Raw genomic sequence first — 276,132 nt, 5'->3', positions numbered from 1 at the left:
TGAGTTTGCTCACAGCTTTCAAATGCTGCTGTATGAATGCCTTCTGGCTGCACAACTGGGGTGCATAGCGAATAGCAGTGGCCATGACCAAGCATGTGCCAGCTGACAAAAAGGAGACACTGCCAGTCCCTCTGTGTCGGGGTATGCTCTGCTCTCTCTGCTGTACCTTAAAATAACGTTGCAAAGCCTGGAAACATTCACGCATGCTATTCACTGCATAAGAAATACGCCAGCCAAGCTATGTGAGAGTGAGTGAGATGTGTATGCTTCTGTGTGTTTTAGGCCAATAGTTTTGAATCAAAGTGATGTCCATATCATATCCACTCTTTCAGTCTTTCATTGGGAGAAAGGCCTAAATAACCAAATTGATTGTAGAAATAAGATGCAAATCTACCCTCTAAAGAGAAAGTATGTTTGGCTCATGGCATATCCATTAGCCAAACAATATATCCATCCATTGACTTAGTTATAATTGTCAGTCATTAAACTGGTAATATTTAAACTGTTAATAAAACTGAGACTATAGTCTAGTCAAAAAATCCCCTCCATTCTTCTGTGCATGAACCGTGCAGGACACGTAGCTCAGATGTGTTGTTACTGAGAGATGGTCACTTTCTGGCTATAGACCAGGAAGAAGGGCTGCAGCAATGAGCTGCCTGCGTATCAAAGTAGTGTAGTGGAGGTATACGACGTGGCAATTAATACGGCTGATGGAACAGATCAGAATGTTTAGCTTAAAATGATGACAAACTATTATTTCTAAACATTTTGAGCGTAGCAATGTGCACACAGCGGTAGTCCTACGCGCAAATGTTCCAAAATGCAATTTGCGGGGAAAACACCGTTCTAAAATGCGCACCGCACATGCGAGCGGTTTCATGAACAGAGATGGAAATATCCGTTAGAAATGTATAAAGAGGAGAGTTCTAAAGATGCAACAACTATCATGGGTTGCTAATATGACTAGGATAATTCCTTTGCCTGCTAGACAATGAAAGAAAATGTATTTGAAAACCAATAGAACAGGAGAGCCATTTAAGGAAATCTTTATAAAATAATTGCCTCTGCGTTTCTAAAGCGGGATTTTGGCTATAGGCATCTTTGAAGCAAGGTAAGACATGCCTCATAATATGATGTAAAACGTCCAGGTTTCAAACAATTAAGAAACAAGAAAAATATAGCGATGCTAATGATAGGCCTAACCGTCTTCTGGTAGATGGAAAGGCTTTCCCAAAAACTAACTAGCTGCAAAGTAGCCTATGCCTGCCTACCTGGCAGAATGATATCTTTAATATTTGCATCAATCCAGTGGCCATTTGTTTTGCAAACTCCATCTCATGTGGTCTACAGAAACATGCTAACCAAATGCTAACCAAACAACAGTGCTAGGTGCCTGCACCGTTGAATTAAAGGGTAATTACAGGGTAAAATCAAATTTTCTTAGATTTTTACCCAGACCTCAAAAAGAGGTCTCCTGATGTGGTTTAAGCATTGTTGTGGACTTAGGACATCCAATTTTGTTGTTTTTCTATTTAAAAAGTGTGTATTTGAGAGCGAAAACCTGATTTTTTTTTGTAGAAATCTGAAACCTGTGAATTTCTGACTCAGTTGACAGTCTCATGTATCTATTTCAATAATAGGCATACTATTAGCCTACTTGCATAGTAGGCTACAGCTTGGGTTGGCCTGACTGTGAAAAGACCAATAGGCCTATGGGATTCATCATTTTAGCTCCTTCAGAGTGTATTGCTAGGTTTCCATCCAATTGATGACAGATTTTCATGTGAATACTCTAGAATTCGCATAAAGAAAATATGAGCATTTTCCCACCACTGTTTCCACTAAATTGACTTTTTACCAATAAAAATCAGTGCATGATGTGCATCGATCATCATGTCACCAGAATAAGACCCTCGGTATTTATTGGAAAGTAGCATCAAGATCACAGTGCTTTCACCACCCAGTTTAGTTCATACTTTATTTAATCTGTAGGCTAATAAACTGCATTGGTTTCCCGAGTTCACCAGCAACCACTCACCATATCATCGCTTGACTCCATGTTTACTTAGATATGATGGTTTTATATCAATATTTGCGCGTAAAGGCCTTTCCACTGCAATTTCTCTCATAATACATTATACAAAAAGATCCCACCATGTCGAACGAACAAATTATCTGTAGGCATTTATAAAATTGTATCGAAACTTCCTGTTCACATCACAGCTGTCCTGATTTTTTTTTTATACACTATGACTTTACTCACATAAAAACTGTGGATGGAAACGTGCTTTATGTCACTGTTTGTTATATCATTTTTCATACAGGTCGCATTCGTAGGGCGGGCCGTTTTGGAAATGTTGGGCAAAATTAGAGTACACCCACCCACTTCTCCAGGCACCACTCGGGGGGTGCACAAGGAGATAGCCTACTCATCATCGTGCAGCAACCCTTGGCATCCGAGCTATATCGAACGACGCGAATCTGTCTCTAGCCTAGACTACTGCATAGAAATTCTAGATCCATCAGCAGGACCTCCATGAAGATTAATTGAGATGTGTTTTTTTTTAATGCAGCAATTGTCGCTGAAATATGCAGCAGGGAGAGGACAATAATGATGTATATCCTGAATCTTATATTGACACCTTGGCTTTCCTTAACCATAGAGCAGTTTAAATACATTGATAAGTTGTCACATTACTACACACATGAATAAAAGCAATGTAGGCTATACGTTACCTTCTGGGCTAGTATGCATCGCTGGCACAATGTTCTAGTCGGCATTTTCTCCCTCTTCAGAAACATATAAAACTTTTTTTCTGCTTTTCGAAGCGTCACTTCCTACTCTTGCTGCTGAAATCATTGCATGATGATTGTAACTATAGCATATGCTGTATTATGAGTTGTTGCAATGCAACTCAACTAGGCTCATATCATCGACTCATTGTTGTGGAAGTATTGCGACAGAGATAAAAAACTAAATAAAGAATTACAATTTATGAGAAACCATGGCGCACATACCATTTCAATACTTTTAAGGATACCCTACTGTAGGTGGCGCAAATGCTCAATCGCGAAGAGTAGAGGAAAACAAAGTGTCAACCACCACACCTCCGTTCCGCCAGCAAGAATAAGCAAGACCTAGCAAGAATAGACCGTGAGCTCGGCGATTTTCCTTCAAAATAAAAGTAATACAATTGTCAAAATTCGAAACATTTTATGAGGAAATGTTAGCAGACCTGAATTTTGTTTAACAATATAAAAAAGGAAATAAGGTAATCGGCTTCATAGCACAAATAATGCTATAGCATTGACATTATTGTTACAGCATTCAAATTAATGATTACTAGATGGTAACAACAGTAATACCATTTTTATTTAACCTTTTTATTTAACTAGGCAAGCCAGTTAAGAACAAATTCTTATTTACAATGAAGGCAACTATTAATAATAATGGTATAATTATAATAATAAACTATAGAAAACACTTAAATCCCATTGTTGATTAGCCCATTCATATTGGACGGTGTTCACTATGTTTTTCATATTGTACATGCATACAGTGCCTTCACTTATTCTGCATTTTGTTGTGTTACAGCCTGAATTCAAAATTGATTACATGTATTTTTTTTAATCACCCAACTACACACAATACCCCATAATGACAAAGTGAAAACATGTTTTTAGACATTTTGCAAATTTATTGAAAATTAAATACAGAAATATTTCATTTACATATGTATTCACACCCCTGAGTCAATACATGTTAGAATCACATTTGCAAGCAATTATGGCAGTGAGTCTTTCTGTGTAAGTCTCTAAGAGCTTTGCACACATGGATTGTATAATATTTGCACATTATTATTTTAAAAATTATTCAAGCTCTGTCAAGTTGGTTGTTGATCATCGCTAGACAGCCATTTTCAAGTCTCGCCATAGATTTTCAAGCTGATTAAAGTCAAAACTGTAACGAGGCCTCTCAGGAACATTCAATGTCATCTTGGTTAGCAACTCCAGTGTATATTTGGCTTGTGTTTTAGGTTATTGTCCTGCTGAAAGGTGAATTTGTCTCCCAGTGTCTGTCACTCCACTTGTCATGTCTTGTCAATCACACACACCTGGTGCTCATTCCCCTAATTAGTATGTGTATAAGTGTTCCCTCTGTTCCCCTTGTCTTTGTGAGTGATTCTTTGTTGTGAGAGCGTGTAGCTCGGTTGAGCTACATTTCACTTTGTTATTGCCTAGGTGGATGTTTTCCATTGTTTAGTTTTGTTTGACGCTTAGGGCGTTTGATTTATGCAAACGGATTAAACTCTGGACTTCGGTATTTTACCTCCTGTGCCTGACTCCTTCATTCACACCTCATCACAGAATCACTGATCTGATATGGAGTCAGCAGGAGAAGACTGCATGCCTGGAGTTGTGGCAAGGGTCCAGGAGCATTCCTCGATGTTGGCCAGCTTGGGGGAAGCGATGGATCGGGTTCTTCAGGTGGTAGAACGCCTGGAGAGGAGAGGATCCGATCTATCGAGAACAGCTGGTCAACCGGATCCAGCCACCTAAACCCCAGCCCCTGGAGGGATCCAGATATCCCGGCCACCGGCGTTTGATGGGACGGCAGCGCGCTGTAAGGGATTCCTACTCCAACTGGAGTTGTATTTCTCCAGCATCAGGCCGGAGCCCCGGGAGCGGGAGAAGGTATCCGTCCTCGTTTCCTGCCTTTGTGGGAGAGCCCTGGAGTGGGCCAACGCGGTACCTCCCTCATTCCACACCGCGTTGGCCCACTCCAGGGCTGGAGAACTACGGGGAGTTTGCTCGCCTCTTTCGGGCCGTTTTTGCTCTCATACATTCCGGGTACGAAGAACGTGAAGGCAGACGCACTGTCTCGGCTGTATGACACAGAGGAGAGGCCCCCATACTCCCGGCCTCATGCATTGTGGCGCCAGTAGTATGGGCGACGGAAGCAGATATAGCGCAGGCATTACGCACAGATCCATCTCCACCGCAGTGTCCAGCTGGGCTGCAGTACGTGCCTGCGCTTATCCGTGATCGTCTGATCTACTGGGCACACACATCACCCTCCTCTGGTCATCCAGATATCGGTCGTACAATGCGCTGCCTGACCGAGAAGTACTGGTGGCCTACCTTGGCTAAGGACGTGAGGGTGTATGTTTCCTCATGCTCAGTGTGCGCCCAGAGAAGGCACTTAGGCACCTCCCAGTGGGTAAGCTACAACCTTTACCAGTTCCATAATGACCATGGTCTCACCTGAGTATTGATTTTCTCACTGATCTTCCCCCCTCCCAAGGTAACACCACTATCCTGGTTGTTGTGGACCGCTTTTCAAAGTCCTGCCGCCTCCTTCCTCTGCCCGGTCTCCCCACGGCCCTACAAACTGCGGAGGCTCTGTTTACTCACGTCTTCCGGCACTACAGGGTAACAGAGAATATAGTGTCCGACCGAGTTCCCCAGTTCACGTCTAGAGTCTGGAAGGCGTTCATGGAACGTCTGGGAGTCTCGGTCAGCCTGACCTCTGGTTTTCACCCCGAGAGCAATGGGCAGGTGGAAAGGGTGAATCAAGATGTGGGTAGGTTCCTGCGGACCTACTGTCAGGACGGGCCGGGGGAGTGGTCGGTGTTCCTGCCATGGGAAGAATATGCTCAGAACTCTCTCCGCCACTCCTCCACTAACCTAACACCCTTCCAATGTGTTTCGGGTTACCAACCGGTTCTGGCACGGTGGCACCAGAGCCAGAGGCTCCCGCGGTGGATGACTGGTTTCGGGGCACGGAGGAGACTTGGGACGCTGCCCACGTTCGCATCCAGCACGCCGTGCGTCATCAGAAGGCCAACGCTGACCGCCACTGCAGGGAGGCCCCGGTGTTCATACCGGGGGATCGGGTCTGGCTCTCGACCAGGAATCTGCCCCTCTGCCGGAAGCTGAGCCCGCGGTTTGTGGGGCCGTTTCAAGTCCTGAGGAGAATAAACGACGTCACATACAGGTTGTTACTCCCCCCTTATTACCGTATTAACCCCTCGTTTCATGTGTCTCTCAGGCCGGTGGTAGCTGGTCCGCTCCAGGAGTCTGAGGTATGGGAGGTTCCTCCACCTCCTCTTGACATTGAGGGGGCCCCGGCTTACACGGCCTGTTCCATCCTGGATTCGAGGTGTCGGGTGGGGGGCCTTCAGTATCTCGTGGAGTGGGAGGGTTACGGTTCGGAGGAACGGTGCTGGGTCCCAAGGCGGGACATCCTCGATCCCTCCCTGTTGAGGGATTTCCACCATCACCATCTGACTCGCCCTGCTCCGCGTCCTCGTGGCCGTCCCCGAGGCCGGGGTCGACGCACTGCTGGAGCCGCGCGTCGGGGGGGAGGAGGGGGTACTTTCACGACTTCCGCTGAGGCTGCCCCCCCTCCTGGTTCGGGCAGGCTTCGTCGTTACCGGAGTACTAGCTACTGCCGATCCCATTCTCATCACTCCACATGTCTTGTCAATCACACACACCTGGTGCTCATTCCCCTAATTAGTATGTGTATAAGTGTTCCCCTTGTCTTTGTGAGTGATTGTTTGTTGTGAGAGCGTGTAGCTCGGTTGAGCTACATTTCACTGGTATTGCCTAGGTGGATGTTTTCCATTGTTTAGTTTTGTTTGACGCTTAGGGCGTTTGATTTATGCAAACGGATTAAACTCTGGACTTCTGTATTTTACCTCCTGCGCCTGACTCCTTCATTCACACCTCGTCACAATTAGGTTAGTATTGTGAATTAACTACAATGTTTTTGATCCATCCTCAGTTTTCTCCTATCACAGCCATTAAACACTAACTGTTTTAAAGTCACCATTGGCCTCATGGTGGAATCCCTGAGCGTTTCCTTCCTCTCTGGTAACTGAGTTAGGAAGGATTTCTGTATCTTTGTAGTGACTGGGTGTATTGATACACCATCCAAAGTGTAATTAATAACTTTACCATGCTCAAAGGGATATTCAATGTTAGCTTTTTATTTTATTTTTACCCATCTACCAATAGGTGCCCTTTGGTAAGCATTGGAAAACCTCCCTGGTCTTTGTGGTTGCATCTGTGTTTGAAATTCACTGCTCAACTGTGGGACATTACAGATAACCTAAATGTGTGGGGTACAGAGATGAGCAAAGAACCACCGTAACACGTAATATTTTACTGAGAACATTGCTGCAGAAGCGAACTCCTTCCTCTGCTACTCTTTCGTCAGCATGCTACAATACATTGACTTTCCCGGGGAAGCTGTGAAGCGAGTTGTAGCCTATTGTGTTTATGAGTCTGTTATTAAAGGATGTGAAACAATGTGTATGTTTACTGCTTTTCATTAAATCATGTATGGCTATAAATATTGTGTATATACATTACTTCAAATGGGCAGAATATTGTGTATATATAGCCTTCAGAAATTGGAAATTCAAAAATCACATTTTTACTCCTGAACTTATTTAGGCTTGCCATAACAAAGGGGTATAATACTTATTGTCTCAAGACATTTCATATTTTCATTTGTAAACATTTCAAAAGGCTATACAAATAAATAGAGAGCATCGCACACTATACAAGCTCACAGTAATTTATTGGGTAAACCACCAACGTTTCGGCATCACTGTGCTTTCTTCAGGGTAATGTCATGAATGCTTGAACCAGGTTATGTAGACAATTAGTGCAACCAAAAAAGTCTCAAAACATAATTACACTTTGACATTATGGGAAATTGTGTGTAGGCCAATGACACACAATCTCAGTTTAATCCATTTTAAATTCAGGCTGTAACACAACAAAATGTGGAAAAAGTCATGGGGTGTGAATACTTTCTGAAGGAACTGTATTGCAGTGTAACACAATTTCCTGTAGCCTACATTGAGTCGCAGGAAAAGCGGGGTCCGTTCTTTCCAAATCCACAGAGTTTACACCCAGAGGAACGTCACTGCTCATTCTGCGGCCCTTAAAGAGTGGCCTATCAGCCTAAATCCAATCCGTTTTTCATATTGGACATACACTACATGACCAAAAGTATGTGGACACCTGCTCGTCGAACTTCTCATTCCAAAATCATGGGCATTAATATAGAGTTGGTCCCCCATTTGCTGCTATAACAGCCTCCACTCTTCTGGGAAGGCTTTCCACTAGATGTTGGAACATTGCTGCGGGGACAGGAGCATTAGTGAGGTTGGGCACTGATGTTGGGCGATTAGGCCTTGCTCGCAGTCGGTGTTCCAATTCATCCCAAAGGTGTTCGATGGGGTTGAGGTCAGGGCTCTGTGCAGGTCAGTCAAGTTTTTCCACACCGATCTAGTCAAACCATTTCTGTATGGACCTCGCTTTGTGCACGGGGGCATTGCCATGCTGAAACAGGAAAGGGCCTTCCCCAAACTGTTGCCACAAAGTTGGAAGCACAGAATCATCTAGAATGTCATTGTATGCTGTAGCGTTAAGATTTCCCTTCACTGAAACTAAGGGGCCTAGCCCGAACCATGAAAAACAGCCCCAGACCATTAGTCCTCCTCCACCAAACTTTACAGTTGGCACTATGCATTGGGGCAGGTAGCGTTCTCCTGGCATCCGCCAAACCCAGATTTGTCCGTCGGACTGCCAGATGGTGAATCGTGATTCATCACTCCAGAGAACGCGTTTCCACTGCTCCAGAGTCCAATGAGCTTTCCACCACTCCAGCCGATGCTTGGCATTGCACATGGTGATCTTAGGCTTGTGTGCGGCTGCTCGGCTATGAAAACCCATTTCATGAAGCTCTTGACGAACAGTTCTTGTACTCAGTGGTGGAAAAAGTACCAAATGTTCATACTTGAGTAAAAGTAAAGATACCTTAATAGAAAATGACACAAGTAAAAGTGAAAGTCACCCAGTAAAATACTACTTGAGTAAAAGTATAAAAGTATTTGGTTTTAAATATACTTAAGTATAAAAAGTAAATGTAATTGCTAAAATATACTTCAGTATCAAAAGTAAAAGTATAAATCATTTTAAATTCCTTATATAAAGCAAATCAGACGGCATCATTTTCTTGTTTTTTTTAAATTTACAAATAGCCAGGGGCATGCTCCAACACTCAGACATCATTTACAAATGAAGTATGTGCTTAGAGAGTCAGCCAGATCAGAGGCAGTAGGGATGACCAGGGATGTTCTCTTGATAAGTGTGTGAATTAGACAATTTTCCTGTCGTGCTAAGCATTCGAAATGTAATGAGTACTTTTGGGTGTCAGGGAAAATGTATGGAGCAAAAAGTACTTTGTTGCTCCTAGACTTTCCACTTCACAGTAACAGTACTTACAGTTGACAGGGGCAGCTCTAGCAGGGCAGAAATTTGACGAACTGACTTGTTAGAAAGGTGGCGTCCTATGTGAAGATTGGAAAAATGTGAAGATTGGGTTGATACTAACCTGTAGCAACATGATCTTACAAGGATACTGCCTCAAAAAATATATTTTATTTGTCTAGCCAAAACACTTGACCTGATGCACGTTTTGGCAAGTAAGACCGGCTGATTTAAATAGGTGAAGTCTGCAGCCTTCTCATCATTAGGATAATGTGGGTCATTTACAGGTATGCCAGTCAGTTAACACTCCATCTACTGATCACATTGTTTTCATTTTCTCACTTAAGCAGTTAGCTTCTCACCTGCTAACAGTCAGAATTTGTCACCTCCATTATAGGTCAAGCCAAGAGTGCAAGTCTGGTATAGAAGCAAACAATGAGTAAGTTAAAATAGTTAACTTTTTGTTTTGTAATTAGTCAGTCAGTAAACAGTTAAAGCGACAGAACAAAAGTGCAGACTGGACCCTGGTTTTATGTACACAAACAATCAATAGTTTTTCCTGTACAGTGTTATATTTGTACCATATAGTGTCCAGCACCTTACATAAAGCTGTTTGACCACAGTAAATGTCCTGCAACACTTCATATATAACCTAGGTTTTTGTTCAAAATCTGTTTTGTACAGATAATTTTGTACTGTCCAATATGAAAACATACTACATTTCAGCTGATAGGCCACTACGTAAGGGCCGCAAAATGAGCACCGACGCTTCTCTGGGTGTAAACTCGGAAAATAGCTAGTGAACAATATATCGATAATTGTGCACATTTCCATCACTTTCACCTGAATTATTAATTTACAACGTCTACAGGACGAGACCTGTATTCTGAAGGATTTCAAAAATCCGTGACACGGAAGTACTTCGTTAATCTTGTCTGACTGCTTCGCAGCGGTAACAACTTAACTATTCGCAGCATAAACACAATTTAATGGATTTATAAATGAAAACAACATTTACTTCTGCCATTTTGACGAGAGAATATGTTGCGCGTGCAAAGAGTGCTGCTTAACTCCCGACCTGGTATGTGTATACTTCTCCGCTGTATGAGACATTTTAGAATTGTCATACAGCGGTCATTGTAGCCTAGCAAGTGCATGAATGGAGATAGTTGTTAGCTTACTTTTTGAAACGACTGGTCAATGATAATGCGGCGTTCCCGCCTTAGTCGGAACTAGGAAACCCGGAAATGTTTGATTTGCTAACTGGTGGTAGTTATAAACTTGTCATGTTCAAGCACTTAGCAAGGCGAATAATGTCCTTGTTCCGACTAGCACGTGAATGTGGCATAACTTAGTCAAAAGTTCCTGACAGCAACTCCTGTACGGGTGGGATTGCAAATAAACGCGTACAAAACAAATCGGTTTCCAAATGTATATCTTTGGTTGGGTCCGTTGCCCATTTTATTAGCTGCCAAGATAAAAACATTGCAAGAATTACATACAGGTAGATGTAATTAGCATAGGCGCTAGTCCAAACGCCGGCAGATGGCGACATTGAGTCATCGAACTGACTCAATATCGCCTAAGATTTTTTATAACTAACCCAAGATAGACCAGAGCCTATCGTTTCCAATGGGAGCAAATTAATCATAGTGGGTAGAACAAGCAAGGAAGTGGGCAGAGCTAAGTACGAGATAGTGAGATCCTATTGACGCGTTGTATTAGCATATTTCCGTTAAGGAACACCTACTCTGTGAAGTGCTTGTGTGCAATAACTCAATTCGCCCTTGCACGCCTTCTGAACAACGCAATTTTTAGAAACTTTGGCAAAGGGTAAATTCTACAAAACGCAGTCCACTTTGTTTGTTATAGATTCTAGGTTTGGAAACAGAAAACTGTATGGAGATCAAATGTTTCATAAACGAGAAAATGTGCAGAATGTTGGCTAAAATCCATCTTGCTCCATCTTCTCCCACTGCCAGCCACTGGGGGTGCCTCTCATCACCATATTTGGTAGTGAGTGGAAACACCAACCGGATGCTTCACATTTATACATCTGGTGAAATATCTGGCTCGTTGTTTATTTTTTTATATTTTTTTAAACCTTTATTTAACTAGGCAAGTCAGTTAAGAACAAATTCTTATTTAAAATGACGGCCTACACCGGCCAAACCCGGACGACGCTGGACCAAATGTGCGCCACCCTAAGGGACTCACAATCACGGCCGTTAGGAATCCTTCTTATCGCCATCTGCCTGCCTTTTGGCTACGTAGGCGTAAAGTTCCAATGCGAGGTGAGCACGGTAAGCACTGTCAAATAGAATATATAATAGGGTCGGAGGGGATGGCCGTCATTTTACGGGGCTCCTGACCAATTGTGCTATTTTGTGTGTTTCTTTTGTGCTGATCCAAACTTACTATTTGTTAATTTTATTTTTAACTGCATTGTTGGGAAAGGGCTTTTTTTAAGCATTTCACGGTAAAGGCTACACTTGTATTCGGTGCATGTGACAAATACAATTTGATTTGATTTTAATATACATGTTTAACCTCTAAAAGTCTAAGGAGGTGGGGGCTTTACAACTATAGCCGTGGGGGTTTACTACTATAGCTCATAGAAATGCATTGAATAACACATTCATAAATGGCAAAAATACAGTTTAATAATAAATAAGGAATAAGGCTTTGAAGTGTCTGTCTAGGAGATATAAGAAAGCTCAGGAAATATTTTAGTTTTTGGGGATATATTTAACCCCTTATTTTTGTTGGCACAAAACTACCTCCATACTTCCATTCGTTTGTATGGTTACCTTCAGACGAGTCCCGTGACACTTGTGGGGGTCGTAGAGCAAAACGGAGAACACCATAGTGTTCGTGAGAGCCTTCCATAGAGTGGTCATAATAGTTTTTAGGCCAAACTGCTCGGACGCTACAGACGTCTTCATGAGAAGACTGATTTTCGGGATGTCTCATGGTCTGACAAACACCGCTGTAGCTCGGCCACCTTCCACCGCAGATGCATATGGGCGGATGTGCTTAATTAAGACGCAGCCCATGCTGTCAGATTTTGATGGGGATTTTTTTATTACGTTACTTAGATTGATGTACTGGTGCGCCCATAGACTTTTAAGGAATAAAGGGTTTAAAAACTCTCCATAACTCTCCATACTTCCGGGGTCACCTGCATGCCCAGAAATACTTTAAGAAAATTAGGAGATGGTAAATTTAGATTCGTATTAATGCCCATTGTGTACGTTGCCCGTGCATTTCCAATGGGCCGCGCAATGCATTCGGGGACATTCTGGGACAAGGAGTGCACTGGTCATGTCTAGAAGGGATGCCGCTAATGTCAGTGACATCAACATTTGCATAATCGAGTCTCGTCTAGAAGTTTAGCACTTTAGCGAACCTTAACCCTTCTCCTAACCTTAACCTAATTCTCCTAACCTGCTATGAAAAGTCACTTCTGACTAGGGGTTAGAACCTAAATTATTTTCCAATCACTCCGTTCCGAGCAGAACCCCTATTTTCTTTTGTTTCGTTCTGGTATTCCGACCAGAAAAGTTCTGAACCGGTTCGAAACAAAAAAACAAACGGTTTATATAGTTCCTTTTCGTTCATTTTTTAAAACCTGTGAAATCATACATTTAGCTCATTTATTAACTCCCCCAATTAGCGCAGATAGAGCAGCTTGCTGTGGAACGGGTAAGATGGTTGTTTACATGTTTGATTGGTCAACTAAGTGAAGGCACAAAATGCAACTGAAATTTCACTGGTGGGGAGAGCGAGAGATGTGGTTGGACATGGGGGCTTGGCTTGAAGCGCTGAACATCATGACATGACGTGAATTGGAATGTGTTTAAACTATTACTAGCCATTATAACTTCACCGAATTACAGAATCATATATAGGCTACTAGACATTAGGAATATTTTTTGAACTAAAAACAACATTAACTGGTTCTCAAGATTTTAAAATAACGGTTCTGTTCTGGAACACTAGAGATCACTTTCCGTTCCTCGAATTTTTTTGTTATTTTTCAGTTTTTGGTTCGTTCCCTAAACTGGTTCCAACCCATGCTTCTGACATTAGTGGCATCCCATCTAGTCAAAACCAAGTGCACTCCTTCAAGGAGTGAATGGCAGTAAATTGGGCACTAGCTCAAAACCCCAAAATTAGCATGAATTCCTTGAAGAAGAAGCACAATGGTACAAATATTTTCAGAGATATGTAACTTGTTCTTTGTAACATCATATCGTTTTGAAATTGTGACATTACGTACTTTCAAGGAAAATAGCAGTTTCTCGACTCATGCCGCGTTCAAGACAACTCGGAACTCAGACATTTTCGACTGGGAAACTCGTAGAAAGATGATCTCCGAGTTTTCCGCTTGGAAAATATCAGAATCAACCAATGGGCAGCTCTACGCAACAAAACATATGCACATTTTAACTCTGAGGTTCCGAGTTGTCTTAAAAGCACCACCATACCCTGACTTTCTATAAGGGATTTCGTGATGATTAGCTTGATAACCGTGTGACGCACCAACGTGAACACGATTGGTCGACAGTATGCTGGGAGGGTCGTTTTACATTCCTCCATTCATTAACCAATGAGTTTACTATCTCCTAATTTCTTAAAATATTTCTGGCGTACCTATGCTCCATCCATGTGACCCATGACCCAACATATAGTGCCCTTTAGTGTACTAATTAAGTTGAATGTTCAGAGACAAACTATAGACTACACAATAACCACATAAGTAGGCTAAAATGGCTCTTCTATGTTTTTGTTTTACAGGGACTAATGGAGAGCCATTCCCTGGTCATTTCCGCATGGAAGAGACGACTGTACAACCTGATTTGAAAGAAGGACAAGTCCTTGTCCGGACCCTCTTCCTGTCTGTTGACCCTTACATGGTGATGCATGGCTGGAAAAAAAGGCTGAGAAATTAGTCTGCACTTTGCTGATTAGATCAAATGTGTATGAAATAAACAAAATGGGACCATTAGTGACCTATGATAAGTTTCCGATAATATAGGCTATGTAAAGATGTGTCCAATAAGTGGGCACGGCTAACACCTGCATACAAACAGAAATGTTCGTTTCATAAGTGCTCAATAAGTTATGGTAAGGTACCTTAACCCTATCCAAATACACTGTTCAGAGGTGACATAATGACATTCCATGCTTCATCATCATCTCTCGTAGCGATGTCGCATGAACGACGACACAGGTGCTGAGTACCTGGCTCCATGGGGGCTGTCGGAGTGTGTGGACGGTGGAGGCGTCGGGGTGGTGGAGTCCAGCCGCTACGATGCCCTCTCTGTGGGTGACATGGTCACCTCGTTCAACTGGCACTGGCAGACACATGGTGTGATGGATGGAAAGCTCTTACAGAAGGTAGGCCTACTTTATCCTATATCCACCAGTCTATATCTATCCTACAGTATAGCAGTCTAGTGCCTTTTTCATACTGCTGAGACGAGTAGATCCACCATAGTTGCTGGAATCATGCCTATTTAAAATATAGGAAGGAGCCTGCACAGTACAGTGTATAGTAAGGTGTATAGCTACAGTGGGGCGAAAAAAGTATTTAGTCAGCCACCAATTGTGCAAGTTCTCCCACTTAAAAAGATGAGAGAGGCCTGTAATTTTCATCATAGGTACACGTCAACTATGACAGACAAAATTTGAGATTTTTTTCTCCAGAAAATCACATTGTAGGATTTTTTAATGAATTTATTTGCAAATTATGGTGGAAAATAAGTATTTGGTCAATAACAAAAGTTTCTCAATACTTAGTTTTATACCCTTTGTTGGCAATGACACAGGTCAAACGTTTTCTGTAAGTCTTCACAAGGTTTTCACACACTGTTGCTGGTATTTTGGCCCATTCCTCCATGCAGATCTCCTCTAGAGCAGTGATGTTTTGGGGCTGTCGCTGGGCAACACAGACTTTCAACTCCCTCCAAAGATTTTCTATGGGGTTGAGATCTGGAGACTGGCTAAGCCACTCCAGGACCTTGAAATGCTTCTTACGAAGCCACTCCTTCGTTGCCCGGGCGGTGTGTTTGGGATCATTGTCATGCTGAAAGACCCAGCCACGTTTCATCTTCAATGCCCTTGCTGATGGAAGGAGGTTTTCACTCAAAATCTCATGATACATGGCCCCATTCATTCTTTCCTTTACACGGATCAGTCGTCCTGGTCCCTTTGCAGAAAAACAGCCCCAAAGCATGATGTTTCCACCCCCATGCTTCACAGTAGGTATGGTGTTCTTTGGATGCAACTCAGCATTCTTTGTCCTCCAAACACGACGAGTTGAGTTTTTACCAAAAAGTTCTATTTTGGTTTCATCTGACCATATGACATTCTCCCAATCCTCTTCTGGATCATCCAAATGCACTCTAGCAAACTTCAGATGGGCCTGGACATGTACTGGCTTAAGCAGGGGGACACGTCTGGCACTGCAGGATTTGAGTCCCTGGCGGCGTAGTGTGTTACTGATGGTAGGCTTTGTTACTTTGGTCCCAGCTCTCTGCAGGTCATTCACTAGGTCCCCCCGTGTGGTTCTGGGATTTTTGCTCACCGTTCTTGTGATCATTTTGACCCCACGGGGTGAGATCTTGCGTGGAGCCCCAGATCGAGGGAGATTATCAGTGGTCTTGTATGTCTTCCATTTCCTAATAATTGCTCGCACAGTTGATTTCTTCTAAACCAAGCTGCTTACCTATTGCAGATTCAGTCTTCCCAGCCTGGTGCAGGTCTACAATTTTGTTTCTGGTGTCCTTTGACAGCTCTTTGGTCTTGGCCATAGTGGAGTTTGGAGTGTGACTGTTTGAGGTTGTGGACAGGTGTCTTTTATACTGATAACAAGTTCAAACAGGTGCCATTAATACAGGTAACAAGTGGAGGACAGAGGAGCCTCTTAAAGAAGAAGTTACAGGTCTGTCAGAGCCAGAAATCTTGCTTGTTTGTAGGTGACCAAATACTTATTTTCCACCATAATTTGCAAATAAATTCATTAAAAATCCTACAATGTGATTTTCTGGATTTTTTTCTCCTCAATTTGTCTGTCATAGTTGACGTGTACCTATGATGAAAATTACAGGCCTCTCTCATCTTTTTAAGTTGGAGAACTTGCACAATTGGTGGCTGACTAAATACTTTTTTCCCCCACTGTATGTACTTAAAGACAGTTTTTTCTAAACTTAGTTAATTCATTTTCTACAGGTTGATCCACAGCTGGTTGATGGACACATATCCTACTTTCTGGGTACAGTTGGCATGCCTGGCCTCACAGCCCTATTGGGTGTCAGAGAGAAGGGTCACGTGACCAAAGGAGCCAATCAGACCATGGTGGTCAGTGGAGCTGCAGGGGCTTGTGGGTCCATAGCTGGGCAGGTAAACACAAGCACGTTGTTACAGTAAACCTGATCTAGTTAACATAGTATGGTCTCTTTGTGAATAGACAGTGGTTCTCAATTGTCTTTCCTCGAATCCTCACATTCTCTATACTTGCCCCCTTGTGAAAACACTTTAGAGGTCCAAAGTCCCTCCCCTCTGTCCCTCCCCTGACATTTTCCCTCCAATGCGTTTACGAGGAAGAGGTGAGGAGATGGGACACAAGGAATCAAAGAGAGATTAATTTGAGACTCCCAGGGTTTCTCTGTGTTCCTCCTGCTCCACAGATTGGCCGTGTGGATGGTTGTACCAGGGTGGTGGGGATCTGTGGGTCTGATGAGAAGTGCAGAGCCCTTGTGGAGGACCTGGGGTTTTCTGCAGCAGTCAACTACCGGCAGGGGGACATAGCCACAGCACTGAAGGAGAGTTGTCCTAATGGAGTGGATGTCTACTTTGACAATGTGGGAGGGCCCATAAGCGATGCTGTAATAGCACAGGTAAGCAGGTTTTACTGTCTTTAGGCGTCTTTACGCAGACAGGATATCAAGAGCTTGGGACTATAAGGTTCTATCTGCATTTTTGTCAAAATTGAGTTATTGACATAGCCTTGTTCTGTTCAATGTTCTCTACCTACACTACCGGTCAAAAGCTTTAGAACACCTACTCATTCAAGGGTTTTTCTTCATTTTTACTAATTTTCTACATTGTAGAATAATGGTGAAGACATCAAAACTATGAAATAACACATATGGAATCATGTAGTAACCAAAAAGTGTTAAACAAATCAAAATATATTTGAGATTCTTCAAATAGCCACCCTTTGCCTTGATGACAGCTTTGCACACTCTTTGCATTCTCTCAACCAGCTTCACCTGGAATGCTTTTCCAACAGTCTTGAAGGAGTTCCCACATATGCTGAGCACTTGTTGGCTGCTATTCCTTCACTCTGCGGTCCAACTCATCCCAAACCATCTAAATTTGGTTGAGCTCGGGGGATTGTGGAGGCCAGGTAATCTGATGCAGCACTCCATCACTGTCCTTCTTGGTAAAATAGCCCTTTCACAGCCTGGAGGTGTGTTGGGTCATTGTCCTGTTGAAAAACAAATGAGAGTCCCACTAAGCCCAAACCAGATGGGATGGCGAATCGCTGCAGAATGCTGTGGTAGCCATGCTGGTTAAGTGTGCCTTGAATTCTAAATAAATCACAGACAGTGTGACCAGCAAAGCACCCGCACACCATAACACCTCCTCCATGCCTTACGGTGGGAAATACACATGCGGAGATCATCCGTTCACCCACACAGCGTCTCACAAAGATACCGCGGTTGGAAACAAAAATCTCAGATTTGGACTCCTGACCAAATGACACATTTCCACCGGTCTAATGTCCATTGCTCGTGTTTCTTGGCCCAAGTCTCTTGTTCTTATTGGTGTCCTTTAGTAATGATTTCTTTACAGCAATTGACCATGAAGGCCTGAATCACACAGTCTTCTCTGAACAGTTGATGTTGAGATGTGTCTGTTACTTGAACTCTGTGATGCAATTTCTGAGGCTGGTAACTCTAATGAACTTATCCTCTGCAGCAGAGGTAACTCTGGGTCTTCCATTCCTGTGGCAGTCCTCATGAGAGCCAGTTTCTTCATAGCGCTTGATGGTTTTTGCGACTGCACTTGAAGAAACTTTAAAAGTTCTTGAAATTTTCAGTATTGACTGACCTTGATGTCTTAAAGTAATGATGGACTGTCGTTTCTCTTTGCTTATTTGAGTTGTTCTTGCCATATTATGGACTTAATCTTTTACCAAGTAGGGCTATCTTCTGTATACCCCCATACCTTGTCACAACAACTGATTGGCTCAAATGCATTAAGAAGGAAAGAAATTCCACAAATTAACTTTTAAGAAGGCACACCTGTTAATTGAAATGCATTCCAGGTGACTACCTCATGAAGCTGGTTGAGAGAATGCCAAAGTGTGCGACGCAGTCATCAAGGCAAAGGGTGGCTACTTTGAAGAATCTCAAATCTCAAATATATTTTGATTTGTTTAACAATTTTTTGGCTCCTACATGATTCCATATGTGTTATTTCATAGTTTTGATGTAGAAAATAGTAAAAATAAAGAAAAACCCTTGAATGAGTAGGTGTTCTAAAACTTTTGACCGGTAGTGTATATAGTACTCTAAATACCCCAATTCATGTTGTTAAGTTCAAAAGAATACAAGATTTAAAAAAATAGCCATTCAAACCAATGAGGGTAGGGGAACTTTAAAGACATATATCATATTTTTGCAGATAGCACCTTATAGTCCAAAGCTCTCGATATGCCGCTATAGAGATGACACTTATGGCATTTATGTCGGATTAGCAATGTAAATATGGCCTTTGTAAGCTAAAGCACATGGAACTATTATTTGGAAGTATTGTAGGTTGTATTCTGTTACTTCAGCCACTCTAAAGCCTTGTTCACACTGCAGGCCTTAATGCTCAAATCAGTCTTGTTTTCAAATCTGTTTTGGAATATAGACTGTCCAAACAGCAAGTTACAAGTGACCAAATCAGATTTGTGTGTGTTCAGACAGCAGTAATTTGCTGACATGGCTACACTAGTTGTCATAGTAACAACATATGTGTGTGCAGTGGTGTAGGCTGATTGGTGATGATGCTCCTGCTTCCTATCACTCAGAAGTTATGTAGCAAGCTAAAGTGACAACAATGCCTGCCATGGATGTTTTCCAGTTGCGTTGAATGTTCAAAATCATAGTGTAAGAACACTTTTAAAGCCTCAAAGGATAAGATTATCCAACTTTCTAAACAAGTCCTTTTTGGCTAGCCACAGCAGTCAACTAGCTAGCTAGGTAGCTGTTTAACTTTCTAGCACATTCACTCATTTGTTTGTAAACAATTAACAAGCTAGTTGGCTACCGCATGTTCTTGTCAAACTGTCAACAGAGTAGCTAGCAAGCAGCAAGATATGCCAAATAACAGTCTAAAAACCACAGGGCAAATAAATCAGATTTGACCATTCAGACACAAGACGCATGGCCAGTAATCAGATTTGTATCTGACTTCAAACCACCTACGAAGGTGGTTTGAAATGTGGCTTGAAATATCTGATCCCATGTGCTTTTGGGATGTTCAGACTGCAGGAAAAAGAACAGATTTGAGTAGGATATGCAAAAAAATTGGATTTCAGTCACTTCATACTGCCAATGTGAGCAATGCTTTAAGGGCTTCTTTACACTACTTTGACGACACAAACTAGGTCCAGGAGAGATACTTGTGTAGTGTAAAGAGACGGATCTAGATTAAATTATTTCTTTAAGAGATGTCTCCCACACTAATGCTAAAGGTAGTGTAGGACACATCTACACCACATACCCCTCTCTGAGTGATACAATGTAAAGACAACGGCTCTCTCACACCACACGTTCCTGCAAGAATTACCTTAAAGACCTTAATTCCCAACCCTCTCCTCAGCCCCCCCGTTTCACTCCCCCCTCCTAAATTGATACCTGATTCAATTAGTCAACTAATCATCAAGCCTTTGACTAATTGAATCAGGTGTGCCAGTTTAGGGTTAAAACAAATGTGAAACGTCTTTGGGGGCCGAGGCTGGAGGAAGGAAGATGGCGGAAGCGGATGATGAAGTGGATACTGAATACAATGGCGGCAGAATCAAGGAGAATTTTAGTATTGTTCAAAAGAATGGAAAACGGAGCAAAGTAGGGTACAGTGATGAGAATGAACCTTTGTATCTAGTAGGAGTACGGTTTGTTAATGAGGAGCAGCTGAGCAGAGTACCAATCTTGAAGAAACCATTTGAGTTATCCAAACTGGTGGAGAGAGTGCTGGGTAAAGTGAAGGATGTGAGGATCACGAGAGGCGGGCTTGTTTCGATTTTTTGTGATTCTGCGGATCAGAAGGAACGTGCGTTGTGTCTTAATCGATTTTATAAGTTTGAAGTGTTGCGTGTGTCTTTTCGGAACAGGGCACCCCTCAAGGGGGTTATATCTGGCGTTTCGTGGGAAATTGATTTGGAAGAGATAAAAAATATTCCTGGAGTGATTGAAGCACGTCGGATGAATCGTGTGGTGAATGGGGAAAAAGTGAAGTCTATCTGTTCTTTTGTGTTTTGAAATGGAGTCTCTCCCTAATGAAGTGCGGTTAGGGTATATTAAGTTAGAGCATTTATCCCAAGACCAATGCAGTGTGAACATTGTAAAGCTTTTGGTCATGTAGAAAGTGTTTGCAGAAGGGAGAAGCCGAGATGTACAAGATATGTAAAATATCATATTATGTGTTATAGAAGTGTAGAAAATGTGACATGTTGTAATTGCGGTGGGAATCATGAAGCCACGTCTTCTGAATGCCCCACAAGGCTAAAGGAGAATGAGGTGGCCAAAGTCAGGGTTGTACAGAGCATTTCATATGTAGAAGCTGTGAAAAGGGTTGAGGGTATGAATGTTGCACCAGAAGAGTCCATGGTAGTGGATAGGCCTTCACTGCAGGGGTTGTCTTAAACCAAGAGGATCCTGACATTTTAAAGGTAAAAAATGTGGCCTTTATCACAATGGTGATAAATGGCACTGCCAATGTGGAGAAAAGTTCTAGGAAGATAGAAATCATTGTGATTGCAGTCGGAGCAAATATCTGCACTCACACATGAAACAGCAACGTGGCTTTGGCCACACCACATCCAAGTCTAGTGTAAACAGAAAAGCTGCAAATCTGATGTTGAAAAGAGAGATCTCACTAGACATATTTTACTAATTTAAATCCACCCTAATACAGTGATATTTTTCCCTCTTAACATTCTGACTAACACACATCCCTCCCTTCTTCCATCTCCAGATGAACAATGGTGGTCACGTGATCCTCTGTGGACAGATCTCCCAGTACAACAAGGATGTGCCCTACCCACCGCCCCTCTGTGATGAGACTCAGGAGGCACTGCAAAGCAAAAACATCACCAGGTACTCAACTGTCTGTCTCACAGATCACTGAAGGACCATTTGGAGCTGCAGTATACTAAATATACAAGTCATTTGTAGAAAGTGTATTACTAAATATTGTATTAATCTGTAAACAGTTCAAACACATGAAATGTTGAAATTGGTCCTTCTTATTATTGGAAGGTTGTGTTTGAGATGAAATGAGCCTGATTGGCCCAGTCTGTATCTGTGTTATAAAGCTCTACTCTACTCTATTCCATCAGGGAGCGGTTCATGGTGCTGAACTACATGGAGAAACATGAAGCCGGCATCATGCAGCTCAGTCAGTGGGTCAAAGAGGGGCAGATCAAGGCAAGGCAAAGTCTGTGTGTCTGAGGCCATCTTGTGTTCTGTATACCTGGAAGTTCTGAGATAAGTTAACATTTTTTAGGGTAGGCCTCTCTCAAGCGAGGGGGGAGGTTCTGCGCATAACAGAACTTCTGCCAACATGGCGCCGCATTTGTTTACAAGGTCATTACTTGGGGGCTTTCAACACCAAACTGATCTAATATCAAAGTCAATGGCCACTATCTGATATTATTTTCAGGTTTTTCTGATTGACTAACGAACAACTGAGTCACGTAATTGAAGCACGCACATTGCTAGCTAGCGAGCTGCCCCTTTCAAATCCGAGTGTGGAAGGCTCCTGCCTCACTCATCTAACATATAGGGTCAAACATTCCAAACTGTCCTTTACAAATCAGAATGTTGACTCTACCTTTTGTCCGCTGATTTCGTCCTCATGTGTGTGGAAATTTGAGACTAATTATCCAAAGGAAAGTGTTATTAACCCGACTTTCAGAATGCTGGTCTCTATATTCTTCTGTCGTTTTGAATATCCGGTTTGTATTTTCGCAACCGCCGAAACGTTTTGCAACGGAATCCGACTAATGAATACACCTCAGGTGATGTGCAGTAAGACGCAAGCACTTCCACCTGATTGACAGGAAATGTGCTTCGGTCAGCAATGTTCGATTACGTTCAGCTATTGTTTACCTAGTGTGCATGCATCAAGATACAAGCCAAATAACCATATACAGTGGCTTGCGAAAGTATTCACCCACTTGGCATTTTCCCTATTTTGTTGCCTTACAACCTGGAATTAAAATGGATTTTTGGGGGGTTTGTATCATTTGATTTACACAACATGCCTACCACTTTCAAGATGCAAAATATTTTTTCTTGTGAAACAAACAAGAAATATGTCACGTTCGTTGAATGACGGGTCAGACCAAGGCGCAGCGTGATATACGTACATGTTTATTAAACTAAATAAACACACGACAAAACAATAACGAAACGTGAAGTCCAAGGTAGAACACACAACATACCTTACAAGGAACAAGATCCCACAACTCAATAGTGCCCATAGGCTGCCTAAGTATGGGCCCCAATCAGAGACAACGAGCGACAGCTGCCTCTGATTGGGAACCACACCGGCCAACATAGATTCACACATACTAGAATATACAACATAGAACATACACAACAAAGAATATACACACCCTGACTCAACATATAAGAGTCCCCTGAGTCAGGGCGTGACAAAATAAGACAAAAAACTGAACTTGAGCGTGCATAACTATTCTCCCCCCAAAGTCAATACTTTGTAGAGCCACCTTTTGCAGCAATTACAGCTGCAAGTCTCTTGGGGTATGTGTCCATAAGCTTGGCCCATCTAGCCACTGGGATTTTTGCCCATTCTTCAAGGCAAAACTGCTCCAGCTCCTTCAAGTTGGATGGGTTCCGCTGGTGTACAGCAATCTTTAAGTCATACCACAGATTCTCAATTGGATTGAGGTCTGGGCATTGACTAGGCCATTCCAATACATTTAAATGTTTCCCCTTAAACCATTCAAGTGTTGCTTTAGCAGTATGCTTAGGGTCATTGTCCTGCTGGAAAGTGAACCTCCGTCCCAGTCTCAAATCTCTGGAAGACTGAATGAAACAGGTTTCCCTCAAGAATTTCCCTGTATTTAGCGCCATCCATCATTCCTTCAATTCTGACCAGTTTCCCAGTCCCTGCCGATGAAAAACATCCCCACAGCATGATGCTGCCACCACAATGATGGTGTTCTCGAGGTGATGAGAGGTGTTGGGATTGCGCCAGACATAGCGTTTTCCTTGATGGCCAAAAAGCTCAATTTTAGTCTCATCTGACCAGAGTACCTTCTTCCATATGTTTGGGAGTCTCCCACATGCCTTTTGGCGAACACCAAACATGTTTGCTTATTTTTTTCTTTAAGCAATGGCTTTTTTCTGGCCACTCTTCCGTAAAGCCCAACTCTGTGGAGTGTACGGCTTAAGGTGGTCCTATGGACAGATACTGCAATCTCCGCTGTGGAGCTTTGTAGCTCCTTCAGGGTTATCTTTGGTCTCTTTGTTGCCTCTCTGATTAATGCCCTCCTTGCCTGGTTTGTGAGTTTTGGTGGGCGGCCCTCTCTTGGCAGGTTTGTTGTGGTGCCATATTCTTTCCATTTTTAATAATGGATTTAATGGTGCTCTATGGGATGTTCAAAGTTTTATATATTTTTTATAACCCAACCCTGATCTGTACTTCTCCACAACTTTGTCCCTGACCTGTTTGGAGAGCTCCTTGGTCTTGATGGTGCCACTTGCTTGGTGGTGCCCCTTGCTTAGTGGTGTTGCAGACTCTGGGGCCTTTCAGAACAGGTGTATATATACTGACATCATGTGACACTTAGATTGCACACAGGTGGACTTTATTTAACTAATTATGTGACTTCTGAAGGTAATTGGTTGCAGCAGATCTTATTTAGGGGCTTCATAGCAAAGGGGGTGAATACACAACTTTCTGGCTTGAGGCAGCTTTCCAACTTTTTGCAGTGCATTGTGTCAGACTGTGTAACCAACTAATTGGTATCAGTCTGATTTATAGGCAAGCTAGTGAGTAGCTCTGGTCCAGGGCCTGGTTCGCTGAGCGCAAAACTCCACCAAGTTCAATATACTTTTGTTACTCACCAAAGTAAAATGTTGTTCGAGTGCTGAAGAACTGTTCTCTGGATGTAATTTCTCCAAAATACAAAATAAATTATTTTTGGGCACTTGGTGAACAAAGCGGCGCCATGTTGCCGGATGTTGTTACCCAAAACCTCCCACTCAGTTTGACCCCCTTCGTGCAAGAGAGGCCCATTTGAGTCATTTGTTTTGCACTGTATGATTTTGTCCCTCCGTTCTTCTTTCAGGTGTTGGAGACAGTAGTAAATGGCATTGAGAATATGGGAGGTAAGTGTGTGTCAATGGTAATTGTGTAGTTTTACTTAAATGACAGTCTTAAAATCAATTTTCCACAAACCTGAGAATTGAAATTTTACTTTATTTTGCAGTGGCCTTTTGCTCCATGATGAAAGGAGGAAACATTGGTAAACAGATCATTAAAATATCAGATTGATTCAAATCCCTGGTGGCACCATCCGAAGCTACTGGAATCACAAGAAGCCTTTTTTTTATTACACGTATTACTTCTTCCTGCCTTTGATTTCTACACTGACAAGAACTGGATGGACTGAATAAATATTGTTTGTAGTTACAACACTGTACTGCATGTTTCTTTACTTGTAACTTTTGTAAAATACTTAAAACCGATGATCCATGACAATCTGATTATCAACATGCCAAATAGCAAAGAATTCAAGTTTGTGAGAGATGTTTAAACTGAACATAGAAAGCGTGGTTCCATTTTAATAAACAATTTATTTCACAGCACTATAAACCATTAATAAAATCTAAACTATCGTTTGTCTTCATTTCAATTATAAATTTGAAAATAGGTGTCTGTGGCAAGTGTAAAATCATCAATCTATTTTACCATTCGCAAGTGTTACAGCATAACAGTATATCAAACTAGTAAAGTAGTGGTTATGCTCCACCTAGGTAGCACAGGTGCCAGTTTATTTCTGCTCTCATGCAAAGTCCAAGGAGTTGGCAAAATATCAGAAACAGACTAGCACCCAGGCTACCTACCTAGCTAGAGGCAACTGAGCCAGTCAGTCGACCCTTCACATTCTGGTGGTAAATAAATACCTGACCGTGAATTAAAAGTACAGCTCTGGACAATCACAAGTCAAGAAACCTTCAGAAAATCTCCACTTCATCATCAACATTGGCATTGGGTAACTTGGGAGACACTAATGAACCCTGAAACATAGAATATCACTAAAGTTGGTATTGGTTCTATGAAAGAAAACCACAAAACAAGTCCCTGAATGTGAAGATCCCATTCCAAGGGAAATAAGGGAAATAGGACATGGACATGATTGTAGAAGAGACCCTTCAACCCTTGGTAGGTCTGCCCTCTAGTGGATGCCATGTCACATAGCTTGTGGGCGGTACTAAGCAGAGTATCAGTAAAGTTGATGAGTCATTTGTCATTCAACGAACTAAACTGAAATTCCAATTTTCTTAATTCAATGAGAAATTGGACCCCAACCCTGATATATTCCAGATTAGTGCTTGACTTGGGCAGGAGCTCACCGGAGCTGAGTACTGGCACCTTAACATTCCTACTGCTTGAGCGCCTGTTTCTCTTATAGAATATTAGCTAAAAAGTACTGTGGAGCTCCTGCACCTACATTTGAACAGTACCGGCACCAATTTCAGTCTAAGTCGAGCACCCAGTGCTGGTCTGAAACTCTCCCAAAAATAATATCTGCATTCTAGACAGAAGACAACAAAAAGCTGACCAAATCAACTTCTCAATAGAGAATAACCATCACCATTGCAGGAAATCAGTGCAAGGAAATAATCACAATACAAAATAAATTAAACCAGCATAATAAAATCTCAGGTCATTTCACCCTTGCTATTATTTAACATTCATCATTTTGATCACCACAAAAAATATTGATTGTTTAACATGCTTTGAGTGGTTGGATTCACCACTGAGCTAATATGGAATATATGAAAAATCATATAGTCTGTTTCTGACTGACCAAAGGACACAGCTTTTTGTTCAAGTCCTCCCATTCCTGAGAAACAGCTGATATCTTAAGCCAGAAGATTTTCAAAGAGCTCAAAATAAAAATGTAAAATACCTCAGTCAGGTGATTGGTCTGCTATACCCGTGTAAAATATATAGCTAGTTTGCCATAACCAAATACAAAAACTGCCAGAGCAGGACTGTTTGTATGTATCCTTTGACAGTGGTGATGTGTGTGGCAGTTGGCCTAGGCAACAATTTCAATAACTGCTACAAATCAAGTCTCAAGTGGTCAACTAATACATACATTTTACCACAGCAGAATACAGTGGCGATAGACACTTCATCATATTGTCTACATCAGCCTTCTTTTACTGAGGAACAGCAGTCATATTGGCTGAACAATCAATTCTATGCACAATATATACTGAACTAGTGACTTCACTGTACCAAGAAGACCTTCAGAGTGCTGACTGTGTCTAGGGGTGTGGTCTACACATGCAATACACTAACATGCAAATGAAACAACTCTACTCTTAAAAATGTTTAAAAATTAGGAAAGTGGAATACAGAAATAGGATCACGAGTGAAAGTAGATTTGAAGGGAGAGAGCGAGAAAGAACTTTGCACAAAAGAGTAGTCTGAAATATGGTATAGAAGAGTGGACAGATATGGCAAACTAAATACATTGGCACTAAGAGAATCCCCCAGTAGAAAGTCAAGAAAATAAGTGCAACTGTCAAGAGGCTGTGGTTGTCTTGCTGTCGTCACGGAGACAGGGGGCGGGGCCCTTCCAGGCGCGGTAGACCAATAGCAGGGCGATCCCTACTGCCCACGTGCGGACCGGGGACAGGAAGAAGGCCAGAGATCCATACGTCTCCAGCAGGAAGTAACAGGAGTATCCCTGCCAGGCCAGCAGCAGCAACATGGCCGTATGCACTCCCAGAGTCTTCCACAGAAAGCCCGGACGGAAGAAGTGTGAGCGGAAGGAGTTACCACGACTACGCAGGTGAAGGCTCCAGCACAGGTAACAGGTGAGAGGCATGTTGAAGAAGAGCAGCTGTTGGGAAATGAGGGAGAGAAGAAACGGGGATAAGTGTTTGTCAACTACAGGTAACCCTTTTAACGGAAATAGGACCACTGCCTTATAGTCTCCTACTTTTTTTAAATCTGGTAGAACTTTACTAAAAGCCAGCAGGCATTATGCATTATCATGCAGTTATAATGCACTGTAAGACTTGTCATGAGCATGTATGACCGCCTTCTCTTAATATCATCTCATAATGATCCTGACTAAATACCAGCCACCTCACCTGCACAACCCCAACAACATAAGTGAGACTTCCCTCGAGGAAATGTCCGTCGATAACCACTCCGAAGGCAAAGCAAGCTCCACTGTGACCATCAATCAACTCTCCTATGAACCAGGGACCTGCAGAGAGACAGAGGGTGAGTAGACGGACACACACAGTCAGTCCCAAGTGGCTTGCTTCCCCTTGGCCCTAACCCTAAGATGTTTGCGGATCTGAAGGGTCTGGATAGGTATAACCAAAGTAACAGGATTAAAAGGCTCACACCTCACAGATCTATAAACATTGAAGGGACACGGGCAAGGGGTAGGGAGCAAGTTGAGACCGGCTGACAGGGTGGAGAGACAGAGAGAGTTTTTAATGGATGGTTGTCCTCTGGACCCAGTAGGAAACTCACCTAAGGCAGTGCAGAGGTTGAAGAGCAGTAGAGAGTAGTAGAAAGTGTCGGCTTTACTGACCAGGTGCAGGGATAGACAGGCGCAAGAGGAAAGACTTGAAGACGCTGGGAGACACAGGAAAACAGGTAAGATTGAAAACTACAACGTCGAAAAGTGTGGTTATAGACAACAAGTTGCGTATTAAAGACAATACATGTATTTATGAACATGAGGTCATGTGTGGAATGATATGCAAAATTCCTAGATTTTTTCACTGTATAGGATGGTTAAGAACAATAACATTTACATTTTAGTCATTTAGCAGACGCTCTTATCCAGAGCGACTTACAGTTAGTGAATACATATTTTTTTTATACTGGCCCCCCGTGGGAATTGAACCCACAACCCTGGCGTTGCAAACGCCATGCTCTATCAACTGAGCTACATCCCTGCTGGCCATTCCCTCCCCTACCCTGGACGACGCTGGGCCAATTGTGCGCCGCCCATGAGTCTCCCGGTCGCGGCCGGCTGCGACAGAGCCTGGATTCGAACCAGGATCTCTAGTGGCACAGTGCCTTAGACCACTGCGCCACTCAGGTAACAACCAGCTTGATACTCCCAAGGGTGATTTGACAGGAGTGTCTGGCGGATCTCACCTCTGACAGAGGGCAGAGGCATGAACCTGAACGCCACCAGCACTCCAATATTCAGCAGCATCCCTGTGACAAAGGCTACCCGGGCCTGTGGACAGACAGGACAGATGGTACAGTATATAGGTCTATAACCCACAGAGCACAGCTAGTCACACCTGGTGACGACATGGTGGTTAAATGTTAGCAAGACCTCGTGGTATTGAGATTGGGTCAGCAAGTAACCTACAGTGAGAAAGGCGGGTCAACAACTGGAAGGTTGCCCGTTCAAATCTCAAGTCTGACAGGAAAATCAAGTATTCTTCTTTGTCTTCTTACCAGGATGTAGTGGTCAGTGAGCAGGATGAAGGACTGGAAGAAACCAAAGCTGGGGGAGAGGTCCTCTTCGAGGGTGAAGAGCTGTTCTCGAACCGTCGACCGCCCCACCGCGTCCTAACACACAAACACGCACGCACACAGAATAAGAGAGGCCACATCTCATCACATCACCTGAACTAGTAACAAAACATCTGGTAGCTATCTGAGAAAACATCTGAGAACTTTTGAACTACTATTCAAAATATTTGACAACCTCTTAGAATTTCTATATAATAGAACATATACAGTGGGGGAAAAAAAGTATTTAGTCAGCTACCAATTGTGCAAGTTCTCCCACTTAAAAAGATGAGAGAGGCCTGTAATTTTCATCATAGGTACACGTCAACTATGACAGACAAATTGAGATTTTTTTTCTCCAGAAAATCACATTGTAGGATTTTTAATGAATTTATTTGCAAATTATGGTGGAAAATAAGTATTTGGTCACCTACAAACAAGCAAGATTTCTGGCTCTCACAGACCTGTAACTTCTTCTTTAAGAGGCTCCTCTGTCCTCCACTCATTACCTGTATTAAAGGCACCTGTTTGAACTTGTTATCAGTATAAAAGACACCTGTCCACAACCTCAAACAGTCACACTCCAAACTCTACTATGGCCAAGACCAAAGAGCTGTCAAAGGACACCAGAAACAAAATTGTAGACCTGCACCAGGCTGGGAAGACTGAATCTGCAATAGGTAAGCAGCTTGGTTTAGAAGAAATCAACTGTGGGAGCAATTATTAGGAAATGGAAGACATACAAGACCACTGATAATCTCCCTCGATCTGGGGCTCCACGCAAGATCTCACCCCGTGGGGTCAAAATGATCACAAGAACGGTGAGCAAAATCCCAGAACCACACGGGGGACCTAGTGAATGACCTGCAGAGAGCTGGGACCAAAGTAACAAAGCCTACCATCAGTAACACACTACGCCGCCAGGGACTCAAATCCTGCAGTGCCAGACGTGTCCCCCTGCTTAAGCCAGTACATGTCCAGGCCCGTCTGAAGTTTGCTAGAGTGCATTTGGATGATCCAGAAGGGATTGGGAGAATGTCATATGGTCAGATGAAACCAAAATAGAACTTTTTGGTAAAAACTCAACTCGTCGTGTTTGGAGGACAAAGAATGCTGAGTTGCATCCAAAGAACACCATACCTACTGTGAAGCATGGGGGTGGAAACATCATGTTTTGGGGCTGTTTTTTCTGCAAAGGGACCAGGACGACTGATCCGTGTAAAGGAAAGAATGAATGGGGCCATGTATCGTGAGATTTTTGAGTGAAAACCTCCTTCCATCAGCAAGGGCATTGAAGATGAAACGTGGCTGGGTCTTTCAGCATGACAATGATCCCAAACACACCGCCCGGGAACCTAAGGAGTGGCTTCGTAAGAAGCATTTCAAGGTCCTGGAGTGGCCTAGCCAGTCTCCAGATCTCAACCCCATAGAAAATCTTTGGAGGGAGTTGAAAGTCTGTGTTGCCCAGCGACAGCCCCAAAACATCACTGCTCTAGAGGAGATCTGCATGGAGGAATGGGCCAAAATACCAGCAACAGTGTATGAAAACCTTGTGAACTTACAGAAAACATTTGACCTGTGTCATTGCCAACAAAGGGTATATAACAAAGTATTGAGAAACTTTTGTTATTGACCAAATACTTATTTTCCACCATAATTTGCAAATAAATTCATTAAAAATCCTACAATGTGATTTTCTGGATTTTTTTTCTCATTTTGTCTGTCATAGTTGACGTGTACCTATGATGAAAATTACAGGCCTCTCTCATCTTTTTAAGTGGGAGAACTTGCACAATTGGTGGCTGACTAAATACTTTTTTCCCCCACTGTATGAGGTAATAAGTGCTGTGTTACCTCCACTTTGACAGTGACAGTGTGCAGCCCAGTAAGGTAGAGAGAGGGTTCCCATGGCACCACATACAGAGGACCTCCAGTAGACCGGCCTTTACCCATCTCCACCCCGTCCACACTGACATGAACTGCTGTGACCGGGGCATCAGAGAAGGCCAGGATCCTGAGGGGACCAGAGAGACCAGGGTTAGAATACAGGATGATAGGGGAAGATCATCACACACATCTGCAGAGACAGGTGAGCCAATATGAAATACTGTTGGCAAACTTTGTGGTATGGAGATAGGTGATGAAGGTGATTTAGAACCTTTTCACACTATTGTGCTGACCTAAATTGTACAGTGCCGGTTACGATATTTTCTTTTCACATTACCCTGTCCAGCCCAGTTCCAGCAACTGGGGCAGCTCAGTTCGGCCCAGTAGTGTGAAAAGGGTGATAGTTTTATGGAATAGAGATATAGAGATAGGTGGTATATTTATGGTAGGTGTGTAAAAAGGCAGAGTGGGTGATGGTGATTCTGTATGGTGGTGAAGGTCAGAGGTTATGGCATGGGGTTTAGGGTTGAGGAGGGGACACCTGATGTGGGTAGAGCTCTGTATCCTCCCCAGCGGCTCCACTCCCGGATGGAGGTACTGCGCCTCCTTGGGGTTGGTGATGAGTACTGCAGGCCACTGCTGAAACTTCAGGTCCATGAAACTCAGCAGGTCGTGGTCAAATGCCAGCACTCTGTACCTACACAGAGAGAGAGAGAGAGAGAGAGAGAGAGAGAGAGAGAGAGAGAGAGAGAGAGAGAGAGAGAGAGAGAGAGAAAAGAGAGAGAGAAATAGAGAAAAAAGAGAGCGAGAGAGAGAGAGAGAGAGAGAGAGAGAGAAAAGGAATATATCAGTGTTGTGTATGTGTGTGTGTGTGTATAAACTTTATTTGGATAGCACAATTTAAACAGACCACAACTCAAGGTGTATGTGTTTGTTTGAGTCCGAGTGAGTGAGCGAGTGAGTGTGTAGAAAGTATGATGCATCTATAGATTTACCTGCGATTGTCCATCCAGTCGCCTAGCTCCAGTTCCAGGGTGCCCTCGGGGTGTCTGCTGTGTAGTACAGGCATCAGGCCACCCAGAGTGTGAAGGTGACCACACAGGTACGCTACAGCCGAGCTACACGCACGCATCGGTAACAATTACATCACAGATGTACACTACCAGTCAAAAGTTTGGACACACCTACTCATTCATGGGTTTTTCTTTAATTTTACAATTTTTTACATTATAGAATAATAATGAAGACATCAAAACTATGAAATAACACATCTGGAATCATGTAGTAACCAAAAACGTGTAAAACAAATCAAAATATATTTTATTTGAATTTCTTCAAATAGCCACCCTTTGCCTTGATGACAGCTTTGCACACTCTTGGCATTCTCTCAACCAGCTTCATGAGGTAGTCACCTGGAATGCATTTCAATTAACAGGTGTGCCTTCTTAAAAGTTAATTTGTGGAATTTCTTTCCTTAATGCGTTTGAGCCAATCGGTTGTGTTGTGACAAGGTAGGGGGGTATACAGAAGATAACCCTATTTGGTAAAATACCAAGTCCATATTATGGCAAGAACAGCTCAAATAAGCAAAGAGAAACGACAGTCCATCATTACTTTAAGACATGAAGGTCAGTCAATACTGAATATTTCAAGAACTTTCTTCAAGTGCAGTCGCAAAAACCATCAAGGGCTATGATGAAACTGGCTCTCATGAGGACCGCCGCAGGAATGGAAGACCCAGAGTTACCTATGCTGCAGAGGATAAGTTCATTAGAGTTACCAGCCTCAGAAATTGCAGCCCAAATAAATGCTTCACAGAGTTCAAGAAACAGACACATCTCAACATCAACTGTTCAGAGGGGACTGTGTGAATCAGGCCTTCATGGTCGAATTGCTGCAAAGAAACCACTACTAAAGGATACCAATAAGAAGAAGAAACACGAGCATTGGACATTAGACCGGTGGAAATGTGTCCTTTGGTCTGGAGTCCAAATTTGAGAATTTTGGTTCAAACCGCTGTGTCTTTGTGAGACGCGGTGTGGGTGAACAGATGATCTCTGCATGTGTATTTCCCACCGTAAAGCATGGAGGAGGAAGTGTTATGGTGTGGGGGTGCTTTGCTGGTGACACTGTCTGTGATTTATTTACACACTTAACCAGCATGGCTACCACAGCATTCTGCAGCGATACGCCATCCCATCTGGTTTGGGCTTTCATTTGTTTTTCAAAAGGACAATGACCCAACACACCTCCAGGCTGTGTAAGGGCTATTTTACCAAGAAGGAGAGCGATGCATCAGATGACCTGGCCTCCACAAATCCCCAACCTCAACCCCATTGAGATGGTTTGGGATGAGTCGGACTGCAGAGTGAAGGAAAATCAGCCAACAAGTGCTCAGCATATGTGGGCAAAGGCAAAGGGTGGCTATTTGAAGAATCTCAAATATAAAATATATTTTGATTTGTTTAACACTTTTTTGGTACTACATGATCCCATGTGTTATTTCATAGTTTTGATGTCTTCACTATTATCCTACAATGTAAAAATAAAGAAAAACCCTTGAATGAGTAGGTGTGTCAAAACCTTTGACTGGTAGTGTATATGGTACAACAATCTCAACTAACAAACTGGATTCAAAAACGGTGCTATTAAGTATGTATAACATTCTGATACTGTGTTGCAATAGTGCTTTAAAGAAGGAGCTTGTTCCAAAATGTGTCTGCAATAAATAATTGAATGGCCTTCCAGAACCTTCTTTTACCATTTCCATTACGCTATTAACTATGTTATACCATGACCTATGTCAGAACTGTTATAACAACCAAAACAGTATACTAGTTATTATCCAAAACCTGTTTAGAGGGTGTTGAAATTAGAGAGGCAGACTAACATGAAGACAGGCTTATAGAAACCCACAAACATTATTCTGTTATCTCATCACACACACACACTTCTGTTACCTCATCACCCCTCTCACCCCTGGAGCGGGGGAGATGACCGTTGAAGTGGTGTAATGGCCAAACCAGATGGTCTGGTTGCTGCTGTGGCTCTCAGTCCTGAAGGACGCCAACAGGTCCATCTGAGTCTGTAATGTATGGTGTTGCATAAGAACATAACAAGTGATTATGCAAATAGACTGTAATGTCTCAGTCTTATGTCTAAATGAATGACAGAGTAGGAATAGAGTAGAGTAGAAAACGTATTCAGCTGTGTTGCGCTAGCCTGGTACCAGATCGGTTTGTGCTGTATTGTATAGCCAACTCATATGGTTTTTTGTCATGCCAAACATATGGGACCAGGCTGGTGTTAAGCTGGTGGGGGGCATACTGTACCTGGTTGAGAATGCCAAAGAAGTTGTACGGCCGCTTGGGTCCAGGGGTGATGGTTGCATCAGCACAGATGAAGGAGTAGTTGCCGAAGGGAGTCTTGTGGACATAGTGGAAGGAGCCAACTTTCTGATTGGCTGAGTACTTCCTGGGAATAATAACAGGCATCATTATTATGCGGCTGAGTTGGTGAATGCATACAGTGTGGTGTACATGTTGCTCTCAACACCTCTGCCTTGTTTTATGATGAAGTGGAGAACCTGTTTATTTAAACTGATGACGAACAAACCTCAACAAATACCATACAGACACGAGACCGATGTCATATTTTGAGAGACTGTCTCAAAAAGAGGTTAATATTTGGAGAGTGAGCTAGCAACTGTCTTTATACTGTAGAGTAGGGTTTCCCACGTTTTGGTTTTTGCCCTAGCACTACACAGCTGATTCAAATAATCAACTCATCATCAAGCTTTGATCATTTGAATCAGCTGTGTAGTGTTAGGGCAAAAACTAAAATGTGCACCCCTTGGGGTCCAGAGGACTGAGTTTGGGAAACGCTGCTGTATAATCTAGCCTGTGAACTGTATGTGTGCATCTATTTATAGCTTTAGATAGCTTTATATATACACACAGTACCAGTCAACAGTTTGGACACACCTACTCATTCAAGGGTTTTTCTTTATTTGTACTGTTTTCCACATTGTAGAATAGTGAAGACATCAAAACTATGAAATAACACATATGGAATCATGTAGTGACCAAAAAAAGTGTTCAACAAATCAAAATATATTTTATATTTGAGATTCTTCAAATAGCCACCCTTTGCCTTGATGACAGCTTTGCACACTCTTGGCATTCTATCAACCAGCTTCACCTGGAATGCTTTTCCAACAGTCTTGAAGGAGTTCCCACATATGCTGAGCACTTGATGGCTGCTTTTCCTTCACTCTGCGGCCCGACTCATCCCAAACCATCTCAATTGGGTTGAGGTCGGGGGATTGTGGAGGCCAGGTCATCTGATGTAGCACTCCATCACTCTCCTTCTTGGTCAAATAGCCTTTACACAGCCTGGAGGTGTGTTGGGTCATTGTCCTGTTGAAAAACAAATGATAGTCCCACTAAGCCCAAACCAGATGGGATGGCATATCACTGGAGACTGCTGTGGTACCCATACTGGTTAAGTGTGCCTTAAATTCTAAATAAATCACTGACAGTGTCACCAGCAAAGCACCCCCACATCATAACACCTCCTCCTCCATGCTTTACGGTGGGAACTACACATGCGGAGATCATCCGTTCACCCACACCGCGTCTAATGTCCATTGCTCGTGTTTCTTGGCCCAAGCAGGTCTCTTCTTCTTATTGATGTCCTTTAGTAGTGGTTTCTTTGCAGCAATTCGACCATGAAGGCCTGATTCACACAGTCCCCTCTGAACAGTTGATGTTGAGCTGTGTCTGTGACTTGAACTCTGTGAAGCATTTATTTGGGCTGCAATTTCTGAGGCTGGTAACTCTAATGAACTTATCCTCTGCAGCAGAGGTAACGCTGGGTCTTCCATTCCTGTGGCGGTCTTCATGAGCGCCAGTTTCATCATAGCGCTTGATGGTTTTTGCGACTGCACTTGAAGAAACTTTAAAAGTTCTTGAAATGTTTCGTATTGACTGACCTTCATGTCTTAAAGTAATGATGGAATGTCGTTTCTCTTTGCTTATTTGAGGTCTTTTACCAAATAGGGCTAGCTTCTGTAGACCCCCCTACCTTGTCACAACACAACTGATTGGCTCAAACGCATAAAGAAGGAAATAAATTCCACAAATTAACTTTTAACAAGGCACACCTGTTAATTGAAATGAATTCCAGGTGACTACCTCATGAAGCTGGTTGAGAGAATGCCAAGAGTGTGCAAAGCTGTCATCAAGGCAAAGGGTGGCTATTTGAAGAATCTCAAATATAAAAATATATTTTGATTTGTTTAACACTTTTTTGGTTACTACATGATTCCATATGTGTTATTTCAAAGTTTTGATGTCTTCACTATTATTCTACAATGTAAAAAATTGTAAAAATAAAGAAAAACCCTTGAATGAGTAGGTGTGTCCAAACTTTTGACTGGTAGTGTAGCTCAGATAGCTAGAATAAATGTCAATAAGTCTCTAGTGCTCATGTTGCACAGACAAGCGAACACAGAGAGGCAACTCACTCACACTAGCTACACTGGTGGCTAAGAGAGCTGGTTGCTAGAAAGCTTGTCATATAGCTAGTAGGAGTTTCTGAACATGAATCAAAGTGACACTCATCATATGGCCTACTCGCAGGGGTATTCAACTCTTACCCTACGAGGTCCGGAACCTGCTGGTTTTCTGTTCTACCTGATAATTAATTGCACCCACCTGGTGTCCCAGGTCTAAATCAGACCCTGGTTAGAGGGGAACAATGAAAAATCGCAGTGGAACTGGCTTCGAGGTCCAGAGTTCAGCTTGAGGGGCCTACTGTGTATCTTTGACACGTGTAAATAACATTCATTCCAGACATAGCAGGCAAGAGTGAACACTGACCTGTAGTAGTTGTTGACACTATCCAATGAAATGATATTGAAGGCATCTGTCAGAAACATAATAAAAACAGGAATGTAGCTAAGTAAGAGAGACCTTGCAAAACGTAATGAACACATACCATTTTCTGGCAAAGGTATCTAACCTTGGTATTAATTCCCTCATCCTGTTGATTGATTAATATCTATCCTTACCAGAAACAACTCACATAGCCTACATGTCCAATCTATTCTGTACTGAACTAATGTCTACCAGAGAAAGGTTATTTGAAGCAGCTTCTAACAATAGGTTAAGGTGGACAGTTAGGCTGTAGGAGATATCTTGTTTCAACGCTAATAGCATTTGTAATTCAATATCAATGGAGGGGCATTAAGCAGTGAAGTGACTGACTGCTCAGCTTTTCAGCTTTGAGGTAAAATGCACAAAGAATGCACATATCTGTAGGTTTGTGGATTCTTTCCATATTCTACACTCTTAGAAAACAAGGTGCAATCTAGAACCTACAAGGGTTATTCGGCTGTCCCCATAGAACACTTTGAAGAACCCTTTTTGGTTCCAGGTAGAACCCTTTTGGTTTTAGGTAGAACCCTTTCCACAGAGGGTTCTATATGGAACCAAAAATGATTCTACCTTGAACAAAAAAGTGTTCTTCAAAGTTTCTAAGACTGTATACACTACCGTTCAAAAGTTTGGGGTCAGAAAAAGCCATTTCTCAGACTGCCCAACTTAATATTTTATTTTTATTGGCCAGTCTGAGATATGGCTTTTTCTTTGCAACTCTGCCTAGAAGGTCAGCATCCCGAAGTCGCCTCTTCACTGTTGATGTTGAGACTGGTGTTTTGCGGGTACTATTTAATGAAGCTGCCAGTTGAGGACCTGTGAGACGCCTGTTTCTCAAACTAGACACTAATGTATTTGTCCTCTTGCTCAGTTGTGCACCGGGGCCTCGCACTCCTCTTTCTATTCTGGTTAGAGCCAGTTTGCACTGTTCTGTGAAGGGAGTAGTACACAGCGTTGTACAAGATCTTCAGTTTCTTGGCAATTTCTCGCATAGAATAGCCTTCATTTCTCAGAACAAGAATAGACTGACGAGTTTCAGAAGAAAGTTATTTGTTTCTGGCCATTTTGAACCTGTAATCGAACCCACAATTGCTGATGCTCCAGATGCTCAACTAATCTCAAGAAGGCCAGTTTTATTGCTTCTTTAATAAGCACAACAGTTTTCAGCTGTTCTAACATAATTGCAAAAGGGTTTTTTAATGATCAATTAGCCTTTTAAAATGATCAACTTGGATTAGCAAACAACGTGCCATTGGAACACAGGACTGATGGTTGCTGATAATGGGCCTCTGTACGCCTATGTACAGTTGAAGTCCGAAGTTTACATACACCTTAGTCAAATACATTTAAACTCAGATTTTCACAATTCCTGACATTTAATCCTAGTAAAAATGCCCTGTCTTAGGTCAGTTAGGATCACCACTTTATTTTAAGAATGTGAAATGTCAGAATAATAGTAGAGAGAATGATTTATTTCAGCTTTTATTTCTTTCATCACATTCCCAGTGGGTCAGAAGTTTACATACACTCAATTAGTATTTGGTAGCATTGCCTTTACATTGTTTAACTTGGGTCAAACGTGTCGGGCAGCCTTCCACAAGCTTCCCACAATAAGTTGGGTGAATTTTGGCCCATTCCTCCTGACAGAGCTGGTGTAACTGAGTCAGGTTTGTAGGCCTCCTTGCTCGCACACACTTTTTCAGTTCTGCCCACACATTTTCTATAGAATTGAGGTCAGGGCTTTGTGATGGCCACTCCAATACCTTGACTTTGTTGCCCTTAAGCCATTTTGCCACAACTTTGGAAGTATGCTTGGGGTCATTCTCCATTTGGAAGACCCATTTGCAACCAAGCTTTAACTTCCTGACTGGTCTTGAGATGTTGCATCAATATATCCACATAGTTTTCCTTCCTCATGATGCCATCTATTTAGTGAAGTGCACCAGTCCCTCGTGCAGCAAAGCACCCCCACAGCATGATACTGCCACCCCTGTGCTTCACGGTTGGGATGGTGTTCTTCGGCTTGCAAGTTACCCCCTTTTTCCTCCAAACATAACGATGGTCATTATGGCCAAACAGTTATATTTTTGTTTCATCAGACCAGAGGACATTTCTCCAAAAAGTACAATCTTTGTCCCCATGTGCAGTTGCAAACCATAGTCTGGCTTTTTTATGGCGGTTTTGGAGCAGTGGCTTCTTCCTTGCTAAGCGGCCTTTCAGGTTATGTCGATATAGGACTCGTTTTACTGTGGATATAGATACTTTTGTACCTGTTTCCTCCAGCATCTTCACAAGGTCCTTTGCTGTTGTTCTGGGATTGATTTGCACTTTTCGCACCAAAGTACGTTAATCTCTAGGAGACAGAATGCGTCTCCTTCCTGAGCAGTATGATGGCTGCGTGGTCCCATGGGGTTTATACTTGTGTACTATTGTTTGTACCGATGAACGTGGTACCTTCAGGCGTTTGGAAATAGCTCCCAAGGATGAACCAGACTTGTGGAGGTCTACAACTTTTTTTCTGAGGTCTTGGCTGATTTCTTTTGATTTTCCCATGATGTCAAGCAAAGAGGCACTGAGTTTGAAGGTAGGCCTTGAAATACATCCACAGGTACACCTCCAATTGACTCAAATTATGTTAATTAGCTTATCAGAAGCTTCTAAAGCCATGACATCATTTTCTGGAATTTTCCAAGCTGTTTAAAGGCACAGTCAACTTAGTGTATGTAAACTTCTGACCCACTGGAATTGTGATACAGTGAATTATAAGTGAAATAATCTGTCTGTAAACAATTACTTGTGTCATGCACAAAGTACATGTCCTAACCGACTTGCCAAAACTATAGTTTGTTAACAAGAAATGTGTGGAGTGGTTGAAAAACGAGTTTTAATGACTCCAACCTAAGTGTATGTAAACTTCCGACTTCAACTGTAGATATTCCATTAAAGATCAGCCGTTTCCAGCTACAATAGCCATTTACAACATTAACAATGTCTACACTGTATTTCTGATCAATTTGATGTTATTTTAATGGACAAAAAAATTGCTTTTCTTTCAAAAAGAAGGACATTTCTAAGTGACCGCAAACTTTTGAACGGTAGTGTACGTCTGACCAAGTCCAATTCAACTGACTGGCTTTGTACATTTCTAGACATTTACGACCCAATTCCATACCCATCTATCAACCCTGTTCATAGGACCACGATTATTTTTCGATTATAGAAATCATTAAGTGTAAGAGAATATTAGAGGAGGTATATTATATTAGTCACCATGGTTTCCACGGATGTCAATCCATTTGGTGCGTTCCAGAACCCGGGACCTCTTCAGGATGTTGTGATAGGCCTGCCACTCCACCTCATGCTGCAGGGATCCCACCTTGCTCTCCGTCTTCGCATCCGTCAGGTCTCCTGTTAGGTGGGCAGACAGAGGAACAGACACACAGACTTATGAGAAATAATAACTCACTTCAGGTTCATGGTTGCTCTTGTGATAGTGCAGAAACTCAGCAAGCTGACATGTTGGGGGCTGCTACAAAACTAATGAGCAAGAAGCAATGTCCGACATACCTGTTGCGAGCACAAGAGCAGGTTGGATCACTTCAATGGTATCAGTGCAGAACTTCTCGAAGTCTGGAATACGTTTTTTGTCATGGAATCGACTGATATGAATGTCAGACACCTGTGCGGGTACAGGACATCATTCAGGGGTTGAAAGCACAAACTAGGGCATCATCTAGCTAGTTTTGACAACATATTCCACTTGGTACATCCTCTCTACAGACGTATTACTACAACTGGGTTCAAAGTCTTACAACCTGATGGCTGGCTGGTGCCAACTTTGTCTATGCATGACAGCATAGCACCCAAAAAGGAAATTGGACTGTGACCCCATTCAGTGTAGATTTTTACATGAACACTACTACCCTTTGGGCTACTTACTCGCTAACAGCTGTCACCCTGACAATTGATAGTGACAATTGACACTGACAGTGACAGTGACAACACTTAGTTAGCCAGTTAGCAATTAGCTAGCCAAATGAGTTAGCAGCTGGATCCACTCACCTGCACGAACCAGAATATGTTATCCAATTCGCCGCCGGGATACGGAGGAAGACTGGTCCTACTAGCCTTCTCTCCATCCCCGGCGTTGAACTGCCGAACACTCCGTTTGGGATGCCAAGAGGTGTCATAGCTCTCTAGCACCCAGGAAGCTAAGCACGCCAGCGCTAGTCCGAAAAGAACTAGCGCTCCGAAGAGCTTGAGCATCCTGTAGTGACGAGAGAGCGGTGGGAATCTACTGGACAGAATACAGGCGAGAGCAACATGAACACACACTAGACTATGCTAGCTATATTAGCCACTAGCTACATAGAACCGCTGTCCATTCAGACCGTTCAATTTCCATTTGCGATCATAGCCAGATCGAGCTACACACGAAACTTTGTCCTTTCAGATTATGTTTTCAAATAGCTAGCTAAAAGGAAATACCATACTGACCGGTTGTGCATGGCTACGTCATCGCTATATGAATCACTCCCATAAATTCTTATTCTTATTCTGTGGGTTTTATGGCGGACTACAACCCAAAAATATATATTGCCGCCACCAACTGGACGGGCTGAAACCAAAACAAGGTAAAAATAAAATCAATAGGCGTTAGGAAAACTAACTTAATCCATCCAAATAAAATTATACATTGACAAAACAAAACAAAACACAACTCCCACTTCTTCCTTCTTTCAATTCTCCATATCTCCCTTCTCAGGCTCTAGGGCCTGAAAAAACACCAGCCCACCTCTCGTGAGCCTCACAGCCTTCACTCTACCCAGCACTCTCTCCACCAGTTTGGATATCTCAAGTGGATTCTTCAAGATTGGTAATTCGATCAGCTGCTCCTCATTTACTAACCATACTCCTACAAGATACGAAGTGACATTCTCATCACTGTACTCTCAACCAACATCATGAGGTAGTCACCTGGAATGCATTTCAATTAACAGGTGTGCCTTCTTTAAAGTTAATTTGTGGAATTTCTTTCTTCTTAATGCGTTTGAGCCAATCAGTTGTTGTGACAAGGTGTGTGTGTGTGTGTGGGGGGGGGTCCATCATTAATTGGGGTCCATCATTACTTTAAGACATGAAGGTCAGTCAATACGGAACATTTCAAGAACTTTGAAAGTTTCTTCAAGTGCAGTCGCAAAAACCATCAAGCGCTATGATGAAACTGGCTCTCATGAGGACCGCCACAGGAATGGAAGAACCAGAGTTACCTCTGCTGCAAAGGATAAGTTCATTAGAGTTACCAGCCTCAGAAATTGCAGCCCAAATAAATGCTTCAAAGAGTTCAAATAACAGACACATCTCAACATCAACTGTTCAGAGGAGACTGTGAATCAGGCCTTCATGGTCGAATTGCTGCAAAGAAACTACTACTAAAGGACACCAATAATAAGAAGAGACTTGTTGGGCCAAGAAACACGAGCAATGGACATTAGACCGGTGGAAATGTGTCCTTTGGTCTGGAGTCCAAATTGGAGATTTTTGGTTCCAACCGGTCTAATGTCCATTGCTCGTGTGAGACACGGTGTGGGTGAACGGATGATCTCCACATGTGTATTTCCCACCGTAAAGCATGGAGGAGGAGGTGTTATGGTGTGGGGGTGCTTTGCTGGTGACACTGTCTGTGATGTATTTAGAATTCAAGGCACACTTAACCAGCATGGCTACCACCGCATTCTGCAGCGATATGCCATCCCACCTGGTTTGGGCTTAGTGGGACTATCATTTGTTTTTCATCAGGACAATGACCCAACACACCTCCAGACTGTGTAAGGGCTATTTTACCAAAAAGGAGAGTGATGGAGTGCTGCATCAGATGACCTGGCCTCCACAATCCCCCAACCTCAACCAAATTGAGATGGTTTGGGATGAGTCGGACCCTTAGAGTGAAGGAAAAGCAGCCAACAAATGCTCAGCATGTGGGAACTCCTTCAAGACTGTTGGAAAAGCATTCCAGGTGAAGCTGGTTGAGAGAATGCCAAGAGTGTGCAAAGCTGTCATCAAGGCAAAGGGTGGCTATTTGAAGAATATAAAATATGTAATATATGTGTTATTTGTTTAACACTTTTTGGTTATCACATGATTCCATATGTGTTATAGTTTTGATGTTTTCACTATTATTCTACAGTGTAGAAAATAGTAAAAATAAAGAAAAACCCTGGAATGAGTAGGTGTTCTAAAACTTTTGATCGGTAGTGTACCTACACAACTAGATAGGTGTAAGCAACATGTGAGAAAACCTAGCACATGCCCGTTCCTAATACTTATTTATAGATCAGCAATAATCAAGTGGCAAGAATTAGAGGTTGAGATGTAATTGTTTGGGATTGGCTCCAAATCTAAATGAGCAGTTTTTAACATCCTGTTCATGCTCTTTTGAAGTATTTTACTCTTACAAATCTAATGCTTAGCTTTTAGCAAATGCTCAGTGAATGATGGTTATTCATGCAATAACTCATAAATTGTGGTCGAGAGACAATATCAAAGCACACATGATATTGTGAGGAAGCATGTTGTTATCACATAACAGTATGCTTATACATGATTATGCAACAACATCTACAATGCTGTAACATCTGGATCTTCATTGATGAAAAAAATCCTGATTCAAATGAAAGAAAGAAAATAGAATATAATACAATATAATAGAATATAATAGAGGGGGTGAAATTCTAATACGAGGCTACACTTGCAAGAGCTAGTAATTGTAACTAAAGGCTGGACACCTCCTATCGGGCCAATAAATACGCAATGTACAAATGTATTACTAGGGAATATTGGGCGCGGCCACGCTCATGAATCATAATTACGCGTGCACTAGTGCCTTAAAGCCCACGCTCGTTCACATAGCGAGCTGTTGCGAGGGTGATAGGATCGTGAACGCGCGGGCAGGCAGGCGGATCATCAGAGAAGAGTAGCTAGCACGTCACGGATCTGTAGCGATCGAGAGAGAGATGCTGAGGTGACAGTGAGAGAGAAGGAGAAAAGGGACGATTAGATAAAACTCATTATCCCTGCTGCTAAATTCACATGTCTTTGTGTGAACATCAGCTGCAGAATCAACACCAGATGGATAACGCACCCACTATGGAATTCCACTCGATGTCTCAACATTCCATCAAGACAAACATAAAGGATTTTTTGTAACCACACCCGGCTTCTTTCGGATCAAGGATCGGAGCGGCTAAGGTATGGACACCGCTGCTATGCAATCAGATAATGACACTGAAAGCTAGCTAACATTAGCTGATGTCAACATACAGGGATGCAGTAGGCCACATTAGCTACATTTTAAAAGGACTGATGCAATGTAGCATCGCAGCCAAGGTCGTTCCATAGCCAGATGCAGTACGATTCTATTCTAGAACGCAACGTTTTCCCCATAGCTAAATCAATGCAAAGAGGCACTCTAGCATAGCCCGTGTGTACACTGTGCGTGTACACGAAATCGTAAATCCACTAGGCTAGCTAATTACGCAGCTTCGCTATGCAACAACAGGCGCGGTGGTGACACATTGCAAGCACCTAATTAGCCAGTTACATATTTATTGCATTGTAACAGCTGCCTATGAGTCATGCGCATTCATGCTATGGTTACGTTAAACTGACGTGTGTGTGTGTATATATGTGTGTTAGTGTATATATGTGTGTTGGTGTGTGTGTGTGTGTGTGTGTGAGAGAGAGAGAGAGAGAGAGAGAGAGAGAGAGAGAGAGAGAGAGAGAGAGAGAGAGAGAGAGAGAGAGATGAATAGGAAGCTACAATCCACATGCAAATACGTTTTTTCACATCAGCTTTGTCACTCAAAGAGTACAGTACTTCATTCATAGCTTGACATGGTGTAGAAAGATGTTAGCCATTACATGATTATTATGCCACCTAATTCAAGATCCAGAACAACTTAGTTGAGAAGAATACCTTATCAACAGTACAGGCAAACTTTACAATACAGAGGCGTACACACAATCAATACCTGCTTTATCCAGTCATTGATCAATACAGTAGGCTACATGTACTGTAGTAAGGTTCTGATATTGAGAGACAGAACCCCAACATCATTCACTACTATCATGCCCATTCACTCTGGACTGTAGCATCATTCTTTGAGGGAAGATGGAACGGCCTTGGCCGGGGATGGAGCAAGGCCTCCCCATCCCATCCCCATGCTGGCTAGGCTCCAGGGCTTTAAACAGAGTGATGGCTGAACAGCCAGGCCCATGGCAGCGGCAGCAGCTAGGGAATCAGACACTCACTCCTTTCATCTCCAGAGGATGGCGTCGCAAATGGCACCCTATTCCCTACGTAGTACACTACTTTTTACCAGAACTCGGGCTCTATATAGGGAATAGGTTGCCATTTGGGACGTAGCAATAGAGGGGGTCTCTGGTCCACTGGGCCAGGCTGAGGCTGCTGTAACACCCTCTAATGAATTAGATTAAAGCAAACATGGGAGATGTGTCCCATAGTTTAATGAGTCCTATTTATCGTGTTGACTTGACATGTGTGGGAGAGCAGTGCAGCAGGCAGCACATTTAAATAGTTCAACCGCCATGGAGTCAGAGAGCATGATTCACGGCGAGACTGAGATGGGTGTCAAAGATTTATGATGACTGGTCTAATACCAAATCTGTGCAACCAGTGTGTTATTCTGATTCATGATTTGCATTGAGAAGCATCAGAACAGCAGTGGTGTGATGATCAGTGAGTCACACAAATATGTCCCAAATGGCACCCTATACCCTATAGGCTATAGTGCACTACTTTTGCAAAAGTGGTGCACTTAAAAGGGAATAGGGTGCCATTTCGGATCCATTCCACAACCATGTGGACCAGCCACCTGCTGGGTGAGTGGGGTGGTTCTGGACTGGCTCTGAGGCAGCAGACTGCTTTCTGGGCCTGTATTCATAAACCATCTCAAAGAAGGAGTTCTGATCTAGGATCAGCTTCTCCCTATCCAGATACTGTAATCTTATTCAATATGATCTGAAAGTCAAAACGGATCCTAGATCAGCACTCTGAGATGCTTTATAAATACAGAGATTATTTTGTATAATGCTTTATGAATAATTTGAGATTATTCTGTATAATGAAAAGCGCTTTACAAATGTAATAAATTATTATTATACGGGCCCAGATGGAGAGATTGAAGAAAGGATACTACTTCCACTGTAAAAACTAGTGCTGCTTTTCTAACAGAAATGTATCAAACTCCAAGGAGGGAGGAGATTGAAAAAAGCCTCTTTGACCTTGAAAGCTAGGCTACTGCAGAGTGTGTTATATTGGTGGCTTCTCACACAGAGACAGGGAGGTTGGGTTTCCCTGACTGTGTGTAACTTTCCTGCCTCAGGGTTTTAGCAGAAGATGGATGTTTCTTATTTTGACCATCAGACAGTTCATTTTAGGCCCTCTGTGTTATTTCATTTTGGGGTGCTGCTGCTTCTGCACTGATCACTCTTTTCCCACTTACACACTTATATTTTCTCTACTATTACTACACCACACTAAATGCATGCTACTCTGCTAGACTTATCTAGAACTTGAACTATCCTTGTCCTTAAAAAAAGCTTCTGACATCCATGGAGGGGTGCTTTGACTTCATGACTGCTGTCCTCTGCAGTCTGAAGGAGAGGAGAGCGAGGGAGAGAGAGAGAGAGGGAGAGAGAGAGGGGGAGAGGGAGAGAGAGACAGAGCGAGAGAGAGACAGAGAGAGAGAGAGAGGGGGAGAGAGAAAGAGTGAGAGGCAGAGTGAGAGAGAAAGAGAGAAAGAGACAGACGGACAGAGAAAGAGAGATAGCGAGAGTGAGCAGAGAGAGCGATGCTGCTGAGCTGCCACTCCAACAACGTGTCAACAACGTTGTGTCAGATGTCATGGTCTTGATTTCACTGTGATGTAACGGTGTCTGTTCCTGTGCTCTACTGACGTTTCCCACCCCTGTCCCAGGATTGCTCCTGTGCTGGGGAGACACTGACACTGTGATGTCAGCGTTGGGCCAGTAACCGAAAGGTTGCTGGATTGAATCCCAGAGCTGACAAGGTAAAAATCTGTCATTCTGGCCCTGAGCAAGGCAGTTAACCCACTATTCCCCGGGCGATGAAGACGTGGATGTCGATTAAGGCAGCCCTCCGCACCTCTCTGATTCAGAGGGGTTGGGTTAAATGCGGAAGACACATTTCAGTTGAATGCATTCAGATGTACAACTGACTAGGTATCCCCCTTTCCATTATCTACAAAGGTATTTACAGAATGAACAGACTCTCAAAATACAGGTTTGAATATAAATGGAAAACCTAAGCCTCAATCAGGCCTACCCTGCCAAACCAACTATAGCAGGTTGGGGTATACCAGGCTATGGACAGCCTCCCCACACAGATTACATACCAGAGCTAGAACAACTGAAGCTCACAGGTGGAACAGTTACCTGTATACCTATGGCCCACCCCCTGGTCCATACCATTAACCATGGAGCTCTTTACACAAATATGGCATTACATCATGTAACAGCATCTTCATTATACCGACATTTACATATTTCGTTTCTTAAACATTCCTGGCTTATCCTCAAAGCAGGAATACTTTCAATTAATGAATATAGCTACATTTCATAATAATAGTTCTGCAGGCCAACAGGCAGCGAAACCTATTATGTAGCCGCTTACCCGCGCGCGTTCACCACACTAAATGCATGCTACTCTGCGGACATGACAGACAAGAAGACATGGATCGCCGAGACGCGAACTACAAACACATTAAAATATGGAAATAAACAAACGTATTTCTCTTCAGTGCAGCGAGTGTTCATGTGCCTCTGAACATCGCATCTACTTGGAAGATTGAAAAAGTGTAAAATACTGCATTTAAATATGTAACTGAAATGCGTCACAATGCGACTTCACCAAACTTTTCCTCGACACAATTAGCCTTGCGCACAGTAAATACTCATGATATTGTCAAAAGAGGAAAAGAACAACAGTATATACATTTAGGATACATTAATTACTAGATATATGGTGGAACAATTTATAAGGTGAATTAAATCATGCACGTTCGTGACGAGAGCTACTGAGTAAGCTTCGCATTTAAGAGTTTGCTAATAAAGTATAATTTGTAAAAAAAAATCCTTGTGACAATATCATTGAAGTCAAATTATGTAGCTGTTTAGGCTTGATCCTCAGTTTTTGTTTTATGACAGAAAAGCGGCAGAGTCATGGAAGCATTCAAATGATCAAAGACTGCATATTTTACACATCTGTGACTGGTCAAGTCAATACTGAAATAGGCCTGACTTGGTTTGTTATTACACACATGGCTCATCACTTGGTTATGTTATGTTATAGATATGTTGTTAGACATGTTATAGATGTGTTATATGTAAGCTATAGATATGTTAAAGAGTGAAGCTAGAGGTGCTGCTATCAGCATGTGTTTGGGTCTGCTGGGTGTGTGGAGCTGTGTGGTGGTGCTGTGGGCTTGAGAGAGAGCTTGTATGAGACAACTAGGAGCAGCAGTTGTGGCAGCTGCACTTAGGCCATGCAGCACAAACTAGGCTTAGTTAGGCTGCTCCTCAACCCAGGAAGTCAACTTTCAATATGCAGGTTTCATTCATAAGGCCCATCAGCTATCATCTACACAGGCTAGTTGACATTCCTCCTGCATACCAGACAGCACTTTAAATCAACAACAGATGTATGGGCACTTTGTGACATCTGCTGATGTAAAAAGGGCTTTATAAATCCATTTGATTTTATTTGATGATGATATGCAGCCCGAGTAGAGGAAGCCTCAATCAAAGCTAGGTCTAAAAGTGTTGGAACTTTACTTTCCAGTGCTTATAGAGGAACATGCAGTACATTGATTGTGGTGGTGGTCATATGTGTGTTCTGCCTCTCTCCTGGCCTGTTGTTTAGGATTCCACAGGGTCCTGATGCCCGGCCCAATCTAATAAGGCTGGTCGTAGGTAGCAAGAGTCGCAGCAGGGGAAGAAGCACAAAGAGAGCAGCAGTGAGTCCACCACCGGCAGGATGAGTGCTACGGCAACAGAGCAAGCTGACATCCTAACTGTGCTTGTCCTGGTCAAGGAACGATGGAAAGTGGTAAGTGTGTGTGTGTGAGCCTATGTGTGTGTGTGTGTCACCGTTAAGTTATGCCATGTTTTTACCCCCTCAGCAAGCACCAATTCATCACGACAAGGCTATCTTTGCTCTCCAAACATTGCTTAGACTCTCCCCTATGTCTCCATCTTCTCCATCTTCTCCATCTCACCTGCTGTCCTGGACAGTTTGGGGTCAACTCCCTTTGTGTGCAGTGCACATGCAGCTTTCTGTCACGAAGTGGAGTGGAACTTAATATAGCAGCAGAGTAGCTATTTGTAGCCACTCAGTGTGCTATTCCCAGCACTAGGCCTTGGCCCAATCCCCCCTGTCCGCTCCACTCCACCAGGGCGTGGTGTGTGTGTGCACTTTTGTGTGTGCTTGAGTGAGGGTGTGTGTGCTTGCGCGTGTGTGTGTGCTTGCACAAGTGTGTGTGTGCCCGTGTCTCCCAGCCATCACAGAGCCACCAGGGACAGGGTGCCATGTGAGGTTAGTGTAGCTGGGACTGGGCCTGGGAGGAGTACTAGGCAGTAACAAAGTACAGCGCCATGGCTCCACTTCCTGTGTATAGTACTGACTGAGGGGCTGATGTTACGTAACTCTGCCACTGCTAATCCATTTGAGATGAGCTGCTTCTGTCACACATGATTGTGTGTGTGTGTGTGTAGGGGGTGGGGAAAGTGTGTGTTCATGTGTGTGTGTGTATGTGTGTATACTGATAAGAGAGGGAGAAACATGTAAATGTGTCTGTGGTAATGGGCAGGGGAAGTTGGGAAGAGGAAGGGTGATGGGAAGATTGAAAAATCAAGTAATGAAGCCTATGTTTTCCACATTATCACATGATGTATTGCCTTGGGATATGTGTGTAGGCAAAGAAGATTGGTGGCGGTGGCTTCGGGGAGATCTATGAGGCGTTGGACCTGCTGACCAGGGTCAGTGTTGCTCTGAAGGTGGAGTCAGCACAGCAGCCCAAACAGGTCCTCAAGATGGAGGTGGCCGTCCTCAAGAAACTCCAGGGTAAGACAGCAATTACCTGCACTTAACCTGCCCTCTGGCTTCTGCCCCTTGCCCACTCTACCCTAAACTCTACCACAAGCCTCCTACCCTAAACTCAACCACAACCCCCTGCCCTAAACTCAACCACAACCCCCTGCCCTAAACTCAACCACAACCCCCTGTCCTAACCTCAACCACAAACTCCCTGCCCAAAACTCAACCACCTCTGCCCTAAACTCAACCTGCCCTAACCTGACCAGTAATAATTTCAAAGTAGACATTCAACCTAATGTAATCTCAAGAAATTGAATTTATAGTTTCTTAAAGGTACATGCTCTATTTTATAAGGCAAGGGGATACTGACACTGAAGGGTAATAGAGAGAGATGGAGAGAGAGAAAACAAGGAAGTGATGGGAGGTGGGCTACAGGGCACAGAGTGTAAAAGGGCATCACTACTGGTGTGTATAGTAAGACCCTAGCCTGACTTCAAATCAAACTCCCGATAAAGTCCTCCTTCATAGCAGGCAGAGGATCAACAGACCAATTAGGAGAGGAGTTCATTTGGGGGGCATTTTGTTTTATTTTTCTTTCTTCCTCTCTCTCTCTCCTCCCTGCCCTTCTCCCCTCTCTCTGTCTTTCTGTTTCTCTCTCTGCTCTCTTTTTTCTTCTCCTTGTTTTCCCTCTCTTCCTTCTTCCTGCCCTTTTCCCGTCTGTCTGTTTTTTTTCTCTCGATCCCGAAAATCGATGGTCTGGGAAGGATCATGTTTGCTTTCTAATTGTTGTGTGTGAGTATGTGTGTGTGTGTGTGTGTCTAATGGTTGTGTGCTAGAGGATTGTGGTTCTATAGCATCCTGAGGGAAAGAGGATGTAACTTGAAACATGCTCAACTCTTCCCATCCTCCCATCCCCCAACATGTCTCTTCTAGCCTCTTTTTCTCAACAGACATCGACTGAAAGGCTTAAAATAAGCCTTTGTAGATTATCTTAGGGGAGAAAAAACATGTATGGTAAGCCTATCCCCACTCACACTTCTCAAGTATTTGCATGCCGTCAAATATAATGATGCTGGGAATGAGAGGAGGAAAAGGACGAGGGATAGGGAAGATGTGGTCGAGAATGTAGTGAGAGATTGAGTGTATGGGAGAGTAGAGAGGAAGAGTGGGGTCTCTCCCTGTGCTGAAGGGTGTGGCCGGAGTCTGGCTTTGCAGCAGGGTCCCCTGAGATGAGCACACACACACCATAAATCAGCATGGGCCACAGGCAAGCTGTCAGAGGCGAGCTGTGGGCTGGATGGGGCGTGGGGGGGAGGGGCTGTGGAGCACAGTGGCTGGCCAGTAGAAATATACACATGCTGTATCAATTTATGAGATTAGATAATGAGATTAGATTATGCTGTATCATTTTATCAAATCTATTCTATTCCATTTTAATTGTATTCTATTCTCCCCCAGGTAAAGACCACGTGTGTCGCTTTGTTGGGTGCGGCCGCAATGATCGCTTCAACTACGTGGTGATGGAGCTTCAGGGTCGTAACCTGGCCGACCTGCGGAGGAGTATGACGCGGGGCACGTTTACAATCAGCACCATCCTGAGACTGGGCAGACAGATACTAGAAGCTATAGAGAGCATCCATTCTGTTGGCTTCCTGCACCGAGACATCAAACCGGTGAGACAGAGGGTCAGAGGTGTGTGTGTGTGTGTGTGGGGGTAGGGCTGTTGCGGTGACCGTATTAACGGCACACTGGCAGTCATGAGTCATGACCGCAGTAAAATTCTAGGTGACTGTTGAGTCACGGTAATCTCCTTTTATGCACTCTGGACATGCGTTGGTAGTACCTAACTCGCTAACGACCATCAGGTCGCTAATGGTCTGGTACTCAAGGGCTCTATGATCCCTCTAATCACTCTGACATCAATGCAATTGCAATTGAAAATCACATCAAACACTTATCATCAAAACAGTATGTGCTTTTAAAATTCACCTCAATGTGATTGATCAATTTGAAGAAAGATGTTCAACAACAGGTTGAAACTGAGTGGAAAACATGGTCGTTGTGGATGTTATTTCAAAGCCTAACACAAGGAAATGGACATAGCTTTCTAAGGTGATGATTAATTCAAAACACCCATATGCATATTAGAGCTTATGCATACGCAATATGCATAAGCCTACTGTATATATGAGCCCAAGCCCGTAGAAAACCCTGAATTAAAATAATGATTGTGCCGTTATACAATACATAGCCTACCGCATATTATGCACGGCAGAAAAACATACATAAAATACTGATTTAAGATGTCTTTGGTACATAATTGGTCTAGCCTAAATTAAACAAATTCAGTTAGCCTACATAGTTAATTTGAGTTTGAATAGCCTAGTAATAGGGCATTTTTTATATTTTCATAATTAATAGGCTGACACATTACCTTTAGATACAGAATATCTCACCACCGTGCATTCCATCTCCTCCTCTCTCTCCTTCATTCCTTTCTCCAGCTCACAGAGAGAAGGGCTGTCAACAGTTTAATGAAATATGTTTCTTGTGAAAACATGTTGCATTTTGATGTTCCCGAACAGATTTTACTTGGTTTCCCAAATCAAGCACTACGTAGCTGCAGGAACAGGGTTGGAGAGCCCATGGCATACAGAGTTTGGGCGGAATATCACCTGTCGCATGGCGAAATAAGCGGAGTAGCCTACCTACCTGACATGAGTGAAAAATGAACCGGCGGGAAAGTGGCCTCCATTCGCTATAGGAGCGCATACGGATGACATGTCTTTTTTCTCTTTTACCTGTTCCTGCCCATTTGATAATGGACCATTCTAAATCCAAACTAATGTTACATATTAGTAAAGAAAATATTTAATTGAGAATAGTCTGATGGGTGAGAATATTTTGACTTGATGAGAGAACAGCGTGTGCAGCCTGAGGCAAGGAACAGAGCGCAAGCTTTTTTTGCTACTTTCTCAAATCATCAATAGCCTATAGTCGCATCATGCAGCCCATATATGTCTTGATTTCTAAGACATTCTAAGATTTGTATCATTCACAACTAAAGTAGCCAAATAACTCTAAATCTAGTATATAGGACCTGTTTAAAATTATCACTTTTACACTCAACATAGCCACTTCATATGCGCACTCCCCCAGCTAAGTTCAATTATATTCTTCTTACTATAAAATCATAGAATATAAAATAATGCCACGGGACTTATAAGCATATCTAGTCTGCTAAATGAACAAGCCTACAGCCTATGGCATGGTACATAGACAGATAACATACAGTAGACCAACTCATATTCTGTTCTTCTGAAATACATTTTCTTCATATCATAATGTTTCTTTAGACCTGCCTAAAATATTTATTGTGATAGTGTATATTCAATTGATTTATTAGACTGTAGATGTTCCAAATGCGCTCATCAGTGGCTCATATGCGGCTTGTATGTGTGGAGGCCTGGAGATGCTAAAGGTGTTTATGTTAATTAATACCATGAGACCTGCAGTCTTTTGCATGACAATAACCGGCTGCCAAAATGCCATGACCGCCATAGCCCTATGAGGAGGTATGACTTTTTGGAAAGAAGAGATGTATTTCTGTGATAGTGAAGAGAATCAGACTATGATAGTTGTTATTTAAGTCCTTTCTCTCTCTTTCTTGATCTCTATCTCACTACCTTCTTTCTTTCCCCTTCTCTCTCCTAGTCCAACTTTGCCATGGGCCGTTTTCCCAGTACCTGTAGGACCTGCTACATGCTGGACTTTGGTCTAGCGCGCCAGTTTACAAACTCCTGCCAAGAGGTCCGACCGGTAAGTGTCTGTGGTGTTGAGTGTGGTTAGACACTGTGGGCCAGTTTCCCGGACACAGATTAAGTGCAGTGCTAGACTAAAAAGCATGCTTAATAGAGAATCTAAATTGAAATAGTTTCTTTAGTCCAGGACTAGGTTTCTATCAATGTCTGGGAAACTGGCTGTCTGTTTGTTGAATGTGTGCTATTGTCATGTAAGGTTCCTACTATGTTAGTCGTCCAGCAGCTTGTGAAGTCTCTCTTTCTCCCCCAGCCACGACCAGTAGCAGGGTTCAGAGGTACAGTCCGCTACGCGTCAGTCAACGCACACAAGAACAAGGAGATGGGTCGGCATGACGACCTGTGGTCTCTCTTCTACATGCTGGTAGAGTTCATGGTTGGCCAGTTGCCATGGAGAAAGATCAAAGACAAGGTAAGCGTCTAGCTTGAACATTCCTTCCTGTACACCAACCAATCAGCGGTCTCTACTGGAATAATAGACAAGATACAGACATACATGACTCGGAATGGTAATGTTAGCTTTAGCTAACACTAACTCATGTCACAGCTCTGACATCACTGCATATGAATGTACTCATGCACCTGTGTGCATAGATAAAATAGTTTCATTGTAACATGTGTGAACCCTCCCCAGGAGCATGTAGGGAAGCTGAAGGACACCTATGACCACAGGCTCATGCTGAAACATCTGCCTGCTGAGTTCACTGTCTTCCTGGATCACATCTCTAACCTGGACTACTTCACCAAACCAGACTATCAGGTAACTGTGTGTGTGTGTGTGTGTGTGTGTGTGTGTGTGTGTGTGTGGGTGGGCGGGTGGGCGGGTGGTAACATGACATATCGTTCTCCCTTAACTTACTGCATGTGTGTGTATACAGTATCTGTATCTTTTAACTTTTAGAACTAAGCACTGTGTTAGCTCCCTGTGTCAATATACAGTAAGTCACAGTCAATATTTGTCTACACTGAGTGTACAAAACATTAAGAACACCTGCTCTTTCCATGACATAGACTGACCAGGTGAATCCAGGTGAAAGCTATGATCTCTTATAGATGTCACTTGTTAAATCCACTTCAATCAGTGTAGATGAAGGGGAGGAGACAGGTTAAAGGATTTTTAAGCCTTGAGACAATTGAGACATGGATTGTGTATGTGCGCCATTCAGAGGTGCCTTTGAACGGGGTATGGTAATAGGTGCAAGGCACACTGGTTTATGTCAAGAACTGCAATGCTGCTGGGTTTTTCACGCTCAACAGTTTCCTGTGTGTATCAGGAATGTTCCACCACCCAAAGGACATCCGGTCAACTTGACACAACTGTGCCAGCATCCCTGTGGGGTGCGCAACTCAATATTAGGAAAGTGTTTCTAATGTTTGGTATACTCAGTGTCTTTTTGCAGAATGACTGATTGCCTACATAATCTTGGATTGTCTTCAAAATGTCATAGCAATGAGTGCCAATGTCTGATCCCTCTAGTTGGAGTACCAAGTATCAGTCAGCCAGTCAGTCAGTGATGTTGTACAAGCCCTTAGGTATCTCAGGATATGACATCATGTGACTTTCTGTTGTGTTGTAGCTGCTGATGTCAGTGTTTGACAACAGTATGAAGACCTACAACGTGGTGGAGAATGACCCGTATGACTGGGAGAGGACTGGGTCTGATGGCACTCTGAGCATCAACGCTACAGCCACCACACCACAGCACCACACACGTCTCACGCCTGCACACATGGGGTAAAAGACTGGGAATCATGGTCTGCTGAGGGTTTAGGGGTTTCTTGTCTCTTTCACAATCGCATACTGGTTCTAAAAAAACGTAAACTTGTTTACAGAATTAATTCATTCATTCATCTACCTGTTGAATGAATGCATAAATGAATGGATGAATATACCTGTTGCTGTCAGTTAGTGACACCGGAGTAACATCTACTCTATGATTCCAGAATGGCGAATGCGTCCCTGGTTCCTGGGGACCTGGCGAGGGAGAACACAGACGACGTGCTGCAGGACGAGCAGCTCAGTGACAATGGGGAGAACAACCCTCCTCCAGACCGTCTCCCTGGATCCCCCAGCATGCCCCGGGCCAACCAGGAAGCTGACGTTTGGGAGATGCTGGACCGCGACCGCAACCGCATCAGGACAGCTGTCTGGAAGGTATGCACAAACACATAAGAACACACCCACACACACGCACACACACACACACACACACACACACACACACACACACACACACACACACACACACACACACACACACACACACACACACACACACACACACACACACACACACACACACACACACACACACACACACATACACATACACACACACTCACACACATACACACACACACTCACACACACACACACACACACACACACACATACATACACACACGTATACACACACCCATATCCCTTACCACTCCATCCCCTGGTTTCCTCCCCACCAGGCAGCCACAGAGGAGGAGCACAGCAACAACCAGGGGGGTCCCCAGAGCCCATACGCCAACCCCAGTCTGGGCTCTCCTGTTCGGGTACACTCTGAGATGGTGGGGGCCTCAGAGCAGGACGGTGGTGGTCCTCTGCTCAGGAAGCTTCGTAACATCCACAGCTTTGAGCTGGACAGGAGGTTGACCCTAGAGGCCAAGCCCAGCCCAGAACGCTTCCTGGAGGCATGGTCAGTACCCTTACTAACCCCCTGTACCGCTATACTTCCACACTATTACTAACAACCAGGAATGGGACTTTGCTGAGAAATAAATATAGTAGCAGTAAAATCTGGAATCCTCCTCTTTTTAGTTGCTACCATCAAAACTCTGCTTTCACACGGGATTGCATATAGAAATGTCTGGGCTCATAAGAACACTTATTTCACTCCACGCATCACTGCTTGAGGAGCAGCCTCTCACTGCGCGACAGGTGATATTCCTCCTAAACTCTGTATGCCATTGGCTCTCCAACCCAGCTCCTGTAGCTACCTAGTGCTTCATTTGGGAAACTAAGTGAACTCTGTTCAGGAACATAGTAGTAACATGTTTTCACAACGAAACATATTTTATTAACCTGTTGACAGCCCCTCTATCTCTACGCGCTCGAGAAAGGAATGAACAAATTCACTATAATTGTAGGCTAACTACTCTGTAAGCTGCCCTTCGCAATCAGTGAACCAACAGCATCACCTAGGCCTATACGTTCTCTCCCAGACTCATGGATAGAACATTTGGAGCGTAGCATAAGGTAACCAGTCCATCCAGTATGCATAATAATACAGTCCACACTCAAAGGTGATTACTAGAGTTTTGTTGAATTTTGTATATTAGGCTATTGTATAACAGCACAATCATTATTTTAATTCAGGCTTTTTTAGAGGATTGGGCTCATATAGGCCTATGCTTATGCAGAAAGTCTAATATGCATATGGGTGTTCTACATGCAACATCTTAAATTCTTTGAATGAATCACCACTTTAGTAAGCGTTCATTTTGTTGTGTTTGGCTTTGAGACAACATCCACAATGAACATGTTTTCCACTCGATTTCAACCTGTTGTTGAACTTCTTTCTTCAAATTGATCGATGACAGTGAGGTCAAACAATGTAACCTAACAGTGAGTTTTAAAAGCATGATACTGTTTTGATGATAAGTGTTTGATGTGATTTTCGATTGTATTTGCATTGATGTCAGAGTGATTAGAGGGACAACAGAGCGCTGAGTACCAGCCCATTAGTGACCTGACAGTCGTGAGCGAGTTGGGTACTACCAATGCATCAGCGCCATTCATGTCAAAGCGCATAGGAGATTACCGTTACTTAACGGTCATGTGGAATTTGACTGCTGTCATGACTGCCGGTGTGGAGGTAATTCAGTCACTGCAACAGCCCTACTCCTGTCCTGTCTTGTCTGAATGCCCTGACTGTAAGTTGCTCTGCATAAGAACACCTGCCAAATGACTAACATGTTAATGTCTGTCTGTCTGTCTGTCTGTCTGTCTGTCTGTCTGTCTGTCTGTCTGTCTGTCTGTCTGTCTGTCTGTCTGTCTGTCTGTCTGTCTCTCTCTCTCTCTCTCTCTCTCTCTCTCTCTCTCTCTCTCTCTCTCTCTCTCTCTCTCTCTCTCTCTCTCTCTCTCTCTCTCTCTCTCTCTCTCTCTCTCTCTCTCTCTCTCTCTCTCTCTCTCTCTCTCTCTCTCTCTCTCTCTCTTCAGTTCAGTGAAGCAGCAGGGTTGTGGGCAGCAGCAGCAGGAGAAGGGGTCTGAGGTGGGCCAGGGTCTGTCTGTACCCGCTGGTGGTGCCACAGCGCTAGGTCGAGCTGGTGGCTCTGACCGAGTCTGGCACTATGACGAGGAGTTCATATCTGGTGGCGGCACCAACGGTAGCTTGTCCAAACCTGTCTCCCCTCACTCCCCTGGCTCCCTGGAGCAAGGCGAGGGGGCACCCAGCAGCGGAGGCTTCGTGGCCCTCAACCTGAGCTCCGGCAGGGGGGAGGTGGACTCCAGGGAGTGGGTGATGGTGGAGAGGCCCAGCGAGTCCCCAGGGACAGGGACAGGAACTGGGGCGAAGGCTACGACCAGCCCCTCTGAGGAGGAAGAAGAGGACCTGGAGGTGCTGGAGGTACCCCTGGAGGCAGGGGAGGGGTCAAGGGGGAGTCCAAGTCCTGTTCAGATCCATGGGGACAGGGATGGGAACCTCCAGGGGTCACCAGGGTCCAGGAGAGGACCCCCTAGAGTGGACAGGCTGGAGCTGAGTGTGGGACCCCCTGGAAGCCTGCCCCCCATCACCCCCACTAGCCCTGCTGAGGGCCTGGCTGAGGGAGTACTCACACAGGTAAGGACCTCATGGACTAGTATTACACAGTTCACTGGAAAACAATGCACTATTATATGACATACCTCCCTGTAACACACATCACTATTACATACCTCACACAGGTATTACACCGATAGAGTAATACACCTTACACAGAACTAGACACAGTAGGACACTTTATTCATCTGGGTCAACAGTAGCATCTTGCTGTGGTTTGAAGTAGAATGTGATTGTGATCACTTATGTCATGTGAGCTTGTTTCTTTGCTTGTGTGAGCTTGATAAAACGATGGATACTCCTCAGACAATGGTTTTGTTTGAGAGTTGCCGTTGCTAGAAAGGGCACTTTGATTTGCATTTGATATCATTATTTGCTCTTTATTTACAACTTTCATTTGCTATATTGATTTATCTACGCTTGAATTCCTGTCCTGGGTTGATCCTTTCTCAAATGGTGCTATCTGAAGAAATAGATCGCACACTGACTCATGAGATTCCTCTAAGGAGACGTTTTAGATCTCAGGATTCCTCCCACCTCGCAGCCCACTCCCTCAAAGTTTTAAATATATGCTATACTCCTCCTTCTTCACCTCCAACCCCACCCCATTCCGATCCTCCCTTTCCCCCACTCTCTTCCCTCCCCACCCCACTCTATCCTCTTTCCACACCTTTACCTCTTCCCATTTCTCTCCCCGCACTCTACCTGTCCAAATCATCTCTCCTCTTTCACCACCTTCCCTCTCTTTTCACCCTCCCTCTCCCTCTCCCTCTCCCTCTCCCTCTCCCTCTCCCTCTCCCTCTCCCTCCCTCCCCCTTACTCTTAGCTCCCCACCTCTCCTCCGTCCCTGCCTGAGGAGGTGTTGGCCAGGACGTCCAGTCCCCTGCTCCTGCGTTCCCCCAGCCCGCACACCCAGACCCTCCTCACCACCCTGTCGGACCCCCTGCACCAAAGGGACCCTCCTGGGATGAGGCGCTATTCAGCCAACCACCACCACCAACAGCACCTCCTCCGTCCCACCTCCTGTTCCTCCTGCCACGCCTCCCTACCTCCACCACCTCCTCACCCCGTTTCTGCCCGTAACCAATCGCCCACCGGGCGCAGGAAACTGCCCGAGATCCCGGCGGGCGCCGCCAACAGCAAGTTCCCTTCCGTAATACGCATCACACGCGCCCAACTTCAGCAGGTGATGACCAAGCCGCCCACTTCGCCCTGAGGCCACTAACGATTCAGTCGTCTCTATCTTAACCATAACACACCGCCTACCTTACTCCCTCAGCTATTAGTTACTTACCGTCATTTTTTACACTTTTTTGTTTGGTTGTTCTCTTTGCTTCCTTTTTGTTTCCTTTTGCTGCTAGTGCGTTTGTTTGGCTGTTGTGTTGTCGTGTTGTCGTCAGGCAGACTGCTCTCTCCAGAGAACAGCAGATCATTGTGATGCAGACAGAGCATGCTCAGATCAATGTGTCCTCCGGTCAGGGGAAGGAATGGGGTCAATTCTATTTCAATTCCTTTTCAATTCAGTCATTTCAGAATGTAAACTGAAATTGCACTTCCACTTTTCTTCATTGAAAAGCAATGATGAAAATTGGAATTGGAATGTCAGTTTACTTCCTGAATTGACTGAATTGAACTAGAATTGAGACCAACCCTACTCAGGGAGCTTTCTGATTGTAGTATATGTGTGTTTAGAATGTGGAGCCATGACTACAGGTTACGTGACAGTGACTTTTGTTTTGGTGATTGTCTCTGTCTTTTGTCCTTTCCGCTTCTCCTGTTCTCTCTCTCTTTTTTTAAACTCAACCTGACCCCCTCTTTCTTTTACTGACCCTGACCCCTTCTCTCTTTTGTAGTCCCCTGCATGGTTGTGTAAATGTTTTTGTTCTTGTTGCAGAGCTGGGTCAAATACTTGAGTCAAATACTTGAGGGGTGCATAATTTAGCTTTCCAGGTACAATGGAATAGTCCTAAAACTCCAAGCTAAATCAAATACATGATCTATACTATTTGACCCAGGTCTTTCTTGTTGCTGGTTTGATACTGACTATTGACTTGACTGACATTGCCTTGCTGTGGCATGTTATGATCTTAATTTAATATTTTCACATGATCTCTTACAATGTTGTCATTTGACTCTACATCTCTCTCTCTCTCTCTCTCTCTCTCTCTCTCTCTCTCTCTCTCTCTCTCTCTCTCTCTCTCTCTCTCTCTCTCTCTCTCTCTCTCTCTCTCTCTCTCTCTCTCTCTCTCTCTCTCTCTCTCTCTCTCTCTCTCTCTCTCTCTCTCTCTCTCTCTCTCTCTCTCTCTCTCTCTCTCTCTCTCTCTCCCTCTCTCTCTCTCTCTCTCTGTCTGTCTGTCTTTCTCCCTCTACCCATCTCTCTCTGTAGTTGACAGCTCAGCGGTCCCAGTCAGGCTCAGACAGTGCTCCACAGTGCCTCCAGCTGGAGAGACGAGGTGAAGCAGCAGCTGAGGCCAATCAGCCCCAGGATAATACTGCTACCGCTGATATCCACTCCTCCCAGGGCCAGGAGCGCCTGCCCACCCCTAACCACACCTTTACCCAGCCTGGCAGCCAGCACGGCAGTCCCACCACTGTGGATGACCTCCTGGCAGATACCTTGGTCAACGGAGGAGACACCCACATCAACACCCGGACCCATACCAAAGCCCACAGCCCGGTGCTAAGCCGAATGTCTTCTCCTCACTCCCCGCATTCTCCTCACTCTCCCGTTTCTCCTAATTCTCCCCGTTCTAATTCTCCACGCTCCCCCCACAGTCCAGTGTTAGGGCTAATCAACGGCCATCTCACTCCCCCAGCTTACGGCCAGGGGGATGGCAGCAGTGGAGCCTTCCCAGAGCTGAAGGACCATGAGAGTGACCAGCCCCGGTCAGACAGGGGAGATGGGGTGGAGACCAGTGACCCAGCCCCAGCTCTAACCCCCTCCTCCCTGCCCTCTGCCCCCCGTAGGGACCCCTCCCGCAGGCTGAGCCGTATCCCTGTCCTGGAACCCTCCAGCCTGCTGGACCTCCTCCCCACCCCTGGCTCTGCCATGGAGAAGCTGTTCCAGAAGAAAGCCCACCACCAGGGAGGAGGCCACCACCCAGCCTCCTCTCCCACAGCCTCTCCCTCTCTCTCCCACCGTGGCTCCATCATGGCCTCGCTACCCCGTGGGGAACAGCTGTCCTCCGCCTCGGACCGCTCTGAGACGGTCGATGAGTTGTTCCTGGGCTCACGCTCCGACCGCCAGGGGGATGACGCCTCCTCCCTGTCCTCCTCCTCCAGCCCCCTGTCCCGTAAGAGCAGGATCCCTCGCCCCGTTAACCTTCCTAACCCGGCCCCAGAGCAGGAGCGAGCTGCACAGTACCTACCACGCCCACCCCCGGGCAAACCACCCAGTCGCCCTGCAGTGGAGGGCAGGTAATATAACTCTTCATTATTCGTTTTTATTACATGTCTATCCCATCTATCAAAGTAGCCTGGTCCCAGATCTGTTTGTGCTGCCTTGCCAACTCCTATGGTCATTGTCATGCCAATGTTTGGAGTTGGCAAGGCAGCACAAACAGATCTGGGACCAGGCTACTATCATTCAGCTGAATTACTCTAATTTTGCCTTAATGATCTCAATTGACAATGTATATCTAAAGTTCTAAACCCTTTCTTCATATTCCATCCGCCACCCAAGGCTGAGGCGTTACCGAATCCGAGCGGGCAGCACCAGCGACTCAGACCTCCTGACCTGCCTGGCCCAGCTGATGCACCATGGTCATGGTGGTGGTTCTGTCCGCGGCTCCCCCCACCACGGCCGCTCCTCAGCCCAGCACGGAGGCTCCCGGATGGGCATGTGTAGCCTGACCAGCTCCCCCCACCACCATCCCCACCGGACCTCCAGCGCCTCTCCACGCAGCTCCTCCTCTCTACAGCGCTCTGTCTCCTCCTCCCCCTCCCGCCACGAACACCGCGGGGGAGAGAGAGGAGGAGGGGTTTGTTTCGGTCGGTCCCGATCCCCTCCTAGCTTCTCCGGGTCCCCCCCTCCTCCCCGGCGCTCCTACCCCCACCACCAGGAGACTTGCTGCGGCCGCCAGGCCCGCACCGGCCCCTTCCACCAACACGCCCCAAGGGGGAAAGTCTGCAGCCGCGAGGAGAGGGAGAGGAAGTGCTCCAGCAAGCTGAGCGGCAGATAGTGGCCCACTGCTCCAGCCCTGGTCCTAGCCTGGCCCATAGGAAGTGCTGGGCCTATTTATTAAAGTGTCTCAGAGTAGGAGCAGGTCCCCTCTGTCCATGTAATCGTATTAATTAAATAAATCATCATAATAAATCACTAAACTTAACCTAGATCAGCACTCCTATCCTGAGTTGCTTTGTGTGTCGGGCCTGGGGGTCAGTGTTGTTGCCACAGCAGAGGGTGAGATGTTCATACAGACCAGACAATCATGCTCGGGATCGATGAAGACCTGAAGCTTCTGTCAGAGAATACTGAACTTAATGTCTCCCCTCTCCTCCCCGTTCAGTTTCTCCCCACACCGCTGTCCTCTCTCTCTTTCACTTGTAATCCTTCACTTGTTCTTCTTTTATTTCTTCCATTTTGTCATTGTTTAATCACTAATTTATATGCCCACTTTAAGCATTCATACTTCATGCGAAAAGTATCTATATGCATTATGCTGTGTATAAAATGTAGGGGTACTTACTTCCCTCATCTCATCAGTGAAAGTAAACACACTTCATTCAGATTACCCTAGGACGCTAACGGTGGAAATTCAGTGGATGAGCAATTATTTATGAATCACTAACCATTTGAATATTGACTCATTCTATTGTGTTTCCTCTGTACTGACCTGGGGAGTGCGGTATAGCAGGTCTACCTGTATGGCCATGAAGCTCTCGAGAGAAATGTACACTATCTATAGATCCTATTTATTGAAATCTTGACGCACCTGTCACCCCAGTTACACACTTGCTCTCTCCGTCTCTGACTTCAAATGGACAGTATAGGGAGTGTTCTTTATTTCAAAGGCACCTAAAGCCATCAATCGATCAATGAAAGAAGTGATCATTTTGAGTGATCCTTCCTTTAATACAATCGTATAGTGTGTGTGAACTCACACACGTACTTGTGCCTACTGTGTTGATTGATTGATTGATTGATTGGGGGAATCTAAATGTCAAACTAAATGTGTGATTGAATACTAGTAACTGGGCCTTGATTCCCTTTGTATGCTCCTATTGAGAAAGGAGTCTGACTTTGCGTCCCAATACTTTATCCTTCTGCCCTGGACTTAAAAGGAAAGTAATGGTGTAAGAAATGTCATGGCAACCCTCCCTAGCCTTGCCCATGCTTACACCAAACCAGTGATTTTAAATGCATGGATGGGAGGGGAGTGCACACTTGGGGAGAACGCTTATGGTACTTTTTATAACACTAGTAGTGAATACAAGGCAACACTAAGTTATAATGATTATTAATGTTTAATAAACACTTGTCTTAATGTGTGCCTTGCCTTGGCACTTTGGGCAGCTTCTGGTTTCACTACAAAGTAGGCTATGTTTCTCATTTTTACAAAATCACCCCCACAAAAATTGTGCAAGCTGCAAAGACAGTCCTCTTCATGTGAGTGTAACAGTATTATTCACTACAAGGAAAAGGAAGCAAAGTGAATGTTTTTATTTTATTTATTCAGACATTATTTTAAGAAATATAACATGTGTTTGAGATATTAAAGAAAGGGAATGTTTTAAACTAAAACTTAGATATCCTGTTTGTCTACATTTTATGACAGGTCCATCATTTATGTCAAGTAATCATGATATTTATGCCATATAAATATCATGTATCATATACCAAATCAGTGTTTCAAACTTCCCAAAGGTTAAAAAAAAACATGCGCAAGATAATGTTTTGTTTCTTTTGTAATGACATACTGTATGTTTTGTGCACTATTACCTCAGAGTTAATGTATTGTTTGAGAACCAACCACATTTTCAATTAACACTATCATTTAAAACCTCCCTCACCTGACCTTTCTTTTACTACATTTAAAACCCCCCCAGCCTGAAATCCAGAACCGCTTTTGTTCTGACATTCCACTCCTTGTACTCCGTGGTATTGCCCAACATTGGAATGAAAAGGAGTAGCAAGGAGTGGAATGATAGCAGAAACTGACTGGTACCCAGGCTACCTCTCTCCACCTCTCTGCTTGTAAGATACTGTAATATAACTAACTACTGCTTCCAGCACTACTACTCCTTGCATGCGCTGCCTACCAAGAAAATAGAAAAACAAAACAATCAACCAATCAGTAAAGTAAGCAGCATACCAGTTCCCATAATGCATTGTGAATGTCTGAAAGGGAATTCTTCTTCTTGTTGGATAGTACCATATGTATTTTGGTTGGAATATTTAATTTGTTTCGTTTTCCATTTCTCCTCACAATCTCGATCACTCTTCACTCTTATCGTTCCACCTGGTCCACAGCATTTATCTGCTTTTCTAGCTCTCCAAAAGCTCACATTTTAGGACTACTGCACTGACTGATTGGGTAATACTACTAAAAAAGGATGCTCCTAAAAAGGGATCTAATGTATTTATTTGAAATCCGTTTGATTGGCTTATTGTCATGATGTGACACATGCATAGTACAGTATGTAAAGAGGAAAATACTTGCCTGGAGTATTTACATTATACAACCTAGGCTTGGCCGATATACCATTTATACCGTATACCTGGGTATTTCGAAATACCGACGGTATGATTTTCAATACGTTTAAAAAAACGACAAACATTTAGGGGGGTTGGGGGGGTGCGTGCTACGCCACTGCTTATAACTATAAGTTAAGTATAGCTATAAGAAATAAAAAATGTGCCAAATAAATTATATCCAGCTCAGGGCTCCAGCTATACATTTAGTTTGCTATCTTGCTAGCTAAGTGGTTAGAGGTCAAGATCAAGCTTCTTGGTTATAACAGAGACATTCAACCCCCTCCTGGATCAAGATCCCTGTTGCCTAAATTGTTTTGTGCGTCGAAAAATCCCCACAAGGGGTACTTTTTGTTGTATAGGGCCCCTTGTGGTAATACTGGATGCACCGGAATGGTACAGAAACAGTATGACACTATGAAAATATGGGTACCACCCAAACCTTATACAACCAATACGCAGTGGGGAGATATCTACTATACCACTGCAGTATGAGATGGACACCATTGCTCTGTCATGATATACAGTTACATTTTAGTCATTTAGCAGACACTCTTATCCAGAGCGACTTACAGTTAGTGAGTGCATACATTTTTCATACTGGCCCCCCGTGGGAATCGAACCCACAACCCTGGCGTTGCAAGCGCCATGCTCTACCAACTGAGCTACAGGAGGACTGTAGCTGTATGTTGTTGTTTTACTTGGTCCATTGTGATATATTTGTCTTGGTACCTGGCTGCATACAGCTTGGTGGCGTTCCAGGATGCTTACATTGCAGACAGGCTGATACAGATCTGATTCAACGAAGATCTCTACAAATGTGGATTTGCGTTTAACATTGCAGGAACCCCATCAATGACTTTATGATCTGATGATCTATGCAACATGTAGGCAACCTTGAAAAACCCCTCTGTCTCACAGGGTCGTCACTATCTGGCCAAGTTGCAAAGTCATAAGCATTTAACATTTTTAACATTTAAGTCATTTATCAAACGCTCTTATCCAGAGCGACTTACAAATTGGGCCATTGCATATTTCTACAATATATTTTCTTAAAATCTGATTTTAAACCTAACCCTAACCTTAACTCTAACCTCAGTGCTGACCTTATGCCTAACCTTAAATGAAGACCAAAAAGCAAATGTTTGTTTTTTGCAGCTTGCCCATCTAGTGTGAACCATTTCACAGAGCAGCTATGATATGGCTTATCCCAAGGCTAGACACAGTGTTCAGTCAGTCGGTCGCCTTAATCATGTCTCTTTTCTTCCCTTGGCTGTGTAAGTAAGGGATGACTGAACTGTGTCTGTCTGTCTGTCTGTCTACTCTGTCTACTCTGTGCTGGGGATCACTCCACTGCTTAGCCACCAACCTACTGTCAGGTTCTCCCATAGACTGTATAGGGTTCTCCCGAATCCCTTTCCGTCCTTGATAGGTGTGCTGTCCGTCCCGTCTTGCCTGCCTGCCTTTACCGATCTGTGGAAATTATTTATCCAGAAAATTAGAGGCAGACTATTGGTGTTTGACTTTCAGATAGATAGCTTTGCTTTCTGTGGGCAGCTCTGCTCTTATTGGCCAATTTGGTCCAATCAAGTTGCCCATTGACTGGACAGAATGTGTGAATTCACTGTCAGTAGCCAATAGCCATTTGACCATTGAGCTGTGTCTGGATTCTGGAATCAGAAATGAGGTTGAAGGGGTTTTAAGGTGTATGATAAAGATCTGTTTTTACATCCAGAGATTGTGATACGAATGTACAGTACATATACAGTAGTACCGCACCAAGCAGTGAGCGATCTTTTCAATTCTAGGCTATATTCGGTACTTCCATAAGCTAACTGACTTCAGCTGTAGTTGCTCAAAACTTGTAATATATACCTGCAAAAAAGTGTAATGCTTTTATTTAAAAGACCATCTTGATGAACTATAACTTATTGCTTCACTAAAGGCTTTAATAAAAGGGAAGTGCTAAAGGAATAAAGAGTGCTGTTGATTTCTGGAAAAGATAATCAATCCATTCATAATATTTATCTTCTATTGTTATTATTGCACAACAAAGTGGTATATTTAAGCAATAAGGCCCAAGGGGGTGTGGTATATGGCCAATATACCACGGCAAAGGGCTGTTCTTAAGTACGATGCAATGCGGAGTGCCTGGATACAGCCCTTAGTCGTGGTATATTGGCCATATAGCACAACCCCCCGAGGTGCCTTATTGCTATTATAAACTGGTTACCAACGTAATTAGAGCAGTAAAAATACATGTTTTGTCATACCTGTGGTATATGATATATATATAACACAGCAGTCAGCCAATCAGCATTCAGGGCTCGAACCACCCAGTTTATAATGTTACTTTTCGGACTGAGATTATGATTGGCCACTGACTGGTGGTGTGATTGTAAAGGTGTCACAAAGGTATCATAGCCTGCCTGTATCTGTGGTCCAATGATTGTACTCATTCATGGCCACAGATAATGAGTTGTTTGAAGTTTTTGGGCCAATAGGCCAAATGTAAAAACAACAACAACCACAACAATACATGTATTTATTGATGTATTGGGTATTGATGCTCATCGTTGACACTCATTGCCTGTGTGACTTCAGTTTTAGATATTTATTTAAATGCTTCGCGTTTTAGTCCTGTGTTGCAATGTAACAGTTTTGAAATGTATGTATAGTCACAAGGAAAGAATGTAACAAGAGGAGGATCTACATTGTACATAACTGTAATTATTTATGCTTATTTTATCATTTGTACCATATCAATGCCTTGTACAGTGTTTTTTTCTGTTCGTTTACAATTATTTTGTATTTTATTTTTATAAACTGGTTATAAATAAAATACTAATTCAGCATGCAGAAAACACCTGACTGTTTGCCTATTTATTTTATTTGAGAAGTGGTCCGGTGACAGGTAGATGTCATTACTACTGCAGAGTGCACTTTTGTAATGCAAATGGTAAATTTGCCTAGTATTTGAACATAATATTGGAACAGGTTCCGATTTGAGTGCTGTTTGCACTTAAATGTTTATTTGTCAGTCATAGAACGCAATCAAGAGGGAGTCGGAAGAAGAGGAGCATTTGAGGTCAGGGCGGATGAAACCGCTTCACGGAAGATGGCGGAAGCGGATGATGAAGTGGGATCTGAATACAATGGCGGCAGAATCAAGGAGAATTTTAGTATTGTTCAAAAGAATGGAAAACAGAGCAAAGTAGGGTACAGTGATGAGAATGACCCTTTGTATCTAGTAGGAGTACGGTTTGTTAATGAGGGGCAGCTGAGCAGAGTACCAATCTTGAAGAAACCATTTGAGTTATCCAAACTGGTGGAGAGAGTGCTGGGTAAAGTGAAGGATGTGAGGATCACGTGAGGCGGGTTTGTTTGGATTTTTTGTGATTCTGCGGATCAGAAGGAACGTGCGTTGTGTCTTAATCGATTTGATAAGTGTTGTGTGTGTCGTTTCGGAACAGGGCACCCCTCAAGGGGGTTATACACTGCTCAAAAAAATAAAGGGAACACTTAAACAACACAATGTAACTCCAAGTCAATCACACTTCTGTGAAATCAAACTGTCCACTTAGGAAGCAACACTGATTGACAATAAATGTCACATGCTGTTGTGCAAATGGAATAGACAACAGGTGGAAATTATAGGCAATTAGCAAGACACTGGTTTTGCAGGTGGTGACCAGAGACCACTTCTCAGTTCCTATGCTTCCTGGCTGATGTTTTGGTCACTTTTGAATGCTGGCGGTGCTTTCACTCTAGTGGTAGCATGAGATGGAGTCTACAACCCACACAAGTGGCTCAGGTAGTGCAACTCATCCAGGATGGCACATCAATGCGAGCTGTGGCAAGAAGGTTTGCTGTGTCTGTCAGCGTAGTGTCCAGAGCATGGAGGCGCTACCAGGAGACAGGCCAGTACATCAGGAGATGTGGAGGAGGCCGTAGGAGGGCAACAACCCAGCAGCAGGACTGCTACCTCCGCCTTTGTGCAAGGAGGAGCAGGAGGAGCACTGCCAGAGCCCTGCAAAATTACCTCCAGCAGGCCACAAATGTGTCTGCTCAAACGGTCAGAAACAGACTCCATGAGGGTGGTATGAGGGCCCGACGTCCACAGGTGGGGGTTGTGCTTACAGCCCAACACCGTGCAGGACGTTGGCATTTGCCAGAGAACACCAAGATTGGCAAATTCGCCACTGGCGCCCTGTGCTCTTCACAGATGAAAGCAGGTTCACACTGAGCACATGTGACAGACGTGACAGAGTCTGGAGACGCCGTGGAGAACGTTCTGCTGCCTGCAACATCCTCCAGCATGACCGGTTTGGCGGTGGGTCAGTCATGGTGTGGGGTGGCATTTCTTTGGGGGGCCGCACAGCCCTCCATGTGCTCACCAGAGGTAGCCTGACTGCCATTAGGTACCTAGATGAGATCCTCAGACCCCTTGTGAGAGCATATGCTGGTGCGGTTGGCCCTGGGTTCCTCCTAATGCAAGACAATGCTAGACCTCATGTGGCTGGAGTGTGTCAGCAGTTCCTGCAAGAGGAAGGCATTGATGCTATGGACTGGCCCGCCCGTTCCCCAGACCTGAATCCAATTGAGCACATCTGGGACATCATGTCTCGCTCCATCCACCAACGCCACGTTGCACCACAGACTGTCCAGGAGTTGGCAGATGCTTTAGTCCAGGTCTGTGAGGAGATCCCTCAGGAGACCATCCGCCACCTCATCAGGAGCATGCCCGGGCGTTTTTGGGAGGTCATACAGGCACGTGGAGGCCACACACACTACTGAGCCTCATTTTGACTTGTTTTAAGGACATTACATCAAAGTTGGATCAGCCTGTAGTGTGGTTTTCCACTTTAATTTTGAGGGTGACTCCAAATCCAGACCTCCATGGGTTGATACATTTGATTTCCATTGATAATTTTTGTGTGATTTTGTTGTCAGCACATTCAACTATGTAAAGAAAAAAGTATTTAATAAGATTATTTCATTCATTCAGATGTGTTATTTTAGTGTTCCCTTAATTTTTTTGAGCAGTGTATCTGGCGTTTCGTGGGAAGTTGATTTGGAAGTGATGAAAAAAATTCCTGGAGTGATTGAAGCACATCGGATGAATCGAGTGGTGAATGGGGAAAAAGTGAAGAGTTTATCTGTTCTTTTGTTTTTTGAAATGGAGTCTCTCCCTAATGAAGTGCGTTAGGGTATATTACTACAGACTTTGAGCATTTATCCCAAGACCAATGCAGTGTGAACATTGTAAAGATTTTGGTCATGTAGAAAGTGTTTGCAGAAGGGAGAAGCCGAGATGTACAAGATATGGAAAATATCATATTATGTGTTATAGAAGTGTAGAAAATGTGACCTGTTGTAATTGCGGTGGGAATCATGAAGCCACGTCTTCTGAATGCCCCACAAGGGTAAAGGAGAATGGGATGGCCAAAGTCAGGGCTTCCCAGAGCATTTCATATGCAGAAGCTGTGAAAAGGGTTGAGGGTTTGAATGTTGCACTAGAAGAGTCCATGGTAGTGGATAGGCCTTCACTGCAGGGGTTGTCTTAAACCAAGAGGATCCTGACATTTTAAAGGTAAAAAATGTGGCCTTTATCGCAATGGTGATAAATGGCACTGCCAATGTGGAGAAAAGTTCTAGGAAGATTTAAATCATTGTGATTGCGTCGGAGCGGTTCCTGGGGCTGAAATATTTCACAGCAAAGAAGTTACATGGAATATTAGCAAAAGCCGTATCATTCTCAGGTCCTAGAGCCTGTGAAGGGAGATATGGAGAACTAAAAGAAGGAAGAAGTGGGAGTTTTGTTTGTTTTGGCAATGTACTATTTTTATTAGGGTTGATTGTTAGAATCACTATTAAGTATGGATTTATTTATTTTAATGTTCTTTTTGGTTTTAAACCGTCCTGTTGGTGGCGGCAATACAACTTTTGGATGTAGTCCGCCATAAAACCTACAGAAGAAGAAGAAGAATAGAAACCAATCTGACTGTGAAGTAGGCCTGCTGTCCTATTTTTGGAATGTGCCCCAGGGCAATGCGGTAGCAACATTCGCGCGCCTGCTCCCATTCTGGTCCGCCCCCAACTCCAAGCAGGCAGAGAGCCAGACAGCGCCTGCTCAAACCAGAATGGCGGCTCTTTTGGAATCGTTGCTACAGAAGGAAGTGGAGGCTATCAAGGCCGTAGAATGGCTAAAACACGACGAGGTAAGTGACAAATAATGCAAACCGAGATTAAGTGGAATTCGTAGTGTCTGGTTTCAATAGTTTTGCATGCACTACGAAATGTCATCGTAGAACGGATGTAAACAAAACTTTTCCACTGCTCGCTCACCTGCTATTTTCAATATAGAAACTAGGCTAGCTAGCCAGCTTGCTAGTGTTGGTGGAACCATAAGGAGAGGAAGTACAAACCAACGACGCTAGACAGAGAGGAATATGCTTAAGCAAAAGGCAGTTTATTAAACAACAGAGATAGCTGGTACTGCTCAAGCTACATGCATGGACCCATTCAGTTGCCTCTTATGGAGACAGTTGAAAAGGGATAAAAAACAGAGTTTACAGCATTACTTTATACAATGTAACACAAAGGAAGGGGTCCTTCTTCTAGTCCCTTGATTGGTTCCCGAGGCGTAGGAGGCGGGTCTGCTCTGTCCAGAGTAGAAGCCCCTTTGGTGCACGGCAGAGTCCTCTGCCCTTGGCACCCGACCAGTAGAAAGAAGTGCAGTTTGTGTGTGTGCGCGTAACTCGTGAGGCATGAGGATGAGTGTGCGTATGCATGGAGATGTGTGTGTGAATGTGTGTATGTTCTCAAAGGAAAGACTCGTGGGGAGCAACCAGATTGTGGCCTGTGGCGTGGGTGTTGTCCTTGAGAAGATATTGGCTCTGTCCATTGTTCTTGCATAGGAACAGCATTGATTGAAAACAAGCTCCTAACATTAAAATGGGTCATATTTACTACGACACTAGCTAACTGTTTTGGAATCAATAACTTGCTAGCTAGTCAACTGACAACTCGCTACCTGTCCTATCAACTTCAAAATGATGCAAATCAGGACATCAAAACAAGCTTTCTTTAGGAAAGTATTGCTAGTTAGCTGTCAACGATTGCTTGCTAACTAACTAATGATGACCACTTCAAGACATAACTAGCTAGCTAGTTAACGTTATGTAGCTAGATATTCTTGAAACGTTCTCATACATTCTTCCTAATGTTACTGTCACAACAGGACAGTGACAGCTTGGCATGGTGTAAACCACTGAAGATTGAAAGACAGGAGTTTGTTCCTTTCCTGTTGAACTTCCTGCGGGAGCAGAGCAGCTCCGCCCTCACCCATGGCCCTGCCACACCCGCCAAGACCCCCAGCCGCCCCAGGGTCTCCCAGCCCTCTCAGCAGGGGCCAGGCTTCTCCAGTGAACGCAGGGGGGGCTGCAGATCGACCGGACATGGGACCAGTCCTCATAGCGCCAGCCGTGTCCAGCTATTCTCCTCCACTCCCTCCCTGTCCCCTGGGGCTGAGTGGGATACTACCCACCCCCCATCCGGCTCCCACTGCCTGAGTGGCGGTAGCCTAAGTGGGGTCAGTGCCCTCAGTAGTCCTTCCTTCAGCTCAGCCAGGAGCCCTGCTCCAGCGTCCACCCCCAGGCACACTCCCTCAGAGCGCCGCTCCGACCAGAGAGCCAGTTTGGGGGATTTCATGCTGTCACCTCCAGAGCTCCAGAACCAACCCCACCACCACAGTCTCAGCCTGGGGGTCCAGCAGCAGCCGCGTGGCCGCAGGAGGAGTGCCGGGATGGGAATGGGAGGGCAGGGGAGGCAGGGTGGGGGGCGTTGTGTGTTCCAGTTTGAAGAGGTGGTGCCAGGAAGATCTGAGGGTGGTGGGAGGAAGGGAAGGGGATTAGGGGCTAATAAAATGGGTGACCCAGCCGTGTCACCTCCAAAGTCTCAGACGCCAACGCTGGTCCAGCTCAACTTAACCAACCTGGAAGACTTCCCACCTATGGGGATGTCACATGCCTCACCACTGTGAGTTCTATTCTATGCCTTGAATTGAATTTAAGAACACTGAATGAAATGTCTCACCTGTGAATTAAGAGATCAATCAAAACATACAAAATATCTTACTTCAACCAAAACAATGAACAACAATGTTATTTTATCGTACCACTTCTTTCTCCACTAGACTGCAGACAAAACCATCTCGGAGGATCAACCCAACCCCAGTCAGTGCAGAGCGGCCTCACTCCAGACCGAAGACCTGTTTCACTTCCACCCCGTTCAGCACCAGGCCCTCCAGCCCTCCCCCAGTCCCAGAGGCCATCGAAGGGTGCATCACTGGGGCCCTGAAACTGAACATGGGCAGCCCCCCTCTCAGTCTGCAGGAGGAGAGAGAACTGCTAAAGAGAGTGAAGTAAGTGGGTTAAGGAGGCCAGTCACCATTATAACACACACCTCTTTTACTTTTATCCAGACTTAATACTTTTTTACTTCTTCTAGGACCGATTTCCCAAACACAGAGTAAGCCAAATCCTGGACTAAAAATACTTTTCTAAAATGGAAAATCTCAATTGAAAGTTGTTTTATTCCAGGAGTAGTCTTAATTTGCGCTCATGAAATTGGTCCTTTTTCTACCTCTGTCAATCTCAATTATCCCACTTGTTCCTTTACTGTCATTTTCAACATGTTAATTTTTAAATTTTAGGTGTAAACGAGCCCAGCAGGTGTGCTCCCCTCTACCCCCCTCTCTGGACCCCTGTACCCCTACCAAATCAGGGCTCCGGCCGGGATCAGGCTCCAAAATTACCCCTGACACCCAGGGGTCATGTCCTGACCCCACTAAAGTCACCTTGACCTCTGAACTGGACCTTCTGGCTGACCTCTACTGCACCTGCATCTCTGGTACATGACCTGTAGGGGGAGACAGTGTTTCATGCTGGGGGGCGGGGGGGGTAACCTGGTCCTTGTGACAGTCCCAGATATGTTTGTGCTGTCTGCAATGATCATAGAAGTTGGCACGACAGCACAACAGATCTTGGACCAGGGTTGGCTAGCTATTTGATCAACATTTGTTTTTGTTCTTTTGGAAATCTGCTTTTGTTAGTTTAAGATTTTAAGTACTTTAGTAGAGGTAATGTGCATGTACCGGTAGTATGATTTTAGAATTACTGTTGTGTAATAACATCAATTCTGGTTTAGATTCTAAAGTTGTGTTCGGTCTATCTCTTTCTGACAGAAAACCTAGTTCCCAACGTGTTCCTGGAGATGTTCTTTGTACTGCAGCTGCTGACATCTAGAACACCAGCCATCACAGAGGAAGAGGACAAGGATCTAAGTATGGTGAAGTCAGGTGAGAGGTGGCGATTCTTTCACAGGACTAGTAATTATTATGGATGGAGTTCTGTAATGTTCTTTCTTTCAGCTAAGATGTATTTATTTCAATGTAGGGCTTAATTCATGTTTTATTGGTGTTTATATATGACTTTGCTAAACCCTTTGTGTTATGTTTGATTTACACAGATGTCCTGGAAAGAGGCTACCTCAGCAAGGTGCATAACTGTGTCTACTTCTCTGTCAGGGTGTTGGAGAATCAGTTTGAGTGAGTTCTTCTTTCTTTATGGACAAATTATACTGAACATTTAAGACTTTAATCTTATGATAGTCTGGCTCCATATAATAATAATATAATAATAATAATATGCCATTTAGCAGACGCTTTTATCCAAAGCGACTTACAGTCATGCGTGCATACATTTTTGTGTATGAGGGGTCCCGGGGATCGAACCCACTACCCTGGCGTTACAAGCGCCGTGCTCTACCAGCTGAGCTACAGTACAATGTGTTTGTACTGGACCTGCACTCTTGGCTAGGTCTCCCTTGTAAAAGAGGTAATTTGACGTCAATGTGACAACCTGGTGAAATAAAGTTTAAAACAATCTTTGTCTGTCAGGTTGGTATCTCACCTGGATAAAGACACCCTGCGTCTGTTGGCTGAGAACGAGAGGGTGACCTGCTTCTCCCCATCCCTGAGAAACAGACTGAACCTGGCACAGGACACCAGCACAGCCAAGGTACATAACCCAACATTATCACAATATGACGAGCACTATTGCACTCATGCTTTGTTCACTTCAGTCAACTCGGAAGTAAACAGCAATTCAAATGTTCCTAATCACAAAGCAATCAATTGACTGAATTGAAATGTAATTGAGCCCAAACCTCTCTCTCTCTTCCCTTCCAGGTCTTGCCCTCTGTTGACACCTTCATCCACTCTGTCCCATTCCAGCCTGCCACTGACAACCGCTCCAACTTCAGCAGTGACAAAGCCTTCCACACCTTCAAGAAGCAGAGGGATATTTTCTACGAGGTGCTGCGAGAGTGGGAGGACTTCCACAAGGAACCTAGATGGGAGTTTGAAGCTGCACTAGGCAGTAGGGTCAGGTAAGACCAATACTAGTGCTGACACACTAAGGGACAGTTTCACAGAACGAGATTAAGCCTACTCCTGGACTAAAAAGGCTCTGGGTCTGGCAAAATGTGGTGTCTTTTTATAGGAGTAGGCCTAGTTAATGGTCATGTTATGACGGTGGTGTCGTTGTGCTTCCTCCCTTTCAGAGGAATGGTGAGTCAACTGAACTCCGCTGGAAACCACTCCCATTTCGCCAGACTCTTCCTCAAGCAGCTGGTGCAGGTATGGAATTGGGATGGTGCGATTCCACACACACTCGTGCACTCTCTCGCTCACACCCCTCCTCCCCTCTCTCCGTCTAGATGTGTAAAGGTCCCCGTGCTCTGGGCTCCCCGGGTGACGCCCCCGACGCGGACCTGCTAGGCATGCTGGGAGCAGACAGCCTGGGGCGTTTAAAGCGTCTGGAGGAGCGTCTGATCCAGCCCCAGGGCATTCTGGGACCCTGTCCTCCACCTTCCTTCCCAGGACACCAGGAGTTCTTCAGGGACTTCTTAAAGACTGCAAGCTGGTGAGATTATAGACAGTGGTGTTCCAGCTTGGATACAATGCAGTCACATTGTGCAGATGACCAGATTGTCAAGTCATTGATCGGGTTCCTGCAATGTAAACACTACTTGCGCATTTTTCAGAGATCTGATACAGACTGTTTGTTCTCAGATCTCTACAGATGCGGAAGTAGCCTGATTTGGCATTTGGTTGAATGCCTACCCCTAACCCTACCTCTGTCCTAGCTGCCAGCTGAACCAGCACCTGAAGGACAGTCTGTGTCAGCAGCTCCTCCAGCTAGACGAGGTGTCCATCCTGGCTCCTGTGGTCTCAAGTACAGAGGGAGAGGGAGACATGGAACAACAGGTTAGCACTGATCACTCTGCAGACTTGGTGCACCTCATTCAGAATGGGTCTTGGTGGAGAACATATTTTCTTGAAATGTCAACCCTTTTAATGGTTTAATTTTCCCTTTCCCATATCTCCTCTCTCGCCCTCTCTCTGCTGCCACCTCTCACTCCCTCTCCCTCCTGTCTTTCTCTATCAGGATGAGAAGCAGCGTTTCTCCTCTGTCCTACTGTTGGCTCGTCTCTTAGCTAAGTTCCTGGGTTATATCTCCTTCCTGCCATACCAGACCTCTGAGAGAACCTCCAGGGAGATACAGGAGGCTACTGCCGCCCTCCGCAGCAAGGTACTGTGGCACCAGAGTTGGAATAGTAGTCTGTGGAAGCAATTCAGGAAGTAGACTTCAAACCAGAATTGAAATGTCACTGACCCTAACCCTGGTTGGAAGAGGCATATGTTTTGTTATACATGCATAGATGGTTAATTTTCATCCATCCATTATCAGAAGATATCGATTGTATTAGAAGTCAGTAAAGTACTAGTTTCTTACCCGATTGTGTCTTCCCTCTGTGCTTTTTCCTTCCCTCATTCCCAGAGTACCTCTGTGCTGGATGTGTGTGCGGTGCTGCGTAGCTGTGTTCGTAGGAGACGGACCATCCTGACTGTGCCCTGGCTGGTGGAGTTCCTTTCCATGCTGGACTTCACCGGACCCTTCCTCCTCTGCTACAGGACCGTTCTGGGACTGCTGCTCAGCCTATACAGGTATGTGTTACTTTCTCTATCATTTCCCTTTTTAGCCCTTTGACTTTCTCTCTTGCATGTGTTCTCACACTCCTCCTCCTCTCTCCTACCTTCTTCCTGTCTCCAGTTGTCTTCCTTCATTTCTCCCTTTCTCTTTCTACCTATCTCTCTCTCTCCATCCCTCTATTTTTCCCTTTCCTCTCTGCTTCCCCGTCTCTCTCTCGTGATCTGATGTCCTGACCCAGTGTGTGTGTGTATTTCTTAGGAGGATGGTGCTGTCCAGAGGAGGAGAGGTATGTTACCTGAATCAGCTTCTCATGGTGGCTGTACTGGGCTGGCTATTCCAGATCCCAGTGATCCCGGAGGAGCTTTTCTTCAGTACTGATTTCGCTGTAGACGTTGAGCTGGAGGAGAGCCAGACCAACGTCCAGGGACTTGTGAGTAAACCGGAATTGCTCTCGTCAATTAAATTTGAAGGCGAAATGCCACAGTCTTTTCATGAGTTTTGATTAACTTTATTTTTATTATTTATCAGGACTGTCTCCCCCTGGTGGACCAACAGCTCCTCTACACCTGCTGTCCTTTCCTGGGTGGGTACATCCATAGAAATCGAATGAGTCATTTATAGTAATAGACAATAGTTATTCTATTTCTATGTGTACAGTCTTCTGCAGGGGCCCGAATGGTGTTCTCACAACTGTAGTTGTTTGGTGTTCTGTTCTATTTCCTGTTATCAGGTGAGTTCCGTAAGCTCCTCGCTGCCTTTGTGGCCGGTAGCTCTGCCAGGGGTGGAGGCCTCATCCGTAAGATCACCCCTACCTCTGCTGAGCTGAGAGGAACCCCCACCACCACCAGGTCACAGCACAAACTGCAGGTACAGTCCTAGGAGTAGCGATTCAGCTGGCCTATGTGGTCTAGTGGTTAGTGCCGTCACCTACAGCACATATACCTTCCCATGTTGGTGTGGTTTTGAATCCGACGTACTGCCTATGTGATACTCTCCTACTATCTTTCTTACCATCTGTCCTCTTTCCTGCAAAACATACTAAATAGGAAGAAATGTGTCTATAGAACCACATTGATTTGTCTTTGTTACTTCTGTCTGTAAAGGTGGATTTGGAGCAAGCCTTCTTCCATAACCAGCCTCCATCTCTCAGACGAACCGTGGAGTTTGTAGCTGAGAGGGTGGGATCCAACTGTGTCAAACACATGAAGTGGGTACAGTCGTGTGTATACAGTATATACTTAGTGTACAAAACATTAGGAACACCTTCCTAATATTGAGTTGTACCCCCTTTTGCCCTCAGAACAGCCTCAATTCGTCGGGGCAAGGACTCTACAAGGTGCCAAGTGTTCCACAGGGATGCTGGCCCATGTTGACTCCAATGTTTCCCACAGTTGTCAAGTTGGCTTGATGTCCTTTGGGTGGTGGACCATTTTTTAAACGGGAAACTGTTGTGCGTGAAAAACCCAGCAGCGTTGCAGTTCTTGACATAAACCGGTGCGTGTGGCACGTACTACCATACCCCATTCAATGGCACTTAAATATTTTGTGTTGCCCATTCACCCTCTGAATGACACATACACAATCCACGTCTCAATTGTCTCAAGGCTTAAAAATCCTTCTTTAACCTGTCTCCTCCCCTTCATCTACACTGATTGAAGTGGATTTAACAGGTGATATCAATAAGGGATCATAGCATTCACCTGGATTCATCTGGTCAGCCTATGTCATGGAAAGAGCTGGTGTTCCTAATGTTTTGTACACTCGTTGTATATAATATTGTGATAGTATGTATCCACTCTTTGTAGATTACTTTGTTGATACATTTGAGATGGTAGGATCCTCATGTGACTGTGTGTGTGTTGCAGGGCCACGTTGGTGTGTGAGCTGGTCCGTGGTGGGGAGAGATTGCTAAGGGAGGGGCTGATCTCACCAGGGGCCAACGTTCTGAAACTCAATGACTCCATCTGTGCTCAGCTCTGTGACGGAGGCCAGGAGGCTCTGGAGAGAGCTACCAGGTACACATGGTTTCATATGTGTGTGGTTATATACTTGATTCATGGAGCTTGCCAATGAAATGGTCCCAAAAGTGCAAACCCTGCCTATCTGGTACTATTTAAACCCAGGTCTGCTGGGGTGTTATATATTACTGTTCAAAAGTTTGGGGTCACTTAGAAATGTCCTTCTTTTTGAAAGAAAAGCAATTTTTTTTGTCCATTTTTAAAATACCATCAAATTGATCAGAAATACAGTGTAGACATTGTTAATGTTGTAAATGGCTATTGTAGCTGGAAACGGCTGATTCTTAATGGAATATCTTCATAGGTGTACAGAGGCCCATTATCAGCAACCATCAGTCCTGTGTTCCAATGGCACGCTGTGTTTGCTAATCCAGGTTGATCATTTTAAAAGGCCAATTGATCATTACAAAACCCTTTTGCAATTATGTTAGCACAGCTGAAAACTGTTGTGCTTATTAAAGAAGCAATAAAACTGGCCTTTAAGTGGTCTCTTAATTTTTTCCAGAGTTATATATACAGTACCAGTCAAAGGTTTGGACACACCTACTCATTCCAGGGTTTTTCTTTATTTGTACTATTTTCTACATTGTAGAATTATAGTGAAGACAACAACACTATGAAATAACACATGGAATCATGTAGTAACCAAAAAACAAATCAAAATATATTTCAGATTCTTCAAGTAGCCACCCTTTGCCTTCATGACAGCTTTGCACACTTTTGGCATTCTCTCAACCAGCTTCATGAGGTAGTCACCTGGAATGCATTTCAATTAACAGGTGTGCCTTGTTAAAAGTTAATTTGTGGAATGTCTTTCCTTCTTAATGCGTTTGAGCCAATCAGTTGTGTTGTGACAAGGTAGTGGGGGGTATACAGAAGATAGCCCTATTTGATAAAAGACCAAGTCCATATTATGGCAAGAACAGCTCAAATAAGCAAAGAGAAATGACAGTCCATCATTACTGTAAGACATGAAGGTCTGTCAATCCGGAAAATTTCAAGAACTTTGAAAGTTTTTTCAAGTGCAGTCACAAAAACCATCAAGCACTATGATGAAACTGGCTCTCATGAGGACCGCCACAGGAAAGGAAGACCCAGAGTTACCTCTGCTGCAGAGGATAAGTTCACTAGAATAACTGATTGCAGCCCAAATAAATGCTTCACAGAGTTCAAGTAACAGACACATCTCAACACCAACTGTTCAGAGGAGACTGCGTGAATCAGGCCTTCATGGTCGAATTACATTTACATTTTAGTCATTTAGCAGACGCTCTTATCCAGAGCGACTTAGTTAGTGAGTGCATACATTTTCATACTGGCCCCCCGTGGGAAACGAACCCACAACCCTGGCGTTGCAAGCGCCATGCTCTACCAACTGAGCTACAGGGGACTTGCTGCAAAGAAACCACTACTAAAGGACACCAATAAGAGGAAGAAACTTGCTTTGGCCAAGAAACACAAGCAATTGACATTAGACCGGTGGAAATCTGTCCTTTGGTCTGATGAGACCAAATTTGAGATTTTTGGTTCAACCGCTGTGTCTTTGTGAGACGCAGAGTAAGTAGGTGAATGGATGATCTCAGCATGTGTGGTTCCCACCGTGAAGCATGGAGGAGGATGTGTGGGGGTGCTTTGCTGGTGACACTGTCAGTGATTTATTTATTTTAAAAAATAAAAGCTGGTTGAGAGAATGCCAAGAGTGTGCAAAGCTGTCATCAAGGCTACTTTGAAGAATCTAAAATCTCACACATATTTTGATTTGTTTAACACTTATTTGGTTACTACATGATTTCATGTGTTATTTCATAGTTTTGAGATCTTCACTATTATTCTACAATGTAGAAAATAGTAAAAATAAAGAAAAACCCTTGAATGAGTAGGTGTCAAATGTTTACAGGTACTATATATATATATATATATATTTTGTGGGGCTTTGACTCTTTTGTGCATTCAGGTTTTGTAGTGAGAAGGGTCCAGAAGCCATCAGGGTTCTTCTTCCTGACGAGACGTCTCTTGCTGTAAGTCTATTCAGTGTTGCTCTTTCAACTCTTTCTGTCTATATTAACATTTTAGTAATTTAGCAGCCACTCTTATCTAGAGCAACATACAGTTAGTGCATCTATATCTTAAGATGACTAGGTGAGACAACCACACATCAGTCATAGTACATTTTCCCTTAATAATATACAGTGGGGGAAAAAAATTATTTAGTCAGCCACCAATTGTGCAAGTTCTCCCACTTAAAAGATGAGAGAGGCCTGTAATTTTCATCATAGTTACACGTCAACTATGACAGACAAAATGAGAAAAAAAATCCAGAAAATCACATTGTAGGATTTTAAATTAATTAATTTGCAAATTATGGTGGAAAATAAGTATTTGGTCAATAACAAAAGTTTCTCAATACTTTGTTATATACCCTTTGTTGGCAATGACACAGGTCAAACGTTTTCTGTAAGTCTTCACAAGGTTTTCACACACTGTTGCTGGTATTTTGGCCCATTCCTCCATGCAGATCTCCTCTAGAGCAGTGACGTTTTGGGGCTGTCGCTGGGCAACACAGACTTTCAACTCCCTCCAAAGATTTTCTATGGGGTTGAGATCTGGAGACTAGCTTGGCCACTCCAGGACCTTGAAATGCTTCTTACGAAGCCACTCCTTCGTTGCCCGGGCGGTGTGTTTGGGATCATTGTCATGCTGAAAGACCCAGCCACGTTTCATCTTCAATGCCCTTGCTGATGGAAGGAGGTTTTCACTCAAAATCTCACGATACATGGCCCCATTCATTCTTTCCTTTACACGGATCAGTCGTCCTGGTCCCTTTGCAGAAAAAACAGCCCCAAAGCATGATGTTTCCACCCCCATGCTTCACAGTAGGTATGGTGTTCTTTGGATGCAACTCAGCATTCTTTGTCCTCCAAACACGACCGAGTTGAGTTTTTACCAAAAAGTTATATTTTGGTTTCATCTGACCATATGACATTCTCCCAATCCTCTTCTGGATCATCCAAATGCACTCTAGCAAACTTCAGACGGGCCTGGACATGTACTGGCTTAAGCAGGGGGACACGTCTGGCACTGCAGGATTTGAGTCCCTGGCGGCGTAGTGTGTTACTGATGGTAGGCTTTGTTACTTTGGTCCCAGCTCTCTGCAGGTCATTCACTAGGTCCCCCCGTGTGGTTCTGGGATTTTTGCTCACCGTTCTTGTGTTCATTTTGACCCCACGGGGTGAGATCTTGCGTGGAGCCCCAGATCGAGGGAAATTATCAGTGGTCTTGTATGTCTTCCATTTCCTAATAATTGCTCCCACAGTTGATTGCTTCAAACCAAGCTGCTTACCTATTGCAGATTCAGTCTTCCCAGCCTGGTGCAGGTCTACAATTTTGTTTCTGGTGTCCTTTGACAGCTCTTTGGTCTTGGCCATAGTGGAGTTTGGAGTGTGACTGTTTGAGGTTGTGGACAGGTGTCTTTTATACTGATAACAAGTTCAAACAGGTGCCATTAATACAGGTAACGAGTGGAGGACAGAGGAGCCTCTTAAAGAAGTTGTTACAGGTCTGTGAAAGCCAGAAATCTTGCTTGTTTGTAGGTGACCAAATAGTTATTTTCCACCATAATTTGCAAATAAATTCATAAAAAATCCTACAATGTGATTTTCTGGATTTTCTTTCCTCAATTTGTCTGTCATAGTTGACGTGTACCTATGATGAAAATTCCAGGCCTCTCTCATCTTTTTAAGTGGGAGAACTTGCACAATTGGTGGCTGACTAAATAAATTTTTCCCCACTGTAGCTATAGCTAAATCAGTGCTTGCTGACGATGCTAAAATGCGTTGTCTCTCCCGCCAGGTTCTCACTACGTCTGAGAACATCACCAAGCGCCTGGCCACTGAGAAGGCCTGCAGCTGGCTCTCCTCCAACATCACAGCTCTGGTCAAGCGAGAGTGGAAAACAAAGTTTGACCGTGTGATGAAGTCTCTTCCCAGCCCAGAGGCTAGTGGTGTGGAGGGTTGTGGTTCTAGTTTTGGTCTTGGGGTCGTGGCTAAAGCTGGAGCTGCAGCAGTCACCCAGGAGCAGTCACGTACCCCAAAACGGGACGTGGGCAAGGAGGAGGCTTTGACGTCCTGCCCTCCAGACTGCCACCACAGTGCACCACGACCATCTGATGTCCTGGTAGAGATTAAGGTACTGTTCTAATGAATGTAGTATACAAGGATGTAATGCTATCCTTATTATAGACACTAGTTTGGAGCTAGGATCACAAGCATTTCGCTACACCTGCAAAGACCTCTACTAAATATGTGTATGCGACCAATACAATTTGATTTGACTATGATGGGTAGAAGTATGATCGATTTTATGCTATCAGAATAATGGTATATTATGTGAGGTTCAGCTTCAGCTTTGACATATTCAGGTGCAGCTCTGGTGAATCAGTCTTATTGATAATGATATAAAAGAGGAAGATTGTGCCCCCTACAGGAGATGTTGAGTATTGCAGTGGGCCCCAGGTCTGAAAAGGAAGTGCTGACTGGTCTACAGCTGAAAGCTCTACTGGACAGTGTAGGAGACACACTGAGCTGCAGAAAGGTACCACGGGCTGTTGTCACCTTGGTCCTGATTAACACATGCTTTATACTCTCACAATGAACATGGGTTTATGATTCAAATAGAGGTCCTGCATAGGGCTGTTGTGGTGACAGGATTACTGCAACACCTGCAGTCATGAGTCATGACCACAATCAAATTCCACGTGACTGTTTGAGGCACGGTAACCTCCTATGCGGTCTGTATATGAAAGGCACTGATGCATTGGTAGTACCCAACTCGCTAACGACCGTTAGGTCAGTAATGGTCTGGTACTCAGCGCTCTGTTGTCCCTCTAAGCACTCTGACATCAATGCAAATACAATCGAAAATCACATCAAACACTTATCATCAAAACAGTATCATGCTTTTAAAACTCACTGTTAGGCTACATTGTTTGACCTCACTGTCATCAATCAATTTGAAGAAAAGTTCAACAATATGTTGAAACTGAGTGGAAAACATGGTCGTTGTGGATCTTGTTTCAGAGCCAAACACAACGAAATGGACAGCGCTTTCTGAGGTGATGATTAATGCAAAGCATTTAAGGCATTGCATGTAGAACACCCATTGGCATATTAAAGCTTATGCATAGGCCTATATAAAGCCTGAATTAAAATAATGATTGTGCCATACAATAGGCCTATATAGCCTAATAGCCTACTGCATATTACGCACGGCAGAAAAACCTAAAAGAAAAACAGATTTAAGATGTCTTTGTACACAATTGGTCTAGACTATAGGCTACTCCAAAATGAAACAAATTCTACTAATCACCTTTGAGTGTGGACTGTATTATTATGCATACTGGATGGCCTGGTCAACTTATGCTACGCTCCAAACTTTCTATCCATGAGTCTGGGAGAGAACGTATAGGCCTAGGCGATGCTGTTGGTTCATTGATTGCGCAGGGGGACTTACGGAGTATAGTTAGCCTACTATTATAGTGAATTTGTATTTGATTTTGAATAGCCTAGTAATAGGGTATTTTTGTATATTATCATAATTAATAGGCTGACGCATTACCTTTGCTACAGAATATCTCACCACCGTGCGTTTCCATCTCCTCTCTCCTTCATTACTTTCTTGAGCACGCAGAGAGAGGGGCTGTCAACAGTTTAATGAAATGTGTTTGATGCGTATAGTGAAATATGTGTTCTTATGAGCCCAGACATTTCTAAATGCAATCCTGTGTGACAGCATAGTTTTGATGGTTGCCACTAAAAAGATGAGGATCCCAGCTTTCTACTGTTACTATATTTATTTCTCAGCTGCTAATATTAAGCACCTTAAGCTCTACTGTAAAACCGGAGTATCCTACCCGGCATGAAAGAAAAAGGAACCGCAGGAAAGCGCAGCTTCCATTCGCTATTGGAGTGCTTACAGATTACATGTCTTTTTCCCCCTGCCACTGTTCCTGCCCATTTGATAATGGCCCATCCTAAATCAAAATAATTTCACATATTAGTAAAGATAAGATTAAATTGAGAATAGTCTGATGGGTGAGAATATTTTGACTTGATGAGAGGACAGCGTGTGCAGCCTGAGGCAAGCTATTTTTGTGACTTTTTAAATCATCAATATAGTCACATCATGCAACCCATATGTTTTGATTTGTATCATTCAGAACTAAAGTTGACAAATAACTCAAAATCTAGCGTACAGGACCTGTTTCAAATTAGCACTTTTACGCTCAACATAGCCGCTTCATGTGCTCGCTCGCTCGAGAATGGGGAAAAAGTTCAATTATGTTCTTACTATAAAATAATTTAAAATAATGGCACAGGATTTATAAGCATATCTTGTCTGTTAAATGAACTACCTACAGCCTAGGCTGCCATTGGCTTTGACGCATGGCCAGATAACATGCATTAGGCCGACTCAGAATACACTGTTTTGTTCTTCTGAAATACGTTTTCTTCATATCATGTTTCTTTAGACCTGCCTAAAATAAGTAATGGATTTATAAAATGGATTTATTATATATATATATATATTTTTTTTTTTACAGTGCATTCGGAAATTATTCAGACCCCTTCACTTTTTCCATATTTTATGTTACAGCCTTATTCTAAAATGGATTAAGTTGTTTTTTTCCCCTCATCAATCTATACACAATACCCCATAATGACAAAGCAAAAACAGGTTTTAAGAAATGTTTGCAAATGTATTAAAAATAAAATACGGATATCACATTTACATAAGTATTCAGACCCTTTACTCAGTACTTTGTTGATGCACCTTTGGCAGCGATTACAGCCTCGAGTCTTCTTGGGTATGACGCTGCAAGCTTGGCACACCTGTATTTGGGGAGTTTCTCCCATTCTTCTCTGCAGATCCTCTCATGCTCTGTCTGGTTGGATGGGGAGCGTCGCTGCACAGCTATTTTCAGGTCTCTCCAGAGATGTTAGATCGGATTCAAGTCCGGGCTCTGGCTGGGCCACTCAAGGACATTCAGAGACTTGTCCCAAAGCCACTCCTGTGTTGTCTTGGCTGTGTGCTTAGGGTCGTTGTCCTGTTGGAAGGTGAACCTTCGCCCCAGTCTGAGGTCCTGAGTGCTCTGGAGCAGGTTTTCATCAAGGATCTCTCTGTACTTTGCTCCGTTCATCTTTCCCTTGATTCTGACTAGACTCCCAGTCCCTACTGCTGAAAAACATCCCCACAGCATGATGTTGCCACCACCGTGCTTCACCGTAGAGATGGTTCCAGGTTTCTTCCAGACGTGAAGCTTGGCATTCAGGCCAAAGAGTTCAATCTTGGTTTCATCAGACCAGAGAATCTTGTTTGTCATGGTCTGAGAGTCCTTTAGGTACCTTTTGGTAAACTCCAAGCGGGCTATCATGTGCCTTTTACTGAGGAGTGGCTTCCGTCTGGCCACTCTACCGTAAAGGCCTGATTGGTGGAGTGCTGCAGAGATGGTTGTTCTTCTGGAAGGTTCTCCCATCTCCACAGAGGAACTCTGGAGCTATGTCAGAGTGACCCTTGGGTTCTTGGTCACCTCCCTGACCAAGGCCCTTCTCCCCCGATTGCTCAGTTTGACTGGGCGGCCAGCTCTAGGAAGAGTCTTAGTGGTTCCAAACTTCTTCCATTTATGAATGATGGAGACCAGTGTGTTCTTGGGGACCTTCAATGCTGCAGACATTTTTTAGAACCCTTCCCCAGATCTGTGCCTCGACACAATCCTGTCTCGGCGCTCTACGGACAATTCCTTCGATCTCATGGCTTGGTTTTTGCTCTGAAATGCACTGTCAACTGTGGGACCTTATATGTCCAACCAATCAATTTACCACAGGTGGACTCTAATCAAGTTGTAAAAACGTCTCAAGGATGATCAATGGAAACCTGATGCACCTGAGCTCAATTTTGAGTAAAGGGTCTGAATACTTATGTAAATACATTTGCAAAAAATTCTAAAAACATGTTTCCGCTATGTCATTATGGGGTATTGTGTTAGATTGATGAGGGAAATGTTTTATTTAATCCAGTTTAGAATAAGGTTGTAACGAATGCACTGTGCGCATCAGTGGTTTGTATGCGTGGAGGCCTGGAGATGCTAAATGTTTGTTAATTAACGTGAGAATGGCAGTCATTTGCATGACACTTACTGGCTGACAAAATGTAATGACTGCCACAGCCCTAGACATGTGTTTAGGATTGTATTTATTCTCTCCCCTCTCCCTCCTACCTATTACTTCACAGTTCTCATTCCCAGTGCCTGAACAGATGCTGATACGTTGCACCGTCCTACTAGCCTGTAAACTAGGTAAGATTACAAGAGCTGGAACTATGGCTAGAAACCAGGTCAGGGGAGATGCACTGAGTGTATAAAACATTAGGAACACTTGCTCTTTCCATGAGACTGAGGTGAAAGCTATTATCCCTTATTGATGTCACTTGTTAAATCCACTTCAATCAGTGTAGATGAAGGGGAGGAGACAGATTAAAGAAGGATTTTGAAGCCTTGACAATTGAGACATGGATTGTGTATGTGTGCCATTCAGAGGGTGAATGGGCAAGACAAAATATTTAAGTGCCTTTGAATGGGGTATGGTTGTAGGTGCCAGGCGCACCGGTTTGTGTCAAGAACTGCAATGCTGCTGGGTTTTTCACGCTCAACAGTTTCCTGTGTGTATCAAGAATGGTCCACCACCCAAAGGACATCCAGCCAACTGGACACAACTGTGGGAAGCGTTGGAGTCAACATTGGCCAGCCTCCCTGTGGAAGTCTTTCGACACATTGTAGAGTCCATGCCCCGACGACTTGAGGCTGTTCTGAGGGAAAAAGGGGGAGCAACTCAATATTAGGAAGGTGTTCCTAATGTTTTTTACACTGTACATTAATTTGCCTGTTGCCAACACTTCCATTGTTGTCATGCCCTAAATGCATGTCTTGTATGAAAAATAAAAATAAAAAATAATAATTGTAAAGTGGTTATCCCACTGGCTATAAGGTGAATGCACCAATTTGTAAGTCGCTCTGGATAAGAGCGTCTGCTAAATGACGTTAATGTAAATGTAAATTTACATTTTAGTCATTTAGCAGACGCTTTTATCCAGAGCGACTTACAGTTAGTGAGTGCATACATTTTTCATACTGGCCCCCCGTGGGAATCGAACCCACAACCCTGGCGTTGCAAGTACCATGCTCTACCAACTGAGCTACAGGAGTGACAAGGGACGATGGAAGAGTTGGCTACAGGACATACAGTATGGAATGAAGCCAGATGAGACCAAATGTTGATAATTGTTGTATATGTGTCTCTGCACAGTTTCAGGGGAGCTGCCCATGGTGTCCTCACAGGAGGAATGTAGTAGGACAGTGTCTCCTGGTAGGACAGTGTCTCCTGGTGGTCCAGGACTGCCAGACTCCCCAGTCCAAAGAGTAGGCTGTTCAATCAAAGCCCTGCTGGAGCAGTTGGTTCTCCTATGGGGGAGAGACTGTTGTTCATCAGCCCCCCTCCACCTGCTCTTCACAGAAATGACACTCAGAGCTGTCCTCGTGGTCAGTGACTCACAGGTACGTGTCAGTATAGCCTACATGTGCATAGCTACTTGGTGTATGTTATGGTTTGTGTATATGTAGTTGAAGCAGAATATGTACACTACCAGTCAAAAGTTTGGACACACCTACTCATTCAATGTTTTTTCTTTATTTTTACTATTTCTTACATTGTAGAATAATAGTGAAGACATCAAAACGATGAAATAACACATGGAATTATGTAGTAACCAAAAAAGTGTTAAACAAATCAAAATATATTTTATATTTGAGGTTCTTCAAATAGCCACCCTTTGCCTTAATGACAGCTTTGCACACTCTTGGCATTCTCTCAATCCAGCTTCATGAGGTAGTCACTGGAATGCATTTCAATTAACAGATTTGTGGAATTTCTTTCCGTAATGCGTTTGAGCCAATCAGTTGTGTTGTGACAAGGTAGGGGCGTATACAGAAGATAGCCATATTATGGCAAGAACAGCTCAAATAAACAAAAAGAAACGACAGTCCATCATTACTTTTAAGACATGAAGGTCAGTCAATACGGAACATTTCAAGAACTTTGAAAGTTTCTTCAAGTGCAGTCGCAAAAACCATCAAGCGCTATGATGAAACTGGCTCTCATGAGGACCACCACAGGAATGGAAGACCCAGATTTACCTCTGCTGCAGAGGATATGTTCATTAGAGTTACCAGCCTCAGAAATTGCAGCCCAAATAAATGCTTCACAGAGTTCAAGTAAAAGACTAATCTCAACATCAACTGTTCAGAGGAGACTTTGTGAATCAGGCCTTCATGGTCGAATTGCTGTAAAGAAACCACTATTACAGGACACCAATAATAAGAAGAGATTTGCTTGGGCCAAGAAACACGAGCAATGGACATTAGACCAGTGGAAATTTGTCCTTTGGTCTGGAGTCCATATTTTTGGTTCCAACTGCCGTGTCTTTGTGAGACGCGGTGTCGGTGAACGGATGATCTCCGCATGTGTAGTTCCCACCGTAAAGCATGGAAGAGGAGGTGTTATGGTGTGGGGTTGCTTTGCTGGTGACACTGTCTGTGCTTTTATTTATAATTCAAGGCACACTTAACCATCATGGCTACCACAGCATTCTGCAGCGATACGCAATCCCATCTGGTTTGGGCTTAGTAGGACTATCATTTGTTTTTCAACAGGACAATGACCCAACACACCTCCAGGCTGTGTAAGGGCTATTTTACCAAGGAGTGCTGCATCAGATGACCTGGCCTCCACAATCCCCCGACCTCAACCCCTATTGAGATGGTTTGGGATGAGTCGGACGGCAGAGTGAAGGAAAAGCAGCCGACAAGTGCTAAGCATATGTGGGAACTCCTTCAAGACTGTTGGAAAAGCATTCCAGGTGAAGCTGGTTGAGAGTGCCAAGAATGTGCAACGCTGTCATCAAGGCAAAGGGTGGCTATTTGAAGAATATAAAATATATTGTGATTTGCTTAACACTTTCTTTTGGTTACTACATGATTCCATATGTGTTATTTCATATTGTTGATGTCTTCACAATTATTCTACAAGGTAGAAAATAGTAAAAATAAAGAAAAACCCTTGAATTAGGTGTCTAAACTTTTGACTGGTACTGTATGTATTGAAGAAATGACTTGCATTGACTGATATGTGGTTGTTTTACCTTCCTTAGTTGAATCACTGACTGTAAGTCACTCTGGATAAGAGCATCTGCTAAATGACCTAAATGTAAATATGTCATCCTTATTTCAGGGACTATTCTGTAGGTGTGAGTATGTGAAGCACAGGTTTTATGCCCCCCAGATAAACCAGCATGCTCTCTGTCATATCTCTACAGTGGGACAACTTCCTGTTCCTGGTCAGACAGCTGGTAGAGAGGGGGATTCTGGGAGAGGAAGAAGTGGTCTCTCATTGGAGGAAGCTGTCACAGTTACCTTGGCCAACGGTGATTGTTTGATTGAAACTTGAAATATGTACAGGGAGGGAAAAATATATTTGATCCTCTGCTGATTTTGTATGTTTGCCCACTGACAAAGACATGATCAGTCTATAATTTTAATGGTAGGTTTATTTGAACCGTGAGAGACGGAATAACAACAAAAAAATCCAGAAAAACGCATGTTAACAATGTTATAAATTGATTTGCATTTTAATGAGGGAAATAAGTATTTGACCCCTCTGCAAAACATGACTTAGTACTTGGCAAAACTTGGCAAAATCCTTGTTGGCAATCACAGAGGTCAGACGTTTCTTGTAGTTGGCCACCAGGTTTGCACACATCTCAGGAGAGATTTTGTCCCACTCCTCTTTGCAGGTCTTCTCCAAGTCATTAAGGTTTCGAGGCTGACGTTTGGCAACTCGAACCTTCAGCTCCCTCCACAGATTTTCTATGGGATTAAGGTCTGGAGACTGGCTAGGCCACTCCAGGACCTTAATGTGCTTCTTCTTGAGGCACTCCTTTGTTGCCTTGGCCGTGTGTTTTGGGTCATTGTCATGCTGGAATACCCATCCACGACCCATTTTCAATGCCCTGGCTGAGGGAAGGAGGTTCTCACCCAAGATTTGATGGTACATGGCGCCGTCCATCGTCCCCTTAGCAGAAAAACACCCCCAAAGCATAATGTTTCCACCTCCATGTTTGATGGTCGGGGTGGTGTTCTTGGGGTCATAGGCAGCATTCCTCCTCCTCCAAACACGACGAGTTGAGTTGATGCCAAAGAGCTCCATTTTGGTCTCATCTGACCACAACACTTTCACCCAGTTCTCCTCTGAATCATTCAGAAGTTCATTGGCAAACTTCAGACGGGCCTGTATATGTGCTTTCTTGAGCAGGGGGACCTTGCGGGCGCTGCAGGATTTCAGTCCGTCATGGCGTAGTGTGTTACCAATTGTTTTCTTGGTGACTATGGTCCCAGCTGCCTTGAGATCATTGACAAGATCCTCCTGTGTAGTTCTGGGCTGATTCCTCACCGTTCTCATGATCATTGCAACTCCACGAGGTGAGATCTTGCATGGAGCCCCAGGCCGAGGGAGATTGACAGTTCTTTTGTGTTTCTTCCATTTGTGAATAATCGCACCAACTGTTGTCACCTTCTCACCAAGCTGCTTGGTGATGGTCTTGTAGCCCATTCCAGCCTTGTGTAGGTCTACAATCTTGTCCCTGACATCCTTAGAGAGCTCTTCGGTCTTGGCCATGGTGGAGCGTTTGGAATCTGATTGATTGATTGCTTCTGTGGACAGGTGTCTTTTATACAGGTAACAAGCTGAGATTAGGAGCACTTCCTTTAAGAGTGTGCTCCTAATCTCAGCTCGTTACCTGTAGAAAAGACACCTGGGAGCCAGAAGTCTTACTGATTGAGAGGGGGTCTAATACTTATTTCCCTCATTAAAATGCAAATCAATTTATAACATTTTTGACATGCGTTTCTCTTGATGTTTTTGTTGTTATTCTGTTCAAATAAACCTACCATTAAAATTATAGACTGATCATTTCTTTGTCAGTGGGCAAACGTACAAAATCAGCAGGGGATCAAATATTTTTTCCCCTCACTGTATGTCTCCTCTGCACTGCATGGAACAGAAAATCGGTGGTCCTCATTGTACTAATGTAATAATTGTTCAAAATATTTTTGGCAAGAGAAACCTGACAACTGTAAAAGACACAAATATGCACTATTGGACTGCTTGTGAATAACTCTCTCTTTTCACTATTTAGGAATTCATAGAGAAGATCCAGCAGCAGTCCTCTTCCACCACATCCCTTCCTCTACCTGAGCTTCAGAACCACATGGACGTGTTGCATGTCTCACAACAACCTGTAGAGGGAGCCAACTGACCATATAGACCTAAACACATGGCTCTGAGAGACATATGCTCTGTTGGCCAACACTGCCCAGTCTGTTAGAAGACATATGTCACTGACAGGTGTAGCTGAACTCTACTACTCTGGCCAGTTAGTCCATATTGCCGTTCTAGGTTCCTGAGATGTTAAACACACACAGACCGTGTTTAGATGATCAGCCATTGTGATACTGCACCCCTTGTCCTCACCCTTCTGGTACACCCTGCCCCCTGGCCTGTGGCTCCACCACAGGAGGAGCTACAGGCAGAGGAGACAATCACCCGGAACATCACTCGTATGTACAGCCAGCCACAGTCAGTTCAGACTAAGCCCTAGACGCAAACATCGAAGGGTTAGGGCCAAGGGGATGTGGTAGGGAGCGAGCGAGTTGGGATCGACTGACACTGTCCTGTGTAGAGGTGCAAATGGGAACCAAAAAGTCCTGCTGCTCAGGACCAGTGGTGGAGCCACAGGCCAGGTGGCAGGGTGTACCAGAAGGCAGAGGACAAGGGGTGCGGTATCAATAAAAGGAGAACAACCATCTTGACGGACAAACACTAGAAAATAAAAAATTGACAAAAGAAACATGAGAACCCAATCCCAAATCGACCCCTACTGCCCTAGACATATGTAGATCTGAAAGGATTGCAGTAGATACATTCAGCAATAGGGTGTAAGGGCTGGCTGGGGGATGATTTGGTGTTCGGCCAAGGAATTTGGCATTTTTAAATGTTCACAGATAATGTAGTCATATCTATTTCTATTAGTCTCAGAAGCGCTTACTCAGAGTATAACACAATGCTTTTAACCTTCACTCATGAATTTGTGTGTTCATAGATGCTTTCTGTGCATTTGTGATAATATTTGGTTCACGTTGGACTTTATGGTACTATGTTTGTCTGCTGCTTTTGAACTTTACATTTTCGCATGCTGCCTGTCACATATTGAAATATAATAAAGATGTATTCTTTTGGGGCAAAACATTTTGAAATGTTTTTATAAGTAGGCCATGGCTATGTCTTTTCAATGCTTTTGATTGAACTAATGAAGATATGTTCTGGGGGGGGCTCCTTTTAATTCTGTCATAATTTTCATACTTTGTCACTGTAGGCCTACTGTATTTGCATGAATACATTTTCATGAGGGAATTTAATGCGCTTGTGAAATCTCATATGCCCCATGTATTCTAATGGCAAGGCAAGCGTCCTCTGAACTGTACTCCGCCTCACTCGGTCTCTCTACATAGACTCGCCAGGCCAGCAGGATGTTTCGTTCGGTGTGTCCCACTGTCCGTTGAGCGTCGGGACGAAGCAGCTCTTTTTACTGTGAGAAATGTCTTGGTTGACGGATGGTGAATACACGTTTTCCCGTTTTAACGGGTGAATGTAATTATTAAGGGGAGTTTATATCATAACGAGTCGCCTTTACCAAGTGAGGAACTATGGCAAATGTGAAAGTCGCGATTCGAGTTCGCCCTCTCAACGCAAGGTAAATTCAGCCTATTTCTTTTCTATTCTGAGTTCATTGTCAATAAAGTTGGACTACTAACTAGCTTTGCTTCATATGCAAGTGATTGGACAGATGATCTACTCTATGATCCTTTTATAATAGATGACAATAGTTGTGATTTCTTCTGCTGTTGTGTGTGTGTGTGGGTGTTGTCAGTGTTGCTACGCATGGGAATTGGACTGAATTGGGCAGCTCCAGCTCATTCGATCTCCTAGCCTACATTCTGATACAATGTATTTCATGTCATGATGATGCAATGTAGGTAGCCTATATGCCTAAAATGTACATGACTTCTGTACTGTGTATACACCCTATGTCTCAGTTTGCAAGTTACTTCTTGAAAAGCCATGATACCCATGTACACTGTCAGAATAAAAACATATATTGGCTCCACTCACTCCATTACTATGCAATTACTAAAGTAGTAATCAATGTGCTACAGTAACAACACTATTGAAATTACAGTGTTAGCACAACAAATTAATATGCTGCCTTCTAGTGAATACATGTCCCTTAATTTTGTTATGTCGCTCAGTTGTATCACAACCTAATATGCAACATTTGTTGGTGAAACACTCATAGAAAAACTTTTGTCTATTTTACAGCTGCATTAAAAACACAATCTTGGGGTAGCTAGACTAGTGTAGTAAGCAGTGTGCATACACAAGCGCCCCCTCTCTACCCACCTATTAGCCCAAATTACAATAGTATGTTGAGTTAAAGGTCCTTTGGGGTGCTTAAGGGGTGGGGTTGTAGAGTTAAGTCAAATTTAAGTTAACTGTATTTTGCCATTGCATTTGGCCAAGTAATATATGCCTAGCTATAAAGCATTTTTTTAATGTCTTTTCCTGAACATCATTGGTTGTTTTAAATCCTTTCCTTGCGCTTTGCATTACAAGATGGGACTTTATAGCTAACGTTCACTGTCATGCAAATACATGCTTCCTGGTTGTGTCTTTTACAGGGATTTGAGTTGTTGCTGGTATGTGTGTGTGTATGTGTGTGTTGTACAGTGTGTGTGTGTGTGTTTATATGTTAATGTCAAATGTTTTGCACTTCAGTACAGTTTAATGGTAGCTGTCATGCCATCATTCAGGCTTTGCACTGTGACACAGAGATAACAGAAGAACCCAAGCTGTTACATGTTTCTCAAAGGACCAATCGGCCCTCTACCTAATCTATCCTTTGTCTACTGACAGCCAATCCGACTCTTTCCAATTGGCTACAGTATGCTGTGAAGCCTTTGGAGAGTGATAGAGAGAGAGGGAAAGAGAGAGACAGACAAAGAAAGAAAGAGAGAAGAGAGCACTAGCTACTACATGTGCTACAATGTGTCAATCCATTTGAGAAATAGGCCTATATCTATTTCAGTTTGTGTCAAAACAGAGGAGGCCTCATTTTGTTTTCCATCTCCTTCCTCCTCCTTCCACTCATGCTGGTAGAACCCCAGTTAGAAGCCGTCTCTCTGAGGTTGTCGTGGTTTTGGGTTGGGCAGCTGGGGTTGGCAAAATGAATCCCACGTGGTGGAGCATGTGCTTATTACAACTTACAACAGAGTTCCTGGTCTGATTTCTCTACCACACGACACACACACACACAGACCAAGGACAGAGAAGTTATTAGTGCTATTGCAGCGTTCCCTCATTGTTGCAATCCCCCATTATCGCTCAAGGAGTTTTAAACTCATTCAGCGCTACTCTACTAGAGCCTCAGATTTCATTCTGTTGCATCAGATGTGTCCAGAGACAGCAGCTGGAGCACACACATCTGTCCTTGCTCCACACACACACACACACACACACACACACACACACAACCAGATGCCGGAGAGAGAGAGACACACACATGGGCTTTTGTCCCAGGAATGGCTCAAGCTTCCTCACCCGAGGGACTCTTTGCAGGGCCCGTTTTGGACTGTTTTCTTTTGCATAAGAACTGGTCAGTATTGAGATTTACACAACTCTGATTCAGGGATTTTCTGGATTGTCTTTCACATCATGTAATAGTCTCATGTCACTAGTCTCAAGTAACAGTTCATTATATTTGCTAGATTTGCCTGCAGTCCCGCCTTCTTTTTAAAAGTCACAGAAATTAAGTACATAAAACAGACTGATCATCTGGCATTTGAAAATATGGTACAGATGAAACGATGGCCCTATTGTCTCTGTAACAACCATTAATTATAATAATGCTAGGTCTCATGTAGCCAACCTGTCCAGCTGTGTGACGTGGATAGGTCAGAAGAACCGATGAATGAATGACATGGTCTGTCACCTTATTTGTTCTTGTCATTGCCTCTGATATTCAGTTAATATAGAATAATAGTATGTCATTTAGCAGACACTTTTATCCAAAGCGACTGACTGTCATGTGTGCATACATTTTACGTACGGGTGGTCCCAGGAATTGAACCCACTATCCTGTCGTTGCAAGTGCCGTGCTCTACTAACAGCTAGAGAGGACCACCAGTTTATGGTCATGTCTGTCCACCATGACTTCCCCTCTTCCTTCGCATCTGTTACCCATCTCCCCAACATGCCCCCTGACTGGGCACTAATAATGTGTAGTTAATGTGGGCAAATGCATGTTTCTACGTGAAACTATAAAAATGAAAGTATGCTAACACAACGTCTGTTTCTCTGTCTTCCACAGGGAAGGTGTGGATGGAGGGAAGCTTGCTGTGCAGGTGGAGGACAAGTTGGTTAGGATAAAGAATACTAAGGTGAGTCCAATACTGCCTTTTTACCCAGCATGTAACTGCACAAGTGAATCTGATACACACAGAAAAAATGGTTCTAAATAATACCAGATAGGGGTTATTTGGCTTGTAACCATAGCGGAACCATTTTTGGGGCTATATAGAACCACTTCTTTAAGGTTCAATCAAGAACCATGCTCATAAGGTTCTAAATTGAACCTGTATGATGCTATAAATAACCATTTCCTAAGGTTCAATAAAGAACCAAAAAAAATGTTCTTTATACTGTAGCGGAAAAGGGTTCTGCTATGGTTACAAACATTTTTGGGGCTATATAGAACAATTTTTTATGGTTCTTTTTATGGTTATTTTATGGTTCTCAATCTGAAAGGTTCTTTGTAGATCCTTTTGAAAAACCATACAGGGTGTTTTATTCTGGTCAGCCAAATTATATTGTTAAAATTCCATAGGTGTTATTATTGTGTAATTGACAAGTTAAAATGAGCTACCTCTGGAACAGCTTGTGTCCCTGACCGATTTAATCAACTGTTCTCATTTGACACAAGGCCATACAAGACACCATCACTGGCCATAGTCAAATAGAATGGCATAACACAACACATTAGATAAACTGGAATGACACTCTCACTCACAGTTGCACAAAAAGAGCTGTGAACAAACCACAACCCAAAATATTCTAATGAGCTACCTCCCTTACATTTTAATTATCACTAAAAGAGCAAACAACCCTTTTGTAAACTGTAAAAAAAAAAAACATTGAAGAGCTCAAAGGGTTCTTTGAGTCATTATGGTTTCACATAGAACCATCAATCTTCCCAAAAGAACCCTTGAGGAACCCTCATTTATTAGTGTGTACTGTACAGTTGAATCTGATACTGTATGTTATTGATGTGATATTCCCACATTATATTGCTCTGTGATATTGGCAAATACTGTATATCTGTCAATCAACATCAGAGCTGAGGCAGCGATCTTGACATACTGTTTATGTGTGTAGGGCAGGTTGAGGGCAGCAGGCTCCTAGGAGATGGGGGCATCCAGAGGGTATCTGTCTCTCACACGCAGGATGTTTACACTCAGGACTGGGCCCTTTGCTGTCTGATTCCAATATTATTCATAATGATTGTGCAGAGCAGAGCATACTCTCCCTCACACACACTCCCTCACACACACTCCCTCACACACACTCCCTCACACACACTCCCTCACACACTCTGAGACACTTAGAGGGAGGGACTGTCACACACAGGGCCCACAGGCACGCACATAGACACAACAGAGCACACACACAAACACGCACACACACACACACACGTAGAACACCCACACAAACACACACATGTAAAGGGATCCTCCCACAGACACCACGACACGCATACACACACTCCAATAGGACACTCAAGCCTCTGCTATTCAGTGGCTGATGACAAGTTGTGAACCCAAGTTACAACCCTCATACCTTCGTTAGAGCAAGTGGTTTAAAACTGACTCGGTAGCATGACTGAGTATCTGTGACAGTTTAGCTTCCCCCCCACAATATAATTATTGCCTCCCAGATCCAGAAATTAGGAGGAACCTGATTTATTACTCCCTCTTAGTGACTCAAAATCAAGTTTATTAAGTGTGAATGTTCAGCTTTACAATATTATAAATACAATTTAGTTCTCACCGGTTGCTCAGTGCTGGAGATGTTTACGGCAGAGGTTAGAAAAGGGAGAGGATATGTGTTTTAGAAATGATGTGACAGAGACGAGCCACATATGGCGTCCTGCTGTTATAGAGCAGCTTGGAGCAGACTGGAGCAGGGTCCCATGGGAATAATTATTTTAGGCAAGCGGGACAGTTTGGATTAAGATGGAGAAAGTGAGGGATAGAGAAAAGAGGGGAAGAGGGAGAGGAGAATAACTGAAAAGGGATGGGAGAGAGGGCAGGGGAGGACAGAAGAATGAAGGAAGAGGAGACTGAGAAATGGAGATAGAGGGATGGAGAGAGAGATGAGCTCACACACCATATCTAAGCCTGTGTGCTATATGGTCCAAGCTCCAAAAACACACGTTCACTCTCAGATCAGCCAACCTAAGCAGGCCTATTGTTCAGTATCATAACAATGGTGCATGGTTGAAGGAGCAGCTTTTAACTGCAGTCAATTGGCTGTGAGGAATGAATACCTACGTTTTAGTGTGGCCTAATGCTACTGTTAGAAACATTATTGATGATTGACTAGATTAATGGCCACTCGTATGTGCCCTGCTCAACCTGATCCCCTTAAACTGAGAGTGTATTCTAAAACATTGAAGGATGGTGATGTCAGCTTTAAAACATGGAGACAACGATATATCCATGTTAAGGAAGAGGTTAGACAGTATCATGGTGAAAATACATGAGGTCGACGGTTAATAAGGTCTCGTACACTGTTTGTGAAATGATGCTCAGTGGCTGTAAACTAATGTTGTCCAGAGCAACAGCTCAACAGTTCTGTCCGGGCATGTAGATACATGCTCTCCTTCAGTTGCCCCCTTCATGGCATGGCCCTTAGTCAACAGTCAACACCAGGGCAGTCAGTCCTATTACTCTAATGCTGACACTGTAGCTGATTAAGTGGTTGTCTCTAGTAGTAACACAAGGTAAATAATAATAATAATATGCCATTTAGCAGACGCTTTTATCCAAAGCGACTTACAGTCATGCGTGCATACATTTTTGTGTATGGGTGGTCCCGGGAATCGAACCCACTACCTTGGCGTTACAAGCGCCGTGCTCTACCAGCTGAGCTACAGAGGACCACAACACAGGGTCTCTTGTCTGGGCTGTAACCCTGTAACCTCAGTCCCATAAAGCGTAAGCTTCAACAACACATTCTTTTGATGACCTAATTGAATGCGCAGCAAAACATGCAGATATATCAGTACAGCTCAAACCATACCTCAGCTTTGATAAGCAAGAAATGTGTCTCTGAGAGTCTCTTAACTGACTGACGGTCTGTCTCTCTGTCTCTCTGTCTGTGCCCCTCTCTCCCCCTAGCTGGATGGACGTCAGGACGGACATGGAGACTCCAGGGAGAAGGTGCTGGAGTTTGGTTTTGACTACTGCTACTGGTCTGTGGCCCCAGAGGAACCACACTACGCCTCACAGGAGGAGGTAAGAAGGAGTCCTGCATGTTGTATTTGGTTTGATTTGAGCTGTTTCTGTACCGGGTTTCGTGCAGGTTGAGTGGCGGCATCGGGCATGTGCGTGCCAGGCAGCCTTGGGGGTGTTTGCAGGGGTGGGTGTCAGTAAGCACGTAATGGAAGAACATTTTTCCAAATGGAGTGAAAGGGAAAGGTACTATCTGTACTTGTCCAATGAAATGTTTTGCTACGGTCACAGTGTGCCCTAAGGAATACCACCCTGGCATTTGCGTGTGAGGCAGCCAGGGGACGTTGGGCAGGATTGGGCATGGGGAATCATAACCTGGAATGAAGGAAATAATACTGTCTTTGGAAAGAAACAAAACAAGACTAAACGTCTTGGATATGGATATCGGCTCCATCTGTGGGCCTCAGATTCCCTTTTATGTCTCTGTGATTGCCTGATTAACCTTTTCACGCGTGAGTTCCAAATATCTTGAACCGTTGCCCTGTTGCGTGAGTTTTTTCATGCGTTTTTTCATGCGCGTTAATTATTTCCAAACAAGTTTTATTTTTTAACAACGTTTGAATTGAGGTGTGTTCCACCTCCTCGTTAATTCACATAGAAGTAACCCATTTCACTGTTGAGGAAAATGTATGTTTGAGGCTTTACTGAGTTGGACTTCTCTCTTCAATGAGAGCCCAAGCATTTCCCTAGTGTTTCCCCAGATCAAGTATGAAGACATTACGCATCTCTAGTCAGAACAGGCCTTGCACAAACGTTTTCCCCCAGCACTTTTTCTGGCTGGCGCCCGCATTGTCTTACAAATTGGACTTTGGACATGTGTGCATTCCTATCAAAGTAAGTGGCTTATTTTCTGTATATCTTGTTGTCGTTTCTGCTGTAGCACACCGTATGAATGTATGGATCATAATGTATTTACTGTTTTATTCACATGTTTTCAAGTACTGGTGACAAATCATGCAATCCGTTTCTTGCATAGATTGTAATGGACACAAATGATGTGTGTAAAATACTTTTTTGAATGTTGTACTGATTATGATGAGCTAATGCTAATCTATTTGCCGGCCATGTGTGGCGCCATGTTTGTTGACATTATACAATGCATTCTGGTTGTCACGTAAGCGTCTGTCAGAGCAAATATGTTATAACAAGGGATAGATCACCAGACAGACTTATGGTGCTTTCAAGACAACTGTCTTACTAGGTAAAATCAGGACGTCAATGATCTTCAGGTCGGAAAGTCGGAGCTCTAGAAAGAGGCCAGAGTTCCCGAGTTGGAATTCCGAGTTGGATGACCGTTTTTTAAAAAATGTCCCAGTCGGAGCTCGTTTTTCCCCGAGTTGTCAGTTGTCTTGAACGCACTGAAGTCGGAATTCTGAGATTTCCGAGTTCCCAGTTATTTTGAATGCGGCATCAGATTGTAACTTTGGTACCTCAGGTTTGCCAGCTCAGACCCCCCTTTCCAGAGGTTTTATTTTTATTTAGTGTATACACTTCTCTTCTGTTTGCCCCCCATTTATTGATAAATCCCCCATCATAGTAATATTTCCTGCATCATATCCCCCTACGATACCTTCCCCCATTTCTACCCCCCATGGACTTGAAAACCCCCCACAAACCCCTCTAAAATGGTTTCATCCCTGTTTAGCTTTCGCGTTACGGATAGGCAGTAGGCTTGTATTTAGTGTGATGATCTGTGAGGTGAAAACATTTTATTTGCTTTGTGATTTGTCAAGAACGGTTAACGACTTGTCAAGTCATGTGCTCCGGTTCTAGTATACACTGTAACAAGTACAGTGGGGAAAAAAAGTATTTAGTCAGCCACCAATTGTGCAAGTTCTCCCACTTAAAAAGATGAGAGAGGCCTGTAATTTTCATCATAGGTACACGTCAACTATGACAGACAAAAATAGATTTTTTTTCCAGAAAATCACATTGTAGGATTTTTAATGAATTTATGTGCAAATTATGGTGGAAAATAAGTATTTGGTCAATAACAAAAGTTTCTCAATACTTTGTTATATACCCTTTGTTGGCAATGACACAGGTCAAACGTTTTCTTTAAGTCTTCACAAGGTTTTCACACACTGTTGCTGGTATTTTGGCCCATTCCTCCATGCAGATCTCCTCTAGAGCAGTGATGTTTTGGGGGCTGTCGCTGGGCAACACGGACTTTCAACTCCCCTCCAAAGATTTTCTATGGGGTTGAGATCTGGAGACTGGCTAGGCCACTCCAGGACCTTGAAATGCTTCTTACGAAGCCACTCCTTCGTTGCCCGGGCGGTGTGTTTGGGATCATTGTCATGCTGAAAGACCCAGCCACGTTTCATCTTCAATGCCCTTGCTGATGGAAGGAGGTTTTCACTAGAAATCTCACGATACATGGCCCCATTCTTTCTTTCCTTTACACGGATCAGTCGTCCTGGTCCCTTTGCAGAAAAACAGCCCCAAAGCATGATGTTTCCACCCCCATGCTTCACAGTAGGTATGGTGTTCTTTGGATGCAACTCAGCATTCTTTGTCCTCCAAACACGACGAGTTGAGTTTTTACCAAATAGTTATATTTTGGTTTCATCTGACCATATGACATTCTCCCAATCCTCTTCTGGATCATCCAAATGCACTCTAGCAAACTTCAGACGGGCCTGGACATGTACTGGCTTAAGCAAGGGGACACGTCTGGCACTGCAGGATTTGAGTCCCCTGGCGGCGTAGTGTGTTACTGATGGTAGGCTTTGTTACTTTGGTCCCAGCTCTCTGCAGCTCATTCACTAGGTCCCCCGTGTGGTTCTGGGATTTTTGCTCACCGTTCTTGTGATCATTTTGACTTCACGGGTGAGATCTTGCGTGGAGCCCCAGATCGAGGGAGATTATCAGTGGTCTTGTATGTCTTCCATTTCCTAATAATTGCTCCCACAGTTGATTTCTTCAAACCAAGCTGCTTACCTATTGCAGATTCAGTCTTCCCAGCCTGGTGCAGGTCTACAATTTTGTTTCTGGTGTCCTTTGACAGCTCTTTGGTCTTGGCCATAGTGGAGTTTGGAGTGTGACTGTTTGAGGTTGTGGACAGGTGTCTTTTATACTGATAACAAGTTCAAACAGGTGCCATTAATACAGGTAACGAGTGGAGGACAGAGGAGCCTCTTAAAGAAGAAGTTACAGGTCTGTGAGAGCCAGAAATCTTGCTTGTTTGTAGGTGACCAAATACTTATTTTCCACCATAATTTGCAAATAAATTCATAAAAAATCCTACAATGTGATTTTCTGGAAAAATAATTCTAAATTTGTCTGTCATAGTTGACGTGTACCTATGATGAAAATTACAGGCCTCTCTCATCTTTTTAAGTGGGAGAACTTGCACAATTGGTGGCTGACTAAATACTTTTTTCCCCCACTGTACATCAACGATTTGTAATATGCTGAAAAGTGGCAAAAACAAAGTTAATATTTTTCAGGCAATGAGCGCAGCCATCTTTGACTTTGTTTATTTGCGTTTTATAGTGAATGGCATTCTGGGATTAGGGAGTTTTTGCCAAGTCAAACATCAACAAACATGGCTGCCGTCATAAAGAATTTAGCTGCTGTTAGCTTAGCTGACACGCATTTATTTTCTAAACAACATTACATTAGTCTCTTGTGCTCACCAGAGATGTGGTACATTGTAAACTAGTCTAGCTGTTAGGTCGCTAACTTATGTTGTGTTTTTTGTCAGCGCAACCTGTTATTTAGACTGGTTTATTTTACATTTACATTTTAGTCATTTAGCAGACGCTCTTATCCAGAGCGACTTACAGTTAGTGAGTGCATACATTATTTTATTTTTAATTTTTTCATACTGTTTATGGAATGAGTTTGGCTGTGGATGAGTTCCGTGTGATGCTTGGATGATGAAGTTCGCATTTATCTTTTACAATAAAAGGTAAAATTGAGGACTTTATTTTCCATCAGTACAGAAAATATTTTGATGCTGTTCAGACAACAATGCTGTTTAGACGCGTTTGTTGCGTCATACGTTCTGTTGCTACTGTTCCAATCACATATTTGAGATCGTACGCTGCAGGGACCACTCAACAAGGATCACAAATACGTGATCATACGCGTCAAAGGGTTAAATCTGTTTGTGTTTCTCTGATTGGTGGGTGCTACCATTTTCCTGGTACTGATGGGGGGAGGGGCCAGAATAAGACACACCCCCTTAAACCATTGTGTCATGTTAGACCTTCATTTATAGAACTCAGACTTGATGAATGCTGCATTGTCTTGTTGCTCTGATTCCCGGCTGGTTTATTTACAAACAAACATTTCCATCAAGGACAAGCTATGCAAGCAATGTTGCATTCGGTGTTGAAGACAAGTACCATGACATGGGAAAAGCCTTGGACCACCCTGGCTTAGTCTAGATCCAATGATTTTGTTCTGGTCTCTGTCTGTGAAGACTGGGCAGTTCCTCACTCTCTGCCTCTCTTCTCCTCCCCTGAGAAGTGTCTTTGTGTGTGTGTGTGAGTGGAAGAGCTGTGATGGCGTGCTCTCTCTCTCTCTCTCTCTCTCTCTCTCTCTCTCTCTCTCTCTCTCTCTCTCTCTCTCTCTCTCTCTCTCTCTCTCTCTCAATTCAATTCAATTCAATTCAATTCAATTCAATTCAAGGGGCTTTATTGACATGGGAAACATATGTTTACATTGCCAAAGAAAGTGAAATGGATAAACAAAAGTTAAATAAACAATTAAAAGTGAACAGTAAATATTATACTCACACAAGTTCCAAAATAATAAAGACATTTCAAATGTCATATTATGTCTATATACAGTCTCTCTCTCTCTCTCTCTCTCTCTCTCTCTCTCTCTCTCTCTCTCTCTCTCTCTCTCTCTCTCTCTCTCTCTCTCGCTCTCTCTCTCTCTCTCTCTCTCTCTCTCTCTCTCTCTCTCTCTCTCTCTCTCTCTCTCTCTCTCTCTCTCTGTCACTCTCTTTCACCCCTCCCTCTCTCTCTGTCTCTCTCTTTCTCTATTGCCCCATTCTCTCCATCTCTGAGTTGTGCCCAGTCAGAGGGTGCTGGTGGGGTGGCCCTGCCACTACATTCCTCTGGTGACCCATGGTGGGCGAGGAGGAGGGGCAACAGGGGCATGACATAGAGATACAATATAGTGTTGTTAGTGTGTGTGTTTTCTCTTCAATTCTTTGGAGCTGGGTCACTGGATCACAATCTGACCTCATTCTGAGGCCTTTACGTGTGTGGCTGTTCCACACAAACTCTGACACAGTGACACCAGAGCTGGCATTTACTGTTGCTAGGTCTACCCTTCTCTCTAGGGTCTGTCCCAAAGAATGTAGAATATACACTATTTACAGTGCTGTATGTTGACAACATTTGAATACAGTATTGAATAAAACTACTTGTGTAAGGTGACCTGAGGCTAACACTAAGGACTGGTCGTAAGGGCAGATAACGAAAAGTCTGTGTTGTTTGTGCAGTTTCAGAACACTTAGTTCCCTCAGCAGTTCATACTTTCCCCAGACTTTCACACGCAGACATACTTATTCAAAAAATAATCGAGTTTGGTTTTCTCCCCTTATTAGTACCACTCATGTAATAGACCTACTTATCATTTCAACAGTCTTTAATTCCATTTAAAAAGTCTCACTATTTTAGATAAGCGTCAGATTTTTTCCTCTCACTGGTGCTAAACACTATATTAAAGTCACAATTTAGTCTTCGGTTTTTCTCAAGCACCATGTCAGAGCGCTGTCGTGTAGTTGATGCGTGTCCAGAGAAGACGTTGTCCTCCTGGCTTAACTTCCTGTTGAGCCCTGAGGGACTGAGTCAATCTGAGACCCATGGAGGGAGGGAGGGGGGAGGGGAAACTCAAACCTAACTCCTGCTCCTCCTCTCTCTACCCGACCACACCCCTCTGAGACTGGCCAGTGCAACCCCCCATTCCCACCACCCCAAGCTGCTAGAGCTCTGCTGTGTTGCTCTGTACTGTCTGGATGTGCTGTATATGCCACAGAATTAAACAGAACATATACAATGGGGTCCGAAATGATTGACACCCTTGACAAAGATGAGCAATAATGACTGTATAAAATAAATAATTCAAGTACTGAGCTATATTGTATGCATATTTCTTTCTCTCAAAAATGCAGGGGTCAAAATGATTGACACCGCTAAAGATTCTTATAAATAAAGTAGTCACAAGTTTAGTATTTGTTCCCATATTCCTAGCACGCAATGATCTTTGACCCCTCTGTAACTTTTTCACTCATCCTTATTCACGATTCATTCAGGATTATCCATAATCATGGTAGGATCCACATTAATGTAGAAGTGTTTAGAAACATGTTCTATTCATATTTACAATAAAAGTTACCCCAGTAAGACACAATACATTATTTACCATTAATTTCTATTGGGCACAAAATAATCTGAAACACAACCAAAATGAACTCCAAATACATCCAACAAGTTTGTAGAGTCGCAAGCTTGATGTAGTCATTGCATGGTAGGAATATGGGACCAAATACTAAACTTTTGACGACTTTATTTAATAGAATCTTTAGGGGTGTCAATCATTTTGACCCCTACCTTTTTGAGAAAAAAAAGTATTACTTGTTATGGTATATGCTTCAGTGACAGTGAGTTGGTGGAGTGTCCTCCAGAGGGGATTTGACTGTATACTGTACACTCTAGTCAGAAAGAAGGAGTGAAGTGGAGAGGGAGAAGAGAAAGAGAGGGGAAGGTGAGAGGAGGGAGAGAGAGACAGGGAAAAAAGAGAAAGAATGAGAGATCCTAGGTATTCACTACGGAGTTAGGCCTTGGAACAGAGCTGAAGAAGAGATATAATCCTTAATGGAACCCAGCTGTTGAAGTAGTGGTGAACTAGAGAGAGAAGGGCCCTATTTATTTAAGCACTCCTTTTGTAAGTGTTAGATGTGTATACTTACTGCGTAATATATTCTCTTCTATGTTTAATTAACATGGGACATTTAACTAAAACTCTTTGAAGGACTGGGACATTTAAATAGATGGAAAACGGAAATAGCTGAGAACTGAAAATCATCTGGAGCACAGAGAGAGGAGGGTGGAAGAGGGAGAGAGAGCGGGGGGAGGGGGGATGAGAGAGAGAGAGGGAGAGCAAGACAGAGAGAGGGGGAGAAAAAAGGGAGAGAGAGACAAAGAGAGAGAGAGAGAGAAGAAGGGGGAAGGGGGAAGGGGGAGGGGGGATATTGGGGTAGAGAGAGAGTGAGGGGGAGGGGGGATGAGAGAGAGAGAGGGAGAGCAAGACAGAGAGAGGGGGAGAAAAAAGGGAGAGAGAGACAAAGAGAGAGAGAGAGAGAGAGAGAGAGAGAGAAGGGGGAAGGGGGAGGGGGGAGGGGGGGTGGGTATTGGGGTAGAGAGAGAGTGAGGGGGGAGAGAATGAGGGAGGGGGAGCAAAAACACCCCAGTCCAAGTTCCAAGCTGACTTCATTTGGTAATAAAATCCAGCATTGGGCTCCAGATTCAGATCCTGTCCAATGACGTCTTTTGGGCTGAAATCTAACTGATAAAAAATGACTTAGGAGCAGCTGTGAGTTTGACAGACGAGAAATGGAGGGCTGCAGCGGTTCTGTCGACCCCCTGCCCATTCCCCTCCTCCACCTCTGGAATTTCTCTCTCTCTCTCTCTCTCTCTCTCTCTCTCTCTCTCTCTCAGTCCATGCTGTGTTCGTGACTTGATTATGCTCTCTCTCAGTCCATGCTGTGTTCGTGACTTGATTATGCTCTTGGTATTTCTAGTTCTGTGTGTTAGTAGTGCTATAGGAAGAAGAATAGCTGCTCTGTGCTTCACAGGGATTGATGTGCATTTTCCTCTCACACTGTATTCCACACCAGTGAGCTTTAATCCACTTTACTGATGACTGGTCAAAGGAACCATGACTCCCACACATCTTTGATCTTGTTATGGAAGACTATTAGGCTAGGTATGGAACTCACAAGCCACAAAGACATCTATAGTTTGGTCTTGCTTAATCGCTTATAAAATCCTGATAAAAAAAAAGTTTAGAGCACCTGTGATGGACTAAAAAGTATTCTAATTTTCAATATGTAGCACACAGTGTTGCTGCCCATATCTCTGCATACTAGCAGTTCTCTTGACCAGTGATGGTGATAGCAGACCTGCTATTCAGGGGGACAGTCCAGTACAGAGAGTACACATGTACACTACCACATCAGAATAAACCCCTATACTGGACCCATATGGAGAGTATAGCAGATGAGGCAGCCAGCCCTTACAAAAAAAAACACATGAATAAATCACAATGTTGAAAGAACACGTGTAAACAAATCACAGACATACTGTATGTGTTTTCCCAATATTGTGCTTTTGGTAAAACATCTCCAATTTGGACTCCAGACCAAAGGACACATTTCCACCGGTCTAATGTCCTTTGCTCGTGTTTCTTGGCCCAAGCAAGTCTCTTCTTATTATTGGTGTCCTTTAGTAGTGGTTTCTTTGCAGCAATTCGACCATGAAGGCCTAATTCACACAGTCTCCTCTGAACAGTTGATGTTGAGATGTGTCTGTTACTTGAACTCTGTGAAGCACTTATTTGGGCTGCAATTTCTGAGGCTGGTAACTCTAATGAACTTATCCTCTGCAGCAGAGGTAACTCTGGGTCTTCCATTCCTGTGGCAGTCCTCATGAGAGCCAGTTTCATCATAGCACTTGATGGTTTTTGCGACTGCACTTGAAGAAACTTTCAAAGTTCTTTAAATGTTCCGTATTGACTGACCTTCATGTCTTAAAATAATGATGTACTGTCGTTTCTCTTTGCTTATTTGAGCTGTTGTTGCCATAATATGGACTTGGTCTTTTACCAAGTAGGGCTATCTTCTGTATCTTCACAACACAACTCAATCAATCAATCAATCAAATTTTATTTATAAAGCCCTGATTGGCTCAAACTCATTAAGAAGTAAAGAAATTCCACAAATTAACTTTTAAGAAGGCACACCTGTTAATTTAAATGCATTCCAGGTGACTACCTCATGAAGCTGGTTGAGAGAATGCCAAGAGTGTGCAAAGCTGTCATGAAGGCAACGGGTGGCTGTTTGAAGAATCTCAAATATAAAATATATTTTGATTTGTTTAACACTTTTTTGGTTACTATATGATTCCATGTGTTATTTCATAGTTTTGATGTCTTCACTATTATGCTACTATGTAGAAAATAGTAAAAATAAATGAATAGGTGTTCTAAAACTTTTGACCAATAGTGTACATATTTACAAAACAATATATGGGGGATTGGAAATGATGCAGACAATTACATTAATAGAAGCCACAATCTATCTGCAACATTAAAGCTGATCCACCCCCTAATAAAAAATACTACTAAAACAAATTCTGGTAACTCTGACAGCGCAAATTTTAACATGTTAAAAAGGATAAATAAGGAGACGCGGCGCACTAGCTTCTCTGTTCTTTCACTGGGCTTCTTCAAACTGTCACTGACCAACTTATGAAGAAGAGAGGCGGGTACCAGCAGCAGTGACACTCCGAATGGATGGCTCAGAAATAAGAAATCATTTTTAACACACTCAAATTATTATACTCAGGTAGGATAAGTTACCTTTTTACAGAATGGCATTACAGAATTTGCAATTCCATATGTGGAAACATTTCTACTGCAACATGTTACCTTTTCACATTTGAGTAGAATAACACTTTTTTGTGAACTTGTAATTCCGAATGTGAAAGTGAGATTTTCTTACATGTGAAACTGCATATCCAATTTTCACATGTGAAAGTTTTTAACATGTGAAACCGCAAATTTCACATGTGCTACTGCAATTCACATGAGGTGAAAATCTCACATGTGAAAAGGTGGTGTTAACATGTGAAGTTTAATACATGTGAAAATATGTTTACACGTTAAATTTAAGCTCAACATGTGAAAACAGCTACTTCACATGTGAAAATGCAAATTTGACATGTGTTTTTTTTGTAAGGGAGGCTACAGCCCGGGGAAGCCATTCCTTATCCGTCTTCCCATTCTCTGTTTTCTTTCCCTGTCATTAAAACTGTTTGGTCAGAGAGGGCTCTGGGTGCTTTAACATTCTCATTCCCTGGACCCTGCCATAAACACTGCTATTTCCCTCTTTCTCTCTCCCTCGTTAGTGCTCCCTCTCTCTGGGTGCTTTAACAAGCAGTAGAGGGAGGAGCAACAGAGAGTCTTTACAGATATGGGCTAGTTTTATTTATTTGTTTAAGGTCGAGCCTTTGCCCCAGTGTCAGTTGTTGCAGTAACAGTTGGTGGTTAGAAATGTTTGCTGAAAAGTTGAATGCCTTGGCATGCCAGCATACCCCCGTCTCACTCTCTTTCCCCTATTTTTCTCCCTCCCATTCGCCATCTCATTTTCCCCTCTCTTTCTCACCCTTTCCCCACATTTTCTCGCTTCACTATATCCCTTTCCCCTCATTCTCCCAACTCTCTCTCTCTGTCTCTCTCTCTCTCTGTCTCTCTCTCTCTTTCTCTCTGTCTCACATGTGTAGGCAGGCATACATAATCTCAAACAGCCTATCTGTGTAGCCCTCAGTGTCTCCCTCCCGCCTCCCGCCTCCCTGCGCTTATATGCTAATTTGACCTACAAATTCTGTCAAAGTATGCCAAATGAATGAGAACACTGTTGAACTCAAGCCAATGTTCTTCCTCCTATCTCTCTCTGTCGTCGTTCTCTCTTCCTGTTTTTCTGCCCCCTCCCTCAACACCTCCCCCAGCTTCACTGTCTGTCTCTCTTACCTGGCGCTGACGAAGATGGCGGCGTTGCGACTAGCTCTTAGGAAACTTTGCAGTATTTTGTTTTTTTATGTATTTTGTTTTTAACATTATTAGCTCAGAAAGTGTTTTGCATCATTACATACAGCCGGGAAAAACAATTGGATATCAGAGCGGCGGTAACTCACCAGCATTACGACCAGGAATACGACTTTCCCGAAGCAGATGCTTTGTTTGCTCTCCCCAGGGCAAGTGAGCTGATTCCAGCGGCTGACCCAAAACATCGCCGGCGGAGGAGAGGCACTTGGAGCGGCCTGCTGGTCCGACATAGGATGCGCGCACACCACCCACCGCTTCCAAGTATCCTACTCGCTAATCTTCAATCTTTGGTTAACAAAGTCGACGAACTACGGGCAAGGATTTCTTTCCAGAGAGACATCAAGGCCTGTAACATACTCTGTTTCATGGAAACATGGCTCTCTTGGGATATTCTGTCGAAATCGGTCCAGCCAGATGGGTTCTCAGTTCATCGCGCAGACAGGAACAGAAGGGCGGAGGTGTGTGTTTCATGATTAACGACTCATGGTGTAATTGTAGTAACATATAGGAACTCAAGTCCTTCTGTTCATCCGACCTAGAATATCTCACAATCAAATGCCAACCGTATTATCTCCCAAGATAATTTTCTTCCGTTATAGTCACGGCCGTGTATATCCCCCCTCAAGCCGATACCACGACGGCCCTCAAAGAACTTCACTGGACCTTATGCAAACTGGAAACCACATATCCTGAGGCTGCATTTATTGTAGCCAGGGATTTCAACAAAGCAAATTTGAGGACTAGGCTGCCGAAGTTCTATCAACATATCGACTATTGTACTCACGCTGCTAAAATCCTTGACAATTGCTATTCAAACTTCCGGGACGGTTATAAGGCCCTCCCCCGCCCTCCTTTCGGCAAATCTGACCATGACTCCATTTTGCTTCTCCCTTCCTATAGGCAGAAACTCAAACAGGAAGTACCCGTGCTAAGGACTATTCAACTCTGGTCTGACCAATCGGAATCCACACTTTTAGATAGTTTTGATCACGCGGACTGGGATATGTTCCGAGTAGCTTTCAAAAATAATTTAGACATATACACTGAAGCGGTGACGGAGTTTATCAGGAAGTGTATAGGTGATGTTGTGCTCACTGTGACTATTAAAACCTACCCTAACCAGAAACGCAAGGTGACTGGGAATATGGCAGAATACAAACAGTGTAGCTACTCACTCCGCAAGGCAATTAAACTGGCAGTTCAATTCAACGGCTCAGACACAAGACGTATGTGGCAGGGTCTACAGACAATCACGGACTACAAAAAGAAAACCAGCCACGTCGCCGACACCGACGTCTTGCTTCCAGACAAGCTAAACACCTTCTTCGCCCGCTTTGAGGATAACACAGTGCCACTGACGAGGCCCACTACCAAGGACTATGGCCTCTCCTTCTCCATGGCCGATGTGATTAAGACATTTAAGCATGTTAACCCCCGCAAGGCTGCCGGCCCAGACGGCATCCCTAGCCGCGTCCTCAGAGCATGCGCAGACCAGCTGGCTGGTGTGTTCATGGACATATTCAATCTCTCCCTTTCCCAGTCCTCTCACTCAACATCAACAAAACAAAGGAGATGATCGTGGACTTCAGGAAACAGCAGAGGGTACACCTCCCTATCCACATCGACGGGACCGCAGTGGAGAAGGTGGAAAGCTTCAAGTTCCTTGGCGTACACATCACCGACAAACCGAAATGGTCCACCCACGCAGACAGTGTGGTGAAGAAGGCCCAACAGAGCCTCTTCAACCTCAGGAGGCTGAAGAAATGTGGCTTATCACCTAAAACCCTCACAAACTTTTACAGATGCACAATTGAGAGCATCCTGTCTGGCTGTATCACCGCCTGGTACGGCAACTGCACCGCCCACAACCGCAGGGCTCTCCAGAGGGTAGTGCGGTCTGCCGAATGCATTACCGGGGGCAAACTACCCACCCTCCAAGACACATACAGCACCCGATGTCACAGGAAGGCCAAAAAGATAATCAAGGACATCAACCACCCGAGCCACTGCCTGTTCACCCCGCTATCATCCAGAAGGCGAGGTCAGTACAGGTGCATCAAAGCTGAGACCGAGAGAATGAAAAACAGCTTCTATCTCAAGGCCATCAGACTGTTAAATAGCCATCACTAGCACATTAGAGGCTGCTGCTGCCTATTGAAATCACTGGCCACTTTAAGAAATTGAACACTAGTCACTTTAATAATGTTTACATATCTTGCACTACTCATCTCATATGTATATACTGCATTATATTCTATAATATTATTCTGTATCTTAGTCCATGCCGCTCTGTCATTGCTTGTCCATATACAGTGGGGAGAACAAGTATTTGATACACTGCAGATTTAGCAGGTTTTCCAACTTACAAAGCATAAAGAGGTCTGTAATTTTTATCATAGGTACACTTCAACTGTGAGAGACGGAATCTAAAACAAAAATCCAGAAAATCACATTGTATGATTTTTAAGTAATTAATTTGCATTTTATTGCATGACATAAGTATTTGATACATTAGAAAAGCAGAACTTTAATATTTGGTACAGAAGCCTTTGTTTGCAATTACAGAGATCATACGTTTCCTGTAGGTCTTGACCAGGTTTGCACACACTGCAGCAGGGATTTTGGCCCACTCCTCCATACAGACCTTCTCCAGATCCTTCAGGTTTCGGGGCTGTCGCTGGGCAATACGGACTTTCAGCTCCCTCCAAAGATTTTCTATTGGGTTCAGGTCTGGAGACTGGCTAGGCCACTCCAGGACCTTGAGATGCTTCTTACGGAGCCACTTCTTACTTGCCCTGGCTGTGTGTTTCGGGTCGTTGTCATGCTGGAAGACCAAGCCACCACCCATCTTCAATGCTCTTACTGAGGGAAGGAGGTTGTTGGCCAAGATCTCGCGATACATGGCCCCATCCATCCTCCCCACAATACGGTGCAGTTGTTCTGTCCCCTTTGCAGAAAAGCATCCCCAAAGAATGATGTTTCCACCTCCATGCTTCACGGTTGGGATGGTGTTCTTGGGGTTGTACTCATCCTTCTTCTTCCTCCAAACACGGCGAGTGGAGTTTAGACCAAAAAGCTCTATTTTTGTCTCATCAGACCACATAACCTTCTCCCATTCCTCCTCTGGATCATCCAGATGGTCATTGGCAAACTTCAGACGGGCCTGGACATGCGCTGGCTTGAGCAGGGGGACCTTGCGTGCGCTGCAGGATTTTAATCCATGACGGTGTAGTGTGTTACTAATGGTTTTCTTTGAGACTGTGGTCCCAGCTCTCTTCAGGTCATTGACCAGGTCCTGCCATGTTGTTCTGGGCTGATTCCTCACCTTCCTCATGATCATTGATGCCCCACGAGGTGAGATCTTGCATGGAGCCCCAGACCGAGGGTGATTGACCGTCATCTTGAACTTCTTCCATTTTCTAATAATTGCGCCAACAGTTGTTGCCTTCTCACCAAGCTGCTTGCCTATTGTCCTGTAGCCCATCCCAGCCTTGTGTAGGTCTACAATTTTATCCCTGATGTCCTTACACAGCTCTCTGGTCTTGGCCATTGTGGAGAGGTTGGAGTCTGTTTGATTGAGTGTGTGGACAGGTGTCTTTTATACAGGTAACGAGTTCAAACAGGTGCAGTTAATACAAGTAATGAGTGGAGAACAGGAGGGCTTCTTAAAGAAAAACTAACAGGTCTGTGAGAGCCGGAATTCTTACTGGTTGGTAGGTGATCAAATACTTATGTCATGCAATAAAATGCGAATTAATTACTTAAAAATCATACAATGTGATTTTCTGGATTTTTGTTTTAGATTCCGTCTCTCACAGTTGAAGTGTACCTATGATTACAGACCTCTACATGCTTTGTAAGTAGGAAAAACTGCAAAATCAGCAGTGTATCAAATACTTGTTCTCTCCACTGTATGTATACAGTGGGGAGAACAAGTATTTGATACACTGCCGATTTTGCAGGTTTTCCTACTTACAAAGCATGTAGAGGTCTGTAATTTTTTTATCATAGGTACATTTCAACTGTGAGAGACGGAATCTAAAACAAAAATACAGAAAATCACCTTGTATGATTTTAAAGTAATTAATTTGCATTTTATTGCATGACATAAGTATTTGATACATCAGAAAAGCAGAACTTTAATATTTGGTACAGAAGCCTTTGTTTGCAATTACAGAGATCATACGTTTCCTGTAGGTCTTGACCAGGTTTGCACACACTGCAGCAGGGATTTTGGCCCACTCCTCCATACAGACCTTCTCCAGATCCTTCAGGTTTCGGGGCTGTCGCTGGGCAATACGGACTTTCAGCTCCCTCCAAAGATTTTCTATTGGGTTCAGGTCTGGAGACTGGCTAGGCCACTCCAGGACCTTGAGATGCTTCTTACGGAGCCACTTCTTACTTGCCCTGGCTGTGTGTTTCGGGTCGTTGTCATGCTGGAAGACCAAGCCACCACCCATCTTCAATGCTCTTACTGAGGGAAGGAGGTTGTTGGCCAAGATCTCGCGATACATGGCCCCATCCATCCTCCCCACAATACGGTGCAGTTGTTCTGTCCCCTTTGCAGAAAAGCATCCCCAAAGAATGATGTTTCCACCTCCATGCTTCACGGTTGGGATGGTGTTCTTGGGGTTGTACTCATCCTTCTTCTTCCTCCAAACACGGTGAGTGGAGTTTAGACCAAAAAGCTCTATTTTTGTCTCATCAGACCACATAACCTTCTCCCATTCCTCCTCTGGATCATCCAGATGGTCATTGGCAAACTTCAGATGGGCCTGGACATGCGCTGGCTTGAGCAGGGGGACCTTGCGTGCGCTGCAGGATTTTAAACCATGACGGTGTAGTGTGTTACTAATGGTTTTCTTTGAGACTGTGGTCCCAGCTCTCTTCAGGTCATTGACCAGGTCCTGCCATGTTGTTCTGGGCTGATTCCTCACCTTCCTCATGATCATTGATGCCCCACGAGGTGAGATCTTGCATGGAGCCCCAGACCGAGGGTGATTGACCGTCATCTTGAACTTCTTCCATTTTCTAATAATTGCGCCAACAGTTGTTGCCTTCTCACCAAGCTGCTTGCCTATTGTCCTGTAGCCCATCCCAGCCTTGTGTAGGTCTACAATTTTATCCCTGATGTCCTTACACAGCTCTCTGGTCTTGGCCATTGTGGAGAGGTTGGAGTCTGTTTGATTGAGTGTGTGGACAGGTGTCTTTTATACAGGTAACGAGTTCAAACAGGTGCAGTTAATACAAGTAATGAGTGGAGAACAGGAGGGCTTCTTAAAGAAAAACTAACAGGTCTGTGAGAGCCGGAATTCTTACTGGTTGGTAGGTGATCAAATACTTATGTCATGCAATAAAATGCGAATTAATTACTTAAAAATCATACAATGTGATTTTCTGGATTTTTGTTTTAGATTCCGTCTCTCACAGTTGAAGTGTACCTATGATTACAGACCTCTACATGCTTTGTAAGTAGGAAAACCTGCAAATCAGCAGTGTATCAAATACTTGTTCTCTCCACTGTATGTATACAGTGGGGAGAACAAGTATTTGATACACTGCCAATTTTGCAGGTTTTCCTACTTACAAAGCATGTAGAGGTCTGTAATTTTTTTTATCATAGGTACACTTCAACTGTGAGAGACGGAATCTAAAACAAAAATACAGAAAATCACCTTGTATGATTTTAAAGTAATTAATTTGCATTTTATTGCATGACATAAGCATTTGATACATCAGAAAAGCAGAACTTAATATTTGGTACAGAAACCTTTGTTTGCAATTACAGAGATCATACGTTTCCTGTAGGTCTTGACCAGGTTTGCACACACTGCAGCAGGGATTTTGGCCCACTCCTCCATACAGACCTTCTCCAGATCCTTCAGGTTTCGGGGGCTGTCGCTGGGCAATACGGACTTTCAGCTCCCTCCAAAGATTTTCTATTGGGTTCAGGTCTGGAGACTGGCTAGGCCACTCCAGGACCTTGAGATGCTTCTTACGGAGCCACTCCTTAGTTGCCCTGGCTGTGTGTTTCGGGTCGTTGTCATGCTGGAAGACCCAGCCACGACCCATCTTCAATGCTCTTACTGAGGGAAGGAGGTTGTTGGCCAAGATCTCGCGATACATGGCCCCATCCATCCTCCCCTCAATACGGTGCAGTCGTCCTGTCCCCTTTGCAGAAAAGCATCCCCAAAGAATGATGTTTCCACCTCCATGCTTCACGGTTGGGATGGTGTTCTTGGGGGTTGTACTCATCCTTCTTCTTCCTCCAAACACGGCGAGTGGAGTTTAGACCAAAAAGCTATATTTTTGTCTCATCAGACCACATAACCTTCTCCCATTCCTCCTCTGGATCATCCAGATGGTCATTGGCAAACTTCAGACGGGCCTGGACATGCGCTGGCTTGAGCAGGGGGGACCTTGCGTGCGCTGCAGGATTTTAATCCATGACGGTGTAGTGTGTTACTAATGGTTTTCTTTGAGACTGTGGTCCCAGCTCTCTTCAGGTCATTGACCAGGTCCTGCCGTGTTGTTCTGGGCTGATTCCTCACCTTCCTCATGATCATTGATGCCCCACGAGGTGAGATCTTGCATGGAGCCCCAGACCGAGGGTGATTGACAGTCATCTTGAACTTCTTCCATTTTCTAATAATTGCGCCAACAGTTGTTGCCTTCTCACCAAGCTGCTTGCCTATTGTCCTGTAGCCCATCCCAGCCTTGTGTAGGTCTACAATTTTATCCCTGATGTCCTTACACAGCTCTCTGGTCTTGGCCATTGTGGAGAGGTTGGAGTCTGTTTGATTGAGTGTGTGGACAGGTGTCTTTTATACAGGTAACGAGTTCAAACAGGTGCAGTTAATACAAGTAATGAGTGGAGAACAGGAGGGCTTCTTAAAGAAAAACTAACAGGTCTGTGAGAGCCAGAATTCTTACTGGTTGATAGGTGATCAAATACTTATGTCATGCAATAAAATGCGAATTAATTACTTAAAAATCATACAATGTGATTTTCTGGATTTTTGTTTTAGATTCCGTCTCTCACAGTTGAAGTGTACCTATGATTACAGACCTCTACATGCTTTGTAAGTAGGAAAACCTGCAAAATCAGCAGTGTATCAAATACTTGTTCTCTCCACTGTATGTATACAGTGGGGAGAACAAGTATTTGATACACTGCCAATTTTGCAGGTTTTCCTACTTACAAAGCATGTAGAGGTCTGTAATTTTTTATCATAGGTACACTTCAACTGTGAGAGACGGAATCTAAAACAAAAATACAGAAAATCACCTTGTATGATTTTAAAGTAATTAATTTGCATTTTATTGCATGACATAAGCATTTGATACATCAGAAAAGCAGAACTTAATATTTGGTACAGAAACCTTTGTTTGCAATTACAGAGATCATACGTTTCCTGTAGGTCTTGACCAGGTTTGCACACACTGCAGCAGGGATTTTGGCCCACTCCTCCATACAGACCTTCTCCAGATCCTTCAGGTTTCGGGGCTGTCGCTGGGCAATACGGACTTTCAGCTCCCTCCAAAGATTTTCTATTGGGTTCAGGTCTGGAGACTGGCTAGGCCACTCCAGGACCTTGAGATGCTTCTTACGGAGCCACTCCTTAGTTGCCCTGGCTGTGTGTTTCGGGTCGTTGTCATGCTGGAAGACCCAGCCACGACTCCATCTTCAATGCTCTTACTGAGGGAAGGAGGTTGTTGGCCAAGATCTCGCGATACATGGCCCCATCCATCCTCCCCTCAATACGGTGCAGTCGTCCTGTCCCCTTTGCAGAAAAGCATCCCCAAAGAATGATGTTTCCACCTCCATGCTTCACGGTTGGTATGGTGTTCTTGGGGTTGTACTCATCCTTCTTCTTCCTCCAAACACGGCGAGTGGAGTTTAGACCAAAAAGCTATATTTTTGTCTCATCAGACCACATGACCTTCTCCCATTCCTCCTCTGGATCATCCAGATGGTCACTGGAAAACTTCAGACGGGCCTGGACATGCGCTGGCTTGAGCAGGGGGACCTTGCGTGCGCTGCAGGATTCTAATCCATGACGGCGTAGTGTGTTACTAATGGTTTTCTTTGAGAATGTGGTCCCAGCTCTCTTCAGGTCATCGACCAGGTCCTGCCATGTAGTTCTGGGCTGATCCCTCACCTTCCTCATGATCATTGATGCCCCACGAGGCGAGATCTTGCATGGAGCCCCAGACCGAGGGTGATTGACCGTCATCTTGAACTTCTTCCATTTTCTAATAATTGCGCCAACAGTTTTTGCCTTCTCACCAAGCTGCTTGCCTATTGTCCTGTAGCCCATCCCAGCCTTGTGTAGGTCTACAATTTTATCCCTGATGTCCTTACACAGCTCTCTGGTCTTGGCCATTGTGGAGAGGTTGGAGTCTGTTTGATTGAGTGTGTGGACAGGTGTCTTTTATACAGGTAACGAGTTCAAACAGGTGCAGTTAATACAAGTAATGAGTGGAGAACAGGAGGGCTTCTTAAAGAAAAACTAACAGGTCTGTGAGAGCCAGAATTCTTACTGGTTGGTAGGTGATCAAATACTTATGTCATGCAATAAAATGCGAATTAATTACTTAAAAATCATACAATGTGATTTTCTGGATTTTTGTTTTAGATTCCGTCTCTCACAGTTGAAGTGTACCTATGATAAAAATTACAGACCTCTACATGCTTTGTAAGTAGGAAAACCTGCAAAATCGGCAGTGTATCAAATACTTGTTCTCCCCACTGTATATTCTTAAATCCCATTCCTTACTTTTTTGTGTGTGTTGGGTAAATGTTGTGAAATTGTTAGATATTTCTTCACTGTCGGAGCTAGAAGCACAAGCATTTCGCTACACCCGCTATAACATCTGCTAAACACGTGTATGTGACAAATACAATTTGATTTGATTTGATTTACCCCTTTTTCTCTCACTCATATCTCAGAAAGTTAGGATACATGTTAGCCGACTAAACTCAGCTCCACGATTTACGATGGAGTTGAGTTGTGTGGCAACTAGTGTGGGCGGACTGGAGCTCCGATGTCACATGAAATGAAGTTTTTATCAAAAACTACAACTTTCAGCACCCAAAGAATAGCCCGCATTTACACATGGGTGTTGAATAATTTTTGTTGTTGTTGATAAAAACTTCATTTTATGTGACATCGGCACTCCAGTCCGCCCACACTAGTAACCGCTCAACTCCGTAATCGTGGAGTCGAGTTTAGTCAGCTAGATACATGAATACATCTCCAATGACATGTATGTATTCCTCAGGCTAAACAATAGCTAAACATTTGTCTAATACTGTATCTGCTCAGGGTCCAGCTGCAGTGTTTGTGTAACCTAGCTGGAAAGTGTGGGACTGAAACGGACTGACTGACCCATGTTGTAGGTTCCAGTTCCGAAACAGCTGTCCTGTCCAGTCTTGGAGAGAGTACAGCACTGCCCGTGAGACCTGGGCCTTTATTCACAAAGAGTCTCAAAGTAGGAGTGCTGATATAGGATCAGTTTAACCGTTTAGATTAAGATTACATAGACAGGGGGTACCTGATCCCAGATCAGCACTCCTAGTCTGAGAGGCTTTGTGAATACGGCCCTGGTTCAGTTGGAGTATGGCTGCTGTGTCTGTTTCGTTACTTTTCCTGAATGCCCAACCAATGCCCACGGTTTTAGCACAAGGAACCCCCTCACTATATGAGATGTTGTGTAATGTGTGTGTAGTAGTAGGAAAGTGCAATTGTGGGTTTTTTGTCACTTCAATCCTGGAAAGTGGTGAGGCATTGACGTTTTTCGACTGTGGTTTCTTAGAAGAACACTTGCCTTGGCTGGCCTTCAACTGGCATCAAGACACGCACGCACACACACACTCACACGCACACAGACACATGCACACAGACACACAGACACACAGACACACAGACACACAGACAGACAGACAGACAGATAGACAGACAGACAGACAGAGGAAAAATAAGGAGTTTTCCAGTCCAGGGGCTGGTGTAGAGCAGGCCACATGAAAACAGACCCAGCCACTGGAGTCAGTCCACCACAGCTAGTGATTAGTAGACTGAGACCATTACTAAGAACCATTACAGCTGCCTGCCTCCATCTCTCTCTTTCTCTCACCCTCTACTCCCCATCTCTCTCTCTCTCCCCCTCTCGTTCTCCCTGTCTGTTTTTCCTCTCCATTGACAGGCTCCAGACATACAGGCTTACAATCTAAAAAGTATCCATGTTTCAAAATAAGCTCTTATAAAAAGCTGTTATCCAGTTCCAGATCTCTGGCGACAAATCTGCCCTTCCCTTGTTTATCAGAAGACGTCATGGTCCTGAGAGAGAGAGAGGGGGATTCTGGGTCGGCTCGCTCCACGTCTGATCTCTGCTTGGACTGACCCACTTCTCGTTGTCCCCACACACACACACTGTAAAACCATGAAACATGTGATACGTTTATAACCTAAACGTCAGTGTTTAAAACTTAAACATTAGGCATTTAGATTTGCCAATAGGTGTTCTCATTTTTAACACAGGGGTTTCGAATGCAAGATTAAACATAATAGTCCGCTTTTTCCAGTTTCCAACCAGGAGAACACCGATATCTCCTAAGTGTTCAGATTTTAAACACTAGTGTTTCATTTCCGATCGTCCTGTTTAGAGTGCATTTAGTCATTAGAAATTAGGAATGTCTGTCACCTTACCTACATTTCAGCACAACTGAACAGGACATGGTAAAATATTAAAATTGTTGGATATCCTCCCTCTGGCTGGATTACGATAGGAATTACTAATCACTTCACTTACCAGCGTATTGTGACTTGCAGGTCTGCTGTGGCCCATGAGCCAGGATTTTCAGACCTCAATGTCAAGGATAACTAGGCCATAAATAAAGGCCTTATGAAATGTATAATATGCGGTCATAAAGGGTTTACTTTTAATTAACACTTTAATTTTGGCAGTCAATAGAAATGATTGAATGCAACAACCATACGTCTGTCACAAACAAACACAGTCATGGGTGGGTATCTCTCACATTCACTCGAAAGGCCTGCTGGGAAATAATCAGACACGGCTTTACGCCCTGCAGTTTTAAAACACCTCCCCCAGTGTTAAGTGTTTCAAATCGAAACGCCTTGTGCTGAATAAACGTGTCCATGTGTTTAAAAAGTGTTAGAGTGAATAAACATGTTATGGGGGTTACAATCTAAACACTGTGACGCGTTTACAGTACACACACACACACACACACACACACACACACACACACACACACCAACTGGACCTCCAGTCGGTCACCAGGGTCTACCCCTGCTTCCCCCTTCCTATCCCACTGTTTGGCCTGATGGTTATGACCAGTGTTTCCTTGCCAGAGTGGAATCTATATTCTGCTTTCCTCTCTTCATTGTGAAGCGGGTTTGTATTTGTTTCTGTTTTTTTCAAGAGAAGGAAAGCAAATCCCAAGCCTTTAGTCATTGTTTTCAAATGCAGTTTCCTCTGGGCTGGTTGGACACATAGCAACACCTACACGCACCCACGTTCACTCTCATGCTAACTCTCACACTCTAACACACGCACACACACACACACACACACACACAGACAGAGCCTTCCTGCTGATGGGAGTGAGTTTAGTTTGTCGCAGTGTGTTTTGGGCGACCATTCTGTTGGTGCTACTCTTTATGACCTGCTTGAATCTGGATCCTCAGTCAGTCAGCAGCCCCTTAATGCACTGTGTCTCTTACCTCACAGGTCTGCTTTGTTGGCCACATACCTCCCAGGGCTCTGCGAAAGGAGGTTGGATCAGTGAGATCCTATTGTGGTCTTTCAGGGAGGCCGTCCGCAGTAGGGACGGCATCCCAAATTATTGTTATATGACAATGATGAGACACAATAGAGTGTTTCAGATGAGAATATGTCAGGGCCTGTGTTATTCATATTCAATAAGAATACTTCCCTGCCTGTGGAACTCATTGTGATAATGGAGAGGTGGGTACTTGTGCATACTCATAGTCAGTATAAAAAGAGAGGAGAGTTAACAGTAGTGTAGTGACGTGGAGTTTCATACTCTTTGTGTGCTGAGACAGCAACCCACTGAGGGATTTAAGAGTTTCTGCTTTAACAAGGCTACTATTGATTCTGTCTTCTAGTGAGGATAGGGAGGAGAGTTTGAGCTATCGAGAGAGAAAGAGGGGGACAGGAGTGAGGGAGGGAGAGAGACAGAGTCCAGCGTAACGAATGCTATGGGGACAGGAGTGGCACGGCCCTTTGTGGTGTGGGTGGTGAACCCCTATTCAAGCAGCAGAGTTACGGGGGGGCATAGCTTGGTGTTCTGGATTCCACTGCACTACAGTCAGCATAACTTAAACCAAACACATTATGTACTAGTCTAGCTTCTTCAACAGAGGTTTCAGCCAAACACATCATGTACTAGTCTAGCTTCTTCAACAGAGGTTTCAGCCAAACACATCATGTACTAGTCTAGCTTCTTCAACAGAGGTTTCAGCCAAACACATCATGTACTAGTCTAGCTTCTTCAACAGAGGTTTCAGCCAAACACATCATGTACTAGTCTAGCTTCTTCAACAGAGGTTTCAGCCAAACACATCATGTACTAGTCTAGCTTCTTCAACAGAGGTTTCAGCCAAACACATCATGTACTAGTCTAGCTTCTTCAACAGAGGTTTCAGCCAAACACATCATGTACTAGTCTAGCTTCTTCAACAGAGGTTTCAGCCAAACACATCATGTACTAGTCTAGCTTCTTCAACAGAGGTTTCAGCCAAACACATCATGTACTAGTCTAGCTTCTTCAACAGAGGTTTCAGCCAAACACATCATGTACTAGTCTAGCTTCTTCAACAGAGGTTTCAGCCAAACACATCATGTACTAGTCTAGCTTCTTCAACAGAGGTTTCAGCCAAACACATCATGTACTAGTCTAGCTTCTTCAACAGAGGTTTCAGCCAAACACATCATGTAGACTAACTACAACAGCACAGCATTTGTAATGGATGATCTTTTTGCTAGCTCTGATAATTTACTTTACACAAACACACTTTGAACTTACAACAACTGCTCCCATAGCCTGGTCCCAGATCTGTTTGTGCTGTCTTGCCAGCTCCTATGGTCATCATGGTCATGATGGAGTTGGCTATACAGCACAAACAGATCTGGGACCAGGCTAGTGCTCCCACCCTCTGTGTCACGTTCGTTTACAGACGGGACGGACCAAGGCGCAGCGTGATATGCGTACATGTTTATTTTTCAGAATAAACACAATGACAAAACAACAAACGAAACGTGAAGTCCAAGGTACACAAACAAACATACCTCACACGGAACAAGATCCCACAACCCACTAGTGCCAATAGGCTGCCTAAGTATGGTCCCCAATCAGAGACAAGGAGCTACAGCTGCCTCTGATTGGGAACCACACCGGCCAACATAGATCTACACGATCTAGATCTAAACATAGAAAATGCAACATAGAACATACCACACAGAAAATACACACCCTGACTCAACAAATACGAGTCCCCAGAGTCAGGGCGTGACAGTACCCCCCCCCCAAAGGTGCGGACTCCGACCGCACAACATAAACATAACAGGGTAGGGGCCGGGTGGGCCTCGGAGGCGGATCCGGCTCAGGGCGTGACGACCACTTACTCTCCGCCTCCCTGTTGCGCCCCTGGTCTGGTCTGGACCTCGGCGCGCTGCTTCCCCTCTCCTTCCTCCCATGAAGTACCAAGTCCTGTCTGGACCCTGGTGTGGGAGACCCCGAACCTGGAGAGGGGCTGACGTCTGGGTCTGGACTGGAGCCGCTGACCGGAGCTGGACCAGGCACCGGTGGAGCGGACTGCACAGACTCCGGACTGGAGCCGCTGACCGGAGCTGGACTGGGCACTGGTGGAGCGGACTGCTCTGGCTCCGGAGTGGAGCCGCTGACCGGATCTGGACTGGACACCGGTGGAGCGGACTGCTCTGGCTCCGGAGTGGAGCAGCTGACCGGTGCTGGACCAGGCACCGGTGGAACAGGCACGGGCCGTGCCGGACTGGACACACGCACCACTGGCTTGGTGCGGGGAGCAGGAACGGGCCGGACCGGGCTGGCGACGCGCACCACTGGCTTGGTGCGGGGAGCAGGAACGGGCCGTACCGGACTGGCGACGCGCACCACTGGCCTGGTGCGGGGAGCAGGGACAGGCCGGGCCCGGCTGGCGACGCGCACCACTGGCTTGGTGCGAGGGGCAGGAACGGGTCGGGCCGTACTGGGAACACGCACCACTGGCTTAGTGCGGGAAGCAGGAACGGGCCGGACCGGACTGGCGACACGCACCACTTGCTTGGTGCGAGGAGCGGGACTGGGTTCCTTTATTAACCCCCGCTCCTTCTGCAGCCTAACCAGCTCCTCTCGCCGTGCCTCTACACTTTCCTTCTCCCTTATAGCCTCCTGTAGCGCCTCCCACTGACCAAATAACTCCTGCTCCCTCTGAACCAATAGCCCCCGTAATATGGTGGCCTCCTCTCCTAACCTGCAGATCCGCCCTTTAACGGCCTCCTGCTGCCTCGTCGTCCACACCGTGTGCCCCCCCAAAAACATTTCTTGGGGTTGCCTCTCGGGGCTCCGTCGTCGGCACTGTTGGCGCCGTTTCTCCTCTCCTACCTGGGCATCCTCCTTCATCGCCTTCCGGTAACGGACGGCCTCCTCCTCCGTAATTCTCCCCCAACCGAGGAGGACATCTACTAATGTAACCTCCTGTTGAATTCCCGGCGTTTGCTCCTGAACACGCTGCTTGGTCCTTGTTTGGTGGGATCTTCTGTCACGTTCGTTTACAGACGGGACGGACCAAGGCGCAGCGTGATATGCGTACATGTTTATTTTTCCAAATAAACACAATGACAAAACAACAAACGAAACGTGAAGGCCAAGGTACACAAAACAAACATACAACCCACTAGTGCCAATAGGCTGCCTAAGTATGGTCCCCAATCAGAGACAACGAGCTACAGCTGCCTCTGATTGGGAACCACACCGGCCAACATAGATCAACATAAAACTAAACATAGAAAATGCAACATAGAACATACCACACAGAAAATACACACCCTGACTCAACAAATACGAGTCCCCAGAGTCAGGGCGTGACACTCTGTGCACTAATCAAACCACTAGGTCAGCGGTTCCCAAACATTTCTGTTCTGGGGACTACCAAATCACGAGTCGAGGATTTCTTTAAACATAAAATACCTTGGTGGTCACATTTAGTCCATTTTAGCAGTGAACTATTATTATTATAAACATTTTGCATTGTCAAAAGCTTATAATACCATTTACACTCCCCACTGTTATTATAAAATAATAAAAAATAAAATCATTATAAAAAAATAACATTTGTGGACCACCTGCAGTACCAGGTAGGTTGAAACCCACTGCAATAGGTTTTGTTCTGCATTCCTTTGTAGGATAACGAGGTGTTGTATTAAAACAACAGCCTACCCAGTACCCTCTCTCTCTCTCCTGCTGGGGAGGCAACCTATGGGGACGTTGATAGACGGTTACTGCCATAAGGTTTTGCCTGTTAACACGTAGATGTACACATGTCTTTGCTGGGATACTGTGTGCTGTAGTTATTTGACTGTTTCTGTGTTTGCATGTGGGAAATAGCTATTAGATAAGACACAAGACTACTGGTAGTAATCCCGGAACCAAACCTCAAATCTCACGTGTGCTGGCCTGCTACTAGCTGTTTGTTAGGAGATACAGGCTACATACTGTAGTGATACTGTTTAATTTTTTCTGAGATACTTTGTGTGTGTATTGTGTTTGTGTGGTTGTTTCTGTGTTGGCATGTGGTCAATGGTAGTTAGATAAGACATAAAACTATTGGTACCCCCTGTGCTGTTCTCCATGTGCACTGACTGACTACACCTCTCTAGTCAATATTGACCCTCTATACTGACGGAAAAAAACGTTGACCTTGTTGAAACTTACCGTTTGGTTATTATGTGAGTCTTATTGGGTCTGTGTAATCTATAGCTCCAGTTCTGTTGGTCATTAGGTTGGCTGAGAGCTTCTAGGGAAGTGGTAGAACAGTGTTGGATCCTTTGTGATCGTTTGTGCTGGGGGAGCACTGTGGGAGCATTCCTCTCCTCACGGTGTCTCAATGTTCCCAAGTCTCTCAGTGGGTCTGGGCCCCCTCACTGATCCCCTGTGTTATGGTTATGGAGGAGAATGTGCTGTATCTGGGGTCTGGCTCTGGATCAACTTCCTGCTGCTGCTGGTGTGTTTACGTGGGCCTTGGCCTCCTGGCTGGGCTGCTGGGGGTCATGCATGTCCTCAGGCCGGTGGATACTGCTCCAACCCTCTCTCTCTGATGGAATGGAAAACAAGGCTCCCAGACTATCTATAGGTATGGGACCTCCTCAGGAGCACTTCACTCTTAGCTCCACGCTCCTTAGGGAGGTTTATTTTCCTGCTCGGCGACTCGATTTCAACTCCCCCGCCTTTCCGCCCTGTCACCCAGCCTCCCGGCCCTCCTCCTAGCTCTAGCAGGGTGTTTACTCTGAGTATTAGCTGACCTCCTGACTCCGTTCTCCATTCCACCTCCCTGGCTCTGCTCCTTACCCAAACACCTCTGCAGGAAGCAACAACCCAGGCCACTGGCTGGGTGCCGCAGTATTATGTCTGGCTGGACCTAATCTGGATGTAGCTATAGAATCACTCCATGACACAATGTATCACACCAAGGACGCTAACTGCTCTCGCCCATACCTTTGCCCCTTACACATAGAATTTAAGAAACACTGCTGGTCGTTGTCTTGTTGTCACCCGACACTATGTCGTCGTTTCTTTATACTAGTTGTGTGTTTGTGTGCTCTCCTGTAGGTATTCCAGGACCTGGGAGTGTCAGTGCTGGCCGGGGCGTCAGAGGGCTACAACGTCTGTCTGTTTGCCTATGGGCAGACTGGCACTGGCAAGACCTACACCATGATGGGCACACAGGTGAGGAAGGGTTATAACGATCATATGGTAACACTTGACTTTATGCAGGTGTAATACATTATGATGTGTTCTAAGGAAAGGGTTACCTATCATATAATCTGGAAAATCCCTATTGGCATTCTCTGCTCTGCTGTATGTGTTGAAAGGAGGCACAGTGTCAATAGAGTTAATGACTCTTCTCTTTCCCTCATTCGTTTCCTCCTGCATCCTCCTCTCAGGACTCCATGGGCCTGACCCCCAGGATTTGTCAGGTAAGGAAGTGGTCCCCTAATTCATTCTATCGGGTCTCGGTGAGGTAGTATTCTGGTTATTGACCTGTTCTACCTGTCTGGTCTCTCCAGAACCTGTATAGTTGTCGTAACATTGCCTCCTATGCACGCTGAAGAAGGGCTCATACCCCAAATCTTCGTGTGGCAATAAAAATTTTCATTTAAGTTATTCACAGGAGTGCTGTACTATTTTTTGTTCTGTGGATTATATAGGACGATTCAGCACCCGATCGAGTGCATTATTTATCTTTTCTCTCCAGGGCCTGTTCAGATCTGATGACACCTTCCCTGAAGGACAAAACTCCAGCAGGATTGAAATCAGGTAAGAGGGGGCTGTGTGTTTGCCTGTTTCTCCTTGAGTGATTGTCTCAAATCAAATCAAATCAAATTGTATTGGTCACATACACATGGTTAGCAGATGTTATTGCGAGTGTAGCGAAATGCTTGACTGACTCCAACTATCAGAGTGCACATTGGTATCTAGGTGTCGTATCAATTCCTTATGAAAGTGCATTTCCTTTTCTTCACCTGCAGCTTTCTGGAGATCTACAATGAGCGTGTTCGTGACCTGCTGCGAGGCAGAGAGCAGAAGAAGAAAGCCTCTCTACGGGTTAGGGAGCACCCTGAGAAGGGACCCTACGTACAAGGTGAGGGGGCAGAATAAGTGTCTACTAAGAAGTGTCTACTACATTAAGCAGCAGTGGATGGGGTAGATGCGTTATGAGTGGCCCTGCCTTAGGCTCTCAGATGGAAGATACAAGACCCCTTTAGCCCAAATTTACACCAATCCAATGTGTGGGGAGGAATGCATATGTGCAGGATAGGACTCACTCACTCACCAACTCAGTGGATATGTTGTGTAGCTGTGGTGAGCAGTAATACGATAAAGGTTTGTATGCTTATTTTAGAGGTCAGTCTAAGTGGGATGTTGTGGTCCTCTTAGTCTTGTAGTCTGTGTTCAGGACTCAACTTTGATTACAAACAGAGTTGCAATCCTGGCTTGAACCCAGGCTCTGCACTTTGCACTCTCTTTTTCTCTCCCTCCCTCTCTCTTTCTCTTTCTTACTTACTTTCTCTCTCTCTCTCTCTCTCTCTCTCTCTCTCTCTCTCTCTCTCTCTCTCTCTCTCTCTCTCTCTCTCTCTCTCTCTCTCTCTCTCTCTCTCTCTCTCTCTCCCCCTCTTCCCTCTATTCCTTCAAGCCCAACATCCACTCATTGTCTGTATCAGGAGATATCCCAGAGTATCACAGGAAGTGATGTCACTTCCTGGAGGCAGCAAGAAGCACATTGCTCTACTCTACACACAGACCACATTATACTGTCTGGTTCTCCAGAGCCCCTCTCTCTTTCTCTATCTTATTCCCCTAACCCCTTACCACCGTTAAGTCTCTTGGTCTAAGAAGCGTGCAAAAATGTTTTCCTTACCACTGACTTAGGAAAAGGATAATGTTATGTATTATAATACATAATACATAATTATTATTATTATGTCATCATTTGGGAAGTTAAAAGTTATTGGAGGGTTTTTGTGGCTGTGTGAGACACCAAACGTGATTCAGCTGAACCATACTGTTGTAGCTTAGTTCCTCATCACTTCCTAATCACACATCACCACTAACTCAGACAAGGTTGTTCAATTAAACATGATTATTCTTCTTCTGTTTGATATGAATCAGCGTATGTTTAGGTGGTATTGATGATAACTGCTTTCTGTCTGTCCTCTCCTCAGACCTGTCCCAGCACGTAGTGTCTGACTACAAGCAGGCGGTGGACCTGTTGGAGGAGGGCATCGCCAACCGCATCACTGCGGCAACACACATCCACGATGCCAGCAGCAGATCCCATGCCATCTTCACCATCCAGTACACCCAGGTGAGGTCACAACCCTGTGTCAATCCAATCCCAGCACTCAGATTCACTCACCCAGGTCACGACCCTTCCAATCCACCAATCACAGTAGTTCTAACAGTCTGTTCATTCGTCCCATACAGGCTATTCTGGAGAATAACCTTCCCTCAGAGATCGTCAGCAAGATCAACCTGGTGGACCTGGCTGGCAGGTGAGTTTGTTGAAGAGGTTTGCGCTGCTTATTCCCAGATGCCTAATCATTCCAGATACAGAATGCCTCAGAATCCATGAGCAAGCTGCCTCCTAGTGGATCTCTTCTGCCATGACTGTGTGTTCACTGACCCAGCAGTTTCATTTTATCACACCATAGCTTTTCACTAGGTACCATTTCCTGTGTTGCGTTTCTCTCTAGAATATGTCATATTCAGTGTGTTGTTGTGTTCTGCCTGACAGTGAGAGAGCAGACCCCCACTACTGCAGAGACAGACTCACTGAGGGATCCAACATCAACAAATCCCTGGTGACCCTGGGTATCGTCATCTCTGCTCTGGGTAAATGTTAAAAGGGACTTTTATTGTGAAGTACTGACTTTTTATCTGTGTTTTCCATCTCCTTGTCAGAATCCACTTAGCTTACAGTACACAGAACATACTATACATACATACACAACTTGAATTCATACAGGGTGATATTTGTAGATAATGTGCTCTACATACAGCAGTATGCCTCACGTAACTGACCCAGTACCCACCCCCCTTATAGTCTGTACTGTAAGACTAGCCAAGTGAGACTACCCTATTTCTAACCCAATCCTTCCCCCTGTCCCTGTATCTCTCCCCGTCCTTGTCTCTTGTCCTTCCCTCTCATTGTGCCGGCCCCTGTCTCTGTCCCTATCTCTTGTCTCTGTCCCTATCTCTTGTCTCTGTCCCTATCTCGTGTCTCTGTCCCTATCTCGTGTCTCTGTCCCTATCTCGTGTCTCTGTCCCTATCTCTTGTCTCTGTCCCTATCTCGTGTCTCTGTCCCTATCTCTTGTCTCTGTCCCTATCTCTTGTCTCTGTCCCTATCTCTTGTCTCTGTCCCTATCTCTTGTCTCTGTCCCTATCTCTTGTCTCTGTCCCTATCTCGTGTCTCTGTCCCTATCTCGTGTCTCTGTCCCTATCTCTTGTATCTGTCCCTGTCTCTTGTCTCTGTCCCTATCTCTTGTCTCTGTCCCTATCTCGTGTCTCTGTCCCTATCTCGTGTCTCTGTCCCTATCTCTTGTATCTGTCCCTGTCTCTTGTCTCTGTCCCTATCTCTTGTCTCTGTCCCTATCTCGTGTCTCTGTCCCTATCTCTTGTCTCTGTCCCTGTCTCTTGTCTCTGTCCCTGTCTCGTGTCTCTGTCCCTATCTCTTGTCTCTGTCCCTATCTCTTGTCTCTGTCCCTGTCTCTTGTCTCTGTCCCTATCTCTTGTCTCTGTCCCTATCTCGTGTCTCTGTCCCTATCTCTTGTCTCTGTCCCTATCTCTTGTCTCTTGTCTCTGTCCCTATCTCTTGTCTCTGTCCCTATCTCTTGTCTCTGTCCCTGTCTCTTGTCTCTGTCCCTATCTCTTGTCTCTGTCCCTATCTCTTGTCTCTGTCCCTATCTCGTGTCTCTGTCCCTATCTCGTGTCTCTGTCCCTATCTCTTGTCTCTGTCCCTATCTCTTGTCTCTGTCCCTATCTCTTGTCTCTGTCCCTATCTCGTGTCTCTGTCCCTATCTCGTGTCTCTGTCCCTATCTCGTGTCTCTGTCCCTATCTCTTGTCTCTGTCCCTATCTCTTGTCTCTGTCCCTATCTCTTTTCTCTGTCCCTATCTCTTGTCTCTGTCCCTATCTCTTGTCTCTGTCCCTATCTCTTGTCTCTGTCCCTATCTCGTGTCTCTGTCCCTATCTCGTGTCTCTGTCCCTATCTCTTGTATCTGTCCCTGTCTCTTGTCTCTGTCCCTATCTCTTGTCTCTGTCCCTATCTTGTGTCTCTGTCCCTATCTCGTGTCTCTGTCCCTATCTCTTGTATCTGTCCCTGTCTCTTGTCTCTGTCCCTATCTCTTGTCTCGGTCCCTATCTCATGTCTCTGTCCCTATCTATTGTCTCTGTCCCTGTCTCTTGTCTCTGTCCCTATCTCGTGTCTCTGTCCCTATCTCTTGTCTCTGTCCCTATCTCTTGTCTCTGTCCCTGTCTCTTGTCTCTGTCCCTATCTCTTGTCTCTGTCTCTGTCTCTTTCCCATTCTCTTTCCCTGTCTCTGTAACCTAACTCTCCCCTTGTCTCCCCTTTGTATGTCTCTCTCCAACAAACATTAAACTTGAACTGTGTCCGTCCCTCTCCAGCCCAGAACTCCCAGATGTCCAGTAGTTGTCAGAGTATCAATAGCGTGGCCAGTGAGGGTGATGCGGGCAGCACTATGGGCAGCCACACCAGCTCTCTGTCTGGGGGAGGTGGTGGTGGAGGAGGAGGAGGGAGAAGACACTGCTTCATCCCCTACAGGGACTCTGTCCTCACATGGCTCCTCAAAGACAGCCTGGGAGGAAACTCCAAGACCATCATGATCGCCAGTGAGTAGGGAATATTGGCATTGCATTGCATTACACATTTGTGTAAATTAGTGGGAGTGGAAGTAGTGATCACATTTTTTTTGCTCTCTTAGCATTGTAAGATGGACATACAGTGGGGAAAAAAAGTATTTAGTCAGCCACCAATTGTGCAAGTTCTCCCACTTAAAAAGATGAGAGAGGCCTGTAATTTTCATCATAGGTACATGTCAACTATGACAGACAAAATGAGAAAAAAAAATCCAGAAAATCACATTGTAGGATTTTTTATGAATTTATTTGCAAATGATGGTGGAAAATAAGTATTTGGTCAATAACAAAAGTTTCTCAATACTTTGTTATATACCCCTTGTTGGCAATGACACAGGTCAAACGTTTTCTGTAAGTCTTTCACACACTGTTGCTGGTATTTTGGCCCATTCCTCCATGCAGATCTCCTCTAGAGCAGTGATGTTTTGGGGCTGTCGCTGGGCAACACGGACTTTCAACTCCCTCCAAAGATTTTCTATGGGGTTGAGATCTGGAGACTGGCTAGGCCACTCCAGGACCTTGAAATGCTTCTTACGAAGCCACTCCTTCATTGCCCGGGAGGTGTGTTTGGGATCATTGTCATGCTAAAAGACCCAGCTACGTTTCATCTTCAATGCCCTTGCTGATGGAAGGAGGTTTTCACTCAAAATCTCACGATACATGGCCCCATTCATTCTTTCCTTTACACGGATCAGTCGTCCTGGTCCCTTTGCAGAAAAACAGCCCCAAAGCATGAAGTTTCCACCCCCATGCTTCACAGTAGGTATGGTGTTCTTTGGATGCAACTCAGCATTCTTTGTCCTCCAAACACGATGAGTTGAGTTTTTACCAAAAAGTTATATTTTGGTTTCATCTGACAATATGACATTCTCCCAATCCTCTTCTGGATCATCCAAATGCACTCTAGCAAACTTCAGACGGGCCTGGACATGTACTGGCTTAAGCAGGGGGACACGTCTGGCAATGCAGGATTTGAGTCCCTGGCGGAGTAGTGTGTTACTGATGGTAGGCTTTGTTACTTTGGTCCCATCTCTCTGCAGGTCATTCACTAGGTCCCCCCGTGTGGTTCTGGGATTTTTGCTCACCGTTCTTGTGATCATTTTGACCTACGGGGGTGAGATCTTGCGTGGAGCCCCAGATCGAGGGAGATTATCAGTGGTCTTGTATGTCTTCCATTTCCTAATAATTGCTCCCACAGTTGATTTCTTCAAACCAAGCTGCTTACCTATTGCAGATTCAGTCTTCCCAGCCTGGTGCAGGTCTACAATTTTGTTTCTGGTGTCCTTTGACAGCTCTTTGGTCTTGACCATAGTGGAGTTTGGAGTGTGACTGTTTGAGGTTGTGGACAGGTGTCTTTTATACTGATAACAAGTTCAAACAGGTGCCGTTAATACAGGTAACGAGTGGAGGACAGAGGAGCCTCTTAAAGAAGAAGTTACAGGTCTGTGAGAGCCAGAAATCTTGCTTGTTTGTAGGTGACCAAATACTTATTTTCCACCATAATTTGCAAATAAATTCATTAAAAATCCTACAATGTGATTTTCTGGATTTTTTTTTCTCAATTTGTCTGTCATAGTTGATGTGTACCTATGATGAAAATGACAGGCCTCTCTCATCTTTTTAAGTGGGAGAACTTGCACAATTGGAGGCTGACTAAATACTTTTTTTCCCCACTGTAATTGTTTGTCTTTCTTCAGTGCTGTAGTATAGATAGTTGTTGTTGAATGAGTTGCAGTTAGTGGTTGTAATGACAGTACTGTAGCGTTATTATCCCAATAGTAAATCTGACCCCCTGCCTGTGTCTTGCAGCCGTGTCCCCTTCCTGCAGAAGCTACAACGAGACTCTCAGCACCCTGCGCTATGCTGCTCACGCCAGGAACATCGTCAACAAGCCACACGTCAACGAGGTGAGTGTTCTGCGCATTCTGTTGTATATTGTTACGACCTTAGTCCAACACCTAGTGAACCTTGTCAAGAGGTTATGACCTCTTGGCGTAATGATTAAGGTATCGGACTTACAGTCGTAGGGACCTGGGTTCGAGTACCGGTTGGGGCTACAATATTAGTTGTACCATTTGCCTTGAGTGTTGTGTTGTGCTAGTCTCTCAGTATCATAAAGTATAATGTCTTGTCTCTCTACAGGATGCCAGTGTGAGGTTAATCAGAGAGCTACGTGAGGAGATAGACAGGCTGAAGAGTATGCTGCTCAGCTTCGAGATGGTACTGGTTCCCCTGGATTGCGGTTTTCACTAGGAATTATAATCAACTGCACCAGCAGTGTTATTGGGAATGGGAAGAAAACAACGATTTGATGTTATTTAGATTATAGGTTATTACTGCCTTTGTCTTAATTGTCTTGCAACATTGACCAAAATGTCTGTGGTGATTCCTTCACAGCAGCGGAATCCCAGCCCTTCTCTGAGTGATGAGAGAGACGGCAGTCTGTCTGACATGGTGTTCCAGAACGAGCTAAAGGTAGAGAGGATCATTTATTAGACACTCACTAGAACTCTGTACTGTCACTTTTAATAGTAAATATTACCACATCTTGCCCTTTTATACACTCTATGCTCCTGACTCCAGGTGGATCAGCTGACAAAGGACTGGTCAGAGAGCTGGCGGGACAAGAAGGAGCTGTTGGAACAGTACAGTGTGGATATCAACAGAGACCGGGCTGGGTTCCTCATCCACTCCCTGTTACCACACCTTATTACACTGGACCGGGACGTACTCAGCACCGGGGTCACCTTCTATCACCTCAGGGTATATATATATAATACACACCTTACGATACTAACACACACATCCTCATTCACGCCCTGTTACCACACCTTTTACACTGGACCGGGACGTACTCAGCACCGGAGTCACCTATCAGCTCAGGGTATGAGCATGCATATGCATGGATGCTGGCACACACACACACACACACACACATATACACGGAACTCACATTCTACATGTACCTCTACACTACACTACCTCTGTTCTTCTTTTGCTTCTTTCTCTGACTGAAATGTTTCTTTTTTTTGTCTACTAGATTCTCCCTCCCTGTTCTTCCTTCTCTCTCTCTGTACTGCTTGATGTTAAGACGAGGTGCGTTTTCACTCTGACCCCTCCCCCCCAGAATGGCTTTAGGTCCAATGATTATACCACTTCCTGTATTTAAAGAGCTGAAACCACCTTGGAATCCATACTGCTCCTGTAGTGGGACTATAGTTACATAAGCTAGACTTTTATCCCACAAGATGGCATTTGGTAAACAAATACTTGTTTTCCTGACAGCTAGCGTAAGTGTAGGGCTCTGAGTTCTGTGAGAGTCACGCTTAGTGTAGTAGAACATCATGTGATAGTAATTTGATCTGTTATGAAATGTTTGTTTTAGGCACACCCAACTGTGCGTTTGTTGACATATTTTTTCAATCCACTGTTGAAATACTCTGTCATCCTGAACTCTTGACTACCCTCTGTTGTAGGAGGGGGTAACCAGGATTGGACCTCAGGACAAACTGGTAGAACCACAAATAGGTAGGCTGATGTCATATTGATATCTCCTATGTTCTCTGTTTATTATCTGTCATATTGATGTCTCCTATGTGAGTATTAGATAGATCTTGTGCATGCAGTACATGTATTTTGGGGAAACATTTGCAACTTCAAATGTGTTCGATTTTGGAGTTCCTTATTGTATGTCTTTCCCCTCCAGTCCTCCAGGGCGGCGCCACCTGTGAGATAGAAAACCAGTCTGGGGTGGTCACCCTGAGGCCGCTGACAGGGAGTGTTTGCATGGTCAACGACAGGGAGGTGACGGAGCCCTGCAGACTGGCACAAGGTAGGCCCTCACCTAGTTCTCACACACTCTCTTTTGAATCCCTTGTCAAAGAGTTTCTGTCTTGTTACAAATCCGTTTACAGGGACAATAGTGCCAGAGTAAGCTATGAAGCTAGGAGCATGTAGAGTAGCACTTGGAGGCCCAACAACTATGTAACATTTTTGGTGTATATCTCTCTGTCTTCAGGGTCAGTGGTCACTATTGGAGGTGTTCACAAGTTCCGATTCAACCACCCGGCAGAGGCTGCAGTCCTAAGGGAACGCAGACGGGTGGGTACTGCTGAACAGAAATATGATGATGATAATAATGATAGTGATGGTGGTGGTGATGATACCTAACGACATCCTCTTCTTGACAGGCCAGTGAGGGTGCACTGAACTGCAGCTACAGTGACCTTCGATCCTTAACCTCTGACCCCAGGTAAACACACACACACACTCAGTGTAAACTAACCACCACCCACTGACAAACACAGGCCAGGAGCATCTCTGAATACCACTGACTACACATGTGCTGAAAGGATTCTGCTGAGCTCTCATAGTAGACTCACGGCATACATATTTTATATGTAGTCTATGTAGTACAACCTACCACTGGTACAGGTGCAAGGGATAAATGGCTAGTAATGCTTCATGCATGTTTCTGTGTACAGAACGATAGAGAGAGAGTGCCTACAGCATACATAGACATAGACTGACCAGCTGAATCCAGGTGAAAGCTATGATCCCTTATTGATGTCACTTGTTAAATCCTTTTCAATCAGTGTACATGAAGGGGAGGAGACGGGTTAAATAAGGATTTGTAAGCCTTGAGACAATTGAGACATGGATTGTGTATGTTTGCCATTCAGAGGGTGACTGGGCAAGACAAAAGATTTAAGTGCCTTTGAACGTGGTATGGTAGTAGGTGCCAGGCGCACCGGTTTGTGTCAAGAACTGCACCGCTGCTGGGTTTTTCACGCTCAACAGTTTCCTGTGTGTATCAAGAATGGTCCACTTAACACAACTGTGGGAAGCATTGAAGTCAACATGGGCCAGCATGGGGAAGGTGTTCTTAATGTTTTGTACACTCAGTGTACATCAGTGTCTTGGAATCATAGCTTGTTGTTTACAGGCAAGCCAGGGCTGGGCCGTTGCTTGGTTACAAGAGAGACGCTGCATTAAACTCTTAACAACAGTAGCTCTCATTAAACCTCTGCCTAGGCAAGGAGCCAGACGTCTCTGCATTTTAGGGATTTCTGTCCTTAACCAAATCTTTACTGCGTTGAGGTAAAATTATTGTTGTAGGACATCTTCGAACAGATTACTGAAAATGTGTAGGCTTGATGAAATATTTGTTTCAACTATCTCTATTCCATTGGAATTTATTCTGCTTCTATTTGGTATTTGGTACTGTCTGTCTACTGGCCCTACCTCTTATTTGAATGTATGTCTCTATGTGAACAGGGTTGGAGGAGAGGTGGTCCCGGGACAGACAGGGTACTGTGTGGCTGAAGGAGAGGATCCAGCCAGGAAGCAGCGGTGTGTAGAGGACCAGGTGAAGGACGTGGAGGAGCAGAGGGGGTACGTGGAGTGTCTACGCCAGGAGATCCAGACTGAACAGAGACGGGCTGAGAGAGATCTGGAGAGCGAACAGGCCCTTCTGAGACAACAACACATTGACAGTGAGTAGCACACCTTCAGCAAGTCATACAATACTCAGTACAATACATAACGTACAGGACACATTGAGAGAATAGCTTGAATATTTATTTTATGTTTCTCTCAGTAGAGACATGTTTTGAGAAATTAGAGATGTAAAGAGAAATAGATCAATGTTTTGCATTTTATCACAGAACATTATACACTCCCCTACGTATTTATTTGGACAGTGAAGCCAGAAAAGAACTTTTAATTTGGCTCTCTACTCAAGCATGTTGGATGTTGGAGGTAGCATAGCGTTAAGAGTGTTGGGCCAGTAACCGAAACGTTGCTGGTTCGAATTCCCGAGCCGGCAAGGTGGAAAAATCTGCAGTTCTGCCCTTGAGCAAGGCAGTTAACCCCCAACAACAACTGTTCCCCGGGCACCGATGACGTGGATTAAGGCAGCTCGCGCACCTCTCTGATTCAGAGGGGTTGGGTTAAATGCAGAAGACACATTTCGGTTGAATGCATTCAGTTGTGCAACTGACTAGGTATCCCCTTTCCCAAATGTTTCATATTTGAAGATGAAATGTTTTAATTTCATAACACTTCTACCTTAATGTGGATGCTACCATGATTACGGATAATCATGAATGAATTGTGAATAATGATGAATGAGAAAGTTAGAGGCTTTTAAATATCATACCCCCAAAAAATGCTGTTATTCGTAATGGTGAGATGTTAGCATGTCTTGGGGGTAGGATATTTATGCCTCTAACTTTCTCACTCATCATTATTCATGATTCATTCATGATTATCCATAATCATGGTAGCATCCACATTAATGTAGAAGTGTTCAGAAACATATTCTATTCTTATTTACAATAAAGGTGACTCCAAAATGACACAATAGATTATTTACCATTAATTTTTATTGGGCACAACATAATGTGAAACAAAACAAAAACAAACTGCAAATGCATCCAACATCTTTGTAGAGCCACAAGCTTGATGTAGTCATTGTGTTAGGAATATTAGGACCAAATACTAAACTTTTGACGACTTTAATACACATACCTATGTAAGTGAATTTGTCCAAATACTAATGACACCTTCAAATGGGGGTAATAGATACATAAAGTGCTTTCATTTCTAAACGGTAAAACAGATATGTATGAAAATAACCTTAAATAAAAGGTGACATTTTGTACTGTCGCCTCATATGAAACATTTTATCTAAAAAATGCTGAAGTATAGAGCTAAATTAAAAGTTTTAGCTTCACTGTCCAAATAAATACGTAAGGGAGTGTATCTGAAAAATATGTTGTTAAAGTTTGTACAGTGCATTGCAAAAGTATTCATCCCCCTTGGCGTTTTTCCTATTTTGTTGCATTACAACCTGTAATTTAAATGGATTTTTATTTGGATTTCATGTAATGGACATGCACAAAATAGTCCAAATTGGTGAAGTGGAATGAAAAAAATAACTTGTTTCAAAAAAATAAATAATGGAAATGTGGTGCGTGCATATGTATTCATCCCCTTTGCTATGAAGCCCCTAAATAAGATCTGGTGCAACCAGTTACCTTCAGAAGTCACATAATTAGTTAAATAAAGTCCACCTATGTGCAATCTAAGTGTCACATGATCTGTCACATGATCTCAGTATATATACACCTGTTCTAAGCAAGGGGCACCACCAAGCAAGCGGCACCATGAAGACCAAGGAGCTCTCCAAACAGGTCAGGGACAAAGTTGTGGAGAAGTACAGATCAGGGTTGGGTTATAAAAAAATATCAGAAACTTTGAACATCCCATAGAGCACCATTAAATCCATTATTAAAAAATGGAAAGAATATGGCACCACAACAAACCTGCCAAGAGAGGGCCGCCCACCAAAACCTACGGACCAGGTAAGGAGGGCATTAATCAGAGAGGCAACAAAGAGACCAAAGATAACCCTGAAGGAGCTGCAAAGCTCCACAGCGGAGATTGGAGTATCCGTCCATAGGACCACTTTAAGCCGTACACTCCACAGAGCTGGGCTTTACTGAAGAATGGCCAGAAAAAAGCCATTGCTTAAAGAAAAAAATAAGCACACACGTTTGGTGTTCGCCAAAAGGCATGTGGGAGACTCCCCAAACATATGGAAGAAAGTACTCTGGTCAAATGAGACTAAAATTGAGCTTTTTGGCCATCAAGGAAAACTCTATGTCTGGCGCAAACCCAACACCTCTCATCACCCCGAGCACACCATCCTCACAGTGAAGCATGGTGGTGGCAGCATCATGCTGTAGGGATATTTTTCATCAGCAGGGACTGGGAAACTGGTCAGAATGGAAGGAATGATGGATGGCGCTAAATACAGGGAAATTCTTGAGGGAAACCTGTTTCAGTCTTCCAGAGATTTGAGACTAGGACGGAGGTTCACCTTCGAGCAGGACTATGACCCTAAGCATACTGCTAAAGCAACACTTGAGTGGTTTAAGGGGAAACATTTAAATGTCTTGTAATGGCCTAGTCAAAGCCCAGACCTCAATCCAATTGAGAATCTGTGGTATGACTTAAAGATTGCTGTACACCAGTGGAACCCATCCAACTTGAAGGAGCTGGAGCAGTTTTGCCTTGAAGAATGGGCAAAAATCCCAGTGGCTTATAGAGACATACCCCAAGAGACTTGCAGCTGTAATTGCTGCAAAAGGTGGCTCTACAAAGTATTGACTTTGGAGGGGTGAATAGTTATGCACGCTCAAGTTTTCTGTTTTTTTGTATTTTTTCTTGTTTGTTTCACAAGAAAAAATATTTTGCATCTTCAAAGTGGTAGGCATGTTGTGTAAATCAAATGATACAAACCCCCCCAAAATCCATTTTAATTCCAGGTTGTAAGGCAACAAAATAGGAAAAATGCCTAGGGGGGTGAATACTTTCGCAAGCCACTGTATGTGCAGATAGTGCACATTTAAGTCATGCATGTGTTTTGTTTCCTCTGTCTACAGTCCAGCAGTGGATCCTGCAGGAGAAGCAGCGTCTGGCAGCTATAACGTTAAAGGAAAGAGGAACTCAGGAGTTTGGTGTACAGACTGATCCTATACCAGCTCCCATCCTAGACAGCCTGCTAACGGAAGGTTCGGAAGGTTCTGAGGAATGCTGTGGTCAAACATTGGCCCCTCTCTCTAAAGTTGTTCTAAACAGGAAGAAGGTTGTTCAGGAGGAGCTGTTACGTCATCACGCCTTGTGGCGCGCAGAGAGCCGAGTTCGACGCAAAAGACTTCACTACCAGCTGGAGAGGATCGCTCGCAAGCGCCATCTACTAGAGGCTAAGAGGGAACTGCAGCGGCTGGAGAAGGCCCTGCCACCAGGTCTAGAGAGCCCTGCTTCCCCTGAACTAGGGTCCTCCTCAAGTTCCAGAGGACATCACCCTGTCTTGCGCAGGCATTCTTTCTCATCAGACCTTCTGTCCCGATTGTACCCCCAACACACCCCAATCTTCAGGTCCGTATGAAGTATCTCACAAATATATATATTCAAGCCAATATTTGACTAGTATAAAGGAATTACACAGGCATGGTGTAAAGGATAATGTATTTCTTTATCCCTGTTTTGTTTTCCCCAACAGCCACTTCCTGAAGAGAAACAGACCGTCTGAACTGACATTTGGATCCATCAACTCAAGACAGTGGGTGTCTGATGAATGTCTTCCACGCGAAAGGACGAGGAGTCGCTCCAACACATTCTCCTCGGGAACAGGAACCAGTAGTCAGGAGCAGGGGTGGAGGAGCAGAGCCAGTTCCTCTGAGAACCTTAAGCCGCCTGTGAAGGACGAGGAGGAGGCTCTAGCTCAGCCACCATGTCGTGAAAGACCAGAGAGGAAACCACTGCTTCCAAAACGTGGGCTTGAATTTAAATTCAAGAACAATCAGAACCCATCACAATCACAAAATGGTGGGACTTTACAGTCAAGCAGTAATGTCATCGTGAAGGGATCAACAGTTACAGTATACAAATCCAGCAGTCAGACTCAGAGAGCTCCATGTAAGGCAGTGAAGAGCCTTCCCCGTGGAGGAAGCAAGGGCTTGGAGACCATCCGGAAGGTGTTATCACACTCAGTCGGCCCTGGAATAAAGACAGCGTTGGCTAGGGTGTTTAGAAAGCCACCATCAGGACTGAGTAGAGGGACCAAGCCCACTGGTAAAACAGCAAGCCGATTTCACTGGATACAAAACCGAGGTGTAGAAGAAGCCAAGATGAGCAGGAAGAAATGCACGATGAAAACAACTGTCTCATGTGAGGATCTTGATCAGAAGACTCCTTCACATGATTGTAGGCAGAGACAAAGACGGTGGCACAGTGCAGAGACTCTGATAAACCAGACTACCATCCTAAGGTGGGTAGAGAGACCGCAGGGACTGGCAGGATGGGAGGAGTATGACAGTGAGGAGGAAAAGGAGGGTGACCACTCCTCAGACTGTGACAGCTTGTTCTCAATGGACTCCCTGTCCTCGGCCTATGCCACAGCTTTGGCAGAGCAGCTGAAGCAGGAGGAGGCTATCCAGAGCGAAGCAGAGAGCGAAGACAGTCAAATGTCAAAGGACTCACTGGCTATGGAGAGCAGAAGGAAACATGTTGCATCTAGGCCGGCACAGAGATTGACTGGGGTAGTACCCAGTCACTCAGTGGTGAGGGGTTTTCTCAATCCCTCGATTGGAAAGACTGTGATCATGGCCTCAGAGATTCAGCCAACTGGAGAGGGAATAGAAGACATTGGAAAACCGAATGAAATGCCAGCAGAGGCTTACTGGAGCCATCATGGCGGTCCTAAAACAGGAGTTAATGGAGCAACCGGAGCGACAAGAGAATCACGGTACCAGAAGCAGTCAGCAAAAGAACCCCGGTGTAGAGACACTGTATCAAAGTTGAGTGAAGAGCTTGGGCACGTCCACACTATGTTGACCAGCAGTCCTCGCTCTCTGAGTAGCTGTAGTGTGAGGGAGCCAGAGAGTTTGCTAGCGCTTACAGACGCCTGGTCCTCCACTGATGCAGCAGATAGTCCTAGGATACCCAGGGACTCTGCCGTGTTGAGGAGGAGGACGGTGTTTAGTCATGGTGCGTTGGACAGCAGCAGTTGTCCCAGCCCCATCAGTGCGGATCTGTCCGACTGTCTGAGTGTATTTGGATCCACTGGATCCCATAGCTCCGCATCTACTGACGGCACAGAGGGAGAACATGTCACAGTAGAGGAACAAAGACTTGGGGTTTCAGAGGGGACAACTGATACTTTGAATTTCCATAATTCTCAACTCCTCCAAACGTTAGCACCACGTGTAATGATACCATTGATTCAGGAGTCAGTGTGTTGCGAATACTATTTTGAAACGCAGTCAGTCAGTACAGAAGGTTTGCTGAAGGTAGCTATTGATGATCCAGGCTTTCGCAACAATCAAAGTAGTGCTGTCTCATCAGAGCTTCCTTCGCACAGATCCACATGTGCTCCAACCATTGACCATAAGACTCAATGCATCCCATCAACATTGGAGGCTGCAATGTTCCATGGGCATCAGATGCAGCAGGTCACATTACCTAAAACTGAAGGTAACATGTTGAATGAGACATCGGACATCGAAAGTGCCCCAAAGAATCCTTCTGGAGATAATGAACTATTCAATGTAGATGGAGACATGGAAGAAGTCAGAGATGAGGAGTTTTGTGAAGCTAGCAATACCAAAGACATATCAATTCAAAGTGAGTTTAAATTGCTGCAAAAGCTTGGAGCCAAAGTCACAGAGCAGAATTGTGTGTCACCAGAGCAGGAGTCTTTCAAAGTGTCTTGTACAAATTCCAGAAAGAGGAACAAAGGCCTGCAGGACAGTTTCATTGGCAGCTTGAAAATTCCAAAGAGGAGCAATGGAGGGAACTTTTTTACATTCTCCACTGTCAAGAACAGCCAGGAAGTTATTTGGCCAGATGACAACAATAACACTAGTGAATTAAAAGACAAACAAACTTCCTTTGCAGACAAACTAAATCTGGGCTGCAATGAAGGTAACTTCAAACGAGATACCTCAGCTTTAGTAGCAATGTCAGTGTCTGTGCACATATCCCAAGAAAATCTCTCCCCATGTGACCATAAAACCATTGACACAGATAGCCAGAAAGGGACTCCTTTGGGAGAGAATGCAGTTATTGTAAAGATAAGAGAAGTAAATCAAGGTGAAGAAATAGAAGTTCAAAGGCAGGGTGAAAAGCTGATCTCAGATAGCAAGAGAAGATACGTAGAAAATGGTAGATGGGGACCTCACCATGGGGACAATAACTGTAGTCCAATAGACCAGCGAATCTCAGAGGTGGTAAAGGAGCATATGAGGATGTCAGTTATAGATGGGGATGAAGAAAACAGTAACAGTGAACTGGAGAGTCAAAATAGTCAAAGCCTTAATGCCTTGCCAACAAGTAATCCTAACAAATGTGATTCACGAAAGGATGTACAAGCAGTTAATAATCATCTAGTAAATGTCCCACTGAGGAGCATTAAGCCTGTCTCTTGTTCAACATCAGAAAAGTCTCTTATCTGTTTTGAGAAGCTAAAGATGGACAACATGACAGACATAGAAAATCTAAACCATGGAAAAGTTCTTAGACACTCTACTTCCCTCATATTAATTTCCATGAATCAACCAAGTTTCATGACCAAAGAGAATGATTCAGACAGTACGACAAAGATCCCCTCAGAGTCCGAGTTAAGTCAGACCATTCAAAAGAAAGTAAGAGAAGTGCAACTGAAACATGGAATAACTGATGTTGACAAGGGTCAGGATGCTTCTGGCTGTTCTGTCATAACACCAAATGATCAAGCAAGTGTCAATTCTGGTGCCGCATTGTTCACTGTAAAAAGCCATGAGATCAAATTAAGTCTGGCATTGAACAACCAAGGGCAACCTGAATACATCAACAATCCTGTACTGCTACCAATGGGACATTCTTCAGGGTCTACTTTCACTTCCACCGTACCCAAAGAATGCTTAGTTTCTCAAGGGAAAAGGTTTGAAAGAGATGTCCCTTTTCCGCATATGGGGAACATAAAGAAACAAACAGGTCCTGAGAAGTATCATCCTCATCTTACCTGTCTTGGTGATAATGATAAACAAACTGTCAACCAGGCTGGTTCACCTCAGCAAACCCTGAAACCTAGTGCTCTACAACCTCTCCAGAACTGCCCAGGAACAATGTCCTCAGTGACTACGCCACCGAATAAGGCCTTTGCACATGCAAGGGACATCATAATGGATTCAGAGGTTCAAGGCAAAAACAAGAACCACTGCAAATTGATCTCCTCAACAGGTGCAGGTGGACAACTTTACCTAAAGGATCGTCATCGGCATGCAGCTGCATATTCACTCTCTAACAAAGGCAGACTTCAACGTACACCAGAAAACATTGAAAAGCACCACAACAGTCAGATACTCTCAAATAATCCACAGTCTGTCGATGCTATAAAAACGGTGACTGTCAGTCTTCATCGTGACAATTTATGTGAATCACAGAAGCTAGAGGAGAAAGACAGAAATCACACTGAGGTCAGAAAAGAGTTCCAAAGAGACACTCCTTATGCCACAAATCTCAGTCAGGAACTACCACAGTCAAAGTGCTCATCTGAAACTCAGGTAGACACATTTCATAACACTTGTGTAACCGTCAATCCTGATCCTAAAAATAAACATCCCAGTGTAAAACACAACAAATGCCATGTTGAAAAATGGCTGAAGGCTCAGTGCAATGTGAGAAACTTTGCCTCGGACAATACCAAAGATTGCCAAATGGCTAAAAATGAAGAGGGGTCAATGACTGATAAACCACTGACAAAGTCTCCTGTAACCTTGTTTGACGTACCAAGTGAAATGAATAGTATTGGATCTTCTACATCCCAAAGAACACAGGGAAGTAGTGATGCTAATATGAAGATATTGCGTGACATTTGCGGAGATATCATGTCCAGAAAGGGAAATACCAAAACATCTAATTGCAGGCAACCCCATCAGTTCAGTGGTAGTAGTGTTGTTCATTGCAAAAAGGGAAAGTCCAAGAGGTTCAGAAGGTCCAAAGTCCAGGCACCTCCTAGCTCCTCCTCTGACTCCAAACTCAAGTCTTCCTCAGACGAAGAACAGAAAATCACTCACAGGTTGCATCGAAGCAGGTCTTCATCAACAAGAATGAAGTCTGAATCTCCAACTAATGGGAAACTAGAGGTCAGTCAATGCAATGGTGCAGCAATTCCTCCAGTGAAAAGACAATCACCACAGTCAAAAGACAATCACACTATGGAGGCTTGTACTGTCCGGACCACGGGTGAATATGATGAAAAAGCTGGAGTTGGCATCAATTTGGGTCAGAAAGAACACAGCCTCAATGGGCAATCAGTACATGCTCTTGCAATGGAGAAAAGGACCAATCGGGAGAAAATAATGTCTTCCAGTATCAAAGAAACTGAGATGTCACACTACACACCAAGGCCTCAGGATTCGCCAATGCATTTTGCCTCCAGCGACGTCAATCCCTTTGTTCACCAATGGCAAGAAGAAGAGCCAAACCAAAGGTGCTACAAGAACCAGGTGTTTGGAAGTGCTGCTGACATATCTTGCAAATCACCCATGCTGGATTCCACTGACAAACGCATCACTAGATGCTGCAGTGTCGACAACGGTTTAAACTTACAGAACTGTCCTTTCAACTCCCACCTGAGCACTTACGCCAACAACAAGGGACTATCCAGCACCCTGAGCAGCATGGAGGAAGATTTAAAAGATCAAACGTCCCCCAAAGCCCATCTGAAAGGACATACTAACCAAGCCTCTAGTATTGACGATCACAATCAACCACTGATCCGGACCATGAGTTGTAACTCTTCTTCTTGCAACGATGTATCTGGAGATCCTGGTAACAGCTCTGGCCAGGTGGATGAGATCATGTTGGTCTACTCCTCAGAGCGGGAGTCTCAATGTAACGGGTTTCAGAGTCCTGAAACACACACCACATGTGACCACAGCACCCAGACAACCATGACTCAAGAAACCATGACTCAGACAACGATCAACCATAGTGATCTACAGAGGAGAAACAACCATCACAGAAGGAGCAGCACTCAGGTACCAGTGTCTCAGAAGAATACAGAGGCCAGTAGAAAGACCACCACATGGGCCAGCCTTCAAAACATGTCTGAGCATCTCTCTCAGCTGATACATAACACTTCCGATCTTCTGGGAAATGTTCAGGGTATGAGGTCTGGCGATAGCCTCAAACATAGTCCGATAAGAAATGTTAAATCTTCATCTCATCTGTACTCCTCCAAAGATTGGACCAAGATAGACTGCTCAACCCAAACTGCAGTAGATATTGGGATCCAGACTGAAAGGACTCCGTCTACAGAGAGGTCCAAAGCTCATGAAGTTAATGTGATAGTCAAAGTGATTGGCTCAGAAGTTCTCAATGTGTCACAAGAGAAAGAGCTCCCCCTTCAACATCAACTCAAGAACAGGCCGGATGATAGGATTCAGAGCATGCCTGACCTGCGACTCAATGGCTCCACTGTTAACAAGAGATATATCTTGGAACCACAGAGTGTCCCTCACAAAGTGCCTTCTCTGGAGACTGTTGTCCAACGTCACAGCCATTCAAAACCTGCTGTTCATTGTAGAAGCAATGAGGACTGCAAACCTGAGAGAGTGAACTTCTCCAAAAGCTTGGGAGTCTCTGAAGTCTGCAATAATTTGTCAGAAATACTCAGACCAGACAGCCATAACGTCTTGAGAAGGAGTGACCCGGGAATAGGCTGTAAAAAACAAGTGAGCTCCACAGACCGTGCATGCTCACCCATTCTCACTGTGGGTCCCAGGACTGGTTCCAACCAGAGCAGTAGAAAGTCTTTACAGAGTCTCAAAGAACAACAGAAGTTTGAGATGCAAAATAGAAGTAAAGAACACATTTCGGACCGAAAAGATTGCCAGTCAACACCTTGTTTAAATTTCAGCGAACACAAAACATGCATATCTTTCACAAAGAATGATAAGATATCAGGACATGACTCCCTTTATCTTTCTGGGAAGCCTTGTAATGTCTCCACCACAAAATCAACGGGATCAATATCTCTCGAGAATGTGAGTGCCCTCAGCCATTCAAGCCCAAAAGGGTCTGATGGACGCTCAGAAAGTCTTAGTTCGTCCATTGATAAATACATCCACAATGAAACCAGGATTGTCAGCCACGAAGAAGAAAGGGCAATGAGCACATGGCACAAAACCAGCCAAAGTCCAAGATGGTCTCTTCCTTCTGTTCTAAGCAGTAATGGAGTCACTATACCGAACCACACCTCTCTCACCTTCAGACAGACTGGTGTGTCCAAACAGGAGGAGAAATCCATCTCTACTTTTGGAGATCAACTAAGCCACAGGAGACATTCAATAGACTACCACCACTGTAGACCATCAGAGGGTCCAGTAGATTGCTTCAGTGGTACTTATGAACATTCCCCTCTCAGTGACAACACCATCCAGGTTCAGGAGGATGACATGGTGTCATTGGCCCCAAGCGAGTGCAATACAGACGTCCTAGTGAACATCAACCCAGTCACCCACACTTCCAACTTCCAACACTCCCCACAGCAGCGAGATCGCCAGTGTCTCCCTGAGGACCTACCTGTGCACAACAAGTTCACCAACTGGTCCGGCATCAGCCAGCATCCATCTGATAGAGGACAGATCAGTAGTTCAATGAAACCAGCCATATATCTACCCACTGGTCACAAAGCACAGAGGAACCAGCCAGAGTGGTCCAGTCTGAGTCCAGAGTCCATGTTCCAGAAGGACAGGAAGACGAGGGAGATAGAGAGGCTGCGTAAGGAGCGAGAGCAGGTCATGTCTACAGTCCAACTGAACATGAACCCTCATCAGCTGACCGTGGAGCTGACTGAAGCAAAGCTACACTACGGTCTGGGAGAGACAGACATGCTATTGAAGATCCTAACATCTGGAGAAACCAAGGAGGAGGAACCATCCGCTGTCCCTACGAAACAGCAGCTCTATGACCGGTAAGGCTGGCCCTATGTATGTGATTAAGGCTGAAAAAGGCCCTATGTATGTGATTGTGTTCATATTATGATTTAATTAGATAACTTTAAAATGGTAGTTTTTTAAATGTAAATTATTCTCTATGTTCCTCTTGTTTCAGGCACCGGAGGAGCATCAACGGTTTGAGGCAGGAGAGGGACGCTCGGCTTCAGACCTGTCGTCGGGCTCGCAGCCTCAGCCCCAGCAAACATAACTACCCCCATTCCCCTCCTCAATCCCAATCCCCGTCTCACCTCCGATCCCCTCCTCAAAAAGCCATATCCTCCTCCAGGATTTCAACCTTGCCTAGCCAACGCAGAGAGTACCTCCAACAGCTCCGCCAAGAAGAAGTGGAGGGCAGTAGGTAAGACACTACCCCAGGAGCCAGATCAAATAATATTTTTGTGCTAAATTGCTCAACAGTTTTCAATGTCAGATTATATAGTCTCTGTCGTAAAGAGGGTTATATCGGTGGATTAATTTATCAATTGATTGATTGTAAATCTGTCTTTCCCCAGGATCCCAGATCCACCCAGAGGAGAGGGTCATTATCCCTCTGAGATAGAGCAGCTGCTGCGGGACTATGGCCGTGCCCGTGAGGAGGCCAGGACAGAAATAGCGCGCGCAAGGGAACGGCTGCGTGAGAGGACAGAGCAGGAGAAGAGACGTCTCCAGCAACAGGCTCTGTCTCAGGTGGTCAAGGTTAGTCACAGCAAGAAGTCATAGTTTCACACTCCATAGATAGTTGAAAGCCTCAAGATGTATTCAGCATATTTTCTACAATCATTCTATAACAAAATCTTTCTGTCACCTCCCTCCGAGTCCATTGACTATGGACTCGGAGGGAACATGACTCCCTGTCAAAATAAAGGTTAAATAACCCTTTAACCCTATTCTCAACCAGCTGGTAAAGCATGTTTTGACAATGGATTTAGAAGTGCATATGGAAAAGAAACTTCACTTGAACTTGATTGGTCAACTCCCCCAGCAACAATTTACATAATTTGTATCCTTTTCAGGTGCTGCAGTTCAGTGTTGTGGCACTCTAACTTTGCCCACCTAGAGGGCTGTAAGTAAGCTCTAAATCAGTCACCAAAGATAGGGGATAAAAGGCAGGAATTGAGCTGGTGAGGGATTAATATTGCACCATTCCTGTTAGTAGAGGCCTTGAAGAGTAGGAATATGAAAATAAATAGTTAAAATGCAGTAAAAAAAAGTACGGTGGACTAAGAATAGGGTACATTTATTTTTTATTAAAAATACTTATTTTGGTAAAAGATGTGATTGAATTGCTGACAACACACTATATTAGGCAACATAAATTGGTTAAACCACATTTCATGGGGTCAATTCATCAATATTCAGACTTAAGGTCGCCTATAAAATAATTCCTATAATAGTAATAAAAAACTGCACATTGTCATATATTATCTCAAAATGTAGTCTGAAGATGTGGGACACATTGTGGAAGAACCTGGATCATTTGAAATTTAAGAAAAACCATTTTGAGCAACATTGCACTATACACTATCTGAAAACGCATTAATTTAAATGTAATTGAATATTCATGTTTGGACATACAAAATTACCATAATTTGTAAACATTTGACATCAGTCCTTATTTAACAATGCTTACCTACCTATAAAAGCCATTGAAGCAGACCTAAAGTATTTTTTTTAAATATTGTTGAAATGAGTGAAAATGCTATGCAAATGGTATGACCTTCTTTTGACATATCAACCGCCTGGTAGAGCTCTGTTATTTCCAAAATAAACATCAAGTTGAAAAATAAAAACTATTGGAAGTTCTTATTTGAGTTACGAGAATGGCTTACCAAGAAAAACTTCCAAAATGACTAATTTGAGGTTAAAAGGAGTTGGAGCTCTCAACAAAAAAGGCAGAGATTGATTTCTTATTGCTCACGTTCAAATTTCACCAAGAGGATGTGATATCGTACGTAAACTAAAACAAAGAGAGGCATTCTGGCAGTACTCCTTAGACACTGTGAATCCAAAGAGGCTAAACAATGATTTTTCACTGTCCTCGTTTCTATACAAAATAGTGCGAAGGCTCACCTGAACTCTTATTTGATTTGTAAGTAATAGGAATTTAAGGTGAAATCATTTTTTCAATGTTTTTCAATGAGAGACAGTTAAAGGGATACATAAATAAATCAAATTGACTAGAAGGTGGAACTCTTTTTCATGGATCCAGCTCGAAGGACCATGAAAAGAACGCCACCTTATATTCAGATACTTACACTACATGACCACAAGTATGTGGACACCTGCTCGTCGAACATCTCATTCCAAAATCATGGGCATTAATATGGAGTTGGCCCCCCCTTTGCTGCTATAACAGCCTCCACTCTTCTGGGAAGGCTTTCCACTAGATGTTGGAACATTGCTGCAGGGACTTGCTTCCATTTAGACACAAGAGCATTAGTGAGGTCGGACACTGATGTTGGGCGATTAGGCCTTGCTCTCAGTCGGCATTCCAATTCATCCCAAAGGTGTTCGATTGGGTTGAGGTCAGGGCTCTGTGCAGGCCAGACAATTTCTTCCACACCCATCTCGACAAACCATTTCTGTATGGACCTCGCTTTGTGCACGGGGGCACTGTCATGCTGAAACAGGAAAGGGCCTTCCCCAAACTGTTGCCACAAAATTGGAAGCACAGAATCGTCTAGAATGTCATTGTATGCTGTAGCGTTGATTTACCATCACTGACACTAAGGGGCCTAGCCCGAACCATGAAAAACAGCCCCAGACCATTATTCTTCCTCCACCAAACTTTACAGTTGGCACTATGCATTCGGGCAGGTAGCGTTCTCCTGGTATCCACCAAAGTCATGCCATCCGCCAAATGGTGAAGCGTGATTCATCACTCCAGAGAACGCGTCCACTGCTCTAGAGTCCAATTGCGACGGGCTTTACACCACTCCAGCCGGACGCTTGGCATTGCGCATGGTGATCTTAGGCTTGTGTGCGGCTGCTCGGCCATGGAAACCCATTTCATGAAGCTCCCGACAAACAGTTATTGTGCTGACGTTGCTTCCAGATGCAGTTTGGAACTCGGTAGTGAGTGTTGCAACCGAGGAGAGACAATTTTTACGCGCTACGTGCTTCCCGTTCTGTGAGCTTGTGTTACCTACCACTTCGTGGCTGAGCCGCTGTTGCTCCTAGACGTTTCCACTTCACAATAACAGCACTTACAGTTGACCGGGGCAGCTCTAGCAGGGCAGACATTTTACGAACTGACCTGTTGGAAAGGTGGCATCATATGACGGTGCCACGTTGAAAGTCACTGAGCTCTTCATTAAGGCCATTCTACTGTCAATGTTTGTCTATGGAGATTGCATGGCTGTGTGCTCAATTTTATATACCTGTCAGCAACGGGTGTGGTTGAAATAGCCGAATCCACTAATTTGAAGGGGTGTCCACATACTTTTGTATATATTGTGTATGTTGTCCCCTGATCTGTGCTGTTTTCCTAAAACATATCCATCGCTCTTCTTCTCTGTCTACTGATTATTCATTCACGTTTAGGATGACTTGCGGTATCGGACCAGAGTCAGCAACAGTACACTGTGCACTGGGTCGAGTCTGAGCCTATCATCTGGACCAACCTCTGGCTACAACAGTGGAAACACAGCTCAGTTGAGGGACGGCAGTAGACCCTCACTGACACTGCAGGTACTGTACTAGTTTTTGAAGACGTTTTTTGTTGCTTTCTTACACCCAGGGACTGCACTTGGAAACTAGCCGGCTGGTTAAAACTGGCACATTTACAATGATGTTGATTAATGTGCACTGTCCCTGAAAAACGAAATGTTATGAAGTTAAGTAAAGCCTAATGGCTGGTTTATAGTTAGTCTGACAACAGGACTGTAGAGAACTAGAACAATACATACAGTATACTGTATCTATGGACAGTCGGTAGACTTACTGTAAACCAAACTTAAAGTAACTGTCCAGTGAAAATCTCACTTTTTAAAAGTTAATATTCTATTAACTCAGACGCAAATATTGTTGTTGACTCATCCTATACTTGTATTTATGGCCAAAGCATAAATTGGAGAAAAAAACCTTCAAAAACCCCACCTCAAACTTGTATCTGGAACAGACCGTTTAAAAAATGCTTGCTGTTTCCTCATAGAGGATGATGTCATCCTCCTGAGGAGGATTAGCTGGCCAATCAGTCGTCTACTCGCATGAATATTTTTTATAACCGGTATACACACACATCATTCTGTTGTTGGAGTACGCCGACACCATTCCAACACAGAAAAGCTGCATTTTAACATACTTAATTATGAATTTTTGGAAGGAAAACTATTTCACTCATATTGTAATTAATTATAGGTCATATTTCATAGAAATCTGGAAACACTGGACAGTTACTTTAAGGGTGTTAGATATTACAAAAATGTCAAATGTAAAATGTAATTACAGACTATATACAGTGTGGTGCAATGCATCAGATGATTGGTTGTTCAATGTCTTAATGTGTTTGTATTTGGGCTGTCAAACGATTGAAATAATTATTCGAGTTAATGGAATTAGTTAATCGCAACGATTAATCGCAATTTTAGAATTTGTTCAAATTTGGCCCTAAATATATATTTCTTATACAAGAAACACAAAATAATCTGTATCAGAATGTTTTTAATGGCAGTTTCACCACAAACAACACAAAAGTCACGTACAGCTGATAATGCACCCAATGTTTAAGTAGGCCTACTCTCTCTTATCAATGTTCTTGAAGTTTAACACTTGCGAGCGCTCACGCACACACACACACACACACACTCATGTACTGTTAAAGCTTCAAGCATTCTAAATAAGTATTCTCCTAATTTCTGATTGGAGGCTTGACTATAGGAAAAAAGAACTGGCTCTATGGATTTTAAACCTGTCCCAACAATGTTATGAATTCCACAGAAGACAATAACAACAGATCAGCCAGGTCTGAGTTCATGTAAAATATAATACAGCTATTAGATCTAATACTTATCCATGTTCTTCAACAAAAACTATTCACAAGCTGCTAAAACTACAATGGGATAATTTGCTTAAATCGTTTGACCTGAGAACTACAACAAAAACAGTACCTAAATGGAATGGATGTCCTGTTCAGATTAAAATCATTGTGGGAAGTTAGTTGAATCAAGAGGCATTCAGCCATGGCATTGTAAATATTCTTTTTTGGTTAGCTAGCTAGCTAAGGTTAGCAGAACTAGCTGACCAACTTTTTATTTAGTTTGTCATTTTTTTCAGACGGGGGTTACAGGTACAGGTATAACATTCATATTAATTCAGATACATTACCGGTCAAGTGAAGACATCAAAACTATGAAATAACACATATGGAATCATAAAGTAACCAAAAACAAATCAAAATATATTTTATATTTGAGATTCTTCAACTGACCCAACACACCTCCAGGCTGTGTAAGGGCTATTTTACCAAGAAGGAGAGTGATGGAGTGCTGCATCAGATAACCTGGCCTCCACAATCCCCCGACCTCAACCAAATTGAGATGGTTTGGGATGAGTCGGACCGCAGAGTGAAGGAAAAGCAGCCAACAAGTGCTCAGCATATGTGGGAACTCGTTCAAGACTGTTGGAAAAGCATTCCAGGTGAAGCTGGTTGAGAGAATGCCAACAGTGTGCAAAGCTGTCATCAAGGCAAAGGGAGGCAATTTGAAGAATCTCAAATATAACATATATTTTGATTTGTTTAACACTTTTTTGGTTACTAAATGATACCATATGTGTTATTTAATAGTTTTGATGTCTTCACTATTATTCTACAATGTAGAAAATAGTAAAAAATAAAGCATAACCCTTGAATGAGTAGGTGTTCTAAAACTTTTGACCGGTAGTGTATGTTCATACATTCAGTTATAATATTTGCATTTCATATTTCATACTTTATGGTACCTATGGGCTGCCACTCAAAAAAAAAAAACAATCAGAGAAATGCATACAAAGACAAAGAACAGCATCAACAGTTTTGTAATATTCTATATGCAATGGGAAAACCCCCCCAAAATGCTCCCCCTCCCCAACACCCCAGTCCCCATCCACCCACCAGCATCCTCCCTCCCCGCCCGGATACCATGTTTCCCACCTATTCCCACCCCTTCCCACCCGTTAACTTTGACAGTCCTAGTTTGTTTTTGTCCCTATTTAAATAAACTAAAAATAAATAAAGAGCCTAATGAATTCTCTGTGTTGTTTTTGTCTGGTCCCAGGTCACTGGGCTCCCAGATGATGGTATAAATGTGTTGAAGGTCAGGTCTCGCCCTCCCATCTGTGGTTCTCAGAGTGTGAAGACCCAGCGTGCCTGGCTCTCTGCCCAAGGTAAGGATTGAGTGACTCACTACCACTACCGCCAGCCGCTGTTTTCATGCACAAGGCAGAGACAACATCTCTCCACTTCTGATGGTCTAAAGCCTGTTTGGCAGCCTGGCATAAATTCATGTAGCCTCCCTTCAACAGTTTTTCTTATTTTGGGGCATCCACATTTGCGTCTTCCTTCTGGAGTCCCCCTGAGCCTCTCTCTACTTCCTAATTTTCAACTAACAATTGCAATTGGGCGGCAGGTAGCTTAGTGGGTGAGAGCGTTGTGCCAGTAACCGAAAGGTCGCTGGTTCTAATCCCAGAGCCGACTAGGTGAAAAATCTGTCGATGTGCCCTTGAGCAAGGCACTTAACCCTAATTGCTCCTGTAAGTCGCTCTGGATAAGAGCGTCTGCTAAATGACTTAAATGTAAAAAACATGTAAATGTAATATTTTGAATACCCATATTAACCATTAGCAGTGTTTCCTCTGAAAAATTGTTTTGCAGTGGGGAGAAAAGGTAGCTGAATCTCAGTTATGGTGACTACTCCAAAATGAATGAAAATAAAATGATGCTGACACCATCTAAAATAGAATTTCCACCTCCAGAAATTATCCGGTATGCTATTAGCAATAAGCATTATCACCTGTAGCCCAACTGATGCAGCATAGTGGCTATAAGATAAATAGGCTGAATCATAGGGTTGCCTATCTGCATTTACCCTATTCGGTTCATAATTATCTAGATCTAAATGTGATATTTTAACTACACTGAACAAAAAATATAAACGCAACATGTAAAGTGTTGGTCCCATGTTTCATGAGCTGAAATAAAAGATCCCAGAAATGTTCCATATGCACAAAAAGCATATTTCTCTCACATTTTGTGCACAAATTTGTTTACATCCTTGTTAGTGAGCATTTCTCCTTTGCTAAGATAATCCATCAAGAATATGGTTAAACAACATGATCATTACACAGGTGCACCTTGTGCTGGGGACAATAAAAAGCCACTCTAAAATGTGCAGTTTTGTCCCACAACACAATGCCACAGATGTCTTAAGTTTGAGGGAGTTTGCAATTGGAATGCTGACTGCAGGAATGTCCACCGGAGCTGTTGCCAGATAATTGAATGTTAATTTCTCTACCATAAGCTGCCACCAGCGTCGTTTTAGAGAATTTGGCAGTACATCCAACCAGCCTCACAACCGCACAACACATGTATGGCGTCGTGTGGGTGAGCGGTTTACTGATGTCAACGTTGTGAACAGAGTGCCCCATGGTGGCGGTGGGGTTATGGTATGGGCAGGCATAAGCTACGGACAACAAACACAATTGCATTTTATCGATGGCAATTTGAATGCACATTGATACCGTGACGAGATCCTGAGGCCCATTGTCGTGCCATTCATCCACCGCCGTCACCTCATGTTTCAGCATGATAATGCACAGCCCCATGTCGCAAGGATCTGTACACAATTCCTGGAAGCTGAAAATGTCCGATTTCTTCCATGGCCTGCATATTCACCAGACATGTCACCCATTGAGCATGTTTGGGATGCTCTGGATTGACGTGTATGACAGCATGTTCCAGTTCCCGCCAATATCCAGCAACTTCACACAGCCATTGAAGAGGAGTAAAACATTCCACAGGTGACAATCAACAGTCTGATCATCTCTATGCGAAGAAGATGTGTCGCGCTGCATGAGGCAAATGGTGGTCACACCAGATACTGACTGGTTTTCTGATCCACGCCCCCACATTTCTTTAAAGGTATCTGTGACCAACGGATGCATATTTGTATTCCCAGTCATGTGACATCTATAGATTAGGGCCTAATTTATTTATTTCAATTGACTGATTTCCTTATATGAACTGTAACTCAGTAAAATCTTTGAAATTGTTGCATGTTGCATTTATATAGCATCCTGTTGAATTTTAGGTCCCAAAAAACTTTCATAAACACAGTGAATATAATGTAGGCCTACCTGTTAGGGTAACTTTGGGTGACCCGCCCACCCGCTTGTACTTCTCACAGAAACCGCTTCATGTCGCAATTTTTTCCCCCAACACTTTCTCTGGTTGCCACTACTCTTGCTCAACAAAAAATGTAATCCGTCTCATCACTATTTTTTAAGTCACTACAATTTTATTTTTGTGATAGGTTGGTGTTTTACCCTAAGTTACCATTCAACTGACCCATTTGACATTTAGCCTCACTTTCCCCTATGTATTCATGGTGAATTGTGGAGTGGTAATGTGCCGCTGCTAAAAACGGAGGGTTTGAAATGGAGCAGTTTGGGCATATTTAGGACTTGAGAAATAAATAAAATAGGACTGGAAAGCTGGAAACCCACTCTTTTTAACAAAGGCCATTAAAACTGTTAAATCTGTTTTCTCCGCGATTGCAAGAATTGTTGTGTATTGACTGCTTGTCAGAATGTATATTTCCCTCCCTATGGCACTCGTAACTTGAATGCGCCTCGAGATGAATGTTTCTCTCGTATAGAACACACAACAACAATCCGACCAGGTAAATAAAATATTCTTCTATGGGGTTGTCAGAATTTTCTATTCATTACTCGTTTTGTTTGCAGAGGAAAAGTAAATGTGGACTGTTCTAGCATCTTCAAAGTGCGCCTCGGCAGATACACTGCTCAAAAACATAAAGGGAACACTAAAATAACACATCCTAGATCTGAATGAATGAAATAATCTTATTAAATACTTTTTTCTTTACATAGTTGAATGTGCTGACAACAAAATCACACAAAAATTATCAATGGAAATCAAATGTATCAACCCATGGAGGTCTGGATTTGGAGTCACCCTCAAAATTAAAGTGGAAAACCACACTACAGGCTGATCCAACTTTGATGTAATGTCCTTAAAACAAGTCAAAATGAGGCTCAGTAGTGTGTGTGGCCTCCACGTGCCTGTATGACCTCCCTACAACGCCTGGGCATGCTCCTGATGAGGTGGCGGATGGTCTCCTGAGGGATCTCCTCCCAGACCTGGACTAAAGCATCCGCCAACTCCTGGACAGTCTGTGGTGCAACGTGGCGTTGGTGGATGGAGCGAGACATGATGTCCCAGATGTGCTCAATTGGATTCAGGTCTGGGAACGGGCGGGCCAGTCCATAGCATCAATGCCTTCCTCTTGCAGGAACTGCTGACACACTCCAGCCACATGAGGTCTAGCATTGTCTTGCATTAGGAGGAACCCAGGGCCAACCGCACCAGCATATGGTCTCACAAGGGGTCTGAGGATCTCATCTAGGTACCTAATGGCAGTCAGGCTACCTCTGGCGAGCACATGGAGGGCTGTGCGGCCCCCCAAAGAAATGCCACCCCACACCATGACTGACCCACCGCCAAACCGGTCATGCTGGAGGATGTTGCAGGCAGCAGAACATTCTCCACGGCGTCTCCAGACTCTGTCACGTCTGTCACATGTGCTCAGTGTGAACCTGCTTTCATCTGTGAAGAGCACAGGGCGCCAGTGGCGAATTTGCCAATCTTGGTGTTCTCTGGCAAATGCCAAACGTCCTGCACGGTGTTGGGCTGTAAGCACAACCCCCACCTGTGGATGTCGGGCCCTCATACCACCCTCATGGAGTCTGTTTCTGACCGTTTGAGCAGACACATGCACATTTGTGGCCTGCTGGAGGTCATTTTGCAGGGCTCTGGCAGTGCTCCTCCTGCTCCTCCTTGCACAAATGCGGAGGTAGTGGTCCTGCTGCTGGGTTGTTGCCCTCCTACGGCCTCCTCCACGTCTCCTGATGTACTGGCCTGTCTCCTGGTAGCGCCTCCATGCTCTGGACACTACGCTGACAGACACAGCAAACCTTCTTGCCACAGCTCGCATTGATGTGCCATCCTGGATGAGCTGCACTACCTGAGCCACTTGTGTGGGTTGTAGACTCCGTCTCATGCTACCACTAGAGTGAAAGCACCGCCAGCATTCAAAAGTGACCAAAACATCAGCCAGGAAGCATAGGAACTGAGAAGTGGTCTGTGGTCACCACCTGCAAAACCAGTCCTTTATTGGGGATGTCTTGCTAATTGCCTATAATTTCCACCTGTTGTCTATTCCATTTGCACAACAGCATGTGAAATGTATTGTCAATCAGTGTTGCTTCCTAAGTGGACAGTTTGATTTCACAGAAGTGTGATTGACATGGAGTTACATTGTGTTGTTTAAGTGTTCCCTTTATTTTTTTGAGCAGTGTATATTCTTTCATGTTCCATATTATTTTGCCGTGGCGCAGCGCCGCAGCTAAATGATTGCAGTGGAAACACTGCCATTAGTGTCTTTTCTCCTGTGTCTTGTGTAGATGTACGACTGGAGCCTGGTGTGTCAGGGTCTGACCCTCTGATGTCATTCTCACCGTCATCTCCCACAAGCCTACGCCAGTGCACAGCCTCCTTTGGCTCCGCCTCCTCCATATCTACAGCCTATCAGGACCTCACGTCCTGTCTGCTTGGCCAAGCTATGGCTGAGGTAGAATATGACACTTTTCCCTTAAAAGTAGAATCTAGTCATCCTATTTCTATGGTTTCTCCTCCTCGCCATCCACCAGTTACACAACCTTCAGCCTTTGTTGTGGATGTACTGCATGCTCTGACCAAATCAATCAGCTGAATAATTATGTAATGTAAACATTATTTATGTCAACATTGTCTAGAATAAACAGCTGTGCTGTTCTCACCTTTGCTCCAGGTGCGCTTGGCTGCTGCTGGTGACATGGGGAACCTTGTAATGGGGAAGGCTGCTGCTGGTTGGAGGTGAGTTGCACTGTGGTTTCTCCTCTTGTCATTTTCCTAATAATTTGTAAAGACTTCTGAGAGAAAACATGGTAAACACTTCACGTAACCCATATTATAACACATGACAAAGGCTCATACACCCTTATAAGTTAAAAAGCATCAAAAAGTACACCTGCAGGCTTAAAGTAAAGTGTTACCAAAACATGTTATACTGTAGGTACACTAATATTAGATACTATGTATTAACCACCTCCCTGTCCTCTCTCTATCAGTTATCAGGGGATAGAGCGAGGTGTCCAGGCCTTCTACAAGCCCTCCTCTAGCCCGTCAGTTCACTCGTTCCTGGGGGTGGTGGAGCTAGAGAGGCCCATGGCCAGCCTGTGGAGCATGGTCCGAGACCACTCCAAGACCCACCTGTACCACAAGGCTGTCCACTCAGCCCGGACAAGGCCACTAGATGACAGCACTCAGCTGGGTGAGTCTGCTGGCTGGAGTATAGCAGGGTTGGGGTCAATTCTCTACTTGAAAATGGTGAAAGCCTTCAATGCTGCTGCCCATGCTAAAACAGGCGTCTATCCATGTCTATTCCATTTCAGTTCATACAAATTACTTCCAGGAAGTAAAGTGAAATTCAGATTCCAATTGTAATTTTCCTCATGCTTTTCCATGTGTTTCTCCTCAGTGTACCTGTTGACAGACCCGTCCAGCTGCCACCTCAAACAGCCCAGAGACTTCTGCTGCATCAGCACCCAGTCACGACAGGTCAGTAGGGTCAGAGGTCAGAGGTCAAAGCCACACACTTGCTGGACCTCCAGCTGACTTCCAAGTCCTAACTGATCTTTCTTACCAAGAGTCGTTTTAAATGTTCAACTGCACAGCAAATTGGCCAGTGTTACCTAGTGTTGATTTTGATTCAGATGTTAAATTAACTCTGTAAGTTTTAAATTAACACTCATTGGTTTAAAAGAACACCAGTGTTGGTGTTAATAACCAGTGTTAAACAAAAACCATGCCCATCATTATCATATTTCCCAGCATGCTCTATTGCAGGTTGATTTTTTGAATAGTTTTTTTCAATATGTATGTTTTTGCATGTACATTGATTTATTTAATTCATCTTATGCTACTCACATATAAATAACATATATATTTTTAAATCTTATCCAGTCTGTTACTTGGACTAATTGCACCTGGTACTGAAATGGTTGTTCCAGTTTAGATGCTTAAGGTAGACTCATATCTTAGTCTTCCCAACCTGGCAGTCATTCTGAATGCAGGTTGTGGGTGAATAAAAATTCAAAATGCTGGATATCCCTGCTGGATTCCAATAGTAATTATACGTCATGAAAATGAATGAATGCAACAATCATGTCTCTGTCACTAACAAATATAGTCATGAGTGGTAACTCTACAATTCACTTGAAAGGCAAGGCACTAAGCAGTGTGTTAATTTAACACTGAAAAGTGTGGACCCGTAGAGACACTGGACCAGTGTTACATTGAGCACTGTCAGTGTTGATTTAACACGGGAGAATTTGCTGTGTGGAATCAGGGGGACAGAGGACATCCTCATTTCAGGGGCAATGATTGTTATTGCCCTATAGCCAGGAGTTTTTTTTCATTTTTTATTGTCACATACACTAGATAGGTGCAGTGAAATGTGTTGTTTTACAGGGTCAGCCATAGTAGTACGGTGACCGTGAAGCAAATTATGGTTAAGTGCCTTGCTCAAGGGTACATGGACAGATTTTTCACCTTGTCCTCTCGGGTATTTGAACCAACGCTCTAACCGCTAGGCTACATGTCACCCTTTTTTTTTTTTTACATGTTTTTTTTTTTACATAGTCAGGAAAACGCCTAACTCAGTACCCTCTCTCTCTTAGGATGACCTTTGTGTGCTGGCCATGCAGTCTGTCTTTGAGGAGTCTCTCCCTCGGCCCAGTGTGGAGGCCATCCGGGGGGAGATGTTGCCTAGCGCCTGGGTCCTTCAGCCAATCACACGCCACGGCCGAGAGGTTGTCAGGGTCATCTACCTGCTGCAGGTGAGACAGGAACAAGTTTACTATGACAATGTAAAGTGGTCTGAAAAATCTAGCAATCAAAATCTATTTATCAATCTTTGTTTTACATCAACAGTTCTTAAGAGCTCTTGAGATGCAGATATGCTTCATGATTCCTTATCTAAATGCGGAGTCTCTCTTCCTCTCTCTTTTCTTTTCTTCCTCCCCTTCTCTTCGCAAATCCCTCCCTCGGTTCACTTTTTGTCCTCCTGTCTTTCAGGCCGACCTTGGCACTCCATCCTTCCCACAGAAGCTGTTGGGAACAGTGGCTAGGAGACAGGCTGCAGTCCTGGCAGAGCTCGATTCCCTTTTCTCTCTGTGAGACTGACAGCTGGCCAGGGTTGTGTTCATTAGTCACCAAATTGAAGAAAACTGACTGAAAAAGTACCTACCTGGACTTGTCCAATAAGAAATAATCATATTTTTGTTACGTTTCAAAACATTTTGCTATGGTGTGCCTTTATGAACACGCCCCAGGTTAAAGGCCACAGCAGTGAGCACTTAGACATACAGTATGTCCAGAATCTGAGCTGTGACCTGTGTGTCTTTCAATTTGCACCTGACTTTATTTACTTGATTTTAACCTTATGAAGAGCACTGATGACATTGATTTTGTGATACTAAGTATCATGCAGCTTTTGTTATGTATATATATATATTTTTACATATATATATGTCAGTACATATTTGAGTATTTTGTGTTTAAAATGGTTAATTGAAGATCTGTGTTTAATATGTATGCTTTTAGTAGTCGTAATCGTATCTTGCTAGTTTGAGTGGTGTAGACTGGGTTTCAGGGAGGATTTGAGGGGCTGGCTCCTAGATTTGACCCATCCAATACATCTTACTGTGTTACTTCAACTTCTGATCAGAGAGACCCCAGGCCCCTAAAGGTTTACAATTCCCCAAATGTTTCATAATAACACTATAATAACACTGATTTATATAAAATGCAAAATGATCATGTCTCCTATTTCCAATTCCTCTATTAAATCTATCTGTACTGTTAGCCACAGTTGTACTACTTCCATAATTACTGATTTATGACACAAAATTATCATTTGTCTCCCATTTCACAGGCTTCAGCCTCAGTACTAACCACTACAATGACCACTTAATGACATTATTCTTATCTCCTGAATCCTGTGTTAACGTCCCAAGGCACAGCACACTTTACCCACTCACTACCCTTAAAGCTAGAATCCTTAGTTGCTACATCCATTTTCAGATGTATAAATTAATGATATAAACTACCGGTCAAATGTTTTAGAACACCTACTCATTCAAGGGTTTTGCTTTATTTTTTACTATTTTCTACATTGTAGAATAATAATGAAGACATCAAAACTATCAAAACTATGAAATAACACATATGGAATCATGTAGTAACCAAAAAAGTGTTAAACAAATCAAAATATATTTTAGATTTGAGATTCTTCAAATAGCCACCCTTTGCCTTGATGACAGCTTTGCACACTCTTGGCATTCTCTCAACCAGCTTCACCTGGAATGCTTTTCCAACAGTCTTGAAGGAGTTCCCACATACAGTGGCTTGTGAAAGTATTCACCCCCTAAGCATTTTTCCTATTTTGTTGCCTTACAACCTGGAATTAAAATGGATTTGGGGGTTTGTATCATTTGATTTACACAACATGCCTACCACTTTGAAGATGCAAAATATATATTTTTGTGAAACAAACAAGAAATAAGACAAAAAATCTGAAAACTTGAGCGTCCGTAACTATTCACCCCCCCAAAGTCAATACTTTGTAGAGCCACCTTTTGCAGCAATTACAGCTGCAAGTCTCTTGGGGTATGTGTCCATAAGCTTGGCCCATCTAGCCACTGGGATTTTTGCCCATTCTTCAAGGCAAAACTGCTCCAGCTCCTTCAAGTTGGATGGGTTCTGCTGGTGTACAGCAATCTTTAAGTCATACCACAGATTCTCAATTGGATTGAGGTCTGGGCTTTGACTAGGCCATTCCAAGACATTTACATGTTTCCCCTTAAACCACTCGAGTGTTGCTTTAGCATTATGCTTAGGGTCATTGTCCTACTGGAAGGTGAACCTCTGTCCCAGTCTCAAATCTCTGGAAGACTGAAACAGGTTTCCCTCAAGAATTTCCCTGTATTTAGCGCCATCCATCATTCCTTCAATTCTGACCAGTTTCCCAGTCCCTGCCGATGAAAAACATCCCCACAGCATGATGCTGCCACCACCATGTGGGGATGGTGTTCTCGGGGTGATGAGAGGTGTTAGGTTTGTGCCAGACATAGCGTTTTCCTTGATGGCCAAAAAGCTAAATTTTAGTCTCATCTGACCAGAGTACCTTCTTCCATATGTTTGGGGAGTCTCCCACATGCCTTTTGGCGAACACCAAACGTGTTTGTTTGTTTTTTTCTTTAAGCAATGGCTTTTTTCTGGCCACTCTTCCGTAAAGCCCAACTCTGTGGAGTGTACGGCTTAAGGTGGTCCTATGGACAGATACTGCATTCTCCGCTGTGGAGCTTTGCAGCTCCTTCAGGGTTATCTTTGGTCTCTTTGTTGCCTCTCTGATTAATGCCCTCCTTGCCTGGTCCGTGAGTTTTGGTGGGCGGCCCTCTCTTGGCAGGTTTGTTGTGGTGCCATATTCTTTCAATTTTTTTATAATGGATTTAATGGTGCTCCGTGAGATGTTCAAAGTTTCTGATATTTTTTTATAACCCAACCCTGATCTGTACTTATCCACAACTTTGTCCCTGACCTGTTTGGAGAGCTCCTTGATCTTCATGGTGCCGCTTGCTTGGTGGTGCCCCTTACTTAGTGGTGTTGCAGACTCTGGGGCCTTTCAGAACAGGTGTATATATACTGAGATCATGTGACAGATCATGTGACACTTAGATTGCACATAGGTGGACTTTATTTAACTAATTATGTGACTTCTGAAGGTAATTGGTTGCACCAGATCTTATTTAGGGGCTTCATAGCAAAGGGGGGTGAATATATATATGCAAGCACCACTTTCCATTATTTATTTTTTAGAATATTTTGAAACAAGTTATTTTTTTCATTTCACTTCACCAATTTGGACTATTTTGTGTATGTCAGTTACATGAAATTAAAATAAAAATCAATTTAAATTACAGGTTGTAATGCAACAAAATAGGAAAAATGCCAAGGGGGATGAATACTTTTGCAAGGCACTGTATGCTGAGTACTTGTTGGCTGCTTTTCCTTCACTCTGCGGTCCGACTCATCCCAAATCATCTCAACTTGGTTGAGGTCGGGGGATTGTAGAGGCCAGGTCATCTGATGCAGCACTCCACCACTCTCCTTCTTGGTAAAATAGCCCTTACACAGCCTGGAGGTGTGTTGGGTCATTGTCCTCTTGAAAAACAAAATGATAGCCTCTAAGCCCAAACCAGATGGGATGGCGTATTGCTGCAGAATGCTGTGGGAGCCATGCTGGTTAAGTGTGCCTTGAATTCTAAATAAATCACAGACAGTGTTACCAGCAAAGCACCCCACACCATAACACCTCCTCCTCCATGCTTTACGGTAGGAAATAAACATGCAGAGATAATCCGTTCACCCACACCGCATCTCACAAAGACACAGCGGTTGGAACCAAAAATCTCAAATTTGGATTCCAGACCAAAGAACCAATTTCCACCGGTCTAATGTCCATTGCTCGTGTTTCTTGGCCCAAGCAAGTCTCTTCTTATTATTGGTGTCATTTAGTAGTGGTTACTTTGCAGCAATTCAACCATGAAGGCCTGATTCACACAGTCTCCTCTGAACAGTTGATGTTGAGATGTGTCTGCTGCTTGAACTCTGTGAAGCATTTATTTGGGCTGCAATTTCTGAGGCTGGTAACTCTAATGAACTTATCCTCTGCAGCAGAGGTAACTCTGGGTCTTCCATTCCTGTGGCGGTCCTCATGAGAGCCAGTTTCATCATAGCGCTTGATGGTTTTTGCGACTGTACTTGAAGAAACGTTCAAAGTTCTTGAAATGTTCCATATTGACTGACCTTCATGTCTTAAAGTAATGATGGACTGTTGTTTCTCTTTGCTTATTTGAGCTGTTCTTGCCATAATATGGACTTGGTCTTTTACCAAATAGGGCTATTTTCTGTAAACCCCCCCTACCTTGTCACAACACAGCTGATTGGCTCAAACGCATTAAGAAGGAAAGAAATTCCACAAATTAACTTTTAAGAAATGCATTCCAGGTGACTACCTCATGAAGCTGGTTGAGAGAATGCCAAGAGTTTGCAAAGCTGTCATCAAGGCAAAGGGTGGCTATTTGAAGAATTTTAAATAAAAAATATATTTTGATTTGTTTAACACTTTTTTGGTGCTACATGATTCCATATGTGTTATTTCATAGTTTTGATGTCTTCACTATTATACTACAATGTAGAAAATAGTAAAAATAAAGAAAAACCCTTGAATGAGTAGGTGTTCTAAAACTTTTGACCGGTAGTGTATGCTAATTGATTATTGAAGAATATAACTTATAAATGCCTCATGAGCTTAGTTCAACTGTCGTACCCCATCAGAACTGAAAATATAAGCTTGTTTTACTCCAATGTTTGTAAACAAAGTAAATGTAAACAAACACTCTATAGCCCCAAAACATGGTTAAAACTAATGCTGATGGTCAGTCCTTGCATCCATAGCTCTGTCTATGAATTTTAGAGTGGGTACATTTCTCCAGGGTGAGCGCTTTTTTATGAGGTTTAAGGATTCTAGCTTTAAGTCTAAAGGAATAAGAAAATATGCAACCACTTCTTTGGGGTAACTGTAAAGCTAACACTAAGTTACATACTGTAAACTATAGCCCCAAAACCATATAAGCTGAGTCTATAGGTCTATAGGTCCTTATCTGTTTCTTAGTCATGTTTGTATGTACTGTACTACTTTGTTTCTACTGTCTCCCAATGACAATGTTATTACCTCTGCAAATATGCAATACTGGTAATTTCACATAGAGTCATGTAGTAAACCATATGCTTGAGGATATAATGAACAATGGGTTTTGCTCTGAACGTTGATTAACAGTTAAAATACTGTAAGTGTTTTTTTATTGCTTGCACAAAGTTGAATGCAGTAGTTATTGGAAGTAGCCTGGTCCCAGATCATGTTTGCCTTGACAATGACAATATGAGTTGACAAGACAGCACAAACAGATCTGAGACCAGGCTATAATGGAAGGTGTTTGCAATGAAGATGACTTTTCAGGTGTTTGTACAGTGTTGGTGAGAGAGACGACATATTAGTTGGTCAATAATAGACCAAGCCTATTCATCTGTTAATTAGTCGATGTTTCAGGCAATTCATGCACAACTATTGAAATCCAGCCTTTAAAAAGCCATATTATGTGTTTTGTTGACTGTTCAGGACATTATTTTGCTGTAGTTGTAGTACTGCACAGTGTCACAGTAAGAAGGTCCCCGGGGAACCAAAGAAGGAACTGATATGAAAGATCTAGTTTCCCCAGGGACAGAACAATGAAGTAGCTAACTGACAACCTTTTTGTACTGAGTTTTAATTTATCCATATTTTTTGTAAGTGCCTATTATGTGACATGAATGTATACCATCATGTCTCAATATGTGTAATTATTTTGTTTTTATTATGTTGTTTATTTTAATAACTATATATTCTAATCCGAAATAAATGCAAATGAGCATTTTCCTATATAAACTTAACATATTTTAAAATGTGTACATACTTGCAGCTTCACGTCTCCCTGACAGTATTTGTTTGGCTGTGTAAATATTAGGTATATTCATTGTAAATTGTAGGGTTGTTATCCAGTTCCTGAGTATAGCCCCTAGACTTTTTTTTTTGTTTGTTTGTTTTTTGTCATTTAGCAGATGCTCTTATCCAGAGCGACTTACAGGAGCAATTAGGGTTAAGTGCCTTGCTCAAGGGCACATCGACAGATTTTTCACCTAGTCGGCTCGGAGATTAGAACCAGCGACCTTTCGGTTACTGGCACAACGCTCTTAACCACTAAGCTACCTGCCGCAAACATATCCATAATGTATTAACTTAGCCTACTCAACAGTATGTTCTTATTTATATTGATTGTTGCACCCTCCTATTTATTTGTATGGTATGCAATGTTGGTCATGAGCAACAATGTTTTAAATTTGACCACAGTCAATGGTGGAGCGTCTATACTGTATGTATACTTCTGCAGCCTACTGGCGTGTCTGAATGAGGACCCGGTGGGAGCAGAGTAGTAGAGGTGACATTTCTGGCGAGGGCGGAGGGTGTTGGTGTGTTCCAATTAGACCCGACCGATAGGCAGTGAGAGGAGGGGAGGGGGCGCACCCCACCACAAAGAAGTGTGTCTATAGCTGCCATTTAAAGTCACCAGCTCATGACAGGAATGTCTGTCCCCTGCGCACAGAGATCATGTACTAGACGCGTCTACTTTATTTTTAACACATTGGGTGGGTCAAACGATGGCTCACTGGCTGACGGAAATTAGGAATGAGCGTGCTGTGTGCGCGGCCGCAGCTTTTGGACCGCAAGATTTACAACCCCTTACCCCACCTTGCCCCCTCTGGCTCTCCAAGACCATTCCCTCTGTGCGGAGTCCGCTGCAGTGACCAGGACCGGTCGGAAGCTTCAATGGAATTATAATTGGGTTTTAATTCGAGGGAAATCAAAAGGTGTATATTTTCCTACAGGATTATATCAAGCAAAGGTGAGTTTCTTGGATAGGGAAAAGTTTCATGTAAATTCATACAGGTGAACTGTTTACATTCTTAAAATTACAATGGTTATGTGTAAGATTAATATTGAGAATACTGTTTACACATTTCATATTTATTGACGTAGTGGTCTTTAAGTGCGATTAATTTCTAAAAGTAGACACCAAAGGAACATTTTGCTTACCACCTGTTGTTGCTCAATGCAAAACGTGTTGAAGGACATGCCCTTCCTTTCAAATACCACGATGGATAAACTGTTGTAGCCTTGGCTACATTTCAGTTTTGTATTTCTTGCTTATTATTCTGACACATATATTATTCCGATTTTATAACTTGTAATTTTGGAAGGATTTCATTCGGTACTCGGTAGGTAGGCGGGTGTTTAGGTGAACTTTGGTCGCGCGCGCTATGCGGGGTCATAACGGTCTTGCTGCATGTTCTGCGCGCTTCTGCTGACAGAAATCCAAAGGGCGCTTCGCTCGCTTCCCATCCTCTCTAGTGTTATTGGAAACATTACATACTTTTCAAAGAGAGGGGAGAGAGATGAAGTCAAAAATATTGTCTCGAAATTGTTGGCTGCTGAACGGATACTACTTTCTTTAATCCTCTTCATACATCCCCTTTGGACCACAAGGCCACAGAGAGCTCTCGCCACTCCTTGCCTTTGGCACATAGATAAGAATATAATAAAATAGAATATAATATATATTTGCTGTCTTTAAAGGGCAATTCGGTTGCAACAAAAATACACACAGATTGGGCACATGTTGTGCTCCTCTCCACAATAGGAGTATGGAACTCTTAAATCATCATATTGCTTACATTCTGCACTCTACATGAGTGGGAGGCAGTATTGAGGCAAAGACCAATTTTCATACCAACTCAAGTTGTCTTAAAAAATGCAATCCCCACCCCAACATAAACAATCTTTTCACATGTACTGTACTTTTCCCCTTGTACTGTAAAATAATTGCACACCCTCCCCCCTCATAGAATTAACTCAAAATAATATTTACGACCACAAATATAATAACTGTGTTTTTATAGACGTGGATATAGACTTTGCCACTTCAGCATGCTTTTGTGTCGCAGTCAGTGCCACGCAGGGCTACAGGCCAGAAGGTTGTGGGTTCGCCGACCACCACCACGGACGAGCTCACTCTCCCTGCCTGTTGCATTAGGCCTATACTATGATCAGAGCCAGCTGCAGACAATGATCAGCTAGGGGGGAATTAGATTTTCAAAATTTTTATGCGATATTTTTAATTATATAACACATTTTCCACCAACAGGTTTCTGTGCCAATGCAAGTCACAATCAATCAGCAAAGCATACCGAATTCGGGAGCTTCAATAACATGGTTTGCGTTTTTCAACACCAAAGTACATTGAAAAATAATGTAGATGTAGATTTTCCCTGACACCCAAAAGTACTCGTTACATTTTGAATGCTTAGCAGGACAGGAAAATGGTCCAATTCACGCACTTATCAAGAGAACATCCCTGGTCATCCCTAATGCCTCTGATCTGGCGGGCTCACTAAACACACATGCTTTGTTTGGCAATCTGTACATTTAAAAAACAAGAAAATGGCGCTATCTGCTTTCCTTAATATAAGGAATTTGAAATGATTTATACTTGTACTTTTGATACTTAAGTATATTTTAGCAATTACATTAACTTTTGATACTTAAGTATATTTAAAACCAAATACTTTTATACTTTTACTCAAGTAATATTTTACTGAGTGACTTTTACTTGAGTCATTTTCTATTAAGGTATCTATTAAGGTGACTTTTACTCAAGTATGACAATTGGGTACTTTTTCCACCACTGCCCCTACCCACTATCGAAGCCTTGGCTTGACAATATCTGAATGTCATTAACCTTGTTGGTGTTTTGTAATAGATTTCTCTTTCCGTTCATCAAATGTCTGCTGCACAGTTTAGATTGATAGATTTTATTTGTCAGTTAAAAAAAATACATACAGTGCATTTGGAAAGTATTCAGACCCCTTGACTGTTTCCACATTTTGTTACATTACAGCCTTATTCTAAAATGTACAGTGGGGAAAAAAGTATTTAGTCAGCCACCAATTGTGCAAGTTCTCCCACTTAAAAAGATGAGAGAGGCCTGTAATTTTCATCATATGTACACGTCAACTATAACAGACAAAATGAGGAAAAAAATTCCAGAAAATCACATTGTAGGATTTTTTATGAATTTATTTGCAAATTATGGTGGAAAATAAGTATTTGGTCAATAACAAACGTTTCTCAATACTTTGTTATATACCCTTTGTTGGCAATGACACAGGTCAAACGTTTTCTGTAAGTCTTCACAAGGTTTTCACACACTGTTGCTGGTGTTTTGGCCCATTCCTCCATGCAGATCTCCTCTAGAGCAGTGATGTTTTGGGGCTGTCGCTGGGCAACACAGACTTTCAACTCCCTCCAAAGATTTTCTATGGGGTTGAGATCTGGAGACTGGCTAGGCCACTCCAGGACCTTGAAATGCTTCTTACGAAGCCACTCCTTCGTTGCCCGGGCGGTGTGTTTGGGATCATTGTCATGCTGAAAGACCCAGCCACGTTTCATCTTCAATGCCCTTGCTGATGGAAGGAGGTTTTCACTCAAAATCTCACAATACATGGCCCCATTCATTCTTTCCTTAACACGGATCAGTCGTCCTGGTCCCTTTGCAGAAAAACAGCCCCAAAGCATGATGTTTCCACCCCCATGCTTCACAGTAGGTATGGTGTTCTTTGGATGCAACTCAGCATTCGTTGTCCTCCAAACACGACGAGTTGAGTTTTTACCAAAAAGTTCTATTTTGGTTTCATCTGACCATATGACATTCTCCCAATCCTCTTCTGGATCATCCAAATGCACTCTATCAACCTTCAGACGGGCCTGGACATGTACTGGCTTAAGCAGGGGGAAACGTCTGGCACTGCAGGATTTGAGTCCCTGGCGGCGTAGTGTGTTACTGATGGTAGGCTTTGTTACTTTGGTCCCAGCTCTCTGCAGGTCATTCACTAGGTCCCCCCGTGTGGTTCTGGGATTTTTGCTCACCGTTCTTGTGATCATTTTGACCCCACGGGGTGAGATCTTGCGTGGAGCCCCAGATCGAGGGAGATTATCAGTGATCTTGTATGTCTTCCATTTCCTAATAATTGCTCCCACAGTTGATTTCTTCAAACCAAGCTGCTTACCTATTGCAGATTCAGTCTTCCCAGCCTGGTGCAGGTCTACAATTTTGTTTCTGGTGTCCTTTGACAGCTCTTTGGTCTTGGCCATAGTGGAGTTTGGAGTGTGACTGTTTGAGGTTGTGGACAGGTGTCTTTTATACTGATAACAAGTTTAAACAGGTGCCATTAATACAGGTAACGAGTGGAGGACAGAGGAGCCTCTTAAAGAAGAAGTTACAGGTCTGTGAGAGGCAGAAATTTTGCTTGTTTGTAGGTGACCAAATACTTTTTTTCCACCATAATTTGCAAATAAATTCATTAAAAATCCTACAATGTGATTTTCTGGATTTTTGTTTCTCAATTTGTCTGTCATAGTTGACGTGTACCTATGATGAAAATTACAGGCCACTCTCATCTTTTTAAGTGGGAGAACTTGCACAATTGGTGGCTGACTAAATACTTTTTTCCCCCACTGTATTAAAAAAAAAAAAATGTCCTCATTAATGTACACACAATAATAATAATACCACATAATGAAAAAGCGAAAACAATTTGCTAATTTATTTAAAATAAAAACAGAAATACCTTATTTACATAATATTCAGACCCTTTGCAATGAGGCTCGAAATTGAGCTCAGGTGCATCCTGTTTCCATTGACATCCTTGAGATGTTTCTACAACTTGATTGGAGTCCACCTGTGGTAAATTCAATTGATTGGACATGATTTGGAAAGGTACACACCTGTCTATATAAGGTCCCACAATTGACAGTGAGTGCATGTCAGAGCAAAAACCAAGCCATGAGGTTGAAGGAATTGTGCGTAGAGCTCTGAGACAGGATTGTGTCGAGGCGCAGATCTGGGGAAGGGTACCAAAAAATGTCTGCAGCATTGAAGTTCCCCAAGAACACAGTGGCCTCCGTCATTCTTAAATGGAAGAAGTTTGGAACTACCAAGACTCTTCCTAGAGCTGGCCGCCCGGCCAAACTGAGCAATCGGGGGAGAAGGGCTATGGTCAGGGAGGTGACCAAGAACCTGATGGTCACTCTGACAGAGCTCCAGAGTTCCTCTGTGGAGATGGGAGAACCTTCCAGAAGGACAACCATCTCTGTAGCACTCCAGCAATCAGGCATTTATGGTAGAGTGGCCAGACGGAAGCCACTCCTCAGTAAAAGGCACATGACAGCCCACTTGGAGTTTGCCAAAAGGCACCTAAAGGACTCTCAGACCATGAGAAACAAGATTCTCTGGTCTGATGAAACCAAGATTGAACTCTTTGGCCTGAATGCCAAGCGTCACGTCTGGAGGAAACCTGGCACCTTCCCTACAGTGTAGTATGGTGGTGGCAGCATCATGCTGTGGGGATGTTTTTCAGAGCCAGGGACTGGGAGACTAGTCAGGATCGAGGGAAACATGAATGGAGCAAAGTACAGAGAGATCCTTGATGAAAACCTGCTCCAGAGCACTCAGGACCTCAGACTGGGGCAAAGGTTCACCTTCCAACAGGACAATGACCCTAAGCACACAGCCAAGACAACGCAGAAGTGGTTTCGGGACAAGTCTCTGAATGTCCTCCAGTGGCCCAGCCAGAGCCTGGACTTGAACCCGATTGAACATCTCTGGAGAGACCTGAAAATAGCTGTGCAGCGACGCTCCCCATCCAACCTGACAGAGCTTGAGAGGATCTGCAGAGAACAGGAGAAACTCCCCAAATACAGGTTTGCCAAGCTTGTAGTGTCATACCCAAGAAGACTCGAGGCTGTAATCGCTGCCAAAGGTGCTTCAACAAACTATTGAGTAAAGGGTCTGAATACTTATGTAAATGTGATATTTCTAAAAACCTGTTTTTGATTTGTCATTATGGGGTATTGTGTGTAGATTGATGAGGGAAAAAACTATTTAATCAATTTTAGAATAAGGCTGTAACGTAATAAAATGTGGAAAAAGTCAAGGGGTCTGAATACTTTCCGAATGCTCTGTATATACACACAGTACAACGATTTTTAAAAGTGACCATGATTGCACAAGAAAGTCAGGACTTATTTCCATTGTGGTCCCTATCTTTTTTTGTACATAAATACATATAAATGACATAGATACAGACACATTACAGAGATGTATGCTGTTCACACATAAACCAGCTTTTGACCTTATTTTAAAAAGTGTGTATGGTTGGTATGGCTTTGAGTTGCTGTGTTAGTTTGTTCCACTCAACAGCGCCGGTATGTAATAATGTGTTCCTACCAGATAGACTCATATTTAAAACAATGAATATTAGAGTCTCTGGCTCTGGTATTATGCTGGTGGACATCTCTAAGAAATGAAAAATGTTGGATAGGTACCTGGGGGCTGAGTCCGTGATAATTCTGTGAACCAGACCAATGTCAATTCATACGACTATTTTTTCCACAGATAGCCAGTTTAGCTGCTTAAAATGCTCAACCTCCAGATGAGTATGAGGGCGGGGGTTTAATTGCAATTCTTACAAGCTTGTTTTGGCTGGTCTGTAGTTTATTCTTTAGATGTTTGGGGCTGCTGGTGAACCATGATGTGCAGGCATAATCAAAGAGACACTGGACTAGCGCACTTGCCAGAGTCTTTAGGGTTCCCCAATTTGCAGCCCGCTGGCCAAATGGTTTTATTTGTCCCCCCAAGTTTTCTGAGCAAATATTTTTAACTTGTATTATTTTTAATTATTTTTTATACACCAGGAAATCAGCTCCAATTGATTTTGATTTTCACAAGTATTCCCACAAATACAAATGTTAGCAAGGTTTGAAATGATGATTATGTTTTAATCAAATACTATATATGTTTGGGCTTCTTGTGGTCAATTTGCAGACCATCTGCTCAAGAAAAAATCGGCCCGTGGCTAAATCTAGTTGATGATCCCTGCTTTAGGGGGTCTATAGCTAGGTTTCCATCCAATAGCGACAGATTTTCATGTGAATATTCGAAAATGTGCATAAAAACAGTTAATATTAGAGTTGTGTATATCAGAGTTGTGTTTCCATCAAATTGTCTTGTTACGGATAAAAGTCTGTGCTTATATACATAGTGCACATAAATTACTTTTGATGTACAATTCCCATGTACAGAATAAAAAATACAAGTTCAATGGGTGTCCATCCATTTTCAACTCTAGGCCTACTGATGGTTTTGTCACTAAACATGTTGTGGAGGTATAGCTAATGTGCCCTGGTATTGGCACATACGCTCTAGCCAATAGCTCGCGGATACAGTGCGGGTATAGCCTACACGTTTGGGAAAACCTGGCCTAATAAACTGCATGCTTTCCCATGATGTGGTGACATTTTTTACACAGCATGTACTTTGTAAAAAGGTTGGATGGAAACCTGGTTGATGTCAAGCCATTTGGAGGATGCTGGAATTATATTTTGGACGAATGTGCGCATGCCTACAGGATACTTTTGAAGTAGCCTAATCAGATTAAAACATTGACTGGTTGTGTTTATGCCACATATAACATGGAATACATTTTAAATGACAAATGTTTAGGCTATAGTGAAGCGTTAGGTTCTAGGTGCGCGAGGAATAGCGCTCGGATTGGAGAGGAGGTAAAGTATGTGTTAAGCTTTTCTGAATAACTGGGCCTACCCAGTAATGTTGACACATTAATGTTGACACATTATTATAGGATTGCGCTTTCAGTATCAGAAGCAAAAATACAGCCAGACTGACCTGCTACTGTGCCTTTCTAGACCTTATAAACTGTAGAGCGTAGACCCACAACGGATCCAAATGGAAGAAACAGTTAAATCACTTTTGCACGTTATTAAAACGTGAAATTTTCACTGCAGCCTAGAGTAGAATTGTGTACTCACTTGAAAACAATAATGTAGTTATTCAGTGCATTGTGGTGTTGTAGGCTAGTCTAGGTAGGATAATTGTATTGTCCCTAAACAAGATCAATAGGGGATCTTTTTGAGCTGCCTGTCTCATGTCTTTACTGTTCTTTCATGCACAGTGATGCACCTGGCCTCTCCACTGCCTATCAGCTATTCCCATTTGTTATTGTGGATTCATATTGAAAATGTATGCAGCTTTGAATGTTTTTATGTGTGGTATGATTGCTAATAGCCTATTGCAGATATGTACAAATGCACCACCTACCACTATTGTCACTATTAATGGTGGATAGTGGGCAGGATAGACAGTGTCAAAACCCCTCTCCCAGGGCCTGAGAGTACAGCTTACTCCCTGGAACTCCATGCCTCTAGGCCTACACTCCCTGCCCACTGAAACCCTCTCTCCCTCGGCCTGAGAGTACAGCTTACTCCCTGGAACTCCATGCCTCTAGGCCTACACTCCCTGCCTTGTCATTGACCTGTGGTATAGTAAAAGTTACCTCGTGGAAAAACGTAGTGCATAAGGGAAGTACCAAAACACCTTGATACAGGGGAGGCGCATGCAAGCAGATGAAGAAATTTGGCTAGGATGGAAGAAATAAATGCTCTACCCTCCCCTGTGCCCAATACAAAACCACACAACCCTCCCCAAAGCCCGCCAAAAGTTTTGGAACACCCAATCCTGTCCCTAACCTCTCCCAAGATCAAACTCACCTGTTATGGCTGTCCAAACAGGGTTTAGTATTACTATTGTAGTAGGCTACACATGGGTTAGTAATATAAGATACTTTCATGGTTATGTCCTAAATTGATGAGGGTTTAACTCAATATTAATATCAACATGAAGCTACTTGACCTTTCTGTTTCAGTCATTTGTAGCAGACACTCTTATCCAAAGCAACTACGGTTAAGTGCCTTGCTCAAGGGCACATCAATAGGTTTCACCTAGTCAGCTCAGGGATTCAAACCAGCAACCCTTTGGTTACTGGCCCAACCTCTTAACTGCTAGGCTACCACCCAGCCCATAAGAGAGCTATTACATATTCTGTTCTATTTTATTCTATTCTATCAGAAAAACCATGCACTTCATCCCACTGGGCAAAAACTGCTTGAATCAACATTGTTTCAAAGTCATTTCAACCCCCAAAAATGTATGTGATGATATTTAACCTAAATCCAATGTCATGGTGACATGTTTTGTTGATTTCACGTAGAATTGTATTTATTTATTTATTTATTTCACCTTAATTCAACCAGGTAAGCCAGTTGAGAACAAGATAAAGCAAAGCAGTGCGATAAAAACAACAACTCAATTCATGACAACTCAACCAAATGTCAATCAAAAATAGATTGATATGGTGTAGTAGTGCAGCAGATTGTTATGTAGACATTATCCTCTTATCCAAAATGTCTGCCTCTCCCTGTCACATTATTTAGTAGCATATTGTGTTGAGACATTGTTAGTGGCTCTTTGGATCATTTTTTAGGTGTTTTTGGTTTGATGAAAACACCTCATCAAGATTGCACACCCGTTTGTCTGAGGGTGACAGATGGAACATCGGCTGGCTGTGTTCTCTAATTAGTTGCCATGGTTCCTGCTAGGTTGTTTTGTGTTAGCCTTTATATTTTATACAAAGGCAGGTGTTTTTGCCAAATGTATTTTGATTTCCCTATCTAGCTATCATGATATTCCTTGGAAAATGTTTGAGTAGATGGTCAATCGTGGTCCTCTGTAGCTCAGCTGGTAGAGCACGGCGCTTGTAACGCTAAGGTAGTGGGTTCGATCCCCGGGACCACCTATACACAACAAAAAAAAAATGTATGCACGCATGACTGTAAGTCACTTTGGATAAAAGCGTCTGCTAAATGGCATATTATTATTATTATTAAATCACTGTTCAATCAGGGTGAGTGATTGAAAGATGTATCTTGCTGAATGTTCCTGGCTGGGGTTTTTGATATTATGATTGGTGAGGAATGTAATGGGGCTAAGCTTTCTGCCTCCAGCTGAACTAAGCTGTGCCTGTGTAGAGGTGGCCAGTTCAGTGAAGAGGTAGTCTTTGTCCATGCCATGCCATGTAGAATCCAGAGAGTCCATGCCATGACATGTGCTCCTGTCGTCAGATTGGCCCAGACCAACATGACATCCTGGGTATCATACAGTTAGGCTAGTGGATTTAATGGTGTCAGTAGACATGCATGTCACATAGCGTAGGGACATGCCTGCTCTGTGGGAGCTAGCCCAGGTTGTGCGTGAGGTGATAAGGGGATCCCCTGTGCTGTAGTCAGTGGGTGGAGCTAGCGTTATGTCTGATAACATCCCCCTGCACGGGACTGATACAGAGTTTAGGAGGAGGAGGGAGACCTGGGCCTGTATTCACAAAGCGCCTTAGAGTAGAAGTGCTGATCTACGATCCTCCCTCTTATTTATTATGATTTAAAAGGCTAAACTGATGCTAGATCTGCCAGACTAACACCACTGTATTCTACGTAACAACAACCAGGGCCCCTTCTCTGAATGGAAAGGAACAGTCATCCTTTTATCTCCTCAAAACCAGAGGTTGACTATGTAGTGTCAGGGGAGGGGAGAGGTAATGTGCATAGTGTAACTGTACCTCCACAATAAAAATGGTACAGTTACACTTAATATTGCAGGGTCGGGTTGAATTCTTGAGACACAGTTGAAATACAGTATGTTTCACATTTCAAGTTTTATTATTAGTCGTATGTACAGGATACACATGGTATACACCGTCCAACGAAATGCTTACTTGCAGGTTCCTTCTTGACAATGCAACAACAATAATAAATAATACAAGATAACAATACGAACATAAAGTATGTGTGATGTATCTAACTTTCTCCCAAATCCCCATTGACATCAGTGTATGATTTATGTAAAGGTTCAAGCTGCATGTGCATAGCTCAAGTCGGGCGCCAGCCACCTTGTAAATTAGTAACTAGCTACAATATCTATGATTTACATTGAATTATGACTCTCTAATACTAACATCTGGTGTTTCTGCACTGCAGGAGAACACCACACAAGGACTCTCTCCCATATTCATTGAACAGACACATTCCCACACAACATTTAGCAGACACTCTTATCCAGAGCAAATATAGTTAAGTGCCTTCCTCAAGGGCACATCAACAGATGTTTTGCCTAGTCAGCTCAGGGATTTGAACCATTGACCTTTCTGTTACTGGCCCAACACTCTTAACAGCTAGGCTACCTGCCGCCCAGCCACACTAGCATTAAACCAGATGTAGCTAGTAGAAACACACAGACCCCCCCACACACATTTACAGTTGAAACGTTGACGGTACAGCATCACAGTAGAGACAGAGAGGGGGTTGCCCTTCCCTTGTGTGGGGTGATAAGAGCGGCATGCTGCACTAAGATAGAGCTATCTTAGTGGCTAACCTTCACCCGCCATTCCACACACACACACACACACACACACGCACACGCACACACAAGCATACACACAGGAACACACACACACACACACATGCACACACAAGCACATACACAGGAACACACACACACATACACACACACACACACACACACACACACACACACACACACACACACACACACACACACACACACACCACTCTGTGACAGTTGGGGGATATGTCAGGCTCAAAATGGCCACAGCTGATGAGGGATGAGTGAGTTGAGGAGTGAAGGGAGGAGTGAAGTGAACTACTTGTGGTTCCTAAATATCAGCAAAAAGTTGTAAACAAAACCGTATACATTCCTAGGATGTATGTTAGAGCACTTCTTCCATTCAGAACAGTTCGTTGTCTTCTCATAGTTGGTCTGTGGATCATCTTCTTGTTTGAAATTGTAGGCATGGGCAGGCAGTGTCTTTTTTATACAAAATGTTTACATAATTTAGCAGACACTCTTATCCAGAGCGACTTACAGTAGCAATTAGTGTTAAGTGCCTTGCTCAAGGGCACATTGGCAGATGTTTTTCAACTAGTTGGCTCAGTGATTCAACCAAGCAACCTTTCAGTTACTGGCCCAACGCTCTTAACCACTAGGCTACCTGTCACCCGTATTTTCCCATCTTGACAGCTCATTCTCAACATACTGGTAGTCTTCTGGTTTCTTTATTTTGTTTGATGCATACACATATTACAGCTATCAAACCCATAACATAATACAGCTATCAAACTCATAACATAATACAGCTATCATAGCCATAAAATAATACAGCTATCAAACCCATAACATAACACAGCTATCATACCCATAACATAATACAGCTATCATACCCATAACATAATACAGCTATCATACCCATAACATAATACAGCTATCATACCCATAACATAATTCAACCATTGACCTTTGATAGAAAACCCTGCACTGTCTCCACACATGCGACTGTGAATCAAAGATGGAGAAAATCAATGCTAATAGCTCTTTATTTCTTCTTCTTTCAGACGTCCTGCTGTGTGAGGTCCATTCTACTGTATCTCTCCCTCCTCCACTCCTCCTCCTCCTCCCTTCCCAGAGCAGCTGAGGCTGTCCCCGGCCCCCAATTACCTCACCCCAGCCAACGGCCCCCGTCCCACCGCCAAGCTGGCTGCAGCCATGACGTCCACCACGGACTTCGACAACGTGGAGATCACTCAGCAGTATAGCCGCATCAACACACGCTTCGAGCTGCTGGAAGAGGAGCAGGACAAAGACAAGAGCTCTGTACGACTGTTTGAGAGGTCACGCATCAAAGCCCTTGCTGGTCAGTTGGAGCTGGGGGGGAGACCTAGGGCTCTAATGTTGGCTGGGCTGGGTTGTGTTGGATGGGGTGTTTTTTCCCTTATGGGTCGTACTCTGTCACCCACTGTATCTTGAAATCAGCTTTATATGAATCAGCCTCTTGGCAGAATACTATGCCTGGGGATGGTCTAGCCACTAGCAGCTAGTAGCGCTGCCTGCGGTGTATGTCTGCATGGGATCCAATGCTGGTCCCACCACTCCTTGTATTTCCATTTCCATCCATATCTCTCATCTATTTCAATGTCTATATTTTGTCCAAATAAGAAAACATGAAAGATGGCAGTGGCAGAATACTATCTAGGCTTGTTTGTGCTGTGCAGTATGTTTAATAAGTCTACCTGATAGCTTTGAGCCTTGTATCATCATATCTGAGTTTGCCTGGCAGCCACACACACTCCCAGCAGAGCAGCTGAGACTCTCTCTCTCTCTCTCTCTCTCTCTCTCTCTCTCTCTCTCTCTCTCTCTCTCTCTCTCTCTCTCTCTCTCTCTCTCTCTCTCTCTCTCTCTCTCTCTCTCTCTCTCTCTCTCTCTCTCTCTCTCTCTCTCTCTCTCTCTCTCTCTCCCCCCCACACACACACATACACACACACCCCTAGAGTTGCTGGGATCATTTGCACATTCCCAGAATGCTTCAGTGTGAGCGATGTGGACAGCTGCCCTCCCTTTTTGAGTCCCAAATGGCACCCTATTCCCTATTTAATGCACCATTTTGACAAGGGCCCATTGGCTCTGGTCAAAAGTAGTGCACTATATGGACATAGGGTGCCATTTGGGATACAGCGCCTGTCTGCCGGCTCAGCCTTCCCATGGCTTGGATCTCTGGGATATCTGCCTGAGATCGTAATCAGTGACACAACTTTGGGGCCAATAGGTACTCATTCTGAAGGCCTTGCAGGGCTTTTAAATAGTACCCCCGTCTATTGAACAGGGGAACCATGGAACTGGAGATGCAGAGTTGAGGGGCACATAGCTCTAAAGCTACAAACAGTGGTAGGGTCAGTGATGCATTGGACAAGTGTGCACTAGACAAGTGGTTCTACCTGGAACCAAATCGTTTTTTTTTGTAATTTCCAATTGGTAGTTAGAGTCTTGTCCCATCGCTGCAACTCCCGTACGGACTCGGGAGAGGCGAAGGTCGAGAGCCATGCGTCCTCCGAAACATGACCCCGCCAAGCCGCACTGCTCGCTTAACCCGGAAGCCAGCCGCACCAATGTGTCAGCAGAAACACTGCACAGCTGGCGCCCGAAGTCAGCGTGCATGCTCCCGTCCCGCCACAAGGAGTCGCTAGAGTACAATGGGACTGCGACATAGCCTGGGATTGAACCCGGGTCTGTAGTGACGCCTCTAGCACTGCGATGCAGTGCGTTAGACCGCTGTGCCACTCATGAGGCGAAACCAAATAGGTTCTACCTGGAACCAAAAATGGTTTTCAAAGGGTTCTCCTATGGGGACAGCCGAAGAACCCTTTTAGGTTCTAGATAGCACCTTTTTTTCTAAGAGTGTAGCTAGCTGGTGTTGTGTTGTGTTACTGCACTGATGTCTCTGTAATGCAATCAGAGTTTCCTATCACAGACAGAGAGTGAGGTGATGAAAGACATAAGGAGCGAGAAAGAGAGAGGGAGGGAGAGAGAGAACAAGAGAGGCAATGGAAAGAGGGAGTAATAGCTCTTGCACATCAGTATTGATTTTCAGCTTGTGAACAAACCAAGTATGAGCTACGTCTACTGTATGAACTGCTCATAATGAGCATACACTTACATGACACAACATGTTAGACCCTACATCAAACATAGACTCTACATCCAAAGTCATAACCTTCTAAAATTCAGGTTGGGAATACCTTGTCTGATCCACTTTGATGTAGATGTTCACCCACTGTCTAAAACATGTATGAACACTGAGGCATGTACAAAGGATAAGCTCTCCATCCTACACGTCCCATTTAGTGAGGGGGGGAGGGATGCACAGCCTCGTCAGGAACACACGTGTGCAGCCTGGGACATATTGTATGCATGGCTGGTGCGGTGAAGAAAGAACCACTCTGAGCTGAGAAAGAGAGAAAGAGAGGGAGAGAGGGATGAGCGAGAGGGAGCACGGCATCAGTGCTGAAGTGAGGAAAGAGAGAGCGAGAGAGGGAGCGAGAGAGAGGGAGAGGGAGGGGTGGGAACAGGAGAGAGTCATACGGGAGAGGTAGAGGGAACAGGAGAAAAGGACAGAGTGAGAGAGAGAAGAGGAGAGAAGTGGAGTGCTGCTGAGCTGAGCATCTCTCCCAGCTCCATACCCCAGGTCCTCCAGACTCCCTCCATTGTTGGGGTCAGGACTCAGGACTCAAGATGAGCAGCCCGTCTCCATGTCTGTTGCGTGCCGTCACCCAGCCTCGACTCCGAGAGGTGAAGATCAGCCTGAAGACCAGGGTGACCCGAGAGACCAACAGGGAGACCTCCACAGCCCTCCGATCCAGTGGAGTGGCGCTGGGAAGGGACAGGGACAGTTACAGAGAGGCCACCAGGGACAGAGCCATCACCCCAGGAAGAGAGACCCCGCTCCGGGCCACTCTGAGCAGCAGCAGCCGCAGCCGGAGCACCCCACCCATCCACAGAGCCCTGAGGAGGGAAGCTAAGGGCGATGGGAGGACCAGGCAGGAGCCAGAGCACCAGCCTGAGAGGAATGGGACACTCCGGGTTATACCCACGACAGGATCTGGAGCACCTCATCCTCGGGGACTGGGTCTGGGTCTCTCCACCATCTCCTCTTCCTCCTCGTCCTCCTCCACCTGCACCCCCGCCAGACGTCAGCAGCGCCATGCCCCCTCTCCCCCGCGCCCCGCTCCGCCCCCTACCACCTCCTCCTGCGCCTCCACCTCTGGCAGGAGTATGAAGAAAGCGAGGTGGCTGAGCTACAGCACCTCCAACATCTGCTTCAACTCCATCCTGGATGGACGCTTCAGGCAGCTGCAAGGTACCTACTGTCCAGACTGGTCTGGGGGTGATGGTGTTGGTAGTGGGTTGGACGCTAGCTACAAGTTGCTGTCGAGGTCCAGTCTGGGGCTAGATGTGGCGATGGTAGTGGTGGGCCCACGGCCCACCCTCTCTCATTCCCACCCCTCAGGTTTAGGGTTATTGTCCAGTCTTGCAGTGGTAGTGGTGGTGATGTGTCCAGTTCATCCCCTCCCACCTCTCACCTCCAACCCCACAGTGGGTAAAAAAGAGAACACTGTTTCCTTGTGTGCCCTTCCCATCCCTCTCTAGGTGTTTGGGACAGATGGAGGTGGGGGAGGGGTTGATGGGGAGGTCTAGCTTGTGATGCAAGCGAGCATGTGGGTGGTTTGATTGTTCCTGCTGTCGTGTGAGCTGGAGAGTCAGGGGAAAAGTGCTGTGCTTCCACTGTAGTGGCCCTTTTTTAATGTATGTGCATTTATTTATTTATTTTCAGGAAGCAGTGACTATGCCCCAATTGTTTGCTGAGTTTGATCTGAATATTTCATGGAGCAAACTCCTAAAAAGGATATGCTGTGTTTTTCTTTTTCCCTCTGCCATTCAAGGCAGGCCGATGTTGTAACCTTTCACTACCTATTTCCTTTTTCGTGGAATCAGAGCAGGATTGATAATGTATGATTATGTGTTCACCGTGTTGTCTTATTAGCTGCGCTACCCTTCGTTACACTAGCTACATTGATATTTTACACAAACTATTTTCACCTGCCATCACCGGGATATGACGTAACGTAAACACTAGCTATATTCATATTCATTTGGTTTCTTTTCTCCTGATGAGCTATGGGACTATTCAGAAACTCTATATTTGCCACAGATGACTTTATTGAACATCTATTGAATAATCCATCCCCTCCTCTCTTCTTTTTCTCCTCCTAACTGCTCATTTCTCTCTCCGTTATTCGATTTTCGAAGAGAGCGGTTGTCCGTCACTGTGAATTTACGTTAGCTTGTTCTAGCCAGCTCCCTGATGACAGAAACGCATTAGGAGGAGGAGAGAGGAGAGGAGGAAGAGAAGAGGACAGGTTGGAAAGAGAAAGAGAGAGACATACTTTAATTTATCCTCTCTGGTATATTTCAACATTTAGCCGACCGCTGCTGTCTAATGGGCTCAGCGGATTCTTATAGAGATGTGAAACTCTTCCAAGTCAGAATGTTTTGAATATAGCCCCCCTGGATTCACCCAAATGCTGATGCACACAACTCCCCGACCCATGATGTAACCTGGTGCTCTGTCTGCTCTCTCTCTCTCTCTCTCTCTCTCTCTCTCTCTCTCTCTCTCTCTCTCTCTCTCTCTCTCTCTCTCTCTCACCTCTCTCTCTCTCTCTCTCACCTCTCTCTCTCTCCTCTCTCTCACCTCTCTCTCTCTCTCTCTCTCCTCTCTCTCGCTCTCTCGCTCTCTCTCTCTCTCTCTCTCTCTCTCTCTCTCTCTCTCTCTCTCTCTCTCTCTCTCTCTCTCTCTCTCTCTCTCTCTCTCTCTCTCTCTCTCTCTCTCTCTCTCTCTCTCTCTCTCTCTCTCTCTCTCTCTCTCTCTCTCTCTCTCTCTCTCTCTCTCTCTCTCTGTTTATGTCTTCATCATCTCTCCTGCCTCATATTGATTCATGATTCGTTGACCTATGCTTTTGTTATTCCATCATGCTTTTTGTTAGTGTTATGTCTTTCTGTCTTGTATGTGTGTTATATCTCTGTTATTCTGTGCTCCGCCAACTGTACTTCATTCTGTCTCTGTTGTGTGTCTTTATGTATCTGCTAGTGTACCCCTGTGTCATACATTGTACCTGTCTGCAATGCATTGTTTATTTCTACCTCTACTTTGTCTCTGTCCTCTCACCCTGCTCCTGTTCCAGACTCCTGCAGGCGGATCCAGTGTTGAGTTGAAATGATGTCATTAAAAAAACGTTTTCCCACTGCTAGGGTAGGTGTTGCTTAGCTGGCCTGGGTGCCTCTGCTACCCCGGTGTCTCTGTCAGTCGGTCCTCTCATCAACCATGCTCCACACCAGACCTAGACTCCTGCAGCACTCTTCCCAACGGACTAAACTGGTCAGGTTGTCAGGTTGTATTCTGGTTATAGAAGGTTATATGCGTTTTTGGGGGAAACAGAGGGCGAGACAGGCAAGTGGGAGAACAGTAGGAAGGGTGGACGTGGGGATTGAACCACGGTTTCTGGTGGGAGCATTACTGCTAGACCACGGGCTCTGCAAGGTTTTGTTAATGTCTTGTTCTGTCTCTTCTTCTGTTTTGACTTCTGCAGATGTGTTGTGTTGTGCTCTCTGTCTGTTGTCGTGTTATGCACTGTAAAAAAGTTAATTCAATGTACAATTGTAAGGCAACCAGCTGCAATAGGATTATGAATTTGGGCATATAGCTGAACCAACATACATTCTCAAGTTGAACTGTATGTTCACTCAACTTAGAATTTTAGGTTGCATGAACATACAATTCAACTTCTGAATTTATTGTACCTTATTTGCATATTTCCCAGTGCAAAATTAAACTCTTTATGACAATACAGAGCCATGCAGTGGCTAGCTACACTACAAACATAATTTTACCAGTTTCCCCAAATGCAATTGTATTGACAGTCTTACATTTACATTTACATTTACGTCATATAGCAGACGCTCTTATCCAGAGCGACTTACAAATTGGTGCATTCACCTTATAGCCAGTGGGATAACCACTTTACAATATATCTTTTTTAAAATTTTTAAATTTTTAATTATTTTTCTTTGGCGTGGGGTAAGAAGGATTACTTGATCCTATCCCAGGTATTCCTTAAAGAGGTGGGGTTTCAAGTGTCTCTGGAAGGTGGTGAGTGACTCTGCTGTCCTGGCGTCGTGAGGGAGCTTGTTCCACCATTGGGGTGCCAGAGCAGCGAACAGTTTTGACTGGGCTGAGCGGGAACTGTGCTTCCGCAGAGGTATGGGGGCCAGCAGGCCAGAGGTGGATGAACGCAATGCCCTCGTTTGGGTGTAGGGACTGATCAGAGCCTGAAGGTACGGAGGTGCCGTTCCCCTCACAGCTCCGTAGGCAAGCACCATGGTCTTGTAGCAGATGGGGGGGAGCGGTGTGACATGAGAGAACTTGGGAAGGTTGAACACCAGACGGGCTGCGGCATTCTGGATGAGTTGTAGGGGTTTAATGGCACAGGCAGGGAGCCCAGCCAACAGCGAGTTGCAGTAATCCAGACGGGAGATGACAAGTGCCTGGATTAGGACCTGTGCCGCTTCCTGTGTAAGGCAGGGTCGTACTCTCCGAATGTTGTAGAGCATGAACCTTCAGGATCGGGTCACCGCCTTGATGTTAGTGGAGAACGACAGGGTGTTGTCCAGGGTCACGCCAAGGCTCTTCGCACTCTGGGAGGAGGACACAACGGAGTTGTCAACCGTGATGGCGAGATCATGGAACGGGCAGTCCTTCCCCGGGAGGAAGAGCAGCTCCGTCTTGCCGAGGTTCAGCTTGAGGTGGTGATCCGTCATCCACACTGATATGTCTGCCAGACATGCAGAGATGCGATTCGCCACCTGGTTATCAGAAGGGGGAAAGGAGAAGATTAGTTGTGTGTCGTCTGCGTAGCAATGATAGGAGAGACCATGTGAGGATATGACAGAGCCAAGTGACTTGGTGTATAGCGAGAATAGGAGAGGGCCTAGAACTGAGCCCTGGGGGACACCAGTGGTGAGAGCACATGGTGCGGAGACAGATTCTCGCCACGCCACTTGGTAGGAGCGACCGGTCAGGTAGGACGCAATCCAAGAGTGAGCCGCGCCGGAGATGCCCAACTTGGAGAGGGTGGAGAGGAGGATCTGATGGTTCACAGTATCAAAGGCAGCAGACAGGTCTAAAAGGACAAGAGCAGAGGAGAGAGAGTTAGCTTTAGCAGTGCGGAGAGCCTCCGTGACACAGAGAAGAGCAGTCTCAGTTGAATGACTTTTCCGCAACATACCTAATAGTTTCCTGATTAGCAAGGGGTAGTCTATGTTTAACTTCATTGTGTATTATAAACACAGTTTGAGATCATTGTGAGGAGATTTCGCCAGTGGTTGAATTGGGAATTGGGCTTCCTGGGAAATGTTGTCTGAGGTTGCAACAGTAACCAAGGGGGGCAGGGCTTAGCGAAAGGTTGAATTGGTACATTTAATCACACGCAACCTGCATTGGGAATGACTGCCAGGGTAGGAAAGAATGATTATTGCAAGTGCCTAAATCATCTCAACTGGAACAGCCATCTCAGTAACAGCCATCTCAGTAACAGCCATCTCAGTAACGGGTGCAAAAAGTCAAACTACTAACAGATTGGATTAGTTATATATGTTATTTATGTTTGTGTAGCATAAGATTAATCAACCAATCAATATACATGCAAAAATACAGGTATTGAAACAAACAATTCTGAAAATCAATAGAGCATGCTGGGAAATATGATAATGATGGGCGTGGTTTTGAGTGGTTTTGCGCAAACATACATTTGTCATTTTACTCAACAAGCTTGTTCAAATTCAGCTCACTTCAAGCATAGTTTGCTGATTCAACGTACAATTGTAAGGCAACCAGCTGCAATAGGATTGTGAGTTTACTCAACATTTGGGCATATAGCTGAACCAACATACAGTGTTGCCTTACAAAGTCAAACATAAATTAAAACAATTGACTCAACAAGCTTTTATACGTTCAGCTCATTGTGAGCAAAGTTTGTTGAGTGAACAAACTTTCACACATTAGCTAAATTTCTTGTCCTTATGAAGTCCACCCAAATCCCAGAATAACGCTGATTAAGCAATTGTTTGGCTTTTTTACAGTGTGTTGTGTTCTCTGGTCTTGTGTTCAGTCATGGGCGGGTGCAGAGCCCGCTATAGTCTCTTGTGACAGACTTTTAACATAAATATAAAAAATGGAGTAGCTGGTCAACACAGTAGATTTAGTTCTGGATTCCAAGTCGAGATTACATACCAGATAAACTAATCTCTCGTGGACATCTACATAAACATAAACCAAGATTTTAGTTCTGGGTTAACCGAGATTACAAACCGCAGGGAACACTACCAGTCCTTTCCTCCTTACGTCCGATGACTCAGGCTCTGCTGGGCTGACTGAGGCTCAGTGGGACTTCTCTGTTGGGCTAGCCACATCCAGAGCTCAATAAGGAGGCTGACGGTGGGAAAACAGCCTGGCTCTGCACTCTTAGAAAAAAGGGTTCCAAAAGATGTTCTTCGGCTGTCCCCACAGGAGAACCCTTTTTGGTTCCAGGTAGAACCCTCTGTGGAAAGGGTTCTACCTGGAACCAAAATGGTTCTACCTCCAACCAAAAAGGTTATTCAAAGGGTTCTCCTATGGGGACAGATAACATATTTTATTCTAAGAGAGTGGCTCTCTCTCTGGCTCTGGCTGTGTACAGGGGAAAATCCATCAGCATCAATAAGTCATGTGTCTTGTGGCTGTCGCTCGCTGGAGTGTGGATAGGGCTGGAAGTAAGTGGGAAGAAGCAGCACGTGAAACAACAGAGTAGTATTTAGTTCAGCCTTGTAGTTGTACTGATACAGACCTGGCCTGGCTGGAAGAAGTGTGGGCCCTGTCAAAAGTAGTGCACTACATAGGGAATAGGGTGCCATGTGGGACGCATAATGTGATGTTGTGTTGGATGTTTTAATTGTCATGACTTCTTCATTATGGTGGGGGTAATCCACATGGATGTTGTGCAGTAGGCAGTGTGTGGCCTAGCTCCTTTTTATTTAACAGAATGGGACATGACTCATTTAACAATACTGCCTGGTCTCTTATGGAGTATAGGACTATATAACATGGCCAAAGATGACAGATTTGTTACATTTTGACGATGCAGAGAATAGATGTGAGAGCAATGATGACACGTCCTTTTGAGTGGTTCAAAAGCAGGGACTCTTTTTTTTCTACATTTTCCTATTTTGGTGTCTACAGACCAGGCTTAAAAGCTCACATCTCTCTCTAGTCCACACCAGTATCACTTTCTCTCTATCCCACTTTTCTCTCATTCACCTTTCCCTCTAGCTGCTTGTCCTCCTACTTTCTCCCTCTATCTCAGGGTTACCTCCCTTCCGCTCTCTTAGTGTGTGTTACGCTCCCTCTCTTCCCATGCCTCCCTCCATCTCTCTCCCCCTCTCTCTCCCGCTATGTCTTACCTCTCTTTCTTTCTTTCTCTCTCTCTCTCTCTCTCTCTCTCTCTCTCCCTCCCTCCCTCTCTCTCTCTCTCTCTCTCACCCCCCCTCTCTCTCCCCCCCTCTCTCCCCCTCTCTCTCTCTCTCTCTCTCTCTCTCTCTCTCTCTCTCTCTCTCTCTCTCTCTCTCGCTCTGTCTGTTCTCCACAGCCTGAGGGCCTGAATCATTTATAGTACAAGTCATTAAGGATGCAGTATTTTGCACTCTTATATTTGGGACCAGGGATAAACGTGGTACAAGCAGTAGGGAAAGGACGCAAGGACGCACGCACGCACACACACACACACACACACACACACACACACACACACACACACACACACACACACACACACACACACACACACACACACACACACACACACACACACACACACACACACATATTATGGACCCTGGTCAAAAGTACTGCACTAAATATGGAATAGGGTGCCATTTGAAACGCTGGCAGTGTGTTAAGGGGGACTTTAAAGTGTGACTGTGAGCTTCTGCTCTTAACTAATAGGGAGACTTGATGCCACCATGTGGGTAGTGGTATTCACTATTCAGACTTACATAACTCATAACAACATTGATGCTCCTACTCTCAGAGGCCTTGTGGATTTCAAGTCTGTTCTCAAGACTTACTCAGTCAAGATTGCCCACACAAACACATGGTTTGTGTCCAGCTACGTTTCATACATAAAATGTTCCATGATGTACATCCCCCTCTGTAAGTTCAGATTCCACTGGTATAGGGGTGCTTGCTTGAATGAATCCTAACAACACAAACAACCTAGGTTATTACTGTCTAACCAGGTGATATCTGACCTAGCTTTTTTTGTCTAACTCCAGATGAGCGCGAGGCGGTCCAGAAGAAGACCTTCACTAAATGGGTCAACTCCATCCTGTCGCGGGTCAACTGCCGTATCTCTGACCTGTACCTGGACCTGAGGGATGGACGCATGCTCATCAAACTACTAGAGGTCCTCTCTGGAGAGAAACTGGTACGTTGGTGTGTGTGTGGACGGTGTGTACTGTGTGTGTATTTATGATGTATTGTATGTGTGTTTAGTCTGTGTGCTTTTTTTGTCCCTGTTATGACATGATCTGATGATGTCCAGATCAGTGTGGAAATACTCGTCACAATCTCATTAATCACTTCACTGCACTAAATAGCAACACACTACACATTTACGTTCTATTCTCAACTTTGTCCCCCCTCTCGCTCTCTCTCTCTCTCTCTCGCTCTCTCCCTATCCTCTCTCTACCTCCCTATCTCCCCCCTTCCTCTCCATCTCTCCCTCTCTCCCCCCAGCCCAAGCCTACTAAGGGTCGTATGCGTATCCACTGCCTGGAGAACGTGGACAAAGCCCTGCAGTTCCTCAAGGAGCAGAGGGTCCACCTGGAGAACATGGGATCACACGACATCGTCGACGGCAACCACCGCCTCATCCTGGGACTCATCTGGACCATCATCCTCAGATTCCAGGTGAGTTAGGATTCTTCTTCTTCTTCTTCTTCTTCTTCTTCTTCTTCTTCTTCTTCTTCTTCTTCTTCTTCTTCTAGTTAACCATTAAAATAACACAGGTTACTAAATGACCTGCATTTAAACCATCCTCTGCTAGCTTCTATGTCCAGGTGGCAAGATAGAACAAACTGATTTGGGACCACCAGGCTAGCTGATTTGCTAACCACTATAACAACAGCACTGGTTACAAAATCAACTAGAACTCAACTTAAAGCCCCTCTGGCAGGAGCTCTATACAGTCCGGTTTCAGCCAACAGCCAACATTATCTGGTGCTATAACTAAAACCACATCCCAAACATAACATAATGTCTGTTAGATAATTTTATCTGGGAACAGGCTGATACAGTATTTATTTTTAATTTGACAGCCTATTGTTATTTTTAGCTTTGCTAGTACAAACAATATGCCCGAGCTGCTGCATTATTCACACCTTCAAAAAGGAGGAGAGGGAAAAAAGAGGAGGCGACTAGCTAGCCTCTGTCTGCATCCCTACGTAGCGTCAGAACAAACGGAGGAGAAGAGAAGCAAAGCGGTGCTAAATTTAGCTTCTCTGAGGAGCGGTATGTCTCACAGATAAAATCACTGTTCTAATTACTGACAGTGTGTGTGGGAAAATAGGTGTGTCTGGGTGTATGTGCGTTCGTTCGTTCGTGTGTGTGTATGTTGGTGGGAAAATAGGTGTGTGTGTGTATGTGTGTGTGTGTACATGCGCTTGTGTGCGTGTGTGTGTGTGTGTGTGTTGGTAGTTGGTGGGAAAATAGGAACCTTGATAATTAACAGTTTTAACCAAGGTTACAATTAGTGTAAATTAATACATTACTTGATCAACCTCATTTTCATACAGTAGGTTCATACTGATACAATATACATTTAATATTTCAACCTAAAATAGGAAATAGGCAGTTTATGCCTAAACATTCTCCTATTTTCAAATATACAATATGTATACACTACATGCCCAATAACATTTTGGTTTTGTTATGTAGGTCCTGTCTCCTCTACCACGTAAGAACTATCTAGTCTAGTGTCCACTCCATTGTCGTTACTGTAGTTGACTGTCTGTCCTGCCTGTCCCTGACCTACAGATCCAAGACATTGTGGTGGAGATGGGACAGGCAGACGGGACCCAACGGGAAAGCCGCACAGCCAAGGACGCTCTGCTACTCTGGTGCCAGATGAAGACTGCCGGGTGAGATTTTAAAAAAGTATTATTTAGCAGACTATTTTATCCAAAGCAACTAACAGAACTGTCAGCATTGACAGAAACACATATATTCAGTATGTTTGGCCCATGCGAGAATAGGACCCATAAAGATTCTATATGTAATTCTATGATGGAACCCACAGCTCTGATGTTGCCAACAACCATGCTCTAACTCACTGAGACATTGGAACCACAAAATGATCAATGATCAGGGTTGCCTGGATAATTCCATGTTGATTAGAGATCAGTTTATCTGATTACACTGCTAACCCCTGTAAACTACTGGGATCAGTTTGTGATTGAGGTCAGTCAGGGACATTGACTCTTTGTCCTTCCTCTTGTGTTTTTACAGATATCCGAATGTAAACATCACCAACTTCACCACCAGTTGGAAAGACGGCATGGCGTTCAACGCTCTCATACACAAACATAGGTAAGAAGAGATATAATGCCATGTATAATGCCATACCATCTCCGATAGCTCTTGCTGCAGGCAAATCCTCTTGGAATTATGTAATTACAACCTATTTATAATCTGGTTGTAAAGACATAATTTCAACCAGTTTTACCTGCTTGGTCTACTCACGAATATAAACCCCCAAGCGTTCTCTTCTCTATTAACACCCTCTTCCTCGCCACCACTCTGTCTGTCTGTCTGTCTGTCTGTCTGTCTGTCTGTCTGTCTGTCTGTCTCTGTCTCTGTCTCTGTCTCTGTCTCTGTCTCTGTCTCTGTCTCTGTCTCTGTCTCTCTCTCTCTCTCTCTCTCTCTCTCTCTCTCTCTCTCTCTCTCTCTCTCTCTCTCTCTCTCTCTCTCTCTCTCTCTCTCTCTCTCTCTCTCTCTCTCTCTCTCTCTCTCTCTCTCTCTCTCTCTCTCTCTCTCTCTCTCTCTCTCTCTCTCTCTCTCTCTCTCTCTCTCTCTCTCTCTCTCTCTCTCTCTCTCTCTCTCTCTCTCTCTCTCTCTCTCTCTCTCTCTCTCTCTCAGGCCAGACCTGGTGGACTATGGTGGCCTGAAGAAGTCCAACCCAACCCATAACCTCCAGAATGCCTTCAACGTAGCAGAGCAGAAGCTTGGCGTGACCAAACTGTTAGACCCTGAAGGCAAGTGACACTTTTCGGTTCCCTCGTCTAGAACTAAGGGCCATTTTCCCAGACACAGATTAAACCTAGACCTGGACTAAAAAGCATGCTTAATAGATAATCTCTATTGAAATAGCTTTTTAGTCCAGGACTACGCTTTACCTGTGTTCGGGTAACCGGTCCTTTCTAGTCTTTATGAGCTGAACTCAAGGCTGAAATAAAAGAGTCCAGCGATTTTCTAGCTTTTATGGACTGTCTGTATGTTTGCAGATGTGTTCACGGAGAACCCAGATGAGAAGTCCATCATCACATATGTCGTAGCATTCTACCACTACTTCTCCAAGATGAAGGCACTAGCAGTGGAGGGGAAGAGAGTTGGCAAGGTGAGGATGGGATAAATAATGCAGTGTGTGTGTGCTTGTGTGTGTGTGTGTGTGTGTGTGTGTGTACATACCTGTGGTCCTCTGTAGCTCAGCTGGTAGAGCACGGCGCTTGTAACGCCAAGGTAGTGGGTTCGATCCCCGGGACCACCCATACACAAAAAATGTATGCACGCACGACTGTAAGTCGCTTTGGATAAAAGCGTCTGCTAAATGGCATATTATTATATTATTATACATACATCCGTGACTGCTTTGTTTCATGTGACAGCATTACACCAAAGCGTTTGAGTAACCTCACCCTTTGTGTCCATCCTCTAGGTGCTAGACCATGCCATAGAGACAGAGAAGATGATTGACAAGTACGAGACCCTGTCGTCAGACCTGCTGACGTGGATAGAGCAGACCATCATCATCCTGAACAACCGTAAACTGGCCAACTCTCTAACCGGCGTCCAGCAGCAGCTCCAAGCTTTCAACTCATACCGCACCGTGGAGAAACCACCCAAGTTAGTCACACCAGCATACCTTAATACTATATGCCCCAACTAGGGTTGCACAATTCCCGGAAACGTTCCCCAAAAACATCAAGGTTTTCTAGAAATCGTCCAGGAATCGTCCATCTGTGAAACTGGGAATTTTGGGAAAATGTCCGCAAGTTTGGAACACTAGTTCTAGCATGTCTGAGCATTGTTCTCATTATAGATCATCACCCATCTTAAAAAAAGAAGACATCTGCTCAACTGTGGAGGCTGCTGAGGAGAGGACTGCTCATAATAATGGCTGGAACGGAGCGAATGGAATGGCATCAAACACATTGTAAAACATGTTGGATACCATTCCACCCATTCCTCTCCAGCCATTACCATGAGCCCGTCCTCCTAAATTAAGGTGCCACCTGTGCTGGTCAACCAGTTCTGGTTTTGACACATTGTTTATTGTTTTGTCTGTGATATGCAAAGGTTCCAGGAGAAAGGTTACCTGGAGGTGCTGTTGTTCACAATCCAGAGCCGTATGAGGGCCAACAACCAGAGGGTCTACACCCCCAAGGAGGGGGCTCTAGTGGCTGATATCAACAGGGTGAGAAACCAGAGTTTTCAGTAGTACTGAAACAAAGGGTGTAAGTTTAATTTAGTTGGTTGGTTTAGTTCTAATTGACGCTATTGTGAGTCTGCCGGAATTCAGGAATGGAGGAGACAGATTTAGTAAATTCAGTACTGGGTAATTTATTAATCGACAAAGACACAAGCACAAAGAATGACTTATCATAACAAAATCCTACGGTAGCCCTTCGGCACTTTAAACAACCATGTTGTTCTCTGTAGGCCTGGGAGCGCCTGGAATGGGCAGAGCATGAGAGGGAGCGTGTCCTGAGAGACGAGCTGATTCGTCAGGAGAAGCTGGAGCAGCTGGCCAGACGCTTTGACAGGAAGGCTGCCATGAGAGAGACCTGGCTACTGGAGAACCAGAGACTGGTGGCACAGGTAATATGGCCACTAGGACAGCACTCATGCACAGATATAGTCTATAACAAAACAGACATGCACTATTCATTTTGGGGACAATTCAGAACTGAGATAAGTGTGTGTAACCTGGACGAAAAATCATTAATTGATGTCAGTGGAATAATAGCGTGAAAACTTTCACAGATCTCAAGTCAGAATACTTACCTGCCCCAAATAGACATACAGTACATAACAGTCTAGTCTCTTCACCTCTGGAACATCCCCCACCTTCCCCCTTCAGGACAACTTTGGCTATGACCTGCCAGCGGTGGAAGCTGCGAAAAAGAAGCACGATGCCATCGAGACAGACATCGCTGCCTACGAGGAACGCATCCAAGGCATAGTGGCTATCTCAAAAGAGCTGGAGTCTGAGCGCTACCATGACGCCAAGCGCATCGACCTGCGCAAGGACAACATCCTGAGGCTGTGGGATTACTTACAGGAACTGCTGAAGGCTCGCAGGGCACGCCTGGACAAGAACCTCACCCTGCAGAGGATCTTCCAGGAGATGTTGTACATTATCAACTGGATGGATGAGATGAAGGTATATTATTCATAATAGGGTAGTGTAAATGGTCTATCAAAAGTGACTTGCAGAATGTTAGATATTGACAGGGATACAGTACATACTGTATTTACTATACCTGGCCCCTGCTGCAATCAAACCTACAACCCTTGTGTTACTTGCTAGCTAACCCACTGAGCCACTGGGCCGTGGGGTGAGACAGCGATGTAGCTTAAGCCCAACCCTCTTCAACATATATATCAACGAATTGGCGAGGGCACTAGAACAGTCTTCACAAAATGGGACAAACACCAAATTGAGACTCTGCATGCAGAATTCAGCAAAAAATATCCTCCGTGTACAACGTCAAACACCAAATAATCCGTGCAGAGCAGAATTAGGCCAATACCCACTCCAGAAAATAGTAGTTAAATTCTACAACCACCGAAAAGGAAGCGATTCCCAAACCTTCCATAACAAAGCCATCACCTACAGAGAGATGAACCTGGGGAAGAGTCCCCTAAGCAAGCTGGTCCTGGGGCTCTGTTCACAAACACAAACAGACCCCACAGAACCCCAGGACAGCAACACAATTAGACCCAACCAAATCATGAGAAAACAAAAAGTTTTTACTTGACACTTTGGAAAGAATTTACAGAAAAACTGAGCAAACTAGAATGCTATTTGACCCTAAACAGAGAGTACACAGTGGTAGAATACCTGACCACTGTGACAGACCCAAAATGAAGGAAATCTTTGACTATGTACAGACTCAGTGAGCATAGACTTGCTATTGAGAAAGGCCGCCGTAGGCAGACCTGGCTCTCAAGAGAAGACATGCTATGTGTACACTGCCCACAAAATGAGGTGGAAACTGAGCTGCACTTCCTAACTTCCTGCCAAATGTATGACCATATTAGAGACACATACTTCCCTCAGATTACACAGACCCACAAAGAATTTGAAAACAAATCCAATTTGGATAAACTCCCATATCTATTGGGTGAAATACCACAGTGTGCCATCACAGCAGCAAGATTTGTGACCTGTTGCCACAAGAAAAGGGCAACCAGTGAAGAACAAACATCATTGTAAATACAACCTATATTTATGTTTATTTATTTTCCTTTTTGTACTTTAACTATTTGCACATCATTACAACACTGTATATAGACATAATATGACATTTGAAATGTCTTTATTCTTTTTGAACTTTTAGAGTGTAATGTTTACTGTTAATATTTATTGTTTAATTCACTTTTGTTTTTTATCATCTATTTCACTTGCTTTGGCAAAACATATGTTTCCCATGCCAATAAAGCCCCTTAAATTAAATTAAATTAAATTGAGAGAGAGAGAGAGAGAGAGAGAGAGAGAGAGAGAGAGAGAGAGAGAGAGAGAGAGAGAGAGAGAGAGAGAGAGAGAGAGAGAGAGAGAGAGAGAGAGAGAGAGAGAGAGAGAGAGAGAGAGAATCTTTTTAGGATTTTTGTTTTGGTCAAAAAAAGCCTGGAAAATCACCAGGAATTCAGCTAAACATTTGTATAATTTAGGAAATCTGTTCCCAAGTATTCCCACAAATAGAAAAAGAGACATGTCTCAATTTAATCAAGGTATGAAATTATTGTTATTTTCAAATACGATCTCTTTTGGGGCTTAGTTTGAGTCAATTTGCAGTGTACAAATTATTATAACGTTCCGGCCCCCCAACCATCCGCTCCGACGAAAATTGTATCGCGACTGAATCTAGTTGCCTACCCCTGGCATAGGCCATGTGCAGCATAAGAGGAATCTATAAATTATGAATCTGAAAAAAGCCATGTTTGTTAAAGGTTAGAATCTTTATTCATACAGAAAAATATTATTAATTTGATCACTCTTGTTGCTGAGAATTTTCCTTCACCGCAGGAAATGCAGATGAGCTTCATGATTTACATATTAACAGTATTGCACTTTTCATGTAGCCTAATTTTTCCAAGCTAATAGCCTAACCACCTATCAAGCATCATTATGGACTAAACGTTCACATCCTGTTTCTGCAGTATTATTTTGTTGCAACAAAATACTGGTCAAATTAAGTTCCTACATATGTATGCCAGAACATTCCTTTGCCATGTTTGATCCCTTCCTTGCCACCCCCACCCCTTCATCTCAACCCTGACCCCTAAACCTGTGGTATGTCCCTAGGTTAAGCTGCTGTCCCCTGACTTTGGGAAGCACCTGTTGGAGGTGGAGGACCTGCTCCAGAAGCATGCTCTGGTGGAGGCCGACATCGCTGTGCAGGAAGAGAGAGTTCACAATGCCAATGCAGCTGCTCTCAAGTTTGCCAATGGAGACAGTAAGTGCAGTCGACTTTCCTATTCATTTAATTGTCCCTCCTTAGCAACTTGTTTTGTACTTGGGCCATACATCTTATCTAACAAAAGAGGGTAACACTTTACATTATTCTTTTTAAGTATACCTAGATGTTAAGTGTAACCCAACAGCCCCCCGCACCGCTCTGCTTCAGAGGGGTTGGGTTAAATGCGGAAGACACATTTCAGTTGAATGCATTCAGTTGTACAACTGACTAGGAATCCCCCTTTCCTTTCCCTTTCTAAAGTGTAACCCAAAAGATACCTTCATGTAAAGTGTTAACCTAAAAGATACAGTACATAATCATGCCATCTTCCCCCATCCTCACCTCCCAGGCTACAAGCCCTGTGACCCCCAGGTGATTAAGGACCGGGTGCAACACCTAGACCTGTGTTACCAGGAGCTGTGTGCCCTGGCAGCCCAGCGCCGTGCCCGACTGGAGCAGTCACGACGTCTCTGGAACTTCTTCTGGGAGGTATGTAGGCTACAGAGATGGGCCAGCAACTGAAAGGTTGTGCCCTTAAGCAAGGCCCCTACTACAGGGGCGACACACTGCGGCGGACCCTGTCCTCCAACCTCTCCGTGGGTGTTTGTATGTGTGTTTCTCAAGGGGTTTGTGATAAAGAAAAATACAAGTTTCAGAGTCTCTGTGATAATTGACTATAAAATATATCTTATTTTTGTGATAAAGAAAAATACAAATTTCAGTGTCTCTGTGATAATTGACTACAAAGTATATCTTATTTTATCTTAGATGGCCGAGCTGGAGAGCTGGATCAAGGAGAAGGAGCATATCTTGTCCTCGCTGGACTATGGCAAGGACCTAACCAGTGTGCTGGTTCTGCAGAGCAAACACAGTGCCTTCGAGGACGAGCTGGGTTCCCGCCGTGCCCACTTGCAGGAGATCATGGACGAAGGAGACAAGATAATCCAGGCGGGGCACTTCGGCACACCACAAGTAGATAATTTTCCCTCGTTGACTGTATTTATTTAGTTTGTAACTGTCTATATCATGTGTTTATACTTGAAATGTCTTGAAATGTATACCCATGGCAACAAATACAATGTTCCCATGGGAACAATAAAGTCATTATTTTGTTTATCTTATCTTAAGGTCGGGGATCGCATGGAGGACGTGAGGAGGCAGTGGCAGCAGTTGGAGGAGCTGGCAGCGTTCAGAAGGCAAAACCTCCAGGACACCCAGAAGTTCTTCCAGTTCCAGGGAGACGCTGATGACCTGAAGGCCTGGTTGCTGGTTGCCAAGAGGCAGATGACTAGTGATGACGTGGGTCATGATGAGTATACCACCCAGAGGCTGCTGAAGAGACACAGAGACCTAAGGGACGATGTCGCCAAGAACGGAGCCACCATTGACGCTCTGACCAAACAGGTAAATAACTGACTGACCAAATGGTTGGTTCTTGCCTATAGACCTGTTTTACTCTACTTTACATAGCTTTACAATAAGGATCTACTAGATTATGTTAGCATTATGATTTAATCGCTAGTTGTCATATATGTGTATATTTGTTGATATTCATCCAGATTAATCTTACTGTTTTTAATGCTGTTTTTATTGTAAGAGCTCTGATGATTTCCCCAGATTTCCAATGTATTTATTACATATGGCTAATAAACGTGAACTTTTTATGACCAGGAGGCGGCGCTACCCGAGGAGCTGCGTAACACGCCGGACATCCAGAGACGTCTGAAGGACATCAGAGACCTGTACGTGGAGCTGATGTCCCTGTGTGACCTGCGACAGAAGAAACTGGATGATGCCATGGCTCTGTACACCATCTTCAGTGAGACAGATGCCTGTGAGCTGTGGATGGGCCAGAAGGAGACCTGGCTGGTGGGTCTGGATGTGCCCGAGAAACTAGAGGATTTGGAGGTGGTGCAGAACAGGTACAAACCACAGATATGACATTACGTCATATTGTTGGGGTTCCAGCAATGTTAAACAGTACTTTCACATTTGTATAGATCTGACACCAATCATATATATATCAGATCTCTGCTAATGTCCATGTACCAGTATGCTATGCAGGTTAGAGTTGGACTGACTGATAGAGGATTGGTTGCTGCTCTGAATGTAACCTGCTTGCTCTGGTGCATACTGTTTGATTTAGTGCTTACTCTTTTTTTTTCTTCTCAGGTTGAGCATACTTGCTTCAGACATGGCTAATATCCAGTCACGAGTTGATGATGTCAACAAAGCGGTGAAGCAGCTTGAGGACAGCAGACACCCTCGTACCAAGGAGGTGAAGGAATGCCAGATGAGACTGAATAAGAGGTGAGACTCATGATGATGTGACTCATGTTCATGTGTAGGCATAGTGTATACTCATAGCAAGAAGAACATGTTGTCATTATGATCCACAGTCTACAGTTAACATTAATATTAACCCTCTGGTCTGTCTCTTCTCTTCCAGGTGGGAGGCCTTCAAGGCCCTGGTTGAGGATAAGAAGCAGAAGGTGGACTCTGCTCTCAGCTACCACAACTATGGCCTGGAGTGTGACGAGACAGAGTCCTGGATCCGAGACAAAACCCGGGTCATCGAATCCACCCAGGACCTGGGCAACGATCTGAACGCTGTCATGACCATCCAGAGGAAACTCTATGGCATGGAGCGCGACCTGGCCGCCATCGAAGACAAGCTCACATTCCTGAGGAGTGAGGCGGACCAGCTGGCCAAGGATCACCCGGACAACGCTGCAGACATCCTGGCTAGACGAGCCGAGCTGGACGCAGCCTGGGATAACCTGAGGGCCACCCTGAAGGACCGGGAGGTGTGTGTGTGTGCATGTGCATCTTTGTTCGTGTGTGTCTGGGTCTGTGTCTGGGTTGGGAAACAAGCAGAAAACACATTTTTGTTGTGCACTTCTCCATAATAAATGGACTAATACAGTTGTATTGTATTATTATATTGTATTGTAGGACTCTCTGGGAGAGGTGTCCAAGCTGCAGATCTTCCTGCAGGACATGGATGACTTCCAGTCCTGGCTCTTCAAGACCCAGAAGGCTGTGGCGTCCGAGGATACGCCTGAGACTCTGCCCCAGGCAGAGCAGCTACTGAGTCTCCATGATGCCGTGCATGATGACATGGGCACACACGTGGAGGACTACTACAAGGTTTGTTTCAAGTTGTAAAGTTTCAGGTTTGTTAGGATTCAAAGCATATTTTACACAAATCCACAACACAGATAGAGCAGTGGGCATAGTTGACATGTTACATATTACAAAGAGTTATCAAGGCAGTGACATAAATATGTGGTCCTGTGTGGCTCAGTTAGTAAGATCATGGTGCTAGTGATGCCAGGGTCGTGGGTTGGATTCCTGCTGGGGCCACATGTACTGAAATGTATACAGTCACTGCACTGTAAGTTGCTTGGATAAAAATGTCTGCTAAATGGCATATTATTATTATGTTAGGTGAGGGACACGGGTGTGGTGGTGACCCAGGGCCAGCTGGATGACCCTCAATACCAGGAGCTGGACAAGAGGCTGAAAGGTCTGGACCGTGGGTGGGACGAGCTCCACAAGATGTGGGACAGTAGGAAGGGCTTCCTGGACCAGGGCCTGGGCTTCCAGCAGTTCATGAGGGACACCAAGCAGGTGGAGACCATCCTCAACAACCAGGTAAGATAAACCAACGTTGTGATACCAAGTTGTTATATTGTAAAAGAGCAACTGTTTTCATTAACCAGGTTTCCATTCAACCTTTTTATATGAATAAAGTACAGGCTGTAATGACAGCCTGATGGAAACAGCACATTTTTCAGTAAACTTTCCAAATGTCGACAAAACAAAATACAGTAGACAACGTGGGATGTTTTGTGTTGGTAAAATTATTAAATAGCGGTGGAAACGTTTTTATGGGCAAATATATTGATAGGGTAGTGCGTACGGCCCAGTACATCACTGGGGCCGAGCTCCCTGCCATCCAGGCGCTGTCAGACGAAGGCCCAAAAAATTGTCAAAGACTCCAGCCACCCAAGCCACAGACCTTTCTCTCTGCTACTGCACAGCAAGTGGTACCAACCAACTGGACCCTGAACAGCTTCTACCCCCAAGCCATAAGACTTCTAAACAAGACTGCTAAATAGCTAATCAAATGGCTACCCGAACTACCTGCATTGACCTTTTTTTGCACTAACTCTCTTGCACTGAGTCTATGCACACTAACTGAACTCTACCCATACACTCACACATACTTACACTGACACCCCAAAACACACACTCGCACACTCACGCATGCATGCACACACACACACACACACACAGTCTTGTACAACTAACCTTGTGGTGACACACAATTCAGTCCATTCAAAATACTATTTACTAACCCTAACCCTAACCTTAACCTTAACCTTAACCTTAACCTTAACCTTAACCTTAACCTTAACCTTAACCTTAACCCTAAACCTAGCCTTAGCTCCTAACCCTAAGCCTAGCTCCTAACCCTAACCCTAATTCTAACTTTAACCCTAAACCCCCTAGAAATAGTATTTGACCTTGTGGGGACTAACAAAATGTCCCCAGTTGGTCAAATGTTTGTTTGTTTACTATTCTTGAGGGGACTTCTGGTCCCCACAAGTATAGTTGAACACGTCCACACACACACACACGCACACGCACACACACACTTAACATGCACACACACACAGTCTTGTACAACTAACCTTGTGGCGACACAAAATTCAGTCCCATTCAAAATCCTATTTTCCCTAACTCCCAACCTAAACCTAACCCTAACCCTAACTCTAACCCTTACGCTAACCCTAACTGTAACCCTAACCTTAACCCCAAAACCTAACCTTAACCCTAACCCTAACCCTAACCCTAATACTGACCCTAGCTCCTAACCCTAACCCTAAACCTAATTCTAACCCTAACATTAATTCTAACCTTAACCCTAAACCCCCTAGAAATAGAATTTGACCTTGTGGGGACTAACAAAATGTCCACAGTTGGTCAAATGTTTCTGCGTTTACTATTCTTGAGGGGACTTCTGGTTAAACACGTCCATGCATACTGATGCCACACACACACCCAAACACACACACTTTCACACTCACCACATACGCTTCTGCTACTGTCTATTATCTATCTTGTTGCCAAGTCTCTTTACCCCTACTATATGTACTGTACATACAGTGAGGGAAAAAAGTATTTGATCCCCTGCTGATTTTGTATGTTTGCCCACTGACAAAGACATGATCAGTCTATCATTTTAATGGTAGGTTTATTTGAACAGTGAGAGACAGAATAACAACAAAGAAATCCAAAAAAAGCATTTAAAAAATGTTATGAATTGATTTGCATTTTAATGAGGGAAATAATAAACGTCTGACCCTCTGCAAAACATGACTTAGTAGTTGGTGGCAAAACCCTTGTTGGCAATTACAGAGGTCAGACGTTTCTTGTAGTTGGCCACCAGATTTGCACACATCTCAGGAGAGATTTTGTTCAACTCCTCTTTGCAGATTTTCTCCAAGTCATTAAGGTTTCGAGGCTGACGTTTGGCAACTCGAACCTTCAGCTCCCTCCACAGATTTTCTATGGGATTAAGGTCTGGAGACTGGCTAGGCCACTCCAGGACCTTAATGTGCTTCTTCTTGAGCCACTCCTTTGTTGCCTTGGCATGCTGGAATACCCATCCACGACCCATTTTCAATGCCCTGGCTGAGGGAAGGAGGTTCTCACCCAAGATTTGATGGTACATGGCCCCCTCCATCGTCCCTTTGATGCGGTGAAGTTGTCCTGTCCCCTTAGCAGAAAAACACCCCCAAAGCATAATGTTTCCACCTCCATGTTTGACAGTGGGGATGGTGTTCTTGGGGTCATAGGCAGCACTCCTCCTCCTCCAAACACGGCGAGTTGAGTTGATGCCAAAGAGCTCGATTTTGGTCTCATCTGACCACAACACTTTCACCCAGTTCTCCTCTGAATCATTCAGATGTTCATTGGCAAACTTCAGACAGGCCTGTGTGTCACGACCGTCCAATGAGGGAGACCAAAGCGCAGCGCGTTGAGCGAACATGACTTTATTATATTAAAGTATAGAACACCAAAACAACAAACAATGACGATACGTGAAGTCCACAGTGACAAAGACTGATACGGAACAAAAACCCACAACCACAAGGTGAAAACACACAGTTTAAATATGGCTCCCAATCAGAGATAACGAGCCGACAGCTGACACTCGTTACCTCCGATTGGGAGTCATTTGAACAACCAAATACAACAACCTAGAAATAGACACAACAGAACTACCAACATAGAAATAAACACATAGAATGCACACACCCTGGCTCAACATAATGAGTCCCAGAGCCAGGGTGTGACAGTACCCCCCCCTAAAGGCGCGGACTGCGACCGCGCCTCAATACGGGCTAAACAAGGGAGGGCTGGGCGGGCATACCTCCTCGGCCTTGATCCCCACCTCCTCTGCCACCCCCCAAAGTACCCCTGGTCCTGTCTAGCCCCGCTGGCCGGAGCCGGACTGACGACACGCGCCCCTGGCTTGGTGCGTGGAGGACGAACGGGCCTTACCAGGCTGACGACGCGCACCACTGCCTTGGCGCGGGGAGCAGGAATGGGCCGGTCCGGGCTGACGAAGCGCACCCTTGACTTGGTGCGGAGAGCGGACCGGGCCGGACAGGGCTGACGAAACGCACCACAGACTTGGTGCGGGGAGCAGGAACGGGCCGGACAGGGCCGACGAAACGCACCCTAGGCTTGATGCGTGAGCCGGAACGGGCCTCCCCAGGCTGACGACTCGCATCCCTGGCTTGGTGCGAGTAGCAGGAGTGGGCTGGATCAGGCTGACGGCTCGCACCCTTGGCCTGGTGCGAGTAGCAGGGACGAGCTGAACCAGGCTGATGACTCGCACCCTTGGCTTGGTGCGAGTAGCAGGAACGGGCTGGACCAGGCCGACGACTCGCACCCCTGGCTTCGGGTGCGAGTAGCAGGAACGGGCTGGACCAGGCTGACGACTCGCACCCTTGGCTTGGTGCGAGTGGCAGGAACAGGCCGGGTCGGGCTGGCGACGCGCACCGTAGACTTGGTGCGGGTGGCAGGAACAGGCCGGACCGGGCTGGCGACGCGCACCGTAGGTTTGGTGCGAGTGGCAGGAACAGGCCGGGTCGGGCTGGCAACGCGCACCGTAGACTTGGTGCGGGTGGCAGGAACAGGCCGGACCGGGCTGGCGACGCGCACCGTAGGTTTGGTGCGAGTGGCAGGAACAGGCCGGGTCGGGCTGGCGACGCACACCGTAGGTTTAGTGCGTGGAGCAGGAACAGGCCGGGCTGGGCTGGTGACGCACACCGTAGGTTCTGTGCGTGGAGCAGGAACAGGCCGGGCTGGGCTGGCGACGCACACCGTAGGCTTGATGCGAGAAGCAGGAACAGGCCGGGCTGGGCTGGCGACGTACACCGTAGGTTTAGTGCGTGGAGCAGGAACAGGCCGGGCTGGGCTGGCGACGCACACCGTAGGTTCTGTGCGTGGAGCAGGAACAGGCCGGGCTGGGCTGGCGACGCACACCGTAGGCTTGATGCGAGAAGCAGGAACAGGCCGGGCTGGGCTGGCGACGTACACCGTAGGCTTAGTACGTGGAGCAGGAACCGGCCGGGCTGGACTGGCGACGCACACCGTGGGCTTGGTGCGTGGAGTAGGAACAGGCCGGTCCGTACTGGGAACACACACCACTGGCCTTAACCGGGGATCAGGAACGGGCCGGACCGGACTGGTAACACACCTCAGTCTCTCACGCCGTGCCTCAACTGCTTCCCTCCTCTACTCGCCAATGGCTCCCGTAATCCGGTAGCCTTCTCTCCACGTCTCCCTGTGGCAGCCTCCTGCTGCCCAGCCGCCTAAGCCATGTGCCCCCCAAAAACTTTTTGGGGGTTGCCTCTCGTCCCTCCGACGATGGCCCTGCTGACGCCGTTGCTCCTCTCTCGCCAGGGCCTTGATCCTCCCCCCAAGGTCCCTTGCCCCCGAGCATGTCCTCCCAGGACCACGATTTGCCCACCTGGGCCATCGCCAGCCTCTCGATCTCCTTACCCGGCGCTTCCTCCCATGTCCAGTCTCCTTGCTCCTGGACACGCTGCTTGGTCCTTTTTTGGTGGGTTTTTCTGTCACGACCGTCCAATGAGGGAGACCAAAGCGCAGCGCGTTGAGCGAACATGACTTTATTATATTAAAGTATAGAACACCAAAACAACAAACAATGACGATACGTGAAGTCCACAGTGACAAAGACTGATACGGAACAAAAACCCACAACCACAAGGTGAAAACACACAGTTTAAATATGGCTCCCAATCAGAGATAACGAGCCGACAGCTGACACTCGTTACCTCCGATTGGGAGTCATTTGAACAACCAAATACAACAACCTAGAAATAGACACAACAGAACTACCAACATAGAAATAAACACATAGAATGCACACACCCTGGCTCAACATAATGAGTCCCAGAGCCAGGGTGTGACACTGTGTATGTGCTTTCTTGAGCAGGGGGACCTTGCGGGCGCTGCAGGATTTCAGTCCTTCACGGCGTAGTGTGTTACCAATTGTTTTCTTGGTGACTATGGTCCCAGCTGCCTTGAGATCATTGACAAGATCCTCCTGTGTAGTTCTGGGCTGATTCCTCACCGTTCTCATGATCATCTCACCTCCACGCCTGAGATCTTGCAGGCCGAGGGAGATTGACAGTTATTTTGTGTTTCTTCCATTTGCGAATAATCACACCAACTGTTGTCACCTTCTCACCAAGCTGCTTGGCGATGGTCTTGTAGCCCATTCCAGCCTTGTGTAGGTCTACAATCTTGTCCCTGACATCCTTGGAGAGCTCTTTGGTCTTGGCCATGGTGGAGAGTTTGGAATCTGATTGATCGATTGCTTCTGTGGACAGGTGTCTTTTATACAGGTAACAAACTGAGATTAGGAGCACTCCCTTTAAGAGGGGGTCAAATACTTATTTCCCTCATTAAAATGCTAATCAATTTATAACATGTGTTTTTCTGGATTTTTTTGTTGTTATTCTGTCTCTCACTGTTCAAATAAACCTACCATTAAAATTATAGACCGATCATTTCTTTGTCAGTGGGCAAACGTACAAAATCAGCAGGGTATCAAATACTTTTTTCCCTACCTCAATTACCTCGTACCCCTGCATATCGACTTGGTACTGGTACTCCATATACTGTATATAGCCATGTTATTTTTACTCTTTATTTTTATTCGTAATTCACTGTGTATTTATTCCTCGTGTCACTATTTATATATTTTTATCGTGTCATTAACTCTGCATTGTTTGAAATGGACCGGTAAGTAAAAATGTCACTGTTAGTCTACACCTTTTGTCTACGAAGCATGTGACAAATACAATTTAATTTGATTTGAATAACCATCATATCGAAGTAAACTTGGAGTCATGCGATGACATGTTGTTTGGTCCTCCCACTACGGCTTGGGAAAGCATGCAGTTTATTAGGCTACAGATTAAATACGTTATGATGAACTTCACAGGGTGGTGAATGTGCATAATAATACAGTGCCTTTCGGAAAGTATTCAAACATATTTACTTTTTCCACATTTTGTTTTGTTACAGCCTTTTTCTAAAATGGATTAAATAAATGAACATCCTCAGCAATCAACACACAATAACCCATAATGACAATTTCAAAACAGGTTTTTAAAAATTTTTGCAAATGTATAAAAAAAATAAAAAAATACGTATTTACAGAAGTATTCAGACCCCTTGCTATGAGACTCGAAATTGAGCTCAGGTGCATCCTGTTTCCATTGATCATCCTTGAGATGTTTCTACAACTTGATTGGAGTCCACCTGTGGTAAATTCAATTGATTGGACATGATTTGGAAAGGCACACACCTGTCTATATAAGGTCCGACAGTTGACAGTGCATGTCAGAGCAAAAACCAAGCCATGAGGTCAAAGGAATTGTCCGTAGAGCTCCGAGACAGAATTGTGTCGAGGCACAGATCTGGGGAAGGGTACCACAACATTTCTGCAGCATTGAAGGTCCCCAAGAACACAGTGGCCTCCATCATTCTTAAATGGAAAAAAGTTTGGAACCACAGACTCTTCCTAGAGGTGGCCGCATGGCCAAACTGAGCAATCTAATTGCTCTAATTGCTGCCAAAGGTGTTTCAACAAAGTACTGAGTAAATGGTCTGAATATTTATGTAAAGTGATATTTCCATTTTTTATTTTTAATGAATTAGCAAAGATTTATATAAAAAAAAACTGTTTTTACTTTGTCATTATAGGGTATTGTGTGTAGATTGATGATGAATAAAAACTATTTTATCAATTTTAGAATAAGTCTGTAACCTAACAAAATGTGGAAAAAGTCAAGGGGTCTGAATACTTTACGAAGGCACTGTATATGTATTTTATTAAACGCTTTTATCTAAAGCGACTTACGGTCATGTGTGCATATAAGCTTGATGCTCCTTTCCAATAAATATCGAGGGTCTTATTCTGATGACATGATGATCGATGCTTGATTGCCGTTTGACAAATAAAAATAATCTTGCTTTTGTCTATAATAATCTTATCATGTAGGCTATACCCACACTGTAAATGCGAGCTGTTGGCTAGAGCGCACATGCCAATACTGGAGTGGTCACATTCGCTATATAAAAATAAATACAATCTGACGTCGTTTTTATGTGCACAAGTCATCACGCACAGCCTTTTGTCCAGAACAAGTCAATTTGATGGAAATACATATCTGGTGGGAAAATGCGCATATTGTTTCATGTGGATTATAGAATATTCGCATGAAAATCTGTCGCCAATTGGATGGAAACCTAGCTAATGACTTAGCTAAATAAAGGTTTACAAACGTAAGAAGATAAACAAATAATATTGTGATTTCCCTTTTGTGTGTTTTACTGTGAATGCTAGAGTGAATAAGATTTTCGATGTATTCATTACACATGGCAAATAAAGTGAACATTTAAACATGGAATATGAATAGAGTTAAAAACCCAATGAAAATCGAAAACTGCTAAGCAGAAACTGAACTATTTGACGGTTGCTGAGCTATGTTTGTGACTGTGTGGAGTCAATAATAAAGTGAAAACTTTAAACATGGAACGTGAATAGAGTTAAAAACCCAATGAAAAATGAAAAACTGTAAAGCAGAAAGTGAACAATTTGCTGGGTGCTGTGCTATGTTTTTGACTGTGGTTGGTCAAGAGTATATTGATATAGTTTATCTTCTGTTTGTCAGCAGCTAACGTAATGGTTCATGGTTGTGGATTCTTTATTTCTTTACTTCAGGAGTACACTCTGGCCCACACAGACAAGCCCGACACCCTGGACGGAGCGGAACAGGCCCTGAAGAAGCACGAGGACTTCGTCTGCACCATGGATGCCAACATGGAGAAGATCGCCAGCATGCTGGAGGGGGGACAGAAATTGGTCGACAGCGGAAACCTCTACTCCCCCAGGGTCCAAGACAAGATGGACTCCATCCATGACAAGTTAGTCTTGGATCTTTTTCTGGTCTAATTTTGCTTAATTAAAATGAAAAACAACCCCCCCCCAAAAAAAAGAAAGAAAAAAAAAGACATCAGCTTTCTTTGAAAAGAGAGGACAGTTTAAAATAAATAAAATGTATTATTATATGAACTAGAAATGAATACAAATGACCCTATTTTATTTGATTAATTCTAGTGTCAGCCATGGGTTTATAATGGCCATCCTCTGTCTGTACATATTGTACTTTACTTACACAGAGAAAATCTCTACACTACAGTATCTGACCTATTGATCTTTACTTGTTCTGTCTGTTCCCTCAGTAGTGAGTGTTAATCACATACAGTAGTACAGCTAGCTATTATCCTGCCACTTTGAGGAGCATGAAACACATAGATTGTGTCCCAAATGGCACCCCATTCCCTACATAGTGCAGTACTTACTACATAGAGCCCTATGTGTCCTGGTTAAAAACTAGTGCACTATAAAGAGAATAGGGTGACATTTGGGACGCAGATATACTGTAAAGTAGTTCAGCTTGCAATTAGCCTGCCATTCTGAGTCAGCTAGGTCAGCAATACATCATTAGCGTTAACATTGTTCTAGTGGAGAGGGGGAGAGGCGAGGGTGGGAGCTCCTTCTCCCATTAACGCACGGCATTATCATCCCATGCGGCTTCACTCTACTCGGCTGGGAGGGAGATGGGTGGAGGGCGGCGGGCGCCTGCTATGATGGGTATTGATCCCAGAGAGAGTGCTCTTTAATGGGTTGCTTCAGAGAGCAGGAGGAGGGGTGGGGGGCTGTGGAACTAAGGTCTTTAGTAAAGACTCTTTACTGTGTGGAGCTGGGGCTGGAACTGGAAAGGTTCAGTAGGGGATTGCATGTGTTGTTTACTTCTAAAGGTAAACACCCCACCATCAGTCTCTGTTGTGGGGACCTTGGTCATGTTCATTAGGCACCAAATGGGAAAAAAATGGACTGAAACAGGGAGGGACTACCTGGACTCGACTAAGAGATGCTCATTTTTGTTTTCTGTTGCAAAATGTTTTCAAATGTTTTTCGTTGCGTGCCCTAATTAACACGACCTTGGCGATATGGGACTGAGTCTAACGTGTTGTTCTGTTGTGTCTGTGTGTTTTATCTGCAGGTACCACAAGAACAGAGGCAAAGCCAACGAAGTTACAGGGGTACTCAAGGATAACCGTGATCTTCAACACTTCCTGCAAAACACACAGGATGTAAGTTATTTTATTCCTTTTTTGGGAATACGATACTGCAAATGTGTTCCTGTCTTACTTCTTACTACTGTTCTTGTCTGTGCTGACTCTGTGTTGATCTCCGTATCTCTATCCCCCACCTCGCCACTCCCTCTTTCCATCCTCTCCCTCTCCACTATCCTTTCTCAATCCGCCTCTCACCTCCACCTCGCCACCCCTCATCATCTCCACTCCCCCTCTCAATCCCTCTGTCCATCCTCCTCCTCTCCCCCTCCACTCCACACCCTCTCTCCTCTCCCTCTCTCCATCTCTCCAGCTCACTCTGTGGATAAACGAGAAGATGTTGACGGCTCAGGACGTGTCGTACGACGGGGACAGGAACCTTCACACCAAGTGGAAGAAGCATCAGGCCTTCATGGCTGAGCTGGCCTCCAACAAAGACTGGCTAAACAAAATAGACCAGGTGTGTGTGTGCAAGGTGCAAGGTGACATAGCTACACTGAGCTGTCAGAGCCTGTTCGCTCGCTCCACTACAGTATCAGTTTCTATGTGTCCTTGTGGTCACATCCTTGCTAAATGCCACATGCTATAATAAGTAAGAATATTGTCCATGTGACCTTTTAACATCAACCTGCTCTTCGCAAAGGTATCTAGCCAAACTGGCTTCTGTTTCTGTTTACTTATCATTATGATTTTTGATTGAAATAATAATATACAAAGTAAGTAGCCTTGCCCGAGCCAGAATGGCCCATAGGGCAGGATCTTCTGTTTGTGGAGCGTGAGGCAGCTTAATGTACAAGTACACCCCCAGGACGCTAGTCTATCCCAGTAATCATATAGCCTAATTGAACTATTCCATGTGTACATCCCATCCATATTGCTTATCATACATGTGCCCCTGCTTATCATACATGTGCCACAGGAGCTGATGGATTATATAAAAAGTAAAAATGTTTCCCCTGAATGTGACCTTTCTAACATCGCCCCTTCTTCTCATCCACATCCACAGGAGGGTCAGGAGCTAATGGATGCCAAACCTGAGTTCGAGCCTATCGTGACAGAGCGTCTGGCAAAGCTGCATGAGCTATGGGACAAGCTGGAGTCCACTGCCGAGAACAAGGCCCGTCTGCTGTTTGATGCTAACCGCTCCGAGCTTTTTGACCAGAGTCTGGCCGACATTAAGAAGTGGCTGGCTGAGCTTCAGAAGGAGCTACAGGGAGACGATGAGGTCAAGGACCTCACCAATGCCAACATCCTGCTCAAGAAGCACCAGGTGTGTGTGTGTGGAGGGGTGTGTCTGTCTAAAGTTGTGCCCCCAGTTTCGGAGTCTGATTGAACAATAACACTCTAGACTCCGAACCATATGCCCCCCTCGTGACAGGGTTTGTCCCCTGTACTGTCCGGGATCAAAGTTCCAATCTTCTTGGAGAGAAAAAAAAATGTGTGCCTCTTCTCTGCCCAGCTACTTTAACCAATCCCTCCCCCCTCCCTCCCCTCTCCAGCAAACAGAGACCCAGGTGCGTGACCGTGCGCGGGAGCTGGAAGACCTCCAGGAGGCTGTCCAGAAACACGGAGGCCCAGCCGGGAGCAGGGAGGACCAGCCGGAGCTTGAGGCTGAGCAGCAAGCCATCCAGAGGGACTTCCAGCAGCTTCTCACCCCCCTGGCCCAGCGCAGGGGCAAGCTGGAGGCAGCCAAGGCCGTGCACCAGTTCTACAGGGACCTGGCTGATGAGATTGTGAGGATGCCTTTCAGCTTATCATCAACCCCATTATAGCGTTGTTGTTACTATCTGAAACATGTCAGAATGCTTCCTCAGAGAAATGCTGACATGATCACTATGTGTTTCACTGTTCTTTCTCTCTTTTTCCCTCTCTATCGTAGCTCTGGGTAGAGGAGAGGTTGCCCCTTGCGATGTCAGATGAACATGGCAACAATCTCCAGGCAGTCCAAATGCTGTTGAAGAAGAACCAGACATTACAGAGGGAGATCGAGGGTCACCAGCCCCGGGTGGATGAGGTGTTGGAGCGTGGCCGTAGGATGGCGTCGGCCGCGACAGAGGAGGGTGGGCCGGAGGCTGAGCGTATTGGAGAGCAGGTGTGCACATGCTCACGCTTGCACATGCAAGCTTGCACACGTCCACATGTGCAAGCTTGATTGTTTGATACTGTTTTTGTTTTTGATATATTGTGTCCCTGAAAAGCGCTATGTACTGTAAAACCCATGTATTATTATGATTCCAGGTGAAGGAGCTGGAGGAGGTGTGGTCTCGGCTGCAGGATGAGATGGCTAAGAGGAGAGACAGGCTGAACGGATCTAACCTGGCCCAACAGTACTATAACGACGCTGATGAGGCTGAGGCCTGGATAGGAGAGGAGGAGCTCTACATGATCACTGATGAGAAAGCTAAGGTAAGGAGGTGAGGGGAGGAGAGGAAAGGGGAGGAGAGAGGAAGGGAGGGGAGGAGGCTGAGGCCTGAATAGAAGAGCAGGAACTCTACATGATCGCTGATGAGAAGGCCAAGGTATTGTACTCAAAATATATTTAGAACTATCAGGTTGATCTTATGGACTGTCAGACATTTATCCAACCCCATCCCTCATAATAAACCAAGTGGTGGGGCTTCTGTTTGGCTGAAAGAACATATCAAAGATTGTGGCATTAAATTGTTAATTCCCCCCCTCTTAAGGATGAGCGGGGTGCCATGTTGATGTTGAAGCGTCACCTGATCATGAAGCAGGCTGTAGATGACTACTCAGACTCCATCCAGAAGCTGGCTGACCGCGCACAGAAGATGCTCAATGAGGACCACCCTGATGGGTGAGTGGAACCCAGACATTTAGGGTTCAGTCATCTTACCTTGTGTACTACTGTATAGCTATCACTACCTCCTCTATAGACAGACTATGCAAGACTATGTTGCATACATGTGGGGAATCATCCATTTTTAGGATTGGTCTCTTGTGCCTCACTATGTAACCGTATATTTGAGAATGAGGGGTGTGGTTATGATTGTGTCACTTACCATACAAAGATCAAACAGCTATGATACATGTTGATGCATGATGATCATCTTGTCAGTCACTCTCTCTTTCTCTTTCTCTTTCTCTTTCTCTTTCTCTTTCTCTTTCTCTTTCTCTTTCTCTCCCTCTCCCTCTCCCTCTCCCTCTCCCTCTCCCTCTCCCTCTCCCTCTCCCTCTCCCTTCCTCCCTCCCCATAGTGAGTCTGTCATCCGTCGTCAGGGCCAGGTAGATAAGCAGTATGCTGGTCTGAAGGACCTGTCAGAGGACCGCAGGAGGAAGCTGGACCATGTCTATCATCACTTCCTGCTGAGCCGAGAGGTGGAGGATCTGGAGCACTGGATCGCTGAGAGGGATGTGGTGGCCTCCTCACAGGAGATGGGACAGGACCTGGACCATGTCACGGTGAGGGTGGAATACACACTAAATACAGAGGCCAGGGATTCTCAGCCTAGGAACCCTGGAGGGCTTCTATGAGCTTCCAAGGGGTTCTTGGAAAATCTGGGGGAAAACGAACAAGTAAATGGAAAGTTCTAGGTGGTCACACCTTGTATTGGTTCTCTCTGTAATGTTCTGTATTCTTATGGAGTATATCCAAGCTTGAGAGCTCTTATGATTGCTTTATTATCTTCGTATTTTTAAGACTATTTCCTTTTTCCTTTTCCTCCCCAAATCTAAACCGTCCAGATCCTGAGGGACAAGTTCCGTGACTTTGCCCGGGAGACAGGGATGGTGGGGCAGGAGCGTGTGGACTATGTGAATCAGACCATAGACGAACTGATCGAGGCGGGCCACACAGAGGCTTCTGCCATGGCCGAGTGGAAGGACAGCGTCAATGAGAGCTGGGCTGACCTGCTGGAACTCATAGACACCCGTGCTCAGCTCCTACAAGCCTCATATGACCTGCTCAAGTGAGTGTGGACACAATTGGTTGGCAAATAGTCCATTAATGCCACTAACTGTCTTTGGCTTTGTATGCTAGGCTCAAACACACAATACCATTTTTTTCAGACATTTAAGACATTTCATTTCCCCTTTCATAGATGGTTGAGATCTGACTTCTGACAGATTATAGTAGGACACTACAGTGAGTTCTCAGCTGTAACAGAATGCCCTGGTGGTTTTCAGGTACTTCGATGATGGGAAGGAGCTGGTGGCTCAGATCCAGGAGAAACATAATGAGATTCCTGCTGACCTGGGAGAAGACTTCAGCAAGGCAGATACCTTCCACCGCATGCACGCCTCCTTCGAGAGGGACATTAGCGCTCTGGGAAAACAGGTACACCTTAACCCCCTACTGCCTGGGAAGCCTGGAGTTTGGTTGAGAGGTCGACAGGAGAGGCAGCGTTAAGATATTAAGAGATATTATGCTGACTTAGAGATGGCGCTAGTGTACAGCCATGTACATTTCAAGTTATATCAAGGTGAGTAGTTGTATGACAGCATTTGTTTGTGTATGCCATGTTGGCCTCCCTGTAGCAACACATTGCAATAACACTGAACTCCAGTTGTGATTGGAGTCGTTCGAATCTGTCTCGAAGGACCATAAAGAAAATAACGCCACCTAGCTGAGATGGGATTGGAAGTCTTCTACATCGATGGTTTCTCTCTCATAGTCACCACCATAGAGATTATATATCTAAGTTCACCACCTCAACCTCCCTCCTTCTCCCCCACCAGGTGCAGCAGTTCCAGGAAACAGCGGCCCGTCTGCATGCCCAGTACGCTGGGGACCAGGCTGTGGAGATCCAGGCCCAGGAGAAGGAGGTGGTGGAGGCCTGGAAAGCCCTGCTGGATGCCTGTGACGGCCGCAGGAAACGCCTGGAGGAGACAGCTGATAAGTTCCGCTTCTTCACCATGGTCCGAGACCTCATGGCATGGATGGAGAGCACCATACAACAGATAGAGACACAGGAGAAACCACGGTAATCTCTTGTGACAGACTGTTAACATAAATGCTAGCTAGCTAGTGCAGGTGAGACTTGGTTTTGGGTTCTGAGTTTAAGGTGAACAGGACAGGACAAGAGCGGAGGAAAGGGGGTCCATTGGCTCCGTTGGTTGGAGCCAGGTATTTGCAACACCAATTGTGGGTTTAATTGCCACAAGGTATATCACACGTACTGAATATATGCAGAGAAAAGCATCTTCAAACAACAAGAAACGGAGGAGAGAGTGGACTGGGGATATGGAGGGGTGAGGGGATAGAGGGAGAAAGGAAGGGTGAAGGATGGAGAAATAGAGGATAAAGTTAGATGATAACCTTTCTACCTCTCCCCAGGGATGTGTCATTAGTACAGCTGCTAAGAGCTGCTAAGGGGTGAGGAGATCGAGAGATAGAGGATAGAGCAATAAAGCTAGATGATCACAGGTTGTTTCTACCTCTCACTCCTCAGGGACGTGTCATCAGTAGAGCTGCTGATGAAATACCACCAAGGGATTAGGTCAGAGATCGACCAGCGTGGACCCAAGTTCTCTGACTGTGTGGAGCATGGCAAAGCTCTGCTGGCTCGCAAACACAAAGACTCTGCTGAGGTGAGGAACACCAGGGCTTTATATCAATTCTTTGTATCCTTTCTCCATGCCTCTCCCTTCCTCAGACCTTCTCCTCCAATGTGTTTTGAGAAGGAAGCGAGGAGAGAGTATGCAAGCGATCAAGTAAAGTTGAATTGGGAAAGAGCCTGGGGCTACACTCAATTCAATCAGATATGTGGCTATTTCCTTACCTTGTGACTTCTACCTCATTTGAAAACTGAATTAATCGGACCATCCCTGTTGCTGTCATCCTCATTCTCTCTCAGATCAAGAATAAGCTGATCCAGCTGATGGAGAAGAAGAAGGAGATGATGACCAAGTGGGACGACCGGTGGGACTGGCTCAGGCTCTGTGAGTACAGCAGCAACAACAACAACAACAACCCTCCCTTTTCCCCTCCTTCCTGATACTGTATTATAGATCAGAGTGAACACAAAAACACAAGGCCTGGGTTCAAATAGCATACTTACACATTTGTCTTCTCTTGTCTTGTGTCCCAGTGTTGGAGGTGTGCCAGTTTGCACGGGATGCCTCAGTGGCGGAGGCGTGGCTAGTGGCTCAGGAGCCATACGTGGCCAGCAAGGACTTGGGACAGACGGTAGACGAGGTGGAGAAACTGCTGAAGAGACATGAAGCCTTTGAGAAGTCCACCGCCACCTGGGAGGAGCGCTTCTCAGCACTGGAGAGACTTACTACGGTATATTGTGGATACGATTGTGTGTGTGTGGGTGTGTGTGTGTGTGTGTGTGTGTGTGTGTGTGTGTGTGTGCGTGTCTGTGTGTGTGTAGGGGGGGGGGTCATCTGTGTAAATCTGGCTCCTTTAGCAGTTTTTTTCTGATGTCCCCATTTTTCATATAAACAAGTACAGTGTGTGTGTGTGTGTGTATCTATCCATTACCTCTGTTTGTGGGCGAAAATTACTACATTCTATGTCTGTGTCTCTCTCTCTCTCTCTCAGTTGGAGCTGTTGGAGTTGAGGAAACAGCAGCAGGAGATGCAGCAGTTTGTAACAGAGGAGCAGCAGCGCTCACAGATGGAGAGCAGGAGAGAAGACACAGGGTTCGCTGAGGATTCGTCTCAGCTCTACACCATTGAAGAGCAGACACTGGTTAGTACTGAGCTAATGTGTGCTGACAAAATGACCATCTCTGACCATCTTAATCCCATTCTGTCCTGCTTTCTGTCCATTAGTTCTCCTGTCCTTTCTCTCTGTGTATGGATGGTATATAAGGATATTATATCCTTATGTATGTGTACATTAATATTGATTGTACATCAATTATAATATTCCCTCTCTCACTCCTCTCCCAGTCTGCGTCTGGAGCAGTGGTGGAGCCAAGTTCAGGTCAGTTGGAGGGGACAGCAGGTGACTCCACGATGCCCATGGTCTCTGAGATGCAGGATGCTGGCTTGCATGAGGCTGGCTCTCTGGAGCTGCTGGATACCTCTGTGTCTGGACAGACCCCCAGAGATGGGGAGCTCAGGGCCACTACCCTGCCTGCTGAACCCCTCAGTGCTAAGGCTGTGCTGCAGGAAGGCATGCTGGGACGGAAACACGACCTGGAGGCTGCTAGGAAGAAGGCTTCTAACAGGTAGAGACACTCAGAACCTCACAGAGTACGGTTAGGATTTAAATGATTGATTTGCGTAGAATTCAGGCAGCACATTTTGCCAGTTATTTTTTTAGGTCACACTATATTTGGATAGTCCGGATTTTCCACTGAGGGCTAGATTCTGTCAGATCCACGCTAGCCAAGACCCGTACAATAGTTGTTCTGGCGGTGTCAGAGGTAGAACTGTGTTAGAACAGTCAAATCCACAAGTGGCTCCTTGCTTTAGCTTATCGGGGACATCGCCATTGGATGCAATGAAACCACCCAACTTTATAATCCGTCAAATCCTATGCAGCCGCGTTAGAAGTTCATGCAGCCGCGTTACAAGTATTCTATTGTCTACACCTCGATTAGACTGATAGGCTATAAATCCTCCCATCCAAACGAACATGAAAACATGCATTAGCCTACACATTCTATTGCCGTTTTGAACTTCTAACGTGGTAGTGATAATAAGGAAGGGAGTGGTTTGTGACACACAAGAGCAGCCACTCACCTACACTACATGACCAAAGGTATGTGAACGTCTGCTCATCGAACATGTCATTCCAAAATCATGGACATTAATATGGAGTTGGTCCCACCTTTGCTGCTATAACAGCCTCCACTCGTCTCGGAAGGCTTTCCACTAGATGTTGGAACATTGCTGTGGGGACTTACTTCCATTCAGCTACAAGAGCATTAGTGAGGTCAGGCACTGATGTTGGGCGATTAGGCCTGGCTCGCAGTCGGTGTTCCAATTCATCCCAAAGGTGTTCGATGAAGTTGAGGTCAGGGCTCTGTTCAGGCCATTCAAGTTCTTCCACACCGATCTCGACAAACCATTTCTGTATGGAACTCGCTTTGTGCAAGGGGGCATTGTCATGCTGAAACAGGAAAGGGCCTTCCCCAAACTGTTGCCACAAATTTGGAAGCACAGAATCATCTAGAATGTAATTGTATGCTGTAACGTTATGATTTCCCTTCACTGGAACTAAGGGGCCTGCCCAAACCATGAAAAACAGCCCCAGACCATTATTCCTCCTCCACCAAACTTTACAGTTGGCACTATGCATTGGGGCAGGTAGCGTTCTCCTGGCATCTGTCAAACCCAGATTTGTCCGTCGGACTGCCAGATTGTTTTGGTCTTTTTGTCTTTTTTCGTATATATTTCTCTATCTCACTTTCCATCCTTAACTAAATATACTTTCCTGCAACCCGCCTCATCCAATGTGGAACGGATTCTATTATTTCTTCATACCTTTTATCAAGAACCCATGACTGAAACTAGCCAGCTAGCCAGCTAACTAGCTACTTGCTATTAGCTATTGCTATTAGCCACCGTTAGCGGTCTTCACCACAGTCTATGGCTTGCACTACCTACCAGCCAGCTCTAGCCTGGACAATTATCGGCCAGTCTGCACAGCGTGCTATCGACCCAGAGCATTTTGGATTTTCTGCCGGAATCACTGAATCACTGGACCTTAACACCGGATCATTACAACTAGCTAGCTGCAACCGAATGGATGTTGTTGTTGGCTAATCACCACTAATCACCACTTGTCCCAAAGCTAGCACCAGTTAGCCTTGAGCTAGCCTCGAGCCAGGCCCATCTCCCGGCTATCCACCTCTCTGTCAACCGGACAGGACCTCCTAGTGTCGACACGGAGCCCCGCCGATCCATCATGACTGGTCTGCCGACGTAATCGTATGATGTGGTTTCAACAGGCTTCCCGTTGCGACAACCACGAAGATCCATCTGCTAGCACCGGCGGCCCGCTAGCACGTGCAATCAACAGCCGTGCCTCCTGCTCGCCTGTGTTGTAGCAGCCTACGAACTGCTCCTGGACTTACCTATTGCTGTTCACTGGACCTTATGATCACTCAGCTACACATCTGATGCCCGCTGGACTGTTCCTTTACACTGTACCCCATCCTGTTTATCTGTTTAGCCTCAGCCCAAACTTTCGTCGCCATTACCAGTTGTTGTCTTAGCCCTCTCGAATAACACCTGTGATTGCGTTATGCTTTACTCCCATGTCAATATGCCTAGCCTATTGCTGTTTGGGTTAGTTCTTATTGTACTATTTCACTGTAAAGCCCCCAGTCCCGCTCAACCTGCCTCAGATAGCTCCTTTGTCCCACCCCCCCATACACGCAGAGACCGGCTCAATCGGTACCTCCAGTGATGCTATCTCTTTCATCGTTACCCAATGCTTAGGTGTACCTCCACTGTACTCATAACCTTCCATATCCTTGTCTGTACATAATGGCCTGAATCTATTCTACAACGCCCGGAAATCTGCCCTGTTTATTCTCAGTACCCAACGCACGAGAAGACCAGTTCTTAAAGCCTTTAGCCGTATACTTATTCTATTCCTCCTCTGTTCCTCTGGTGATGTAGAGGTTAACCCAGGCCCTGTAGCCCACAGTATCACTCCTACTCCGCAGGCACTATCATTTGTTGACTTCTGTAACCATAAAAGGTTTCTTGCATGTTAACATCAGAAGCCTCCTCCCCAAGTTTGAGTTATTCCCTGCTTTAGCACACTCTGCCAACCCTGATGTTCTAGCAGTGTCTGAATCCTGGCTTAGGAAGGCCACCAAAAATTCAGAAATGTCCATCCCCAGCTACAACATTTTCCGTCTACATAGAACTGCCAAAGGGGGCGGAGTTGCAATCTACTGTAGAGATAGCCTGCAGAGCTCTATCATTCTATCCAGGTCTGTGCACAAACAGTTTGAGCTTCTACTTCTAAAAATCCACCTTTCCAGAAATAAGTCTCTCACTGTTGCCGCTTGCTACAGACCCCCTTCAGCCCCCAGTTGTGCCCTGGACACCATATGTGAATTGCTTGCCCCCCATCTATCCTCAGAGTTCGTACTGCTTGGTGACCTAAACTGGGATATGCTTAACACCCCGGCCGTCCTACAATCTAAACTAGATGCACTGCATTGCAGTGCTAACTGTGCCACTAGAGATCCTGGTTCGAATCCAGGCTCTGTCACAGCCGGCCGCGACCGGGAGACTCATGGGCGGCGCACAATTGGCCCAGCGTCGTCCAGGGTAGGGGAGGGAATGGCCGGCAGGGATGTAGCTCAGTTGATAGAGCATTGCGTTTGCAACGCCAGGGTTGTGGGTTCGACTCCCACGGGGGGCCAGTATAAAAAAATATGTATTCACTAACTGTAAGTCGCTCTGGATAAGAGCGTCTGCTAAATGACTAAAATGTAAGATGAGGCTACCCTCTGCACTGAGGCTAGGAAACACTGTCACCACCGATAAATCTACGATAATTGAGAATTTCAATAAGCATTTTGCTACGGCTGGCCATGCTTTCCACCTGGCTACCCCTACCCCGGCCACCAGCTCTGCACCCTCCGCTGCAACTTGCCCATGCCCCCCCGCTTCTCCTTCACCCAAATTCAGATAGCTGATGTCCTGAAAGAGCTGCAAAATCTGGACCCCTACAAATCAGCTTGGCTAGACAATCTGGACCCTTTCTTTCTAAAATTAGCCGCCGAAATTGTCGCAACCCCTATTACTAGCCTGTTCAACCTCTCTTTCGTATCGTCTGAGATCCCCAGAGATTGGAAAGCTGCCGCGGTCATCCCCCTCTTCAAAGGGGGTGACACTCTAGATCCAAACTGTTACAGACCTATATCCATCCTACCCTGCCTTTCGAAAGTATTTGAAGGCCAAGTTAACAAACAGATCACCGACCACTTCGAATCCCACCGTACCTTCTTCGCTATGCAATCTGGTTTCCGAGCTGGTCATGGGTGCACCTCAGCCACGCTCAAGGTCCTAAACGATATAATAACCGTGATTGATAAAAGACAGTACTGTGCAGCCGTCTTCATCGACCTGGCCAAGACTTTTGACTCTGTCAATCACCACATTCTTGTTGGCAGACTAAATAGCCTTGGTTTCTCAACTGACTGCCTCGCCTGGTTCAACAACTACTTTTCAGACAGAGTTCAATGTAACAAATCGGAGGGCCTGTTGTCTGGACCTCTGGCAGTCTCAATGGGGGTGCCACAGGGTTCAATTCTCGGGCAGACTCTATTCTCTGTGTATATCAATGATGTCGCTCTTGCTGCTGGTGACTCTCAGATCCACCTCTACACAGACGACACCATTTTGTATACATCTGGCCCTTCATTGGACACTATGTTAACAAACCTCCAAACGAGCTTCAATGCCATACAACACTTCTTCTGTGACCTCCAACTGCTCTTAAACGCTAGTAAAACTAAATGCATGCTCTTCAATCAAACACTGCTTGCACCCGCCCGCCCGACTAGAATCACTACTCTCGGCAGGTCTGACTTAGAATATGTGGACAACTACAAATACCTAGGTGTCTGGTTAGACCGTAAACTCTCCTTCCAGACTCACATTAAACATCTCCAATCCAAAGTTAAATCTAGAATCGGCTTCCTGTTTCGCAACAAAGCCTCCTTCACTCATGCTGCTTAACATGCCCTCGTAAAACTGACTATCCTACCGATCCTTGACTTCGGCGATGTCATTTACAAAATAGCTTCCAACACTCAACTCAGCAAATTGGATGTAGTCTATCACAGTGCCATCCGTTTTGTCACCAAAGCCCCATATACTACCCACCATTGTGACCTGTACGCTCTCGTTGGCTGGCCCTCACTACATATTCGTCTCCAAACCCACTGGCTCCAGGTCATCTATAAATCACTTCTAGGCAAATCCCCGCCTTATCTTAGCTCATTGGTCACCATAGCAACACCCACCCGTAGTATGCGCTCCAGCAGGTATATCTCACTGGTCATCCCCGAAGCCAACACCTCCTTTGGCCACCATTCCTTCCAGTTCTCTGCTGCAAATGACTGGAACGAACTACAAAAATCTCTGAAGCTGGAGACACTTATCTCCCTCATTAACTTTAAGCATCAGTTGTCAGAGCAGCTTACCGATCACTGTACCTGTACACAGCCCATCTGTAATGAGCCCACCCAACTACCTCATCCCCATATTGTTATTTACATTGTTATTTATTTTGCTCATTTGCACCCCAGTATCTCTATTTGCACATCATCTTCTGCACATCTATCACTCCAGTGTTAATACTAAATTGTAATTATTTTGCACTATGGCCTATTTATTGCCTTACCTCCATAACTTACTACATTTGCACACACTGTATATAGATTTTCTATTTTCTATTGTGTTATTGACTGTACGTTTTTGTTTATTCCATATATAACTCTGTGTTGTTGTTGTTTTTATCGCACTGCTTTGCTTTATCTTGGCCAGGTCGCAGTTGTAAATGAGAACTTGTTCTCAACTGGCTTACCTGGTTAAATAAAGGTTAAATTAAAAAAAATGGTGAAGCGTGATTCACCATTCCAGAGAATGCATTTCCACTGCTCCAGAGACCAATGGCGGCGAGCTTTACACCACTCCAGCCGACGCTTGGCATTGCCCATAGTGATCTTAGGCTTGTGTGAGGGGGCTCGGCCATGGAAACCCATTTCATTAAGCTCCCGATGAACAGTTTTTGTATTAACGTTGCTTCCAGAGGCAGTTTGGAACTCGGTAGTGAGTGTTGCAACTGAGGACAGGCGATTTTTACGCGGTACGCGCTTCAGCACTCGGCGGTCCCGTTCTGTGAGCTTGTGTGGCCTACCACTTCGCGGCTGAGCCATTGTTGCTCCTAGATGTTTCCACTTCACAATAACAGCACTTACAGCTCTAGCAGGGCAGAAATGTAATGAACTGACTTGTTGGAAAGGTGGCATCCTATGACGGTGCCACGTTGAAAGTCACAGAGCTCTTCAGTAAGGCCATTCTACTGCCAATGTTTGTCTATGGATATTACATGGCTGTGTGCTTGATTTTATACACCTGTCAGCAACGGGTCCGAATCCACTCATTTGAAGGGGTGTCAGCATACTTTTGTATATATAGTGTATTTGTCAGCTCATACCACAGTTACATGTCCAACACCGCCAAAACATCCGCTATGCGGATGTCTGCCAATGCGGGTTAGCGCTTGATCGGATTGAATCGAGGCCTTACATTAGATAGGACATAAAGGATACTTCAAGTTCATATCCTTCAAGTTGATGATCCTACCGCAAGATAATTCAAATAGTTTGGGGTAAGCTTGGGATGTGTATGTATCTGGTTAAGGTCCTCTCCAGCAAAATGTGTTTGTGCTCCTCTCCTCTCACAGGTCCTGGAACAACCTGTACTGTGTGCTGAAACCTGGTCAGCTGTCTGTCTATAAGGACGCCAAGAGCTTCGGCCACGGCTCCACCTACCACGGAGAGGACCCTCTGTCGCTCGGCAACGCCAATTGTGAAGTCCTGACCAACTACAAGAAAAAGAAGCACGTATTCAAACTGAGGTGAGGATCCTGAGTCTCATAGTTCACACCAGTGGAGGTTGGTGAGGGGAGGATGGCTCATAATAATGGCTGGAACGGTGCGAATGGAATGGCATCAAACACATGGAAACCATGTGTTTGCTGTATTTGATACCATTCCACCAATTCCGCTCCAGCCATTACCACGAGCCCGTCCTCCCCAATTAAGGTGACACCAACCTCCTGTGGTTCACACTCTCTCTTATTGCACCTTTTGTTTGAATCCTAACTGAATTTTGTTCATTTGGCTGTCTCTCTTCCAGGCTTGGAGATGGTAGTGAGTACCTTTTCCAGTGTAAAGAAGAGGTGAGTTCTTCACGCACTTCTAAATATTATAATATATCAGTCAATCAATGAGTAATCAAAATACAGCTCTCATTTCTGTTGAACCATCTGAAAAATAAGCTTTCTACTCTCTCTGGAATTAAATCATAAGTATCTGTGTAAATGCATTACATCTGTCAATGTATTATGAACGTTAATATTGTAGCGATCTTAACCCCAACACCCAAATTCAATGAAATATATTGAACATAAATGGATGGTTATTTCAGGAGGAGCTTGGTCACTGGTCCCAGGCGATGGAGAAGGCAGTGAAGCCCCTGGCACAGGAAGAGGCAGGACCCTCAGGGTCCGCAGGGGCCCGGGCCCGCAGCCTGCCCCCTCCTACCTCCTCCACCACCGTCACCATCCCAGAGCCAGCGAAAGACAAAAAAGACAAGGAGAAGAAGGGATTCAGTCGGTTCGCAAAGAAGAAGTGAGGACTGCCTGACTATATTGCGGTCACTTGGGCAGAATAATAAGTTGTAGTGTACAATCAGTAAGACTTAGATTTTTATCACCTTAAAATGTTTAATTTTTTACATTAAAATAGATGAGATATTGTAGTTTTTAGATTTAAACCTATGCTCACGCTACTGCGTGTATTTAAGCCAGTGTATCAACGCAAAGGTCCACCTTTTTCTTTCTCTTTTTGTTTTCTCTTTGACAATATATGCTAAATTTAAATAGTTAATTAAAAGCACAGGAATGCTCTTTTCACACTCAACCAAAGAATGTTTGTAAAAAAAATCATTTTTCTCCTTTACAATTATATCCCAACCTCACTTTAGATAAAAGCATGCTTTGATAAATCTATGATATGTATTACAAAACAGTATGACTCGTAAGAGTACTTTTGTTGATTCATCTGCCTTATATTCCTATAAAATGGTTGTGAATTGTTATACTGTGCTGTTTGAATTTGGAGCTCTTATATCATAAAATCATCAGGATTGGGTATGGTAGCTCTTTTTTTTAAAGAGCTTTGTAAATGCTATTTTAGCTAATTAAATGATAGACATTGTACAGTGCTGCACAGTACAGTACTTGCATGCACGGCAAGTACAACAGCAAGTATGCAAACTAATTGTCCTATGCACTGTGAAGGCCAAATAACATTGCAGAAATTGGAAGTTATAGACTGTTTTAGCTGAGATAATGAAAGTAACACAATTGAAAGATAATGTTATTATCTTGTTATTGTCGTGATATTACCTAAAACAAAACAACTCGATCACTTTCAATCATGACTTCTACCAGAATAGCACTGTGGCCATCTCTGTTGCTGAGAACTTGAAATAGCCTATGCCTAACACTTGTGAATCGAATCTCGAATTTCATATCTATTCATAAATATCTAAAAATGCATGAATTTTGATTTTTTGTTTTGTTTAACATGGTGCTATAGTGTTGTGATATTCTTAGGGCTCTATTCAATCAGATCTGCTTTAGCTAACATCCGCATAGCGGTTGTTTTGACAGTGTAGGTGGTGGAACTGTGTTAAAGCTGTCCAATCCACAAGTGGCTCCCCACATTATACCTAAAACGGACATTGCCATTGGCTGCATGAAGTCGCATTAACAGAAATCCCATGCAGCCTTGTTTACAAGTTCGAACACTGGAATGTGAGATGTAATCCACACCTTGATTAGGTTGAAAGAAATCCTCAATATTTAGTTGAATGGTTTTTCCATTTGATCGTAATTATTTCTATATAGCCTACGCTTTCTAGTTCTGAACTTCTAGCTCCAGTAGGACGGGTGTTGCTTCTTGACAATGATCACAAGAGCAGCTGCTCACCGATTTGATGGCTCCAATGCAGTTCTTCCTCCAACACCACCGAAACATCCTCTATGCAGGTGTCTGCTATCGCCGGTAAACACTTGATCTGATTGAATCTAGACCAACTTGGCCTGCCCTATTTGTCCTTTATTTTGGACTGCAGAGTCATATGCAACTGATTCTTTCTATTACACCTTGTTTGGTTTCACTCAAACACCTTCAATTACATAGTCTATGAGACAGAAAAACTTTGTCAAAAGTTGAGGATAAAATTGTGGGTCAATCAAGTCTAAACTGCTTTTCCAAAACCCACACAGTATGAAAATGCATAATGGAAGAATGTGTCAAAATGAATGTATGTATGGAAATAAAAACTACAGGAAGCGTGGAAGATGGGTAGAGACCATGATGTGCAATCGGGAAAACCAGAAAAAAAGGATTTCATTTGAAATCGACCCTCAGAATTTATTTTTTTCATGACATAGGTAATAGTTAAATTAAGATATTTTAAACAGGAATACATTCTCAAATATTTTCTTTTAAATCACCCAAATCTATACCTAATATATACATGTACATTATATAATGGAACTGCATTTATGCTAGTAAAATATACAAATACATTTGACTACTGAGTACTGACAGTGCAACACTTTGTGTAGTTTGTTTTTCCTTTGCATCATGTATACCCCCCTTCCTTTGTGGTAGGTTGCTGAAACTGCACACAATTCAGGAAAAACTAAAATTGTAAATCCACATTCTTCCTGAACTTAAAAGGGGGGCTGAACTTCTTTTTTTAGCCAAATTTTTCAGCTTGGTCATTAAGAAATGCAGCCAACTTCCTTAGCTTCACCTAGCTGGTGTGCGAAATCAAATACCAAACCAAATTGACCTATTTACATGTCACTTTGTAATCAATCTTGACACTAGAATACGTTTGACTCATATCAATGCTACATAGGTCGTTTTCAAAACGAGAAGTTGCTTTTAAGGGGCAGTCGCTCTTTAAATGGAATTGACCTCAAACCTGCTGCACATTGCCTTTTAATGTACAGGCTGTACTGTCCTCCCCTCCCCTCCCCTCCCATCTACCAGCCACATACTAAACTAACTCACCATCTTTATCTTCCAGTCCTCTGTGTAGTGGTTTTTTTTTTATCAGCATTTTCTACTCTCTACAAGCCATGTAAAATATCCCAAAATGTTGACAGAAAATGTCCAATACATTTTAAGGTGAACTTGAAAATAAACTAATAAACCGACAGTTTGGAGTTACTGTATGTCCCCCCCAGGCAACACACACACACACACAAAACATTGGGTGGAGAGCAGGGTCAGCCGCAGGGTCAGGAGCCATAAGGGTTAAGGCAATGCCTTGCTTGAGGGCACAACGGTAAATTCAAAGCTCAACAAGGTTTTACTGAAGAGTTTAATGAATTATACAAATATAACAATTTACTTTAAACAGAAAGAACAAATATCTGTTGCTGAAATAAGGCACTTTTACTATGTTAAACAATCATCGAGACAGAACAAGCTGTGTTCCTCAACATTTCAAACTGAAAGAGGCAGTTGCTGAGTTTACATTACAGTTGGTAACCCTTTTGAGTGTTATCACATTGGTGTTGAACCAACAGCATCAAGACAGAAGTATAAATGTAGCAGTAGCTCTAGCATAAACTACTAATATTATGACAATCTCTGAAGTCTGAGTGTCACTTCGGTTTAAATACAGCCTTGGATAACAGTTTATTTCAGTCTGCATGAAATCAATAACTGACCAAGAGTATACCTGAATGCAGAAGAACATAACATTTTGTTTGACATTTTCTTACAAATATTTATAATGCAAGTAAGGAAAGAAACTGATGGGACATTTCTGGATGAGTATGTTACTGACAGGCAGAAGAGCCATTTGGGGACAAGGCTGTTACAACACAGCCACTTTACCCTTTACAAGAAACAGGCAGTAAGGCCTCTCAGGTGAAAACGAGGCAGTTCAAATAAAAATGAGTGAAATAACATTGAGGTGAAGTACAGCACTTGATCCATTGGTGGCAGAGGTATAGCCTGGTCCCAGATCTGTTTGTACTGTTACCAACTCCATTACTCATTGGCATGATAGCACAAACAGACTGACACTCAGGCTAGCAGAGGTGAGTCTAACCATGCTAAGATCTTTGGTTAATATTAGTTGTTACTCTTGATCAAAGAGATATTGCAAAAATTCTAGGGGACTTCCAGCATAGAACTTATAGATCAACCACTGCAATAAAAGGGGATAAATGGGGGGGGGGGTGTTAAAAAAGCTAACTTTATTCACAAGTCATTTCTGCTTTATACGAATAATTAAATAGGCACATAATTTCAAACAATAACAAATTGGATACAATACCAATAATTACAAGAGCCAAGAACAAAATTACATGATTTAAAGCAGGGGTGTAAAACATACGGCCGGATGAGGGGGTCCAATCCGCCCCAAGGGTGGTTTGAGTTAAAAAAAAATAAAAAAATAAAGAATTTGGTAATAAATAACCATTTGGGGGGGGGGCGACAAACTCAATCTACTTTAAAATCACTAAAACCAAATCGAAACTGTGTAGAAATGAAAATGGATATATACAGTTTCTTGACTATGTCCAGCTCGCCAATAATCACCGAAACGAAAGCTAGACAGTCAGGGAGCATCGAAGATTCCAAAAACAATAGATATGACTATTTTTTGCTAATTTTGACAGCGAAGAAATATAACCAATTCTCAGTGCTGCCCTCTGGACCTCATTGAAGACCAAATGCGACCCCCGGGGCAAAATTAGTTTGACACCCCTGATCTAAAGCATTGTCTAATATAACTTTCCCCTGCATACCCTGAAGTGGATACAGCTGCTGTGACACCATTAGACCACCGGGTGGCGACAGACACATATGAGTGTGAATATGGTGGCGTTCCAGGTCATATTTGTGGCATATTTGTGCCACACTGCACAGATGATCAGGGCTCGTATACATAAAGCATTTCAGGGTAGGAGTTCTGATCTAGGAGCAGGTCTCCCGTCTTGTACAACTTATCTTACATTAGGACTCCTACTCTGTGACGCTTTATGAAGATGGGCACAGATCTCACAACACCTGGAGAAGTGATTCACCGTGTCACATAGTAGGGATGGGGACCCGGGCGAGGACTTGTAACTAGTCATAAAAGGCACAATAAGAGTGTGTGTGCGCACATGTATGAGCATATTTACATATATCATTACAGAGAAGGCACGTGTGGTAGGTGCTGGTTCAATGGGTTTTTCCTGGTTGATTTGTATGTATTGTATATGCAAACACTAGTATGTACATGTGTGCACATGCAAGCTGAGGCAGAGACTCAAAGTGGATAATTTGGAAGCTAGAGCGGGTAAGTCTACTTGATGAGCTTGTTAGCTCGCTGGTTGGCTTCATCGATACGTGCTTTGTTCATGTCCGCCTGAGAGAGAGAGACAGTACAGACACCAGGTGAGAGGTGGATGAACATCTACATTTCTATAACTTAGTGAAACAGTAGGACTTCCTTGACAGTAGAGCGCTGTAGGCAGCCTCATGGTACACTCGAGAAATATACCACAGACCTGACTAAGGTAGATGAGGTGTAGGAAGAAGATAATAGTCTCTTCCCACTTAGATCAATGCAACTATCTGTCATATGGCAAATTTTTGCTCACAAAGACCTTCGTCAGAGCATACTGGTGGCATCTATGGCTGCATTTACACAGGCAGCCCAGTTCTGATCATTTTTCCACTAATTGGTGTTTTGATTAATCGCAGATTTTTTCAGAGCTGATCTGATTGGTCAAAAGATCAATTAGTGAAGAAAATATCAGAATTGGGCTGCCTGTGTAAACGCAGCTATAGAACGAGAGCCTCATGGTATGATAAAGCCCTAGGAGTGTAAGGCAGTGTATGGATGGATAACACAGCCCAGCCACAATGACAACCCACCTTTTCTGTGATGCGGTCGATATGTTTGTTCTGCTTGTCTATCTCAGAGCCCATGTCCATGGCCATGTTCTTCAGGTTCCCTATGATGCTGCCCACCTGGTCCAGATTCTCCTCCATCTCATCCTCCCGAGCATCGTTGGTTATCCTGGGGGAGAGAAAGGGACACGTCGTTACATAAATATCTACTAATCTCATACGCATTATCATGAGACTTTTTGCTCTTGCTTGATAGCCCTAACCCGTCGGTGTTTCCAGATCTGAAGGGTCTGGATAAGTATAATCAATGCAGTGATGGAGCATCCACCAACCTTACAGATCTGCAAACATTGAAAGGGCAAAGGGAGCAATAGTGACTTGGGACCGGCTGATAGCTTGTAACTAGGTGTGTGTTGTACGGTTGACTGGCTTCACCCACCTCTTGATGTAGGGTCCAGAGCTCCCCATAGACTGCTGCTGGTTGGCCTCTCCGTTACGGATGCCTGAGGGTTGAGTGGACACCACCGAGCCATCCACTCCCCCTCCTCCTGCACTGCTACTATCACCTATTCCCCAGGTACGCTTGTACTTAGAGTCATGCTCTATGGACGTCACCCTGAGGGACAATAGATCAATCAATAAACCAAGTCATTCAGTCCGCCAATCAATCAGGGGAAGATAGTTTCCTAGCATTTTTTAATCTTTGTGAGAGTCATCATTACAGAAAGTACAGTCCAGAAAGCTACACATGACTAGTTTCCAGTGTAGCAGGCAGAAGTGAGAAAAAACGGATATGCTACGATTGCATTATAGTTTGGCCATATGAGAGGCTGCACAGGGGCAGACAGAGGCCGCAGCATTTGGACAGGTCAGTTTAATTCAGACTAACTGTGTGTTTACGTGAGTGAGACCAGGTTAGGTTACAGTTTGTTACCTGTCACAGGGGCAGACACAGAGGCCGCAGCACTTGGACAGGTCAGTTTAATTCAGACTAACTGTGTGTTTACGTGAGTGAGACCAGGTTAGGTTACAGTTTGTTACCGGTCACAGGGGCAGACACAGAGGCCGCAGCACTTGGACAGGTCAGTTTAATTCAGACTAACTGTGTGTTTACGTGAGTGAGACCAGGTTAGGTTACAGTTTGTTACCTGTCACAGGGGCAGACACAGAGGCCGCAGCACTTGGACAGGTCAGTCAGGTTCTTCTCGGCCTGTCTCATATCCTGGTTGATCTGATCCATACCCTCCTCCGTACGCTTCAGTTGCTCTGTCATACAAACAGGACAAAACATCAAAAGATCCAGCTCAGGGAAATCCAACATTAAAAACATATTCATTGATTAATTTAACCTCTATTAATTTAAAAACGTAATTACTTAAATGAAAACCTGGTTTGGTTTTTAAAAAAAATTTGATGATCAATGACAATGTCTTCTCTAGGGCGATTCCACAACAGGAAGGCATGGAAATATTTTTGGTATCTCAGATTGTTCTGGCAATTCTCACATAGAAACTTAATTGGGAGGAAGAATGTTTGATATGCTTTTTACATTTGTATCACAACCCATTTTTTTTTTTTATCATGATGAAAGTGACCATTTTAGGCCCTTTTTAGACCTACTCCATAATGTGCCCTAAAATATGTAGTATGTCTAGATTTAGAAATACACATTTTCACATTAATTTATTCAACATGACTAATATTAATATGACCATCTCAAAAGTAACCTTTTTGATTTAGTCATGTTTTTGGGACAATATACCAGGGGTCGGCAACAAGCGGCCCACAGGCAAAAACCTGCCCGAAAGGGATTTTTTGTTTTTAGGTTAAAAAAAAAGAGACTGTAGAATCACCAGGAATTAAGCTAAAAATGAGTTTAGTTTAGAAAATGTTCCCAAGTATTCCCACAAATAAATAGATACATGATTGTGTCTAAATGTAATCAAGGTATGAAATTGTTATTTTTAAATACAATTTCTTATTGGGCTTAGTTGTGGTCAATTTGCAGTGTACAAATTATTATAATTATGTTCAAGTCTAATTCAATTCTCTCTCCCTGTAAATTCCATTTAATTCAATTCAAATTCTAGGTTAGTCTTTGAATTCAGAGATAATTACATTCCTGTCAATTCCAATTTTAGGTACATTCCAATAATTAAATTCCCAATTCAATATTATCCCCAACAATTCCACAAATTCCAATTAGAATTCAATTCCCTCAGGCTTATCATGTCACTGTTCAGACAGCATAGCTACAGTGGGTATCATAAGTATTGCCCCACCCCTTGGATTTGTTCACATTTTGTTGCGTTAAAAGTGGGATTAACATTTATTTAATTGTGATGTCATTGATCTACCAAAATAATATCAAAATGGAAGAAAAAAAGTGATTACAGCTGTGAGTCTTCTTGGGTAACTAAGAGCTTTGCACACCTGGATTGTGCAATATTTGCCCATTATTCTTTTCAAAATTCTTCAAGCTGTCAAGGAGTGAGGTTACATGCACACAACAACGCAATTTTTGTGGATAGTCAGATTAATATAATAGTTCGATTAAAACGTTTACATGCTTTGCAAGAAGAACAATTTCCCTAATAATCCTACTTACATGGACACATCTAAAAATCAGACTACCTGATGACACTCTGATAAATGCAGAAAATCGGCAATCAAAATAAACGTTCTACCACAGTGAACATGTTATTTTTGGGAAGCATACAGTATTTGATTCTGAGTTTGGACATATAAAGTTTGTATGTGAAAATTACTTCTAATACGCATACATTCAGTTGTTCTGAACACACTTCACTCACGCTAAAGAGGAAGGCTCGCTTGGCTGGTGCTAGCACAAGCTCAGATCAAATACACAGCTGGAACGCCGATTAAGGTGTTTACATGTCCTAATAATTAGAAAGATTGCCCAGAAAACCAGGTGTTTTAATCGGCATATGCTTACTTCGATTTTGACCTTACTCCGATTAAGATAAGCAGAGTAAGGTGTTTACATGATTATTGCATAATCTGCCTACTGCCATAATCAGTTTAATATCGAATTATTAGTGTGCATGTAGACGTACTCAAGGTGTTGGGGATCATGGCTAGACAGCAATTTTCAAGTCTTGCCATAGATTTTCAAGTATTTACTAAGTGATGTGTTGTGTTGGACTTGAAGTTTGAAGTTCCAAGTTTTATTAGTCCAATGAAATACTTACTTGCAGGTTCCTTCTCGACAATGCAACAACAATAAGAAATAATACAAGATAAGAAGACGAACAGAGTAAATGGCTCAGTTGAATTGAATACATATTTTAGCATAAATATAATACAGGAAGGCACAATTTATAGTACAATATTTAAACATGTATCAGAGAACATAAGGCCTTGCAATTGGGACAAACATTTTATTCCTTTGCAGTGTTTCTTTGCAGTATTACTTTAGTGCTTTTGTTGCATACAGGATCCATGTTTTCTGTATATGTGTATTCTTCTTTTCACATTTAGGTCATTATTCTGGAGCAACTACAATGTTGTTGATCCATTCTCAGTTGTTTTTTCTCTTTAAAATCGCCAATTGCCTGCCTCATGGTGACACCCCAGAGCAGTTTCCTTCCTGTCCTACAGCTCAGTTCAGAAGGACGACTGTATCTTTGATGTGTCTGGGTGGTTTAATACATCATCCACAGCATAATTATTAACTTGACCATGCTTAAAGAGATATTCAATGTCAGATTTTGTATTGTTACCCTTCTACCAATCACTGCCCTCCTTTGAGACTTTCGAAAGAGGGAGGCCTGTAGTTGAATTTGTGCTTGAAATTCAATACTTGACTGAGGGCCCATACAGATGTTGCATGTATGGGGGACAGAGGAAGGGTTAGTCATTCAAAAATTATTTCATGTAACTTATTATGTGATTTGTTAAGCCAAACCTTACTCCTGGACTATTTTAGGCTTGCCTAAACAAAAAGGGGTGAATACTTTTAGATCAACTATATGTTATTTTTATAAAATGTGTTAACATTTGTAGAATTTTATTTTCACTATGACATTATGGAGTATTTTGTGTAGATCAATGACAAGAAATCCCAACTAAATGCATTTATAATTATTTTTTAATCAAAGGGGGGTGAATTCTTATGATACCCAGTGTATACTGGAAATATAGAAATACAAGTTAAAATTATTTATAACAAATCCTGCAGCCAATGTTTGATACTATGTGCATTAATTCCATTAACTGGGAAATGTAAAAATACTGAATTCAAATTCAATTCAATTATAAAATATTAAACGTTTTACAATTCAATTGTCCAAACAGTCTAATTCCAATTCAATAACTTGAAGATTGTTGAAATTCGAATTCAATTGAACAAATTCTCCACTTCATGAGGAAATTCAAGAATTTAAATTCCAAATTCAATTTGAATTATTTCACTCCCAACCCTAATGTATAGGTCTAAAAAGTGCCTAAAACGGCCCAAAATTGTTTGTGATACAAATGTAAAAAGAATATAATAAATCCTTGCTCCCAATTAAATTTCTACTTGAGAATTACCAGAACAATCTGAGATACCAAAAATATTTTCAGGCCTTCCTGCCGTGGAATCGCCCTCTAACAAAAGATGGTGTTCCAGAGAGCTGGTACTTGGTAGTGAACTCTGTATCTCTGACTCACCCCCTTGTTGGTCTAGCATTTCAATGGTGTTGACACCAGTCTGCCTGCTCTGTGGACACAAGAGAAGACCACTGTTCAGCACCACATTAGGAACTCAAAGACCACAGTTCAGATAACTTGTAAGAGCAATAACAATCTTTCTCACCTCCTCAGCCATCTGTAGCATCCGCCTGGTGCTCTCCAAGGACTGGGGGAGGACAATTGAGAAACAATAAAGCAGTAATGTTACAAGAAGTACATACAGTACATTCGGAAAGTATTCAGACCCCTTCCCTTTTTCCACATTTTGTTACGTTACAGCCTTATTCTAAAATGGATTAAATAAAATGTAAAAAACAGAAATACCTTATTTTACACAAGTATTCAGACCCTTTGCTATGAGACTCAAAATTTAGCTCAGGTGCATCCTGTTTCCATTGATCATCCTTGAGATGATTCTACAACTTGATTGGAGTCCACCTGTGGTAAATTCAATTGATTTGACATGATTTGGAAAGGCACACACCTGTCTATATAAAGGTCCCACAGTTGACAGTGCATGTCAGAGCAAAAACCAAGCCATGAGGTCGAAGGAATTGTCCGTAGAGCTCCGAGACAGGATTGTGCCGAGGCACAGATCTGGGGAAGGGTACCAACACATTTCTGCAGCATTGAAGGTCCCCTAGAACACAGTGGCCTCCATATCATTCTTAATTGGAATAAGTCTGGAACCACCAAGACTCTTCCTAGAGCTGGCCAACCGGCCAAACTGAGGAATCGGGGGAGAAGAGTCTTGTCAGGAAGGTGACCAAGATGGGAGAACCTTCCAGAAGGACAACCATCTCTGCAGCACCCTACCAATCAGGCCTTTATGGTAGAGTGGCCAGACGGAAGCCACTTCTCAGTAAAAGGCACATGACAGCCCGCTTGGAGTTTACCAAAAGGCAAACCATGAGAAACAAGATTGAACTTGCAGCACTCTACCAATCTGGCCTGAATGCCAAGCGTGGAGGAAACCTGGCACCATCCCTACGGTGAAGCATGGTGGTGGCAGCATCATGCTGTGGGGATGTTTTTCAGCGGCAGGGACTGGGAGACTATTCAGGATCGAGGGAAAGATGAACGGAGCAAAGTACAAAGAGATCCTTGATGAAAACCTGCTCCAGAGCGCTCAGGACGTCAGACTAGGGCGAAGGTTCACCTTCCAACAGGACAACGACCCTAAGCACACAGCCAAGACAATGCAGGAGTGGCTTTGGGACAAGTCTCTAAATGTCCATGAGTGGCCCAGCCAGAGCCCGGACATGAACCTGATCTCTGGAGAGACCTGAAAATAACTGTGCAGCATCGCTCCCCATCCAACCTGACAGAGCTTGAGAGGATCTGCAGAGAACAGGAGAAACTCAAAATACATGTGTGCCAAGCTTGTAGCGTAATATACAAGATGACTCGAGGCAGTAATCGCTGCCAAAGATGCTTCAATAAAGTACTGAGTAAAGGGTCTGAATACTTATGTAAATGTGATTTCATTTTATTTTATACATTTGCAAACATTTCTAAATACCTGGTTTTGCTTTGTCATTATGGGATATTGTGTGTAGATTGATGAGGAAAAAACGTAATCAATTTTAGAATAAGGCTGTAATGTAACAAAATGTGGAAAAAGTCAAGGGGTCTGAATACTTTCCGAATGCATGAACATGACAGCTGGACAAACAGACAAACAGACACCGCAACTGTCACTGCCACAAACCTCAGTGTCTTTTAAGGGTACATGCACTCATGGGATGATGGTCTAGGAAACATAAAAGGCCTCTAGGTTCTACTGGTCTAAAATAAACAATGTCCTCATTTTAAAATCAGTTAGGTGAGGCAGAGACAACAAGGTATTCTCCATGACTAGCCCAGTTTACTGTATATCTGGCTGAACTGTGCCTGGTCAGGTGAGGTAGATTAATGCAATCAGGCAGGAACCATCTCCCTCCCAGCAGCACATCAATAGACAAAACAACAGCAGCAGCAGGTGACATGACGTAATGATGGAATGCAGTCAGGTGAGACAGAGAGGACCTAATAATAACAGGCAGGACAGGACTAAGTGTGAAAGACTCCGAAAGGTGGAGGAGGTAGAGGTAGGAGAGAGGGAAAGGATGACTCAGGGCATGACGATTTCATCAGTATGAGCGGTTACACCATGCCACCTCACTAAATGGCTTTAGCTAACATAGAGTTGAAAATGATTAACCTCTCTGACACATTTCTAAGCTTACCTTGTGTCCGAGCAACTCAAAACTGTGTGTGTGTGTGTGTGTGTGTGGTACAGTAAGCAAGTTACTGTGACAGTTTACCCCAAGCCATGTTGTCCTAAACTCAGCATATAGGGGAGAAATACAGGTTGGTAAGACAATTGATAAAGATTAGAATCAAAATGGCAGAGGACCACACTATTAGTATAGGCTGAAATCACAGAAAGTGTTAATAGAACGGTGCACTAACTTAGACCTGAAGAAATGATTTGCTTAGATCAGTGTTTCCCACTAGCGCCGGCTGTCAGCTACACACTCATTTTCAGCCGGGTACTTTTCCACTTAAATTAACTAGGCTACTTTCTTTTTTCTTTTTTCTTTTTTTTTTACAATTTGCAAGTCAGAAAAAAAGTATGCCGAGCCCTCTCTCACTAGAATGAATGATATGCATCTTGTAGCAATCTATTGATAGGACAGGCGCCTGTCAGTCACAAAGAAAGCATGTTTCATATGCAGCCACGAAGTGCTGGCACATAGGCTTACTGTGCTTTGATTGACGAACAGCAAGCTTGACTAGTTTATAAATGGTGTCGAACTGACTGAATAAAGTCGATCTCATATCCTTGCCATTCATAAATCATATCATGGACATAAAACTGCATTGTAACGCATCGGTACAAGTAAACTAAAGATCCTGTTTGTATTTTCAATATGAAGTCCATCAGGACTTGTCAGACAGTGATGTTAAAGTGAGTGACTCGTCAGTAGCCTACCGAATCGCATCGGTAAGAGAGCCGTTCATTTGGCTCCATAATTTGCAGTGGTAGGCTTTTTTTGCGATTATCTGCAGATAAATTATGAAAACATTTGATGAAGATGGTGAATCCTCCTCACTGCAGGAACAATAGCTAGGCTAGTGGAGAGATCGCCTCACTCTGGTCCAAAATCTGATAAAAGAAAACAGATTTAATTGTTTTAAAAGCTAATGATACTTGTATGGTATTTTCTAAGATATTATATTGGTCTACTGATTGACAATGGAATAGTCAACTGCTGCTTTCTGTGAAGCAAAGCCCATGATTAGCACCTGCTTCATTCTTCAATCATACGTATACTGCAGATAGCTGAGAAAATGCCTCTTAAAAAGAAGCTTGAAGCCTGTGGAAGTCAGGAGACTCTTACAGGATTCTTTAAGAAAAATCTGTGGGTCTGTTGTTAAATAAGTATTTTTTATTTAATTTTTTATAAATGACATACTGCAATTCACAAAGAGTTGCAAACACTTGTTGAAATTCTTTCACTAATTTAACTGATGTCATTCTATCACTTCTCTTAACACGTATGTACCCAGAACTAGTGCTGTTACGGTGACCGTATTATCGGCACATCGGGGGTCACGAGTCATGACGGCGGTCAAATTCCACGTGACCATTTAGTCATGGTAATTAGGCTTCTCCAAGATCTGATGCTGCTGATGGTCATTAGTAGCCTACCAAACTTGCTAACTGCCAGGTACTCATCACTCTATTGTCCCTCTAATCACTCTGACATCAATGCAAATGTAATTGAAAATCTAATCAAACACTTCATGAGATCATGTTGCGCAACATTTCTATAGGCTATGCAATTGCGTGAGAAAACAGAGTGATGGCCTCTATTAAAAAGAGCAGGATCCCATAAGCTTTCTATAGGCTAAGCCTACTATATTTATTTCTCAACTTTCCTCATATTAAGCACATTGCTTCCCTTTACAACAGGAATATAGCCTATCTTGCTGGCATGAAAATGAACCACGGGAAAAGCGTCCTCCATTTGCTATTTAAGTGCATAGATGACATGCATTTTCCCCCCTGCCCCTGTTTCGAGACAGGTGCATGATAATGGTCCATTCTAAATCAAAACAAATTTCAACACATATATTATTTAGTAATTATATGTAAAGACCAGATTAAATCAAAAATAGTCTGATGGGTGACAATATTAGCCTATCGCTTGTGAATGATGCCCAGCTAGTGTACAGTAAGGCCAGAAACAACACATGCCTTTTTTGTGTGACTTTTTCAAATCATAGTCGCACACCTCATGTAGCTTAGCCCATAGGCCTATATGTTTTGATAAGGTTTGTATCACAACTAAAGTGGCCAAATAACTTCTTAAAATTAAGCACATTACTCCGCTTTACAACAGGTGTAGAGCCTAACTGACATACATACACAGTGCGTGAGTTTCAAGTTTGGGGAAGATAATTTACCATAAAAATGCACCTTTATAATAAAATAATTACATGTACAATCGCATTTGCGGTCACTTTTGAGAACTGTGTTTTTCAGCTAATTGATTGCATTTTGGAACATTCGCACTTATGTGCGTATTGCTGCACTTATAATGTGAATAAATAGTTTATCAACATTTTAAGCTAAACGTTCTGATCTGTTGCGTCAGCCACATTGCTTAAAAAATGTTTTTTGAAGCTAATGATTGTATTAATTTGGGATCTATGTTTGGAATATTTATTTATCTCACAGAGTAGGTCAACTTTTGTACATGGGGGATAGTAGATTGACATAGGCTAGTGCTTTTGCTGTCCATTATGCCTACTCATCTTGTGGACAGTTATTCCAATATCTTCAATATGCGTCTCGGAATTGGATCACAGTTGCGTACCCGATGTGTCGGTCTTCACTTGTAGCCTGTGAGAAAGACCCGATCACGTGATGGGCATTGGCTAATGAGAATTGAGCTATCTGAGAGAGCCATGTGAGTGAGAGGTGCTTCGGAGCACGCAGCCGGGAGAACAGAATTATAGTTATTATATTCTGCCCAAGGAACAAATCGTTTAGAAAATATCCTTTCTATTTTATTCAGCTATGTTCAATTGTATTCTTCATACTAAATTATAAAATAATGCCACGGAATTCTAAGAAAATCTTGTCTGCTAAATGAATGAGTGTAGCCCACAGCCTTATGGCATAGCCAGATCAGGGCTAACATAAGGACAACTCAGAGTATGCTATTCTGTTCTTCTGAAATAGACATTTTCTTCATATCATCTTTCTTTAGACATGTCTAAAATAAATAATGGATTTATTGTGATGGTGTAGGCTATATTACAGTGGCTTGTAGGCTATGCGTGGAAGCCAGGAGATGCCAAACGTGTTTATGTTAATTAACGGTCAATTACCGTGAGACCGGCAGTTATTTGCTTGACAATCACCGGCCGACAAAATTTCATGACCGCCACAGCCCTGCCCAGAACTTAATTGAGCATCTGTTCGGTTTATTTTAGAGACCCATTTTTTCATTTGAAAATCATTTCGCTGTGTATTTTGGATGGAATCAAGGCATTAGAATGTACCAGAGGGCACCAAAATAGAGCTTGTTCGCCTAAAACCCTTTACCCGGAGGGGCAAGCCGGCACGGGGGAGCCTGGCTGGCTACTTTTTCTATTTGGCTGGCTACTCCATGTTCTTGTGGAAAACACTGTTAGATGTAGCTGTGCTCAGTAACCAAAGTTTTTCCCATCAATGTGTTACTACTTCCCTATTTGAGTTGACACAGGAGCTAAGCTAATACCACCCCATAATACTACCCAGTGTTTTCCACAAGTACATAGAGTAGCCAGCCAAATAGAAAAAGTAGCCAGCCAGCCGCCCCCGTGCTTGAATTATTTGGCAGAAGGAGCTCTTATTTTGGTGGCCTAGTACATTCTAATGCCTTGATTCCATCTGAAATACACAGAGAATTTATTGAATACTTTATTGAGTCTACCTCACAGATTAGAAACATTTGTTGTAGTATTGTGTAGAAAGACATGGCTTTACAATTTAAATTACTGAAAATGTACGAATTTAGTGTATCGTTTTGGATATTGTCTAGGTCTAGGCCTATATGATCAGGCCTAATTTCTAAGTAAGAATTACACTAAACCTTTAACCTGTCTTCTCTTGAGAGTTAAGTCTTATTCACAGTTTTACTGCAAGATATGAATTGCCACAATGATGGTTTGTTTTTCAAATAATGTACTTTATTAAAACAGAAAAATGAACTAAATAACCCACATTATCTTGAAAAATAAAAGGTTTTGTTTTTCCAGTTTCTGTTTCACATTTTGGCTCTCAAACCGACCATTTAAAAAAAATAGAAAAACAAACAAATTGGATATTCTAAGTCCACAACAATGTTTAAACCACATCAGACCACTTTTGAGGTCTGGAAAAAATCTGTTCATTTTTATTTTGGGCTGTAGTTACCCTTTAATTCAAGCGTGCATGGTCTAGCAAAGGCTGCTGTTAAGCTGAGTTTTGAGGGCACATGTGATGGTTGAGTTTGCGAAACAAATACCCACTGGATTTATGAAAATAATCCTGATATCATTCTGCCAGGTAATCATAGCCTACTTTGTAGCGGCATGAATTGTCAAGTCTAGACACGGCCTGAGAGAAGAGAACGCGCAAGAGGTATAGAAAGCAGTTGCTTTGCGAGGTATCTCTACCTGAAAATACATGATCTAAGTGATTAATAGTTGGTATTCAGCAGTCATAAAAGTAGGCCATATTTACTTTGAAGAACTACTAAAATTGTGATTTTGTCAGACAGCAGCTCTGTAGAGATGAGATGACTTGGAATAAAATAAAAGTCAAATTAAACAAATAATTTAGACGACAAATAACGAGATAATGACGAGATACTCAAGTCTCCACCCTAACAATGGGAGTCGTTGTCCTAAAGGCAACAAGCTTAGGTCCAAAATAAGCCCATAGAAACGCATTGGGCTTATTTTGGACAGATGTTGGCGAGAGTGAAACCTCTCGCTACGCCTCTTCCTCTCTGCTGCGTTTCCCTGTCATCGCTCGCTTTGTGACTGACAGGCGCCTATCCTATCAATAGATCGCTAGAAGATGCATATTGTTTATTCTAGCGGGAGAGGGCTCGACGGACTGGTGAATTGAAACTTTTAAATGAAAAGTAGCCTAGTTAAAATGAAGTGGAAAATGTATGCTAATGGGAAACACTGACTACCCCCATTCCCAGCATTCCTATGGTGTCCCCATGGATACGGGTGGCAGCTGTACCTCATCGGTCACTTGGTTGGCCCTCATGGTGATCTCTTCCACTGACATGTCTGCCATTTTGCTGCTGTCAAAGTTGGAGGCTCCTCCTGTCACACCAAGCGCTACACTCTGAGGCCTGGGAGAGAGAGGGATGGATGGAAGGAGGGAGGGAGGGAAAGGACAGGGAGTGGAGAGAGGGAGAGGGAGTTGGAGAGAGAACGAGACGGGGGGGAGAAGGGGTCATAAGTCATGTATCAGGTTCACAGATATCCATTTGAAGTGGTCTGAAAGGTATCATTTAACTTTGTGGACAGAAACAGCATTCCCACGGAACTTCATAAACAACGTTGTTTGACTTAGGCCTACATAAAAGGGGGGAAATTATGCAAAACTTTAAACAAATTAGATCGTTTTCCTGCCAGCCCAGATGGGTCTTTGAGGTTGGAATATTTTGTGGAAACTGGAAAAGGAAACAAAAAAAGAGTTGACAGATAGAACGACAAACAAGCAGCATTTTTTTGTGCCCACAGCAGTAGGCTGGTTCAGTGACATTATGGCCTGGTGTTGTTAAGCAGAAAGCAAGCTGACAATGAGGAGGCTGGTGATAAGGAGAGCTTGATAGGGAAATGAGGATCATGTGTTTGGCATAATTGTAACACGGCAGCCACAGTCAGGAACACATTAGCACTGGATGACACACTTGGTGTTGACAAGCTGCACTGGATTCTCCACTGGTTTATGACAGAGAAAGAGGGTTTTTAGTCACATGTTTTAGTGCCAGTGTGTTCCAATATCTAAACTAGCAAATGGCTTACTAGCATTGATATTGGAACAGAGCCAGAGTGTTTAATGGCTCATATGACATCACAACACTATTCTTGTGGACTGCATTTGAGAAAAGCAGCAGAAAATACACTATATATACAAAAGTATGTGGACACCCCTTCAGATTAGTGGATTCGGCTATTTCAGCAACACCCGTTGCTGACAGGTGTATAAAATCGAGCACACAGCTGTGCAATCTCCATACACAAACATTGGCAGTAGAATGGCCTTACTGAAGAGCTCAGTGACTTTCAACGTGGCACTGTCATAGGATGCCACCTTTCCAACAAGTCAGTTTGTCAAATTTCTGCCCCGGTCAAACTGTAAGTGCTGTTATTGTTAAGTGGAAAATTCTAGGAGCAACAACAGCTCAGCCGGGAAGTGGTAGGCCACACAAGCTCACAAAACGGGACCGCTGAATGCTGAAGCGCGTAAAAATTGTCCGTCCTCGGTTGCAATACACACTACCGAGTTCTAAACTGCCTCTGGAAGCAACTGTTCGCCGAGAGCCTCATGAAATGGGTTTCCATGACCGAGCAGCCGCACACAAGCTTAAGATCACCATGCACAATGCCAAGCATCGGCTGGAGTGGTGTAAAGATCGCCTCCACTGGACTCTGGAGCAGTGGAAACGCGTTCTCTGGAGTGATGAATCGCGCTTCACCATCTTGCATTCCGATGGACAAATCTGGGTTTGGCGGATGCCAGGAGAAGGCTACCTGCCCCAATGCAGTGGCAACTGTAACGTTTGGTGGAGGAGGAATAATGGTCTGGGGCTGTTTTTCATGGTTCGGGCTAGGCCCCTTAGTTCCAGTGAAGGGAAATCTTAACGCTACAGCATACAATGACATTCACTTTCCTGTTTCAGCATGACAATGCCCCCGTGCACAAAGCGAGGTCCATACAGAAATGGTTGTCGAGATCGGGGTGGAAGAACTTGACTGGCCTGCACAGAGCCCTGAACCCCATCGAACACCTTTGGGATGAATTGGAACGCCGACTGCGAGCCAGGCCTAATCGTCCAACATCCATGCCCAACCTCACTAATGCTCTTTTGGCTGAATGGAAGCAAGTTCCCGCAGCAATGTTCCAACATCTAGTGGAAAGCCTTCCCAGAAGAGTGGAGGCTGTTATTGCAGCAAAGGAGGGACAAACTCCATATTAATACCCATGATTTTGGAATGAGATGTTCGACGAGCAGGTGTCCACATACACTGCATGACCAAAAGTATGTTCTGTTCAAGGTTCATGTGTGAAATACTGACCAGCTCTTTGATGGAAGACAGCTGCAATTAAGATGTTTTGGTACCAGAGGGGGACTGACAGTTTGTATCAGCAGGCATAGCCTAGCCCTAGATGTAGGCCTATCAAGGGTCTAGTTGAAGTTCAGGATCTATGGCACTAGTACACTACCTGAAAACTAATTTTCAGGACACACTTTCCCCCCTCCCTCCTGCTCCCCCTCTTCCTTTGGACCTGCCTAGAGTAACTATTTCCTGTTTTTGCAATAACCCCTGAACTATAACTTCCCTTCCCAAAACACACACACACACACATACACTGAACTAGAAAAACAGGGAAAGTGGATGGTTGGCTGACTGTTCAGACAATTTAGTGCTGTTGAGTTGACTTTTCTCATGCCTAACTGCGTACTTTCCCTAAATATTGTTGGCCTAAATGCTGAACTTCTAAGCTTCAAGTTGGATTCAAAATAAAAATGGAGGTAGGCTATATTCCTGTTAAGATACAATCTCAAACTTAAGAACACATACCATCTAAAACTTAAGAACACATCAGTACATTTCAGATGGACAGGAAATGTCTCACTCTGAAGAGAGTGCTGGGTCGTTCCACCTCAAAAAGCACCAGAAAGAGGAGTGACACCCACCATCTCAGATTGTTCTGAAATCATTTCTGTTGTTAGCAACAGATAAGATTAGCATTCCTGCAACATTATTTTGTTGAAATATAATTTTATTAACCTAATTAATTGCACCCAAATTGGCAATTTTAATAGGATTCATATAATATTTAAAATATATAGTACCGAACATCCAATTTGGACCAAACTCTTTCTAACAATGAGTTAGACATGAGGAATCCAAAGAAATGTTAAACAGCCACCCACGGACCCCCCATACCAACAACGAGTATATAGTATCAGTTCTCTGTTTGACAAGTAGTGTGCAGCTGCGGCTCGGAGTATTGTTTCTTCATCCTATGAGGCTTGTGAAACTACCTCTAACTTCCTTCATACTGGACACAGAGACATAAACATGGTATCCACAAGTTCATTAAGGGCCTCATTGCAAAATACCGAAATATCCCTTTAAGAATTAGTAATAAAATAAAGACAGAACTTCTAAAAGCCTATTTCACACTATAGCCTGCTGAATTTGCAAGGTATCTTTTCTTTCATTTTTGATTTCGGCACAAATTAAAATGTGGCACTGACTCGCCCATGCATTGATGTTTCAGCGTTGTATCAATGAAGAGTTTGGCGTTCGACTAGCCATGTGCGACATGCACGCGCAGTTAAATTTTTTATCTTTATCAAGGGTGTCAATTTCAGACCCCACTGTATATATTTAGGTCAATCCTATAGTTTTCTTTCTCTCTAACCTGCTAGATTTAGAGGCAGGCGGATGAGCAATATCCATCGTCTTAGTGTGGATGAAGCCTGAGCTGGAATGTAAAGCTACCTGAAACTGGTTAGCTTGAGTAGATCTAGCTTGCTTCGTAGGATACCCTTCTGGTATGACAGCAACCCATGATTTGGTTATTTACCTGGCCACTGTTTCAAACGCGAACTTTTCAGTATTTGTGTCAATGGTACCTATTTAGCATCTTCACGCTTCATGTCAAAATCACCCTAAAGTATCTTAAAATGTATTGTGTAACTTATAGATGATTTGGATATGAAGTGCGGAATGACCTTTGACCACTTCCTTTGATTCCTCATGTCTTACTCATTGTTAGAAAACAGTTTGGTTCAAATAGGATGTTAGGTACTATAATTATTGAATATTATATGAATCCTATAAATTAAAATGGCTAATTTGGGTGCAATCAATTAGCTGAATTATATTTCAACAAAACAATGCTTCCGGATGGTGGGTGTCATGGCTTGCTGAAATGACCCTGCTGCTATTTTTTATGGTAAGCCTAACACATAGGCTATTGCTATATCACCCTATGATCCACCCATGGCCCTCAATCTCACACCATAAAAATACTTTGTCACACTACACCCAGTAGCAATACACCACATGTATGAGTATGACAGGATCACCACACACTTATGATTATAATAATATGCCATTTAGCAGACGCTTTTATCCAAAGCGACTTACAGTCATGTGTGGATAAATTTTTACGTATGGGTGGTCCCGGGGATCGAACCCACTACCCTGGCGTTACAAGCACCATGCTCTACCAATTGAGCTACAGAGGACCATGACTACAATGAGGATTCACTGCAATTAAATAGACTACAGTACATACCCATTCATCTTGCCACCGTTCCACTCCATACAGCCCAAATACTGTGGTGTTTTACCTACCTAGCCTACTGATCCATCCATGCCTCCACAACACAACAGGGACACACATTTCCTGCTCTTCTACTCAAACCAGTTCCTCCAGGTCAGGTTTCAACAACTACAACGTGACATCTATCCTCCCTCCCTCCGTTCTTCTCTTTTCTCACACTTCTTAGGTTGTTCATGCTGACAATGTCCTATGACAATAGACAGTATGACAATGGCTACACACAGAGGTAGCATATGGCACTACCCGTCCATGTATTTGTCTGCCAAGTGAATTGAAATATGTAGTACAAGATGGGTAAAAATGACCAGAACAGAAAAGTTAATCAATTTCTCTATAATGACTAATACAGTGAACAAAAATATAAATGCAACATGTAAGGTGTTGGTCCCATGATTCATGAGCTGAAAAAAAAAGTACAGAAATGTTCCATATGCACAAAATGCTTATTTCTCTCAAATTGTGCACACATTTGTTTACTTCCCTGTTACTAATTATTTCCCCTTTGCCAAGATAATCAATTTACCTGACAGGTGTGGCATATCAAGAAGCTGATTAAACAGCATGATCTTTACACAGGTGCATTGTGCTGGGGACAATAAAAGGCCACTTTAAAATGTGCAGTTTTTGCCACAGATGTCTGAAGTTTTTAAGGAGCGCACAATTGGGATGCTGACTGCAGGAATGTCCACCAGAGCTGTTGCCAGAGAATTTAATGTTAATTTCTCTACCATAAGCCGCCTCCAACGTCATTTTAGAGAATTTGGCAGTATGTCCAACCGGCCTCATAACTGCAGACCAGGACCTCCAGCTTCGTTACCTGCGGGATCGTGTGGAGGGGGGGCTGAGGAGTATTTCTGTTTGTAATAAAACCATTTTGTGGGGAAAAACTCATTCTGATTGGCTGGGCCTGGCTCCCCAGTGGGTGAACCCCTGCCCAGTCATGTGAAATCCATAGATTAAGGCCTAATTAATTTACTTCAATTGACTGATTTCCTTATATGAACTGTAACTCAGTAAAATATTAGAAATTGTTGCATGTTGCATTTATATTTTTGTTCAGTATAATTATTTAGCTGTGGGTTTCATATCCCAGATCAGAACAAATGTACAAGTCTTTACAGGTAAAAGTTATAATTAGTTTCTAATTATGCCAATAATTATAATTAGCTCATTTTGTCAACAAGCACATATAACTATCAATCCACTTAGCTAAAACGTTACATTCAGTAGGTAACTATTGGTCAACATAATATCATTTGATGGCAATACAATAACTTCAAACACATAACATCATGATCATAACACCTGTTAGTTAATCATTTATCTGCAAACGTGTAGTTATGGGTGATTCCACTGCTGCGTCTGTGCTGATATTCATGTAGGAGTTCATTGGGGTTAGCTACAGTTACAGTGTAACTAGCTGGACATGCTTGGTCATCAGTTGGCAAGAAGGTTTACAAGTACAGTTAGGTCAGCTGTACTGTAACAAGACAAGAACAAGTAAGGTGATCGCAAACAGACACCCAACCACCAAATGAGTTGTTAGGTAGTCTAGCAAAAGTGAGCTAGTTAGCGAAGTTAGGAAAAGAAAGTTGGTGACAGTTTTTAAAGTAATTTTGAATGCTTTAAACTTCGTCCCGACACACTAAAAGCATTACTAATAAAGTTTACTAGCTTTTGTCTAACCTAAATAGTTAACACGTCTTCCTGTAATTATGTTGTTTGTGCTAGCCCAACACAGCATACTACTAGTAATAATACATCCGCTAGCAGTGGGAGCCAGCTAGGATAGCTAGTTCCTCTCACAGACAAGTCGCATAAAACTCCCCATCTGAGGATAATTTGATGGATGAACACATAATGAGAAAGGGGTGTCTTCTGAATGATAGCTACTTACTGCTAAGCTTCCCAAGTAGAAAAAACTCCTTCAGGTTATCGTTATGTGATCTTTGCATGAAATTCCTTGAGATGGACTGAATGTCGACGGTGCGCATGTCCTGTCATATGATTCTTCAAGTGGAGGAAGGCGATCTGCGCATGCGTTGGAGCACACCTTCACAGAAAAGTTTGTGTAGCCTACTTTTTAAAGTGGAAACTGTAGCTACTGTTTTGACCTTTGATTACAATGACAAGTGGATTATATACCAAACATATTTGATATTTCTGTCAGTTAAACCATCCATTTAATAAAAATAGAGGCAGTCATTTTTTATTTTATATATACTGTCTATATAAAAACAATCTTCCGATTTATCCTACCAAGCAGGAACGCGTTGTCGTTTGTCTCTTATAATAATGTGATTGCGGCCCGCAATTCGGGGCTCCCCCCCTTGGTTGTTGCAGTAATGTCCCCCCTCCCCTGTCGAGCATGCCATCTTGATTGCCTCGAGCAAGCCATCTTCATGTTTGTTTGACACTGGATTTCCCCTGATTGTCTATCATGCGATTTAAACAATTTGGTCAAAAGGGAAATAAAAGTATGCAAGCTTCAACAGAAAGTATGCACAAGGGCCTCTCGAGTTGCACAGCGGTCTAAGGCACTGCATTGCAGTGCTAGAGGCGTTACTACAGACCCGGGTTCATTCCCGGGCCAACTGGCTGTGGCCGGCGCACAATTAGCCCAGCGTCGTGAGGGTTTGGCAGGGTGGGCTTTACTTGGCTCATCGCACCTATGGGGGATTTATTATTTTTATAATTGATGGGATGACTAACTTAGAAAGAATGCATTCTTGACTGGGCTAATGTAGGTTGTGTCACCTGGCAAGCTGTGATTGATGTGAAGAGCTGTTTTAGGGGATAAGATAAGATAATAATTTATGTCTCCAAATACTAGACTATACTGGTTCTTTGTGATCTGTGAACCTTCCTTGGACGTAGGAATGGTGTCTAGGGGAGCTGGCTCTTCTCACTATGACAGGTTGTTATGATAAACTTATGCCTGGCAACCGGGATGCGCTAAGAGGCGGGGAACAGCCAGTGCGCCAACGGATAGGCTGAGTAAGTCTAAACCACGCTCAAGTCTCTACTCTGATTGGCCAGCAGAGAGGTGGGAAACTCTCTCTCTGTCAGAGTATTTGAGGAAGAACCTGGAACAATGGATTTAGTTCTCTGAATGCCCTGCGAGGTATTTCAAGGAGCCCGTATATACGAAACATCATATTTACCATTGAAGGTTTTTGCATTAATTAAAATAACTAGTATATCTTAGAAGTCATGTTGACCTCTTTTGTTCCTAATGCCAGATTTGAATTGACACAACTTTGACACACCCTAGCAACTCTTTGTGGCGGGTCAGGTGCCTGCAGGCTGACCCCAGTCGCCAATTGAACAGTGTTTCCTCCAACACATTGGTGCGGCTGGCTTCTGGGTTAAGCTGGTGGGTGTTAAGGAGCGTGGTTAGGCGGGTCATGTTTCGGAGGTCGCATGACTCTGCCTTTGTCTCTCCCGAGCCAGTTGGGGAGTTGCAGTGATGAGAAAAAATCTAAAAGGGGGGTTAAAAAATATATATAAAAGAAAGTATGCACAAAACTATGATGCAATCACGTAAAAAATCTGAACTAGCTACTGCTGCTTCTAGATAGTCACAAATAATTGGTAACTAGCTACACACAAAGACATTAGTTTTAGGTCATTTCTGCCTGTTTAACTAGCTTTCCAGCTAGATTATTTCAATTCACATATAGCTATCTGATAATTATGAAGTAAAATGTTTGCTTTGTGTATATCTTGTTTAGTCTCTATTGTTGCCATTGTCCTGTCTGGAAGAACGTTCAGTGAACGGGGAGGTGCAGTGTGAGGTAATACAGTAGGGGGAGAGTAATGTAATCTCAAATGTAATGTTTTATGCGTTTTCCACACTCTCATCCTCACAAGAATGTACTCAAGAGAACGTCCTCAGAGAATTAGAGTGTGGAGCATGGTATTATGCATATTGAGAAACACCCACTGTCTGTCCTGCTGAGTTTTGATGCAGAGTCTTTACCCACCAACGTCAAGTTAGGATGTGTCATTAATCCCTTGAGAGCTTTTGTCCCGCACCCATTACAGTGTTTAAGGTGCCAAGCTCAAATCAAATCAAATTGTATTTGTCACATGCTTCGTAAACAACAGGTGTAGACTAACAGTGAAATGCTTACTTACGGGTCCTTTTCCAACAATGCAGAGTTAAGATAAAGATACAAAATAAAATACAAAAACTATGCTTATGGTCATGTTACAGCAGTTTATTATTTTAAAAACGTATGGTCATGTTGCAGTAGTGTGTAGATTCCTGGATGTGAAAAGTGTGCAGGAGGGCATGAGACAAAGAAATGTGTAGTATCGGTGGAAAAAGCTGTGTATGTTAACTGTATTGGTACGCATTGTGCTGGAGATCAAAAGTGTCCGAGAGAAAGGCAGGTTGAGATTGCCAGGATCAGAGTAGTACAGAGGTGTTGTATGCTGAGGCTGTGAGAGTAGTAGAGGAAGATGGGTCCAGGGTGAGGGACCCTAAGAGGATCCCTGTGAGTAGGCCGAGACCAATAGAGAGTGATAGGAATAACATGTACTTCAGTAAGGTTGGTTTCTTAGCGTTCATAGCCATGGATATCAACTGTACGGCAGAAAGGAACATAAATCACAGAAAATTTATGTTGTGGTGGCAGCTGCAGAGAAGTACTTGGGTGTACGAGAATTTACTGCAGAGGATTTACAAGGTGTGTTGAACGATAGTGTCCCGTCCTCCCAGAAAGCCGGCCTGGTGTAGGATCAGATAGAGCCAAGTAGTGGAATAGTGGTGAAGTTTTAATGGGTGCAGGGGTAGTTGGTAGGGCATTTTTTATTCCCTTTTCCCCTTACCTTTTGTGTCACAAAGTGTAATGAATTTACACTCCAGAACAGTAGGCAGAAACTAAGGGCTACATAAGAGCAATAGCCTCACAGTAGGTGGCGGTGTATGCACCTTTCCGTTGGTTGCGATCAGCCAATACACATTTAAAGAAGAAGAGGAAATAAATAAATAAAATTATCTGAGTTTTGGGGAGCAAAGGACATTTCCTAGCTAGATAGCTACCTGTGTTGCACTCGCCTCCCGTCTGCTGCGTACCGGAGTTCTCCTAGCTAACTAGCTAGCTAGCACACAGTGTCATTCGCTCCCGCCTGGAGAACACCTGTCCTTGTCATCGTTAACAGAACTGTGGGAAAACAGTGCTCGACAGGCGGGGGTGAAGTACACTGTCTCCCGGTGTGCTAGCTAGCTAGCTACCTATTCCGCCTTCTGCAGGAAGTGTACTGGTCCTAGCTAGTTAGTGTTGGGCCAGTATCCAAAACATTGCTGGTTCGGATACCGAAAGTGAAAAATATGTCGATGTGTTTTGGAGCAAGGCACTTAACCCTAATTTGGTACAGGGGTGCGGTATTACTATGGCTGACCCTGTAAAACAACACATTTCACTGCAACTCTCTGGTGAATGTGACAATAAAACAAATATATATATATATATATATATATATATATATATATATATATATATATATATATATATATATTACTGCAACTATCTGGTGTATGTGACAATATTTTTTGGGTGGACGTCCGAAGGATTCCAGATAGCACGGACACTGAAAACTAGCCATATGTTTTTCCCACAGCATGTCATTACGTGCTGGCGCTGCTCTCCTCTCACTCACTCACTCAGCTGCCTGCTCTGCCTGCAGCACTCTCTCTCAAGAAAAAATTTAATCGCATCAAATTTTACTTGTCACATGCGCCGAATACAACAGGTGAAATGCTTACGGTGAAATGCTTACTTACGAGCCCTTAACCAACAACGAGGAGATAAAAAAAATAAGAGTAGCAGCAGCATGTGTGAAGAGTGTGAAGGAAGACAGTGGCTTGCGAAAGTATTCACTCCACTTGGCATTTTTCCTATTTTGTTACCTTACAACCTGGAATTAAAATTGATTTTCTGGGGGGTTTGTATCATTTGATTTACACAACATGCCTACCACTTTGAAGATGCAAAATATTTCTCTTGAGGGTATGTCTCTATAACCTTGGCACATCTAGCCACTGGGATTTTTGCCCATTCTTCAAGGCAAAACTGCTCCAGCTCCTTCAAATTGGATGGGTTCCGCTGGTGTACAGCAATCTTTAAGTCATACCACAGATTCTCAATTAGATTGAGGTCTGGGCTTTGACTAGGCCATTACAAGACATTTAAATGTTACCCCTTAAACCACTCGAGTGTTGCTTTAGCAGTATGCTTAGGGTCATTGTCCTGCTGGAAGGTGAAACTCCGTCCCAGTCTCAAATCTCTGGAAGACTGAAATAGGTTTCCCTCCAGAATTTCCCTGTATTTAGCACCATCCATCATCCCTTCCATCGAGAAAATGGTGTTCTCGGGGTGATGAGAGGTGTAGCTTTTCCTTGATGGCCAAAAAGCTAAATTTTAGTCTCATCTGACCAGAGTACCTTCTTCCATATGTTTGGGGGAGTCTTCCACATGCCTTTCGGCGAACACCAAACGTGTTTGCTTATTTTTTTCTTTAAGCAATGGCTTTTCTCTGGCCACTCTTCCATAAAGCCCAGCTCTGTGGAGTGTACGGCTTAAAGTGGTCCTATGGACAGATATTGCAATCTCCGCCGTGGAGCTTTGCAGCTCCTTCAGGGTTATCTTTGGTGTCTGTTGCCTCTCTGATTAATGCCCTCCTTGCCTGGTCCGTGAGTTTTGGTGGGCGGCCCTCATTTGGCAGGTTTGTTGTGGTGCCATATTCTTTCCATTTTTAAAATAATGGATTTAATGGTGCTCCGTGGGATGTTCAAAGTTTCTGATATTTTTTTATAAACCAACCCTGATCTGTACTTCTCCACAACTTTGTCCCTGACCTGTTTTGAGAGCTCCTTGGTCTTCATGGTGCAGCTTGCTTGGTGGTGCCCCTTGCTTAGTGGCGTTGCAGACTCTGGGGTCTTTCAGAACAGGTGTATATATACTGAGATCATGTGACAGATCATGTGACACTTAGATTGCACACAGGTGGACTTTATTTAACTAATTATGTGACTCCTAAATAAGATCTGTGACTTGCACCAGATCGTATTTAGGGGCTTCATAGCAAAGGCAGTGAATACATATGCACGCACCACTTTTCCGTTATACATTTTTTAGAATTATTTGAAATTATTTTCATTTCACTTCACCAATTTGGACTATTTTGTGTATGTCCATTACATGAAATCCAAATAAAAATCCATTTAAATTACAGGTTGTAATGCAACAAAATAGGAAAAACGCCAAGGGGGATGAACACTTTTGCAAGGCACTGTATGTGTTTGTGTGTGTGTTGGAGTGTCAGTGTAGTATGTGTGGGTGTGTGGTTGGTCCAGTGAGTGTACATCGCGCCTGAGCAAGAGAGTCAGTGCAATAGATAAGAATAAAATAATGGGGTCAATGCAAATGGTCTGGGTAGCCATTTGATTAACTGTTCAGCAGTCTTATAGCTTGGGGGTAGAAGCAGTTAAGGAGCCTTTTGGTCCCAGACCTTTTTGAGGATCTGAGGACCCATGCCAAATCTTTTCAGCCTCCTGAGGGGGAAGAGGCGTTGTCGTGCCCTCCTCACAACTGTGTTGGTGTGTTTGGACCACGATAGTTCCTTAGTGATGTGGACACCAAGGAACTTGAAGCTCTTGACCTTCTCCACTAAAGTCCTGTCGATGTGAATGGGGGCGTGCTCGGCCCTCCTTTTCCTGTAGTCGTCTGTGATCAGGCCTACCACCATCATGTCGTCTGCAAACTTAATGATGGTGTTGGGAGTCGTGCATGGCCGCACAGTTGTGGGTGAACAGGGAGTAGAAGAGGGGACTAAGCACGCACCCCTGAGGGGCCCCCATGTTGAGGGTCAGCGTGGCAAATGTGTTGTTCTCTATCCTCACCACCTGGGGGCCACCCGTCAGGAAGTCCAGGATCCAGTTGCAGAGGGAGGTGTTCAGTCCCATGGTTCTTAGCTTAGTGATGAGTTTGGAGAGAACTATGGTGTCAAATGCTGAGCTGTAGTCAATGAACAGCATGCTCACGTAGGTGTTCCTTTTGTCCAGGTGGGAAAGGGCAGTGTGGAGTGCAATAGAGATTGTGTTGTCCGTGGATCTGTTGGGGCGGTAGGCGAATTGGAGTGGACACAGGGTTTATGGGATGATGGTGTTGACGTGAGTAATGACCAGCCTTTCAAAGCATTTCATGGCTACAAATGTGAGTGCTACGGGGCGGTAGTCATTTAGGCAGGTCACCTTGGCATTTTTGGGCACAGGGACTATGGTGGTCTGCTTGAAACATGTAGGTATTACAGACTGGGTCAGGGAAACAAGATTCTCTGGTCTGATGAAACCAAGATTGAATTCTTTGGCCTGAATGCCAAGCGTCACGTCTGGAGGAAACCTGGCACCATCCCTACGGTGAAGCATGGTGGTGGCAGCATCATGCTGTGGGGATGTTTGTTAGCGGCAGGGACTGGGAGACTAGTCAGGAACGAGGGAAAGATGAACAGAGCAAAGTACAGAGAGATCCTTGATTAAAACCTGCTCCAGAGTGCTCAGGACCTCAGACTGGGGCGAAGGTTCACCTTCCAACAGGACAATGACACTAAGCACACAGCCAAGACAACGCAGGAGTGGCTTCGGGACAAGTCTCTGAATGTCCTTGAGTGGCCCAGCCAGAGCCCGGACTTGAACCTGATCGAACATCTCTGGAGAGACCTGAAAATAGCTGTGCAGTGACGCTCCCCATCCAACCTGACAGAGCTTGAGAGGATCTGCAGAGAAGAATGGGAGAAACTCCCCAAATACAGGTGTGCCAAGCTTGTAGCGTCATACTCAAGAAGACTCGTTGCCAAAGGTGCTTCAACAAGGTACTGAGTAAAGGGTCTGAATACTTATGTAAATGTGATATTTCCGTTTTTTATTTTTAATAAATTAGCAAAAATGTATAGAAACCTGTTTTTTCCTTATCGTTATGGGGTATTGTGTGTAGATTGAAAAAGTATGTAATACATTTTAGAATAAGACTGTAACTTAACAAAATGTTGAAAAAGTCAAGGGGTCTCAATACTTTCCGAATGCACTGTAAACCTGTTTAAATGTTTTGCTCACATTGGCCACGGAGAGCGAGATCACACAGTCATCCGGAAAAGCAGGGGTTTTCACTCAAGGCACAGTGTTATATTCCTCAAAGCGACCCTAAAATGCATTTAGCTCGTTTGGGAATTTTGCGTTGCTGGGCAGCTCACGGCTGGGTTTCCATTTGGAATCCGTTATCATTTGCGGAGGTCGTAGCGGGATTTCTTGTATGCATCCATGTCAATGTCCCGTTCATTGTAAGCGGTAGCTCTAGCCTTAAGCCCAGCGCAGATGTTGCCTGTAAACCAAGGTTTTTGGTTGGGATACCTTCTTATGCACTTATTGATGAAGCCCGTGACTGTTGTGGTAAACTCAATGTTATTGGATGAATGTTAAGTTCAGAAAAATTACGACATACCTTGAAATAAACAATTACATTATTCCGATTGGTATTTGGCCATTCATTTCTGCAAAACGTGCAGTGTTGATGGAGTTGTTGTAGCTTGCTTCCCTTCACTGGAACTAAGGGGCCTAGCCCGAACCATGAAAAACAGCCCCAGACCATTATTCCTTCTCCACCAAACGTTACAGTTGCCACTATGCATTGGGGCAGGTAGCGTTCTCCTGGCATCCGCCAAACCCAGATTCGTCCGTCGGACTGCCAGATGGTGAAGCGCGATTCATCACTCCAAAGAACGCATTTCCACTGCTCTAGAGTCCAATGGCAGCGAGCTTTACACCACTCCACCCGATGCTTGGCATTGCGCGTGGTGATCTTAGGCTTGTGTGCAGCTGCTCCGCCATGGAAACCCATTTCATGAAGCTCCCGAGGAACAGTTCTTGTGCTGACGTTGCTTCCAGAGGCAGTTTGGAACTCGGTAGTGTGTATTGCAACTGAGGACAGACGATTTTTAAGCACTACGTGCTTCAGCACACAGTGGTCCCGTTCTGTGAGCTTGTGTGGCCTACCACTTCCTGGCTGAGCTGTTGCTGCTCCTAGAAGTTTCCACTTCACAATAACAGCACTTACAGTTGACCGGGGCAGCTCTAGCGGGGCAGAAATTTGACGAACTGACTTGTTGGAAAGGTGGCATTCTATGACGATACCATGTTGAAAGTCACTGAGCTCTTCAGTACGGGCCATTCTACCGTCAATATTTGTCTATGGAGATTGCATGGCTGTGTGCTCGATTTTATACACCTGTCAGCAACGGGTGTAGCTGAAATAGCCAAATCCACTAATTTGAAGGGGTGTCCACATACATTTGTATACATAGTGTATTTCTGACTACTGTCATATCGACACATATTCATTATAATGCCATTATTGCTTTTGTGCAGATTTTCACTATTTATCAAGCACATTTGGCACTTATAATGATGTTTAGGCTACTGATGTTTTCATCATTTCAAATCAAATCAAATTTTATTGGCCATATGCGCCGAATACAACATTACAGTGAAATGCTTACTTACAGCCCTTATGTCATGCCCTGGCTCTGGAGACTTTTATATGTTGAGCCAGGGTGTTAGTTTCTATGTGTTAGTTTCTGGGTGTTAGGTTCTATGTTTCGTTTTCTATGTTCATGATCTAGTTTATGTGTTTCTATGTTGGCCGGGGTGGTTCCCAATTAGAGACAGCTGTGGCTCGTTGTCTCTAATTGGGAACCATACTTAGGCAGCCTGTTGTGCACTTGTCTTTTGTGGGATCTTGTTCCGTGTAGGTTTGTGTTTATGACCGAGGACTTCACGTTTCGTTTTGTTATTGTTATAGTACTCAATAAAAGATGTACGCATTTCACGCTGCGCCTTGGTCCACTCATTACGACGATCGTGACACCTTAACCAACTGTGCATTTATTTTTAATAAAAAAGTAGAATTAAACAACAAAAAAGTGTTGAGAAAAAAAAGAGCAGAAGTAAAATAAAATAACAGTAGGGAGGCTATATATACAGGGGGGTACCGGTGCAGAGTCAATGTGCGGGGGCACTGGCTCGTTGAGGTACAGTGGGGAAAAAATGTATTTAGTCAGCCACCAATTGTGCAAGTTCTCCCACTTAAAAAGACGAGAGAGGCCTGTAATTTTCATCATAGGTACACGTCAACTATGACAGACAAAATGAGAAAAAAAAATCCAGAAAATCACATTGTAGGATTTTTTATAAATGTATTTGCAAATTATGGTGGAAAATAAGTATTTGGTCACCTACAAACAAGCAAGATTTCTGGCTCTCACAGACCTGTAACTTCTTCTTTAAGAGGCTCCTCTGTCCTCCACTCGTTACCTGTATTAATGGCACCTGTTTGAACTTGTTATCAGTATAAAATACACCTGTCCACAACCTCAAACAGTCACACTCCAAACTCCACTATGGCCAAGACCAAAGAGCTGTCAAAGGACACCAGAAACAAAATTGTAGACCTGCACCAGGCTGGGAAGACTGAATCTACAATAGGTAAGCAGCTTGGTTTGAAGAAATCAACTGTGGGAGCAATTATTAGGAAATGGAAGACATACAAGACCACTGATAATCTCCCTCGATCTGGGGCTCCACGCAAGATCTCACCCCGTGGGGTCAAAATGATCACAAGAACGGTGAGCAAAAATCCCAGAACCACACGGGGGGACCTAGTGAATGACCTGCAGAGAGCTGGGACCAAAGTAACAAAGCCTACCATCAGTAACACACTACGCCGCAAGGGACTCAAATCCTGCAGTGCCAGACGTGTCCCCCTGCTTAAGCCAGTACATGTCCAGGCCCGTCTGAAGTTTGCTAGAGTGCATTTGGATGATCCAGAAGAGGATTGGGAGAATGTCATATGGTCAGATGAAACCAAAATATAACTTTTTGGTAAAAACTCAACTCGTCGTGTTTGGAGGACAAAGAATGCTGAGTTGCATCCAAAGAACACCATACCTACTGTGAAGCATGGGGGTGGAAACATCATGCTTTGGGGCTGTTTTTCTGCAAAGGGACCAGGACGACTGATCCGTGTAAAGGAAAGAATGAATGGGGCCATGTATCGTGAGACTTTGAGTGAAAACCTCCTTCCATCAGCAAGGGTATTGAAGATGAAACGTGGCTGGGTCTTTCAGCATGACAATGATCCCAAACACACCGCCCGGGCAACGAAGGAGTGGCTTCGTAAGAAGCATTTCAAGGTCCGGGAGTGGCCTAGCCAGTCTCCAGATCTCAACCCCATAGAAAATCTTTGGAGGGAGTTGAAAGTCTGTGTTGCCCAGCGACAGCCCCAAAACATCACTGCTCTAGAGGAGATCTGCATGGAGGAATGTGCCAAAATACCACCGACAGTGTGTGAAAACCTTGTGAAGACTTACAGAAAACGTTTGACCTGTGTCATTGCCAACAAAGGGTATATAACAAAGTATTGAGAAACTTTAGTTATTGACCAAATACTTATTTTCCACCATAATTTGCAAATAAATTTATAAAAAATCCTACAATGTGATTTTCTGGATTTTTTTTCCTCATTTTGTCTGTCATAGTTGACGTGTACCTATGATGAAAATTACAGGCCTCTCTCATCTTTTTAAGTGGGAGAACTTGCACAATTGGTGGCTGACTAAATACATTTTTTCCCCACTGTAGTTGAAGTAATATGTACATGTGGGTAGAGTTAAAGTGACTATGCATAAATAATTAACAGAGTAGCAGCAGCGTAAAAAGATGGGGTGGGGGGCAGTGCAAATAGTCCTGGTAGCCATGATTAGCTGTTCAGGAGTCTTATGACTTGGGGGTAGAAGCTGTTGAGAAGTCTTTTGGACCTAGACTTGGCAGTCCGGTACCGCTTGCCGTGCGGTAGCAGAGAGAACAGTCTATGACTAGGGTGACTGGAGTCTTTGACAATTTTGAGGGCCTTCCTCTGACACCGCCTGGTATAGAGATCCTGGATGGCAGGAAGCTTGGCCCCAGTGATGTACTGGGCCATACGCACTACCCTCTGTAGTGCCTTGCGGTCGGAGAGCCAAGCAGTTGCCATACCAGGCAGTGATGCAACCAGTCAGGATGCTCTCGATGGTGCAGCTGTAGAATTTTTTGAGGATCTGAGGACCCATGCCAAATCTTTTCAGTCTCCTGAGGGGGAATAGGCTTTGTTGTGCCCTCTTCACGACTGTCTTGGTGTGTTTGGACCATGATAGTTCGTTGGTGATGTGGACACCAAGGAACTTGAAGCTCTCAACCTGTTCCACTACAGCCCCATCGATGAGAATGGGGGCGTGCTCAGTCCTCTTTTTTTTCCTGTAGTCCACAATCATCTCCTTTGTCTTGGTCACGTTGAGGGAGAGGTTGTTATCCTGGCACCACACGATGACCGCGCATCTTGCTGACTGTGCGTCTTGGTGGTTGGGGTATTTGTTTTATTTTGTTGTTATAAACATAAGCTGTTACCGCTTTCCAACACCTATGCTTTCTGTTTCATAGTTATAACAAAGGTACTCTACAAATAAAATTAGTTTTTTGTTTTTACATATATCCTACAGTAATATAAACGAATGAAAATGCTTTAGTGTTATTTGAAATATATATATTTGTGTATTCTAATGTTACCTAAGACATTCCTAAACACAACCAAATTATTATTTGGCGATGGCATATATGAAATGTATTAATTACACTGTTAGAATGTTGCACTGGTTGAGAGAATGCCAAGAGTGTGCAAAGCTGTCATCAAGGCAAAGGGTGGCTATTTGATTTGTTTAACACTGCTCCTTAGCTTGAAGGGGGTTCCCTCAAGGCCCAGCGATTATAGTGTTTAAAAAATGTGTGCACATGCACACATAGGATGTCCCATGAAAAAAACGTGCCCCCCTATGGAAATAAAATGCCTGTCCAACTGATTCGTCCTGGTGCCGGCCCTGAGTTTAGTAAACTATATTATCAGAGTAGCTTTCCCAACATTGCACACACCCCTCCAGCCCTCCTCGTCCCTCCCCACCACTCCCTTACTCCCTCACTCGCTCAGTAACAGCTTGCCTCACTGCCTGATAGTCAACACAGTGAAATTAATATATATTTTTTTATGCCATGGCGGACGTGGTGCAATTTAGAAATAGCCCAAAAACCTGCAACCCTCGACCAATAACATCGTTTTCAAAGTAGTTCAAAACTCTGCATTGTCCTAGCTAGGCTGATAAGTCAGGATTCTGCCGTGTAGGCTGCTTCATAGGTAAAGCTCTTTGCAGATTGGCCTCATGGTGAAATCTCTGAGTGTTTCCTTCCTCTCCGGCAACTGAGTTAGGAAGGATGCCTGTATCTTTGTAGTGACTGGGTGTATTGGTACACCATCCAAAGTGTAACTAATAACTTCACCATGCTCAAAGGGATATTCAATGTCTGTTTTTAAATGTTTTACCCATCTACCAATAGGTGACCTTCTTTGGAAAACCTCCCTGGTCTTTGTGGTTGAATCTGTGTTTGAAATTCACTGCTCGACTGAAGGACCTTAAAGATAATTGTATGTGTGGGGTACAGAGATGAGGTAGTCATTCAAAAATCATATTCAAATCCTTATGAGTCTATTGACGGACCTGTGCGTCAATCTAAGTAACATAATAAAAAAATGCCAATGTCGGCCTCCGCCAAGATGGCCGAGCTACTGCTGTATCTGTCAGACCATGAGCATCGGTCTTCTCACGAAAACGTCTGTAGCGTCCGAACGGTTTGGCCTACAAACTAATATGACCCCACTGTGGAAAGGGGAGACTCACGGACATGATTGTGTTCTCCGTTTTGCAAGTGTTCTGGGACATATCTGAAGGTAACCTATACAAATGAATGGAAGCATGGAGGTAGTTTTGTGCTAACAAAAATAAGGGGTTAAATATGTGTAAAAAATATATACAGTACCAGTCAAAAGTTTGGACACACCTACTCATTCCAGGGTTTTTCTTTATTTTTACTATTTTCTACATTCTATGAAATAACACATATGGAATCATGTAGTAACCAAAAAAGTGTTAAACAAATCTAAATATATATATTTTTTGAGATTCTTCAAAGCAGCAACCCTTTGCCTTGATGACAGCTTTGAACACTCTTGGCATTCTCTCAACCAGCTTCATGAGGTAGTCACCTGGAATGCATTTCAATTAACAGGTATGCCTTGTTAAAAGTTAATATGTGGAATTTCTTTCCTTCTTAATGCGTTTGAGCCAATCAGTTGTGTTGTGACAAGGTAGGGGTGGTATACAGAAGATAGCCCTATTTGGTAAAATACCATATTATGGCAAGAACAGCTCAAATAAGCAAAGCGAAACGACACTCCATCATTACTTTAAGACATGAAGGTCTGTCAATCCGGAACATTTCCAGAACTTTGAAAGTTTCTTCAAGTGCAGTTGCAAAAACCATCAAGCGCTATGATGAACTGGCTCTCATGAGGACCGCCACAGGAAAGGAAGACCCAGAGTTACCTCTGCTGCAGAGGATAAGTTCATTAGAGTTAACTGCACCTCAGATTGCAACCCAAATAAATGCTTCACAGAGTTCAAGTAACAGACACATCTCAACATCAACTGTTCAGAGGAGACTGCGTGAATCAGGCCTTCATGGTCGAATTGCTGCAAAGAAACCACTACTAAAGGACACCAATAATAAGAAGAGACTTGCTTGGGCCAAGAAACATGAGCAATGGACATTAGACCGGTGGAAATCTGTCCTTTTGGTTCCAACCTCCGTGTCTTTGTGAGATGCAGAATAGGTGAACGGATGATCTCCACATGTATGGTTCGCACCGTGAGGTGTGATGGTGTGGGGGTGCTTTGCTGGTGACACTGTCCGTGATTTATTTAGAATTCAAAGCACACTTAACCAGCATGGCTACCACAGCATTCTGCAGTGATACGCCATCCCATCTGGTTTGCGCTTAGTGGGACTATCATTCGTTTTTCAACAGGACAATGATCCAGAACACATCTCCAGGCTGTGTAAGGGCTATTTGACCAAGGAGAGTGATGGAGTTTTGCATCAGATGACCTGGCCTCCACAATCACCCGACCTCAACCCAATTGAGATGGTTTGGGATGAGTTGGACCGCAGAGTGAAGTGAAAGCAGCCAACAAGTGCTCAGCATATGTGGGAACTCCTTCAAGACTGTTGGAAAAGCATTCCTCATGAAGCTGGTTGAGAGAATGCCAAGAGTGTGCAAAGCAGTCATCAAGGCTACTTTGAAGAATCTCAAATATAAAACATATTTGTTTAACACTTTTTTGGTAACTACATGATTCCATACGTGTTATTTCATAGTTGTGATGTCTTCACTATTATTCTACAATGTAAAAATAAAGAAAAACCCTTAAATAAGTAGGTGTGTCCAAACATTTGACTGGTATATATTTCCTGAGCTTCCTTATATCTCCTAGACATAGGACAGACACTTCAAAACCTTATTCCTTATGATTCATTTTTTGACTGTGTTTTTTGCCCAACAGTTTAGACCTTTAGAGGATACACACTGTTATTGCACACAGGGAGAGTCCATGCAACTTATTATATGAGTTGTTAAGCAAATGTTTACTCCTGAAATGATTTAGGCTTGCCATAACAAAGAGGTTGAATACTTATTGACTGAAGACATTTCAGATTTTCATTTTTAGTTACTATGTAAAAATGTTGTAAAACATAATTCCACTTTGACATTATGGGGTATTGTGTGTAGGCCAGTGACTAAACATCTACATTTAATCCATTTTAAAGTCAGGCTGTAACATAACAAAATGTGGAAAAGGCGAGTGGTGTGAATACTTTCTGAAGGCACTGTCATTTATATGATGGTGTATATAGACGACAGTATGGATGTATATGAATAGAAAAGGTATGTACAGCAGTAGTTACACTGAAAAAATATGTAAACGCAACATGCAATAATTTCTGAGATTTGACTGAGTTACAGTTCATATAAGGAAATCAGTAAATTGAAATAAATAGGACCTAATCTATGGATTTCACATGACTGGGAATACAGATATGCATATGTTGGTCACAGATACCTTAAAAAAAATAGATAGGGGTGTGGATCAGAAAACCAGTCAGTATCTGGTGTAACCACCATTTTCCTCATGCAGCGAGACACATCTCCTTCATATAGAGTTGATCAATCTGTTGATTGTGTCCTGTGGAATGTTGTCCCGCTCCTCTTCTATGGCTGTGCAAATTACTGGATATTGTCGAGAACAGGAACACGCTGTCGTACACGTCGATCATCCAAAACATGCTCAATGGGTGACATGTCCGGTGAGTATGCAGGCCATGGAAGAACTGGGACATTTTCAGTTTCCAGGAATTGTGTACAAATCCTTGCAGCATGGGGCCGTGCATTATCATTCTGAAACATGAGGTGATGGCAGCGGATGAATGGCACTACAATGGGCGTCAGGATCTCGTCATGGCATCTCTGTGCATTCAAATTGCCATCGATAAAATGCAATTGTGTTCGTTGTCCGTAGCTTATGCCTGTCCATACCATAACCCCACCACCACCATGGGGCACTCTTTTCACAGTGTTGACATCAGTAAACCGCTTGCCTACACGACACCATACACGTTGTCTGCCATCTACCCGGTACAGTTGAAACCAGGATTTATCCGTGAAGAGCACACTTCTCCAGCGTGCCAGTGGCCATCGAAGGTGAGCATTTGCCCACTGAAGTCGGTTACGACGCCGAACTCGAGTCAGGTAAAGACCCTGGTGAGGACGACGAGCACACAGATGAGCTTCCCTGAGAGAGTTTCTGACAGTTTGTGCAAAGATTATTTGGTTGTGCACAGTTTTATCAGCTGTCCGGGTGGCTGGTCTCAGACGATCCTGCAGGTGAAGAAGCCGGATGTGGAGGTCCTGGGCTGGCGTGGTTACACGTGGTCTGCGGTTGTGAGGCCAGTTGGACGTACTGTACTGCCATATTTTCTAAAATGATGTTGGAGGCGGCTTATGGTAGAGAAGTGAACATTAAATTCTCTGGCAACAGCTCTGGTGGACATTCCTGCAGTCAACATGCCAATTGCACACTCCCTCAAAACTTGAGACATCTGTGGCATTGTGTTGTTTGACAAAACTGCACATTTTAGAGTGTCCTTTTATTGTGCCCAGCACAAGGTACATCTGTGTAATGATCATGCTGTTTAATCAGCTTCTTGATATGCCACACCTGTCAGGTGGATGGATTACCTTGACAAAGGATAAATGCTCACTAAGAGGGATGTAAAGAAACATTTGAGAGAAATAAGCTTTTTGTGTGTATGGAACATTTCTGGGATATTTTATTTCAGCTCATGAAGCATGGGACCAACACTTTACATGTTGCGTTTATATTTTTGTTCAGTATACAGTGGGGGAAAAAAGTATTTAGTCAGCCACCAATTGTGCAAGTTCTCCCACTTAAAAAGATGAGAGAGGCCTGTAATCTTCATCATAGGTACACGTCAACTATGACAGACAAATTGAGAATTTTTTTCTCCAGAAAATGACATTGTAGGATTTTTAATGAATTTATTTGCAAATTATGGTGGAAAATAAGTATTTGGTCACCTACAAACAAGCAAGATTTCTGGTTCTCACAGACCTGTAACTTCTTCTTTAAGAGGGTCCTCTGTCCTCCACTCGTTACCTGTATTAATGGCACCTGTTTGAACTTGTTATCAGTATAAAAGACACCTGTCCACAACCTCAAACAGTCACACTCCAAACTCCACTATGGCCAAGACCAAAGAGCTGTCAAAGGACACCAGAAACAAAATTGTAGACCTGCACCAGGCTGGGAAGACTAAATCTGCAATAGGTAAGCAGCTTGGTTTGAAGAAATCAACTGTGGGAGCAATTATTAGGAAATGGAAGACATACAAGACCACTGATAATCTCCCTCGATCTGGGGCTCCACGCAAGATCTCACCCCGTGGGGTCTAAATGATCACAAGAACGGTGAGCAAAAATCCCAGAACCACACGGGGGGACCTAATGAATGACCTGCAGAGAGCTGGGACCAAAGTAACAAAGCCTACCATCAGTAACACACTACGCCGCCAGGGACTCATATCCTGCAGTGCCAGACGTGTCCCCCTGCTTAAGCCAGTACATGTCCAGGCCCGTCTGAAGTTTGCTAGAGTGCATTTGGATGATCCAGAAGAGGATTGGGAGAATGTCATATGGTCAGATGAAACCAAAATAGAACTTTTTGGTAAAAACTCAACTTGTCGTGTTTGGAGGACAAAGAATGCTGAGTTGCATCCAAAGAACACCATACCTACTGTGAAGCATGGGGGTGGAAACATCATGCTTTGGGGCTGTTTTTCTGCAAAGGGACCAGGACGACTGATCCGTGTAAAGGAAAGAATGAATGGGGCCATGTATCGTGAGATTTTGAGTGAAAACCTCCTTCCATCAGCAAGGGCATTGAAGATGAAACGTGGCTGGGTCTTTCAGCATGACAATGATCCCAAACACACCGCCCGGGCAACGAAGGAGTGGCTTCGTAAGAAGCATTTCAAGGTCCTGGAGTGGCCTAGCCAGTCTCCAGATCTCAACCCCATAGAAAATCTTTGGAGGGAGTTGAAAGTCCGTGTTGCCCAGCGACAGCCCCAAAACATCACTGCTCTAGAGGAGATCTGCATGGAGGAATGGGCCAAAATACCAGCAACAGTGTGTGAAAACCTTGTGAAGACTTACAGAAAACGTTTGACCTGTGTCATTGCCAACAAAGGGTATATAACAAAGTATTGAGAAACTTTTGTTATTGACCAAATACTTATTTTCCACCATAATTTGCAAATAAATTCATTAACAATCCTACAATGTGATTTTCTGGATTTTTTTTCCTAATTTTGTCTGTCATAGTTGACGTGTACCTATGATGAAAATTACAGGCCTCTCTCATCTTTTTAAGTGGGAGAACTTGCACAATTGGTGGCTGACTAAATACTTTTTTCCCCCACTGTATATCTGAAGAGAGCCATGATTCCGTGAAACAGAGTATGTTACAGTCCCTGATGTCTCTCTGGAAAGAGATCCTCGCCCTGAGCTCGTCTACTTTATTGTCCAGGAACTGAACGTTAGCGAGTGATATACTCAGAAGCGGTGGATGGTATGCATGCCTCCTGAGTGACTAAAAGCCCACTCCTTATTCCTCTTCTCCGGTGATGGCATCTTGGAGCAGCCCCTGGGATTAATGGAATTGCCTTGAGAAGTTCAAACAAAGTTTAAGTTTAATTTTTGGTAAAAATGCTGGTGAGTGACCGCCAATCTAATATCCCAAAATTATTTTTGGCTGTAGGTAAGAATGGAAGAAATATTCTGAGCAAATAATATAAGAAATGACAAAAATAATAATAATAATGCAAAGTTGGCTAGGAGCTAGCCATCGTGCCTACTTACTAAGATCTCTAACATTTACAAACAAGTTAGCTTATATGTTGATTAATTCAACTTTTTTCAATTGTTAACTTAAAACTACTATTCTCTCCCCCCCCCCTCCTCCCTCTCTGTGAATTTTGAAAAGAAGGTTGACGACATCCGATCCTCCTTTGTTAAGTCAAATGACACTGCTGTTCCTGCTCACACTGCCCTACCCTATGCTTTGACTTCTTTCTCCCCTCTCTCTCCAGATAAAATCTTGCGACTTGTGACGGCCGGCCGCCCAACAACCTGCCCGCTTGACCATATCCCCTCCTCTCTTCTCCAGACCATCTCCGGTGACCTTCTCCCTTACCTCACCTCGCTGATCAACTCATCCTTGACCGCTGGCTATGTCCCTTCCGTCTTCAAGAGAGCGAGAGTTGCACCCCTTCTCAAAAAACCAACACTCCATCCCTCTGATGTCAACAACTACAGACCAGTATCCCTTCTTTCTTTTCTCTCCAAAACTATTGAGCGTGCCATCTTTAGCCAACTCTCTTGCTATCTCTCTCAGAATGACCTTCTTGACCAGTCAGGTTTCAAGACTGGTCATTCAACTGAGACTGCTCTTCTCTGTGTCACAGAGGCTCTCCGCACTGCTAAAGCTAACTCTCTCTCCTCTGCTCTTGTCCTTCTAGACCTGTCTGCTGCCTTTGATACTGTGAACCATCAGATCCTCCTCTCCACCCTCTCCGAGCTGGGCATCTCCGGCGCGGCTCACTCTTGGATTGCGTCCTACCTGACCGGTCGCTCCTACCAAGTGGCGTGGCGAGAAGCTGTCTCCGCACCACGTGCTCTCACCACTGGTGTCCCCCAGGGCTCAGTTCTAGGCCCTCTCCTATTCTCGCTATACACCAAGTCACTTGGCTCTGTCATATCCTCACATGGCCTCTCCTATCATTGCTACGCAGACGACACACAACTAATCTTCTCCTTTCCCCCTTCTGATAACCAGGTGGCGAATCGCATCTCTGCATGTCTGGCAGACATATCAGTATGGATGACGGATCACCACCTCAAGCTGAACCTTGGCAAGACGGAGCTGCTCTTCCTCCCGGGGAAGGACTGCCCGTTCCATGACCTCGCCATCACGGTTGACAACTCCGTTGTGTCCTCCTCCCAGAGTGCGAAGAGCCTTGGCGTGACCCTGGACAACACCCTGTCGTTCTCCGCTAACATCAAGGCGGTGACCCGATCCTGTAGGTTCATGCTCTACAACATTCGGAGAGTACGACCCTGCCTTACACAGGAAGCGGCACAGGTCCTAATCCAGGCACTTGTCATCTCCCGTCTGGATTACTGCAACTCGCTGTTGGCTGGGCTCCCTGCCTGTGCCATTAAACACCTACAACTCATCCAGAATGCCGCAGCCCGTCTGGTGTTCAACCTTCCCAAGTTCTCTCACTTCACCCCGCTCCTCCGCACACTACACTGGCTTCCAGTTGAAGCTTGCATCTGCTACAAGACCATGGTGCTTGCCTACGGAGCTGTGAGGGGAACGGCACCTCCGTACCTTCAGGCTCTGATCAGTCCCTACACCCAAACGAGGGCATTGCGTTCATCCACCTCTGGCCTGCTGGCTCCCCTACCTCTGCTGAAGCACAGTTCCTGCTCAGCCCAGTCAAAACTGTTCGCTGCTCTGGCACCCCAATGGTGGAACAAGCTCCCTCACGACGCCAGGACAGCGGAGTCACTCACCACCTTCCGGATACATTTGAAACCCCACCTCTTTAAGGAACACCTGGGATAGGATAAAGTAATCCTTCTAAACCCCCCCTTACCCCTTACCCCCCAAATTAAAAAAATAATAATAATAATAATAATAATAATTGTAAAGTGGTTATCCCACTGGCTATAAGGTGAATGCACCAATTTGTAAGTCACTCTGGATAAGAGTGTCTGCTAAATGACGTAAATGTAAATGTAAAATGTATTCAAGATGAACTAGTGTCAATGTTCATTAATCACAGATTACACTTTCTGTCTCAGGATATTAGCCATGTGAACCCATTTTGCATCTTATCATTATGGCATGCATCATCAATGCAGCCATAGGCCTACAGTATGATGTCATTGGTTGCCTTATGGGCATGTGCAATGCGCCCTTGTCATCTGAAGCAGAGAATAGCTAAACTCACACATTGTTTGTATATTGTTGAGCTAGCTATATGTTGTCAATTTAAAATGATACCAGTAGATAATGTATATGAGGCTAACCATAAACCAGATTTTCTACATGATTTTTCCGACATATGAAATTGTTTAGTGTAATCCAACCCTTGTATTCTACTGCACATGAAAATAAGGAGCTGACAATTTGTAGGCTAATTAAAATGTCAAAAATGAAAATAATCGGTTGTGGGGAGCGTTGTAATTCTACCTCTTTTATTTGCTGAGAATGATTTGAGAATACAGAGATAAAATCAGGTCAATGGCATGGAGGACGATTGCAGAGGTTGTTGGTGTTGATGGTGGGCGAAGAGAGATTTTCACAACAATGTTTGTTAGTCAAAGCCACAATTTCATTTACCCAAAGTACCCATTCATGTGTATTTTACATGTAGGCCTATGTATTTTACAGGAAGTGACCTATAATCATCAATGTCATGACACAGGTATAACGAAAGAGCCATAAACTATAATATATGAGAATAATCATTTTAAGATACCATAATCCATATGGTAGCATATTACATGGGAAATTCATGCTTAGTGTTTAATTTACAATGTTATAATGTGTGTTCCTTTTTAATTCTATGCTTTGGTGGGCAAATTTCACAATTTAATTTAGTCAACAAATTCACAAATGGTGGCTTTTATCACAGTTTTGAAGTTTAGGTTTTGGTTGATTGAGGTTCATAGCTAGCTCGCAGCACAAGCAAACATCGCAAATCTTTCTTCACCCACCATCAACACCAACAATCTCTGCAATCCTCCTCCATGCCATTGACCTTCTGATTTTGTCTCTGTATTCGAGCAAAGCGACATCAAATAGAATTGGATGATTGGCTTTCCTCTATCTTTTTTGGTTTTGCTTGCAATTGACAGGCAAACAGGCAAACAGCTGCTCCTCACCTGATTGGTTAACGGCAGCAGTGGCTGTGTGGCATTTGCATAAAGTTGAGCAGAGCTGAACCACAAAGTTTCTAAACCCAGAGGCACAACATCGCAAGTCTTCCAGGAACTTGACCAAGCAGACCAGGCCGGGGTTTGGGGTTTGAGAAGTCAATGCGAAATGTGATCTAGATTCGAGCCAATGCTGGTTGAGAGAATGGACAAGTTGAGAGAATGGCAAGAGTGTGCAAAGCTGTCATCAAGGCAAAGGGTGGCTACTTTGAAGAATCTAAAATATATTTTGATTTGTTTAACACTTTTTTGGTTATTACATGATTCCATATGTGTTATTTCATAGTTTTGATGTCTTCACTATTATTCTACAATGTAGAAAATAGTAAAAATAAAGAAAAACCCTTGAATGAGTAGGTGAGTCCAAACTTTTGACTGGTACTGTATATTTACATACAGTTGAAGTCGGAAGTTTACATACACCTTAGCCAAATACATTTAAACTCAGTTTTTCACTATTCCTGACATTTAATCCTAGTAAAAATTCCCTGTCTTTGGTAAGTTAGGATCACCACTTTATTTTAAGAATGTGAAATGTCAGAATAATAGTAGAGAGAATTATTTATTTCAGCTTTTATTTCTTTCATCACATTCCCAGTGGGTCAGAAGTGTACATACACTCACCTATAGCACCACCTGTTGTTATGTTGGGCACCTACTGTCCCCCAAAATATGTTTTAAAAATGTTTTTCCTCAATGACATGTATGGCTACAATAAAGGTTTAAGGAAATACAGTACAAGACAAAACAGCTCGCTCAATCAATCATGAGAGTAAGAGAGAGTGTGTGAGAGAGATAAATCAATCTCATAACTTCACAGCTCACATCCCAAATTATTAGTATTGAGCTGAAACTTTCCACTCATACATGTTCTTCTCTTCTGCGTGTTCAGTGGAAAGTCAACTCTGGAGCACCTCCCAGAGTCAACCTGTGGTCAGGACAGCACAGGAAGAGAAGGCTCTGTGTTGCCTGAAGTTGTGATGGTTGTGGCCTCATGAGTTTTGCTACTGGCTGGCTGGCATCGAAAGAGCATCATTTCATAAGAGAGAAAATATGATGACTCAGTAATGATCAAGAATAATTTATACATAAATAAGAAATTACAAGTAAAATGTAACCATCACTACTGCTTTATGGAACAGCCAAACAGGGTAGAATGGCTTCTCCAAATAGAACCTTGAAAGTTGTTTTTATTTATAGTCATGGAATGCAGTTCACCTGTCATTCCTGTCATGTTATGTTCATGAAGACTGTGACAGGGGCATAAACATGCACATAATAATACATAATGCACATAATAACTTACACTGAGTGAACAAAACATTAAGAACACCTGCTCTTTCCATGACATAGACTGACCAGGTGAATCCAGGTGAACGCTATGATCCCTTATTGATTTAATTTGTTAAATCCACTTCAATCAGTGTAGATCAGTGGAGGCTGCCGAGGGGAGGATGGCTCACAATAATGGCTGGAATGGAGCAAATGGAATGGCATCAAACACATGGAAAACATGTGTTTGTTGTATTTGATACCATTCCACTAATTCCGCTCCAGCCATTACCACGAGCCCATCCTCCCCAGTTAAGGTGCCACTAACCTCCTGTGGTGTAGATGAAGGAATGAGACAGGTTAAAGAAGGATTTGTAAGCCTTGTGATAATTAAGACATGGATTGTGTATGTGTGTCATTCAGAGGGGGAATGGGCAAGACAAATATTTAAGTGCCTTTGAACGGGGTATGGTAGTAGGTGCCAGGCGCACTAGTTTGTGTCAAGAACTGCAACGCTGCTGTTTTTTTTTACAGTCAACAGTTTTCAATGTGTATCAAGAATGGTCCACCACGCAAAGGACATCCAGCCAACTTGACACAACTGTGGGGAGCATTGGAGTCAACATGGGCCAGCATCCCCGTGTAATGCTTTCGATACCTTGTTGAGTCCATGCCCGACGAATTGAGGCTGTTCTGAGGGCAACTCAATATTAGGAAGGTGTTCTTAATGTTTGGTATACTCAGTGTATAACCCTGCACTGTTATCAGTTTACATTACCTGATTCATGACTATGATAGATTTTCGGATATTTTTCCTCCAATACAGGTAGCCTACAGGTAATTCAAAATGGAATGTTCAATCAATCATTTTAAGGGCAACTTCTAATGGCATATTCCATTTGTTAGGCTTACTCACCACCAGGGGCGGTGTGTTCAATAGGGCGATATGGGCGACGCACTGCCAAACGGGAAAAGGAAGGGATTTTTTTTCTAATCAATTATATCACAGCAACAGTAGTTATCAGTGTTCTAATCTGATCTGACTGCCACTAAATGTCAAATCAGGCTAAAGTCGTGCTTCAAATTGCCCCGCCCGTTTTTGGGGCGATTTCAGTCATGTTGAAAATCGCCCAGAAGTCTGTCATAGACTCCCATGTAAAATCTATTTTTTTCAAATTTCAAAGCTTTCAATACAATCTCTATGGGTGTCTGTGGGCTTGCACTTACGCGCTTTCGTCATACGTGACGTAACCATGAACGTAACTAAGAAAATAGCGGCTAGCAGCGTCTCTGTTGCGACCTGCAGTGTGGCGTTATCTTATGTTTTTAATTTGTACACTTAGTGGCGTTATTTTATGTTTTTAATTTGTACACTTAGTTTACAAACATTCTGCCAACCATGGATTTCCAGTGGTGGGTTTTGGACTGATCTTGTTGATCGTGTACATACCCGCTACGAACGGACTAAATAATGAAAACGCTGCTGGCAGCGGAATCCAATACAGCTGGGAGACTTGGCTGGATGACAGAGTCCCGGACAGAGAAGTGGAGCCGGCCGGCTTCACCCTGGTCAGAGCGGACCGCGATCTGACACAGTCACAGGGAAAATCGATCCTGGTAAGAGAGCGACTCTGTACCCCCGACATTGAACTGCTTTCTGTGTCACTGCGACCTTACTATCTGCCCCGTGAGTTCCCCCAATTGTTTGTTACCGTTGTGTACTGTTGATAATCACAAGTTTACTGGAGAACTGAGACCAAGTAGAGACTTTGGACAGGGTGGATATGGTATAATAAAGGCAGTTTATTCAGAGGTAAAGATATCTGGAATCGCGTGCACGGACTCGTTCGTCAAACTCTTAGGGAGCTATCTGAAGAGAGCCCCGAAAACATTGTGTGCAGACATTTTATACAATAAATGATGTAGGTTGAATCTAGTAGTTCTGATCTTCTGATTGGTCCTGATGAGTTGGGCGAGGTCCCCTCCACTGTTGCATTGACTCTGAGTCGGGTTCTCTGTCTTCAAATGTTCAGCCTAAAGAGAGGGGATTTTTTGTGTGTGTGTGTGTGTGTTTAACAGTGATGATGTGTGTGTGTGTGTGTGTTATCAGTGATGATGTGTGTGTGTGTGTGTGTGTGTGTGTGTGTGTGTGTGTGTGTGTGTGTGTGTGTGTCCTCAGAGCAAGAACTCGTGAGTTGGAAGAACTGAGAGACCTATGGCGTGGGTGTTGTCCTTGGCCACCTGCTGACAAGGCTGACAAGATAGGACTCTTTTGTCCATTGTTATAGGATAGGAACAGCATTGATTGAAAACTAACGCCCAACACAAAATGGGTCATGCACAAGATTTTAGTCAGACCAAGCTATAACATTATATATTTACTACGACAGTACATTCAACCAAAAGCTAATATAACAAAGGCATCAGAGATTATTTATAATCTGTCATAGAAACTGGAATCCATCTCCCCAGATCAGTCAATAAATGCTTCTGGTATTGACTTATATGCTGCCCCTGTCTTCATGTTGTTGCTGGACATATCTTTTTTAAAATGTGTGTAGGTCACCTAAATCATCAGAAAAATTGCCCCTCCTGAGAATTTTTTCAGGAGCCGCCACTGCTCACCACCAGAAAGAGCTATCCACAGATGGTTAACTGGCTATTTGGCGCCCTCTAATGGACCATGTAAGGCGTCGGCAGGACATGTCCCTTCCCCATTCATTTTCAACGAGGGCACGCAGAGAAATGGGCAGACCTGGCTCTCAAGAGAAGACAGGCTATGTGCACACTGCCCACAAAATGAGGTGGAAACTGAGCTGCACTTCCTAACCTCCTGCCAAATGTATGACCATATTAGAGACACATATTTCCCTCAGATTACAGCGATCTACAAAGAATTCGAAAACAAACCCAATTTTGATAAACTCCCTTATCTACTGGGTGAAAAACCACAGTGTGCCATCACAGCTGCAAGATTTGTGACCTGTTGCCACAAGAAAAGGGCAACCAGTGAAGAACAAACACCATTGTAAATACAACCCATATTTATGTTTATTTATTTTCCCATTTGTACTTTAACTATTTGCACGTTGTTACAACACTGTATATATACATAATATGACATTTGAAATGTCTTTATTCTTTTGAAACTTCTGAGTGTAATGTTTACTGTTAATATTGATTGTTTATTTCACTTTTGTTTACTATCTACTTCACTTGCTTTGGCAATGGTAACACACGTTTCCCATGCCAATAAAGCCCTTAAATAGAAATTGAAATTGAAATTGAATTGAAATGTGAGGGGATTGTGGGAAGGTTAGCGGCGAGAACCCTGCTAGTAGAGCGGGATAAAAGGTTTAGCTAAAGACAGTACAGAATGAAGATAGGCAGAAACTGCTTCACCAATAGAAATCCCCGATCACACTTTTTGGCGATGTCCATGACGACGTTCGGCTAGCTAAATTCATGCGCTGATTGACGTCATCG

General features: G+C 43.8%; 7 protein-coding genes across 11 annotated transcripts; 5 read left to right on the top strand and 2 right to left on the bottom strand.

Annotated features, from left to right (window-relative positions):
• Positions 1 to 10,210: 10,210 nt before the first annotated feature.
• ptgr2 (prostaglandin reductase 2) lies at positions 10,211 to 25,445 on the top strand. 2 transcript variants are annotated; one of them, XM_041848161.2, is made up of 9 exons: positions 10,211 to 10,372; positions 14,092 to 14,210; positions 14,503 to 14,694; positions 16,528 to 16,698; positions 16,986 to 17,195; positions 21,550 to 21,671; positions 21,914 to 22,001; positions 24,896 to 24,935; positions 25,037 to 25,445. In XM_041848161.2, exons 1-9 carry the CDS (start codon positions 10,333 to 10,335, stop codon positions 25,099 to 25,101), a joined length of 1,047 nt encoding a protein of 348 aa, XP_041704095.2. In that variant the 5' UTR covers positions 10,211 to 10,332; the 3' UTR covers positions 25,102 to 25,445. The 2 variants fall into 2 exon arrangements, with proteins under 2 accessions (XP_041704095.2, XP_041704096.2); XM_041848162.2 differs by lacking the exon at positions 10,211 to 10,372 and adding an exon at positions 11,564 to 11,594.
• Positions 25,007 to 41,696, bottom strand: tmem62 (transmembrane protein 62). The gene is made up of 14 exons (XM_041848160.2): positions 41,229 to 41,696; positions 40,734 to 40,845; positions 40,437 to 40,574; positions 37,110 to 37,155; positions 34,560 to 34,701; positions 34,188 to 34,312; positions 32,223 to 32,345; positions 31,769 to 31,924; positions 31,195 to 31,354; positions 29,284 to 29,397; positions 28,972 to 29,056; positions 28,336 to 28,440; positions 27,942 to 28,060; positions 25,007 to 27,688 (listed from the first exon to the last, which is right to left on the bottom strand). The coding sequence occupies exons 1-14, from the start codon at positions 41,430 to 41,432 to the stop codon at positions 27,368 to 27,370; spliced, it is 1,950 nt and encodes a 649-aa protein (XP_041704094.1). The 5' UTR covers positions 41,433 to 41,696; the 3' UTR covers positions 25,007 to 27,367.
• Positions 41,697 to 44,025: 2,329 nt separating this feature from the next.
• On the top strand, positions 44,026 to 65,706 carry LOC121539572 (tau-tubulin kinase 2). Of its 2 annotated transcripts, XM_041848165.2 has the most exons (14): positions 44,026 to 44,414; positions 49,129 to 49,314; positions 50,181 to 50,328; positions 51,760 to 51,974; positions 54,016 to 54,120; positions 54,373 to 54,531; positions 54,754 to 54,879; positions 55,697 to 55,854; positions 56,064 to 56,274; positions 56,580 to 56,806; positions 58,330 to 58,948; positions 59,754 to 60,113; positions 61,314 to 62,344; positions 62,610 to 65,706. In XM_041848165.2, the coding sequence occupies exons 2-14, from the start codon at positions 49,243 to 49,245 to the stop codon at positions 63,106 to 63,108; spliced, it is 3,930 nt and encodes a 1,309-aa protein (XP_041704099.1). In that variant the 5' UTR covers positions 44,026 to 44,414; positions 49,129 to 49,242; the 3' UTR covers positions 63,109 to 65,706. The 2 variants fall into 2 exon arrangements, with proteins under 2 accessions (XP_041704099.1, XP_041704100.1); XM_041848166.2 differs by lacking the exon at positions 59,754 to 60,113 and having other exon boundaries at positions 44,027 to 44,414.
• A 5,955-nt stretch (positions 65,707 to 71,661) lies between these two features.
• cdan1 (codanin 1) lies at positions 71,662 to 94,106 on the top strand. Its single transcript, XM_041848168.2, has 25 exons — positions 71,662 to 71,842; positions 72,865 to 73,661; positions 73,819 to 74,046; positions 74,338 to 74,534; positions 74,869 to 74,982; positions 75,153 to 75,231; positions 75,583 to 75,703; positions 75,874 to 76,073; positions 76,248 to 76,323; positions 76,404 to 76,609; positions 76,833 to 76,953; positions 77,135 to 77,278; positions 77,528 to 77,694; positions 77,939 to 78,110; positions 78,209 to 78,263; positions 78,411 to 78,547; positions 78,784 to 78,887; positions 79,546 to 79,695; positions 81,653 to 81,716; positions 83,548 to 83,883; positions 84,181 to 84,288; positions 87,985 to 88,048; positions 89,055 to 89,302; positions 91,120 to 91,227; positions 92,998 to 94,106. Exons 1-25 carry the CDS (start codon positions 71,765 to 71,767, stop codon positions 93,115 to 93,117), a joined length of 4,194 nt encoding a protein of 1,397 aa, XP_041704102.2. The 5' UTR covers positions 71,662 to 71,764; the 3' UTR covers positions 93,118 to 94,106.
• A 94-nt stretch (positions 94,107 to 94,200) lies between these two features.
• On the top strand, positions 94,201 to 163,790 carry stard9 (StAR-related lipid transfer (START) domain containing 9). The gene is made up of 32 exons (XM_041848167.2): positions 94,201 to 94,611; positions 97,285 to 97,354; positions 100,373 to 100,489; positions 128,229 to 128,345; positions 128,564 to 128,596; positions 128,875 to 128,936; positions 129,149 to 129,261; positions 130,343 to 130,485; positions 130,605 to 130,672; positions 130,915 to 131,012; positions 132,804 to 133,028; positions 134,865 to 134,962; positions 135,198 to 135,275; positions 135,453 to 135,530; positions 135,639 to 135,818; positions 136,532 to 136,583; positions 136,762 to 136,887; positions 137,074 to 137,156; positions 137,246 to 137,307; positions 138,333 to 138,550; positions 141,506 to 142,001; positions 142,126 to 149,583; positions 149,724 to 149,966; positions 150,121 to 150,304; positions 153,152 to 153,298; positions 155,863 to 155,971; positions 160,289 to 160,455; positions 160,675 to 160,739; positions 160,994 to 161,196; positions 161,404 to 161,483; positions 162,605 to 162,763; positions 163,002 to 163,790. The coding sequence occupies exons 1-32, from the start codon at positions 94,565 to 94,567 to the stop codon at positions 163,101 to 163,103; spliced, it is 11,481 nt and encodes a 3,826-aa protein (XP_041704101.2). The 5' UTR covers positions 94,201 to 94,564; the 3' UTR covers positions 163,104 to 163,790.
• A 5,337-nt stretch (positions 163,791 to 169,127) lies between these two features.
• Positions 169,128 to 228,730, top strand: sptb (spectrin, beta, erythrocytic). Its single transcript, XM_041848169.2, has 41 exons — positions 169,128 to 169,486; positions 181,015 to 181,313; positions 191,372 to 191,523; positions 191,835 to 192,008; positions 193,134 to 193,237; positions 193,605 to 193,685; positions 194,235 to 194,350; positions 194,600 to 194,712; positions 195,031 to 195,218; positions 195,672 to 195,789; positions 196,035 to 196,193; positions 196,456 to 196,758; positions 198,904 to 199,054; positions 199,407 to 199,546; positions 199,826 to 200,029; positions 200,186 to 200,461; positions 200,729 to 200,979; positions 201,230 to 201,367; positions 201,507 to 201,864; positions 202,013 to 202,207; positions 202,508 to 202,714; positions 210,399 to 210,601; positions 211,744 to 211,834; positions 212,130 to 212,276; positions 212,823 to 213,086; positions 213,316 to 213,549; positions 213,696 to 213,908; positions 214,055 to 214,222; positions 214,501 to 214,631; positions 215,032 to 215,236; positions 215,519 to 215,742; positions 215,960 to 216,110; positions 216,512 to 216,756; positions 217,225 to 217,363; positions 217,630 to 217,714; positions 217,864 to 218,060; positions 218,322 to 218,471; positions 218,675 to 218,955; positions 225,171 to 225,344; positions 225,626 to 225,668; positions 225,917 to 228,730. The coding sequence occupies exons 2-41, from the start codon at positions 181,166 to 181,168 to the stop codon at positions 226,121 to 226,123; spliced, it is 7,128 nt and encodes a 2,375-aa protein (XP_041704103.2). The 5' UTR covers positions 169,128 to 169,486; positions 181,015 to 181,165; the 3' UTR covers positions 226,124 to 228,730.
• A 147-nt stretch (positions 228,731 to 228,877) lies between these two features.
• LOC121539576 (synaptosomal-associated protein 23) lies at positions 228,878 to 249,751 on the bottom strand. Of its 3 annotated transcripts, none has more exons than XM_041848171.2 (8): positions 249,654 to 249,751; positions 243,401 to 243,515; positions 236,249 to 236,290; positions 236,104 to 236,152; positions 232,578 to 232,695; positions 231,869 to 232,045; positions 231,454 to 231,598; positions 228,878 to 230,941 (listed from the first exon to the last, which is right to left on the bottom strand). In XM_041848171.2, exons 2-8 carry the CDS (start codon positions 243,455 to 243,457, stop codon positions 230,879 to 230,881), a joined length of 651 nt encoding a protein of 216 aa, XP_041704105.1. In that variant the 5' UTR covers positions 243,458 to 243,515; positions 249,654 to 249,751; the 3' UTR covers positions 228,878 to 230,878. The 3 variants fall into 3 exon arrangements, with proteins under 3 accessions (XP_041704105.1, XP_041704107.1, XP_041704104.1); XM_041848173.2 differs by lacking the exon at positions 249,654 to 249,751 and adding an exon at positions 247,768 to 247,853; XM_041848170.2 differs by lacking the exon at positions 249,654 to 249,751 and adding an exon at positions 247,709 to 247,803.
• Between the last annotated feature and the right edge of the window lie 26,381 nt (positions 249,752 to 276,132).

Source organism: Coregonus clupeaformis, chromosome 11, assembly GCF_020615455.1.
Source record: "Coregonus clupeaformis isolate EN_2021a chromosome 11, ASM2061545v1, whole genome shotgun sequence".
Taxonomy (NCBI): domain Eukaryota; kingdom Metazoa; phylum Chordata; class Actinopteri; order Salmoniformes; family Salmonidae; genus Coregonus; species Coregonus clupeaformis.
Note: the sequence above shows the minus strand (reverse complement) of the source record. Positions and strands in the feature narration are given on the sequence as shown.

What these genes read in the sequence shown, in the direction of transcription:
- ptgr2 (XM_041848161.2), top strand. Translation starts at nt 10,333, where the DNA reads ATGTTGCGCGTGCAAAGAGTGCTGCTTAACTCCCGACCTG. An exon ending in GTGGGTCCATAGCTGGGCAG is followed by an intron (nt 16,699 to 16,985) that starts GTAAACACAAGC and finishes CCTGCTCCACAG; the next exon opens with ATTGGCCGTGTGGATGGTTG. An exon ending in TCAAAGAGGGGCAGATCAAG is followed by an intron (nt 22,002 to 24,895) that starts GCAAGGCAAAGT and finishes TTCTTCTTTCAG; the next exon opens with GTGTTGGAGACAGTAGTAAA.
- cdan1 (XM_041848168.2), top strand. Translation starts at nt 71,765, where the DNA reads ATGGCGGCTCTTTTGGAATCGTTGCTACAGAAGGAAGTGGAGGCTATC. An exon ending in ATGTCACATGCCTCACCACT is followed by an intron (nt 73,662 to 73,818) that starts GTGAGTTCTATT and finishes TTTCTCCACTAG; the next exon opens with ACTGCAGACAAAACCATCTC. An exon ending in AACTGTGTCAAACACATGAA is followed by an intron (nt 78,888 to 79,545) that starts GTGGGTACAGTC and finishes TGTGTGTTGCAG; the next exon opens with GGCCACGTTGGTGTGTGAGC.
- LOC121539576 (XM_041848170.2), bottom strand. Translation starts at nt 247,737, where the DNA reads ATGGAGTGGAACGGTGGCAAGATGAATGG. An exon ending in CCAACCAAGTGACCGATGAG is followed by an intron (nt 236,291 to 243,400) that starts GTACAGCTGCCA and finishes GTCCTCCCCCAG; the next exon opens with TCCTTGGAGAGCACCAGGCG. An exon ending in TCTGGACCCTACATCAAGAG is followed by an intron (nt 231,599 to 231,868) that starts GTGGGTGAAGCC and finishes TCTCTCCCCCAG; the next exon opens with GATAACCAACGATGCTCGGG.
- sptb (XM_041848169.2), top strand. Translation starts at nt 181,166, where the DNA reads ATGACGTCCACCACGGACTTCGACAACGTGGAGATCACTCAGCAGTAT. An exon ending in CCACCCTGAAGGACCGGGAG is followed by an intron (nt 201,865 to 202,012) that starts GTGTGTGTGTGT and finishes ATTGTATTGTAG; the next exon opens with GACTCTCTGGGAGAGGTGTC. An exon ending in AGACCATCCTCAACAACCAG is followed by an intron (nt 202,715 to 210,398) that starts GTAAGATAAACC and finishes TCTTTACTTCAG; the next exon opens with GAGTACACTCTGGCCCACAC.
- tmem62 (XM_041848160.2), bottom strand. Translation starts at nt 41,432, where the DNA reads ATGCTCAAGCTCTTCGGAGCGCTAGTTCTTTTCGGACTAGCGCTGGCG. An exon ending in CAGAGCTCTACCCACATCAG is followed by an intron (nt 31,355 to 31,768) that starts GTGTCCCCTCCT and finishes TGGTCCCCTCAG; the next exon opens with GATCCTGGCCTTCTCTGATG. An exon ending in CAACCTCTGCACTGCCTTAG is followed by an intron (nt 28,061 to 28,335) that starts GTGAGTTTCCTA and finishes GTCTCTCTGCAG; the next exon opens with GTCCCTGGTTCATAGGAGAG.
- stard9 (XM_041848167.2), top strand. Translation starts at nt 94,565, where the DNA reads ATGGCAAATGTGAAAGTCGCGATTCGAGTTCGCCCTCTCAACGCAAG. An exon ending in CTGGTGGACCTGGCTGGCAG is followed by an intron (nt 130,673 to 130,914) that starts GTGAGTTTGTTG and finishes TCTGCCTGACAG; the next exon opens with TGAGAGAGCAGACCCCCACT. An exon ending in TGCCTGGCTCTCTGCCCAAG is followed by an intron (nt 155,972 to 160,288) that starts GTAAGGATTGAG and finishes TGTCTTGTGTAG; the next exon opens with ATGTACGACTGGAGCCTGGT.
- LOC121539572 (XM_041848165.2), top strand. Translation starts at nt 49,243, where the DNA reads ATGAGTGCTACGGCAACAGAGCAAGCTGACATCCTAACTGTGCTTGTC. An exon ending in CCTGCCAAGAGGTCCGACCG is followed by an intron (nt 54,121 to 54,372) that starts GTAAGTGTCTGT and finishes TTTCTCCCCCAG; the next exon opens with CCACGACCAGTAGCAGGGTT. An exon ending in GAACGCTTCCTGGAGGCATG is followed by an intron (nt 56,807 to 58,329) that starts GTCAGTACCCTT and finishes CTCTCTCTTCAG; the next exon opens with TTCAGTGAAGCAGCAGGGTT.